The sequence below is a fragment of the Setaria italica genome, chromosome V (assembly GCF_000263155.2).
Source record: "Setaria italica strain Yugu1 chromosome V, Setaria_italica_v2.0, whole genome shotgun sequence".
Classification (NCBI taxonomy): domain Eukaryota; kingdom Viridiplantae; phylum Streptophyta; class Magnoliopsida; order Poales; family Poaceae; genus Setaria; species Setaria italica.
The window spans coordinates 44648659-44887560 of NC_028454.1; the positions used below are offsets into that span (position 1 = coordinate 44648659).

Below are 238902 nucleotides of genomic sequence, written 5' to 3' on the forward strand. Positions count from 1 at the left end.
CAAAATAAGTGCTAAAGTCAGTGCAGACTGCAGAGCATACCTCTAAACTGTTATTTGGCTCAGATACAGAATCGTTGCCTCTACCAAGCGCCAAACCATCTTTTGCTGCCAAGGACCATGCTCTCGCCGCTGTACTGTCGATTCAGTCGGAGTGCTCGCGTCGAACGATCTCCCGTAGTCCGCTTTCGTGGCCAAGACGACGGCCCACAGCCGTGCATTGGAGACCTTGAACACGTCCAGCGTCTCCACTCCACGTATTTCTGCAGCCTCTTCGCCTGCAAAAGCCAGTCAGATTTAGGAGGCACCATTGCAACAAGGCCATGAATCAATGCTCCAAAAGTCCAAATGTAACCACGCCGGAGTATGCCCTCTTCCCATCATTTCCACAAGCAAATCGATGCAGCACATGTGGTTCGCCTCATAATTGTTAGAAAACAATAACCTCCTCGCGCTCATAAAGCTGCTCGCAGCCTACAGAGAAACAAACAACTTGTTCGCCAAATGCAATCGCAAAAGAAGCAGTGCGTTTTTTCACTTATTAATGGGTTTGGTAAATAGTCTACGTTTAATACTTCTAATTAGTATCTAAACATTCGATGTGATGGGTGCTAAAAATAAGTCGGTACCACCAAATACCCCCTACTTAGCCCTTCAAATCTGAAGTAGGGAGCTATTTAGAGGATCTGCTAGAATAGCTCTAACCTCCTATATAACTTTTCTCCACCACTGTAAAAGCGTAAAGCTCCGACGCGGAGCCGACACCAGCATAAAAGTGAAACAACGCACTGATTCATTACCGCCAGTCCTTTCAACACCAGTTATTACTTACTAGTATTACTAAGCTCCGAGTCACAGTAAAAATTTCAGGTTTTTTCTATCGAATCACAGCCCAATTCGAGACGAAGAACTCCGACTCCAAAGTTCAATTCCGCACATTTTCACATAGCAAATCTTTCAGTGAGTTTCCTAATTCCCTTTGCATAGGTACACGCACGCGCAAAGGGGGCGCTATGGCGTTTCCTCTCCGTGGAATGATACGCATAGCTGAAGTAAGATGGAAGAGCACACGTTTGAGCGAGGGACACTTTGAGCGGGGGTGCCGATCGGCAGACAGCGGCTAGGGGACCATTTCGTAATGCATCGCATCGCCGTACGCCCGTCTCGCAGTCGGGTCATCACCCACAGGGCCTGATGGCCCCCTCTGTAGTTGCGCGTTGTTGCAGCCGGTGCGGCGGCAGGCAGGACTACTCAATAGCCCTGCTCCTTTGGTTGCAAGCAAAGAGCCCCCGTAGCAGGGGATGGGGGGCAGTTACCATCCTCCCGGCAATCATTGGGACCCGGAAAGCCCAGCAGCCAAATTAGATGGGAGTGAGTGAGCGAGCTGGGTGAGAGGGGAATGGAATGGGATGCTCAATTGCTCATGCTCGCTTCTCATAACTCGAGTGAGCTGCAAGCAAATCGAGGTCTCAAGGTCTCCACTCTCAACAAGGGGAAGAGAGAGCAACAGATGTTTTGCTTCAAACAAATGCATGCACGCAGTCAAATCTTTTAGGACTTGTATAAACACAGTTCTTACCAAAAAAAAATCTTTAAGCTCATCACGTTAGAGTAATAGTATCATATATTCAGTTTTCAAAAGTTTCAAAAGTAGCTTGGAGTCTAGAAAATTACCTACCACACCTCTTGCATCAGAGACTGTTTCTACACGTCTGAATCTGAAAGGACAAGTGAATCAGAACAGATCTAATATACAAATCGTACCATTAGCTAGGAGGAGTACAATGTCAGTGGCTAATTGAAAACGTCCTTGATATTTTGCAGGCGGTTTTCTTGGGGTTGATGCCAGCTGCTAGAGTAGTAGTTTTTTTTGGCTTGGCTGATTAGTTTAAGGGAGGGGATTGTATATTTGTATATGGGGGGTTTAAACCTTGGAAGTCTGACTTGATGCTTCTCAGCCGGGGGAAACCAGTGTATTTTATACGGACGTGTTTGTGAAATCAAGCTACTGGAGTAGGGTAGTAGTAACTGCTTGTGATCCCATCTCTCCTTGCTGAAAACTTGGCGTTGGTCTCCCTCTTTGGCTGCCCCAAGGCAGGTTTCTCTCTGCTTTGCCGGCAAATCTCTTTGCCCCCAAGCTTGTTGCGACCCGGCCGCCCAGCTTGCGAGGCGTGTCATGCAATTGATTTACAAGTGCTACGTGATGTATGCCCAGCTTCATTTATTGTTTACAAGTCACATGCTCCTAAATTCTTGTTATTGTTACATGCTTGTTATTGTTTAGTTTGCCCATTCCATCTTGTGCTCCTAAATTCCTGTTACATAAGTACACATCAGTTGATTACTTTACACAACGTGTCTTGAACGTGGGCGCTGTGTTTTGTAACACTAGGATTTTACAGGAACTTTGTTTTTTTTTAACAGAGACCTGGATCAGATCGCATGGAATTCACTTCGAAACTCACATCGTAAAAATTATTAAAAATCGTCACTGGTTTCACTGACTACAGTAAAATTGCCAACTTTTTTTCTGTTACTTTCGTACAATTGGAGTTGACGGGAGTCACGGAGCTCTTCCTGGCGCTGATACTACAACAGGCCAAGCAGATCGCGCCCTGCAGTAAAGCGTCTGAACCAAAGGTCAATTCTACTGCATCAGGCTTGGCACTCTCACAATTAGTAGAGTAGCGTAGCTCTTAGAGCCTAATAGGCTAGACAAGTCTACAGCCTGAGCTGGAGCCTGATTGCTTTTGTTCTTTTCTTGAACAGAGCTGGACTCTGATGTATTCGGGGGAGATTCTCTCCTTCCAGTGTCAAGGCACCCAGACCCATTTTCCACTTCTTCCCTCTCTGCATCCATGATGCATTTCTAAGGCACCGTTTGGATCTGATTATGGATTCTTAAAATTTGGATTTTAGATGGATCTCCAGAATCTGGATTCTAGGCAAAATCCGATAAAATCTGGATTTTAGATGGATTTTCAGAATCTAGATTCTGGGCAAAATCCGGATGGACTTTTTTATTCCTAGATTCCTAAATCTGATTTCAAAATGTGGCAAAATTAACCCTTGAGGAGCTTTTAGGATTCACTGGATCCAGAATCTAGATTATGAAATTTGAGCCAGAATCTGATGTGTTTGGAGGAGCTCCAGATTCCAGCTTCTAAATTTTGAAAATCCACTTTAATCCAAACGGGACCTAAATCTACACACACGGCTTTGTAAACCAGAGAGGACTAGACCAATAGACCATACCATGTTGTCGTCGGGCCCACCTGCTAGTGAAAGCAACAGTGCATCTCCCACTCTCCCAGCGCATCAAGCCACAGTAGATTCCCAGCCACAGTGGCCGGGGAGCGGCCGACGACGACGAGAAGTAGAGAGCAGCAGAGCTCGAGCGAGCAAGACCGTGCATGCAGAGCACTGAATGCATGCATGGCATGCAGTGCAGGTACAGTGCCTTTTCCCCGGGTCCAGAGTAATCTGAAAAAGTTGGTCTTGGAGTTGGACCATGGAACCGCAGCAGCTCTTCTCTCGCTCATCAAGCGAAAATTGATTGGCGCCACCAACCGGGTCATGTCATGCCCTGGGCACGTATTTGTCTCGCAAATGCCGAAGCCCTCGACTGCTCGAGGCCGAGCAACGGCTTCCTTTCACCTCACCTCTTGTTACCGCACCTGCCGGCAGAGGATGATGTGCGAGTAGGCCATGGAGTGAAAAGGCCTGGCGAGTTGACGTGCAATTACATTGAGGAATTGAATGGAACGCAGCTGTGTGTGTGTGTGTGTGTTTCTTTGACGTGTGTGTGGATGGCGAGCCGGCCGGAGAGGGAAAATCCGATCCATCGCTGTGATATCCTGGAGAAAACGAGGGATCGTTGGGGATGGGGCTAGCGTCGGGGCGATTTGGCTCCTCATCGGCAGACCAGATTGAGCCCTGGCAATGACAGCGCTCACCGCGACGCGCACAACTTGCAGCGCGTGTCGGGGATCGGCGTCCAGCGATAGTTGTCGCGGGCGAGAAAACTAGGGGGCGCCCTCGCCGTCGCCGGGCACCCGGCGGCGACGGCGCCACCGATCGCGAGGGATGGATGCCAGCTGAAGACACATTTCCTCCCTTGTCTTGTCCACTCTTTTCAATGTCTTTTTTACTTCTTAGTCTTCGATGACAATTGGAGTGAGTATGCTTTCTTTTTCTTCGGTCGTTTGGGCAATAAAAAAACATGTACGTGTGGTTTTGTGGTCTGTGGTTTCCAGTGCTGACAATGACGTCAGGCATGATCCAGGGAGTAGTGTCAGCGGCGGTGATGGCTCGAACAATGCTTCTTCCTGTGCAGCTCAGAGACCAGAGCAAACATGTCAAATTGCCAATTGATAAACCCTGAACCTCGGTTAAGAGTTCCTAATGTCGTTCTAGACGACGAGTTGGAAACTTGCAGTCCCCTTCCTCTGTGTTTCCTGCAGCGTCTCTCAAGTGGGGCCCAGATTAAGAAGATCACTTGTCCTTTCCTGGCTATCTCAATGATCTGCTGCATGCATGCATGATTCAGTGGCGATTTGGCATATTCTGATCAGACGCATTGTTGGAGCTTCCTGTTTATCATATCTTGGCGGACTGTAGAGGGACCGCATTCACCCGAACAGGAGCTATTTCTTTCCCCATGCCCCCCAAAAGATACAAAATATCGTCTTGATTTTTTCTCGATGTTTCTCTTTCAATCCTTGTTTGGATACCTGCAAGTAGCATGTAGCATCAGTTGCTTCAAGTTGATGGCAGGCATGATCAATACTCAAAAGATGCCCCCCCTTAAATACTGGGAAAATCGTAGGGCCCAAATAGTCGTATATAGTATATGTCGGCTAATAAGTTTGTGGAGCACCAAAATTTTCTGCAGTGTCCAGGTCAAGTCCATATGAATAACTGACCACGACGTCCATCTCAAGATATCGGACCGTCGATCGCCGTTAAGATTCGTGCGGATATTTTTTTTTCCCGCTTCTAGGATAACATGATATCATTGGCCTACATTTTTGTTTTGTAACATGATGATGAGGCGACCACCACCGAGGTTGTGCTTGGGAATCCTTTGTAGACAAGCTAGGGTGAGCACGCTTCCATGTTGGATCTAGCATCTTTGCTTCTTTGAGTAACACGGGAATGAAATCATTGGAGGCGCTGAACTGAAAGCTCCCAATCCAGAATGGGTGGGCGCATTATTCACAGTAGTTGCATTGCATGCAGGTCTCTGCGCCCTCCCGATTCCTCAGAATTGTCACGGATCACATCACTTCAGCTCAGTACCAGTCCAGCTACATTATTTGATGTGATTTATTCTTGTACAAGCGGTTGAAAGTTCTTCTAGCAAAAGGGAAAAAAAAAAAAGTTCAGAGCTCAGAGCTCTCGAAACATTTTGGGGCTGTTTGTATACTAGGAGCGCTCTTATCACATCGAATATGCGGATGCTAATTAGAAGGACTAAATATGATCTAATTATAAAACAGAAGTTCTATGCTAATTCGCGAGACGAATCTATTAAGCCTAATTAATTCACCATTAGCAAGTGGTTACTATAGCACCATTGTTAAATCATGGACTAATTAGGCTTAATAGATTTGTCTCGCGAATTAGCCTCCATCTGTGCAATTAGTTTTATAATTAGCCTAAATTTAATACTTTTAATCAGTATTCAAACATCCGATGTGACGGGTTAAAGTTTAGTCATGAAACCAAACAGTCTCTTTGCTGAATTCAGGCATTGTACGAAAACTTCTGTCTGCACTTGGACAAAGTGAAACATATCCCTTTTCAGAGAGTAGCTAATAAATTTTAAAATTTTGAGCTGAGCTAGCTACCACTTGGGTACCAGTACAAAAGTACTAAAGTACTTGATCCCTGATGAAAATGGGGCACCAGCATGCCAGGTACGCAAAGGCCGTTTCTAATTCCTCTGCATCTTCAGAAGCAAAAAGCCGGGCAGTTTTGTATTCAGATGTTGCCCCTGTTCAAGCACCTGTCTCGCGGCATCTTTTTGCACACGCCTTTGACACCAATATACAAATTGGGGGCGGCCAAGCAATGGACGCCAAGTGGTTACGGTACAGCTCTGTTTGAATCCCAGATCTAGAACCCCTTTTGTTTTTGTGAATATACAAGTGATGTAGAGTACACTGATTGTACTTGTATATTGCTTGCTTCAACCATTCCCTCGGCTTTGTTTAACCAAGGCGATCGACCGATCCAGTGGAAGCTTACATGAGTTATGTAGGGTGTGATGCATGCACGCGGCTCATCACCGGAACCAGGTGTTTGTCCTCATGTCCTCAGTGTCAGCAGCATCAGCACTAATCGCGGGCTTACGGAGAGAAAACAAAGACAGTCCGATAAGATAATTTGGAACAAAAGGTGTACTGACTTGATTAGGCTGGATTTGGAACTTTGATGGAGTTTCAAAACCTTTTACCACAATGCAGTATGTAGTTCTACGTTTTGAATCTACTGGTAGAAGCCACGGTAATAAGGTAAATGCTCAAACATAGGTGTCGTACGTACATCTATGGACCTACCAGAAGGTTTGGACAGTCCTAAACATAGGGCTGGACAAGAGACATATCTGATAAGGAGACCATGATGCAGGACGGTGTAGTCTACGTAGCAAGATAGGAACTAGTCGAAGATTAGAAAAGTACTTGTTATAATAAGAATAGAACTCCTCTAGTCATATCTGATTATTATTCTTGTAACCAACCGGCCTGTAACCCTACCCCAGCAATACAAGGTGAGGCGGGGATCCCCTCCAAAGCAATTTAATCTAACTAACACACAAGACGTAGGGTATTACGCAATCTAGCGGTCTGAACCTGTCAAAATCATGTGGCTGTGTTTACCTTCGAGTTCCTAATCTCGACGAGCCCCACTAACCAAAACACTACCTCGGGCACCCCCTCGGTAGGTTGCCGGGTTTAAACACCGACAGCGGGCGCGTCAGGTTCGGGGCCTCGCCAAGAATCCACTAGCGAATTCGAAGGCATAAGTCATCATCAAGTCAATCATCGCGTTCAAAGTAGGCAACACGACGACAACAACCGCAATGATCGCCTCAACAATGACAACTGAAATAACTACTCGGGAGGTCACAACTGCAAGCGCAAGCCAGACAACACTGTTGTGGCAATCTCACAGTCGTCCGAGAAAGGTGGTGGTAAGAACCAAAACAAGCGCTCGTTCAATGAGCTCCTAAAGAAACAGTGCCCATGACACCCATACTACAAGCACTCTGTGTTAGATTGTTTCAGTCTATACAGAGTCATGAAAGACCTGCCAGAGCCATCTGGCACCAAAGACAAGGGCAAGGCCAAGGAAGACAAAGACGATGGTGACAATAGCAAGATGCAGAACCCATCCAACACCGTCAATGTCATCTTCGGTGGAACCTCGGGTACTGCTATTAAGCAGTTCCAGAATCTCACTCTTCGAGAGATAATGTCCATTGAACTTGCGATGCCAACGTTCCTCAAATGGTCCGAGGTGCCAATTACCTTCTCCATGAAGGACCAATGGACAAGTTTCTCAGACCTAGGATGGTATCCCCTCGTCTTGGACCCAGTTGTCGCTAACTCCAGATTTACTAAAGTACTCATCGATGGAGGTAGCGGTCTTAACGTCATGTTCACCAAGATATTGAAAAAGATGGGTCTCGACGTCACCGATATGCTCACCCCAACAAATTCTCCATTTTATGGGATCGTCCCGAGCAACACGACTGTACCCCTCGGACAGGTGGTTTTGCCAAGACCAAAGAATACTACCGAATCAAATACATCCGGTTTGAGGTAGCAGATTTTGGAACATCGTACCACGCCATCCTTGAAAGACCAGAATTTGCTAAATTCATGGCCATCCCGCACTATGTGTACTTAATATAATAGATGCTATTAGTACTATAGATGCTAGGGCCAAGGGAGTACTCTCCCTGCATGGAGACTTGAACAGGTCGTATGACTATGGCACAGAAGCCATGGAGCTAGGAACAACTACCCAACTAGCAAACTCGATGATGCAAGTCTTCGCCGCATCCAAGAATCTATCCCCATCAGAGCTCGATATTCATTTCAAGGCTTGGAGAACGAGGCCTACCATTCTTCAAACTACTCAAGCAGCAAGACAAGTTTTAGTGGATCGAGGAGGTATATTAAGCCCTACAACAATTAAAGGCTTACTATCAAATCCACCGGTCCTCACGGCGCCAAACCCCAACGAAGACTAGCTGCTCTACATCGTCGCAACCACTCACGTTGTTACCCCAACGATTGTGGTTGAAAGACCGGAACCAGGCCATGTATTCAAAGTGTAGAGGCCCATCTACTTCGTAAGCAAAGTGCTTTCAGATTCCAAGACCTGTTATCCACCGGTCTAGAAGCTGCTATATACGATATTTCTCACCTTGCACATTACGACATTACTTCCAGGAGCACAAGATCTTTGTTGTCACCGACTTCCCCTGGGAGAAATTCTCCACAATCGGGATGCAACAGGAAGAATATCTAAGTGGGTGGTAGAACTCGGAGCATTATCTCTAGAATTCAAATCAAGGACTGCAATCAAGTCCCAGGCCCTAGTCGATTTTATGGCAGAGTGGCGGGAGAATCAACTACCGTAGAGCGTCTAAAGCACTAGGTCATGTATTTCGATGGATCACTCAAGCTCGAGGGCGTCAGTGCAGGCATACTCTTGATACCTCCCAAGGGCGAACAACTCAAGTACGTCCTATCAGCAGCACAATGAGATGATGAACCATCGTGAATCTCAATAACTTCAATGTTCATCGGCGACCTATCTTGAGCAGCTAAAGCAGCTGCCTTCTCTGCGTCCGTCGCCGGCTCGATCGCCTACAAATCACCAGTATCATCTAAATTAGACATGGTGGTGACATTGAAGACACCTTTTGGGAATATATGATACTCAGAATCTTATCCGTCCTCAAAGGTAATTACCTTGGGGGGCACTTTATCCACAACGATGGATTTGTTCATGGCCCGTTTCGTAGCAATGGTCCGTTTTTTCTTCGGTGGCAGAGGGTTCGCAGCTTCAAGCTCATCTATAACCAAGCCCTTCTTCAACCCGGAGGACGATCCAGCCTTCGCAGATGGTTAGGACTCAACTTCATATTTTTCCATAGCATTAGAACTAGTGCTGCTGGAGGACTCGACTACTTCCTCCTCCTGGTCATTACCTCTCATAAATTCACGTGTAAACACGTGAGGGGCAGCTTCACAAGCATCTTCAGATCCAGGAGGAGGAGGAGCGGAGAAGTACGAAGCAACATCTTCCTGCAAAGAAAGACAAGTTAGCAAACCCAACAACTTCAAATAAGCACTTGAGGGCTACGGTCATGAGTACTTACAGGCTTTGGTGAGTGTAAGATGCTGAATTCCCGCACAATATTGGGGATCCCGCCCATATTCTTCAACATTCGCTTTAGCCTTGCCATGACTTCATCCATGCTGATTTCATCATAAGCGAATCTAGATGGATCATTGAGGCCGGTATACTCGTAGCCGTAATAGCACCGTTGTTGCAGATTTTGAATGCGGCGCTTCATAAAGCTAAAGGCCACACCTACTCCAGTAAAGCCTTCTTGTTTCAGCTGGCGATTCTACCCATCAACTTAGTGTAACGCCCGTAAAAATCTACCAAAGTAAATTACTCATTAAAAATACATTCCAAAATTTTCCGACCGCGGAGCTCCATCAAATCTCCTCCTTTCCGTCGGATCCGCCGTTCCGGTCCCGACGTCGTCGACCCTCTTTTTTCGTCCCCGTAATTTTCGCCGCGTGCCCGTCTAATCCATCACGCACGCCGGTCAAGTCCCGAATCTTTCGCCACCTTCCCCTCCCTTTCTTCTTCTTTCTCCCTCCCTTTCTCTTTCTCCTTTTCCTTTATTTCTTTTTTTCCTTCTTCCTCTTCTTCTCCCTCCACCTTCCCTCTTTCTCTCTCTCCTCCTTTTCCCTCTCAGGCGCCCGGCCCCTTTTTTTTCCTGGCGCCGCTTGGGCGCTGCCCACCCTGCGCACGCACCGCGCCCGCACGCGCGCGGAGCCCGCGCCGCGCCGCTGCGGCCGCGTCGCGCCACGCCGCCTGCCCCACCCGCGCTCGCCTGCGCCCTCCGCCCGCCAAGCCGCGCGTGCCGCACCGAGCGCCGCCGGCCGCGCCGGGTTGCCCGCCGGCCGCCGCGCACCACCTCCCCCCGGCGCGCCTCCCTGCGCCGTCGCCGCCCCTGTGCGCCCTCGGCAACCGCACCTCCCCACCACGCCAACCACGCGCGCCAACCACGCGCACATCCACTCCGGCACGCCACCAGCAGGACGGGTTCGGCCGCTGTCCCATCGCCGGCCCCGCCGCCTCGGGCGCCGACGCCCTCCCCGCCGCCTATAAAAGGGGGGCCGAGCCCTGCCACCTCCCCCACGCCACCAACACCATCCCCAAGTCGCCGGCCCTCCTCCTTCCACCTCCCCGGCACCAACCGCCGCCTCCGCCCGAGATTCCGCCGCCTCCTTGCTGCCGTCGCCCCTTGGGTACGGCCACCAATCGCCCAAGGTAAGGGGTCAAATGGACCCCCTTACCCCCCCTCTACCTCTCCCCCGCTCGGCCTTGCCGCCGGTAGGCCAAGCCGGCCGGGCCGCCGCCGGCCGTACGCCCCCCTCCTCTGTTCCAGAACAGAGGGAAGAAGAAGGAAGAAAGGGGTGGATTTCCGATCTACCCCTATGTTTCCTTTTAATTGCAATCTGGCCCCTCCACCTCTCTCCAAAGACTTTCACAACTAAGCCCTTCCACCTTTTAAAGTATTTACAAATAGGTCCTCGGTTTTCACAATTCAATCCTAAAACTTGTTTTAAAGCCCCTAACCTTCCTTTAAGCCGTCATTTCATGCGCCAAACTTCCTCCAATCGATCCCAAATTCGACCACGGCCTCCTTTCATATATTTCTGCCAAGGCATATCCAAATTTCATGAAAATACCCTTCCTACCTATTTTCCGTTCATATTTCGTGTTCGGAGCTCAACGGGTAAAATCTTTTTCCTTTTTATTTATTGTGTGCTCGTTTGTGTGTGCCGTAGATCGTGGAGTACCCGAGGAGGAGCGCGAGGAGGAGTTCGATCGCGAGCCCGAGCCCGAGGACCAGTACCGCGAGCAGAAGCTCCTGGAAGGCTTTGAGAACGGCAAGTCCAATCTCACCCTTTGATGCATATTTAATACCCAGTTTTTCAGACACAACCTATTGGCCTGTTTTATAAAATGCATATTGTTTTATCACAAGACATGGTCGGATAGCCACCCCTTGATTGTTATGATTATTCATTGTTGTCCTATATTTATCTCTAAATATGAGTTGCTCTGTTTAGATGATAAATACTGCTAGAATGCTTAGGAACTCGTTACCCAGATTCAATCATGACTACATCTGTTTATTCGGAAAATAAATGTGTGAGTGTGTTCAACTGAAGAGTTGGGTTTTACGGGTGTAAAGGGAGGTGGTGGATGAGATGGATGGGCGTTTCTTGTGTGGAATGCCGGATTGTTGAGCTCGTACCTTAGTGGTTGAGCAGAGTTGGGAGATATCCATCTTGTCATGGCTAAGGACCGAGTTGATGTGTCATCTTGCCTAATTCCATCATCGTGGAACCACTCGACCGTTGTATGGGCAACGGCTTAGCATAAACCCCACTAGCTAAACTGCTAGGCTTCAGGTGTGCTGGTGAGCAACGGGAGCCCTTGGAAAAGGACTAAGCTCTTGGTGACTTATGTCCTGGTCTCGGCCCCGTGGATGGGTTGCTAACCCCTTGGGTGCTTCCGTGTTGACTAGTCAGTGTTGGCTAAGGTGGGTAATGGCTTTGTTAGGATCCGCACCATCACTAAGGTGATCGTGATGCGGTACCCTACTTGTGGGAAAAGTGTACAACCTCTGCAGAGTTAAAACCTATCCGGGTAGCTGTGTCCACGGCATTGGGCGAGTTACAGCTCGGTCACACAACTAGCTTTTGGAGATGGTTGGTTTTCGTGGTGTGTGTTGGTTTTCGGAAGTGTCCGGCAGTTGTGCCGTGCGCTACGGCGGACGGGGAGTCCGGTAGCGATAAAACTTGGATCCTTTGTGTAGGATCAACCCCACTTAATATTTCGGTTACTAAAGAAACTACTTTGTGAAAATTCTTTGAAATCAAAACCCTGCATGTGTCAAAAATCTAGCTTTATTGCAATTACACCTTAACCATATCCTTGTTGAATCCTATGCATATTCTTGTTGTATCCCCCTCCGTGGATGGGGTTGGACTTGTTGAGTACTTTTGTACTCACCCTTGTGTTGTTGCTTCAGAGGAGGATCCGAACTTCGTCGCCGAGGACTTCGATTAGGAGGTTGCGTCTGCACCCAACGCTGCCTGCGGTGTTGGCCCTTTTGCAGGATGCTTCCGCTGACGCATAGTTTCGATTGCAGCCCGGAGTCCGACTGGACTGCAACCTGGATTTGTATTGTTATCGCTTTAGTCTTGCTTTGGGTGTGGCTTGCCCGCCCGCTCCTCCGGGAGTTGTACGGTTTCTGAACTATCTGTTGAATAAATGTGTTATCAGCCTCCTGGGACTGATAATTGGATCACATTTAGTCTCTACTTATGTGGGGACGCTTCACTTAGGCAACCGCCATGCTTTGGCTCATCAAACCACCTGTTGTTCCAAGAAGAATGGTGTCCTACCAGCTTGGGGAGTTTCGGACCATGGTTGCCAATATAGTACCATTTTTCTTTCCACCTGGTATTGGAGTCTATCAACTCGTAAACCAAATACTGGCTACCGGTTGTCTCTCGCATTTGAATTTTGGCACCTCGAACTAAAAGCGTGTGTTCCCTCGTGGGTTGTTGGTTCACACGAATTTTTTTTCAAAATAATTGAAAATGTCGCCTGATCCTAGGAAGGCTTTCGCAGAAATGGATGAAAATAGCAATGTGGAACATCCCATTGGGGTTCAGATGAACCAACTCCAATTTATAGAAATCCAGCAAGCCCCGGAAGAAATCTAAAGTTGCCAATGCGAGACCTCGCTCAATGAAGTGGGCAAATAGTATCGTCTCATTGGGATAGGTCTCCAATGAGCAGGCATTATCATAAGCAGATCTCCATTTAATGAAGTTCTGCTCTTGGAGTAAATTAGCAGTTATGAGCACCTTGATATCCTTCTCCTTCAGATTTGATCGATTCGAGGCATAGACGGATTTGGCAGCGTGGTCTGATCAGTCTTCCCGTACTTGGGCGTCGGCAACTGCGGCTCTTTTTTCTTGTCAGACCTTTTCTTCTTCTCGCTCTAGCCTGCTTTGGACGTAGCAGCCTTCCTTCCTATCTTTAGTGTCACGAGCGTTTTCAGTCACATACACTTGGGGGTTGCTTGGTGGGGGGACGACGGCGCTAGTGTTCGAAGATCGAACAGTGGCGGCGACGCTAGGGCTAAAGTACAGAAGTTGGAAAGGCAAATGGCAAAGGTAAAATGGAAAGGATAACTTCCTCCATTATTTATCACAGTGACGCGGTAAGAACTGCGCAAATGAAGAGATTTTGATTTAAAGGATCCTAAAATTTCAGACTGGCACCTTTGTTTCAGGAGGAGATAAGATCTCTTTTTGGAGATGGTCACGTTGACTAAAGATTGACCCTTATACCCACCAAACTAGTTGACTAATGGCTCGGGGACTGTGTGCCACGTGTCTATTGACAAAAAGCTTTTTCTCCGGATTTTAAGGGGAAAGTGATGCAAATTACAGATTCACTATCAGCCTAATTCTTCGATTGAACCTAAGGCTCGGGGGCTACTCCATACGGAGTGCGACTTTTGTCGCACTTTCATATAAAATTCAAGATTGAAGGATATGAAATTGAGTTAAATGAGGCTTGAGCACATTCCAGCCGCATGGCAGTTTTTGGGTATCTTTGAAGATTTAACCAGATGACATACTCGAAGAGCACCAAAACTAGTCGGTGCAGACTAGTACTCGAAACTGCTGCATTTGACTAAAAAGTACTCGGGTGCTTGTCGTACATACAGCTATGGGCCCACTAGAAGGTTTAGACGGTCTTAAATATAGGACTGGACACCGAGACACATCTGATATGGAGACTATAGCGCATGACAGCGTAGTCTACATGGCAAGACAAGAACTAGTCGATGATTAGAAAAATACTCGTTGTAATAAGAGTAGAACCTCTCTATTTGTATCCGACTAGTATTCTTGTAACCAACCGACTTGTAACCGTGCTCCCGGCAATATAAGGTGAGGCAAGGACTCCCTCCAAAGTAATTCAGTTCAACTAACACACAGGACATAGGGTAATACGCAATCTAGTGGACAGAACCTGTGTAAATCATGTGTCTACATTTACCTTCAAGTTCCTGATCTCAACAAGTCCCACTAACCAAAACGCTATCTCAGTCACCCCTCGGTTCCTGCTCACATACATTCACATGTTAGAGGACCTCGAAGAAGATAGTGAGAAGATAGTGTTGAGATCGTGAGGATTGAAATGGCAATGCTTGATCTTAGAAACTCCAAGCAAGCATACGCATGCCAGTGGCATCCCTAACACACTTGCTTCTGACCTGACGGATCGCTTGCCGCTGCCGCGGCGCCTCGCATACGTATCAGTAGCAGGGCCGTGTTTAGTTGGGGAATTTGGGAGGTGCCAAATTACTGTTACAGCACTGTAGCACACTGTAGCGTTTCGTTTGTATTTGTGAATTATTGTCCAAATATTGACTAATTAGGCTTAAAAGATTCGTCTCGCAAAGTACAACAAAACTGTGCAATTAGTTTTTAATTTCATCTACATTTAGTACTCCATGCATGTACCGCAAGTTTGATGTGATGGGGAATCTTCTTTTTGCATAGTGTCAAAGTTGGAAGTTGGGAGTAACTAAACATGGCCCAGTTCTTTCCTACTGCAAGTACTAGTACTCGCCTGCACACTCCCCCATACGAACCGGACAATAATGCCCTGCCATGTAGCAGACACGCCCATTATTATTCATTAGATTAGCACTGCTAATGACAGGAATTACTACTGGGATTAGCCCCAAAAGCTCCCCGGCCAGCGGCCATCAAGTAAAAACCACAGGCCCTCTCTGCAGTATGTACGGACGCCGCCGCAGGAACCAAGAGAAACAAAGAAAATCACCTAGGGCAGCCGGCTCTGACTGGGCACGGGATGTAGGGCATCTAATCCTGTGTGCCCTGTCAATGATTGCCTCGTCCCCCGCGCCCGTCCGTTGCCCCGATTAATAAACAACACAGGCCCTCCCCGCGGCGTCTCATCTCACCGGCCTAAAAACACCGCAACAAACGGGTAAGTGGCCGGCGGCTAGTTTATCCCGCCGGCCAGCCCTTCCCTCCCTGCTTGCTCACTCCATAAAAAAATAAGCGTTCATTTAGATTTCAAATTTTGTACTTTAAAGGGTGTTCTTTTAGCTTCTGGTTAACCACATCTATTTAAAATAACACTCACATTAATTGAGGAGCCAATCAAATAATTACTTGATACTAATTCTCTAATTCCAATGCACATGCATTTATTTAGGATAAAAAATCAAGCAGAGAATACAGCTTTCAATCACAACTAAAATGAATAATTAGGGATACTATGGTTACTTTTCAAAATTTCCTAAACAACATTTATTTTGAGACGGAATAAGTAATGTATACAAGAGAGAGAGGGGGCACGAGTAGTATAATCCCAACAAAAAGATAATCCGTCTTGGGCTCTTGGCGCCCGGTCAAGATCTAACCACCGCTAATCGCCGTGGCCGCCAACCTCCTTCCCTCCCCGTCAGCGATCGATCGATCCAGTCCCGTCGAGATTGGCAGATTGCATCTCGCGTCCCCATTGGACTGGACGAACGCCCCCCCGGGCCCCACCGGCTAATCTCCCCCGGTGAAGATGTCCGTCGCGTCGAGGCTGGAGCTGAATCTAACGCTGTCTTTTCGGGCGATCGCGGCCGGCTGGATGTTGTTTACAACTCATCATCGCGGGTATCCAGCCCGATCGATGGAGCATGGCTCAACTAATTGTTTATTTATCATAGTTATTATTGGCAAAGCTAGCGGAAGCTTTGTTTAGTAGAGGGAGGTGAGGCGGAGCCGGAGCGGCAGTGCACTCGTGCTGCGACTCCACTGCTGATGATGTGGAGAGGAGAAAGCTGCCGTCTTTTTTACCGGTGCCTGTGACAGACATCTTTTTCCCACCACCGGACCACCCCCTCGCTGCCTGTTCCTGCCTGCTCCTCCGCCTCGGCAACATGGCCTCCAATCATTGAGATGACGAGCAGGAGAGAAAGAGAGAGAGAGACCTGCTACCGATACCACGCCACCCAGTGACGCTGATGCTGCTGTGCTGCCTGTTGCTGTATCTGTAGTCGTAGCAGTGTAATTATCGGGTGACTGCAGGAGAGAGAAGAGAGAAGCTGTGGTGATTGTTGTTGACTGGATCATGATTCATGAATGGGCGACGCAGATGCGGTTTAAATAGGGGGTGGGCATCACCGTAGCTTTGGCTCCTGACACGGCGCAGCGGCGTCCTAATTGGACAGGGATGCCATTGGGACTTGTTTCGCTGCAGGAGGCATCGCTGGTACCGCTGTTGTAGAGACCGGTCGTAGATGGGGGTAGGCCCCATGGTCTGGTCTCCCCTGCAGCGACTGTGACGGTGTGAGTGACCCCAATCAGTGACCGCAGCGGAGGGCAGGTGACATTCTCCCAGTCCCAGTAAAAAACGAGGATCGGAGCACGTAAACTGGGCGAGAGCGCTCCGGCCCTGAGTGTTCCTGAGCAATAGGCGATAGCACGATGCGTAGCATGGATGCTGCTGCGACTGTACTGTGCAAGCAACATGTCAAGTACAGTTCAGTTGAGGCCATGTTTAGTTACTCCCAACTCCCAACTTTGACACTATGCAAAAAGAAGATTCCCCATCACATCAAACTTGCGGTACATGCATGGAGTACTAAATGTAGATGAAATTAAAAACTAATTGCACAGTTTTGTTGTACTTTGCGAGACGAATCTTTTGAGCCTAATTAGTCAATATTTGGACAATAATTCACAAATACAAACGAAACGCTACAGTGTGCTACAGTACTGTAACAGTAATTTGGCACCTCCCAAATTCCCCAACTAAACACGGCCTGAACATTGAACGCGCAGGGTCTCGGACGGACGGCCCTCTCGAGTACCAAAGGACGACACGTCAGCCGGGGGCAGTGATCCTACGCTGCGAGTATCAGTGGGGCTGTTGCTGTCACTATTGTGGAAATCCGAGGGGAAATGGTGGACCAGAGATTTTCACTGAAGATCTTATTTCCTTTCAGCGTTCCATGTCCTACAACTGCAGAAAAGTAGGCCTTTTTCTGTAATTTTTAACGTAACATCTTCTTTTTTTTTTTTCGTTTTGGAGCTCTTGTCCTACAACTATCAATGATGAATGATTCTTCAACAATTCAGATGATGTAGCATAACAGCTCGCAGCAATGGCAAACAATGGTCGAGCTATACGACCATGACTGGTAACGAAAAAGAAAGGAGAACACAGCAGACATCAGCGTCCCATTACGACGTAGGCACACAGTGCTCTGGCTGGCGCCTCCCCCCAGCGCACGCCACTGCCGTCGTCGTCGGCGAGGCGTGCGCCGCTTCCATGCCATGCCATTGTCATGCGCGCAGCTACAGGTCGCCAACAGTCGCCGAGACACGCGATGGGAAACGGCAGGCCTTGTCCGCTTGCCCCCGTGGAAAAGACGCGACGCCGAGACGAGGCGAGGCGAGGCGAGGCGCGCGTCCTCCGCTCGAGGCGGCCGCGCACAGTCTCGTGCCCGTGCATGCGTGCGTGGACGCGGAGGCGGAAAAGCCATGAGCGGAGAAAGGTGTCTGCGCCCATGCGCGCGAGCACGTCAAATCCGTGGAGTCCCCTGGACCCGTCTGATGGCGCTAACCGCTGGTACTAGCTTTGACTGGCGAATCCCGTGCCACCTTGGCTCATCAGCCGTCTCGTCTCGTCTGAAACGAAACGAAACGAAATGGAATGCAAGCAAAGCCTGCAGGTGTGAAGGCTGAGGAGACGAGACGGCGCGGCGCGTCCATGCCAATGCCATGCATGACTCTCGGTGTCCTTCACGTAGAAATTTGGTCAAAGCGGACGCCAGGGTGAAGGGTCTGAGAAACTACTCATCAATCATCATATATCGCCTCAAAATGTGCTTCTAGACTTTTGTGCCCGGTTCAGGCTTTGCAAAAACCTGAAAAGCTTTTCAGACGGTGTCGTTGCGAATCCATGGCTGGCCACGTCAGACGAGCACCAACAGCTTGTTCGTGTGACACTGCTGGTCCAGCCACTTGGCGGCACCAACTTTAATTTCCTGTTGCGTGGAACAGCTGCTGAGGTCAAAGATCTATAGTGTCAAACACAGGCATGCAGGATGCTGCATCAGATTTTCAGACGGCAGCGGCCATTCTGCCTTTTGAGTTTTAACGACTGTTTCATCCTCTGCATCGCATCGAGACTGTAGTTCATGATCAGTACCGAGCGCAGCAGACAGCCAGCAGCTTCACTGCAAAACGCAACATTTATTCCTATGCGCCGATGACAAATAGCATGGGATCCGAACACAAGCTGCTCGTGCTCTGTTGCCTGCCCACTGTGGCTGTTGCCTCTGATTCTGAGCCGGTTCACGGCTGAACAGCTCGTGATTATGTTCTTGGCAGGGCAGTACGCTGAGTGAGGTCGACACATTCTCCCGTTCACAGGGAAAGCTAAACATCACAGATGCAAAAACTGGCATCACTGAATACTTCTCACTTGAAATATCTCGTTTCGTTTCAATTTCCAACACTGATCACATTTGAAATTTAGAAGCAGGTTATGTTGAAGACTGGCAACAAGACAAATCGAGTTCTCACCCAGTTCAGCGAAAAAATGTTTTCAGAGTATATGAGCAGTCGCTCACACAGATCATGTATGGCTTAACCTGACTTGTCTTTGTAACATCTAAATCATAATTTTCATGAAGGAAACAGCAACCCTTTCATCTAATGGAGCCATAGCGAGCCACTATTATTGAATCTGCTGCAATCTGAGAGTTGAAACTCCTCAATGTGTTAAAGCTCGCTGTTGCTTTCTGCCTTTGCACCACCAGGTGTCTTTCCATTGACGGCAATAAGCTCCGTGTCAAAGATCAGAGTTGCTCCACCTATTGATTATAAAACTTACAGTTAGCTTTATCGGAACTCCTATACAACTTTATAGTCAATAAAAGAGGATGTAAAATGCACATCTGAGGTAATGTAAAATGGCCACACTGAAGATGAAAGAATCTACAGGCACAATTTCATCACATGGAACCAACAAGCAAGCAAACAAATGATCAGCCATACCCGGAATCTTCGGTGGGGAGCCTCGCTCACCATAACCCATCTTTGCAGGTATCTTTAGCTTCCGCTTTTCACCAACACACATACCTAGTAATCCTTGGTCCCAACCTATAGATGAAAACAACAATGTCGGTTGGCAGATGTAAGAAGGCGTGTGATATAAGTAGCATATGTCATTTCATCCATCTATCTGATGACATATTCTTCTAGCCCAAGACAGTCTAGTATGGCCATTGGACCACAGATAAACAGAGAGTATATTGTTACAAGTAAGAAAAATAACCTTTTATCACTTGTCCATTTCCAAGAGTAAATTCAAATGGGTCACCTCTGTCATAGCTAGAATCAAATACTGATCCATCGATGAGTGTTCCCTGCAGCATATCAAGACTTTCAGCCAAATGATTAAAAAGAAAGAAAGCAATGCTGCAGGAAAAGTATTAAGGAATGCTCTAACTAAACATGAAAAGAAAACGATGTAAGGGGCAAAATAAGATATCGGATCTACAAAATCATATTGCCAAGCAATTATCACACTTCCGCATAGCTATCTAAATTGGTGAAAGTTGAGGTATACCCATATACCTGTAGTACAGTAAGGCTACATCACTGAAAAAACAATGTGGAGATACCGTAAGGCCAACAAAAATGCAGATCGGATACTTACACGATACAACAACAACAACAACAAACATAGCCTTTAAGTCCCAAGTAAGTTGGTGTAGGCTAGAGTTGAAACCCAACAAGAGCCACAAATCAGGGTTCGAGCACATGAATAGCTATTTTCCAAGCACTCCTATCCAGGGCTAAATCTTTGGGTATATTCCATCCCTTCAAATCTTCTTTTATTGCCTCTTTCCATGTCAATTTTGGTCTTCCTCTGCCTCTCTTCATATTACTATCACGCCTTAGGGTTCTACTACGCATCGGTGCCTCCGGAGACCTTCATTGGACATGTCCAAACCATCTCAGCCGGTGTTGGATAAGCTTTTCTTCAATTGGTGCTACCCCTAACCTATCACGTATATCCTCATTCCGGACTCGATCCCTTCTCGTATGACCACAATTCCAACGCAACATACACATTTCCGCAACACTTATCTGCTGGACATGTCATCTTTTTGTAGGCTAACATTCTGCACCATACAACATTGCAAGTCTAATCGCCGTCCTATAAAACTTGTCTTTTAGCTTCAATGGTACCCTCTTGTCATATAAACGGATACTTACACGATAGTGGACCTTAATTTTGTCGCCTTTGTGTGCTTGCAGGGTGCATGCCTCTGGCCTGTACTGAAAGGGGGATGAGCAAAAGAAGAAAAATATTACTCAGGGTTGAAAGGATAGCTCCTTTTGAAATGTAACAGCAGAAAAAGAACATAGCCTATGTATGGTGGTATTCTCATTTATAATGTGATATGCGACAACACTTTGCAAAAGAATAAATAGATTGCTGAAAGCAGAACCCGATGACATGCAATTCTCCACTACCACACTCCCTAATGTATACATCAGTTTGTACCCCAATATTCCATTTCTTATTATCACGATCCAATGAGTCTTAGTTTTTGCTTTTTGAAGTGGTAACCAAAATCCAGAACAGAGGATACATATCCTTTCCATTGGAGCATATGATAAGGCCCCATACAGAGAACTTCAACAGCATCCCATGGTTATCAAGGTCCCAATGTGGCTTCATTGAAACAGTGAGGGTATGAGTCATCGCTCACCATGGTCCAGAATCTTGATTGAAGGTGCTAGCCGCCCAATAAAAGCTTTTTTTTAGGGGTAGCAAGAGGGATACCCTCTTCAATACTGGTTAGTTGAGTAGTTGTTTAGATGAACTTTTCGACCCCTTCTAGTTTGTCCACCGACTATAAGAATTATGGAGCAACGAACAACAAGCAGTACCACAATAAATTTCAGGGATCATCTTTGAATGCCATATAATAAAAGTCAAGTAAGTGCATTCCATGACTTCACGACTAAGTGTTAAAGGGGGAAAAAGGACTCGAATTTGCAGTTGCAGATCGGTGTAGCTCCCTATCCTAACATCATGTAATAATCTACGCAAACCGAAACGCCCTTTCTGAACTCGGCAGCTGCTTTCACATTTGCTCACGCCCACCACATCCGGGTCCGCAGACTTGCTAAAAGACCACATCACTTTGCTAAATCCCCGAACCGACTAATCGCAGATCCGCCGGAACCCCGCAAGAATATCAAGCAATTAAACAGTTGGAGAGGATTGTCCCGGTTACAGAGTACGCACCTTGACGCCGATCTGAAGCTCGGTGACGTCGCCGGACTTCTTGGCCGAGGCTGGGGATAAATCGCAAGCAGCGAGCAAATCACGACAGAGGCCAGACGAGAATGAACAAATCTCATGCGACGAACGGTTCAGAGAAGGAAGTCGAGATCGGAGATGGACATCCTTCCTTACCTGTCAGGAGGATGGCCGCGGCCGCAACGGCGGTGGCGAGGCAGATCAGCTGCCGCTTCTTCCCCATGGCGCTTACTACCGAGTCGCCAGAACCTTCCTTCTTCCCCGTGCAGTTCTTTCGGGGGTGTTTGGATACGAGGTGCTAAACTTTAACAGTGTCACATCGGATGTTCGGATGCTAATTAGGAGAACTAAACATGAGCTAATTATAAACTAATTGCAGAACCCTGTGCTAATTCGCGAGACGAATCTATTAAGCCTAATTAATCCATCATTAGCAAATGGTTACTGTAGCACCACATTGTCAAATCATGGATTAATTAGGCTTAATAGATTCGTCTCGCAAATTACACTCCATCTATGCAATTAATTTTGTAATTAGTCTATATTTAATACTCCTAATTAGCATCCAAACATCCGATGTGACGGGTGTTAAATTTTAACACCCGATAGCCAAACAGCCCCTTCAGACTTCGCAGTGACGTCCGGACGTCGTATTCGTTGGGATTGTTTCTGTGGGCTCCTGGCCCGGCCGCCTTATAAGGCCCAGTACCCGATGCTAAGGTTTCGGCCTTCTCCACCATCCATCAAGTAGTAGGTTGATTTTATGGGGCCCTGTTATAAGATGCGATTTCGGCCTTCTTGAGATTGAGAGCCAGCCAGCCAGCTCGTCACGTGGGTTGCGAGTTTGCGGCACTGGAAATGGATGGATAGGATTGTTTACGGGATGAAAACCCCTCCTCTATTTCCATTCCCACATTTTATCAACAAAAACAGGACTGGTTTCGGAATAGCCGTGAACGGGAGCGGGATGAACGGGACTACAAAAATAAGTAGGAACCGATACTTAAATGAGAACTCATACTTTTGTACGCACCATATAACATTGTTGATTTTTGTTACTTGCTAGTTGCCAACCACGTTTTGATACCTCTAAGGACTCTTAGGCTAATGATCTTTTAGGAAACATAAGGTTAGCATGACCTTTTATGCTATAAAGATATTGAGCTAGAGCTAGGTACATACTAATACTAATGCATATTAAGTGTATCCCGGATTTATCAAATACGGGATAAATATGGATTCATCCCTGAAAAAATGGGATCCCGCAAAAATGGATGGGTTAAATCCTCTCCCACTTTCTCACTCCGTTTCCGAATTTGTCCGTAAATACGAAAATGGGCAGATCATATATGGTAAACGGGACGGGACGGTACGTCATTTATCCGTCCATTTTCATCCCTAATTGTTTAGCACGAGAAGTAGGTAGGCGCGATCAACAACGGTGGTCAGTGAACAGCTTCTTCTTGGCCAGTGAACAGCTTCTTCATAGGAGCCATCGTTGTCGTGGGACACGTCATTCTGAGGTTAAAGCAAGCTAGCTAGTAGCATAGTAGTCAACGCGTCAGGTCGCGGGCTAGATGATTATTGTGCAACGACGTGGAGTCCAATTAATTAAACCCACCCGTTGGATCACTTGAAGAATAAAAAGGGAGATGTATTAATCAAGGAACGACGGCAAGCCAAACCACCCTTAATGTCAATTTTTTTAGTTTCTTGATCCCCACCCGGTTACTCCATTCACCTTTTTTCGACACATGATGAATGTGCATAATCCAAGTGAGGGACAGAGCTTGACTCGGCTAGCTTGGCGTCTTGCTTTGTAGTGATTCAAAACAAGTGGGTAGTGCCACGCGTGCGTGGTGGTGTAAGCTTTTGAAGATGTAGTCGTATAAGTTGGGATTGTACTCGTAAAATTAGCATAACTTTGGACTAAATTGGTGAAGAGGCAAATTCTCAGTATTAGCAATGGGGTGGGCCTTTCCAACAAAACATCTTATCGGAGGATCTCACGATCAAAATGACACATTTAGTGCGGCTTTTGCAATTTTCTCAAAGGACAGAAAGAAAGAAAAAGTGATGCAAACACGGCCGTGGGAGAGGGAGAAGGAGCCGACGGCGGAGGAGAAGGAGAGGGAGGCGTGCTTCATGAATTGAACTCCACGGCCACCGTTGCTACTGCAGCTCCCCCACGGTCGCGGCTCCGATCCACCTCCACCCCGCCAAGCCGCCTGCCTCCGCTGGCCGTCGCGCACTAGTCGCGGAGTTGCCCGCGCAGGGCCGCCTGTTTGTCGCCGAGCCGCTCGCTCGCGCTGGCCACCGCAGAAGGGCCACCGCACGCTGGCACCCGAGCCGCTGCCCACGCTGAGCTACCTGCTGCTGGCCCCGTTCCTTGTTCCCTTGCTGATCCTTGAGAGATAGAGCGCGGATCAGGATCATAGAGAGAGAGGATCGGGATCACGAAGAGAGATGGGAACGGGAGACACAAGAAACAAGTCAACGGGAGAGAAGAGAGATGAAAAATATCTTTGCCAATTTACAGCATAGCCCTTAACAGAAACATAAAGCACATAGAGGTACTTTAGAGAGGTGAGAATGACATTAAATGAAATGCAAAATTACATTAGGCATGACTTTTAAGTAGTAAATCACTATAGCTTTCCGGTAGTGTAAAGAAGGAAGGTGGATGGAAACGAGAAGAAGAGGAGAACACACTCCTAGTCATAGCTTCTAGAGGCGATGTGGCCTAGTGCTCGAAGCGGGAATGATGCTAGGTATGGGGAGGACGACCGCTTGCCTGGGCGACGGCGAGGACGGCAAAATGCGCAACGTCTGGGCGACGGCAAGGATGGGGCAAGATGCGGGTGGCGCCAATGGACGAAGAGGCAACGACTGGCTGGATGATGATGAGCACGGGGGAAATCGAATGAATGGATAGAGCGGAGGTTAAGCTATGAATTTTTTTTATTTTCATGTGTGGGTCCCACGTAAAATAAAGAGATGGCGTCAAACCACCCACAAATATCTTCTACTACTATACTTGCAAAGAGAGGACTACTAAGGATAACGCACCAATATATTGTGAAGCGAAGCCAACGTATTAGGAACAATCGAATAATAACATGAGAGCAAGTAAGAAGCCGTAGCAACGCACGGTCATTTCTGCTAGTCTAAGAATAAAGTAGTACATCACACTTGGTGACTTGCACTGATCTTTCAATCAACATCACCAAATACACGATAATATACATTAACCATCTGCATTAAGCCATTATGAAGACATTAGACATGCAGTACATCGATTATCATAGCACAAAGGATAGGAAAACACTGGCGCACTCGGAATTACAAACGAAATCATGAAGATGCACCCCTTTGATCCAATAAACAGCTCCCGGTGAGCTCTAGCTAGTAGCTTAACACACTTAGTTTTTTTTTTTTTTGGAAAAGCTGCTTCACACTTACTCCATACTTATCTAGGATAGTAGTACTGCTCAAGAAGATGTGATTTCACGCAGATAGGTCTGTCGCCGACGCGAGCATGCACGCCATAGCGTAGTATGCGGCTATGCGCTTCAGATCAGTCCCTGTCGTTGAGGCCGAACCTGCGGTCGAAGAAGTTGCCGACGGCATGGAACGCCGGGCCGAAGAATCCGCCGCCGCCGCCTCTCCTCCTCTGGTCGTCGTTGTTGGTATTATCGTTGTCGTACCCCGGCGGCGCGCCGTAGACGTGCACCTCCCTGGTGTTGATGTACAAGGGGGACCTGGTGCCGTCCTGGTGAGCCCAGTACCCGGCGGGAGCGTTGTTGTTGTACGGTGCGTAACTGCCGTCACCGCCGGTGCCGTAGGGAGCGCCGCCGTTGCCGTGGCCGCCGCCGCCGCCGTAGGAAGAGTTGTGGCCGTAGCCGCTGCCTCCGTGCGGGGAGTTGTTGCCGTAGCCGCCGCCGCCGTAGACGGGCGCGCCTACCACTACGCCGCTGCCGTTGTAGTGGTTGTTGTTGCCACCGCTGTTGTAATCGTCGCTACCGCCGCCGTTGCTGTTGTAGCTGTTGTTGTAGCGGCTGTCGTCGTCGGTCGCCTCGTCTTTGCTGCCGCTGCTCTTCTTCAGCCTCGAGGACCCGCGCTTTTTGCCGGCGGTTGTTGCTTCATACTGCTGGCTGCTACCGTAACCGTCCTTCTGGTCGTCGCCGTTGTTCTGCCCGCCGGCGAAGTTTGATCTGCTGCGCCACATCGTCCGCGATGTGTCCTAGTCTCGTAGTCTCGTCTCTTCTAACCCTGCATGATCGATAGCCTAATTTCAGGTGGTCACAAACAAAAAGCGAGGGGTTTCTAACCCTGCATGATCGATAGCCTAATTTCAGGTGGTCACAAACAAAAAGCGAGGGGTAGTACGAATAACACTGCTTGCATGCACGTCAAATATTTGATGCATGGAGTACTGAAAGATATTTGGAGACAAAAGATATACTTAGAACAGTAAAAAGTGAAAATAAAGGGAAGAAAAGAAGAGGCTTTAATTTGGCAGCATGCACGCGTTCGTACCCGTAGGTGGAGGCAGATAATAGGATGCCTTCGATGCAATGAGCAACTACTGAGTATGGACTGTGTGCTTATATGTAGGGCTCCAAGTCAACGCACGCAGTAATATATGCAGGTGTCTCGAGCATAGTTGGCCATATGACCCGTGGCTCGTGGGCTGGCCCACGGCACGCTTTTTTGGCCCGGTCTAGGCATGGCCCGGCACGGTGGCCGTCGTGCCCATGCCGGCTCAGCCCATACAACGGGTCGATCCTGGACCGCTGCCTCAGCCCGCGGGCTGGCCTAGCATGGCCTAGCCCATTTGGCCCGTGGACCACCAACGGGTGGCACGACCTGTTTAGACCTGTTTCGGCTCAGTTAAGAGGTCATATAAAATCTGGCGCGGCCGGCCAGCTCCCCCCACCCCCCGAAACCATAACCCCTTCCCAGTCGCCTCCCCCGCTCCCTCAGCCCTCCCGCCGCCTCCTGGCTCTCCCCCACGCCCTCCACCGCCTCCCCCACTGCTTCCCTCCGCCGCGACCTCCGACCCCTCACGCCCTCCGCCGCCTCCCCTGCCCCTGGCTCCTCGCGCCCTCCGCCACCTCCCGCGACCGCCGGCCCCTCGCGCCCTCCGCCACCTCCCGCGACCACCGGCCCCTCACGCCCTCCGCCGCCTCCCCCGCCGCTTTCCTCCGCTGCCTCCCGCGACCGCTGACCCTCCACAAGGGCGACGGTGACCTCCCCGACGAATTCAAGTTTGAGATTCACGTTGAGATCCGCACGTAGGTGTCTGGCGCCGGGCAAGGCAACCTGGTGCGCCGGTGCTGTCGCCTCGTCGCGCTGCGGTTGAGGAGGTGGTGGCCGGCGCCCTCCGCGCCTCCCCTGCCCCCGGCGGCGAGCTTTGCTCCTGGGTGGGGAAAAGGAGGAGACCGCGGCGGTGGGAAAAAGGAAGAGACGGTGGCTGTGTAGAAAAGGAGGGGACGAAACCGTGCACGGCGAGGCCGTTAAGGCCGCCGGGCCAGCGAGCTAGCATGGCCCGCCTAAGAAGGCTGTGGGTAGTGCCTGGGCTCCTCCTTCGGCACGTGAGCCGGCACGATTAATGTGTGGGCCTAAATATGCCAGGCCTTATCGTGCCCGTGCTAGGCCGGGCCGTGCTGTCCGTTTGTCCATCTATAGTTTCGAGGGAACCCCGCAAGAAATTTCGCGCTTTGTTATAGCTAGCCTTGAGCCCTTGACTAGATAGACAGAAACCACCTTGACGAACCTGCCCTTGCTGCACCTTCCTGAAAACAGACGAGCAGACTTAGTTTACTACATGCACTTGTATGTAGTGGTGTGGATGTATACAATTAACAATCGTAGTGTACTCGATCAAGTTATTAACAAAAACATTGTTGGTAGACCACTCTTCTTGAGCTAGAAGATGTGCACAGCGGCAGATCAACTTGCTACACATCATTTCTTGGTCCATACGTAACTCCAAAGGAAATTAACTAGTCATTAGCCCGTTTTCAACATGACCAATCTTTGTATATATACAAAGATGTTATAGGTACCATCTACGTACCATCTAAAGCATCAATCGTTGTATCATCTCGATGTAATGACCTTGAAAATTAATAAAGCTTCCTTTGTCGAAATTTATATCAACCCCAACAGTGTGGAGTGATGTACTCCCTCCGTTTCAAATTGTAGGTCATTTTATTTTTTTTTCATATAGCATACATTATATCTAGATGCATAATAATATCTATAAATCTAGAAAAGTCAAAATGACCTACAATTTGGAATGGATAGAGTAGTATATATGGGTTTAGTTGATTCAATAAAGCGCACTAGCACATACGTACATTAGCGCACTAGCACATACGTACATTAGCGTTCGTCATGGGTAGATCATTGACCGTACCCTCGATTGCTAGGTTGCAATTACTCCCTCCGTTTTTATTTATAAGGTGCACACGCATATCAAGATTTAAAGTTTGCAATTTTTGACCAATAATTTGACTGTTAATTTTTTATTTTTATAACGTAAATTTTATATGGTTGGATTCGTAGTCAAATATACTCTACTTATAAGTTTATAACCATAAATAATATAATATAAGATAAATAAATGGTCAAAGTGTTATTTGGAAGACCGTGCCAAGTCGTATCATGCCTTATAAACATAGATGGAGTGAGTATTATTAGTTACTAATTAAGCAGAGAAGAACACAGCCATGTTCTCGATCACGCCGAGTTCTCCTGAGGGCGATCGATCCAAAGCACTTGCTTAATTTGTTTCAAATGTGTCGTCATTCGTCACAATATATATTGCTGTTAATAATAAAGAATCGGATTTCACTGTCGTGTGCATCAACCTAACTGATCCGAGCAGTCACTTGACGACGTCATTGCTGATGATCGATCAGCTCCGAGATGTACACACTGCACGCTCCTAGATCTAGACAACTACTGCCACTTGACGCTCGGTGTTGACCAGCAGATCGAAACAAGCAGAGACGACCCGGCCGGCTGGCGTTGGATAAGGATGAGTGTAGTAAGTAGGCCGTAGATTGCTACATTATCATTAGTTTTGTAGTGACCAAATGTTGCTGTTAAACCGCCAACCATCGCCTATTACTTTCGCGTGCTACGTACTAGATCACCGTAAGCATCTGGTTCTTTGCAGACGATGGACACAGATGCAATTCAAGCAGGAAACGAACGATGTTTAGATACAGATTTCTTGCAAGTTGCAAGTGCGTGTACATTCTACATTGATGTACTGTGTGGCCGGCCTGAGCCGTATGCGAGTCCCCCCCAACGCGAGAGAAGTCGTCGTCGGCTCAACCACCTCAGCCAAGAGCCTAAGAGCAGCAGGGCCCTGTGCGTTAGGCTCTGCCACACGAGCCAGCAAATAAATAGATCACCTCTTTCATGAATAAGACTGAATATAGCATGCCCCTAGTTCGTTGCAACTAACAGGTTTGAATGAATCTGAAAAGACAACTCCATGGCAATACTTTTTCATTAGCTAAAGACAAAAAAAAAAACTGGCATGGCTTCTCATCAGCTAAAACAACACGGACGTGACCAACAACCTTGCACTTGAACATTTTATTCCACCCAGTTCCAGAGAAAATGACACGAGTATTCTACTCTTCAGTGGCCAGCTACTGTACTGTATATTCATTCGATCATCCAATGTGGGGAACTCTAAAAGCACAGATGCACAGGCCCCCTCCCAGCTGAACAAAAAAGCGCCGGCACACGCTTCTGGACCACGGTCTCATGTACAAATTACACATCATGTACACTAGTCTCGGCAGAAAATTACCATGTGAAAAACGCAAGAGGGAAAGAAAAATACCCGCAACCATCCACAAATCTCAACAGCGCATTCCCCTCCCAATTGAAAGGGGAAAGGTCGTGTCTTGTGACTCAACAAATATACCCCTTGCAAGCTGTAACCATGGATCATGGCCGTTTCAGTGATCGGACCATGTTGGAGATGAACTCCATTTGCCCAAAGAGACCGCACGCAGAGCATCTGGTGTATCCTCTAGCCTAGCAAGTCCTTGAAAAGATTGGGATTGTTCCCTGTTGGTGTCACACCTACTTGCCGTGCAGTCGCATCCTTTTGCAAGGCATCTTGAAGGCTAGGACCCTTCTTTGCAGCCGCTGCAGTTGCTCCTTTGTGGGAGCTCATCAAATTAGCATCACCTACAGCGGGATCAGCAGATCCACTGGTTGCTCCAGTTGGTACATCATCTGAGAAGATTGACATAAGATCTTGTGCGTTGGAAGTGCTGGCAGCTGGAGTTCCAGAAACCACCGGAGTGGCTGATGCTGGTCCAAGAAGCCCCTCTAGCTGTGAGAAAGGGTCGGCTATTGGAGGACTTGATGAGACTGGTTCATCACCCAGATCCAGCAGATCAGGTGGTGGGACAGCGGGAATTACTTGCTCTTTAATGGGCTGGGATGCTGCACTACTCGCAGATGCTTTCTCCGTTGAAGCACTCTCCTTTGCTGTCTTTCGAGAAGCTTGTGCTTTCCTATCAGCTTTAGCAGCTGCTGAACCAAAAAGTGAAGCAGCAAGCCGTTGCTTTTCTGCTGAAATTTCTGTGCCCTGCTGTCTCTTTGAACCATACGTGGACTCCCGCGCCTGTGAACTGGTTGCACCTCCCCCATCAGAATGAGAGGCACCATTGGTTGCTTGTTGGCTAGATGCTGAGCTTGAAGGTGTAGAAGAGGAATAGGTTGGCCTTCCCCATTTCTTTTGAACCCCATCAAGGCGAAGTTTGACACCAAACTCACCAGAAACTGCATCACCAGAAGGCTGGGACCTTGATGTTTGGTGGTCTTCCTTATAGTAACCTGGTTCTGGAACTGGAACCAAGTCAGTAGGTGGTGCGGACATGCTGGCTTGTGATGTTGCTAGTGCCATCGAAGGTTTAGGCATCTCATAGGCCTCAAACCTAAGAGTGTGGGCAGATGTTTCCTGTTGTTCTTGGCTTTTGTAGCTGCCCACACTTATCGCACCTGAGCGCTCACTCTCCGGAATGTAAGGGGCTGCACCATTTTCCAAGGCTTGATGCACATAACTGTTTAGAAACGAGAGGTTTCTGTCGACCTGCAATACAAATAAATATTTTCAAACAGTTAGATTCTTTCTTTAAAAAAATAAGGGCAGATCCATGTGCATAAAAACTGACAAGAACCACACTTGGAATCTCAGCATTCTAACATATGCTATTAAAGGATCTAGGGGTACCAGGATACAATAGGAATTGGGATATGAGGTGGGAAAAGATAGAGGGCTTGAATATGGGATAGGGAAAAGTTGTAGGATTAGAATTAACCCCACCACTCCTATCCAAACAGCCGCTAAGAGTTAAAAAAGAAAGTGCGGCAACAGCTTAAGAGAGGGATCTTAGGAAAAAGATGGGACCATGAAATGGGATAGAACATTGAGCTATAAAAGACAATTTCCTTTTGACAAATTAGATTTAGACATAACCTATACAGACAACGTAAAGATATGGAGTCCAACTCAACTACTTATCTCCCTATTCAAACAACGTAAGTCCAACTCAAACAATTCATCTTTACAACTAAAAGAAATAACACCTAAGCAACCAAACTAATGAAAACTGATATATAGTCACATGCTTAGCAATGTAGGTATGGTTCGCACAGGTGAAACTGTTAACAATGCATGTAAAAGAAATCCTATTCATGGCACATTAAGTGTCCAGGGAACAGGAAAGATATGCCCAAACATTCACGTCTTAAAATAAGAAATAAAAAGGGATAATGCACATTCTTAGAACAAAGCCCAGGGGGAGTCTCCCCTCTCCCCCTGTGGTCGATTTTCTTTTTTAAGAAATTCTATTCATGGCACATTCTCAGGGAACAGGAACGATATGCCCAAACATTCACATCTTAAAATAAGGATAATAGAAGGACCAAGCTAATTTCAAAGGATGGTATAATAGTACCTCAATATCTTCACAGCTTGCATCTGCGGGCATAACACTTTCAACAGCATGTTTGTCCAAGCCTAGTAAAGCCTGTAGTTCATATGCCCGTTGCTGCAAGTCTGTCGAATGTGAAGCTGACAATTCATCTACCAATGTTTGACACTGCAAAAAGATGGAAGATTCATAAGTATTTGAAGTAGAAACTGAATAATGGTACCAAATCCACAATGTCTTTTACTTGATTCATATTAAGCAAATATTATTTGCTTCATATCATCTGGTGTTAAATCATATAACTGATCAAACAATGTTCTTGGTTCTTTGACAACGAATATCATGATAATAAATTAATTTAGCAAAGTATTGTTATGAAATTATATGCAATGCAGGCATCAGGGTATATATAAATATGAGGTTGAATACTCATGAGCTTTATTTGGTTGGTGGTGGTCCACTGGTCCCAGGGGCGGACATGCAACTAGGGCCACACGGGCCGTGGCCCTAGTCGTGGCCCAATAATCCCCACTAACACCCTTCATTTTAGCCCAAACACTTGAGGAGGCCCAGCCCACCGACTCGTTCATTCTTCCTCGCCTTGCCTCTCACTTCATCTCGCTCGCGACTCCCCGACGTCACGAGCGTATGGGAGACGGCGTGGCGTGCCAGGTGCCAGGGCCTTCCACGAAGACATCTAGGATCTAGCAGCAGTAGGCTCGTGTCCACGTGATGAATTATGGAAGAGTAACCCAGTGGAGGCGCTGCGTCCTGTGTGCCTACGGCCTACGGCGGCGATAGCGAGGGAACCAGTCGCGGCTGCCCAGGGAGACGAGATGCCTGGAGACCTGAACTAATCGCATCGCGCTCACGGACGCGCCAAACGGGCCTTCTCCTTTCCCGTGGCCTCTCACAGTGGAATGGATGGATGCCGTTGCTTTTCTTTTTCCCTCTGGTGGGATGGCCCCAACTTCTCTTGAACTTGCCGGGTCGCGCCGCGGCCGTGGACCAAAGCTGGAGGATGGCAAAGCTTCTTTTGCTGAGCAACGGAGTTCAGTTCGCAGTTTTGCACAGCACAGGTCCACCCCTGCTTTTGCTGGTGGTCGCAGGCTCGCGGCAACATCATGCACAGCAGCTGCTCCTTAGCAAATGGCAAGTCCACGATTATGTGCTCAATTTGATCGACAGCTCAAGAGGACATACTGGTGCCACCGTCTGGACCGGCTAGTGCCACCGCTGCAGCCTGGTGGCTGGTGCGCTGTCCGGCAGTTGTCGGAGCCCCTGCGAACTCGCTCCTTGGCAGCTCAGTTCCTCAACTCCTCCGATTCTCCGCACGTGCATGCTTTGCTGCTGCGGTGGACGCCACCGGCTGTTGAATTTGGCCCTAGTCGTGATCAAAAGCTGGGTTCGCAACTGGCCCTAGTTGTGATCAAAAGCTGGGTCCACCACTGACTGGTCCAACTTTGCAATTCATGATAATTTTACCTTTTTTTTCTTAGCTGATTTTACTGCCTAAAATAATTAACCAGACTTAAAGATGTAAGCCCTTGCTAAAGTAATGAATCAAGCAGGAGACTAGAATAGCAAGAGATGCAAGTCTATGTCTATATCTATGTGATCAGAACTCGGTATGATTTTTGACAATCCTAACAGACTAAAGCAGCTAATTGATATTGATTGCGACAAAATCAGACTACTGAAAAAAAGTTGCATATTTTCATTTACCTCGGGCAGCATATCAATCTTCCTTCCAAGAGTAACTTCAAATGCAAATATCTTCAAAATCGCCGAGATTGCATATGCCTTAAATAAGCAAAATCAAATAAACAATAACAACACACATCAATCACAGCATACAAAAACGACACATCAGTAGTAGAATATAGGAGCATATAAATGATAAAATTTCAAGAACCAATCAATAATCCCCAGTGTTGAATTAATGCTATAAAAAGGTTCTGCTTCTCTGGTACAAAGAGATTAGATGATTTTGCAAATGTGGAGGAAGAACCTTCAACCATGTACAGCGTGGTTGGTTTACATCAATACATGTTTGTATGCAGAAAAACATGTATATGTTAAATTAGGAATAAAGTTTCAACTTGGCAACTGACCGAAGTCCACAGTTCCACCAAAGAATTGGTCAATAGATCGAACTGCATACCAAGTTTCAGATTATCTAGCAACAATGTGCCATGTGTAGTACTCTCTAAATTGCAAGAAGAAAGAAATATGGTACATCTCAGGGACAGTTTCAGATTATCAAATCAAGCCCAATTGTTTCAGATTATCCAATGGAGCCCAAGTGTCATATTTCAGCATAAAGCATGCAGGATGTAAAGAGGCTAAGGTAAACTGATCAATTAACTAAGATACAAGAACATACCTTGACAGTGTCATCTGTGAGGTGGGCCTCTGCCACATCACACAACTTCCCGATAATATAAGAAGCTGAATATTTCCCATCAGCTGTTCCATATTCTCCCAAAACCCAGCATATTATCTGAAGCAAAATGAATCAATATAAACTATGCCAAAAACTATAATTTGGAAAATGAAGGGCAATGGAAAATAACTACCTGCAGGAATGAAGAAGGAAGCTTTGGCTCTCCCACAATGCGGAGATAGGAATCTACCTGTTTAAGCACAGTGCAAAAGTGTTACTGGCAGATCGAGTGAGGAGGACATCAGAAAAAAGAGGGAACAATTGTGAAGGTTGTTCAAAACATTGCCAACATAATTGGAAATGAAGCATGAAAGATAATCTGGAAATTTTCCTCAACGGTCAGGTCAGAAACCGAGCTATGTGCTTTACAAATGTGAGGACAAGGATTTTCTCCTGCCCGTCTCTGTATGGTCAACTAAAGTGAATTTGACAAAATAAATCAAGGCACAACTTAGTCCTTAAGCTTTCCTTTTGTTTCTGTGAATTGACCAGATAAAGATTGCAATTGAAGATGTATTTATCCACAGTAATCATGTCCGGCATTAAGAATGTGGCTGCAACAAAATTTTGGAGTTCAGAGTACATACAGCTGATGATCTTAGTTGACTGTCAGCACCTTCATCCTCCTCACCAAAGCCTTCAGCAATAAGCCGCATCAAATTGTGTGCCACCCTTATGTTGACAAGATCTCCAGCATGCTCAAAGACTTTATTCATGGTCTGTAAGAAAATATAGGAAAAGAAAGGTCCTGTTGTTAAGAATCAACTGAAGATGCTTGATAACATTTAGGACAATACCCATGTAGTTACCTGGATAAACCACTGATTGCTAGGTGCAAATTGCTCTGCGAGTTCAACACAACGTGATGCAATTTCTGTCTTGTAATGATGATCAGTTATGTTGATCATGTACTCAATCATCCTATCAACAATGACTTCAACATTTGTTGACTTTGTCATCTTATAAAGAAGCTCAAAAGTCTTGCGCTTCAAAGTGTCATCAGGGTCCTATTCACGAATACAGCGAGTGAGAAACTAGAGTGCTACTGAGAAAACAAACTTAAAACGCTAAACTGCTGACACAAAGAAATTTGTCAAATAAGGCTGGAAGCAATAAAAAAATTAGAAAACATTCCTTGCATTAAGTTCTGAAACTAGAACATGATTACAATGAAAGAGTAGCTTCATTTTCTTGCAGCGAGGAACATGATGTCAGTAACATGTTGGAGAATCAATGTTCACCATATCTCTCACCTCTAAGCAATCAATAACAGCCAATTGGTGCTCTTCCGCAATATCTGGATTTATTTTTATTAGCCGGCCAAGAGCATCAATGCCCATGTACTTAAGATTATGGCTATCACTCTGCAATCCACAGAAGGGAAGATCAAGTTGGTTAGCTTCCAAAGAGGACAGCATGAATGCCATTAATTTGTCCAATAATCAAGATTATGTGCAAACCTTCAGAAACTTTGATGTTGTTTCAGCTGCAGCCTCTAGCATTTTAGGGTTCGGGAAAATGGATGAAATACAGCATATGCATTCATACAGTATAGCATTCCCAATGTTGCTTGCAGTGTCACCCTTCCTAAATATGTCACCCAACACTGTGTACATATGTCCACTTGCTTGTTTATCACCACTACCCAGCACAGCGAGTATCTTCAATAATTTTATCTGCAGATAACAGCAGTAAAATCTAAGGGGAAATAGAATGGTGCCAACTGCAGACTTGAAACTGCTAGAAGAAGCTTGTCAACACCTAACAAATCAAATAATGTTAAACTTAGCTCATGTACCTGAATAAATGGTGCAGGCATTTGGTGATAATCATAGGAAGTCGGAAGCCTCCTCTCCGCAACTTGTTTGAGGATGTTAACAAAACTAACAACCAGATCCTTGTATGAATTTGGTTCCTCCAAAATCAGGTCATAGAGGGGGCATAGGGTTGCACCCATAACTCCAGGATCATTGTCACAGAGCCTCTGCACAATAAGGCAGACCACTACTCAGAACCTCACACAGTCCTCTATGCCGCACTTAAAGATAAGAAAAGTTATACTATATTACATTTTTGTAAGAAGGAAAGTAAACATGTGCACATGGAAAAAAAATCCTCATTTGGTCCAAAATGCAACTCATGACTAGCTAAAAAAAATCTAAAATGGCATACCCTCAACATCCACAGCACGCGGAAGATACTAAACCACATGTTTCAGCCAACAAAATGCAATTGGATACAACAGCTAGTTGCTTCAATTTAGCATACAGAGGCATTTGTAAATGCATATAGAACAGCCACCTTAAACAGAATTGGCAGTAGATTGAGACAAAGTTGTAGCTTATAGAGCTAATGCATGATCATTACAACCTATTCTGCTATGGTACCAATTATAAGAAAAAACATGGATTTTGCCAAAATAATCAATGGAAAAAATTTCAAACCTTGCGGAAGTTGGAGACAAGGTGGGAAACGGAGGAGGGGGATCGCTGGTAAAACCGGTGCAGCGCCATGACGGCCTTCTTCCGTACGGCCTCCTTTGGGTGCGCAAGCAGCTCTACGACTTGTGGCAGCACGGCGGGAATGGCCTCCTCGCCGATGAGGCGGCACGCGGCGGTGAGCGCTGCGCAGACGACGAGATAGTTGTCGGACCTGAGGTCCTTCTGGATGGTGTTGACCACTAGGATGACGAGGTCGTGCCTCTCGTCGAGGAAGAGCGCGACGGCGAGGTACCCGGTCCGCTTGAGCGGGAGCGACTCGTCGTGGGTCATCTTGACGGCGTGGATGTGGCCAAAGGAGGCGTCGTGGCCGAGCATCTCGGCGTAGACGAGGCGGAGGAGGAGCTCCTTCATCTTGCGGCGGGGCACGTCGGGGTCGGCGAGGCGGCGCTTGAGGTGCTCGAGCTCGCGCGCGATGATGCGGTCCTCTTCCGCCTTGGAGCGCGCCTCGCCGATGGACTTGACGAGGTCGAGGAACTCCTTGGACTGCCCCCACCCGCCCTGCGACCCCATCGCCAGCTCCCGCCCGATCGTCCGCAGCTGCTCCATTGCCGACGCCCGCTCCCGGACGGGGCAGAGGCTTCCTCCTCGGGGGGCACGGCCGCCGCCGGCGACGGCGGAGGCGTCCGGTCGGAGTGGGGAAGTGGAGGGGTGAAGGAGATCTGGATCGGCGAGTGGGGGAGAGCCGGGGAGGTGGGTTTGCGGGGAGATCGGGATCGGGATTAGCGAGGGAGGAGAGGAGAGGAGAGGGGTCTAGTTTTCCTACTTTTTTTTTTCGTTTTCTTCTCCCTGGTTTTACTCCACTTGGGTTCTTTTGTTTTGAAAGGGAAGTCTAGCACTGGACCTCTTTTCCCTGGTGTTTCAATCCTTGATGATGGGTTTTTGCACACTAGCATGAACAGTTACTGTATATATAAATGGGAAGCCTGGGCTATTGATAGTAAAAGTGTTGGTTTGAATTTTTTAATATGTATTGACTTAAATAAAATATATTATTTTTAAATGATTATTGCAACATCTGCATATCGCAACCACCTCCACTTATATCGTCGAAGAATAGTGGTTCATTTCATATAGATATAGATTCATATAGATGAGGCATTGATCGCAAGTTTCGTATAGTTCATGTTACACAAAGATTTTAAACTCTCTCAAAGACCACTAATAACATAAGAAACTAGCTAAGCTTACCAGTAAAGGATGTTAGACATTCATTGATTTTTATGATTTCTATCTGCTATCAACTTATTGAAGATTTATATGAGGAAGTCTTGCATGATCATGCTGAGAAATGTGGGATAAGATGGGAAGCCCACCGCCGGCTGCTGGAGGCAAAGAAAAATTGACAATTAGATGAAAGGTGTCAAGACAAGGTAGTCTAGTCACGTAATGACTTAACAAAGTTAGTTTCCGGCACCAAAAGTGATGGTGCACTAGTGTATCGCTAGCGACTAAGATGGTAGGTGGAGGGAGGGGTGGAGGATAGGAAATGCGGCTAACAATTTTGAAATGCAGGGAGAAACACAGTGAATAGTTTATGAGCGTGGATTAAAATCTAATTGATGGATATAGATTGGTTTAGTATAATAAGGTCATATTCATTGCTTAGTATCATCTTTTTTTTTCCTTAGATGGCTGTGTATGGCAGAAGAGGTCGAAACTTTCCTGTCTTAAAAAAATAAGCATTTTAATTTGTTGAACTTGTATTCTGGTTACATTTCGAATTTGTTCATTTGTTTATGTTTTAGCATGGATTTTTGCATGCTCAATATTACACTCAGTTAGAGTGAATTCGCCGAGGATGATCATTAATTACCAATACAAGCGTTTCATTAAGAAAATTAACAATGAGGTCGGAAGACTGGATGCCTCAACTCAATTCACAAGGATGGTTTTACTGGCTTCGGACATCACAAAAACTGCCAATTGCAAATGCAAACGGACCTGGGGACCGGTTGGACACCAGAAGCGCAATTAGCACCCGCCTCAGTAGGAGGTCGCAGGTTCGAACCCCTCTGGAAGCAGATTTTGGGGGGATTTTGCAGCTTCAACACGTGCTGTTTGAGATTATTTCTTCAAAACAGGCATGTGAGTGTGAGTGTAGGATGTAGACCTTAACTTGTGCATAGGGATGCGTGTTTATGTGTAAATTCAGATACTACCACTTGTTTTAACAAGATGCTATCTGAAAAAACTGTCAATTGCAGATTAAACTCAACTCAAGTCAAAAGGATGGCTCGTTACGAGAGGCTATCTAAAAAAACTGTCAATTGCAGATTAAACTCAAGTCAAAAGGATGGCTCGTCTCTCCAGAAAATTTGATTCCTTGTATGAGCATTACGTAAATAACTAGTACGAATCACTGTCTCTTTCCACTTACTACATATTCCAAGCAACGTTTACAAACTTTACACAAAACGGGGTGAGCGCACTACTCTCTCTAGCCTCTTAGGCCCAGTGAGTTTGCTATAATATAGCTGCAGAACCTGGTGAGCTGCACTGAGTTTCCTCTTGTAAATTGGCTGCCCACAATTCTCTTGATTTTCTCCAAACCCGCACCGATGGCTCAGCAGCTCCAGAAACCAAATCACAGAAAATACTCTGATTGCACAACAATTTCAGTTTATCAAAAGACTAATCTGCCTCCCCAAGCCCATCACTGCCATCTCCTCTTTTTGTTATAGGAGCCATACCACCACGTTTCTTGCCATGGGTTGCTACTTCTGCATTTTTCCTCAAAACAGCACCTGGTGAGGGATACGGTCTTTGTTGGAACAAAGGTCCCTGCAAATTAAACATAAAAAATGATGCATCATGATTCTGAGTATAAAACATAATAAGAGTTTGGCCATTGGTGTCTAGCCAAGCTTCCCGTGGTGGACCGGTTAGAGCATTGAACTCTGGGAGTTGAAACTCCCGTCCTGACACAGGTTTGAAGAATGGAACCTTCTTAGAACAAAGCATGGGGGAGTCTCCACATGGTCAAGTTTTTTTTAAGAGCTTGGTGTCTATGGATGAAAAATAAGATATTGCAGGTCTGTATGAGAATCCCATTATTAATGGCCTAACTGACTTTCACATAATCCCGAGTCCCCCTAACATATCCGAGTGAATTGCAGAGAGTAAAAACAAACTCATGACAGAGCAAAGTCCAAACAAACTTGGCCCAGACAAATTTTTTGCAAATCAAAAGAACATACAGCTGCAGTAGTATCCGCTGCTCGTGGTTGTACACCCTTCAAACCAACAACCCTGCAAAAACAAGAGTACAGCGCTATTAGCTAAGAGGCACATAATTTATTACGCATACATTATTCCTTGGTTGCACAAAGCTAAAATAATAATATCTTAACGGCAAACACCACGAAGCTTGAGAAAATCAACTGAATAGTAATTGACAAGGAAGAGAGATGTCATGTACCAGCCACCCCGTGGAGCATCTGAGTAAGAACTTGGGTCCATCGGGTCAAGCTCATCATCTTCTGGGCGATTTCTTTTGCGATGATCTTTTCTGTTCTGTTTCCCAAAGGGTGGTTTTGAGCTTGATCTGCATGCAAATGGAATAAATGGCACGTTTATGCCAAAGTAGGTGATGGGCGGACATAAAGTACCATATAGACTACAGATCATATGGAAGAAGCATGGCCATCCAGCGAACCCATTAATGAGCAAAGTGCATAGATCATTATACCTGTCCTTAGCTCCAACATTCCCCTGAGTTTTGGGAGCATTGTTACCACCAGAGTGCATCGTATTGTTTGGGTAAGATGGATACTGTTGAAAAGGAAGATTTTGAACCCTGCCATAAGTTACCAGCAAACATTTAGCTATGTTTCTCAACATTTATAAATTGGGCTGGTGTTAATAATAGTTCATAACATAAAGACAAAACATGAAAGGTTGGTAGCACATCGGTCAATGACAATATCACGAATATAAGCTTAGGTCATAGAGATCCATTCAAAAGTGTAGTTTCATACAAAATCATGTCATCTATAGGATTGAGATAAATTATAGATCAAGCTTCACAATAAAACATTAGATCTGGGGTGAGATTAAAAAGATTACCTTGTGCAGTGATTGCAGTATCCCCAAGGCTGGACAAGACCAACTCCCCATCCACCACAGCCCAAACATCTCTGCATTTGAGAGTTCCAAATATCTGCAGTTTGAGCGACCGGCTCTACTGCAGTTTTGGTGGGAGCAGGAGGTGTAGCAATGGCGTTCACAGGAGTAGGAGGCTCCCACTGTGTGGCCTGTGTCCTTGTATTATAATAGTATCTGTGGCCTAAAATAATGCACACATCACATTAACCTGAGGATGATAATACCACACATGCACATTCCCAGGAAGCAAGGAAAAAAAGCATAGTTTCACCAAAGGGTCTCATGTTTTTAATGAATGTTTTAAAGGATAGTTTGTCCAAACGCAACTTCCAAATTATAGCTTAAAGTATGGCATGTTTCTGATCTTGCATCTGATTATTTCAAATTCTTTTAGAACCTTTGAAAATTTTAGGGCTAAAGATGCATATAGGCCATAAAGTCTATGATACATTAGATTTTTTTTTTTGGCTCCTGTACCTGTTAATTTGTCAATTGCCTCCTCCCAATTCTCTGGCAAGGATGGAGAAACTTGATGGTGCATGGTATTCACAGCACCACCGGGACGATTCCATTGACTCACTCCAGTGCTTTGGTTGTAGAAATAAGGAGCACCAGTGGTCGGGTCCTTTGCTTCAACCTGAAGCCAAACAAGTTAGCCTTAATGCGGTATAACCAGCTCTTGTGTAGCTATACTACATTCCTTCTCTAGGATGGGACAAAGGTAACTATTATCCTCTAATTCTATAAACCATAGTGAAAACAAATAGAAAGTGTATCTGTTAATGGTACCGCTTGTACTGGCGCACTGTGAACTGACCAATAAAACATATATTGGCTAAACATTCAGTTTGATAACCACATGAACATAGCAGAAAAATAACAAAAAAGAGAGAGAATACTTGGGCACAAACTCACCCAACCAGGAGGCAACTCTTGCCCAGATTTGTTCTGGATTTCTTGGGAATCCACCTGTAATTCAGTGGCACGAAACAAATGATGCATTAATTAACACAAAAAATGTGCTAGATAAAATATAAATTGCACATCAAGGCTGTCAAATGTGCAAGCTAAAGCTAAATTTTCAAACCTTTTCGGTATCAACAAATATCCTCAGACAGTATCATTAAATTTTCAATTGTCCTTCTGGAATTATGTAGCACAAGTGGGATTTCAATTAACCACATAGCTTTCATAAGTTCATATGCTGCATAATAATATCATCTCCATGTCCAAATAACGTGTATAAGCATGATCCTAGATTATAACAAATGATCCATGCCTACCATGCTGGCACTAGATCAAGGTTCTCTCAACTACCAGTATTTATTTCCCACCTTCCCACTTTAATTACCAAGGAATTTTTAACTTACATTCTGTGTATTCATGCTATTCTTATTTGTTGTCTCATCTTTGAGAATTCCCCTTGCTCTTAACCTCTGCTTCAAAAAATCAGGGAGATCGTTTGCACATTTTGCTTTATCAGATTCATCTCTAGGTTTATCTGAAGAAAAGGATAATAGTTAGCTCTCATTTATAATACTGGAACCAGCAAGTGACTTAAGGATGTGGCATACTCATTTGAGTACTTGGCAAGTTCGCAGCATAATAAGCACCCCCTCCTGGTACACCATAGCCATTGCCAATTTCAACATTGCCTGTAAGCATGCTCAACCATCAGATTTGGGAAAGAGATACATCATTGTATACTAATAAAAGAATTAGCAAGTAACCAGCTGCTTCATAACTACATGAGGAAACAATAGCCAAAACACAGTTAGCAGAAAGATGCATAAGTCGTGAGACAGAATTGCTAATCTTCATGAATCAGTAAGTATTCAACATCACAATCATCATAGTTGCATATCCACTCTAGAAGTGGACAGCTAAAAATGGAGGAACAAATTGAAAATAAGCAAATACAGCATTATCATGGAAAGACAATGACCATTGTTTGGATGAACTGGCTTCCCCCTTTTGTTTGCCATCTCTGCACGATGATCAGCTGTCATCTTTAATAAGTGTTCCTAAAAAGTCAGAGAATAAAAACAATGACTTAACTAATGAAAATTGTACAGAAAAACACATGATGTGGAAAACCTAAAACCCATAAAGAATAAAAAAACCAGCGATAAGATCAATCATCAATCACCTTCAATGCATTTGGGTCACGGCGGTTCGAAAGTAAGTCTTCCCCATATGCTGTAGGTTCACTTGTTGTGTTTGCATATCTGATGGGAAAAGGGGTAACGGAAACATCAAGCAGCTGTCAATAACTAGTGCAGAATGAAATGGGACAAAACACACCTTTGATTTTGTATGACTTGCTGGGTCTCAACGTCCTAGTTATCAGAAACAATTACCAACAATCAAAAAACAGAAACATATCTGCAACTCTCAGGATATAATCTGGGTATATGTATACCTGTGCGTGAAGAACAGCCTCTTGGACAGCTGATTCAATGCCTGCTGCACTATCACTATTGTTGCCACTAGCAGTGTCATGTCTAGTGTCAAATGGAGAATGATAAGACTGTGGGTCAGAATTGAACTGTGGTGGGTGATTGGGAGGTGCCTGTGACCATGTTCCAACACCAGGTGGTAATGGTTGATTCTGAGAGCTGTCCATGATTAAGCAACAAGTAAGTAGCTGAAGTTCTGGGCTTCTGGCATTTGATCTCACAATCTGCAATACAAGGCAATCAGCGTAGCAACATCAGCACATAACGAGGTTAACAATACATACTGTTTGGCTCTAAAATCAAACACAGCCCGTGGTTCCACTAATCCGACACATTCAAAGGAATATATGCTTAGCTAAAGCTGCCTCACTTATGAAATTTGCCAGGTGCTGCAGCCTATCAAGTATCAATATCCAAATCCATTCACAGTTCAGTCTCTGAGCACAAAATCACACTCGCATAGGATATCAGCACTACAAGTTCCAAATTCGCGCCGCAAATTACCACAACTTAAACCCTAATCTTAACACCTACTTCAATAATTACATTGAGTGCAGGAGAACAGCGGCTGACTTAGCGTGGGATTCTAGTTCATAACTCAACCTTAGAAAGAGTCGAATTAGGGTTTACCAGGAAAAGGGGTCGATTCCAAGTCCCGATGGATCTTCAGTCCGGCGCCAACCCGGCACCACCAGGGAGTGGCGACGCCGGAGGCCTCGAGGGCCTTCGAGGTAGCTGGTGTGCTCCGACCGGCGGAAGGAGGCCGGAGGCGGGTTCGTCAGCCGGACTGGCGGAGGAGAGAGAGAGAGAGATGTGGGTCCGTTCGAGGAGGGGGATGAGCCGAGGAGGCCTAGTGCCGGACCGGGCCTAGCTTTGGCCCAAGCCCGACCAAAATATGGTTAGGAGAGGCCTGCAGATTAGATTTTGATTTCAGCCCAAAATTTGTTTCTCTCTAAGGCCCGTTTGAATTTCCTCTTTTCTTCATCTCTCCAGGCATCATTGTTTGTTTGGATTTGAAATGATCCAGACATGTTTGAACTTGAAGCAGTCTTCAAGTCCCCTCCCCGACGGCTGGACTTGCATATGTCGTGCATGCTTTTGTGGTGAACTCGTGCTAATTTGACTTGCGCAAACCCTAATGTTGTTCCTTGGTACCATGGGATCTCAGAAGAACGCATGCAGCACGCTGAAGCACGCAGTTGCATGACCGCGAAACATCGTCATCGTATTTGGTATTGTGGAATCTTCCAATTTGGCACTTGCTCAGAGTCACATGGAACTTCTTCCAATCCATCCTGTGGCTGTGTGGCAAGCAAGCAAGGGCCCCTGACTTTTGTGTCCTCTTCCGCGCCTGCTGTTCTCGCTCTCAGTCTCAGATATGAGGGCAGCGCAAGATTCTGACCCCTGCTCTTGTAATATTCATGCAATTATTTGTTGCTGTTTTGCCTGAGGCTACTCTGAAATGCGTTGGCCGTGCCCGGCTCCAGTTCTAGCTGTGAGGCCGCCAAGAAATTGATTATTCGTGGATGAGATATGAATAAGATATATCGGTCAGCTTCACTCGTGATCCGAATCGAAGAAGCACCATTGGAGATCTTTTGATAACCAAAGTTAACACTGCACCTAGAGAAACAAAACTTTGCAAAGACTACGTGTATCAGTGTATGTGTATTGTTTTCGGACTGATCGATCCAATAGACCCCCTCTATTTATGCAAAGAGCACAGCTGAACTGAAATACTGAATCTTTCTCGCCAGTTTCACAGCACGAGAAGGGCAAAGAGCAGTTCCACTGCACGAGAAGCGTTGAATCTTTCTTGACAGTTTCACTGCACCAGAAGCATGTACGTCTTCAGGCAGGCCTATACTAGAAACTGGAAGGAACGGAAAAGGGAAAAAAAACGTTGTCACCCGTTTCTTCATGCCTTTTTAATTAGTAGTAACAGCTTAACACGAGCTATGATCAGGTAACTAGGCTGGATTTTAATTGCAATGCAGTGATTCGCTCGTACAATACCATGCGCTCAGCCCAATGCCATAAGGCCAGTCTCAGTGGCAGTTTCATAGAGTTTCATGAGTATTAATTTTTATGCCACATCACCAATTTTGCTGACTTGGCTAGGTATTTATGAGGAGAGAGAAGAAGTTTCATCATATGTGAGAGGAGTTTCATCCCCATAACACTAAACAAGCATAGTTACCTAGTTCTCAGTTTTGGTAACTGTCCAAAAAAATTGTCCACTGAGACTGGCCTAATCGAATCGCAAACACAGAGATCACATAAATAAACTAGTGTTCCTCCTTCCTCCACCGATCCCAATTCCCATGCACTGCTTAATTGTAACACCCCTGCTGTTAATAACACTCATTAAGCCTTTAACGTGGTAGTAACACTAATCATGCATGCATAACTGTATTTATTAATTTTTGATAGTTCTTTCAAAGTGCAATTTATGGAGGGTTTAAGCTTTTGGCAATTAAATACAAATAAAAAGTATACATTTGAAAATATGAAATTTTATGCTTCAATATAGTTTGAAATGTTACATGAATCAATTTTGAACCTTGAAAATGTTTGATCGTTGAAACAAGCTCAAAATCCCAATTTAAGTGCACGTTTGAATCAAAATTCCAAGTGTTGGAAATTCTAAGAGTAACCATTTTTGGTGGTTTTGAAAATTAATTTTACCTAAACACATAGCCAAGGTCTTGATCAAAATGAGTCGCTCTATGATTGAAGTTTACATGCACATGCTTGTTGTTAATTTTGGATCGCATTTAAACTTCAAAGTCAACCCGAATCTGGCCAAATAATATAAAATGTCAGAACTTAACATTCTGACCTTGGTTCAGACACGTGGTTTTCCCCATCTTTAAGGTAACCGATCTCCAAATCCTTCAACCAAACCATCATCGAACCTTTACAAAAGTTAGCCCTTTGTACCATCTTTAACTTTTACTTTAGCCGTTTGATAAGTTGTGATACAAAACCGTAAGAAAATCTAGCTCCAGCTCGTTTCGATTCAGTCGGTCGTTGCCCAACCAACGCTCTGGGGCACGACGACTCGCGCCGACGACGTCCACGCCCGCAGGTCCTCACCCCTCCACGCGCCAGTGCCTCCACCTTGCTATGCTATCGCCATACGCCACCCATACCGCGACCGCGCGTCGGTCAAGGTGTTCCTAGATGCCGGCCGCGCGAGCACACGATCCCAGCGCCCAGCCGCCTACTCCAGTCCTCCTCACCCGATCTTATCTTCCCTGACTTCCACGGCCTTGACTCCCCTAGTCGTCAACCTCCTCTCCCTCTCCCATTTGCTTCCTTTCTTCTTCCTCCGGCTAGGACAAGGAAAAACAGAGCCGAGCCGGCCCCAGCCATCCGCTAGCCAAATCCTCCCCATCCCCTCCACCATAACCAAATCGCCGCCACCACGACCTCTGCAACCTCCTAGGCTCCACCCTCCACCACTCCTTGTTGAGTTTCGGCCACGGTTCCACTGGAAATCGTCGGATTTCCAACCGCTTGTGCGCCACCGCCCACCATGGCCACCCTCCCGTGGACAGCTCGCCTCGAGTCAGCTACACGCCAATGACACCCATGAATGGGATCCCAATGAGCTCTTTGGTCGCCATATCACCGTTTTAGCTAAGTTGTTGCGCTCGATTTCAAGCTTGTCGCCGAGCGTGCGTCGCCGGTCGTCGCGGGTAGAGCTAGGGTTCGGGTTTTGAGGAAAAAAACTAGGGGAGCGGGTGCGCCACAACGTGGGGAGGCTCTTTGGGTATTCACCAGGGTGCGAGGCGCCGCCCCAGCACCGCCGTGGCTGCGCCGCCATCGTGCGCCGTGACTGCACGGGCGGTTTGGAGGAGGAAGAAAAGGGGAGGGACTCGGCTGCGAGAAGAATAAAAGTGTAGGGGGTTTTGTGAAAATTACTAGGGTTTAAGTGTTAGGTAAGTTTTCTTCCAGGGGCCTAAGCGCTAGATCTGGGGGCTGCAGTGTAAAAGAAGAAGTAGATCCGCTAGGAAAACTTGTTTCTGAGGACGTATCCACAAAGTACTATTCCTTTTTTGTCTTTTAGTTTTGTTGAAAAGGTTGAAAATTGTGAAATCCATAGTAAATCATATAAAAACGGTAAAAATACAAAATAAATTTTGTTGGGTTTTTGATGCTCAAATCTACCTAGGAAAATACTTGTCCTTGTGAAATATGTGTTTCTGTTGCTGATTAAAATACATGTTGTTTAATCTCCTTAATTTGGAATAAATATTTTGAGTACTCATAAAATCCTGATAAATTCACAATAATATATTACTATGTTGAAAAGTATTCTGGAAAGTTTGTAGAACCAAATTGCTTTTATAACTTCTGAAATAAATTATTCTTCATATCTGCAGTTTTGCAACGTTTGATTTTTAATAAATTTTGTGGTAGTCCCATCATATTGAAATTTTTACAGTAATGTGTTTGTGTGATTCGTAAGCTCATGTAAATGATTTATGTTCATATAACATAGAATGCTACCTGAATAATTATTCTTTCTATAAACTAGTTTAAATTATTAAAAATACTTGATGCTGAAATTATAGGCTAATAAATTATTTTTATGCTCTTTATTAGTAGCATGTTCATCCCTGAAAAGTTCGCTAACAGGATCTCTATAGTTGCTTGTATATGTCTTTTGTTTGACCTCTAGCATGTTATTGCTATAGTTTCACTTATAAGCATGTTTTACCTAGATCTTGCTGCTATCATGATATGCTAATCACTTGTTTTGGATCTTGTATTCATGCCATGCTGCAACTAAAATATTGAAATATTATTGGCTTAATTTGATAATTGTATGTCTCACATGAAAACTCTAGTTAGTTCTTTTAACACCAACCATATTTCTTTGTGTAGATAAAGTTATACTTTTATGCTCTTCTTTTTGTCTTTACATGCTATATGATTGAGTTTCTGCGAAGTTAACTTGTTGTACGATTGAGATGCTGCATAAAACTTGAAGTTGCGTTGTTATGTTTATGATTTATTCACTCGCTTGCATTTCATCATAGCATACATGTAGATTCCGTAGCTAAGGATGTGGTGTTCCGGATCGTGGGTGAACAAGGAGAAAGGATCAACAGCAACAGCCCGAAGACCCGACCCAAGGTCGGAAGGGCCCAAGGCATAGAAAGTACTAACACCACAGCAGAAAGGCAAGCCCCGGAGCATGACCTTTATTTTCAAAACTATGCAATGTTTTATTTAAGTATTGTGCATTTACGTTTTCAGGAGTTTAACGAAACCATAGATGCATGATCCATAGGTTTCCATGATTATACTAGCATGTGTAGGTCGTTAGCTCTCTCATGCTTAATTAAGTTTGATAGAATTCGGATGATTGCTTGTCACTCGCGAGATATAGGACCTATGGATACTAATATTTTGTTTTATGGATAAATGGTTTGAATGGTAAATTGGGAGATCGGGCGGAGAGGATATTGGTTAAGGATATGACATATGTATTGAAAGATGTACCTCCGCCTGTATCAATTAAGGCCCGTTCGTTGTTGGCCCTGCTGACCGAGTTTGAACATTACTAATCACATGTTGGGAGTAGGAGGTAGTCGAAATCGGTAAACCTACGTACCTTAGTGCGCGCTAGTAGTTGAGTTGATACCATCTCTCTAGCGGGTGCTAGTCAGTAACTCATGTCTGACCCGTCAGGGTATCGGTGGGGACTAGTACTTAAGGGTCGTGGAGCAGTTCAATGTATTTGGCGCTCTCTAAGAGAACAGTTGCCACGTGCCGCTTGACGGGGGGGGGGGGGCGCATGTGTCGTGTGATTAGGTTTTCCTTGCAAGCATCAAATCAGATCGATTCGCTGCCACTCTCGGATAAAAGGACCTTGGTCACCGCGTCGGATCGAAGTGGAATAGGATGATGATAATTACTGTGGTTTGTATAATTAATTATTGTTTTCCCCGCTGATGTGTTGTAGGCCTTCAAACTTAGAAAATAGCTGCTCTCACATTTAAATTTAGCCAAAATGTTGAAAGTAAGGATTCATTCTTAGTCGCTTTCTAGCAAAACAAACCCCAAAGCCAAAAGCCTGGTATGCTAGGAGTCGGCTATGTATATACCATAGTCGGGTAAGTCTTGCTGAGTATTAGTGTACTCAGAATTGTTGTTGTGACCCTTTTTCAGGAGGCACCGCTTCTCTTTGATGTCATACTGATGGGCTCGGTGTGATGTCCTCCGCTTGCCAGCGTTACCGCTTAAATCTATGTATTATTCTTGTATTTAAACTCTTTTTGTAAACTTTAGTATTATCTTGTGTTGTTTGTAATATCTGTGCTCATCTTCGTATGAGACTACCGATGTTTGTTTCGATTAGCGTGCTAGGGAACAACGTCTTCATATGAGACTACCGATGTTTGTTTCGATTAGCGTACTAGGGAACCATTAAGATAATGAGCCGAATTTGTTCAAATGATGAGCATACATTTAATTGGAGTTTTAATTTGGCGGTTCTGTCACGTTAATTTCGCTCGGTCATCCTGAGTTCATGACCACCTCGTCGCAGCCGTCGACCTCGATCTCCTCATAGGCGCACCCATTCAGACGGTACTCCTCGAGGATGGCCATGTCCTTGTCATACTCGTCCTCGGAGTTCTTCAGAGTAGCTTCAAGTTCTAAAAGACCCTCACGAAATTCCAGCTCCACTTGGGACTCGGCAGGGTGATCGAAGACGATGGGGCGGCGAGACCTCCAGCGCGGGGGGCGCGCCAGAAGTACGTCGATGTACTGCTGATTCACCTGCATCTTCACCTTCTTCGTCGTCTTCTTCACGGCTCCCGCAGGCTTGCCCTCGACCTCCTCCGCCGCCGTCTTGCTCCCCGCTGCCACCGCTTCCGCCATAGCCGCTCTCTCTCCTTCGATCGGTCCTTCCCTGCCTCTCTCGAACCAAAACTAACTATCTCTGGATTGCGGGGTCGAGGCGGCTGCGGTTTGTGTCGATCTAGCGGACGCCCAGGACGTCGATCATAATCCCGCAATGGCGCAACCCTATGCGATATCGGATCCCTTCACCGCCTCGGACTCTACCACTGATCCCGACGTCCACAGACCACAGTGGCTTGATCACTAAGCATCCTCCTCCTGATGGAACCTGATGGAGCACGACAGGCTCCACAACATCCTCGTAATATTGTGCAGGACAATCTCATGACTCCAGTACTCCAAAGAATTTGCCAATTGGGATTATTAATTATTATAAGGCGAAGACCAGTCACAAAACAAAATTTCAGAGGAGAGGTCAAACATTTCTGGAAAGTACAGAAAATTTTCATGCGATTATTTGTTTTTAGTTGCCTGAGGCTACTCTGAGATACGTTGACTGTGCCTGCCCTGCTCCAGTTCTATGAGCTCAGCTGCCGTGAAAATTGATTACTCGTGGATGAGATATGATATATCGGTCAGCTTCACTCGTGATCCAGCAGCGCCTTCTTTAATCTTGAACTGATTAAAGTCAACTTGCTGATTCTATCTGCCATTAGCAATTTGTTGCACCAGGTTGTCAGGTGATCGTCCCAGAAATCCTGAGTAACATGCCCTTCCGTGCATCATTCGATCTGACCATTTGATATGTCCTCAGCACGAGATACTATGCAATCTGAATAGCAATTTCGAAGTACAGCTTCAGCTCTTCATCTAATAATCTGATAATGTGGTGCTACACTTGGAAGATAATGTATGTACGTGTTCCTCTCCGCGCTACATGCTTGCTAACAAAATAATGCTAATAAAATATAGTAATTCGTTGAGTTCTGATCTACCGCACAGTGGCTCGCCGTTTCTGTCTCCTACAGTTGGGCTAAGCGCAAAAGCTGGAACATAACGTGGGTGAGATCGTAATATAATGCCAACTGCAATCTAAAGGGGAGTGCCTGGCTAATCATGCCAAACTTTTTCCTAATTAAGGTCCCATGTCGTAATGATAGAGTTCAGCAAAAAGACAATATGAGTAAGTGAAGGGGTCCCTCATACATTTATGGACAATATGGTACTAAACTATCTACCTCACATGGGTTTCTTCTTGTATTGCACCTGTCATTTTCACATTTATTTGGAAAAGATAACATGTCTTCCCAAGGTACAACTCGTAGAATCATGGAGATGGAGATACACAAATAGATAGTTTTGTTTCCAAACTAAATAGATATTTAAACCACTTTAATTTTTAGCACACAAAATCTAAATATGATGTTGAGCTGCAGCTTTGCCACAAGGCCATAGCTGACATGCGCAACATGTTTTTATTTTTTTCTCTCCCATCAATCCCCTCATTTCATTGCCTCAGTATCGGTATTCCTATTGTCCTATTATCTCAAGGAGCCATATTTTTCTTATTATTTCCTTTTTGTTTTAGCTCAAGGCATGCTTGAATAATTGAAATCGCAGTGTTCATGTCCCCAAAGGCTATAGTCACGGGTCTTTCAAGAAAAAAAATAAAGGGCTATAGTCACGTGCTTGACTGTATGGTGACTGTCCTTCACAATGCCACTATTACTCAGGGGTGTTTGGATACACCCTGTTAAACTTTAGCACCTGTCACATTGGATATTTGGATACTAATTAGGAGTATTAAATATAGTCTAATTACAAAACTAATTGCACAGATAGAGTCTAATTCACGAGACGAATCTATTAAGCCTAATTAGTCCATAATTTGACAAATGTGGTGCTACAGTAACCATTTGCTAATGATGGATTAATTAGCCTTAATAGATTCATCTCGCGAATCAGACTCCATCTGTGCAATTAGTTTTGTAATTAGCTCATATTTAATCCTCCTAATTAGCATCCGAACATCTGATGTGACCTTACTAAAGTTTAGCACCTCGTATCCAAACACCCCCTTACCATTTTACCATTGGTGAATTACATAAGAGCACAATCATAGAGCACTTGCGTGAAGGTGATCCTGCTGTTTTTCCTCAGCTGGTTCCAAGATGTGAGGGTAAAGCTTAGATTGTGACCACCCCCTGCTGCACTTGTAACATTCATTTGGCTGTTTCTTGCTTTTCGCCAAGGATACTCTGAGATATGTTAGTTGACAGTGGCTCCTCTGCATGCCCATGCTGCATGATTGCCTCCATGAATAAAGTATGTGACAGATGAGATGAGATATGATATAGTACCAGCCAATCTCCCATCGTGATCCTGCAGCATGTTCTTTACTCCCAAGTTAATCAGAGTCAACTTGCTGATTCCATCTGCCATCCATCAGTGAACTTGTTGCTCCTCCAAGTTGCCAGATGATTGTCCTCAGTCAAGCCCTTCTCTCGATTTGTCCCCAACGCGCATAAAAGTTTCCTCTGCGATCTGAACACCAATTCCGCAGTACAGCAAAGATACATAATGTACCCACGTCCTAAACTTTCCTTCGCACTGCGTGGATGCTAATAAAATAGTGCAAGAATATTTGGAGTCCGTTGAGTCCTGAACTCTTGATCCGCCGGCAATTGAGCTAGGCAAGATAACGATAATGTGGGCACGACCCATATGCATCAGTAATCTAATCATACTATATTCGTTTGGCAGCAATGCAAGGTAACAGAAAGTCCATTGAGATATGAGCAAGCGCATGTGATCGGATCCACTCGGAGTGGCGTCTTGCGTGCAGCCACCTTCCTCTTGCAGCCTTGCGCCCGTTGTCATGTTGTCCAAGATTTGGGTTAGAGAACTGAAGGTCTCTGGGATCACTGTTTGCGGGTGCCATTTGTTGTCTGACGTGTTCCGGGCGTCCTTAATCTTATCTGCCAGTCCTATCTATCCACTGATGACAGGATATGTTTTGAATGGTCAGACGCTTTTGAGCGTTCCCCCTTGCTTTCACAAAAAGGATGTTCAGTTCAGATAGGCAGCACGGCACAGTAGCAAAGAGAAGAAAGTGTGTGCGACTTTGTGAAGCCAACTGACTCTGCAGTGCCCTGCTGCTCTTTCGGAGCCTGAAAACGTTGATGCCAATGTACTTTCTGAATCCATATACTCGCGGCGCAGTCAGTGCAATGTCCATGCACGGAGATGCATGTCCATGAACTCACTGTTCCAGATCGTGAAACGCTCTCGAATCTCCATGGCGACAGCGACAGCGATAGCGTTCCACGACGGCACGTTCATTGTTCAGAAAGCGTCCAAGCGCAGATGACATCAGTTGTGACGCTGAACCCGTGCCTCGACAGCGGAAAGCAACTCCTGCTAACCTTAGCTCGGAGACGACGCAGCTGGCCCAGTCCAGCAATCGGGGAGAAGGGACCAACACGCCCCTGACGTGGATCCAAGCAAAAGCGACGGTCTTGGCTAGGAAAAGTCGCTGGGAAACGGCCGTGCGCACGACGGCACGAGGGGGGCCGGCCACCGCACCCCGGCGTGCATCGCCGTCTCGTTTCGCCGGGGATAGCTAGCCGGCGTCGCCTTCCGTGTTCCCGTGCGTCGCCACCGGGGCCCGCGGATGGATCCCACCCGCCCCGCATTATCGTCCAGATACGACGGCCACCTCCCTCCCTTCATGCCGTGGGGCCCAGGTTCACGCAGCCTTGAGTCTTCCCCATGTCCTCACCCGCACGGATCGCGGCGCGGGATCAACGGGCCACGGCGTGTCCGCGTTGCAGCCGGGACACTATAATTAGACGGCCTCCCCTGCTTGCAGCCACCCCCTCACCAAACCGTGGAACGCGAGCACACAAGTCATCTCCTTCTCCTTGTCCGGCTCTCTGACGAGTGAGTGAGCAGGTTTGCTTCTCCCATCTCCCCATCTCCGGAGCTCCGGTGGCCGTGGTCCTGGGCTGATCAGGAAGGCTGCGTTCGTTTTGGTTCCTGCAGGTAGCTGGTGCGCGACCTGAGAGCACAGGGAGACTGAAGATGGCCGGAGCAGCGGCGGTCGACGTGCCGGCGCCGGCGGCGACCAACGGCGGGGCGTGCTGCCACGCCGGCGCGAAGGGGCCCGGGTACGCGACGCCGCTGGAGGCCATGGAAAAGGGCCCCAGGGAGAAGCTCATCTACGTCACCTGCGTCTACAACGGTGAGCTTGCTTCCTGCATAACCCCATACGGGCCATACCGGCGTCCTGCAACTAGCTATGAACGGAAGGATCATGCGCATACTGCACATGGACACATCTAGGTAGATCTTGGACGTCTAATTGGGTGTTTAGGAGCTCTAATTGGGCGTTAGTGGAGTACGAGGAGTGAGGTCAGGGGTGCTTAATTATTATTCCATAAAGTTTCTTTATTACGGGTTGTTAGGATGGAAAGGGACCCTTCAAAATCAACCTGAAATTAAGTCAAGACAAAGAAATATTCTCTGTGGGCTTAGATCCCCAATGACCAGGGAGCTAAATTAAATAGGATTTTTCTCCATGGCCTGTACTAGTGATATATGTTTTCATAGTTTAAGACTATGCCTATTAGTTTTTGATATTAATCATGTGCCTTGCTCCATGGCGGAAACAGACAATACCAATTCTGAAACAGTTTCGGTTAGTGGCAGAAGTTCACATGGTTTCTGCCTTGGGAATTTCCGAAGACCACAGAAATCATGTGAGAATGAAGAGAGCTGTGGATCTTGCAATTGTTGGAGGGGTTTTGTTCTTATGACTTATGTATGATTGTGCAGGTACTGGAATTAACAAGCCGGATTACCTTGCGACGGTGGATTTGGACCCCGCCTCTCCTACATACTCCCAAGTGATCCACAGGCTCCCAGTGACCCACATTGGTGACGAGCTGCATCACTCTGGCTGGAACTCTTGCAGCTCCTGCCATGGTGATCCATCAGCAAAACGCCGTTTCTTGATCCTGCCTTCATTGCTGTGAGTATCAAACAGAGATGATCACAGATTCACATAAAATGAATAGATTGACTTGTTAGAGTGCTGATCGCAGAACTGGATTTGTGATGTTGCTGCAATGGCTATATGCAGGTCAGGTCGTGTATATGTCGTTGACACTGCGACAGACCCCAGGGTGCCGTCCTTGCATAAGGTGGTCCAGGCCGAGGACATTGCTGAGAAGACGGGGCTTGGATTTCCTCACACATCTCATTGCCTTGCATCTGGAGACATAATGATTTCTTGCCTGGGAGACAAGGAGGGGAATGCTGCTGGGAATGGCTTCCTCCTGTTGGATTCAGAATTTAATGTCAAAGGGCGGTAGGTTCTTTTCACAATATAGGCAAATTAATGTGGAAAAATAACATGTAACTAGAGCTAAACTACAGATAATAACCTTATTATATTGAACCAGATCATGCTGATATACAATTTACCATGTCAGCAGTAATATATGATCACACACGGTCCATATGTATGTCATATTGTTACTTGACATGTGAAAAGCAGACAGATTCATTATGCTAATCTCATGTAAGTCAAATTGCTACTTGTAGCTGGGAAAAGCCAGGTCACAGCCCCTTGTTTGGCTATGACTTCTGGTACCAGCCTCGCCACAAGACGATGATCAGTTCAACATGGGGAGCCCCTGCAGCCTTCAGGACAGGTTTCGATCTTCAACATGTCCAGGATGGTCTCTATGGAAGGCATCTGCATGTGTATGACTGGCCTGGTGGTGAGCTCAAACAGACGCTTGATCTAGGTGACACGGGACTTCTCCCCCTTGAGGTAATATAATGTTTAAACTGCAGTAACTACCACCAGAGTGGTTTTGTATCAGTCTATGTTTATTACTTTCGAACTGCCTTTGTTTTTCATTAAATGCTACCAGAATAGTCGGTGCTTGTAGTATTCTTTCAGGGGCTGTTGTAACGAACTCAGTTGCTACCTGCAGCTGGAGGTTGACAGGCCTCAGTTTTGTGATGGATGATTAAAACTCTCCTTGTCAGTTTCAGAAAATATGGGACTGGGACAACTAAGCCACAGTTCTCTGTTTGTTTTTTTCTGCAGGTGAGGTTTTTACATGACCCATCAAAGGACACTGGCTATGTTGGCTGTGCTTTGACAAGCAACATGGTCAGATTCTTCAAAACTGCGGATGGATCATGGAGCCACGAGGTCTGCCATGCGACATGCTAAAGTTCTCACACCTAATAAACTTGATTTTCCAACTTTGCTTACGCTTCCTAAGATTGTGTTTGTAGGTTGCTATCGATGTAAAACCACTGAAAGTCCGCAACTGGATTCTGCCAGAAATGCCAGGATTGATAACTGATTTTGTTATCTCTCTTGATGACCGCTATCTCTATTTGGTCAATTGGCTTCATGGGGATATCAGGCAGTACAACATTGAGGACCCTGCAAAGCCTGTCTTGGCTGGACAAGTATGGGTTGGTGGTCTTCTTCAAAAGGGCAGCGATGTTGTCTATCTTACTGATGATGGCCAAGAAGAACAGTACAATGTGCCCCAGGTCAAGGTAATTTCTCCTCTCAGAACCTTCTTAATTGAGAAAGTAATTTATATTAATGATTTAGAGTTTGTTGGTAGTTGCACATGGTGCGCTGAGCTATCAGAGTGTCAAGTACCAAAAAATGTGCGTCATCTATCTTGCCACACTGATCTGCATTGCCATGTTCAACAAACATTACATCTCCATTGAAATCTAGCACACTCGAAATAGTCACTACGTTTTGTCTACATATTCAGAGGCGAGAACACTATAGGACAAGATTGTTGAGAATATGTTGGAATTAGATAATCTAATTCAGTGTGTTTCTTTATAATCAGGAGCATCGACTTAGAGGCGGACCACAGATGATTCAGCTGAGCTTGGATGGCAAGAGGATTTACGTAACCAATTCACTTTTCAGCCGATGGGATGAACAGTTCTATGGTGATGATCTTGTCAAGAAGGGCTCCCACATGCTGCAGATCGATGTCGACACTGAGAAAGGAGGGCTGGCTATCAACCCCAACTTCTTTGTAGATTTTAGCAAAGAGCCTGATGGTCCTGCCTTGGCCCATGAGATGAGATATCCTGGTGGGGACTGCACCTCTGATATATGGATCTAAGGTCAAGGATTGGCATAATAGTCTGCTGGAGGTCGTTGTTGTATGCACTGTATTTGATATGGTATCCATGCAGTGTTTCATCTTGTATTGTGACTACTCCAATGGACTAACTAATAAGCCATGGTTTCATGAGAACTTGAGCTTAATAAAAGATCTTTCAATTCTGAATTCCTGATTCTGTCGCCCGCGATAAAGCCTGATATTGTTACCTTTGTGATTTCTGTAAATCGCTCTCCTTCTCTTCGGGGTGGATGGCAGCCCCCGCTACCCCTTGTTATTACTCTGTAGGGTTTGGCAGTGTTCCCCGGTCTCATACTCTCATAAAGATTTCCTAATCATTTGGTTAGAATTTGGCTTACAAAGAATATCCGTTGATCTACTGCGCTGAAAATGGAATGACATCCTTCTGTCAGGGTACGAAGGAACTCTTCAACAGGGTGATGGCCTGGGCCTAAATCCAACAGGTCAAGTAGGACGAATGCAACAGAGAGTTAAATCAAGTTGGCATTGTGCAAGTGAACAACTCCATTGGCAAATGGCAATCTAATGCAATGCATCTATCTTATAATCTGCAGCAATTTGTAAGGCTTTTGAGTGGGTGCGTCCGGGAACTTACAGCGACGCTAATGGCAGGGCGACGGAGGCAGCGGCCCATGTCACGGTGTCGGTGCTGCATTGCACGCCGGAGTGCTCGTTGTTGCGGGCGCGATACGTGTGATCGGAGAACCGCCCGATCAGGCACTCGTCGCCGCCGCACGGCGGAGACGACGCGGCGGTGCTCCCCGCGGTAGAAACTACACCGGCGGAGGGGAGTGGGGAATCATATGGGGAGGGCATGGAGTGGTCGAGCCTTGCGCTTGCAGTGGACAGAGGGCGGTGGGCCGGCGGCGGATCGCCGAGAGGGGAGATTCTCCCCGGGAGAAGAAGCGGCCTCCCACCAGAAACATATCGGTCCAAATCAGGGGCCTTTACATAAATGGACACCCGGCAGTTTACATAAACACTACTTTTGATCGCGATTAATAATCGCGATCCAAATTAGGGGATTTAATGCAAAATTGTGGTCCGTTCTTTTACGTAAAACCCCCTAGTTTGGATTGCTGTTAATAATCGCGATCCAAATAAGGGTGTATTTTGCAAAATCTCCAGGCCGGCGACATGGTGAGCGACGAGGCGGCGCCGCCGCCTGCGGCCGTCGCGACGCATTCAGGCGCCTCGAGCCGTGTGTGCCGGGCGTGACGCCGCCTGCGGAGCTTGGGGCTGCAGTGATCTTAGCCGCCGCCGCCGGCTGGCACGGGGCAGAGGGCAAGTCGTGCACGAACGCGTTCCCGGGGCTGAGGTCGCACACGGAGCGCGCGGCGGCGCAGCTGCGGTCCCCGCCGGTGTCGGAGCCCGGCCACCATGGCCACGGCCATGAGCGTGGCCACGAGCAGCACCTCACTCCCACCCACGAGTCCACCTGGATGTCTCGACCGCCTCGTCTGGAGCTTCCGCAAGCTAGCCGGCCTGACGGCGCCGGGAACGCCCTTTGGCGGGTGGGAGGCCCCTAACGTCCAGCTCCGGGGACACTTTCACATCTCAGTTTGATTTCGATTTTGTAGCATTTACCCGCAACAATTTCGCAGCTAGGCTGAATTTCAGGGTCCTGATGCTGTTCTTTTCAGGGCACTTATTTCAGTGGTCGGGTGAAGAATGTCATACAGAAATACAGCATTTGAGAGGCAGTGGGAGTCTCTCAATGAGGAGACTGGTGGGATGAATGATGTGCTCTATCAGCTCTACCACGATAATGGTGATTTACCGTTTGTTAAAAGTGTAGCATCGATTAATACAGTTACATCTAGCTGATATCTTTCCTTTCTCCTAATTGGGCAGAATGATCTGAAGCATTTGACACTGCTCATCTCTTCGATAAGCCATGCTTTCTTGGGCTGCTTGCAGTTCAGGCGTGCTGAACACTGATCTGGTTTGCTAGTTGTGGATCTTCAGCTATTTGGTGACAGCATGGTTAAACATTACAATAAATGACTAAATGGAATTTAACCGGTTTCAATTTTAACTATGTTAAGAATTGTGATTACTAGCTTCAGTTTAATTTTCTTATCATTCGGCAGCCACTACATGTCTATATATCGAACAGATTTAAGTTATGCCATTACTGAACTGGTATTACCAATAAGAGTATCAAAACGGATATGGAGAAGGGTAGGACCGTAAGAGTATGACCAAATATGCAGAATTAATTCAGAAATCAGAGAAATTCCATTCATCTTTGGAGACATTACATTACAGAGGCGAGAGCTGGCAAGGCTCTCAAGTACAGATTGGTAGTAAATCAATAGCTGATCATTTCTGCTGGGGAAAACCTGCAAGTTTTCCTGTGCTTTCTCTTGCTCTCCTTGTTTCCAGAGGCATATACACAATTACAAGTACTAGAAAAACTATAAGCGAGCATCGCGGATCAGCAATCCTATGTTCAGTCCTTCATTCAGTGCCTCGTGTCCACGGAGCCTGATGATCTGCGCCCCCATCTCCTCTTGAAGTTGCACTCATCATCGCTTGCATCCTCCTCACGAGTCGTACTCCTGGAAGTGTGTATCGACCTCCGGTTGCTCTGTTTGTCGCCATACAATGGAGAAGAATCACGCATTCTCTTCCTACTAGAGTGATCCTCGTAGTAGTCATGGGAGGCCCTGGCAGAACGCCCATGGTCCCTTCTCTCAGAGCTTGACCCGGTTCTGCTCCTCGATTCTGAACCATGAGAAGAGCCTGGTTGGCGGTTGTGCTCCGATGATAGGGGCTGAAGGTGAGTGTCCTTGGGCCTCTCAGCCTGCCTTGGACGTGCCGCGACAGCTTCAGTGCCCTGGTGATGTGTGGGCCGAGTTTTAGACCTGAAGAAATAGGCAACATGGACTATTAGCGTCACAATAGGAAGTGAACTGGCAGCCGAGAACAGCCGACTGTTGTACAGCGAAAAGGATCATTCTCAACTGAAGATGCTAGGACAATACATACCTTTGATAGCTTGCTGGATAGCCCTGCGCCGCAAGAGCCTGCGGTGGCATGCCATTGAAGGAATTTACACCATATGGGCCCATTGGATAACCACCGTAAGGCATCGCCATTGAGCCGTACATGTATGGTTCAGTTACCCAAGGATATCCACTGAAGAAAGTGTTGTAATATGCAGCGTCAAGTGGAACGTTGTAACCATAGTCAACATTGTTGGGTTGAACATTCTTTGTTGAGTCTACCTTCTTCCGCTTCTTCTTCGGTTGATCTGTCCTTGTGGCATTATGATCTAGGGCTCCTGAAACTGTAGTGACCTTCGATTCCGATGCACTTCCATCTTTTACTTTGATGACTTCAGCACTTGCTACAGCCTTCTCTGCTGACACTTCTGTAGAATCACCTTCATCTTTGCTCATGATATCAACATCGGCTGCCAATTTCTGAGTCTGGTTCATGAGATCACCTTCCGTAGCAACCTGGAGTCCATCATCAGGTGCAGATGCTGCTGATAGCTGAAGGTTTGTCGATTGCTTCATCTCCCTTTCTGAGGCAGCAGAAGGGGTGTGGCTCTGTAATTTGGGATCGGGGTTGCTGCCTGATGAACTTCTGTGCATTGTTGTAACACTTCCGCTGCTGCTAGCTCGTGTTCCCAACATATTGCTGATTGTGCTCCGAAGTGTTTGATTGGGAATGAGGTCATCTGCTAGCGCCTTGGCTCCACAAATGCACTTTGACTCGGTAATAATGTAATCCCGAATGCCTGACAGGAGGTAAACAGACAGTTGTTCATTATCTCGTTTGAAACGTAACTACTTGACACAGAAACAGCTAGATACTGCTATTACTAAAACAAAATTAAAGTGAACATTGATTAACACCCAACATAAAGATTTTAAGATACAAACATATGGAATATAGGAAAACCACTTACATTTATCACAAAAACTGTCAAAACAACACTTGCTTGTCAGTACTGCATCTACCATCACTTTTTTACACAGTCGACAGTGGAGCTCTGCTGGCAAGTCATCAACAGCACTCGCTGGTGCATCTGGGACAAGTGATTCCAGAATGCCATTGTCAGGACTTACAGTAACTACCGGTGCAAGAGACCGACTCATTTTATTATTGTCGAACTTGGGATCCCCATTGGTGGGGCAATGGTGAATGAAGTGCCCTGGGATTCGGCATCTGTAGCAGATGTATCCAGGTGGAGGCGTCTTGCTTTCCTGTGGGCAGTGTTGAATGAAATGGCCTGGAACACCGCAAGAGCGGCAGATGTACCCTAGTGGAGGAGCTTCCACTTCCCGTCCATAGTTTCGTCCTGATGTAAACCTTCCACTGCCCTGTCCTCTTTTAGATGGGTACTGTTCCCTACACGAACCATGGAACAAAATTATCAGAGTGAAGGTAATACAAAAACTACTAGAGTTTTATGGGAAAAGCTGAAAAGGGAATATGATATGCCTACAATTTGAGTTCGGCCGCATCAATCACCGCCGTGATTGCAGCATCTTCATCTTGCACTCCTATGGAGGAACGCGATTCTGAGCTTAAGTCAGTAACCACTGATTTGCTTGAAGGTACAGAACATCCTTCCGTGACTTTCCTTCTGCAATTAGTTATATAAAGTTAGTATAGAAGGTCATCATTTTCTGCCCTGCACGTTCTGCTTGAGCACTATCTGATATTGCAAAAAAAAATCTGTTTGCACAGAGAGGGATCGAAGAAAACAACCAAAATTGCCTGGGAGCAGAGAAGACACTTAAGATTAGGGAAATAGATAATTATTTTGCTAGTTTCATTGTGAAGTCCAATTATTCAGACTGAAGGCACATGTTGTCTAAGCGGAAGGTAACCTTTCCTTTCTCGGTTATGAGACAAGGTAGAAAATTCGCTACAACTGTTTTTTTCACAGCTATAACATCTGTGAATTTGACAGTAATACTAATGTTAAAAAATAATTTCAAAGCCAGCAAATTCCAGCAGAGTCCAGGTTTTACATGGATGCATGATTCAGTGATTTAAAATGTTCATCTCCTAACCTCTCTGTGCAAACAAGGAAACGATGACTTTGAATGTGAAGTAAAATTTTTATGAGGAGACATTACCGTGGGGACAAGACGATATTCTCCGACAGTTGTCCAGGAATGGAAACTCTGCGAACCAGCACATGTGTGTTCTGTAGTACCAATGTCCTTTCATCTTCATATTCTGAATTCAAGAACAAAGCACAGAAAACAGAAATGTCAGCCAACATATTCTTGTAAGTTATAAGAGATGATTCATTTAATTTAACATCAAAATTGAGATGTTTAAATTGAATTAGACTATGATTTTTGAATGACAAATTGACTTTTGTTCACAATTGGGATTTCTCAGAGCGCTATTGAGATGTACTGGACTCATGCACAGTATCGAGAAAGAAAGAGAAGAAAAATAGGATGTTACAACTGATTGCAATTTACAAATATAAGTTTTCCATCAGGATTGCAAGGCACAATCTCCAGGAGGGAGGATGTCCAGTTATATGGATCATCTTTCATCCAAGATACAGCTTTGCTAACACCTTCAGGAGCACATCCCATGGGCATACAAAAAAGATAGTTCACTGCACACAATTTTACAGCGCTCATCTTTTTCCCAGTCATACAAAATTGTTGGAGAACCATCAATTTGCATGCATCAACACAGAAATAGCCATATAGTGAGTAAGATCCAGATTGAAGTGGCACGTGCAGAATCACTGGGGCCAAAAGCAATTTCCTTTGCTCAGAGCTAAGATTGAGCACACAACATCCACAAGTGAACTCAAAAACCAAAACAAAGTAGACCACCAGGAATCCTGAATAGACCTGGTGTCCTGGTCACAAGCAAATTTATGTAATCGAAGCCATGTCCTACAGGCTGCATGAATCCAAACATCTCATTGGCAAAGCTACTAATTATCCCAAAATCGTGATAATATGAAGTGCACATAGGGCCTACGATGACACAGTAATCGATTGCAATCGAGCTATTTAACGTTAAAACGAACCTACCTTCGCCAGTCTGGGCGTTGGAGATGACAAGATCGTCCCTGAGACGGCCGCGGGATCGGGCACTGCCGTACTTACCACTAGTCATGATAAGCTGCTTTAGTTCAGAGACAGAGATAAAAGCAGAGGGCACAGGCATGGAACAGATATCCTTTTCACTCTTATATTGGTAATACACAACACCCATGATGGATGGATGGATGGATGGAGAGTCCTGATTTCACGCAAGGCCTCTCTTTCACAATTTACACGAGATAGCCTGATTTTCTTCTCAGATGAAATACACAAAAATTCCAACGAGAGAAGAGGTACAGATCAAAATCAATCTACGGGGAGGCGATCGGCGACGACGGTAGGCTCTCGGATCCTCGACGCCGGGCGTGCGTAGACGAAGCGATTCCTCGGGACGCCGCCTGGGGAAGGTCGCAGCCGGAGAAGTCGGGTGGAGAACGCCGGGGTGAACGGAGGTGTCGGAGCGCGTCGACCGGGGATAGGAGCCGCCGATTTTGCCGGATGAGGGCGCCGGATCTGGAGGCGCCGCCGGAGCTAGGGCTCCGAGGCGCGTGCGGATGCGGGCGGCGAGACTGCGAGAGGCGACGGGATTGGGGAATTTTGCAGAGGCGAAGAGGCGGCCGCGGGGATGCTGGACTTTTATGGCAGAAAAAGTAAGCGAACGCGTGAACGAGTCGACGCGGTTTCTTCCTCGTTTCCGTGGCCACGAAGGTTCCTGTGTTACCGACCTTTCCGCGACGGGCCGACCCTTCTAGACGACCCACGGTCATATTGGGCCAGGCCTCCAAAATGTAGACCTGAAAGTTGAGCAGGCCTAAAGCCTAAAAGTGGATGTGCACGCACGAAGCCCATAATCTGGCTCTCATTTTCCTTCATTTTCCCATTCAGTCAGCAACCCAGCACCCGGAAAGGTTCTCGGTATCGTTCTCTCCACACAACTGAGTACTTGAGGCAAAAACCCTAGCCGTCTTCCTCCATCTTCCATCCCAAGCCTCGCGACACCATGGCCGCATCCAACAGCGGCGGCGGCCCGATCTCAACCCAGGCGGCGGCGGCGCTTGCCGAGGGCATCAATCTGGTGTTCGGGCGCTGGACGGCGCTGCAGATGGCGGTGGAGAACCAGTGGGGCGGCCGCGACTCCCGCGCCAAGGCGGACCAGTTCGGCGAGTCCCTCCACTCCTGGTTCTGTCGCTCCAGGGGTACGTATAGCTCCTTCAGCATCCTCGGATTATTTACTCCCCTCGAGGCGAGTTCCGGTAGTTTAGGCGCTCAATCCTCAAATCTCAGTCAGCTGAAATTCTCATATCTCGGTAGGAGTATTTGGAATTGGGATCGGCTGTAGGATGTTGCTATGTTACATCTAGCTGTAGCTGTAGCTGTAGCTGTGGCTCAACTAGCTAGGATTTAGGTTTCTGATTGTGTGCAAAAGTTTCATTCACTACGGGTAATTACGTTGTGCTTTGTATGAATTGATCATTATAATTGGATGTTCTGGGTATTAACTGTGAGATATGGAGAAACTTAAGGTTATCTAATTCATCATTGGGGTTGCTGTTTTGAATTATTTCGATTCAAATAGTTAGAACATATAGTCATATATCCTTTAAGGAAAATAACAGCTTCTGCCCAATAGAAATCTTGGACGACATTGGGTCACATTTTCGCTGAAAATATGGGAACCAGGCAGCTGCCATGCGTTAAGCAATTAATTTTTACTGCAAGAGCCACCTCATTATATATTTTAAAGAATCAGTTTCATCAGCTCCTATAGTGATGTACTCATAAATAGACAATTGTTAAATAACCTGCCAAATTTACTGGATCAGATGGCTGATGCCTTCTTTAATCTTTAGTCAGCAAAGAAATGGCTAGGTGCATCATGTCACATATGAGTTACATTGTGAGAGATTTGGTGAAAATTAGCCAATTTTGGTGAATCAATATGAATAGTGTGGCAGGTCCCTTAGAATCGGGGACTACCAGCCAGTTGCCATTGGTAAACCTAATATATCTATTTGCTTATATGTATGATTTGAGTAGGTCGGCACAAATTAAAGCTTGTTTCACCTGCTGGAAAAATGTCTACTGTGCAGCATTTTGTAATGTTTACATTTCTGCTTTCAGCCCTGAGCCATCTTTGTACTGTTATTCTTTTACTTTAGCGATTTGTTTTAAATTTTAAGTGCACAAGTGCATTGGCTTTATGTGGGATTCTTTAGTCAGGAAAGAGTGAATTTCGTTCCAATTTTTTCACAGCTTCATTTTTTTGGAATTCAAGTGTTTTTTTAAACATCTATTTAATTGTCTTTGGACTGAATTTCATAAGCTTAGACATTTTTGGGGTCCATTTGTATTGATAAGGTTTCTATTTCAGGTCCGCATTATTTTGAAGACTTGGTGGATATGATGTACGAGAAAATATCTGATTCTTTCAATGCTGACTTCGAGGATAATAGTGTTGAGGAGGTAATTATTTCCCCTGTGTACTCATTTTCAGTATTGGCTTAAACCTTAACTTGATGAAATGCTTCCCTGAACCTAGTTCCAGTGAAAACTCTGTCAGAACAGTGTATTACTGTTTTGTAGTGTGGATCTACATGTCCCTTGCAAAAATGATGGTTCAATTTATCATTAGTACTGTTTTTAATTAGTACATTGGGGTTTGTGGTACCTGACTTATATTTACAAGTTGAACGATCTTGCTCGATGCCAGTTCAGCAGCATAAGACCTTAAGACTTTCCTTTGATGTGAACCTTTTTGTAACAGACTGGTAGCCTAAGAATTAAAGTTTGATAAGTGCATGGATGGAAATTTTGATATGGATTGTACCATTTCAATTTTACACAATGATTGTTAGTATTGGGGAGATCTTGTGCTGTTTATGACATATCACTCCACTGTAGCGAATATTTCTTCAGAAGAATTAGGCCTCGTTTTATATTACACATTACCTCATGTCCTCATCTATTTTGTCTTCAGGGAAAGTTCTGTAGCATATCACACAAACAGAAACTTCTTACAATAACCAATGCCGTGTTTCTGTTAGTGTCAAGTTTTTTGCATTTTAGTCGTACAAAACCTGGTATACGTTCATTAATTTCAATATTTTTTTGTAAACAGGTCGCTGAACAATTATTGATTATGCATGAAGAATGCCTGCAAAGCAACTATTCATCTATAGAGGTGTTAAGGAACTCACATGTTCAGGGGAGTGCTGTTTCTCAAAGTAGACAGGTATGTACTGTTTTTGCACTTCATTGAATCATATGTTTCTCGGAGTGGACATGTACCTACTGTTATTGCACTATACCATATCATTAACGTGCACCTACTGTTAATGGTAGCTTCAGTGTGTGGCTTGCATGTTTTGTTCCTCTGTGTGAGATGGTGGAGATTGGTCCACCTTGATATAAATGATACATAATTCATCTCAGCTGAGATTAAAACCTCCACTTGTTGCTATTGTAATATTGGTTTCATTCCTGATATTTTCTTCTCTTGGCAAATTGTTATTGCACCACCGGCAATTCTTGGCACACCATAATTGGTTTTCTTCTCATGAGCAGATATCAGCTGATGGTGATGACAGTGATAGCTCAGATGATGACGATGGCGACGCGTCAATGATGGAAGATGAAGCAGCAGCTGCACCAGAGGAGATGGCGGTGGACAGACCGAGGCCCTCGAAGCCTGCACCTGATGCTGATGGGTGGACCGTCGTGCCTCCTAGGCATGGTGGTCGCTCCCGCGGCGGCAAGAATTAGGCAGGGGGCCGGAAACCTTGACGTATACATACATGTTGCTATCTGCCGATTTTGTTACTGGATGTTGAGTGTTGCAGGTCTTGCTTGGGATTTTATCAGTGATATTGGGTGTTTTGCCTGCCACCATATTGGTATTTCGACATGGTAATTATAGATAACTTGCGATTGGGTCTTAAGAATTCCGTGCTCAGTTAATCGCAGTCACACTCGGATATGTGTGTTCTTTGTCCATTGCTATTCTGATTATAGAAGAGTGACTCGTGGTTTTGATTAGTAGTCTAGATAGCGTTAGCTCTTGTCAGAAGGTACTCCCTCCATTCTAAATTATAGGTTATTTTAACTTTTCTAGATTTATAGATATTATTATGCATATAGAGAGACGGAGGGAGTAAGTTGCATCTACAATCGCCATATTGAACAATTCAGTGCCTGTGATGCGTCCTAGCACGGAATTTAAACACCAAGAAACAATTTGCAAATCACCATACTTGCTAGCTAACGGCCTTGTTTGTATACGCTTTTCTGGAACTCGCTTATCTGGTGAGCAGGCTTATCTGATAAGCTTGCTGTCTGGAAAATCTACTGTCCGAATAAGCTGGGTGTTTGGCAATCCTGATTATTATGTGTCGATTGTCTGTCCTAACCGATGAAATGATCTAAATGCTCCTGAGGTTGATAATAACTCATTTTTGTTGTAAATACGAGGAGAAGATAATTCTAATGTTATCCACTTATTTTAAGCTGATAATAAGTGAATTCTAATGTCATCTACTTATTTTTTTTCTTTTCCTTTATTTTTTTGGTTTATCTTCTTCCTGCCTGTTCGCAAACAGGCGGCATGCGATGGTCGCAGAGGGCCTGCCGGGGTTGTGGGACCTGCCAGCCGCGGAGAGGCCCGATGGGAGCGGCGGCGGCATGGCCGGTCTTCTTGGGAAAGATGGCCGGCGAGTGGCCGGTGGAGTACAGAGCTGCCCGTCGGAGGGAAGGGAGCCGGTGAAGAGCGGCGGGCGGCGGATGGGGCTGGCGGGCGGCAGGCAAAGCCGGCGACGAATGGGGCCGGCGGGCGGCGGACGAGGCCGGTAGCGGATGCGGTATCGAGATGGTGCGGGGGTGAGGGGTATGCGGGAAAATCGGCTCGCTTGCACAAGAAGCGCCTCCGAGGCCGTGTAGGAGAAAAGCGAAGGGCTAGTTATATTCTAGATTACGGGAGAAGCGGCTTGTGTGGTAAGCGAAAAATAAGCAAAGGTTTGGGTGGATTTATCGCTTATTTTCACCAATAAACGAGAAATAAGCGGATACAAACATGCCAAGATAAGGTCGGTCACGGCTTGGTCTGACTGATAGTCTCGGGAAGTTGTTTACAGGTTCAGATGTCAGAGGAACTGTCGTTTCGCCGATCAACAGAAGATCTTATGATCAGCCTTATCCAAAAAAAAAAATCTTATGATCAGAGAGAGGAGAATACAGTATCTTGTAACTTTTCATCAACGCTAGACTTTGAAAGTACCTGACACCAAGTTACAGCCAGGCACTGTACTCTGCCACAGCCCACAGGTGTTACTCGTCGGAGCTGACCCGAAGGGTGGCTGCGGGCGGGACGACGCCGCCGGGTCGCCGGCACAGCAGCTCCCTCACCATGGTATGTTGGTTGTTGGTGTATCATCTTGTTTCAACTTTCAAGTAGTAGAATCACTATGTGCTGGGAAATGTTGCTGTCCTGTTTTCTCAATGATTGTCTACGTTCTGAAAATCTTTAACTGGAATGTGAGGGGCCTGAACTGCCCTGCTCGTATGGAGACTGTGCTGCAACTTCTAAAGGATTCAGAGGCTACCTTAGTGTGTTTGCAAGAAACTAAGTTACAGAGTATTGATGCTACGATTGCACGGGAATTCTTGGGCCACAGGCTACATCAGCACTATTATCTGCCGGCTGATGGCACCAAAGGAGGGGTTGTGCTTGCCTGGGATGAAAACCTAATAGAGGCTACAAATCTGACATTATGCCAGTTTTCTCTTTCAGCCACTATCACCATGCGCATAACTAACATATCCTTCAATATTACGGTGGTTTATGGGCCATATGAAGATCCTGATAAGAGTGCTTTTCTGCAATAGATACAAGCTGGGAAGCCAACAGCAGGAACACCGTGGCTATGTGTGGGGGATTTTAACCTAATTTATGAGGCAAAGGATAAGAATAATCTTAACCTGAATCGACGACTGATGGGGCAGTTCAGAAATGCTTTAGATCATTGTGAATTGATGGAAATTGCACTACACAACAGAAAGTACACATGGAGCAATGGGCAGCTAAGTCCAACGTTAGTTCACTTGGATCGTTTGTTCTGCAACAATGAATGGGATATACTGTTCTCTTCATTTTGTTTACAAGCCCTCTCCAGTTCAATGTCAGATCACAGTCCTTTATTTCTATGCCATCAAGGAGGTACACCGAGGAAAGCAAAATTCAAATTTGAGCAATTCTGGACGAGAGTGCCAGGTTTCATTGATGTGGTCAAGGAGGCTTGGGAAAAACCAGTTTTGGGCCGCAATGCCATGATGATCCTCCACAACAAGCTGCAAAACACCGCTACAACTCTTAAACAGTGGAGCAAAACTCTATTCAGTGATGCGAGGATGCAGCTGCATATGGTACAGGAAGTGATCCTCCGGCTGGATCAGGCGCAGGAGCATCGAGATCTCTCGGTGGCTGAAGTAGAACTATTGCGAGATCTTAAAGTCAGAGTGCTTGGATTAGCTGCAGTGGAACGCTCAAGAAGAAGGCAGAGCTCTAGAATGATATGGCTGAAGGAGGGTGATGCCTGTACCCATTTCTTTCATCTGCGGATGACAGCGCGCAGGAGGAAAAATATGATCCCAGCCTTAAAGAAAAGAAATGGTCAAGTTCTATGGAGTCACAAAGAGAAGGAACAAGAGATCTTGCAACATTCTCAGGAACTACTGGGTTCAAAAGTGCAGAGATCATGTACATTTAACTGGGAAGCATTAAATCTGTCCACCGTTAATGGGGCAGAATTGGATGGAATTTTCACGGAGAAGGAAATTTGGGACGCCATTTCCCAAATGCCGACGGAGAAGGCCACAGGCCCGGATGGCTTTACTGGGGCTTTTTACAAGGTTTGCTAGCCAGTGATCAGTAGGTCTGTGCTAAAGGCCTTCCACTGCTTGTACAATTTACACACTGGACCAATGGAACGCTTGAACTCAGCTAACATCACACTAATCCCCAAGAAGGAGGTGGCTGAGTGCATTTCGGATTGTAGGCCAATCAGCCTCATACACTCCTTTGCAAAACTTGTCTCAAAGGTTCTGGCGACGACCTAGTCTCATCCTCCCAGAGTGCATTCATCCAAAAGAGATGCATCCAAGACAACTATCTCTATGTCAGGAACTTGGCAAGGGCGTATCATAGGACTCGGACGCCATCTTTGCTATTCAAGCTTGATATCTCAAAGGCCTTTGATACTGTATCATGGGAGTACCTCATTGTGCTGTTGCAGAAACGTGGCTTCTCGGCAAGGTCGAGAAATTGGATATCCTTGATCTTAGCCTCTTCCTCTTCGGCTATGCTGTTAAATGGCATACCAGGGCCCAAGTTCATGCATGAGCGCGGCCTACGACAGGAAGATCCACTTTCGCCATATCTGTTCATCCTAGCAATTGACACCTTGCAAAGTCTTTTCGAGCTCGCAACAGACCAGGGACAGCTTACACCACTCAGGGGGCGTAATGCCAAGCTACGATTGTCTCTTTATGCCGATGATGCTGCCCTTTTTGCAAATCCATGCAAGGAGGACGTTGATTTGGTTATGAGGATCATGTCCCAATTTGGAGAGGCCACTGGCTTAAAGATTAATGTGGCAAAAAGCGCAGTTGCATATATAGGATGTGCTGGAATAAACCTCGATGATATCCTATATAGTTTCAACGGCCAGCCCGATTTCATAGTTGGGGCTGCCATTGACACTAGGCCATCTGCGACTTGTCCACTTGCAGCCAATCCTGGATAGAGCTAAAGCAAAATTGTCAGGCTGGCAAGGAAAGCTAATGAGTTCAGGAGGATTTGGTTCGGTCAGTACTCTCCTCAATGCCAGTATACATACTGAGGCCTGGTTTGGTTCCCTCTGCTTATTTTTAAGCAAGTGTCACATCAATGTTTAGATACTAATTAGGAGTATTAAACGTAGACTATTTACAAAATCCATTACATAAGTGGAGGCTAAACGGCGAGACGAATCTATAAGGCTGATGAATTCGGTGAAGTGATAATGTGTTGCTACAGTAAACATTTGCTAATGATGGATTAATTAGGCTTAATAGGTTCGTCTCGCTGTTTAGCCTCCACTTATGTAATGGGTTTTGTAAATAGCCTACGTTTAATACTCCTAATTAGTATCTAAACATTGATGTGACACTTGCTTAAAAATAAGCAAAGGAACCAAACACCCCCTGACTGCCCTCAAAACCCCGAAGTAATTCATCAAGGAGTTTGATAAAACTAGAAGACGCTTTCTATGGGCAGGCTGTCAGGAACTACATGGGGGGAAGTGCTGCCGGCCAGTAAAACAAGGTGGATTGGGCGTCTTGGACCTGGAACGATTTGGCAGAGCCCTTCAGCTACGGTGGCTGTGGTTCATGGACAAACCCGGAGAAACCGTGGGTTGGATCGGAACTGCCGATTGACGATACAGACAGGGCCCTATTTGCAGCTGCTACAAAAGTCACAATCAATAATGGGAAAAAGGCCATGTTCTGGAAATCAACATAGCAAGAGTAAGAACAGAACGGTGGCAGAAGCTCTAGGAGGTTTTCGCTGGGTTAAGGATGTGTGTCACAACATGAGCTTTGATTTACTGGTGGAGTTCTTCAGGTTCTGGGAATTGATTGAGGAGGAGGCAGTTGATTTGCACTCGGAGGAGGTAGATCAGATCACCTTGACAAGATCAGCATCAGGACCATACACGGCGAAATCGGCATACGACATGCAGTTTGAAGGGACAACGTTGTCTGCTTGTGCTCCAGCTATTTGGAAACCATGGGCTCCTTCTGGATGCAAGTTCTTTACTTGGCTGCTCCTTCGAAATAGAGTATGGACTGCTGATGGGTTACCACAGAGAGGATGGGAAAATGAATATTTCTGCCCTCTGTGTGAAAGGAATTTGGAAACGGCAAATCATCTCATGCCCGTTCTCCCGTGAGGTGTGGACAGCGGTGGGAGCATGGGCGAGCTGCCTTCCATCTCGCCTGCTCAATGGAAAGAACACGATATGCACACTTGGTTCTTGTCGATGTCTGATACGTCAAATAAACGGGGTGCTCGCACATTAGTCATTCTGACTACGTGGCGATTATGGCAGGAGAGAAATGGACGGATTTTTCGACAACAACAGAAATCCAGACAGCAACTAGTGGAGGAGCTGCGTGATGAGGCAAGACAGTGGGTTGGAATTACATTTAGCGAGTAATTGTCAGGCCCCAGTACCTGCGAGAAGGAATTAAGGATGGTAATCCCGCTAGGACTTATACCATATAATTCTACTAGAACTTCTCCTTATAACCGACTATTAGTCCTGCGCCTGAAGTATATAAAGGAGGGCAGGGATCCCAATATTAGTAGACCAAGACCTCATAAAATCACAATAGAGAACTAAATCCTCAACACCAAACAACACCCAAGCACAGGGCGCTATATACAACATCCCAAATAGGATGTAGGGTATTACGCTACTCTGGCGGCCTGAATCTATATAAATTTGTGTCTTGTGTCCTCATTTTTACCTTCGAGTTACAGTTCAATGATCCCACAAATCTACTACCTCGGGTATCTCCAGGTTCGACGATTCCCACCAATTTATTATCTTGGGATACCCTTAGTAAGTTGCTGAGTATGAAACACCGACTGCAACCACTTTAGTTTTTTTTGCCGCTTCCACTAGTCTACTGTGAAGGGTGACCCTCTCGTTGTGACTCTACGCATCTTGCGCATGTAAACATTCTACTTCTTATTAATAATGCCGGTGACGGTGCCGGGTCTTTAAAAAATAATGATGTGAACAGTGTGAACACACTGGGTATGCAACCAATCATTCATTCGGAAAACAGCACGAATGCTGAAGCCCAAGAACATGGGCTGAGTGAATTGGGCTTAAATGGCTTGCGCTGCTTGTGATTTAGAAGGCCACAGACAAAATGAGCCCAGGACTCAGTTTAACTGGGCTGGGCGCTCCTAAACTTATCAGCCCACCAGAGTCTTCCCAAGAAAAGCTCGGTGGGTCCTACTGCTGCGTGCGGAGACCCGCCGCAAAAGCGAAATGCTATGGGAACACTGGCTAACAACAAAATGGGTCTAAAAAAAATGAGCAACAACAAAATGAAATCTTATGTCGGTAATTACTCAAAGAGAAAAAAAACCCAAGCAACAAAAATATGGGACAGTTTTCCATTCTTTCTCTTGGCAGATAATAGGAACTTGTAATTCAAGTCAATTTAACCTAATAAGAACGTCAAGGTCTCATGGTGTCACAACGTTGTAAATTGCCCCTTTTCTAGTAGTATTATAGAATGTAAAAAAATAATAACTGTAATTTGCGTGTTTTATTCAAGGTATAAAACTTATGAATTTAATAAGAACTATTTGCATTGCTACACTGGAATTGAGTTTTTTTCTAAATTATACCCGGTTTTTAATAAGTTTGGGGGGAAAACGAGCGGGCTATCCGGGTGCCCGTGGCAATTTTCAGTTAGGTTATGCGTATCCGGCCAGCGGATATTTTCCTGGCGCCTCCAACCGGCGAGATATTTTGCGAGGCAACGCCAAGCAAAACCCTAGCCGCCGCCTTCTTCCTTTCTTAAACCCCAAGCCGCGCCTCCGCCCCTTTCATTCTTCCCCATTCCGCCGCCTCTCCTCGTCCGGCCTCGTCCCATCCCATCTTCAGGTACGTCTCCGTTCCGCCGCCTTGTTCCGCTCGATCCTCGGTGATGCGCTACGCGTTGGTTAGATTGATTTTAGTCGGGGGCAGAGGGGGATTGTTGGATCCTTGGGTGGAGGAAAGGGTATCACCGATTATCGCTGTTTACATGTGGATCTCGCCTCCCGCCGGTAGGGGGAAGGGGATTTCTTCGCGTGCGTGCTGTTTAGTGCATATTTGTTGGGGATATGTTTTGGCTTGTGCGAATCTTAGGATTCTCGCGTGGAAGAACCCGATCCTCTCTATGCTATGTGATTTCACCTAGGCCCGTTTGGTTTAGGCTCGTTCGTGCGCCATCTGACTCCCAGTTTGCTGGTGCCAATTTTAGGATTCGATGAATTCTGTAGGTTTTACATTAACCTGGTTGATCCTCGCCAGGAAGAAATCAGATCCTCTAAATTCCTGTGCTATGTGATTTCTATCTAGGCCGGTTTGGTTTAGGCTCATTGGTGTGTTATCTGACTTCTAGCTTAAATGCGCTTAAGTATGTTAACATCTTGGAAATGTTCGTGGCAGAGATTTTTTATTCTTTGTGGTAGCAGTTCTACGTCATGCTAGTCTGTGTCTACCTGACTTATCTGTTCAATGTCCAGGTTTAGTGTTCAATGGCGGCCTTCAACAAGCTCGGCAGCCTTCTAAGGCACAGCGCTCTGACAAGCGGTGCCCCTGCCAGTTCGGCTCCTGCATTGTTTAATGCTGCTCGGCTGATGTCCACCAAGCTTTTCGTTGGTGGTGAGTTTTTGTTGTTCTGTTTTCTTTGATTTATGTTTACAAGCAAGCCATCGCTTTTGCTTTATGTTTATTCGGTGTCATTTGGTTAGGTCTTTCCTGGGGTACCGATGATCAGACTTTGAGGCAAGCGTTTAGCACCTTTGGAGAGGTTACTGAAGGTTAGTATACATTTACATGTTGAGTTAGCAGTTGGTTGGCTGATCTGTTTTGCTTAGCTGTTGTATCATGGTCCATTTTCTGTTTTAATATGTTACATTTTCTTGTTGCAGCAAGGATCATCACAGACAGGGAGACTGGAAGGTCAAGAGGCTTTGGCTTTGTGAATTTCAGCAACAGTGATGAGGCCAAGGAGGCTGTGAGTAGCATGGATGGTCAGGTGAGCGAGATCTCTTTTCCTGTGTTTCAAATGAAGTTAGTAGTGTTTAGTAGCATTAGCTGGTCAAGATTACACACTCCTGCTCCTTTGTCTCTAGTATGGTTATACCACTGCATTTGTCTAAATGGAGACCGGAAACAATTGCAGGAACTTGATGGGCGGAGTGTCCGTGTGAACTTCGCTAATGAGAGGCCGCCTGCAGGGAACCGTGGTGGTGGTGGCTATGGTGGAGGTGGCTACAGTGGCGGCAGCGGTGGCTATGGTGGCGGTGGCGGCTATGGTGGCAGCGGCGGCTATGGTGGTGGCAACCAAAGCTATGGTTCTGGAGGAGGGGGTCAGGATGCATTTTAAAAAGTGCGCTGACTATCAAAAAGAAATAATGGACTTTAGGACCTGATGTGTGGCTTATGTGAACCCTTGTTCCTGTTTACTATTTCGTGCTCTGAAGTTGGTTAAATGATTACACTAGGTGCAATTCAGGGGCTACCGAATTTTGCCTGGTGGTGGTTTTGAAGAGTGCAAAGTTGCGTGCATCTTCTCTCGTGAGAAGAACAGAACAAAATTTGAGCGCATTACTTTAGATCCCTATCTATTGCAATGTGTACAGAAGTACCAGTTGATTATCGAAAAATTGGTTGCCAATGCTATCTAGATTGGTTTATGTGTTCGGTTATCAATTGTTGCAAATTTGCTTTCCTTTTGAAAGACGGGTTCGAAGCTAAAAGATACCACTGCTGTTGTTTGTACTCCGGATGTCCGTATCATTTGAACAACTCGATTCTTTTGTGCCCAGCTATTTTTGCTTGATTTGAAACTCAATTGTGTACAGCGAGGCAAATTTAACGGCAGTCGTGTTAAACAGTTAAATGCACCTAGGGTTTTTTTTTGCAATATGTAAAGCGATTGAAACTCACTTTCTTTTTGGTCGAGCCCGCCACGATCATATGCCCGTCGCCTTTCATACTTGTTCAGATTTAAAACCCTAGCCGGTAGCCGAGCGAATACCTACTTGCTCTGATAAGAAAATAAACTCCATCTAGGTTTATTGTAAGTTAAACTTTCTTTATCTTAATTATGTCTATCTAAAAGTTTTGATTAACAACACGCAGTTGGCACTACTGACTCCTTGTGAAAATGTATTCATAATATTTAACTATTTCATTTCAAGTAACATATCTGTATGGTATTATACCATATTGTAATCCTAGTGAACTTATGTTTCCCATAGGATGCAGTATCACATTAACCGTTGTAAACATTAATTACCAAAATTAAGTCAGGTTTTGCTGATTTATATTCAAACCGAACACCCCCTTTCGTTCTCGCAAAAGCTGGATTTCCTTTCAAGACAGCCCGTACCATCGCCGCCGACTCGCCGACCATCCCCACCTCCGCCGAAAAGACAGGCACCATGAATCCGCCGCAACCAGGGCCCGGCCTTCCGCGCCACCAGCACGTGCTCCACCTCCACCTCGACCCCCGCCATCACCACCATGTCCACATCCACCTCTGCCACCACCTCCACGGCGCCCACTCGCTCGCTCCCGCGCCGCCGGCCTGCGTCCACCACCAGAGGCAGCAGCAGCAGCATCCGGCCCCCGTGTTCTTCCCCAACTCCAACCTGGGCGCGGCGCCCTGGCAGCCGGAGCCGCCCCCCGCCGCCGTAGGAGAGGACGTCGAGGAGTTAGATCCCGAGCCGGGGCTGCTGGGCGCGGAGGCGGCGGAGGACGAGGAGGAGGAGCCGGTGTTCGTGCTCACGGACGAGTGGGCGGAATTCTTTGCCAAATCCGAGGCCAAGAGGAGGCTGGGTAATTGATCATCACGCCTTGCTTCTTTCTTTCCTCGTGATTTTTTTTTCATAACACCGATTAATTTCCTATTTCTTGCCGATCAACAGCTAAACAGCAGAAGAAGAACAAGGGCCGGAAGTGAAGTGATTGTGTCCTTTGGCACTTGCCAGGAGAGCAGAGAAGGCGCAGGAAGAAAACCTGAGCACACGACGATTCAGTGGGCAACTGCCATCAACACACGCATGAGCATGACGCCTTGCTTTGCCACAAAGTCATGATACAGCTATCTGTCTTCACGGAATTTTTGGATTTACATGGTTTTGAATCCTGTGCTGTATTTGTTGGAACTTTGAAAAATTAGAAATACTAAATGTCGACACGTAAAAGTTGCTGGCCCGCCGCGTCGACCATCGCCAGTCCTAGTTCAAACTTGAAAATACTGCGCAGTCCCTGATGGCATCACCCAGCTATCTATCTCATAGATAGATTCGACACATCTTCATAGCATCATATGTAAAAATTCAGAAGAAATTTGCTAATCGCCCAATTTACAAGCTAAGCTAGGTAAATTAAAAGAAATCTAGTTCTGCACTATTACCTGTTAACGAACATGATGAATCTTCCCCCGTTCCTACACAAGATCCTACTGTTTAAAAAAAAACAATCTTCTCCGTAAGTTCGAGACAGAATAATCAAATCTCAATCTTCTCCGTGCGTTCGGAGACAGAATAATCAAAACACAAGGACAAACGACAAGAAGCCATCCGTGCTCGATTCATCCCAACATGCTCAGAACCATGAAAAGAAACCAGCACATTACGCTTTACGCTAAGAGTAGCAAAACATCTAAACATTGATAAAACAGAAAAAAAAACATCTAAGCAAAATTTCCGACCACAATATGTACATTTCAATCATGCTGCCTCCCTAACATTTAATCCTAGACCGTGCAAAAAATGGTGATCCATATGCTTCCTACACCAAACATGTTAGCAGTTAGTAATAAAATACAAAATAGCCGGACGGTGAGCCAATCATCTATGTTCACAGTACAAAAAAACTGTAAGCTGCCCACATGTATTTTCTTCACCTTCCACATTGTTTACACCATAAAATGTATGAAGCTAAACATGGCCCATCTCCATAAGTTAAATTCTGCATTGGCGTGCTTCTATTTGCAGTACTGGACATGAAAGACTTTATGGTCATCTTAAGCTGATTAGCTCCACATCTCCCTAACTGGCGCCAGCAGGATATTCTTAATCTATCTGCTTAGTTATGATGAAACATGTTTTCTCAATACTAGAAAACATGAAATTTATCTGCTACTGTGCTTCGAGGAAGTTTATGATGTTCGACTGAATCCGTATCAGCATTGCTCAGCTATTTCCGATGCTTCCTTTTTGTTTCAGTTCTTGGCCGCTTTTCCTCTTCCCATTCCCTATCATGCATTCTGCATTTAAACCAAATTCGGTTCATTAGAGAAAAGAGAATGCCAAGCATAACAAATGGATTTGATATTCACAAAAGTTTCAAATGATCATTAAATAGTAAATACTGCACACATATTTGCAAGTGGACAGCACTGGCAATCATAAAACGCTTCAAAACAAATTCTTTGATGCTAGAGCCATACGGAGAAATAAATCTGAACCACTGACTCGCCTGTTATTTCCCTTTAATTTACATAGATGTTACAAATTTATTAAAAATGATTCCAGCGTATGAGCCAGAGCCAGGATGAAGATTAAAATTTTCATTCTGTTAGAAATTATCTCCACAATTTCAGGTAGAACTAATTAATACAAAAAGCATGCAGGGGGATTTGCTTCCATACCAAGTACGGACAAAGACAGGGTTGCCAAAAACACCACCAAGCTCGCGCGATATGCAGGGCTACTGTACTAGGCCCCACTTACATTGTCATCGTAGATGGAATATTGGCAATTTTTTATAGTTCAACCATTTAGATAAGATGATCCCTTGTACAAAACTACTTTACCAAACAACATTTGGTTAAATATGTATCATTTTAGTCCAAGATATTATTTCCATCTGCTATGGGACTATACGAGCTTATTAGCAGGGCGAAGTCATGATAGATAACTGGACACTATATCATGTATTGACATGTAATTCCAGAGAATGTAGATTACATCTAGTTTGATTAATGGAAGATGGGGGCAGTGGGGCACACATGTGCTGTATATGGAAGATTTTGGATGAGGCATTGTTTAGCATCAAGTACAACGCACGTTTGGGACTTTGACACGGGTGATAAGTTTATGGCTTTAGACAAATCTCGTGGAGGATTTTAGCTCCGCAATTTTACTATAACATGGTTTTCAACCACGAGAAAATGAAGTTCGCTTATGTCCGTATTAGTAAGACAAGCATGACAAGCTCTAACTACAAATGATAAACAAAATCAGCTATGCATGATCACACTTTTATAAAGCATGTCTCATCCAAACATTTCCTAAAGTTTAGTTCAAGTCGATTTGGAGAACAAGGTCCCAAAATGTAACTTTGACCACTGATGTCAATTGTAATATATTTGTAAATATAGAAAATTATAATATGACGTAACTACTTTTTTGGGGACATATCAGTTTCAAATGTTCAAAACATACTAGATAATATGACTCTATGCAACGCAAAAAAGCCACTTGTCTCTGACTGGAGCGAGTATTGTCATTGATTTCCGTAAAGTTCAAGCCCCAAGTTATTTTTAGTTACCCTTATTTCGAAGGAAAAATAACATCCTAGATTTACATAAAGCGCTTTAGTTTCTGTGCAGAATATCAGAACTTCTGTGAAAATGTAATTAGAACAACTGAAAACAAGTGAGCAAACTGTTGGAAACTGTGCAATGCATATTTCAACAAGAAATTATTCTTCATTGAACTCACTGTTCAGCCTCTCGACGACTTGGCTTGCTTGTCGTATCCTTGCCATGCGTCCTAGGAAGGTCATCAGTGTGCGAACTACGATGCTGTGAAATTACACCTTTTCTTTCTCGTTCTCGTACATCAGACAATTGTGAGCTGCCAGTTCCATGGGAAGGAAGCTGTGGAGCAGAAGGTGCGTATTCCCCAGCTTCTAAAGAAGGCTGTTCTCGCTTAACCTTTCTTCGTTTGGAAGCGCTACTAGGGTCGCTGTCTTCCTTCGTAGTAGTCCCTTTTTCCCTATCTCTGTCATCTACCTACACAATCAACAAAGGACTCAATAAGTCAAACATGTGGTTCTTCAAGTAACAACAATCCACAAGTCAGCATATGTGAAATTACAACACTAGGTTCTTCAGCTCTCAAACTGCAGATAACAAGCATTGAGCACAAAACAAAATACATACTGATGCAACCAAAACAAAGAGCACACAGTAGTCACACACCAGATGGAAGAGGAAGTAAACTGGCAAAGGACATTTTTTACCTTGTTTGACGGAACATCCCTATCTTCACGCTTTCTATCACGAAGATCCTCTTCCCTTCTGTGCTTTCCATCATCCTGAAATGACGAAGCATTCTCCTCTGACTGCCTCCTTTCTTTCTCATCGCGCCTGGGAGATGACCTTTGTATATGCCTGGCGCTCCCACCCCTTCGGTCAGCATCTTCTTCTCTTCGGTTGGCACCAACTGATTGGGGTACAAAACTTGTGGGAAGTGGTGGAGGTGGTGGCAAACTTTGCCCTCGGAACCTTTCATCAGTAGAATGTGTCCGGTCAACTGAAGGTTCAGCATATTTACCTTTATTCCTCTCATCCTTATTTCTATCCTCTCTTCCTTTTTCAGGAGCTTTATCTGTAACTCTATCTTGCATCCTTTCAATAGAACGTTCTCTCCTATCTGATAATCTATCTGTTGATCTGTCAATGGCATCTTCCCCACGGCGCCTTTCAGCTCGATCTAATTTTTCTCTTGGATCTCTGTCATATTTATCATCAAATTTCTCTCTTATTTTTTCTGCCCTACTTAAGTTTTGTTCCTCATTAGTACTCTTCTCATGATCTACTGAACGAAACTTATCAACGGCACGTGAGTCCAAACTCTTTTCCTTGTCTACATGGTGTTCACTCAAATCACTGTCTCGGGGTTCAGTTTCTCCTTTCCTTCGCTTACTTGACCTATCCTGTTCCTCAGCTGGAGCAAGTCTTTTTTGCTGTCTCAAAGTAGAGTCAGTCAGCTCATTAGCCTCACCAGAGGGATTAGCTGCTCCATTTAACGCTGCATTTCTTTGGGAGGAGGATGAAACCTTTCGCGGCGCTGGATGCAAGTTACCATTGCTACTAGTGGAATTGGTATCTTGGACAAAATCGGCTGCCTGAGACAAAGGTTCTCTGTCAACAGGAGCGGTTGAAGCTTGTTGATTTACATTCCGGCTGGAAGATTTTCCAGTTTTTGCATCTTCCTTTGCCACATCATGCTTCAATATCTTCCCAGTGCTGTGTGCAGCACGCTTTTGTGGCACCCTTGTCTGTTTAGAAAAGAATAACTGAAATAAATTCCAACAACTCATGTCCAACTCAACATTGCTAACTGATGCCTTCAGGCATAATGATTAGTCCTTTTTTTTCATTTGAAAGAATGATGCTTATAAAATGCTTACTTTTCTGGACAGTTATGTCCATGTGGAATTCAATAATTCTATAATGAGTTGCGAAGCAACCTCACCTCCCCCTTAACTTAGTTTAGCCAGCTGTTACCTAAAACTATAAGAGAACCCAAACTGTTTCCATTTTAGACATATTTAGTTAGCTTTGCTGCAATTGTTATAACATTGAGTACCAAATGTCAAAATCTAAATAGCCCTCAAGATTTGGGCAGTGTTCCATGAAAATATAAAGGATAAAGAATAGGCAAGCTAGCTTTTGAATAAATATTAAAAAATCATCACATCAAATTATGGAGCGAGAAAGAATTTACTACTCACTCTAAATATAGGTTGCCATTGATTCATTTAGTCACTTTAAAAATTTCTGAGTACTAGTGAAAGTTCCATATGGATTAACCAGAGCTACATAATGATGAAGTCATAAAGATGCATAATCCAAATGAAAACCAGCCTATATTTAGTGGAGTGTCTGCAAAATATTCTTATGTTTTTGTTTCCTTTTCGATCGAATTCAAGTGTGATGACCATACAAATTAACAAAATATAAACTCTGGGAGATACCTCAGATTCTGAAGTAGGCCTCGCAGAAACCTTAACCCCCTCATCAGATACAGGTTTTGGAGGTTCATCAGCCACACGTACAGTCCCTGAAGATTTTCCTTGTATGGAGGAAGATGGTATTTGATTATCAGATCCATTTGCAGACACAGAGCTCTTCTTTTGTTGAACATCAGGCTTCATAGCAGCTTCTGACTTTTCATGCCTACTCTCTATAGACTTTGCACGGGCATTTTGATCTTTTGCCATCGAGGGATCTGTGGACTGGTTTCCTGAGGAGATTCAAAGATTAATAATGCTCAATCTAATCACAAAACTTAAAGATAACAACTTCATAAGTTTAAATATACCATGTGCAGATCTTGCTGTTGCTGGCTTCAGATCAATGTGGCCCATGCCAAACTCTTCTTCAGATAGCCAAGAACTCTGCACATTAGAGCATTTAGCTTGTCTGTGTTGTATATAAATAGATGTCTCCTACTGGATGGGGAAAACACTAATTAGGAGCATTGTCGAACTTACCTTGCGAGCAGCCAAAGCAGCAGCTACACCAGTAGCAAGAACTTTAAGATCTTCTCTTTCATCCCCTTTAAGTTTAGCCACCTGATTAAAAAGGTTGGTGAGAAATATACCAGCAGCATAACATAAGCAATAACTGGTAAGGGGCTTACCCGTTTCTCAAGATTGACCCCACTTTTACGAATTACAGGAAAGACACTGGAAATCTTTGTAAGCACAATTAGGGCATTCCGGATTTCCATGTATTCTTTTGATTCCATGCATTGGTTAAGCACCTTGGTGATTCTTGAACTCCACTTCCAATGAACCTTTCAAAAATACAAAAGTACAAAATAATAAAAATGAAGAAAACCACACAGTGTCGATACAGTGAATAACAGAATCAGGTATAACATTTTTCCTAAATTTTCGAGTCAAAACCAAAATATAAAAGGGTGCATGATACCAAAAATATAATAATACCAATGGGTATTTCAAATACATTGAATTAATATCATGAATTAGGACAACAGAAGCTCCACTAGTAAAAATGTGGCCGTGAGCATGACCAAATATACATACAGAGAATGGCAGATACTAAAACATACTAATTCGATGTATAAGTTCCGCCTCTTCAATACCCCACACATTCAAACTCTAATTGAGCAATCCAGCTTGTCTTGAACACGAGACAGCCGCATACAGGTTCTGATTGTTTTTCATTTGATGACAATAGTACAAGTAACAAACAACTATTAACCGAAAGCACTTCGTATAATTAACAGAATAACTTTGCTTTCCTAAATTCTGGAATTTTGATAAGCAAATTATTATTTTTTGTATATATGACATTAGGTGAGTCTCGAGTGTTAACACAATAGCACCCCCCACGAGACATCAGACAAAGGGCTTGATGCACCAAAGGCAGGTGGATTTGTGGAGGCCGTATTTCTAAGACATAGGAACTTCCCAAATTTTCAAGGAACCTTTGCATAATCATGAGCATACACGCTCTGGTCTGTCAAAAAACGATGCATCAAAACCACATCCAAGGGCATGTACCAGGTCTCCTGTTAACCTCCACATAATCCTAAAGACGAGATGACTTAATAGCCAATCCCTACAATGGGTTAATTTTTCAATTGTCTCCTAGTAAACTCCGCAAGCCATCTGTGGATTGATGAGAGAAGAAAAACATGTCCATCTCAACAATACAACAGTGTCCCTCAATGTGGACCCTATTTAGACCACACTGAGAACTTTTGGGAACTGTCACAATTACAGAATTGGAGTATCCATAACAATATACTCTTATAGAGGCATTTCTTCTAAACAACTGTGATTGAAGCATAAAACAAAGGTCTACATGACTACTTTTTTTTTCATTTATTACACGATAAATGATAGAATGTACACGAAAAGAATTTCAAGCAGCAGTAAATATAACTTTAAGGATGGATAAAACCTACCCGAACAAACTGACTATAAGATACACGCTGGCTGTTAGGGTATCTGAAGTATACAGCAAAACCTGGTTTGTTTACACATTCACGCTCATACACAGATTCATCGCTCTGCGAGGTGTTGAAGGAAAACAATTAAGAAGTGTTAAAAAACAATAACCAAGACTCCATAATACAATGAATACAACAATAATAAATGTGTGGTAAACCTCAAGGGTTAGAATACCTTCCAATAGTAGGCCATCTTTAATGTATCGTGAAAAAACCTTCCAAGCCTGCCAGCTTCAAATTCTGTGCAACAGCATATCATTGGCTGAAGGGTCTTACAGACGAGGACATCAATATGATTGACTGTGTTAAAGAATGGAGTCCCAAGTGAGTGTAGTGTTTGGACAAACGTAGCACAATATACGGCATCCTGCGTACTAAAAACACAGCGTGGGAATATGCAGCGCTGTAGGAACTCCATGTTGATCTTCAGTGCATCTGGACTGGAACTCAACCACTTATCCTTTTCACGGGCTAGCCTTTGGACCACAGATGCAATGTGCTGTTGGTGCTTCTGAGATTCACTATTCAGTTTGTCAAGTAAATCTTGGATTCTCTCCTTGTCCTTCTTACGTCTTGAAATTGCAATGCTAGAGTTATCTGAGCTGTCCTCCAATTGTTTGAGATTGTCATGCAGCTTCTTGATTTCTGTATCGTAACGGTCTTTTGGGAAGTGAAGATCATAGAGCGTTAAGCCCCAGAAAGTAGCATATAAATCTGGTGAAAGACTGTTCCAAGCTTTTGCTGGCAGAATTGACCTGACTGTGTTAATAAGATCTGACCACCTGTAGCAAAACAGAATACAGAAAAAACATGAGTGGAGAACTTTAAATACTTGTCAGGTACCTGGGCAGATCTTCAACAAACATGTATTGAATTTCTAAACTCTACACATTGAGCTAATCAATATTCCCAAGTTAATTATCTCTAAATCTGAAATTACAGATCTTTCAAGTGGATTATTAAGCCAAGAAAAAAACCACATGAGAAATGCACAGAAAGATCCTCCAGGTTAGAAATACCGCAACCAGCAAAGAAACGCCACTAACATTTAAATACAGGTGAACCAATGGTGGAGGAGTTCATTCAAGCCTTCATTTGAGAAGTTCAACAGTTGTGAATTTAGATAACGAATGGTGGAGGAAAATAGGAACAATTAGCTTGCTTTGTAAGTCTTCTTCAAAAAAAACGATAGCACCGCAATTCCCATAATATTGGAGTCAAAAATGGAAATTGACGATTAAAGGAGAAAAGAAATAATTTAGATGAATAGATAGACAAGATGAAGAAATAAAATAAGGGCACAGATTAATCCAGGTTACAGGGTGTTCAGGGATTATATTATACTACAACTATATCATCTCCATCAAACCAACTAACATGTAATGAGAAACATGCATACTGCCATACTGATAAAAAAAAGTCAAATTAATCATGGAAGACTTACATGATCGGTTCCTGAGACAAGTCAGGATGCAAGATAAGATCATCAGATGATACAGATTCTCCTTCCTCGTTATCATCAAGAGGCCAACAGGTGTCACCTCCACTAGTGCTCTTAAAAAGCCGCATCACCGGGCGGTATATAAGGAAAGCAACCTGGATTTAAAGATAAATACCACTATGTTTACCAACATGGAAGAACAGCACAGAAACAAGTAGCACCACCCAAACCCACAACCAATAATAAAAGTAAGCAAGGTAGCAGAGATGGTAGGAGCTACCTCTGGCTCAATGTGGTATTTGTGAACCAGATCTTGCAAAGGTGGTATTAGTTGAGCATAGGCGATTGGAGTTACAGCACTTGAAAGAAACTCAACATACTGAAGAAGTATTCCATGGCATCTATCAAACTGCTCACTGACCATTTTAATATATGTAGCATCTGCATTTATTATGATCCTGAGAATAAAAACGATGTTATCAAGATTTAAAATTGGTGCAAAAAGCTAGAATTAGATATGACAGGATCTATTGCAAACACATAAATTTTCGTCAGGAAACCAGAAGGAAACTAAAACAACTTGAGCACAAGCCAACAAAGCATTACTGTGAAGAGGACTACAGCAGAAAATTGTAGACATAAAGTTTATTAATAAAAATCTTACTTGGATCGGTGCTGAGCAATAAGCAGTAACAAAGGAACTGCAAGTTTGGGCTCTTCTTTTGGAAGCAATGAATCCCTCAACCTGTTTGTAGACTTACTCAATACCTACAAAACAATTCAATTTTCAGTAAAAAAAAAGTTGACCTTAATATGCTACTGAGAAAGAAGCATGTTCCTCACAACCTTATAGTTCCTTGTCGCTCCAAATAGTGAAGCTTGCTGCCGCAAAGTCTCACTTCCTGCCATAGCATCAACTTGTTCCTCCGTCATGTTCTCAGTGTATTGCACATTCGCCATTTGCTGAATGAGCTCCTGCGTGAATAATTATGTTAGGCTTCAGAACCGTACAAGTCAAAGGCAAGAAGAGGCTTAAAAGGGGCAGACAACAGACCTCCAGGACAACAAGTTCTATGCCCACACCCTTCTTTAGTTGATTAACAAGGTACTGCAAAAGGCTTCTCAGTTCCACAGCATTATGCTTCTTGCACCTGTAAAAATGAATTAAACCAAAACAGTTACAGCAATTATAAACCCCAAAACTGAATAGGCTAACCCGTGAATGTAAAGTAGCCAAGAGTAATCAAATGCGACAAAGCAAAATCATATGTAGGATGCCAGAAAGTAATAACAGCTTGAAGTGAAAAGGTACATACAGGTGGCCCCAAAAAGATGCAAGACATTGAAGCCAATCTGACAGATTAAGGCCATTGTCTTTGAGTTTCGCACGACCACCTTGAGCCAAGCGTTCAATTACAATATATTGCAAGATGTCATACTCCAGCTGTAAATTTCGATAGAACAATGCTCTGAGTAAAACAGATGACAATCCAAAGGCATGTCGAATTAATTGCAGCTGATACAGTAAAAGGGCACAGGTACATTCATAAATCATGCAATAATACAATTAAACAATAGAATACCAAACAAGTGTTTGGTTACTATAAACATAGCATGATACATAAATCAAAATAACGGGTACTACCTGAGTCAAGTACTTAAAAGCATCCACAACTGGCGTGATCATATCCCTGTATGCTTCGACCTGCAAATTTTGGCATGCAACTGTAAACACATCGGTAAAGTGCACAGAGAATTGAAGACACAAGACAGTCAAAACAACTCAAGGGATGACTATAAATTATGTTCCAGAACATATGGATTGCAAGTTAACCATTATTTCAGCACTTAAGAAAAAATAAAATAATAAATATTACAATCTAGAAACCCTAACTGTGTCCTTGCTCTGCAATTCTCCACGAACAACAATGCTTGATTTGCAGTGCCCACAAGTGCAAGGTTAATTTAAAATTAGAGAGAAGAGTAGGTAATTTTCTTGTTGGTAGTGTCTATATTGCGCATATTACAGAGAAGTTTCCAGAAGTCAGATGTTATCTCGTCACCCGTATAAAAGGTATAGCTATCCTCCCAAATGCTATCCACAATGAATCAAGAAGAAGAGTGAATAGTCTTAATCTCCAATAAACTTTGCATTCCATCTGCAGTCTTACTCACGAATGTCACTGTAGGCAGGATAGATTGCGTACAAATCGTGTGTTGTTTTGCATTGACGCTCGAGGGCGAATATATAGGAGTACAAGACTTCGGGGGGCAAGAAGCCTCCCCGAGATATTTCCTATACTACCAAATATACTCTAACATCCAGAACCTTCCCTGCCTTGTATTCCTCACGATGGTAATTATCCCATTGTCAATTGGAACAAGGGACAATTACCTGGAGGTGACTTGGCATTGCTGAGGTAAATATGTTCGTTTATGACGTAACAGTTACTAGGAAAAAGTATGATGGTTCAGGTTTCCCAAGGAAATAGAACGTTTGGATATACCTGCAGCACATGACCCCCCCCCCCCCCACACACACACACACACAGAGACCCCCACACACTCACCCCACCCTACCAAAAAAATAAATAAAAACAGCGATTACATGCACACAGCTTCGGTTGCATGTACCTGTTGGACAATTGTCCGGAGCACAGTCATAGGATTTGCATGAGCAAGTTTAGCAACCATTCGGCCTAGCGGCTTCAGGTTTTCCTTAGCCAGCCGTTTTAGGAGCCTTCTGGTGTCCAGCTGATATATTAAAAAGAAGGATGTATGTGAATTTAAAATGGATTAAGTGATAGATTAGAAAAAAAACATTAGACAGTTAAAAAGATGACCTTTGCAGTTTGCCTTGCAGCAAGGACAATTGGGTTTTGTTCAGTCTCCTTCTCCCATTCACCATACAGACGATAGCGGGTCTGGAAACTAAGGAAAGTCAAGATACTAAACTGCTAATACATTAATAGAGTGGTAAAAAACCTATATGATATGACAAACCTCATAAGGAAGAAGGGAAAGAACCCCCCATATCTCCATATCAACAGCAGGATTAGCAGGGATGAGCTGCAACGAAGGAAGCAAGCATGACCCAAGTGCCTCTTCAATCCGAAATTCTGGTGAAACTACACTTGTGGCACGGGTTGACTCTTTTGATGAGTGGTAGTATGCTTTTAATACTCTGCAAACCTGGAAAGGTAAACATGAACGATGGATCACTAAGTAGATAATGTCCAACAGCTTTTGCTACTAGAAAATCCATATGGAACTGGACATTTGCAACTTCCAAGCAAAGATATTTCATAGCGCAACCTACTCAGAGCTTTGAACACTAACAAAATTAACATTATGTGCTGTTAGGCTGCAAAACTCGACTGCTGATTTGTTACAAGTTGGCAATGACAGTGATATTCTAGTTACGACTTATGATAAATAGATGCAATGCAAATGCTCCTACTCTGGTGCTTCTGTAAGAATTAGAATGCCACAAGTCAATAATATATGACATCAGTACACTGAACAAAACTATCAGTTATATAAAGATGGCAGCAGCAATGCAGCGATGGCAATGCTAGAAAGATTTAAGTTACCTTTTGAAGTAATTGAGTATCGCGATGAAGATATGGTCCACAAGCGGTGAGCATTTGGAAAAACTCTTTTGGTAGATCAAATGAACTTAAGGACAGGGCAGATGTGTCGGTCTGGTCAGCACCATTCTTAGGAGGTAAGTAGTAATACAGTTGACAAACTACATCATAGGCTGAAGACATTGCCTTTTCAATCATTCTGCGTAAAGAAAAAATAGAGATAAATATAAATTAAACTGCGTAAAATCAAGAAATATAATCATTGGAACAAAAGAAATACAACAAACCTGAATAATCCATCACAAATTTCAATATGCTCAACAGGATTTAGGTGTGCAAGACGCTCAAAGAGTACTTGTGCATGGTACCTGAGAAAGAACAGAGGGGGGAAATCAGTTATACTTACAACAACAACCACCTTGTGTCCCAAGGCTATGCTAAAAATTGCTTTTCAATATCCTCACACTACAGATAAACCAATACTAGTGCATTTACTGCAGAAATGTGAGTAAAGAGTAGTTGTGCTTTTTCAATATACTACTAGTGCATTTACTGCAGAAATGTGGTTGCAATCTATGAATAAACTAATAGTAATACATTTCAACATGCTCAATTATACAGCAAGTAAAAATGATGGAACAAATGTATATTACCAGTCATGCACAGAGAGAAAACCAAGAAGAAGCCCAAGTTTCTGGTTCTTTTCCATCTCAGGTGCTCGCTCCCCAACTGTATCATTTTCCATCTCCAACGCTGTGTACAAATCGATAGTGATTTCTTGCTTCTCATCATCCATAAGGTCCTTTCCAGTAGCAGCAAGATTGATTTTGCCAATTCTATTAGCCTGCAGTCAAGAAAAAGAGGAGTAAGCTCGTCAGTCAAAGCTTCAATCAGTCCAATTAAACTTAAAAAGGAAACAATACAACCATAGTGGTAATGCAAGAACAAATTCATGCGTGGAATTAGAAACAGTTCCAGTTAAGAAACAAAGGAATAATGCTCCTTCTGTTTTTTATTAGTGCGAAAGGATAACATAGTACATGTAGTTACCCAAAAATGTATAACAAAACCATGGAGTTACCAAAAGGGATGGCTATATAGTACATAAAGCAATAAGTTCCAGAAACTTCGTAACATTTCCCTCCCTGAACCTTTTCTTTGTCACTCCCTTTCATGCTAAATCGTATGCAACAAACATAACATAGACACTCTCCTTAGTTGCATAGACTTTCTACAAGTTAAAGGGATACCAACCTCATCAATTCTTCTTGAACTGAAAGAATCAAAATGCTCAAATGCCTCATCATCATTTGGAAGCAAGTGAGAATAGCTGAAACAAAAAAAAATCGTGAAGCATAACCATTTGAGAAGGGTAATCAACAATAATAGATCTGGCAGCAATCAGGCTATATTATACAACATAAAGCAAAAGCATAAAGACTACAATCAGCGGAATCATATTCATGTGAGTTTCCTTTGGTTCAGCACAGCTATGTTTGCCACAACTTGCGGAAAATGAACTGATACACATCTAATAATACTGAAAAAAATAGCAAATTGAGAAACTAAGAAACGGCCACCACAGCAGGATAAAAAATTTAAGATAAACATCATTTTCAGTTGGTTACACCTTAGACAGATCAAAGCTAGCAGACCTCACAGGACAAAATAAAAACATAATCAGATAATCATTTAAATTACAGAAGCATGTGAATAATTATGTCTAAAATGACTGTTAGCAATCATGAATTCTCGAGGGATGTGAGGACTGTTAAGAAACATACACATTATCAAGGTCAATGAAACCAGATTTGACCAATAAAGCTGCTGTTCTGAAAAGCCCAGATGGAACAGGGCTGTTGACATCCAATCGTTGATAGTACTGAAATTTGAACCCCAAAATTTGAGCTGCATGGGACTGTAATAGAGGAAATTGTAAGATACTGAAGGGGGGGGACTGACGTGGTGGAAACAGACATTAAATGTGAGCAATGTGTTAGAAGACTAAAAATAGTACATGAATTATGACTATAATATCATGGGCTACTGGTTATGACAGAACAAATACCTTAGGAAAAAGAGGAATGAGCTGATGAAAGATGTTACTATCTGGATAGACTTCAAAGCACTCCAACACCTAGCAAGTAGCAACAAGAATAACAAGATTACACAAACTTCAATAACATACTATCCAACACTTGATAACAGTGCCAAAGCAATTGAAGACTCACAATGTCGAATACACGATTTGGGTCCAGATCAAAATGACCGATCAATGACTGACAAAATAACAACATGTTATTACACGGTAGCACAAAAAGCTTTAAAAATATATATAGCACAACGGGAATTAAGGCTTACTGACAACCTTTATAATGCTGATTGTAACTGAAGAAGAATTCTGGCAAGCCAGATCTGAGCCAACTTGACAAAGGAGTGTCACCTGAATGATCCAGACACACAGATGAATAGGGTAGAAACAGCTAAACTTTAATAAGCATCACGAAAGAACCTTCAGGAACTACAGGAAGAGTAGGACTAGAAGAAATCCCAGACAGTGGCAAAGTACAATCGTTTAGGTAATTCTCAAACTACAAAAGGTATACATATATACACAGTATGCGGCATTTCTAATTATAGTCACACTTAGCATTTCTTTCCAAAGTGATAAAATATATGCCATCTAGAATTTATCAAACGCATTTATAACAGTTGCTTTGAGAATTATACACTCATAGCTCCCAGCCATTTTGATATTAAATTCCAATCCTTAGCATCAATTAAGCATCAAGATGAGCTTTATTGCTTTAACAGACACCTACTGAGCACTTGCTTGCACACTGTTCAGGTTGTTGCTTGGTTCATTCAACCTCTGTCATCTCTAAGAAACTCAAGGGAAAAAAACCATAAAACTGATATATTATCAAACTTTGACCTCATCCTAACAAACTACTTCTTAGTTCTTACTCTCACATATGGATTTTTCTTGGCTTCTCAAAGTCCCCTCCTCACCTTAAAAGAGTCACTAGGCACAACAGCAGGCTACGAGAAAGATTAGACCAGTTGCAGCACTCGAAGTGCAACATGTGCTGCAGTGGAGTTCGATCAGGCTAGCACAAGAGCTGAGCATGGACTTTCTGCCAAGGACAAGCCAGATGCACGAGGCCATATGGCAGCAAAACCCATTGACTATGATACAAGGTACGGGATTTTGATTATCTTTATTCATAGCAAACCATGGCATTCAAGTATTAAACTAGTCCAAAACCCATTGACTATGATTCGAGCTACGGGATTATGGCTATCTTTATTCATAGCAAACCATGGCATTCGATCATTAAACTAGTCCACATCCCAGTTTATAAAATAGATGTGCATCCAGCAATGTTTTATAGGGATGACCCAATTGAGCTCTACAATCACAACAAGAACAAAAAAGGGGAACAGAAAAAGTCAGGAGGAGTAGATATACATACCAACTTGGCATAGCCCTCGCTTTCCTCCCGTAAGAGGTTGAATTTAGTTTGCTGGTAAAGAAGCCGTGTGTTGACCCTAACCTATTATTTAAAACCAACATCAATCAACCACACAGTGAATGTTAAAATAAAACAAAAATTAGCAAATAATGTGAGGTAGAAGTACAGCGCTGCATTAAGTCATTAACAGTGTGTTCCCCACAAAAAGATGTCAGCATAAAAGGACGTGATTGTGAAATCCTAAAAATATTCAAAGTGTATGACACATAGACAAATTAGTACATTATGCATACCTCCTTGGATTTTAAATCCTGGCCTTTCAGCTTACTTTGTTCAACCTCCCAAAGGAAATCTTCCTTCAAATTCATGAGCGGAGGAAATAGAAAGCATGTATCAGCTTTTATCTTAACTTGATGTCAACAGAGATACGGTGCACTAGTACAAAGAATAACAATACTCACTTCGCATCGCTCTTGCAGAAGCCTAGGTGCGGTAATCGAGGACTCGACAAATGACTTAGTCTGAAGGAAGAGGATTGAAATAGAAATAAATGACCGGTCCACATTATTGAATCAAAAGAAAAGTAGACAGCGAGAAGTATGAATTGTTCATTTGCATTAAAAGTCATTCCTAGGTTATTACCATTTTAACAAGACGGTTGCGATATTCACCAGAGATTGTAATCTGCAGGTTGAAGCAAGTCAGCTTGACTAAACACTATAAGAGGAATCCCACTAAATAGAGACACGACAAGAGAAAATGTTACCCAAAAAAAAATACAGGTGGAAAAGATCATATTGAGAAAAACAGCGATAGGTCAAAAGTCAATACCCCAATTGCAGCAAATAAATAACAAAATAGAGGCAAGGAAGTATTTAGATGATATGGTGGGAAATGGCAAGAGCCTCAATGCATAATAGCATTTGCATTTTATACAGTGCCATCTCTGCTTTCTACCTTTTAGTTCAAAGAAATGCCAGAAACAGAACTTCTTACTGACAAATCAAGGCTAATCTGTAATTGTTATGTATTCAGACAGTACAATCTTGGATAAATCATGCTGAAAAGGATAGCACCATGTGTATTTAGTTTGTAATCACCTAACCAGAAACAAAAAAATATACATGAGCTTTTGACCCTTGATATGCTTCATTATCTGAAAAAGCTTTCTCATGTTAGCATTGAAGTTCATTAAATGACTCATGATCGCTTGAACAAAAAAAGCTATCTACTGCTAGTAGAATGCACATTCATGTGTACAAGGCTGCTGACTAGATCATGCCATAATAGATTTGCCTGACAATTATCTGGTTCATTTCTGATCTACCAAAAAGCATGCTTAAATATTAACCTAGAACAGCATTATTCAATTTGTTTATGTTACGACTTCAGCTGAAACTTTTTATCACAACACTAGTGTACATGAAAGAAAAGTACTCCCAGAGCTAATGCTCGTATCCAATACAAATGAGATGTTGTTCAAAATACCAAACAAGTCAGCTAGATTGTCAACCTAGCTACCACAGCAAGCAATACACACACAGCAGAGTGGCCAATTCAGTTCATACTCACGCATCTAGTCACCGAAACACAATCCCAGACTGAGAAACTCGACTAATTAAACATGCACCACGGAACCAACCAACCCAGTGAACCCACTAAACACAAGACGGCAGCAACACGAGTTACGCATACTCACATCCTGCCCAAGGTGAGCGATGATATCAGCAAGCACCGAGCCGAGCTCCTCCTCCCGCCGTGCCTCCTCGACGAACACCACCGAATCCAGCGCGACCCGGCTCTTCTGCGGCGGCAGGTCGCCCCGCACCTGCGCAGCCGAACCCACCCAATCAGCACGGAAGGACCAGCGGGGCTGAGCAAAACCTAACCACGAAGCAGCCCGAAGTGCCGGGAGCTTACGATCGCCCAGCAGAGCTCGTAGAGGAAGCGCGCCATGGGGATCGGATCGGGGAGCCGGAAGGCGCCAGCGGACTGGCCCTTCCATTCGCGGAGGCACTCCTCCGTGATGTGCTTGTAGTCGGGCGCCTGCAGAGGGGGCGACATGGCGGCGGAGGTGGTGCTGGTCGGGGTCAGGGTTTTGGGGGGATTAGGGTTTCATGGGAGGTGCCGAGGTCAGAGGGGGAGGAGCAGGACCGTGGTGGGGTGGTGGCGAGCTGGCGATGAGAGATGGCCAGATGGGGAAGGGGAGAAAGACGGCGACGGAGGCGGGGTGTGTGCGAGAACGCGATGCCGTGCTTCTTTTTTTTTTTTGTTTGGGTTGGGCTTCTGCGGTTATGAACACGGAAAACTCTAGGGGTCCGAAGAGGCGTAAACGGAGCAAGAATGCGGAAAATGGGTCGAAACGGAGGCGTGCAAATATAAAGTTGGCTGCCTTGTGCGATCAAAGCCGTCAACAGGACAGAATCAGAATGGACGTATATAGAATTTACACGAAAGAATGCATTGTAGCTAATGATATGCTTTCAGAATTGTTAAAAAACTACCCCTCCGTCCCAAATTACTATTCGTTTTGACTTTTCTACATATCTATATATTTAGATGCATATTAAAAGGTTTATATCTAGAAAAGCAAAAAACGAATAGTAATTTGGGACAGAGGGAGTAAATAAGTTTATACTACTCCCTGAATGTATTGAAGTTGGTTGGCTTAAGAACGTTACAGAAGAATAAAGGCTCTAATCAAACACAAGCACGAACATCCCAAGAGAAAGACAAAAGAAGATACATATGCAAACGCTTGGATCATTCTCTTCCAAGACTTCGAAAAAAAAACAGAGACTTGAGATTATTGGCACAAATAAATCATTGCAAGTTTGCAATTGCAACGTAACTCGTGTCATGCGCACACATTCTTGCTTTTTCTCGTGAGGGGGAAGGCACTCATGTTCATGTTCATGTATTATTATCTATCGTACTAGTGCAGATCATCCCTCAAAGATGGGGAAAGAAAAGAGAGATCGAGTGCAGATCGTATACGGCCGGTGTCTGATTCGTGATCACAAACGGTACAAACTTTGTATCCAAACCGTTGTACATACGCGTACTACGTATTTGTGTTGTCATTGTTGGCTTGTCGGTAGTGTTCATTGTTCATTGCAGCGCTCCTTATTAGCTGAAATGCATGCAAGTCTCTTGCGTTGGTTAAAAATTAAGGGCAACCGAGCGGTCTAGGAGAGGGATTATTCAAGCACCCCATATACTTTGCGTACGTATAGTACATCGCTTTACTGCCGCCTGCGAGCTATCAATGTATTGTTTTTTGTCTCCAACGGCTACACCGTACATACACGTACACTAGACAGTTCAACAGGTTGCTTTGCATGAGCCCACATGGTAGACTTGCTAAGTTACCACTTACCACTAGACCTGCAACTAGTTCATAATCCTGAAGAAAAAGCGACGCAACCACTTTGAATGCGATTAGGGATGGCCAGATAAGATGGCCTTGGACTATGTTTTACCCCTTAAACTATGCTATTTGGTTCAACTTACACATAATGCAATTTATTTTTTTATTTCTCCATGCACAAGTTCAAATTTTAATTTGAGACTCTGTAAGGGTGGCAGTGGACATCGTAATCTATATTAAAAATATTTTATGAATTTTTCATCATTAGGTTATATATATTTTTTATCTTAAAAATAAATTTTATTATTTAATATCCTACCTATCAAAATAATGATAAAAATTTATGATCTTGCAAAATTTGAACTTAAGACTCCACCTGTGCATGGAGAAATAAAAAAGACAAATTATGTTAAGGTGTAAATGGAACCAAATAGTATAATTTAGGAGGTAAACTAAACCAAAATATAGTTTAGGAGGTTATTGGCCCTTTCGTTATATTTGAGGGGAGTAATTGGGCCTTTCCCCCTTCAAATATGAGGAAAGAGAGCAAGTGCAGATCGTATACAGTCAGCGTCTAATTACTCGTGATCACTTACAAACTCCATGTCCAATCCATTGTATGTACGTGTACTACATATTTGTACCGTGTTGTTATTGTTGGCCTGCCGGTAGTGTTCGGTGTATCGTGACAGTGCTCCTTAAACGAATGCAAGTCTCCTGCGTTGGTTAAAAATTACGGGCAGCCGGCTTGTCTAGGAGAGGGATTATTCAAGCACCCTGTGTACTTGCGGACGTGCAGCACGACGCTTTACTGCCGCCTGCGAGTTATCAATATACTGCCTCTTGTCTCCAACAGGTACCCGTACGTACACGTACCATACCACTAGACGGCTCAACGCCTTGCTCTGAGCCCGCATGTAGACTTGCTAAGTTACCATTTACCACTGGACCTGCAGCTACTTCACGAGATTAACAGCTAGCAATCCTGAAGAAAAAGCGACGCAACCACTTTGAATGCGATCAGGGACGGCCAGGTAAAGATCTGGGGTGCGCGAGCGGCTTCCTCTTTACAGGGCAGAGGCGCACGGCCGCTGCCTGCATGGGACGAATCCACCTCGGCACCTCGCTTTGCCGGCGTTCGTGCAGCTTCCGTCGCTCTGGTTGGTCTCGGTCCCCTCGTGTGTTTGTGCGCTCGATCTGCCACCGGTAAACAACTGTGCATCGTTGGGAGGGCACGGGGGACAACCCCTTTTTTCCTGCAAATTCCATGTGCCATGCTGCCATCTTTGTTTGCAAGTACTGAAGTACAAACATGCGTTGCCTCAGTATTACGAGTGGATGGCATTATGGCAAATGGCATGAACACATGCAGACTCCAAGGCCCAAGCTAAGCTAGATACGGTCATGTTCTAATGCTGAAAACTTGTTTTTGTGCAGCTAATATAGATCCAGTTATCATTGCTGTTATTTTTTGTATAGCCTTTTTTATTTTATCTGTATGGAAGCCTTGTGTCAAAAAGAGAGCATCTAGCTAGGCAGCGTGATTTATTTATTTAATTTAATCTGCCGAAGAACTCTAACTGACTGACCTCGCGCTAATAACCAGCCAAGTATCATGGTCTGATCATTACGGGCATGTTACGCCGAGAGGCGCAGACGCGACCAGTCGCGTGACCGGATGAAGCCACGCACTCGCCGACGACCCCACCGCTCAGCGCCGCGGGGAGCCGCTCGTGGTCCCACCTGTCACACTCACGCGCCGTTACAACCTGTCGGTGCGCGTAGCGGAGGTGGAGGCTCCCTCCCTCCTGCAGTCCTGCTGCTACTTCCCACCCGAAAACGAAACCGCAGCTCGCTGCGCCACTCCCTAATTAAGGCCCCACTAATTAAACCCTGCCTTCCCCGCTCACGCTCTCCTACTACCGACATGTGGGGATCCTGATACATTGGACCCACACGTCATGGGGTGTGGCTGGGTCTGCAAGGTGTGGCTGATCCCCGCCGCAGAAGGTGTCAGTGTGGTCAGCAGCTTTAAAATGAACCCAGCCTCAGTCCCGATGGAGAAGAAAACAAAACGGAACAGCCAGTGGAAGCCGCCGTGCCGAGGCGGACGGGAGGCTACCAACTCCGCCGCAGCCGCCGCGGCGCAGAGGAATGCGGCGAGGAGCGGTGGGGCCGCCGCTGCAACGGTAGCTAGCTGCTGGGCTCGGCTCGGAGCGCGGGAGGGGAGCAATGAGGGTGTGGAGGGAGGGTGCGGGGTGGTGCTTCTGCTCCGGCGGCGGCGACGACGGGGGGCGGTCGGAGCGGGTCAAGGCGGCGATCTTCTCCGCGAGGGCCTCCGCGCTGGCGGCCATCAATGGGCAGGGGCACGGCAGCGGGAGCGGGCTCCTGATCCACCGGAACCTGCTGCTCACCACGCACGGCAACCTGCCCTCGGCGGCCGCCGCCGAGGACGCCGAGGCGCGGCTCGTCCACGGCCGTCTCGTCGCCCGACTCGAGCCTCACAGGTGCGGAACTCTTCTTCCACCTCCTGACCTGACACCTTCCAAGATCGCTCTGCACTTGTCTACGATTGCTTGTGCTTGTGTGGGATCGGAGGCTTTGGTTATCTGGCTCTTGCAGTGATTGCAGTGTGATTAGCCTGAGATCCGCCCGCTCCGCCTGCGGCCGAGCTAGCATGACGAGTCGCTGCGAGCGGAGACCCACGCGGCGGCATTCGGCGGATTCGTCGGTTGTGGTGGGCGAGCTGTTGCTAGTGCTCATGATTAGCCGTAATGCGGCTGATCAGGAAAGGGAATTGCTTCTGAATTGTGGGGTTTCTGTTGGGTAGTTAGTAGTAGCAATCTTCGATGTAATGATAGCGCCATGAGCAACACCTCCAGCAGGTGCCCACAAAGATGGGCGGTGTAAATGGTGCCTTTTAGTTGTAGCAATGGGCCCTGGTATTTTGGAGAAGGTTTGCATAGACCTTTCGTGGTTTTTGCTGAGTATAGTACTGTTTAAAGTTTGTTTCTTTTCTTCCTGAGAAAGTCTTTTGAGGGCATCCAAGAAATTTTTTGAGTTATGACACCCACAAGCGATAAGTGGTTCATGATGGAAAAAAGTCAGCAACCAGCAATCTTGGATCATGAAAAGTTCAAAGCGCCCTGTTTGTGCATTTTATGTCACCTCAGATGAACTTTGCTCCTCAGTCAGAAACTGGGTCTGAAAAGCTGAGCACATTACATTTGTATTCTTTTTTTTTTGCCTCAATAAATTCTACATTATAGCCTTCCCATTACTTGTTGTTTATGAAACAAGCCTGATGTTCGTCTGAAATGATTTTCTTTTTGCACAGATTCTTCATTACAAGCTCAATTCTTGACCTTACAATAGTGGGTCTTGATTATACAGAAGGCGACTCAAATCTGCAGAGTCAGCAACCTCACTATTTGAAAACATGCTGCAAACCAAGCCTAGATCATGGAAGTGCTGTGTACCTACTGGGACATACGGGGAAAAAGGAACTGGTGATTGGTGAGGGAAAGGTAGTTATTGGCACAGACAATCTCATAAAGCTCGCAACAGATGGGATGACATGGTGCCCTGGGTCTGCCGGTTTTGATGCCCAAGGGAACCTAGCTTTCATGATTTGTGACCCAATGAAGCTGGCCTCTTCTCCGGCTGCAAGATCATCCTCAGCATCCTCGTCCTCATCACATTCGTGGAAGAAGGACCACCCAATGCAATTTGGGATCCCCATATCTGTGGTTTGCGATTGGTTGTATCAACATTGGCAGGGCAACTTGGACGAGGTTAGCAAGCCAAAGTTACCTCTTGTTCGGTTGATGTCCAGCAGGAGTGATCACTCAAGCACCTCATTCACTCGTCGTCATGTATTCAAGCCTGACGACGAGAATGATGATGCCTCTGTTTGTTCAAAGCCTAAACATCAGCAGGCATCAGGAAGCTCAGCCACCGCAAGGATCTCGCATGAAGCGAATCCTCTAGTTGATCTGCGCACTAGCAGCGAGCAAGGGATTGCGACGCCAGAAATATATGAATCGCCAAGGCGAAGTTCTTGCCAGGCTCACAAGGATGCTGCACCAGTTCAACTTTTGGACATCAACTTCCCGCCCAGGGCTCCAAAGACTATCTTTCTACCACTGCCTCTGAAGCAAATGCTTTCCGATGAGAACAATGTCGAAACATCCAGGCCAAAAAATCGATCGAAAGGCAATGGTTTCCCATCAGGACTGATATGGCACCGTAACAGTGAGGCTGAGTGTAGGGACCCTCCAGTAGCTCTTCGGCATGAGGATTGCAGCAGTGAGGGGCAGTCGAGCTCATCACCTGTTGAGATACTGGAGTATGGAGGTCAAGATAATTATAGCAGCGAGGAGGAAACAATGTACTCAGCTGAAACCATGGAAAGCAGGAACATTCCAAGCCCCAGGGAAAAGCATGTGGGGAGGAGCCAGAGCTGTGTCACCTACAGCAGGTGGAGCTCTCCAAGAACCTCGTCGATGCAAAACGGAACCTTGCGAAAGCAGCATACACTGATCCCTGTGCGGAAGACACACTCGCAGAACACCGCTCTGCCGCAGAGGAGTCATGACTATTTAAGCCCAACGGTCTCCTCAGCTATGAAGAAGAGGAATTCCATGGAACAGCAACAACCCACAAAGCCTCGTCGGAGCGCTGTTCAGTCTTCCCCAAAATGGATGTTTTGATGGTTCTGCACATCTGGATTTGTGGGTGGTGACGATGAACAAAGATTTGCCGTTTTGGTGGGAATCTACTGCTCCTATGTTTCCTTCTCAAAGCTTATCTGTAAGTCGATGCTGTCTTCCTTGCTTTCTCTCTATATGAGACTCTATGCGCAGAATGGCTTGGATAAATAAAGAGAAACAGAAAGGAAAAGAAAAGGCAGAAAACAAGAAGAAAGATTACAGATCAAATGTGTTGAGGGCATCATGTGTGAGCTCGCTGTGAAGTGTTGTTATCCTCGTGTGTAGACTGGATGTCTGGATAAGAACTGTTACAGACTGTAGTCTTCAGCTTACGGATTTTAACTAAACAGTTTAATGATGATATTTGTTTCTTTTTTTTTGTTTTATCCATGGACATGAGGACTATAATCGTTTTGTTTGCTGTGGCATTGCGGTGCTGTGTATGTCCTGAATTGAAATCAGGAGTCTTAATAGGTTTGAGGGTTTGGCTACCAAGTGAGTTTTTATTTCCCTTTTCACTTTACTACTTGAAGCAGATACTGCTACAGATCTGAATGCTTTTTTTTTTACCAGGCTACAGATCTGAATGCAGTTGAGGCTTTAGAGTAGATAATATTGTCCGTAATGCGTTGGTAGTGTGCCAGACTACATCAATGTAAATAGCATTTATGGTGAATAATGTGGCAGAGTTCATTGTGGTCCTCTACTCCTCTCCTGTTTGCAGTTCAACATAATAGCTTGGGGCTGTCACCATTAGTCTGATAGGATCACTGACAGCCGGACACCACCTGACTGAACCTGACGGAATTTATGTACGCATTTCAGTCATTTAGGCTGAAATTCATCAGCTTCCTCCCTCAGAATTCAGAAATCCCTGGCTGAAAAAATTCAGCTCCTACTGTGATCAGGCACCCACACCATTGGTTTTGCGATGCCTCTGCTTTGTGTACGTGACGAGTGCTCCATTGCATGACCTACAGGATTTTGCACAACCGACAGGCTTGATTCATGAACCGTGATGCTGCGATGAGCATCTGGGACTCTGGGTTGCCTGTGCGACGGCAACGTCAACAATGCCAGGCAGGCAGCTGGACCAGTCACGACACACACCAAGCACGAGAGGTCAGGAGTCAAACCTGGGCAATGAATCCAACTAGCATGCATCGGCACTGCCTCCTGTCGAGTAATCTGTCTCCAGGCTCCGTTGATGCCCTGCGCACATGGAAACGCTGCTGCCACTCTGTCCCACAGGGACATAGCACGCTCAATCATTTCTCCATACGATGCATCTTCTATTCTTTTCACATTACATTTATACTTATATTCATATATGTCAGCGTATCACGCTCATTCATCTCAACATTTAGGAGTCACCTTCACATAAACACCTGCATATGTTTCCCGAAACAAAGACACATCTCCGTAGCATCAGAGTATAATTTACCCCAAAGGCTCACACAGCTAAGCATATGAATAGCTTACAGGTTATTCCATGCAGAACGGAAGATAATGAATTTGGGAATGAGATGAGATCCATCATGCTAGCTTTTGCAGCTGAAAGTCATTGTGTAATCATGAGCCTTAAACTGAACCTTTTGTATCATGAACGAGATTAGATGCAGGAGTTGCAATGAGAAGAAAGGCAGAGGTGGTGTAGTAAGATGCAAGTTTGAGTACTTCTGCAGCCAACGATCAGAGATGAGAAGAAAAGTTGCATCTTGATTACTTTGGAAAGATTTGCACATGAGCTAATCATTTCTTATGTGACTCAAAACATCACTTATGGGCAACTTAGGCGCTACTTTTTTTTCTTTTCCTTTTGGCATGTTTCTGCCTTTATCTTGAACATCCTGAAGGAACTCTCTTTTACGAAAAAGAACATCACAATTTGGAAATAAACATATATTCGTCTGGAAAATGGATTTCTAAGTTCTAGCAACATATTAGCACCATCAGCCAGCTGAAATGTCAGAAGTCTTTTCTTTGATAAAAAGTTAAGCCATTCCATACAGAATTTTTGACAACATAATTAAGCAAACAACAGAATTTTCTCAGTCAACTTCGAAGCATGGACATATGATGAATGTTTATGCATATTCACTTTGGCAGGCAATTATACATCCTCTGTGCAGGAATGGAGGTGCACTGCCACTGCAACACCGGAGTCATGCTGCAAGTTCCAGAAATAACTAAGCTTCACCAGCAAAATAAAATTCATAGCTAAACTTAAGGTCAATTTGAAATGCACAGGGCATTATGCAACTTTTCTTCTAACAAATTGACAAGCAGAATGTCTTTAAAACTGGGTAATAGTAGAATAAATGTGAATTGGTCAGACATAAAGCGCACTAACAATATTTAATTAGCGTGTGTTGTTGATGGGCAAATTGAAGAACATGACTTGTAAATATCCCACATATTTCAAAATTGCCAAATCAGTGAAAAGAACATGGTTCCTGAAGCATGACTTATATCAGCATAGCGTGTAGCCATAATGTAGGATCTGTCAAATATCTTGTGAAGACAGAAAAGAGCAAAGGTGGGGAACAAATACAATAGATTAGCTGATAAGGTCCGGTCCATCCAGTCACTCTGAAAAAGAGCTGCCACGATTTGACGAGCCATCACATTCCACAACACGATCGGGGGGTGTTTGGTTCCGCGGACTAAAGTTTAGTCCCTGTCACATCGAATGTTTAGATACTAATTAGGAGTGTTAAATATAGACTAATTACAAAATCAATTGCACAGATGGAGGCTAATTCACGAGACAAATCTATTAAGTCTAACTAATTCATGATTAGCACATATTTACTATAGCATCACATTGTCAAATCATGGACTAATTAGGCTTAATAAGGCTTAATAGATTTGTCTCGCGAATTAACCTCCATCTGTGTAATTGATTTTATAATTAGCTCATGTTTAGTCTTTCTAACTAGTATGTAAACATTCGATGCGATAGGGACTAAACTTTAATCCGTGGAACCAAACACCCAGTGAGACGCTAGGGATGGCATCCACTAAAAGGCACTAAATCCCGAAACCTAAAGAAACCATTATTCCAGCTATTAACTAGCCACTATCAACAAGTAGTATCCTAGTCAGACATCCATGTGTCGTGTCCAAATGGATAAACAAAATCCCACAGGCAGAGGATAGAGATTGCTGAACACCCTAGCAGTGATCTCCAAATCAAACCAACCCCCTCCCTTTTTTTTTCCTCTCTCAAACAAATCTAGTGTAGCAACTACACCACGTAATAATGATCACATCAAAATACTAGCTAGAAGTAACAGCAATTGCCACTTAACTAAGCAGGTGGGGAATTTATACATATTCCTTACTACCCCACTCTCTCAACTCTTACTCTGACCAATTTAATGAATCCCGCGGGCGACAGCAGCAGCTGAGCAGCCGCGTCAGAGGTTGCATCCGAGGCAGTCGCAGGACTTGGGCATGAAGGAGCAGTACCCGAAGGGGCGGTTGGGGATGTTGCAGTTGATGGCGTAGCAGCAGGGCGCGAGGACGCAGGTGTGCCTGTCCCCGCCGCAGCAGGTGCAGGGCGCGCAGAGCTGGAAGCTCCCCCCAAGCCGCCGCCGCGTGTCGTTGAGCCCGAGCGCCATCGCGCCCAGCTCCCCCTCCGCCGGGGCCACCGGCACCAGCCCCCGCCGAGAAGGCGCCGCTCCCTGTGCCTGCGCGCGGGGCAACACGACACAATGTGAGCGGAATTGCAGGAAGTCCGAGCCAGATTCGGGGGAGATTCGGCGATTGGAGAACGCTGGCGTACCTGGGAGCTGCTGGAGGCCGCGGCCGAGGAGAAGAGCAGAAACACGAAGAGCGGGAGGAGCTTGGGCATGGCTGCTCGGCTAGGGTTTTTGTCCTGGGTTGTCGCGGTGCGCTGTTGCAGCGGGGATTTGGAGTGAGCGAGGAGCGGGTGGGATGGATGGATGGAGGGAGGAAGGGAGGTTGAAGGAGGTGGCGGAGTGGGGTTGGAGGGAGGGATCGGGAGAGGGAAGCTAGCTGGAGGAGGAAGTGAAGTGAAGATGTGAAAAGGCGAGGGGCGCCTTGCCTGCCTCGGCTTCTTTTCGGAGAAAGCGAGGGCCGCCGGCTCGGGATGGGAGATTTGGATTTGGAAATGCGCCTCGTCGTCTCCCCGTGCGCACACGCACCAGCTGGCGTCATGATCTCCTGGCGTTGCGAGGGTTGATGGCATTTTGAGGAGTTACCGCAGTGCTGACCTGACCCAGCGCCAACAGCGGTGGCACGGGATGGAGAAGGGCGCTCGAGCCTCGAGGACTCGATCGACGTGCTTCAACGCTCGACGGGGGATCGAGCATAATAGGTTACAGCAACATGGTTGGGTGACATTTTACGGGGATGCAAGATTGCAATGCAATGCGGGAGATTCCTGCAGGGTTTGACGGCAAATTGCTAGTGGTAGTGCTATCAGATGTAGACAAGAAGATGGGGTCCGACCGTCCGAGTCGCAGTGCTGGTACACACGTGTGAGCTTGGGGCGTGATTGGTTGCTCCGGTCCGAACCGTCCAGAACGGACCGGTTGTTCTGGATCGTGGGAGACGGAATAGAGTGATACAGGGAGGTTTGTTTGGTTGCATTTTGCTGTCGGCCTGAATCATGCGAGGTTGTGTTTGGTTGTTCTGGTTGTATCGCTCTCGTGTACGACAGGAGTCACTAGATTGTGTTTGGTACATAGAACAGGATGAGATCGGAGCACCCTAGCACCATATTGGTGAGGTTACCAACAAAGATGATGAACATGAGATGTTTTAATATTACAAAGGCTGATCTCGTGCTTGACTACTTCCAAAGATAATAGACTAGTAGTAGGAGTACAATAATAATTATAAATTGTAGCCCGGCTACGATATGGAGCCAACTAACTCCAGTTGTCGTGTTTTTTGAACCGTCAGTCGCTTCTTTGATATCGACATCTCCGTCACCAGTGCACTCTAGAAAAGATGCAATTGCCTCCTATTTCGAACTAAAACTCTTGTAGCAACAGTTTGGATAACCGGTGACCTGCTGATGACAGGTTACCCAAGTTGCATACACTCCAAGTTTCCTACCACGGTACACAACGTACCAAGCCATTGTGCCTTAGGAAGAAAATGAAACTTGATTCAATTGCAAAGGTAGATGAATGATAAAAGAAAATCAGACTATTAAACTATTGGCCTCAGATTTTATTTGCATCTTCTCTTAACCTTGAGCTTGGAGCATCAGTGACACTAGATGAATAGCAGACCACAAATAGTAAGACAATGGCAACAGAAACAGCATGTCATTGGCAACAGAATGACAAGTATGACAACAGCACAACCAGAAAAAACCAAGAACAAGCAGTACCAAAGAGGTCGACAAAACAATATGACAGAAGCATGACAGGTTACCCAATTTGCAACAGAGGCAACAGAAACCATCCTAGGACTGCCAACAGAAATAGCAACCTTGAGCAACCATCCCAGGACAACATCTGAGAAACAACAGAAGTTTGGAGAACCAGTACCAAGGGATAGGTGGCAACAACATCAAATTGCTTGGGTAACCAAGATAGGTAACTCCATATGCATAATATCCAATTTGCATAGGTATATGTTTGGTAATAGCAAGTCTGATATGGTAAGTTATAAAAAAAATAGCCTCAGATGTTATTTTCAACTTCCCTTGATCTTGAGCTTGGAGCAGCAGTGACACAACAGGAAAATAAGACCAATAGCAGTAGCACAATGGCAACAGAAACAATAGCAATATCACCAGAAATAACAGCATAGGGACAACATGGACAATAGCTGAGCAACAGCACAAGCATAAGTAAGGAACATGCACTACTAGTTGGCAACAAGAACAACAACATCAATGTCATGGTCCCTCACAAGCTCAAGGTCATATGATGCTACCCATATAGTTTTAATTGGGCAAATAAGTTTGTCATCATAGGCATTTTGCCATACCTTAAATAACATAAGTAACCATCAAGACAGTAGATAAATAGCAGAGCAGAAACAGTAGGACAATGGCAATGGAAACAGCAAGACATTGCCAACAAAAAGAGCAGTAACAGCACATCTACAACAACACAACCAGAAATGGTGAACAACCAATTTTATTTCCATCTTCTCTTGTCCTTAAAAAGGGGAGCATCAGTGGCACAATGGCAAAAGAAGACCAGAAACAGTAGCATATTGGCAACAGAAACAACAGGAGTGCCAACAGAAAGAGCAGTACCAAGGGATAGGTGCAACAACATCAAATTGGTCAGGTAACCAAGACAGGTAACCCCATATGCATATTATCCAATGTGCATATGTATGGGCGTGATTGGTTGCAAAGGTCCCACCGTCCGCTGCATGACCCCGAAGCATCCCGTGCACTCTCGCAGGAGTGACACAAGATGAAAATAAGACCAAAAACAGTACCACAATGGCAACAGGAACAGCAGCAATGTCACCAGAAATAACAGTGCCACCAGAACATGGACAATAACTTAGCAACAGCACAATGGTAAGTAAGGAGCATGCAATACTAGTTGCCAACAACAACAGCAAGATCAATGTCATGGTCCCTCACAAGCTCAAGGTCATCTGATGCTACCCATTTAGTTTTAATTGGGCAAATAAGTTTGTCATCATAGGCATTTTGTCTTACCTTAAATAACATAAGTAACCATCAAGGCAGAAGGAAGCAACCAACACATAGGAAATGCTGAAAAGATGGACTTACCAGGTATCCAGAAGCAGTAGTAGGTCTTAATAACAAGAACAATGGCATAGTCAGTCAGAAGCTCAAGGTCATGTGATGGTACCCATGGGGAAAATAATTTATCATGAACAACACAACTAGAAAAAAAGAACAAGTAGCAAGTCTGATATGCTAAGTTACAAAAGAATTGGCCTCAGATGTTATTTTCATATTCCCTTGACCCTGAGCTTGGAGCATCAGTGACACAAGACCAAAAAAAGACCAAAAACAGTAGCACAATGGCACCAGGAACTATAGCACAGTCAACACAAAAAACAGCAGTAGCACAACATGGACAAAGCTCAGGAACAACACAACCATAAGCAACAAGAATCACAAGATCAATGTCATAGTCCCTCACAAGCTCAAGGTCATCTGATGATACCCATATACTTCTAATTGGGCAAATAAGTTTGTCATCATAGGCATTTTTTCTTACCTCAAATAACAAAAGTAACCATCAAGGCAGAAGGAAGCAACCATCATATAGGAAAGGATGAAAATAAGATGGACTTACCATGTAGCAGTTCTTAAGAAGAAGAACAAGAACAACATATGCATCCATGAATTCAGAACATGTATCCAAGATGAAAGACTTGGCATCCATCACATTGACCAGGTGTAGGTGTTCATGTTTACACACCCAACAGATCCCTGCAAACCACCTTTAGCAGATGGAACCATGTAGCCTATGCTATACAAAAATATTTCCAGCATTGGAAATATCCCAAATGGTGTCTCTACCCTCACCATCAGTGGTTAGTGCTAACCCAAAATGTCAGACTACAGCATAGGCAAGCAAAATATCACATAACAGTCCTTAACCACCTAGAGGAAGTTAGATTGGCTCAGGTAGGTCCTAAGCCAAAGGATCCTATGGGCTTCACTCATCTGAACAAAGCATAGGCCTTCTGCTTTGTTCTTCAGCAAGTACACAAGTGCAAACATCAAGACCTTCTGTGAGTACCCAGGACAGGACATGACACAACCATAGAGATCTGCATGGACCTCATTGTGCTGAGGAGCTTTCAGGGCTTCTGCAACAGAGGCAACAACAACAGTCATACCATGCATCAGCTGGTATTCTTCCTCACCCAACTTCCTCCTTTTACCACCTCTCCCTTCCTTATCATCAGAACTCTTAGAGGTGTCCAGCCCATTGGAGCCTACATTTTTCTTACCAGAATCACCCTCATTCCCATCTAAATTAATTGTCTCTGTTGCAAGATCCCCCCCTCAAGGTGTCCAAGGTCAGTAGGTACACCTAAAGGTTCATTGGAACCCATGGCAAACCTACCAGTAGCCTGACTAGACCCAAAAATGGCCTCCATTTGGACATAGTTCTCAATTGGGGTGTTCAAGAACTTGGCATCAGCAGGATGATCCTAGTTGGGCAAAAGGTTGTGCAACAGTTAGAGATAAGGGTAGCTATTAATCATAACAGTGAGGTATATGTAAGCTGTGGCCTAACCTTAGTGTGCCCTATCAGATGCTCCTCCTCAAGGACTATCATATGATGGTCCTCATTCCAGAGAGCACCACTGAGGTCCTTGAGCCTAGCAATCTTAACCCACCTCTGTCTCCACTTGCGTAGGTGGTTATAAATTTGGTTGGTGGTAACATTCACCTCAGCAAAATCAGAAACCATCCTAGCAACTTGCCTAACATGCACTTCCTTGAAGCCTTTATCAGTTTTGACCCCTTGCCCAACTAGATCATGAAACCTCCTAAGCATGAAGGCTGACTGAACACTGGTCCATTGCATTGGCCCCCCAGGCTGGGCTCCATTAGGTGGAGGGGCTGCTGGGATTGACAACACCAACCACATCCTCACCCATCACAGCCATGTCCTAACCATCATACCATAACAAAAACAAACACCAAAGCACTTAGAAATCAAACATGAAAGTAAGTACTGCATGCAAATATCATACCAAGTAGTATTGTTCATGATTGCAGTTACACATCATAGCAAAGTACCAAGGTCTCAGACCATATTACAAATTCATCAATGCTAGTTAACAGTACATGACCCCAAATACTTAAGTGCAATTAAACTCTAGAAGATCCCCTATTCTGCCATATTTGTGCAGCCCATGCATCCCTTTGCTGTGCCCAGGTTCCATTATTAGCACTATGTTCTGGCTCAGGGGGGGTATCAGTGGAGTTAGGAGTCCAAGCAGCTTCAGTGGGAACATATTCATCTTGTCCATGCCTAAGTATCCAATTGTGCAGAATACAACAGGCAAGAACCAACTTAACTTGGGTTTTGTAAGGATGGAAAGGCTTGTTATCAAGGATTCTGAATCTATTCTTTAAAGCACCAAAGGCCCTCTCTACTGTCACCCTAAGGGAAGAATACCTCAGGTTAAACAACTCTCTTTCATTTTGTGGCCTATTTGAACCAAACTCCCTCAAGTGGTACCTTGTACCACGATATGGCGGCAGGAACCCAGGCCTGGCTGCATATCCAGCATCCACAAGATAGAATTTCCCTAGACAATGTAACAAATGGAGATGATTTATCAGTTTAGTGTGTGCAAGTATTGTTGCCATGTGTGTATGTGAGTTATGGTACCTTGTGGGACTGTAAGACCATCTGCCCTTTCAAGAGCATCTGATAAAATCAGAGCATCATGTGCAGATCCCTCCCAACCAGCAAGCACATATGTGAACCTTAGATCAAAGTCCACTGCTGCAAGTACATTCTGAGTGATGGTGTGCTTCCTGCCTCTAAAGGCAGCTTGCATCTTCAAAGGCACTCTAGCTAAGACATGTGTCCCATCAATTGCTCCTATGCAATCCTAAAAATAAAAAGCCATATTAACAGGTTGGTACCATATTGGTCAGGTCAATTGGGTTGCAATTAGGAAAGGGCCACCAACCTTGAAATATGGGTTCCATCTCCTGCTGCCAAGGATCCTAGGATGGACACTAGTGGATGCTGGAACAATCAACTCATTTCTCAACTCACCAACTGCATACAAGACTTGATGAAAGAACCTACTAATAGTTTCAGGTGACCTCCTAAATGTCATGTTAATGACCCTGAAACTTTGGTTGTGTCCCACTACATGCAAGAACATTGTTACCTGTTCTTCAACAGTGGCATGGATGCTATCCACAACCAACTCTCTAGACCTAAACAGGTCACACAGTTGGAAAAAAGGTGCCCTTCTCATTCTTAGCAGGTTGACACAATGCACATCATCAGATTCATAAATGAATCTGAGGTTGCTATTCCTCTCTCTGTCCCTCTCTGCCATGGGACCATAGGTAATAGATCGAGCATCCTCACTTCTCCTTCTAAACCACAAGAAAAACCAAGCAGCAACAGCAGCAACAAGAGCAGCCGCAGCCCGGCGCCTACCTTGGAAGTCCATGTCTAACAATACAATGCAGTGTTCATTAGAGCTCAGTATACAAAAACTTGGGGTCATGTTGTTAACCAAGCAAACATTCTGAACTACATTTTATCCTAGACGCGGCTGCCACACCCGAAGGTGCTCCTCCGGCGGCAAGGAATCATCATCGACCTAGGCACTTTGCTCAGCTAACTAGGGGCTCATTGGTTGCAAAGCAGTAAGCCATGATTTCAGGATTCAAGAAATCAGATCCACAAATATACACGACAACCTTAGATGCGCATAAGAACGAACATAGGGTTCATCAAAACCATATATGCAGATGCACAAACATCATAGGGTGGATGAAAACCAACCAAGATGTACCGTCGCAGGACCGGCGGAGGCACAGGGTGCCGCCGGAGGACCCAGACCCACACAAGAACCGAACAAAAATTCAGATCGACCTCTACACATGTGAGAACCATAGATCTGCATCACAAAAAGTACCTACGGTTCATCACAACCTTAAATCCACAAAAGGAGCGCACGGATCTGACAGAAGAATAGCCTAGGGTTCATCGACACCAACCAAAAAAATACGAATCGACAGATCAGCGGGGGAGAGGGGATCAAGCAGCGTAAAGAGGAGGGGGAGATGTACCGTCGCAGCACTGCCGGGGGCACAGGGCGCCGCTGGAGTACCTCGAGCCACCGGCGAACCGAGGTCGAACAGGAGGAGGAAGAGGAGAAGGCGCACCGGAAAGGAGGGGAGCGAAGAAAATGGCGCGAGGATGGGAGGTCACCGTAACCTCCCGCGCCTTTAGCCCCGATACGGCGCCATCTCCCGCCCTCCACCGAAATCTTCCCGCCAGCACCGCGCCATCCCGACTCGCGAGAGAAGGTGCCCTCTGGGCGGATGGGGCGATGCGGGATGGAGTGAGGGAAAGGAACGGGGGGATGCGCCGTTTCGGTTCCGGGAGGCAAACCGAACACGCGACAGTGCACGAGATGCTTCGGGGTCATGCAGCGGACGGTGGGACGCGGGCAACCAATCACGCCCTTGATGGACGAATCTGTCGGGACCTTGGTACCGAGCAGGATCCGGTGGCCGGTCCTGACAGTCCGCTGGATTTACCAGGTTACGGGGAGGGAGATCCTCCTCTGCAATGATTCCGCAGGGTGATCTGCCTGTCCAGTCTACTGCCACGCCTAACTGTACAACCAACCCGAACGCGGGACCAAGATCACAACAGAAACATCCCTTTTATCTTGTCCGTGTGGTTTGATTTCTCGATGCTGCCATGCTGGAGATGTGGATCATCTTTTGAGTCTCAGTGCTTCTTTTTTTTTTTTGATAAAGAGTCTCAGTGCTTCTTTGGTTTGAGTTGCTTATTATAAGCAACTTAAAGTTGCTTATTTGAAGTTGCTTATTTTTAATCTAGCTGTTTGGATACCCTTGCTTATGAGCATTGAATGAGGTGGATATTGTCATATTTGCCTCTTGTGTTGCTACCCCTCTCTGCCTCCACACGCTTCTTCTTTCCTGCACACGCTTGATCCCCGGGGTCGGCGGTGGGCAGAGAGTAGCAGCAGGTGACCGGTGGCGGCGGCGGGGCGGGAGTGGGAGCGGTGGGTGGAGGCCGGCGGTGGCGGCGGCGGGGCGGGAGCGACGGGCCAGGGCAGGAGCGACGGGATCCGACGACGGGGAAGGGGAGAGAGAGAGAGAGGAGTAGAGTGCATTGAATGAGGGCAGGAGGTGTAAAGTGCACCTTTTAGTCCCCATAAGCAACTCTTGTGTTGCTTATTTGCTAAAAATAAGCAGCCCCATAAGCAACCCAATAAGTAAGGGTGATTGGTTTCATAAGCAAATAAGTTACTTATTTTAAGTTGCTTATGCATAAGCAACTCAAACCAAACAGGCTCTCGGTATTGCACTCTTGCTGTAGGCTGTAGGTATAAACTGTTCAAAGCAGCAAATCAACATTCACAGCGAAGAATGAATCCAGGTACCTGCCTAGTGTTGCCACGGCCCGCAAATGCAGGTTTCAAATAAATCCATGCGATGGTATAATTTGTAATATTGCAGAAGAATGATCACCGGCAGGCTTCGGCTCCTTTTTTTCGGAGCATTTCCTACCTCGCCAACTGTTAAATAGTGCAGCAAAGTCAAATAGTGCAGGCACACGAAAACTGGAACTCTTCCTTTATTCAGATTGCAATAGGTACTCCCAAAGATCTGGATTAACAAAAAAAAAGGGCTGTACATCTCCGGTAGCAACTCAATTTACAGAACTTGATTCCGGCGGGGAGTTAGGAGAAACATTCACAGCGCCTGAGACGACGCGGTGGATTTTATACATCACAAGGTAGGTCAACAGAAAAAAAAAGGCGTCTAGGATGCGTATCCAGAACCAGATGGGGATCCCAGAAGGCGCCGAGCCATAGGTACATTAGTTGAAGCGGATGCAGGAGAAGCTGATGCTGAGAAACCATAAGCGTAGACTCCCATTGGAGCGGTCATTGGATGGTCGAACTTACAGTTGGCTCCAAACTTGCAGATGCCATAACGTGAATAGAATTTGCAGAGTTCTTCACCCTGGAAAATAAACATAGGATGGTGTATCAGCCTCTCAGGACAATCAAAGGCAGTAGACCATTCAAGGAAGTGCAGCAAAAGGTCTAGCTAAAGCCTAATCATGAGACACTATATGTAAGCAATACCCACTGTTCATTCAACAACTTGTATGTTACCAAATCAATAAACAGAGATACTTAGAGTGTGTTTGGTTGCATGCACCACTTGATGTATGCATGGATGATCCTAGATGATGGGGTTCAATCAATTTGCTCGTACCATATGGTTCACTCTTATTAGTAGAATAATGTATTAAGTGAGATGGCTTCATCCTAGATGGGTTGATACAATTCATCCAACCAAAAAAAAAGGATCATTATTATTTTGAACAATTCCATACATGAACCAAATGGTATAAGCAACCAAACACACCCTTAATACCTGCCCTAGAAAATTAATAACTTCTGACAATGCTCTATTCAGTCCAGTCATCAACAATGATGCTTGTCTACAATAGTGGGCTTAGTGGCTGAGCCCTCAAAAGTTTTTTATGATAAAACAGAGCTCAACCAACACATAACAAGAATGGTCTAATAATGGTATCTCGAATCTGCATCTTAAGCTTCTTCAGTAGTGTGCATTTTTTGCTACGAGAACAAATCAGACATCATTTGCAGAAAAATCATGCCACTGCAAATCAATCATCTAGCTGAGAAACAGCATGTACAAAACATCCTTCATTTTCTTATCTGCCACAAATCAGCTCTTTATACACACGCAATACATCTTTGATTTTAAAATTCTCGGACTGCAGAACTGCCAAGCAGTTACATAGATGAATATTCTCAACAAGGATGTGATCTGTGAGAACAGCATCCGCTGCTTCTCTCCCAAAAAGAGAGGTACAGCCATCAATGAATGCATATGCAATACAATTGACAAAACGTCTAAACGAATGATAAATATAACAGAAACAGTGAAGGGTTGTGGTTAATGACTTACTGGACGAATTGGAAGACCCATTGGACTTAAGACACAATCTGGAGGCGGCAGTGATCTCACCCTGGGATGATGGAACTTGCACACTGCACCAAATTTACAATCTCCTGTCTTCATGTAATATTGGCATTCTGGTTGATCAGGTCTCTCAGGAAATACATTCTCTCTCTGCAGCGCATATTGAGGCACAGGAAACGAACTAGATCTGTAGGGTGATAACATTCCCTGGTTTCCTGCGCTAGGTTCCCCTTGTTGAGAGGTTCCATAGGTTTGTTGAGCCCCTGGTGACTGCAGTTGACCCTGAGAAGATGATACAGATAGCATTTGGCCCTTTAGAGACAAGTAAAATCAGAAACTATCTACTACCCTAAAATTGGCTCCAATAATTTATGTAAGAACAGGTTTCAGTGTCACAAATTATGAAACAGATTAGAGAAAATCATTGCCTGATATGCAATTTGCAGAAGATCAAATAAGTGGGAGAAACAAGTTCAAATAGCTACAGACAATACTTTTGCACTCCCTATTCTTCTAGGGAATCTCTCAAGACTCCGTGTTTAACAAAGTTTTGAAGGAAATTAGTAGAACCAATTAGTGCAAATTGCAACTGCTTCATGATTTAAAATTGCACTGCATTACTAGAGCAAATGAACTTACAGGATATGAATTCCAGCTTGGCACTTGAACAAGACCCTGAGGTACAATCATTGGTGCATAATTTGAAGGACTTTGCCATCTGGGGCTTGGGATATAAGAAGCTCGTGGAAAAGCCCAACTTGCCATAGTTCCAGTATAGGATTGTGGACCAGCACTTGCAGAGGAATGTACAGAAGGATAAATAGGAGAACCACGTGAAGAAGGCACCGCATTGAAAAGTTCCGGATGGTGGAATTTACAAGTATTTGCATATTTACACTGTCCTGTTTTTAAATAATATGCACACTCCTTTTCGTTCTACAAAAGTAAAGTGGACTTCTTTTCAGTACAGCAAGAAGAGACAAGCATAGAAAAGGAAGGATGTATAACTGCCAGCAAACGAACGAACCGGGCGGAGTGGATATCCTAATGTGTTTAGCTGCACCCTTCCTGCAATTCCAGCCTTTTCCCTGGGATGGTGAAATTTGCATGTTGGGCCAAACTTGCATGTTCCGGTCTTCAGATAATACTACATGAAAAATGTTCAGAAATTTTCAGCTTCGATCTTGCACAAAGTATAACCTAAAGATTGTACGATCAAACACAAATACCCAGGGAAATGTCAAGACTAACAGAAATACCCAAATGACTAAAGTATGAGTACAATCACAATCCAGATTATCGTTCAGAAATCTGAAGACTATGCCTCAGTTCCATTCTAGCTGCATGAATAACTAAGGGACCAGAACATTGATCTCTTCTGATCTTGTCTATAACTATATGAATCTTTTAGCTACATTGATATTCTTGTCTCTGCTTCTTTTTTAATTGAAAGTGTATGAACCAGCTAAGCAATTTCTTAAAATCATCCTACAAGAAAAACAGAACAGATTTGGTCAGTGACCACATAGGTAGTGATTGGTAGGCTGCACTAGTTGCTAGCCATGCTAACTTTAACCCAGGCCAATTTTGACCAGGCTAAATCAATGCAAAGTGCTCGTGTTTGGTTTGGTGGCTAAAGATAGCCTGGTTTGCTATGCTCATGTTTGGTTGGCTGCACAATGTGATAAGATGACCCTGTATTTCCTGGAGTTGAAGTTACCACCCATATCTCTCCCTCTTCTCTCATCTGCCCCGTCCTCGCTTCCACCTAGACGTGCCCCGCCACCGCTGACAGGCTCCTCGGTGCCCCATCCCCTACCTCCATCATCACCTCCTTCCCACTTCTCCTCCTCCAGAGCTCGCTCTCACACATGCGGTGGTGGAGGTTGCGGCGAGGCCTTCAGGTGGAGGACTTGAGGAGCTTCGGCGAGGCTCAATCGAGTTCGAGCACGGCCCAATCGAGCTCCGGCGAGGCTCAATCGAGCTCGAGCACGGCCAATCGAGCTGGGCACAGACAAATCGAGCTCCAACAAGGCTCCTCCTTCATTAACGGGTGCTCGTCTCGCCAACCGAAGCGCTGCTCCCGCGCCGGCCGGAGCGCCGTGCTCCCACAGCTCCACTCCCGTGGCAGCTGCATCGCCGCTCCCGCGCCTGTTTTTGCTCCTGCGCCGACCCAAGCGCCGCTCCCGCGCCTGGCTGCGCTGCCGCGTCGGCTGCAGCGCCGCCGCCACACGGGGCTCCGCTGCCGCGCCGGCCTGCTCAATGGTCGGAGATGGAAAAAGGGGAGGTGAGGTGAGGAGATGGGAAAGCTACGGGAGGTGATGAGAAAGCAGAGCGCCAGAGCCATAGCTAAGCCAGCCTGCATTGCTGTAAGCGGATCTCATTCTTGTTTCCAGTAAGCCTGGCTAGTACCCCTCCCCTACATTAGCTAAGCCTGGTTAAAGGTCTTGTGCATGCTACCAAACACAGTGAAGCTGCATTATGGGAGCCTGGATAGGGGCTATGCACCCTACCAATCACAACCATATAGAACTGTCAACCACAAAACCATTGCCACAAGTAATACTTTCATGACTAAATCATGTTTCTGAAAACAATTACCACAAGTAACACTTTTATGACTACATCATGTTTCTGAATGATAGAAGTGTTAGTTATCAGAATTACCTGACATTCTGGCTGTCCCACTCTCTCAGGATATTCTCCCTTCATTCTGGCAGAGGCAATAGCCTAAAATTAAACAGATTCAACCTAATTTGAGAACAAAAAATGGGATATAAAGTAAAGAAACAACGATTAGTTCAATAAAGATGTAGATTTTACAAGGAATAACTAGCACCAACCAATGCAAAGCATCAGTAAAGAACACAATATCATAGCTTGCGGAGTAACTAAAAGCAAACTATAAGACAAATAGCTGCCTCTGTCCCATTAACTTTGCTAATATGGAATTGAGTTATTCTGGCAGATTGGGAGAAAAGTGACAGCCACAGACAATAGATCATAAACTATGCTTCAAGATCATATCACCATACAAATAGAAAAAAAAAAAACGAGTCACATGGGACAAATAGCACCAAGCTCACCATAACATGAACAGATAGAAAGAAGGATGGAGCACAAGGGAAAATTAATCATATTGACACCCTGCAAGCTAAAAACACATATTATTCTGCATTATATTTACAAATTGTTTTATCTGCAACACACCACAGGACTAGCAGATAAACAGAAACATCAAACTGCACATAAGACAGGTAAGCACCTCAGGCAAAACCTTATCACCAGCCTACTGAAACCTATATCTTTGTGTGTTTCCCAATGGAAAAGCTTTTAAATATCAAGACATGCCATCACAGCTTTGCTTTTCAAACATTGCTCCTTGCATTTTGTTCAGTGGTGCAACATTAAATATATCAGAGAAGGACAAAACTTATAAAGGCTTTGGTCCAAGGGCAAATTCTTCAAGACTACACATGGTTCTACAAATAATGCTGAAAATGTACATAATAACAGGACGCCGGATAATAGCAAAATATCTGGTGATCCAAGAAATATGGCACATAAAGAGTTTGTAAAAGAAGATACTCACCAGATTCCTATCCGGAGGGTGATTGAACCTGCAGCTCATGCCAAATCTACACAATCCAGTCCTGAGGTAGTAAGTGCAGTCCGGTTCACCCGGCCGCTCAGGATATGGCCCAGGTTGCATAGTGGCACCGCTGTTCATGGCCATCTGTTGCCACATCCCCTCTGCAATCAACATTGCACATACACTCACAACTTGACTATAAACCAGTATAGTTTGAAAAACTGAGATCAACATGTGTGTAATGTGAAATTTTCACTTTAGGTCTCTTTGAGTGATGAAGCCATCCACATTTTTTCCACCGACGCTATTCATGCAAAAATAACCTCCAGACAAGAACTAAATCATCAATACCTTATAGTTGTTCAGCAAATTTCTAAGAAAGCATCCGTTAAATCCAGATGCTAGACAAGCTATAGCAAAAGGTAGAATCCTTATAAACTAGTCACAGCATCACACGGCAAAAACCCCAATTGGCCCAATTCCACGCCGACGCGAAGATCAGGCACCATACTAAACTGCAGCTCTCGGCACCGCTAAAGTAACTGGGATTAGCAACCCATGGTTGACAACAGAGTATTCCAGGAGCAACCAATGATTCCACCGAAAAACATACGGAAAAACAGAGCACCTGAGCTTAACCTACACGGGAAATTAAGCATCGAAACCCCAATTCACCGAACCGCACCACAGTTGGAGCGCGAGTGGAGAGAGGAGATGAAGCCCTAACCTCCATAGAGCGCGGAGGGGTCGGGGGAGGACGTGTCGGCGGCGGCGGTGGTGGCGGAGGGCGGAGGAAGCGCGGGTGCGGAGGTGGCGGAGACCGTCACCGCCGCGGGAGCGGATGCCCTTCCGGCGTCGTCCATCGGCGGAGAGTGGCGGTGTCGACTGCCATCACGCGATCAAGGCGGCGGGAGGAGCTGCAGCTGCCATCCCTGGGCTCCGGCGAGGGAGGGGAGCAGCGAGTGATCGGTGAAGAGAAGAGAAGAACAGAGAGGAGGGCCCTGCCCCTCGTATTTATTTCTCTCTCTATTCTCTCTCCACCTTTCGGAGCCGCGGTTTGCTACGTGCACTCGCGCGTGGCGTTGTAGCGCAACACGCGCCTCCTTTCTTTTGGTTGGCACGGGAGAGTGTCCATGGCGTGTTTGGTTTATGTCATTAGCGTGCCGAATACCACATGTTATTGCAGCAAACCGTGGGCGGGTTTGATTCATGTCATTAGCGCGTCACATACCACACGCAATTGTAGCATAACGCAGATGGGTTTGGTTGGTGCCGTGGATTTAGCGCGTCATATTGCTAATGCAGCCACATGGCTCATTTCGAGCGTCATTCGCCGCAGCTTAGCCGCATCCGCCGCATAGTACGACGTATTAACATCAGCATCCAAAACATGCTTCTAATCTTTGTTATTTGATTTAAAAATAAGTGCGGTTGAAAATATTGATGAAAAATAAAATTACGCAACTGTAGTGCTTGTCATTAACTTTTAAGTGTTAATTTAACCTAGAGAATAAAAAGAAAGAGTGATCAATAGAGTTGGAACAGTTCCAACATATATCAATAGAGTTGGAACAGTTCCAACATATATTTCAATAGTAAATTGTAGAGTGTAAAGTGATTCCATCTCATGAAGTTTATTTATGGAATATGGAGTTTTTATACGTGCTTTTTCAAGTTAAGTGGCAATTATCACCATATTATGATGAACAAAGTGAGATAGATTAGCATTGGACCTTGATTTAGGCATCATCGCTCGATTATCTTCAAGATATACGCTTGGTAGAGGCGTCATAGGGTACAAGTGGATTGTTCCAGTTCATAGATATAATTTATTTTCATTCCATCCTTCTACTTTAAAATTTTAGATTAATCTACTTTGATGCATTTCCGTGTTTTTCGTTCACTAATAACCCAAAGAAAAGGAAGACATGCATCCCATGCTCAGACCATATCACCAATTACTTTCTCGTATAAAAAAGTGTCTAAACCCTATTTACTTCATATACGCGGAAATAACTTAGGCAAGACAAGACTACAATATTAACGAACAACAAATGAAAATGGAACGGTAAAATAGGCATTTCGATCCATGAACTTTGCACCAAGGGTCAGGTTCGTCCCTCAACTTTTATATTTGACCAATCTAATCCCTCAACTTTTATTTTTGATCAAACTCATCCTTTTTGCTGATATGGAGCTCCATATTAGCATGAAACTGATGCAAAAAGTCCTTTATACCCTTAGATCCTTATTTCCCTCTTCAATTTTCACTGAAATAAATATGAGCATATAAGTATGATCCAAATGTGGAGCATGTGTACCGTACCGTAAGTATGTGAGCACATGTCAATTTTAATTTTAAAGCATGCTTACATATACTGAATTGTATATATACCAAAATAATATAAGTACATACTTGTTTGATTACATACATTTTGCATATCAAATTCTTATAATATGCAAAAATGTACGTAATCAAATAAGTATGTGTGTGTGTATACTGCGTATATGCATGATTTAAAGAGTATGAGTAGATATTTAGAAATCATATTTTGTGTTAGTTAAAAAAATATATTATTGTGTGTATGTATTAAGGGAGTATGAGCACATACATGTTTGACCTACAAGAGCCAAAGGGTAAAAGTGACTTTTTGCATTAGGCTCATGCTAATATAGAGCCCCATATAAGCATAAGGACGAGTTTGATAAAAAACAGAAGTTGATGGACTAAATTGGTCAATCTGAAAGTTGAGGGACGAATTTATACCATAGTGCAAAGTTTAAGGACCACCGTGTCTATTTTTGCCAAATGGAATGTAAGTCCATTTCCCACAAACCACGTAACGAATCCCGGTGGTGCACGAGCCGACGTGCAGCTAGCAATTTTGCAGTGCTCTTTTGTATGCATCTCGCAGTGCGGGGCTGCTGCTCATTTCCGCCTTTTCTTTTCTTCCTTTTCCCTTTCTCCTCAAGCTCGGCCCCGGCTTTTATGCGTTCGTTTCCTGGCCATCTTTTTGTTCGGGTGTGAATTGTGAGGAGAGGAGCAAGGGCATGCGACCGGAGTGACCTCAGCCAGTCGTTCCAGCTTCCCTTCCCCTTTTCCCCCGCCGCGGCCCCTCTCCCTTCTCCCGGCTTCTGGCTTTTTCCCCTTTTTATTTCCGCTCGATCGATGCCCGCGTATCTCCCCTCCGCTTTCCAATTTTCTCCCCCCTCTCCCTTTCGCTCGTGGTCACCGACCACTTGTGTCGTGTGCGATTCCGGCGGCTTTGGGCCTACGAGCCCGGTCCTCTTCCTACGGCTCGGAGTTGGAGGTGAAGTGAAGCGAAGCCGAGCTTGCATGCACGCGACGCGAGTGCCGCGCGTCGTGCTGTGCGGCGGTGGTCTCCACGGGCCTGGGTGGGAGTCGATGGATGCGCCATGTCGCCGTGCCGCTCGCTGCGGCGGCGGTCACTCGCGCCGCCCGACCGTGGTGCTGGAACGCTGGATCACACGGGAGCCGGACGCGTGCGGCACATCAGATGCGTGCGCGCGCCACTTCCGAAGGGAAAAGTGCGGCGGCACCGCGGCAGGCACGAAATCTCGCGGAGTGGATTTCGTCTTCCTGTGCCTTTCGCATCCCCTTCGTTTCCTTCACGATCACAACCGGCGAAAAAAAAGAGAGAAAGAACAATTGGGTGGGTGCTAAATGTCGCATTGGTGACTAGGTGAGGCCCATGGGCCTAACAATTCTATTGTCCGTCCACGGAACATTCTTTTGGGTGCGAATAGACCATTTTACAACCGCAAACAACTATTTGTTCTCGCTAATAAAAAATGTTCCGTACGAAAAAAATAAGTGTTGAAGAAGAAAGAAAAGCTTGCGATGTGTGGAAAAAAAACATATGACAGTCACATATGCGACAGCTAACAAGCCCTTCTTGTGTAGCGGTTTGCGATATGCTCCACGACCAGGCATTCTAAAACAATAAGAGTGAACATGCAAATAGTTTTGGAGACCCTAAAGATAAAGATGGACAGACAATTCACTCGAATTGCATTTGCAGCCTTTTCGGAGCACGTCGTCTCCTGCAAGTCCCAACTTTAGGATCGTGTTATTGGAATGTTCTCAATTAGAGTGGATCATATAGGTTAGTTACACCTCAATCTCATCGATTTTTACATGACGTCTCTCGCATTAGTTTTTCTATTTACAACACATGAAACCTCATTATATCAATATCGTGAATATATAAGGAAAGGACAACATCTATAAAAATAGGGCACATGCCCTCCTCCCACAAACCCCAAGTCCCTAACCGCCGTATATGGATCGAAATGACCTTATGGGTTTCAACCTTCGACGCCCGTATCCGAGTCTCATCATGTTCACGGCACTGTGGTGCCAAGTGCCAACCCCAACATACCCAACAAAGCTACCCTCGTGGAGTGGATTTCTTCTTCCTGTGCCTTTTACATCCCTTCAATTTCTTCTTAAACACAATTTTGGAAAAAAATAATTTTAAGTGGCTACAAGCCCTTCTTATACGGCGGCTTGCGAAATGCTCTAGAACCAGCAAGAGTGTGGACACGCAATGTTCTTTTTTGAGACTCTATTGCCAAGGTTACAATGGAGATGTCAATCTCTGGTTGAAATGGTAAAGACGAATATGTGGACCAACCCCTATTCAGTGCACGTGGTGTCGGTGTTTAGACCCGGCAACCTACCGATGGGGTATCTGAGGTAGTGTTTAATGCGTGGGGCTCGCCGAAGACCTGGAACTCGAAGGTGAACTCGAACACACGATTTAGACAAGTTCGGGCCGCTTATGTCGCGTAATACCCTACGTCCTCTGTGTTGGTTGGATTGTATTGATTGATGATGTTTGAAGGGGGTCCCTGCCTCGTCTTATATTGCCGGGAGCAGCATTACAAGTCAGTTATTTTACAAGAGTACTAGTCGGATTCGACTAGAGAGTCCTACTCTAATTGCTACGAGTATTTTCCTAATCCTCGACTAGTTCTTGTCCTTCACGTAGATCACGCCGTCCTGCTTCGTAGTCTTCATGTCCGACATGTCTCGGTGTGCAGCTCCGTATGCAAGACTGTCCAAGCCTCCCGGTGGACCTATATATGTATGGCTGACATGTGGGCTCATGCAAAAGCCCAACAATTCTAACCGGGCCGAAACCGACACTATTCACCCCCGGCGTTGGGCTTCACCGCCAAGCGAATCGATGACGAAAAATGATGGGCCCCTCTCATCAATCAACTCTTCTTGTCAGGCCGCAGGCCGAGAGAGAGAAATGGAGAGGGTAAAATGGTAAAATATGTGAGAACAGCATTAGTCTACGCTTGTTATTAGGGCATTCACAAACATCGGTTCTGCTGCCATCACACCAGGACCTTCGTATTAGTGGCAGTATAGCGCCATTTTTACTGGTTTAACTGCAGCAGATACCGTGGAACTCGCAGTCCGGCACACTTGTCTCGGCCTCAGCTCAGGTCTGCGCATTGCACTACTAGACACGAGAGGACGTAGTAGAGCAACAGCAAGCACGACAGGGGCCAGATTCGATTCGATGGCACGGCATGGGCGCATGGCGCTCGCCCTGCGTCCCTTTCCCGTGATCGCGGTTGCAGACGGGCCCCCCACCTCACAGGCACAGCGACTCGCGCGCGCCCTGTGCGCAACGCAACATGGGCTACATGGCAACATGCCACAAGCTGGCACGTGCCAGCAGCCAGAGCCCGGGGACGAGAGGAGAGAATCTCTCCCCCTCTGGCTCTCTCTCCTCTGGTCTCTCTCTGCACGAGGAGTCGAGCAGTTTCCCAGTTCCCTTCCGTCCCGCTTCTGCAACTGCAAGCCTGCACTAGCCACCAGCTGCACTGCTCGCCGCAGAACCCTGAACCCCCTGTGGCCCCCGGCCTGGAGTCCGCTGTGGTGGGGACACCGGGCAGGCGGGCTCCAGCTTTTCGCCATAAAGAAAGAAGACTCTGCCGTCCCATCGGCATCCCTGACCATGCATGAGCTCGTTCAGTACGGGAAAACATGCGTTAATCAGGATTAATTAGCGAATTAACCTTATTTATGTAATTATTTTTATTATTAATCTATGTTTAATCCTCCTAATTGTCATCAAACATCCTATGTGATCCGAGTTAAATTTTAAACATTCCCTCAAGCCTCGTGGTTCCACGGCACGCCAACCACTCCCACCCAGGCACCCACGGCAGAATTCTCAGCAGGTTATCCATGCCGTCTCCGTCAGGTCCGGGCTCCGGTACATGCAGCCGATCACGAGCCATGAACACAAGGCCCCAAGTGGCCAAGCCGTGCGCACCGCCGCGCGTCGCGTGGAACGGTTAACTCTTGTTCTGGTCCGGCCGTGAAAAACCTGATGGTCCGCCTGCTGCGTGGCGTGGCGTAGAGTGTTGAATGCGTGATGGAGGGGGCCAAGGCCAAGCGACAGGCGTTGAAGCGGAGTGGAGCACGTAAAGCTGCGGGGGACAAGCCGAGGCAGAGACGGCAAGCGTCCATCCGTCTCCCTCCCTCGTAGCCCTCGTCCTCTGCGTTTCATTTTCATCGCCACGCGCCCACGCCGCCCTAGTTCCAGAAGCAGCGGCAAAGCCGGCAAGCCATTGCCACCCAAGAGAGAAGGAACGACCGGGGAGCTCGTGATGAAATGAAATGTGGATGCATAGGGGTGTTATTCAGCTGAACTGGTTAACTTCGAAGCTGGAATGTGTGAAATTTTGAACCAAGTCGAATTGTTCCCGGTGAGTTCTGGTGGCATCTTCTCCGTAGAATTCTTGCCGCGCAAAGGGCATCCATGATCCATCCAAGGGACATCAACACGAAGGAACAATCATGCGCTCAGTGCCAACCTTTTTTATCGTCATGCACGATAAAGAGATAAACTGGCAGTAGGCCAGGCCAGCAGCAACTGAAGATTAGATCAAAGCAAGTCCAGTCACAGTCAAAAGGGAGAATAGATCAAAGCTGCTCCGAGCCGTATGATTGTGCGACCCACCCGATCCGTGCCAAGTGCCATCATGAGATCGATCGCTGCCGTGCTACCCAGTGGACCCTATCGGCTATCGTGGCCGCTGCTGCTCTGAACCGACCCCGGCTCGAGCTGACCCGACCTGGCCCCGTACCCGTGCTGCACCGCACCGCACGGCACAGTGCCCGTACGCGATCCCATCCATCCATCTGCCCGTCGGACGGGTCACGAACCGTTCGGTCCCTTCGCGTGCTCGCCTCTCCGTTCTCTCCCACTGTGCGGCTGCGCCCCGCTTGGCGCTTGCCTTCACGGTTACAGCTTCAGTTCAGTTCGGAGCAGGAGCTCTCTGGCCCTGCCGCGATCACGGGCTCGGCCGCCCGGCGGTGCCCGTGAGCCTGTCTGTCAGCTGGGTGAGAATCTGCGCGGTGCGGTGAGGTGGTGTGGTCCTCGGCTCTGGGCGTGTCGATATCACCCCGGCAAAATGAGGCAAGGGGTTTAACGAGCTAGGTGCCGGTGGCAGCACCTCCAATTAGTAACCAGTGAACGTGGGCGACGCAGCTGGAGCTTTTGACCTTTGAGATTTGGAGCCCTTGGAACTTTGAATTGGGGGGCTTCTGTTTTTTGGATGGACCAGTGATCTGCATGCGTCAAGCCGATTTGATTCTGTATCTATTCAGAACGAAGCCATTTTTTGAAGGGAGGTGGCTAGCTACTCAAGTCCAATCAGATACGTAGTTTCTTTTGCGGCTCCATTTGTGCTCAAATTCTAGTTTTCCGAGTTCAATTCAAATGCATTTTGGTGAGCAAGAACGTACGGTTCTGTGATGTGAGGTGACGTTGTTACGATTGGGGTCACAGTATTTTGTCCCATGCGTGGCGTGCGCACGTTCATGACAGTTACTTTGGCTCTAAGAAGAGACGAGCAAAAGATGCTGACAAGAAGACACTACAATCAACTACTTTTGTTCTTACCATTCAATGTTTTTGTTCAGGTTGTGCTTAGTTTATTTGACTGGAATTCCAGAAGAGACCTGCCAACGCTGTTATTAAATGTACCATATACTAGAAATAACGTCATAATACAAGATAACTCCTCGTTGTTGTTGGGCACAATAGGTGATTGCAAGACAAGGGGAAAAACAATGATGCAACTAGAGATCCAAGCGTAGCAAGATCGTAGTGTCGCATGGAGTCATCTACTCATCTACCCGTCTGTTGCTTTTTTTTTACAAATATGAAACTTTTGAACAAAAGAAATAGAGAAAGTATTAACGATGGACCATGCATAATAATGAAATAAACACGTGCACAATTAAAATGGCAACCCTGTATAATCACCTAATCAATCATGTCATGCCGTGCTAAGCAGTTGCGTGTAGTGACTCCGGGCAGGAGAATGAACACGTATCACCGAACTGTGGGAACGGAAGACCACCAGCTAGAAACAAAACAAATGCTAAAAAAAAAGAGCTAGAAACAAAACAAAACATAAAACGGACGCGACCGCGCCTGCGGCTTTTTACCGAAAAGGAAGGCGATAAGCACAAAAAAACGAACGCGAAAGCCAACACCAAAAGGCAACCAGGAAAACCCACCGGCTTTTCCTGCCCAGCACCGCCTCCCTTCCCTCTCCCCCCCTCGTCGCCTCGCGCACGCACCCTCCCAGTCCCCAGTTCGTGAACTCCCCCACCGCCCCGTCTCGCCGCTCGCGCCTCACGCCTCCCTCGTGCCCGCGCCACGCCCACGCCCCGCAGGAGCACACGGCACCGCCGGCGGCCGGCATTGCGGAGTCCCCGCGACCCCCGGCCGAGGTAACGCATGATCCTCTCCTCTCCTCCCCGCTTCTCCCTCCCTGCTCGCTACTGCTGCGGCGCTACGAGGCCTGCGATAGACGCTGCGGTGTGGCCTTGCGTCGTGTGTGCTCGTGGTGGTGGCGTTGTTCTGCTACCGAGTTCTCTCGCCTGGTTCGTTCTCGTTGCATCCTCCCACTTGTTGGTGTGCTCTGCGCGCTTGTTCATGTCCCGGGCAGCGACGGAGTGCGGGGAGGACGATGCGGTGGCATGGCACTGCCGCGGCGTGGAATTCTGCCGTTGCAGTCGTCCGGTGGCGCCACCGTCGGGCTTGATCCGGATGAAATCGTTGGGAGAGGAGTAAAGGGTTCAGACGATTTGGGCGCTGTTTGTACTTGGTAGCCTTTTGTTTCTGATGATTCTGTTCTTCGTGGTCTAACGTTTTTTTGGTTTAATTCTTTTGCGATTTTTTGGCTTGGGAAAAAGGCGTTCCTTTTGCTCCTCCAAATTCCGCCCCCATTTCGCTCCCCGTGCCGTGGCTTCAATTCCTTCGTGCTGTCTCGGGCTACGTGCTAGCAGTGGTAGTACTGGCTGTTGTTTAATGGAAATGCTGCTATTGAATGCGACTATTTAATTGTACTTGGTTGGTCAGCACACCCACACTCCCACACGGACCCATAAACAAATCACAACCCAAATGATGGCCTAAATCAGGCCATGTTTAGTTACTCCCAACTCCCAACTTTGACACTATGCAAAAAGAAGATTCCCCATCACATCAAACTTGCGGTACATGCATGGAGTACTAAATGTAGATGAAATTAAAAACTAATTGCACAGTTTTGTTGTACTTTGCGAGACGAATCTTTTGAGCCTAATTAGTCAATATTTGGACAATAATTCACAAATACAAACGAAACGCTACAGTGTGCTACAGTGCTGTAACAGTAATTTGGCACCTCCCAAATTCCCTAACTAAACAAGGCCTCAGAGGGGAAGAAACATACCCCAGCCGTCATGCCAGCAGTAGTTTGAGTATCTAAGAACAGGTCATAAATTAGTGGGTTTATGGGATTAACAGTTCATTAACCGGGTCAAGACAAAAAAAAGTCCGTGTCTCACTTGCAAGTTTCAGATAGCCCCCTGAAAATTTGTAGCCACTGTGGCTATTTACATTGTCTGTTGATCTGGTCCAATTCTGTTGCTGGCTTCTTCCTGTCAGTGGGGACTGGGGTGGAGGGTTAAGAGATTCTTGTGGGGTTGAGTTTGCGGAGATTCTTGTGGGGTTTGCTATGCTTGCCTTCATTTAATCTGCAGCGGCGCGGGAGTAAATGACATGCCAGTGTCTAGTGTTTTGTCCACTTGAATTTTGCGGGTGCCTAGTCACTTGTGTTGGAGCTTGCGGGTGAGGTGAGATTTCAGGCAAGATGTTGTGTGTGGGAGTAGGCTTTCCTGTGCCCTGGAGTTTGGAGAGTGTGGTTGCTTCTTCCGAGCTTCTGCGGGGGGAGGCGGCATGCCTGTCCGCCTTTATGATGATCGGTTGGTTTTGTTTCATCTGATTAGATGTAAAGCTGTAGCTCGCTGGATTTTGGTGTGAGAGATGGTGTAGTGACCCTTTCTTTTCTTGTACTACTAAAATAGTCGAGGGCTTATGATGGCTGCATTCATGGGCTTCTTGTGCCGGTCTGCCCTGGTTCTTTGGCTTTAGGGAGGGGTTTCCGTAACTTCTGCTCTTATTCGTGCTGATCTGAGATAGGGATAGACATGATGATGTTGTGCCTTTTGGGGGCCTAGCATGGTACTACTGCTCTGTATCTTTGTGGGAGAGAGGGTGTTAAACACAGCGCCATGGGCATTTTCCAAAGCGTCTTGACTAGATTTTCATACTCTGAATTTCTAAGGGAGATTGATATTTATTTTGGAATTTTCCGCTTATACTGTGTGATGCTCTGATTGAAGTAGGATGGGTGTATTTGCTACCTTGTACCTTGAGCTGATGATTATATGAAGCTGAGTGTTCCATCCTTTTGTTTTCTTCAGGACATGTTTCTGGGAGATCATAACGCCCTAGATTGATTATGGTTCGTCTGTTGCACTTCTTTGGTAACTTGTGAGAACAGGAGAAAAGAGCCATAGTTCCAAAGGTAATTTGGTTAGTTCCTTCTTTTGAGCTGTATGCTGGTAGTTGTGGAGTTGTCATTGTGTTATGCACCTGCAGTGATTGATAGGACTCTGTTTGATCTCTATCATTACCTCTATTATTTTAAGAGGATGCTATCAAATGTAATGACTTTCAACCAAGGCTAACCATCATAGTGTCTTCTATATTGACATGGCTTTGACCTTTTTCGTCCAGGATGTGTATTAAGTATACATTGTCACTTGGTTGTTGCTCCTTCTCTTCTGCGCCACTTGAAGGAAGAAGACTGTGAAATTAAAAGGTACTGACATGCAATTACTGTTTCATTTTGTCCAAAAGTGCATTCAGCTGTCTTTCAGTCTTGCAAATTTGCAAACATAGCTAGGGAATTGCATACATACAGTTCTGGCATTACAAAAATTAGGCATTATATGTTCAAATTCTAAACTCTCAGAAGGAGATAAACAAACATATTATTAATGGTCTCCTAGTCGTTTTAATTTGTCTGCGCTCTTCTTTTATGACCAACATAAGAAGACATCTTAATGTTTTGTTGGAGGCTTTTGTTCTTGGACATAAACTAGCTATTCGTTTTAGGATCTGGCTGGTCCAAAACAATTGAAAACCAGATTGCCGCTTTATTTGACTTCTTTTGTATGTTGAGGAAAAGGTGTAGAACATATTATGTCCTGCAGCTCATGTTACATCGACATGATCAAATTATGCTAGACTTCTGTTTGGACCTTTTGCAGTAATAACTTGACTATTTTCTTCTTGCAGATTACAATCAAAACTGTTGGCAATGGGATCCCATGGTTTCTTCACCTTGATCCTACTTGTATGTTTTATCTCAAGCTCTGCCCTTGCTGGACATAGTGATATAAGTACCTTGGTCAACCTGAGGGACGCGATCACTGAAGGGAAAGGATTTCTCAGTAACTGGTTTGATTCAGAAACACCCCCATGCAGCTGGTCAGGTATAACTTGTGTGGGGCATGCTGTTGTGAAAATAGACTTATCCTCTGTGGCAATTTACGCCCCATTCCCGTCATGCGTCGGGTCGTTCCAATCACTTGTTCATCTCAACTTCAGTGGTTGTGGGTTTTCTGGTGAGCTTCCAGATGCTTGGGGGAACTTGCACCATCTCCGGTACCTTGATTTAAGCCATAACCAGCTTACAGGGGCCCTTCCTGTCTCATTATATGGACTGAGTAGGTTGGAAGAACTGAAGCTTGACAATAATTTCTTTTCCGGGCAATTGAGTCCTGCTATTGCACAGCTTCAGTACCTTAAGAAGCTATCTGTATCCATGAATTCCATCTCTGGTACCCTTCCTCCAGAGCTGGGCAGTCTGCAGAATCTGGAGTTCCTGGACCTTCACATGAATGCATTCAATGGGTCAATACCAGCATCTTTGGGTAATTTGTCTCGGCTGTTGCACCTTGATGCAAGCCAGAATAATCTTGGTGGGTCAATATTCCCAGGAATAACTGCAATGGCAAACCTTGTGACAGTCGATCTCTCTTCAAATGCCTTGGTGGGGCCACTACCTAGGGAGATTGGTCAGCTACAGAATCTTCAATTGTTAATATTGGGACATAATGGTTTCAGTGGAAGCATTCCAGAAGAGATTGGTGAACTAAAGCTGCTGGAAGAGCTTATACTCCCCGGATGCAAACTCACAGGTATCCCTTGGACAGTTGGTGGTCTCAGAAGTTTAAAGCTACTCGATATATCAGGGAATAATTTTGATACTGAACTCCCGGCATCTATTGGCAATCTGGGAAATCTGTCTCGTCTACTTGCAAAGGGTGCTGGGCTCAGTGGGAATATTCCGAGAGCACTTGGTAGCTGCAAGAAGCTTGTGCATGTTGATCTGTCTACCAACTCCTTTTCTGGCTCTATACCTGAAGAACTTGCAGGTTTAGAAGCCATTGCCAATTTTAATGTGGGACAGAACAATCTGTCTGGTCAGATTCCAGAATGGATCCGGAACTGGGTGAATCTTCGCTCCATATCGCTGGGGCAGAACATGTTTTATGGACCCCTGCCAGTGCTGCCATTGCAGCATCTGGTTGCTTTCTCTGCGGAAACCAACATGCTCTCTGGTTCTATTCCTGTTGAGATATGCAAGGGCAAATCGCTGCAGTCGCTGATATTGCACAATAATAATCTGACTGGGAATATCATGGAGGCATTTAAAGAGTGCAAGAAACTTACAGAACTTAACCTGCAAGGAAACCATCTTCATGGTGAGATACCCCAGTACTTGTCTGAGCTACCACTAGTAAGTGTGGAATTGTCCCAAAATAACTTAACAGGGAAGCTGCCTGAAAGTTTGTGGGAATCATCGACTATTCTGGAGATCGCACTCAGCTACAATCAGCTTACTGGCCCTATACCTGAAAGCATAGGTAGGCTCTCCAGTTTGCAGAGGCTACAGATCGACAGTAACTACTTGGAAGGATCTATCCCGCGGTCAATCGGCGCTCTAAGGAATCTGACAACTCTCTCTTTACATGGCAATAGGCTGTCTGGGAACATTCCACTAGAGCTCTTCAACTGCACAAACCTTGTTACCCTGGACCTGAGCTCTAACAATCTGTCTGGCCACATCCCAAGGGCCATATCTCAGTTGACATTTCTTAACACCCTGAATTTGTCTAGTAACCAGCTGTCTGGTGCTATACCTGCTGAGATCTGTGTCGGATTTGGGAATGCAGCTCACCCCGACTCGGAGTTTACTCAGCATCACGGCTTGCTTGATCTTTCATACAACCGATTGACCAGTCACATCCCATCAGCGATCAAGAACTGTGCTATGGTTACAGTGCTAAACCTGCAGGGAAATATGCTGAGCGGCACCATTCCACCAGAGCTTGGTGAACTGGCAAATGTTACAGCCATCTATCTTTCTGATAACACATTAGTTGGCTCGATGCTTCCCTGGTCTGCACCATTACTACAACTGCAAGGCCTTTTTGTCTCTAATAACCACTTAGGTGGCTACATTCCTACTAATATTGACCAAATACTTCCCAACATTGCTAAGCTAGATTTATCAAGTAATGCATTTACTGGGACTCTACCCGAGTCTTTACTGTGCGTTGATGACCTGACCTATCTGGATGTTAGTAATAACAGCCTCTCTGGACAAATCCCATTCTCATGTCCTAAAGAAAAGGAATCCTCAAGCTCACTGATATTCTTCAATGGAAGCAGTAACCATTTCTCAGGGAACTTAGATGAGTCTATTTCAAACTTCACAAAACTGTCTTCTCTCGATATCCACAACAATAGCCTCACTGGAAGTTTGCCTTTTTCACTTTCTGGTCTCAGTTATTTGAACTATCTTGACCTCTCAAGCAACAACTTCCATGGCGCCATCCCTTGTGGCATCTGCAATATATTTGGCCTCACATTTGCCAACTTCTCTGGTAATCACATTGGCATGCACACCTTAGCAGATTGTGCTGCGGAAGGCATTTGTACTGGAAATGGTTTTGATCATAAGATGCTTCATCCATCTGATCGAAGAGTTCCAAGAGGAGCAATTGTTTGTGTTAGTATAATCATTGCCATCGTTGTCTTAGTGGTTCTGGTGGTTCTTGTGAGATGGAAGCTATTGAGAAACAGACCATTGGCTCTTGTACCTGCCAGCAAGGCCAAGGCTACTGTTGAGCCAACCTCAAGTGATGAACTCCTAGGGAAGAAGTTTCGAGAACCCCTGAGTATCAATCTTGCAACATTTGAACATGCACTTTTGAGGGTCACTGCAGATGACATTCTGAGAGCCACAGAGAATTTCAGTAAGGTGCACATCATAGGGGATGGTGGGTTTGGCACTGTCTACAGGGCAGCACTTCCTGAAGGCCGGAGAGTCGCAATCAAGAGGCTTCATGGTGGTCATCAGTTCCAAGGTGATCGTGAGTTCCTGGCTGAAATGGAGACAATTGGAAAGGTGAAACATCCTAACCTTGTTCCTCTACTTGGCTACTGCGTTTGTGGTGATGAAAGGTTCTTGATATATGAGTACATGGAGAATGGGAGTCTTGAGATGTGGCTCAGGAACCGGGCTGATGCCATCGAAGCACTTGGATGGCCAGACCGCCTGAAGATCTGTCTCGGTTCTGCCCGTGGGCTTTCGTTCCTCCACCATGGCTTCGTGCCCCATATCATCCACCGCGACATGAAGTCAAGCAACATTCTATTGGATGAGAACTTTGAGCCGAGGGTCTCTGACTTTGGCCTTGCAAGGATAATCAGCGCATGCGAGACTCATGTCAGCACTGACATCGCTGGTACGTTTGGCTACATACCTCCAGAGTACGGCATGACAATGAAATCCTCTACCAAAGGTGATGTCTACAGCTTCGGTGTTGTCATGCTGGAGCTTCTCACTGGACGCCCACCTACAGGGCAAGAGGAGGGGGAAGGGGGTGGAAACCTAGTTGGCTGGGTGCGGTGGATGATTGCACATGGTAAGGAGCATGAACTGTTTGATCCTTGCTTGCCAATATCAAGCTTGTGGCGGGAACAGATGGCCTGTGTGCTTGCCATTGCCCGGGACTGCACTGCTGACGAGCCATGGAAGAGGCCAACCATGCTGGAGGTGGTGAAGGGCCTCAAGATGGCCCAGACAATGGAATGTGGACCTCTGGTGGTGACAGTTACTAGGGACGTGTAATGCAGGAGGTGAATGTTTTCTTGCTATTGATGTAATAATGTAAGTTCCTTGTAGCTGTAGAGTGAGCTGTCCGGTGGCTGTAATGAGAGAAACTAATGCTGCTCATGTTCAGGCTGTAGTTACTTATGTAACCTTTTAATCTGGCCCCAGTCAGTTTCTTATCTGGTATTCAATTGGCAGGGTGTGTTTCACAAGCTCAGAAGCTGCAGTGGCTAAGTTTTTCGTTTTCCCTGTGTTGAATTACTTAATAGAATTGACAGTACTAGATTCATCCTTATTTCTGTCAGATCCAACTCCTGTTTTTTTTTCCATTCTACTTTGTTGCCGTTTGTGCCGCTGCTTTGACTGAAAGTACTTCTTGCTGTTTTACCTGTATATACTTGAGTGCAGCTCCCTCTGTTCCAAATTATATGTCATTTTGACTTTATTAGATTCATAGATTTTGTTATGTACTTGATATACCCTATATCTTAGAAAAGTCAAAATGAACTATAATTTGGAACGAAAGGAGTACACAGAACTGCTAGCACTATGCTCATAGTCCTTTGCTCAGATTCAGCTCATGCTGTTTCGTCCTGATTTCCCAGGTATTGTTACTGGTGCTACTGCTGTGTAGGAATTATTATGCAACTTTGCCGGGCTGAAGCAAAAAAAATGATTTAAGGACCCAGGGAGATGAGAATGAAGCACCGAAGCGGATGGACAAGTAGAGCACTAGCAGCGAAGTGACGAAGTGCTCTTGTCTGTATTCAATCTGGCTCGGCGTCTGGGACCTCTACATTCCCTGAATCATGCAGACCACTCCACTGACTGCTGTGGTATTGGCAGGCGAAGCGAAGTGAATGTCCTCAAGGCTTCAGGAGTGGCTGGGACAGCTGGGTGATGCAGCAATGGATATTTGAGCATTCAGATAGCTCGGATCATGACTCCAGAGTCATGACTGACTGGAGGGTCGAGCTTGATATTCAGGTGGCTCCGGTAGCTTACGGGTTGGAGCAGACCTGGAGATGCAATCTTACATTGCGGCAGCTTATATGCTTATTCACCTGGCGAAAATTGCAGCATCTGATGATGTATCCTGAAAGCCAAAAAGGAAAGGGGACAAATAAAGGCAAAACAAGGGCAAATTCGGGACAGGTCAAATTCTGCGGAGGCAAAGCAAGGCGGCCGAAACACAGCCGATTGCATCAGTGGGCTGGAATCATTTAGGCCCAATTAAAACCCACTGCAAATCCACTAGAGTCAGGCAAGCGCTCGCTGTGCTGCAGCTGCTGTAAGAAGATCCGCTCCCGCTCAAAATAAAAAAAAAATTTTGGTGCTCGGTGCATGTTGAACTCAACTAATAAAACAAGAAACGGGTCAACAGGCAGGTGATAGATTAATAATCTGTAAACAAATGCCGTAGACAAAGCAAGCAATTAGTTCCGCAGGCGCGCTGGTAAAACACACACGGCGACCAACTAAACAAAGAGACGAGCGGCAGCTTTGTTGCGTATCCATGTGCGCATTGCGGAAGCAGACGGCATCGACCTGAGGTGGCAGCAAGACCAAGCGGTAGCCAACAAACGCCCGTGCCGGGGACTCAGTTTTTTTCAGAACAGGAACCGATGCCGCCGGCTCGAACAACAGACAAGAGCGTGGAGCTGCAAGTAGCCAACTCGGTAGCAGCTGGGACTGATTGAGCTTGACTGCTTGAGTGCCACAGGAGGAGGTAGGCAGGTCACCAAACCCTGAAAGGCCTGAAACCCATTGCCTACTGCTGCTGCTGATTGCGGCCACGCACGACCACTGTTCCGTGGGACCCAGCGGTATCGTTATCGTTCGTTTCGCCTCGGCAAACAAAACCGCTGATCAGTGGGAGCAAGTGGTAATGGTAACTGGTATCGATATCGTACGATCGCATGAGACCCCAACGGCTGAGATGCACGCATCTGCAGCGACGGACGACGCTACAGCCCCGTTCCGTACGAACAGGGCACAGCCACAGCCCACAGGTACGCGTGTGATCCTACACGTGACCGGTCGTAAATGAAACGCGTCTGAAACCGGGTCACATGACGTTGGACGCGCGCGCGCGAGCGCTGGCCACCACCACTCCCCGTCGCGGCCTCGCCCATGGCCCGTTGCCTACGCGAAAACCCCCGTCACCCTGCCCCCGGATCGCGTAGCATCTGCCCTGACCCCCCGGCCCCGAGCGTAGCAGTGGAGTGTACTCCACACAAGTCCGTGTCTGATCGTATCGGCCGGCCGGCCGGCCGCCGGCCTAATTAATCGGCCACCAAACAAACCCTTCCTTCCTGGGGCTGAGCGTGAGCGCGGGGCCTGATCGGGAGGAGGGGGACGGCGAGTTAAGAGCGGCCGTCGAGGGTCACGCAGCGCCAGCGCGGACGGACGACGGCGCGTCCGGCGATGGGGTTTTATTGCTGTCACGGACACGTACGCCTCCGCAGCTCCGCTGCCCCTACGGGCGCGCGGTTTCCGTTGCGGACCAAATCCAGCAAGTACGGGACAGCAGCGCATTGGGGGGACGGGAGAGTACGGGACCATGGAAATTGAACAGTGCCTGTCGCCCGGGCCTGCTTGGCAGTGGTGTCGAAAAAATACCGAAATTTACAGATTCTCCGTGCAAGCATTGGTCGGTAACTTTGTGCAAGGAAAACTGTGAGATTCTAAATTGGGATCTGCTCTGCTCGCCGGAATGAGGACGGAGGAAGACGGCTTTGATTAGTTGAGGCGTCCCAATCGGGTCACGTGAACCGGAAGCGTCCAAGCCAACCAGAGCGAAGGCGGTGGTATGGCAGCACGCCATGCATTTGGAAGGTTTTGGGCCTGTGAGCGCGACGGGCACGACGCTGCCGCAGATGTCCGGGAGGAGCCAGCACTACTGGCGGGGGCAGACTGTTCTATCCTATCCAGTTTTCGCGTCAGATGCCAAGCCCAAGCCACGGATAGTTCGGCTGTATTTATAATGTATTTATAAGCTGGTTGAAAAGTTGAAACGCCTGATTTGTTATGAGAGAAAAACACTGTTCGGTGACTGATAAGCTGGCTGAATAAGCTGAAGCGAACAGACCCAAGCCACCCACCCTAGTTGTCGATCACTGGCAGTTTGTGACCACGATGTGACCTCTGGGGTTTGCGCTTGTAGCGGCGAGCACTGGAACGTGTGCTTCGGCATGATCCTACATGCATGGTCAGGTCACGGGAGTGGACTTCAGATGCTGCAATGCTGCGTGATGGGTACAACTACAAGGCATAAAATTGGAGTGGTAAAACTCACTGGAAAGCTCGTGAATAGACATCCTGTGCAGTACACGAACTTGTACGAGCGGACAAATCGCCATGGGAGTTCTTCTAGCACTAGCACACACAGAGGAGGAATATTTCAAATTTGGATTGAGCCATGAGCCTGGAGAAGTCACCCCTCGAGATCAGAAAACCAGATTCCACACCCCAACCGCAAGCCAGAAGCCGGAACACGCACTCGCTCCCATAAACGGCATGCATGCATGGGCGCCGGCGCCCAGAGGATAAACAACGCCGCTGCTCCTTGGAGCTCACGCCACATGATCCGAACCGAGCACACCACCACGACGACCACACCTGGTACGTACATCCCCTGACGCACTGACTGACCCCTGGCCTCGTGACCGCGGAACAGTGGCCGTGCACGCGCGCATTCACGACCCCTCACATGGACGAAGCCATCGACGCGGCCGGGTGAAAGGGACCCGAGCCGAGCCGAGCGAGGCCAGGCCGGCAGCGGCAGCGCACGGCCGGCCGGCGCCGTGGACGCAAACCGCCGAGACGCGCGCGGCGCGCCCGAACCCGCGCCGCAACAGTCGGCTCGGCAGCCTAGCCCAACCAAACCCAACCACCGAGGCAGACCACAGAGTGAGGGCAATCGGACAAACAATAAACCCATGGAGTACCGTGTAAAGCGAACAATTAAGATTTTTTCGTAATGGCGGTAGTAAGGAACAGGAGGAGAAGTGAAGGCAACAAGTAGCAAGCCAACAAGAAAAATCCCCGGGGAAAAAGTGGGCTACGTACAGCGCACCAGCAGCAATGGCCAAAGCACAAGCAAACGAAGCATGCACCAACTCCGACGACACGGCGACGACCAGGACGGACGGAGAACGGGCGGGAGGAGGAGCCGAGGAAGGCAGCCACGGAGCCACGCACCCCAGGCGCTCCCTCGCTCGCTCGAGTCCGTCCCCACCCTGCTCCACATGGGGACGGTCGGAGGTGGACGGCAGAAACGGACGACGGCCTGTGACGACTGACGAGCCGAGAGCGTACCATGTACCTACTCCCCCTGGCTTGACGCGGCGCTAGCTGTGGCGCCGGTGGGGGCCGCTGGTGCCGGCGGCGGCCTGGGCGGCCATGGCGAGCTCGAACTGCCGCATGTCGAGCGCCGGCAGGGGCAGCGGGTACTGCTCCGGCGGCTGGTGCTGGTGCTGGGTCGCCGGCGCGGCGGCGGCCGAGGTGGACGCGGACGCGGACGAGGAGGAGGAGGATGCCGGTGGTGGGGGCGGCGCGGCGCGGTTCCAGGAGCGGAGGCTGGTGGTGGTGCTGGTGCTGCCGTCCCAGCCGATGTGCGCCACGTGCTTGACGTCCGTGGGGAGCCCGATCACCATCTCCCGTTCCTCCTCCTCATCGTCCTCGTCGTACACCGCGAAGATCTGGGACAGGTTCTTGAACCCGCGGAGGAGCCGCGCCACCAGCGACTCCCCCTTGCCCGCCGCCGCCGCCGCCGCCGGCCTCGCCGACGCGCCGCCCGGCACGACCCCGAACTCAATCCCTGCTACATGTCAATCAAATCGAGAAGCTTCAGTAACTTGCACGCGACACGCATGGCGGCCAGGCGGCACGGGAAAGAATCAAAGCTGCTTGTTCCTGTCAATTGGCACAGCACGCACGTACCTTGCGGGTGGGGCTTCTTGCCGGCGTGGCGCGCGGTGTCGACGACGTCGACGCTGGAGTGGGAGCGGCAGCCGGAGGAGAAGGGGATGGCGATGAACCGTCGCGGCAGCTGGTCCTTGCTCATGGCAGGCACTGCTGCTGGATTATCCACGTTTGGACAGCCGCGCGGCGCCGAACCCAACCGGAACTGCCCCTTGACCTGCTGACTGCTGTTGGAGCAAGCACCAAGCCGAGCAGATAGCAGCAGCGGCAGCCGGGCAGGTAGTGAGCCTTTACTCCAGCGAAAAGGGCGCGTTAGGTCCGCACGCGCGCGCCGCAGCACTGGCCCCGCCGGCCACTGGTCGCCCGCCAAGTTCGTTGCAGCGCAGCGCAGCAGGGGAAGAGGCGAGCGGAGCGGAGGAGGGCAGCCGAATACTATAGGCGTAGTAGGCGTAGAAGTGGTGGCGCCACTACCATGGCATACAGCCTACTGCTCCTACTTCTATATTGACGTGGCCGCGGCGCGGCGCGGTGTGTGCCACTGCCAGTGCTCTCCTCTGTGGGGGTAGGAAAGAGACGGGGCGCGGCGGGGCCGGAGTGGTTTGCGGATGGGGTTTGGGTTGGGTGGGTTGGTGTTGCTGTTGGGTTCGGTACCCACGCCACCCGAACCCCAACGCCTTTGCGCCGGGTGCAATTGCGATTTGCAAATGCCGCAGCGGGCAGGTCGCGGCAGACATGCGCACTGATGGGCGGATGGGCTTGGTTGGGTGTGCGCGCTGCAGCCGGAGCGAGCGAGCGGCCGCCCCGCCGGCGGCTCCGTTCGTGCGCCTGGGACGACCTGGACCAGCGCGAGCGCCCAACTGCTCCTCCACAGCCCTCGCATCTCCTCTCTCTCAGTGGCCGCCGCTCCGTGCCGTGGAGAAGGGCATCAGCAGAGTCTCCCGAAGTCTGAACCTTCGGTGGACCAATGCGGCGTGGACGCTCCCGTGGTCCTGGCGGTGTGACGGTGTTCATGTCACGTCCCGCGATGTTTCCAGATTCCAGCTTTGCCAGTGGGCCATTGGCACTGGCTACGGGGATGGATTTCCGGTGTCGTTTTACCTTGCTAATCGGCCTGCTCTTGTTTGTACTCGCGTACATCATTACTGAATACACAATGAAAGAAAGTCCCCGTAACATGAGTGCGATCGTATTATCCGTTTTGGGAGAAGTTCAGGTATGATAAAGACCTGCTACGCAAGCAAGCAGACGAAGTTTAGACGAGTTCCTTCGATAGACAAGGGGATACTGTTCAACGAAAGGAAGAAAGAATAGTGGCTCAGTATCTTTGCTTCTCTATGGAAAAAAAAATGAAAAAGGAATACAAGACAACCAGGATCCAGTAACAGTAAACTGTTGACTACCTCATGGGCTTACCCACAGCGAGATGGGCCGGAAAATTATGGACAAAAAATTTGTGGAGCAGCATGAAGCAACCGGGCGGGCTGTGACTTAACTTCTCTTGGGCCTAATATAACACTCAGATCAAGGGAAGGGCCCATTTGTTTCGAATAGTGTGTGTGATTGTGTGAATACGCGCATCTCTCAATCTCTTCTCCTCCATGTCACGTGGACTCTTTTACTCTGCCATCCTGCCCCCATTTCGGTGCCGTATTTTTCTTCGGAAGAGTATGCATAAGTATTGGGATGAACTGGTGGTGTTAAGAAAATGCACAACAGGGGTCGTGACTCGCGAGAAGACAAAAGCTGAGAAGATTAGGCTTAGAATTGGACCGTGAACAAAGTTTTGTTATCATCAGATGGTGACAGGAACAATTTGGCAGTTCAGTTCCAACATCCAACCAAGAAAAATAAGGACAGGGTAGATGCTCATGTGATCAAACAAGCGGATGCTTTGGAATAGAACAGGTATAATCATTGGCTCTTGGTGCTGGTTAGTCAAACCTAACAATCACTCTGAAATGTAGCTATACTGCTATACACGCATTGCGTAATGTCATTTTTATTGCATCGTAACATACTTGAACAATCAATCACATCCCAAAAAAAATTGTATGAAGCAGCAAACACCAGTTTTGGTGTTCGCCAGCTCAAACAGCTTGATCGATCATTTGAATTCACCTAAGGGTTTCAACTTCACGGATTCCATAGTGGCGGCAATTCACCGCTCACTTCCTCCTCTAAGAAGAAGCACAGGAAGATCACGGTGAAGGTGAGGATGCGATGGACGTGAAGAGAGCCTAGATAATATATAAGGCAACGGCGGCGAGCTCGATCCATCAGAAGATGTCGAGGATCTCCTGGATGAATCCGTTGCAGAGCGGGCAGTTGCCGCGGCTGACCCAGAGCTCGCGGGAGCAGAGCCGGCAGAAGGTGTGGCCGCAGGGAATGAAGGCCGCGCCCTTGTGCCGCACCATGCACACGCAGCACACGTGCACCATCTCCTCCTCCCGCCCCTCGCCGTCGTCGTCGTCGTCGTCGCCCTCGCCGTTCTTCCGCGCGCCGCCGCCGCCGCCCTCGTCGTCCTCGTCGTCGTCCCACTGGCTGTCCGACTGCTCCAGCAGCGCCATCAGCGACATCTGCGCCGCGGGCGCCTCCTCCTTGCCTTCCTCCTCCTCCTCCTCGTGTCCCTCATCATCCTCGTCATCGTCATCTTCCTCCTGGTCGTCGCCGCCACCGTCGTCGTGGCGTTCCTCGTCGAGATCGCGGAAGTTGTACGTCGCGGGGCGCCTGGAGCTGGACCGGGAGGAGGCGGGGCCGACCCGGGTGGACGCGACGCGCGAGAACGTGGGCGTCGCGCGGAGCGAGGGCGCGCGGGAGAAGGTGCGGGAGAACGCCGCCGCCGCCTCGCCGGGGGAGTAGTTGTACCTGTTGCTGCGGCTGTTGGCGCTGCTGCTGTTGCTGAGGTCGCCGCTGTTCGTCGGGGCATGGGCCGCGGGCGCGGGCGCGGGCGCGCGGGGCTTGGGCGGCGGCCATGCGGCCGCCGCGCGGCGGAGCCGGAGCCGGTCACGGAGCGGCTTCCAGCCACCCGTCCCGCCGCCGCCCGCGGCGTCTCCGGCCGCGGGGCTCCCGCCGACGTCGGCGTCGTGGGGGATCTTGAGGAAGTCGCGGATGGCCGGGTCGGACGTGGACAACTGCTCGGAAAGCGTCATGGTCCGCCGCATCTCCGGCCGCCGGCCGTCCATCTCTTCGCTAGGTCGCCGCAGCCGGTTGGTGCCTGGTTCGCGTCGATCGGGGGTGTTGGAGGCGAGTCGATAAGGTGGCGGTAGATGCGGGGAGGTGGCGTCTTATGGCCGGGTTGGATCGCGCGCGAGGAGGGGGGGAAGGAGAGAAAGAGCCAGAGAGGCGTTGTATTTGTACAGGGCAGGTTGGAGCGGGTCTCGCGGGCTTTTTAAACGGGGGCTAAACAATTACCGCAACGTGCGGGGGATGGGGCCACAATTACCGTGCTGCCATACTGCCATGCATGCGTAATCGCCGGCCTTCCTTTTTTAGGGTAGGGGAGTTCTCAAGATGTGTAGCACCATGCACCAATTTTGGGAGCGTCTGGGCTATTTGCAGCACCAATTTTAGGTGCCATATAGATCTGGAATTTCAATTTTCGAGATGATTGAAACATATGTTGGGACTTGGGACTGACAATAAACCAGAAACGCACCCAACTTTTGGTTTGTAGACACTCTCCTTGGTGAGAATTTTGCAAAAAACAAAAAGAACTTGACAATTTTTCTTTTGATTAGACAGCATGAGCTGGAAATTAAAATAGGCCTTTTCCTGAATCTTACTTGGTTACATATTTCTGTTTGCCACCTGCCAAGCTATGAATTTGAATCTACCCACAGTAAATTTCTAGTGTTCAGAGTACAGATGATAATCCGAAGAAGAGTAAGCATTTCCTGAAAGTAAATTTCTTGTGTTCACAGTAAATTTCCTGAGGTGGCTACTTGAACGGATTATGCGCGGTGCGTCTAAGCAACGGCATGTCGACAACGGGTACTGGTTTTTCGTTCTTTACTGTTAACCACGCATAAGAGTACGCTGAACCTCGAAATACGTCACAATTTTTTAACCGCTTTGACAGTGACAGAAAATAGTAGAAAAGAACAGATTGTACCACCCTAGTTCTTTTACGATTTCCTCAATCCAAAACTTCGTCAAAATTAAATCTTCGTGCGTGCGTGATTCTACCATTGAGCGTAGCTGCTCAAGTTTATGAACGTTTAGTGTCGCCGACTCAACGATGAAGTCCAAACAGGGGAGATGTACACTCGAAGCTCCCCATTCGTCCTCCATCAGAGCATCATGATAGCTGTCCGGTTTGGTGTTTGGTTGGAGAAGGACGACGACGACGTCGCTGCTACCAGATAACCTACCCGCATTATGTATTGTAGGTGGCCGCGTACGTGCGCGTGTTTGGCGGTATGTGCGGAAGCCTTCGATTTTGATAGGTCTGGCTGGCCATTAGAAAAAAAGAAAGCTCATAGACCCGCTCTGCACGCTGCCCTGCTGCTGCACTGACGCTAATCAATCCCTCTTGCAGATTGCTATTGCAACCACTCCAGTTGACCTCTCCACAGCTACTGATCGGGTAAGGCTTATTGGCACGGCCGGATCTTCACTGTTGAGGTGTAATTGGGGAGCGTGAAGGAGTTAGGTGAGGCGGCGTAGTCTGCAAGAGAATTTTACTTGCCATCTCCTGCTGCCCCGCAGTCTGAACTGAACGTCTGTCAGGTCCTTGCACATGATTTGCCATCAAGGTATTTTCATTGCAACATAGGGAAATAGGGAATCATTAGCACCAATGCACTATACTGGTTCACGAGAGCGATGATCCGAGCGACAGTGTTCCATGTGAGATGATGATTGCAATTTGGAGTGCCAATAATGCTCCGCGCTACGAAACAGAACAAGACCGTGCACTGGAGAAATGCCAAAACCAGCATTCGGATTGGATCCGGCGGAGCAGCAAAGTCTCGGCTGGGGCAGCCCTTGTTCTCCGCAGGAACGACACGAGGCGCCATGATGAGGAAGGAGGAGGGGACGGGTGGTTGGGCTGCCCCGGCACCTGTCGCTCCGCGCGCCCGGGAAACGCTGCGCCACCAACAAGCTGTGAGAGTCTCCACCGCCAGCCTGTGGCCGTTGTTGGCCGGGTTCGTTGCCTCCGCCTCCTCCTCCTCCCCGACGGCAACGGCGACGGCACGTGCGAGCTTGCTGTTATGGGCCGGCAGGGAAGCCAGATCCCGCCTCGTGTTCCCCCGTAGCGTAGAGCTTTGGCTGTCGTCTGTCTCAGTCTCGCAACCAAGTTGTTGTCATATCTTTAGAGGCGCCAACGACTTTGCTGCTGCCACTTAGTATGGATTGGGAAGAGATCCGTCAGCGTCTGACGGATGGGTGTTTAGTTGTTTGCAGAAATATAGTGAGTGGTATTTCCGTGTCCAAACGGCAACAGGTGGCGGCTACTTCAACTGACATGGCAGCACTGTCTTGCAGCTAACGGAAATGTTGTGTGATTTCATCGCTAATGTCCTGTTGCTAAGCCTTTGACAATGGCTGACTAGAAGCCAATAAGCCATACGCTCTTTGAGCAAGAAAGGAAGAAAGAAAAAATAGGAAAGGAAAAGGAAAAAAAAGGAGTGGTCACGTTTCAAAGAAAAGAAAGAGTGGTCGTATCCAAATGAAATTGAAACAGGACAGTTCCATTCAACCGGAACGCAGTGGCAGTAGACATACGGGCGCGTCAATCCGTGCCGCTGTCGCTCCCAGGTCCGGGCGTCCGGCCTTGCGCACGGCATCGACGGCGATTGGCGACCGTGCCGGGGCCCGGCTCGCCCGCGCGGCGCGGAGCTCAGGCGCGGGCTCCCGTTCGCCCGGGGCCTCCTGACGAGCCCTGCCCTTGGGCTCCGGCTCGTTCGTCAGGTGCAGTGTGCACCCAGCACCAGCAGCGTCGCTGTCACAAGGCCAGCAAAGGACACCAGCGCCGTTGCCGTGCCGTCGCCCGGACGACGAGCAACAGATGGACCAGCTATCGTTTCGCCAGGGATCCGGCATAAGATCTTGGGCGCACTTGCGAATCCTGACAGCCGCTCGCAAGCCAAGGACACAGGACGGGAGACGGGACCATGGATGCGTTTGCAAGGCTGCAGATGTCTCATGGACCGAGTGCCTCACACTGATCCAATCCGGACTCTTACCGATGAGCAGTGACACAACAGCGGCGAGCAGCCTGTGGGCAGCCTTGTTACTCTCCTGCTATGCTGGGAGTCCTTGCATTGGACAGACATGAACATCTGAAGCCATTTGAAGCCGTTGGACATCACATCTGATCAAGTTTCAGACATGAACAGAACAGCCCAATCAACAGGAAACAGAAAGGAAGTTCAGTCTGTCAGGCTCACATCTGGCAGATTTTATATAATATCACCAAACCAATATGTCCATACTTATCAGGTTACAACCAACTATTTAGCCTTTGAACAACAGAAAAACAAGCACACTTGCGACACCCCTAGTACATGCGTACACACACGCTCTATCTAATACCTATCCCATAAAAAGAAACAGCAAGCACGGGCAAATGCTCCCCAAGGGGGGAAATGTTACAATCACTCTACTAAGGCTAAGGGTATGCATTTCTTCGGCCACAGACCAATTGGGGGCAAACCCAGAGCGCCAGAAATGCAAAATCAAATCTCCTACTGGGCACCGTGCATCGCAATGGTCAGCTTAGCCTATGGTTCTGGTGATCGTGATGCTTCCCTTCCCCCCCTCAGTGTGGATCTTCGTCTTGTGGACCACGGGTTTCCCAGAGATAGCCGAAGCTTGGTGCGAGTTTGGTTCCTCGTCGTTCTTGTGCTTGATCTTGTATGGCGGCGGGGCGTGGATCTTCTCGTTTATGTCATTCAGCGTGATGTGGCCATTGATACTGCATGGCTTGATAAGCTCGAAAGGGAAGGCCACTGACGTTCTCACCTTCTTTGCTCTGATGATATTTCTTCCAGCTATGGAACAGATAAAAGTGAACGAGTTCAATAGGCAGGAAGTACGACCGATATGCAATGTTCTTGAAAAGGAAGAATAAAAGCCACGGTGCTTTAAGGAAACTGTACAAGAGTTAGGCACACCTTTCAGAGGTGTAGGTCCAGCTTGAGCAGGGTTGTTGCGAACTATGATAGCTTGTTCACAAGGCAAAGAATTCTGATGCACTGAAAATAAGCATAGCATTGATTTTATCAGCAACTTTGAATCTGCTATAAACGGCAATACTGAAAACTCATGAGAGGTTTGTACCAACCAGAGATATCGTTGACTTTTTCCACAGCAGTAGCAGGGCTAGTCCTGTTAAGGAGGTTCAGAAACCATAAGAAGCAATATTGAATCTTCAATGGCAATTAATTAAACAACTAATAAAGCCAAGCACTTATGGATCGGATTACGTACATTTCTTCAGCTGGGAGATGAGGCTCGCTATCTTGTGAGCAATTAACTAACCATTCTTCTGGCAGTTCATCTGTCCCGTCAGAGTTCAATAAACAGTTGGCACCTGGAGTTACCACTATAATTAGGAGGAACGGGAAAGAACGCACCCAGACTAAACACCAAAAGCCTAACAGAGATGATTGAACATACCTTGAAAATCCATCACTTGCAGACTTTCTGAAAGCCCACCATCAGTAATAGGACAGGTCATCTGGAATAAGAAAGGCATTATACCAAAGAAGTCAATACAACATACCACTGCATCTAATAATCAAATTGACACAGTTGCTGACAATAAAAACACTATGAAGTTCACTTCATTTTAAGAAGGGGGGCATTGATAGATCCATCATAGAGCATATACCTCAATATTTTCAGGACAGAACTGCAGCATGCGTCTGCGTTTAGCCTGTAAAGTTTCCTTCCCTTCTTCAAAGTCCTTGACGATGATATCTACATTCAATCTTAACTGTTTCAGAAAATGCAACTAATATTGAAGCACATTTTCAGTGTTTGACAAAAAGGCCAGACGAAATATAATTAGGAAATACCAAGTGGAATCCATTGCTATAATTAGGTCACATCCTACATAATTGCATATAGGACAATTTTAACACGGGTTCGAAGTAAACATGTGCAAGAGGGAAATGACAACCAGCTGACTTTTTATTTTATTAGTCATTCTGCTTTGTATATGTACACTTGTGGAGTTACAAGTTACTATGGTTATTACGAGGTAGCGTCATTAACACAATTTCAGAGAGCTGAGAGAATTTGATATTATTTTTTTCTTGAACACAATTAGATAACATATTAACGTGCAACTGGTTGTGTGCAGACTGGTTCAGTACAGGTCATTGGCAATTGAAAACCATTTATGCAGATAACTTGGTGAAATTGTTCAGAATATACATTTAAGGTGATAACTGTTGATTTCATAACCATGAGAACAAGACATTACCTCCTATATCACAGAACTGAAATTCAAAGTCTGTACAATGTTTAATTGGAGTTTGCTCATCAAACATGCTCCAATCATCACCCACACTGTTGCTTGCTTCAGCCCACAAACTGCTGCAGGGATCTGCCAAATCAGAAATACAAGATGCTCAGCTACTTTGGGTAGATACATATTTAGGGCAGAATGAGTGATGCAAAGTGTGGGGCAAACCAGCTAACAGATCTTTCTGCAGACAATACTCCTGACTTTGCCATCCCCAAATCTCTCTGTAAGAAGTTCCACAATGACAAGCGCAGTTAGAAGTGAGCAGTCATGCACAGACTTGAAGAAATTTTCAGATCAAGGAGTGAAAGCACAGAGTATAAAAGTCTGCCCAATCTAATGTTGTATGAAGGGTAAAAATTTTTACAGTGAATGATACTTAACACCTGAACTCAATGTTAAACTTGGGGAATATAGCTTGTAAAAATTTTCACAGTGAAATTATACTGAAAACCTGAACTCGATGTAAACTTGGGGAATATAGCTCATAAATTTTTTTACAGAGTTATATTGAACACCTGAACTCAATGCTAAACCTGGGGAATATATATAATGAACTCTGCAGCTGTGCTAACTACTGACATGAAAGGCAGAGACACGGTACAATTTCCATCTTGCGGACAAGTCAACATTGCTAGTGTTTCTTGTGGAATGCAAGAATTTTCAGAAATCTCAGACAGCAGACTTGTGCCGGGCAAAAGCTTGTGATAATAATCTAATAATGCAACGGAATATAACAAGAAAACCATAAATCCTTGGATAAGTAAGCAAATGCATAGAAAGTGCTAGCCAAAACAAGACCACACAGCACGAAATTTCTGATGAACACGACGAGCAGCAACCCGTAGCTAGGGTTTAACAGCAAAAGCCCAAAACACAAACAACTACTACTAACTGAGGCGCCGCAGACCACAAAAGGAGCCAACGCCACACCAAAAGCTTCGTACAAAAGAAAGGAAACCACGATCCTTGGCCCCCATAATTAGAAGTCTTTACCCCTTCTCCCTTACATCATCATCATACGCTACATAAAAATCACCGAAAAAAGGCGCAGTTGGTAGCAACTTGCACTAGTACTGCACCCAACATCCGTACCAAAGAGGGCGAAATTGGGGATCAACAAGGGCAGGAATCGAAGCGGAAAACAGAAATGAACCGCGGTTTCGTCCCCCAGCCCAGCCACCAAAACGCCGCCTTTTCCGCGCCATCCCGCCGTACGACCCCGAATCACGCGCGACATGATTAAGTATAAGCCCGGAGAGAGGGAGAGCAGCTCACCCCTGATCACCAATGGCGCCGTCGAAATCCATCCCCGCTCTCCGAGGGCCACGGATTGGATCCAGGATTCGGAGCAGCTAGCACTCCATCCACAGACAACGATAGCGACGAAAGGTTCTCCCTCCCTCCGCGCCAACGAGGGGGGGCAGGTGAGGAGGAGGAGGAGGTGGAAGAAGAAGTGGGGGGTGGGCAGTGGGCAGTAGGCAAGGCAGTTTCAGCGCTCGCCGCTCTCCCTCCCTCTGCCTCCTGTCCCTTTCTCTCTCTAGACAAGTCCAAAAAACCGATGCTTTTATCTCCTCTCTCACTCTATATATAAATTTGTGTGTGTCTCTCTCTCTCCTCTCCCTCTCCAATGCGACAGCACAGTCTGCAGCGCAGCGGCACGGAGCCCGACGGAAACACAACGAAAGCAGCAAGGCACTGATTATCTTATGACTAATCCCAGCAACCGGTCCCTCCCCCGCGACGCGATGATCCTGCCGCGGACTTGATTAATTTAACCACACCTAATCGCGATTTTTAAAAGGCGGTTACCGGAGCATTTGCAGGAACGCCCCTCGCCACTCGCCAGGCCGTGAAAATTGCCGAGGAAGCTGTTGACTGGGCTTTGGAAGCTTGCACGGGAAGGAAGCCAAAGCCCAAAGCAAATCCACGGGGTTTTATTTGGTAATTCTGGGCAATTACTGCTGGTAACAAGTTTCATGTACATCCAAAGCGGAAAGGGAGAAAATGAATCGAACGCTACTCCGTTTTAGTAAATGTTTTAGTGAATGCTACAACGTGTTAAATAATGATGAAATTTATTTGTCACGGCAGAAATGGCATGAGCAACAGTAAATGTGCAAGCGTCAGAGGTAGATCGGGGCATTAACTGCGGACCCTGAGAGCTCATGTGATCCGGAGCATTGAAGACGACGCTGTTAGGTGGGCCCGCTGGATCCATCTATTCCGTGGCCCACATGTCGGGAGGAGCTCCCTCCCTATCCCGTTGTGTTGTTACAGGCACATGGAGGAGCGTTGTGGCGTGAACAAAGTTCGAAGAATGTCAGCCCTCTCATTCGTCAGGCTCTGATTAATCAAAGGTTATCCGAAATCGCTTTAAGATTGGGGGCGAGATAAAAAAAAAGGGAAGCAGTAAGCAGTCTTGGCCGTGCGTGATGAGCTGGCGCGGATAGAAAGCGTACTTGCAGTAGTAAAACCGCTAGTACTTGTGCAGGTCGGTCAAAAAACTGTTAAAAAGGTGGTGCGGGCGATTGGGTTTGGATCTTGATCTCGGTTGTTATTACTGATGGGGTGACGGATCACAGATCTGTTTACCGGCGAGGTTCTTGACGGGACCATACGGCCTCGTGGATCGTGTGGCTACCTTTAATTTTCTCACGATTACACATGTCGGATCGCCGGAAGTATTCGCGAGGCGTTCGCCGGAAGTACAGAGGATCACCGTTGCCGTTTGCAAAGGAGATCGGACGCCGTGCGTAGAGATTAGAGGAGTATACGATAAATTCTAAATTCGGTGCATAAAAATTGGGAGTGTCTATAGCTCACTTAGGTGAACAGAGACTCCTTACATGAATTTCTGAGCTATTGGATTTAAAACCAGCAGCTTAGATCCCTCCTATCTCTCCATTATCTCCCCTTCCCACCCTCTTCTTCAGCCTCCTCCCCCCTCTTCTTCTTCCTCCCCCACCCCTCCGCCGCCCGCCGCCCAGGCCCTCCCCTACCCCTCTGGCGGCGTGGAGCTCCGGCGAACCTTAGCCCACCCGCGCCGGTTGCCTCCTGCCCCTCCCGCCGCTGCCTCCTACCGTCACCGTCACCATCGCCGCCCCCGCCGCCGTGCCTCGCCGCCCCCGCACCCACCACCTCCACTGAACCAGCCTATTAAGGCCGGCGGTGAGCAACCCCACCCGGCAATCCCCGAACCTCTAACCCTGAACCCCTAATCTCGCTGGAATCTCATCGGAGTTGGAGAAGAAAGTATTTACTACGAAATCAAGGGAAATTGGGATTTCAAGTTCTTACTATGAAATCAGGGGTTGGGACGGATATCATGATTCCTGTACGATGAGTTTTACATACGGTGCATAGAGATTGGAACTTCAGTTCTTACGAAGTTCGATGAAATCAGGGGTTGGGACGGTTCCTTATCCTCGTTCTGCACTCGCAAATTCCGTGAAATTTGTATTCATCCTACCCTTGCTATTACGTTTTCCTTTCCTAATACTAATATCCCGTAATGGATCGCATCAGGTGTACCATCAGGAGTACGTATTATATCCCCAACTCTCCGCACTTACAGGAGTAGCCCAATACAGACAAAAGTCAGGTGGCAGATCTGCAGGCAAAATAACAAACAAGCCATGGTATCCTCATTGCCTGCTCACGGTAATCACAGGCTTATCAACATCGAAATCATAACGGTGACACGTGCAGCTCACGATCTCCAACACCTCAGCAACAGAAAACTAACCATGACCCTCGCCTCCGTGCACAGGGCGTACAAAGAGGCTCCGCAGAACGGATGGACGGCAAAGCAAAGCTCGCTTCGAGGAGGCAAAACAAATCACCGGCGATCATTGGGAGTACACACAGGGCAAGATATATTAGGGGATAGATAAACGAGTCACAACACGCCAGAGTATCGAATTTCTTACTAAACAAGACTACTGATGTCCTTCAGCAATGGCACACGGAGAGCCAGAGCCTCACAAGTTGCCTCTCGAGACTTCTTTAGTTTCACTACGGAGGAAGGTAGAGCGCACGGCAGCGCTGCAAAAGGAGGCCGCAACAGGGGGCTTCTAAGCGCTAGGCACGTAGCCTCCGGTCTGGTGAAGCATGGCGTCGATCTCGTCGCCGTCCTCCATCTCCAGCTGAACAGTAGAGAAACAAAACATCAGTTACGCATTCATCTCTGTGTTAAGGGAGTTACTGCGAGCGAGTTTGCAGGCACACGCACCTCATCAGGGGTCTGCTCACCGCGAAGCCTGCGGCCATCAAAAAGGAATGCAATGGCATTGTGCAGGGTGGATCGTAAGAAGAAGAGGAAGCTTCTTCAGCTGGGTGGACCTCTTGATGCGGAAGAACACCTCGTTGCCATCCTATAATACAAGAGTAAGAGACATAAAAAACTTGGCAATGAGAAATCAGAACATTGAAACCTAAAACAATCCAATCTGTAATGTAAAAATGCTGCAACATCCAACCTAATCTTGATCAGTAAAGGGAGAATGCAATCTTAATCTCCCAAATCAATTGATCGTACTAAAAAACTTAGTTAAATGCAAGTTTCAACTTTTTCATAAGACACATGCTTGGATTTCTGGATAATGCTTGAAGGATGTCTCAAGTTAAAAAAGAATAGCCAAGCAGAATACTTATATTATAAAAAAAAGAGCTCCACGACACTAAGTATAAACAAAGTTTTAATTGCACATGCTGAATGCCATCCAGCAAAACAACACAAACCCCAGACCGACTGAAACAGGTCAGTGTTGGATAAATGTTTCAATTGCATAGTAAATTAATATAGTCCAGGTAAACTAACCAATTAGCAAGCATGCAAGCTGATGTTCATCAGGTAAACCACTTATGAACAGGCAACTTCAACAATTCTTGAATGGATTGCAACAAGGGTTTCAGTAACCCAAGACTGACAAAGCTACTAACACTTCAAGCAACCTGAGCCAAGCGTGGCATAAAAAAACTAATATACAGGTGCAGATAATAATAACTAGTAGCCCACATCCCATACAACAGTATAAACAAGTATGATCCTAAAAACACAAAAAAAATATCCAGTGCTAAATTTTCCCAATCATGTTTCAACTGTTACAAATATCTACATAAACATAACAGAAGAGGATTCTGATAGAGTTCGGATTACATATTGACTAATCAGTTGAGTTATGCATATCAAATCGAATTAAACCACCTACACAAATGAGTACTTCAAGAATTAACAACTGCACAGAGGATCCGATCAACAGAGTTAATAACGCTGTGAAGTGAAGACCGGGGTAAGGTAAATTACACGTGAGACCAAGGCACCTAACTTTATAGAGTTCTAATTGCTGCTGTTAACAAACATCTATCAAAATTTAAAGATGAGCAGTGTGGCATTGTCCCTAGTACAGATAGACTAATCAACAATTGATGCCCTGTTCATACAGTTATTAATGCCAATAGTAGCAATCCAGTTAAAAATGGGGTCAACACAAGTCAATCTAAAACACAGAAGTGATTGATCGCGACTTGGGAAACTACATGCAAGGCGCAATCGCCGAGAATCTAATAGCACGGAGACTTGACACCCCTATCAGTCCCCAAATTCACGGAAACCCTAGTGATCTAAGCAACCACTACATCGCGATGATCGCCGCAAGGGCGAGACAGAGCCACCAAAATCGACTTAACCCTAAACAATCCTAAGCAACCGCTGCATCGCGACGATCGCCACAAGGGCGAAACAGAGGCTATTCTTTCGAAGCCGAAGGAGATTAGGGGGAACCGTCGCCGCGCATACCTGTCCCTTAACCTTGAGGTTGATGTGGGCGCCGCCCTCCGCCGGCTTCTTGTCCTCCTCTCCGTTTCCCGACATCGTCGTCGAAGGGCTCCGAGCGCAGCGGCCGTCAGATTTCGCGGCGGATTCCGGCGATCGATTGGTGGCGGCCGGAGCGGGTTGCGGGTGGGGCTCTGTGATGCGCCGGCGGACGCGGCTTCTTATAAGACGGCTGCCCACAACCGGATTTGATACGAGGTTCACGTCCGGATCCACCCTGCGCGGCCTCGTGTGGCCCGCGTGTACCTGGCCGCGTCCGCGCGCGAGGCTGTTCGGGATCCGGATCGGGTGCGGCCGCCGCGCGCCCGCCGGTTCGTGGGCCGGTGCGGTGCGTGGGTTGCACGCGGACGCGAACCGGGTCAATGGTCCGTGTGGGGCCCGCCTCGCGCCTGTACAGGTGTGCGGCGTGGGCGGGGAGTTATCCGGTTGGGTCTCGTCGCTTCGTCCTGCGGGGCGCGCGCGCGCGCAGGGGGGCGAAGCGTTCGGTGCGGCGAGACGTTTGCATCTCTTGGTCGTGCGATCGAACGGATGCGTGGGGCGGAGTGGATACGAATACGATACGACGCGGTTGCTCGTTAGAGGAGGAGGTTTAGAACGTCAAAGCGTATGTGCGTACATGATTGTACCTGTGGCCACATGTTTAGAAGAACACAAATTAAAATTGTTCACTTCAAAGGCACCACGGCATACAATTATTATCGCCTCCACAGCGGCCGCGCCTTCTTAATAGCCGAATTGGCTAGCTAATTGTTTTTTTAAACTAGCTAATTGCTTTTATTGACAAGAGTCACCGGACAAGAATCTCTTCTTTTTTACTCTAGCAAAGAAAGAAAAAAGAACGATATACCTAACACCTCTCTATTTGTGTATCATGTAATATGGTCACCGCGCTGTAAAAACGATAAAATGTTGAATATAAAAACCATAAAAATATAATAAGATTTATTAAAAAATAAAATAGAGATGGTGAATTACATGGAGAGTGACAATTCTGCATTGACATATAACGGTAAGAAGTTCTTTATTTTTCTTCATCTCGTCCCACTATCTTTTCTCCATAGAGGCATCCAGCAGGCAACAGCTAAAGGGCGTTTACACTCTACCAAGTTAGTTCATATGGTGATAAGCTGTAGAAAAATAAGATAGCTGGTGGCAGATGCCTACTTGCAAATGCTAGGTAAAAGGGAGGAGAAATTGCAAGTGTTGTGGATAGGGAATGGGGAGGGGGGCTCAAGCCCCCATGGCCTACTGAAACTTGTGAGATTAACTCTTTTTTTTTTAAAGTTGGTGAGTGACTAGGATGAAATAGTAATGTCATGAGTAAAAATATGTTGCTTGTTTCATCCTCGTCGACGTTGCAACTTTAAGAAAACATCAGTTTACAGTAAATCAAATACATCAATACATCAGGTAAAATTTAGCTTGCTATGTTTAAAGTTAACAAAGTAGTAAATTGTACACCTAGTGGACATAGTAGAATATCAGGGGCCATTCTCATGTTAAAAAAAAACGAAGCTTCTTCCCGTTCTTCTTCATCCCGCTCTCTTTTTTCACGGAGCTCCAAGCATGAAGACTCTCGCAATACTCTTCTTTATCCGTAGAAATAGGTATGGTCATGATCTATATAAAAAAAGATAAATGGTGAATGTCCAGTTGCACGTGGCAATTCATGTTGGCAAACCATGGTAAATGTGTGAAACTGCTATAAAGCTTAGCTTAGGACCATACATCTGAACTCGTTGCCAGCATTAATGCGGACGATTCTTATGCTAAGTCGCTAAGATATTACCATATCAGATATAACTTTGTCATCACCCAACACAATGTGCATAACTTTTAAACTCCAATTTCTTAAATGCTACTGGGATCAGCCATGTAACCACGGCAACGACACCGTGCGATGCGCTTGCTGTACTCTTTGTTTCTTTTTAAAAAAACAAATTACTCCCTTGAAAATCCAGATAACCCTCTAACTATATTTTGGTTCAATTTACACCTAAACCATGCTACTTGGTTCAACTTACCCTGTAATACAATTTATCATTTTTGTCTTTCCAAGTTGAATTTGTCATTTTTGTCTTTCATAAAAAAATTCATGATATATTTTTTAACACGCCTTCCGTGTTTACTATTATCTTGCAAAATTTGAACGGAAGACTCCACTTCCGTGTTTACTATTATCTTGCAAAATTTGAACGGAAGACTCCACTTCTGCATGGAGAAAAAAAGAAAAAATATATTTAGGGGCAAATTGAACCAAATAATATAGTTTAGGGTAAACTGAATAAAAAATACTGTAGGGCTATTCAAACTTTGATAATACTTAGTAATTTGAATTTTTCTCTCTCGCGTGAGTTGGAACTTGGTTAGCGTTCTCGACGAACATGTTGGTTAGCGTTCTCCAAGGCCCACAGATTGTGTGTTAAGAGAAAAAGCCCATATGCAGGTAGGATTTGCGGCGGGCCGGGCTTACTGGCTGCCGCCGCCAACAAACGCAACTACGCAAGGCCGGACCCAGCAGGATTTAGCGACGGACACGGAGTCCGAGTCCGACCGCGCGGCGACTCTTCTAGATTTCCACCGTCCCACCAAAGGAAAGAGCACGCATCAGCAAGCAGAGCAGAGGCAGCGACCAGAGTCCAGACCGTTCTCCGCGCCTCTCCCCGCCACGCCCACGCGCGCCGCACCCTTCCGAAGCATCGTGCTCCTCCGCGATGGGCTCGCCGCCTCTCACCGTGCACCTCCGCCGCTCGTCGTTTTCGTCGCCGCCGGGTGATACCGTGGCGATCGCGGTGGATGGCAGCTCCGGGGTGGACCTGGCCCGTGTCGGCCTCGCGCTGGGGCTGGACCCCGCCTCCGTCCGCCCCAACGGCTACTTCCTCAGCCGCGGCCCTGGCCACGTCTGCTCCGCCGTCACGTGGCGCGCGCTCCTCGACTTCTTCGCCGCGCGTGGGCTGCCCACCGGCGCCGACGCCGCCGCGCCCGTCGCCGTGGACGGCAAGCCTGCCGCCCCTCCTGCCTCGACCTCAGGTGCGTTCAGCCGTTCAGGCCGCCCCCTCCTTGACGAACAGTCAATCCTTGATTGATTATTGATACGATTGCTTGGTCGAGAAATATGGAGCTATGGATGTTACAATGTGCGGTCGGGGTTCTAGAATCAAAAGGGATGATCGATGCCCGTGAACTTTTGTCTTGTATAGTATTCAGGATCGTTCAGATTCTATGCCTGGTTGATTCTTATGTGATCTTGTCAGCTTCATCCATCAATAACACCAACCGGGTTAAAGAAATTTCTGCTACTTAGATTTCAAACGGATTGGGGATTGAATACCACCCAAGTTCCTGAAGTTACTGGACTGCTCTGATGCTGCTAGCCTGCAATGGTTGAGATTGAGATTCTAGGTTTTATTCATAAGCCTATCAGTCCTGTCGATTTTCTTTGTTAAAGTCGATTCTGAATTGACAAGTAACATACACCTTGTTTTGGACAATCTTAGGCCAGACTAGAAAATACAAAATAGCTGACACTCGTCTTGTTTCAGTTTTCAGTATTGTTGATTACACGTAGTTTCAGTTTCTTTTTGGCCTCATGTAATGGGGATGCAGCAATTCTTCGTTAGTTTTTATCAAGTGTCACTTGTTGATCTGCAAATTGTTTTGTCATACATATTGCATATTTGCACGAGCATTTGAATATTATGGCGTATAATGCACTAGGGTGGAGATCATGTCAGACATTCACACAGTCGTTTAGTCTGAATCCGTGACACTGTATTATCCAGATCCTACAACACTCGTGTGCTCAAAGCGAAAATCTGGACTGGAAGTAGAAAGGCGTCCCAAGAAGAGCAAGCCTCAAGAGAACAGACCGGCTCTTTCAAAACGAAGGGATGATGTCCTTAGCGAAGAAATCGTCCTTAGTTTGAAGAGAAGACTCAGATTGGACGACACAATTCCAGCGAAGAAGATTAAGCAAGTAGAGTACGGCTCAGGTGAGTGACAATTGCCAAATTCTCAAGTGTTGACTAACTAGTGATTCATATTTATATTCCTATACAAGCCAGAACATATTCTAAACCCTTTTCTGTTTGCTCCTGCATTATTCGGTGATGAATCGACGGAGCAGACACACAGCAGCCGGTTAAATTCTCTTGCAGCTTTGTAAATGCAAATGGAAAGCGGCCACGGGATGAGATGATCACCTCACTTTCATGTAAAAGAGTTCGGTGATGATGGTGACAAAGGAGGCGCACAAGTCTTTGAAAACAGAAGTCACGCATCGGTTCACTCGAGACATCCTCTGGAGCTGAGGTAAATTGACATGCCCTGTTGTATGTTCCGGAGGCCATGTAGTCTTCAACGAAGAGCCATGGATTTTTGTTCGGAGGCAGCTGTTGTATGCTGTAACTGGAAAAATGTTACCTGTGAATATCACAATGCTTGTTATTAACTGGAATTACCTTCAGAATCCTAGCAGTAAGACGTGCAAGTCCATTTGCTGCTTGACAGCAGCTACAGTGATGTTTTAAGGCCACGTACTGCGGTACTGGCATGCTTTAAGGCCATATATGACGTGTCGTCAGAACTTGAATTATGCTATTCAGTTACAGCAACTCCTCCATCAGTTCTATGACATTTAATAACAGGATCGGTGTACGTGGTTTGAACAAAGCGAAATACATACATCAAATCTTCAGCAAACTCAATTCTCGAAAAAAAAACTTAAGCAAACTCACAATAATGCATATTTGGAGCCAGAATGCAAGTGCATGTAAAAATTAGTAAGTAGATGAACACATTCAATGGATGCACCAGCTTGTCAGTAAAACTTCAGGGTGAGTTCACTCAGGCCCAGAGATCTCCTTCAGCACACAACTTGGTAAACCAAGAGCCAGATTAGCCACATTGAGTACGCGTCCACCACTATAAAAACCTGACCTCTTGATATTTACAATGAACAAACAAATTATCAAGCTACAACAAAGACAACAAAAGGATTTTGCAAGACCGACAGAGTTTCCAACTGGTGGACAAAATCTACAGCCTACACTCCTCTGATTCGAGACCTTGCATTGTGAAACCAAAATGCCTATTGCAAAATGAGCCACTTGAAATCCAGTAGATGCAAGTTTTGACCTCAGTGGAAGGATGAAACCCATCCCGTTATATTAGGAAAAGTGGGAGTGCGTTGAGTTGGACAATATGCTTGTTGCTCCTGCTGAACTACGAATAACTTATCTTCCCTTATTCAATTGTGCCTTGAACTCCCATCCAATAAGTTTTTTTTCTATGAAACTATCCAATAAGTTTTCCTTGCTTAATTCTGAATCTTTCCATGCATAGCTGACACAAAAGGGGTGATCATGCCATTGCGACCAAGATCTTTCAGGCCTCAATTTCGTCACCAACAAAGATCGATTTTAGTTCTTTTGTGAAATGATTGAACCAGTCTGAAAGAGAAGCAAACGGCAGGAAACCAGTCAAGGCTGGGATAATAAACCCCAGCACAGCATAAAATACCCACCGACGAATCCAATATGGGAACCAAACAACTTCCTTGCTGTGAGATACTGATATAGGACCATGAAGAACACGGTACAAGACAGATGGATAACAATTTCCAAGTAGATGGATGGAACAAAGAACCTCCCAGCATATGAGCCAGATGTTCCCATCACCACCAAGAGTGTTGGCACAGAACCTTCCAGCAATGCCGCACATAACTCCCAAAAGAATGAAGTTGAAAGTTACTGGCATATTTGATCCAGACACCGCAGAACGCTGGAATGCTAGCCAAGCAATTGCCATAATCATTACTATGCCAAAGCCCATACGTGTTGCTGCTATGAAATGACATCTTAGGAAGAGCAACCCGGAATTGAAATTTGACACTGAATTTGGCATCCACCATGATTTAGGTCCCTGCATGAGGGGCAAGAGAGAAAACCTTTCTGATTACCACACAGGTTTGTTATGATTGTATTGTTCATTGACCACCGATGCAAAAAAAAAAAAACAAAACAAGACAGATGATAAGCTTACCCTTGAAGTGGCTGAGCATGCTGCTGTAATATCAGTTATTCTTTGGTATGAATAGATATAAGTTCCATAACCAAAGCATACTGACATGATAATCACTGCACTAACAAGAAAATCTATTAGTGTCCTCAGTATTTGTGCATGCCTTGTGTCCTGCATCTGAGTCTTGAATTTCTCCCCTCGGAAGGAAGCTTTCTGAAATCCCAAGGATATTTTCATCTTTTCTAACATGTGTGAGTAGGAGTTAAGTTCTAGTTGAGACTGTTTTAATTGCAATTTTCTCATGCTAAGGCCTATCTCAAATTCCTTGAGCTCGTTTGACCGTGTTTGCTCTTTTAAAGATCTCTCAAATGCATTAAGGATGCGCTGATCAGCTTCAGGAGAAGATATGCCACGAGTGCGGCGAGTCAGCTGCTGATTGCTTCCAGCATAAAGAACAAGCCGACTTTCCACTGAGTTCAAAACATCCTGCCTGATTTCCTGTGGGGGATTTTGTGGACCACCAGTGCTCAAAATGCTTGCTGCTGCAGAGTCTTCATGCTTAGAAGAACATTGGGGAATAGGACTTTGTTCAAAGACAGGCATCTCATTAACAAGATGAAGCGTCGTCAGTGTGCTGCTGAATGATTTCTCAAAATTTTTCATAAAACTCTCTAACTTATCACCATATATCTAGACAAAAGGTAAGTGAAAGACATCAGGAATTTTAGTAAAAACTGAGCTGTGCGATGATAAAGGGAACTATGCTTACATTTCTCAATGATTCCTTCACAGCCGATGTACATATCTGCATCAATAGTCCACACTCAGTTTCAGACTAAATTTTTTTGTGGTTTTGTATATACTTTTGGTCGAATTGTAGTACAATAACCTTGGAAAGGAGTGCAGGTTGTAATCTTTCCCCTGAATGATTCTTCACATTGACAACCTGCAGTAAGTGAAGGCATCTCCTTATTGCCATGAACCAAAAAAGACTTAACTAGTGCATAAAATATGATGTGATCATGCTAACATCAAGCCGTATGATGGTGAATTGGTGAAATATAGGATGTGCTTTGTTTCACTCTGTGTGTATTGATGGTGTAGCTATGCATGTGAACTCAAGAGTGGATGAACACATGACACATTCTGAGCAGATAATCACAACGATAGTTCATAGGATGGGTAGGAGAAAAGGCATCACAAAAATTTTAGTGGTCACTATGAATTTGCAATGTAAACATGTTTGACTTTAAATTGGTCAGCAAATGTTGCGATACTGATTTTGTAATACTACTTATTGTGGGAAAGCACTAGGTCTGCATAGCCCATACAGGCATAACAACAATTATGCTCCATTTCTCTCCTCTTTGAACCCATAACCAGTGAATATGAAAATTGTCTCAGTTTTGGCACTTCCCTGCATTCATGTGACTGTTTTGAAGCAGAAAAGGGTAATTCTCATGATCACTAACATCGAAGAAGGCACAAGTCATACAGAAGGGGATAACAATTAATTCTGTCGACCTGGGTTGATATTCAACTCATCCACTGGCCTAAATAGGAATCTAACTAATATCCAACATCCTGAAACAATGACAAGCAGGGGTCAGGGGAGCTATCTGGCAACTAGCAAACGAACCCGAATAGCTTCGAATCCCAAGCTCACAGAAACGCGAAAAAAATGACCATTTCTCAGCCACCGGCCCCAAGCTGCCACATCTCATTTGACGCGGCATTGCTCAGTACAAACTACTACAATCACAACGAAAACGAAATTGATTTCGGTAGTTCACCATGCGCCTCTTTCCGATTTGTAGCTATGCCTCGTCGGTAACAGCATCGCAATTAAGTACTACTAGAACGCTTGTGAAAGTAAAAATAAGGACACAAACATCGCTCGAGCCCTGACGATCCCTGGAAATGGAACGCACCTGCGCTAGGACGGCCGCGAACGACATCCCCAGGGGCAGCGCGAGGTCGTCCTGCACGCCGGCGCCGCCCGCGCCCCTAGCGGGCAGGGTTGGTGGCTCCTGCCGCCTTCGTCGCAGCCGGAGCCGGACCCCCCTGCGCAGGCGGGTGGCCCGGGAGGCAGAGCCGCCCGCGGAGGAGGCCGATGCCGCCGAGGAAGACGCAGCGTCGGCGTCGGCGTCGGCGCCGGAGGGGTCGCCGGATCGGTGGAGCCAGCCCGTGTCCATCTCGGCGGGGGGCCTGCGGACGGAGCAGACCGCAGACGGTGACCTTGTGGGGGGGGGTTGGCCGGTGGCCTTCTGGGGTGTTCCTTTCTTCAAGGCAGGCTCCTGTCCCGTGATTCAGTTCCGTTTTGACTTCCTCCGTTGGGACGAGGACGGACGGGCGTGGGAACGGGAAAAGGGTGCGCCGAAGCGGCGTGGGAAATTACCGCGGGCGGCCGAATTAGCCGTTGTAGTAAAATTCTTGGAAACTTATTACAGCTCGGCAATTTGATTTTTTGAATTTTTTTTAAGATTTTGTCATTTTGGGAAAGGCAAACGGCGGAGAAGGGGAACAGGCACCGCGCCGAGAGACGGAGAGGGTGGCGCAGGTCTTGTGTTGATATGGGCCTGCGCGTGCCTGATCCGGCGGCCCAACGCTACTCCGGGCCCAGATTGCGGGCAGCCGGCCGCGTCCAGACATTAAAATTTTCTACTGGTTAGATCCAAAAGCGAAGAGCTACAAAAAAAATTATAGCAGTGGAGATGCGGGGTATCGATCCCCGTACCTCTCGCATGCTAAGCGAGCGCTCTACCATCTGAGCTACATCCCCAATGATGTCGGCACAATTCATAAAGTTATTCTAGTACGTTTATTATATAGATTTTTCCTTTGGCCACCGACATAACTACAACCTCGTAATCTGTGTATAAAAGTTGTCATGCAATGAAAGTATGTAGAATTATGATGTGGATTGCGAGCTAATCCATGGGCCACAATATATGGAATTATTGAGGGACATACGGCATTTGTGTGGCACCATCTATTTTAGCTTATGAAGTAATAAGAGATGCCCTAATCTCTTCGATGAGTAGACCAATGCTAGGATCAAAGCATATCATTACTGGTCACAACCACTTCCACTAGGGCCACCACAGGCGATGTTAAAGCCAGGCCCGTCAACGTTCCCACCAAGAACGGCAGCGTTGCAGCACTTTGGGCACCGTGACTCCCAACCTAATGGGCATGTCTTTTTTGTCAATCCTGTTGGCACCGATCGCTAAATATGCCTTTAATACAGCCGATGCATTATTGCCTTGCGTACAGCCATTGCCCATAAACCATATTGTGCATGCAAAACCATATTGGTGTGTGCAAGTCATGAGGTCTCGAGTTGTGCACCGCACCACCTACCTCATTGATATAGCTCTCTGGAAAGAAGGTCGGGACCAGAGTGTATCGGAAGTAGCCGATAGGTGTTTCATTCAAATATACTCACCATCGTTGCTAACCTGGAGCCTTGTGTATACTCATGGTGATGTAGGCAATGGCGAGGGGGGGGGGCAACGGTCCCCTCTGACTTGTAATTTTCCATTGAAAATTTTGAATTTTATCGAATTTTAGCATTGTTGGTCCTGTAACCATAGAAAAAAAATAAGTTCTTGGCTTCGCCCTAGACGCAGGATACACCATCATACGTTATGGAGGAGCGATGATCTTATTAATCGTAGAACGAACCAAGGGTAATGGCAAGAGAGGTTGAAGCACTTCCTCCGCTTGCCACCATCAATGTGCATGCAGTCAGGTCTTTTATTATTTGTGGAAGATCAATTTTTACATGGACAAATTAGACCCTATTCTTAGTAACTAATTGTGCTAGTGTGTTACGCACTAGAGGTTAGGATTGTCATTTCCAAAGAAAAAGTTGCTGGCCTGCATGTGCACGAGTACACGGCGTACCTTAGGAATTCTATCGGGTGCTTGTGGGGTTGTTTCACGTGCGTGGTATATACTAGTATATACTCCCTCTATCCCAAATTATGATTTATTTTTGTTTTGACTGTTTTAGATACATAATTTTTATTATGTATCATTTTTATTATGTATCTAGACATAATATATATTTAGGTGTAGATCAAAAGCTATGTACTTACAAAAGCCAAAACGAATACTAATTTGGGATGGAAGGAGCAGCTCGCAAGACATATCAACTGTTCTATGGATACGTAAGGAGAGCACGTACCATAATTAAGCTCGGCATCAATCTGGTTGGTGGTATTTGGCAGGAATTCTCCAGGCGACCAACCCAATTCCTATCCACGGTTCCAGCGATAAGGCGATGACAGTGCTGGTAGTGGATGACTCGACTCAATTTTGGTCGGCCGCTACGATGGCAGCAACGGCGATGCGCCGTGGTAAGGCCAGTCCAAATCAAGCACCACGGCGAACTACAAGCACACGTATGGATCCACGCGATAAAATGAAAATGAAGTGAGATTTTAAGTTTTAATACCGAAGGCAAACCTAGTACTACCTCCCCTCTCCTTTATTTGACGCCGGCTAGCTCAAATTTGAGCTAATGAACGTAAAATAAACAAGAACGGAGGGAGTAGCATTAATTAAAGATCAACAGTCAACTTTCATGTAATCAATCTTGTTAACTAATAATATGTAATTCTTTTGACAGCCTAAGTGGTAGGAAGCTCAAATATAAAAGATGGGCTTTTCTAAACAAAAATAAATATAGAAGGTGGTAGTAGCTCCCACAGTTCCACTCCTATGCCATTCGTGCTCCAAAGGGTGGTGCAGTACCGCGGTCAGGACCAGATTGGCGGCGAGGCGGCAATCGGTAGCTGCAATCTCTCTTTAATTAGGGTTCGTTTGGTAGGGTTGTGGCTGTGGCTGAAACGGCTCCAGCTGTGGCTTTTTTGGCGTAGTAGCTTTTTTTAGCTCCAGCTTGTTTGGTTGGAAAAATGTTTGGCAAAACGGCTTCTCTTGGTAGTTTAAAATGGATAAGAATATAAAATGTTCATGATGCTCCTCTCTTTTTTCTTTCATTTTTTCTCATCTCTTCTTATTCTTTTTTTCCTTCCTTTTATTCTCATCTTATCCATTCATCTCTGCCAGACGGCCATCCATCTCTATCCTTTCTGCTCCCCGCCGACTGTCCTGCCTCCTGTTGGCTACCTCACCCCTGCCGCCGTCGAGCTCTCCCCCGCCCGCGACTCATCCATGCCGCTGTCGAGCTCCCCCCGCCCCCAATGCGCCCACGCCGCTGTTGAGCCCCGCAGCCCATTCACCTACGACTCGACGACCTAGTTGGAAAGTCCTGCTAAAGGGGACCTTAATCTATTCAAAGTTGTGTTGCAGCCTCGCAGCTAGCTGGCGCGTAAATCGATAATTAGCTTGGACGAATTGGTAGAGTGTATGGGTTTGTAAAAGAGCGTAATCTGAATTTTGTGGTTATTGGATAGGGGGTACTTTAGGGTCGGTTGCCGTTTTTCACTCTACATGTACGCACACATATCTTATGCTAATTAGTCTATCTACACTACTAGAACTAGTTGCCTGTATCTACTCAAAGACACCACGGTAACAGTTGTATCGAGATGGGATTGTGTGCATGCCTCCGCGTGGACATACAACCCATCACCATGTACCCGCCACAACGGCACGACGAGGAGATGACGAGCGGCCTAGCGGCGGCCGTGGAGGGGCTGGTTGAAGAAGCTAAAGCTCTTCTCAAGGTTAATGGAATCTGGTTATTAGCTCAGCGATCCGTTATTGTCGCAGCTTTATAGGCGGGCCGCGGGTGGAGTTCTGGGTGACGAAGCGACGCCAGCTCGCAGCCGCTCTATCGTGTGCCATTACATTGCTCGTGTAGTCGTGTGGGGTTGGGGTCGGTAGGAGTTGGGCCTGCGGTTAACACATTTGGATGCCTTGCTGTGTAGTTGTCAAGCATCCTTGAGAGTTCCCGCTGGCATTTTTGTAACTGCTCAAACTAACGTATAGCAAGCCCTTACTTTCGATCTGCTAAGCTGTATGAGGTGAGATTTTACAAAAATAAAAGAAAATAGAATGGAGATGCGGGGTATCGATCCCCGTACCTCTCGCATGCTAAGCGAGCGCTCTACCATCTGAGCTACATCCCCTTGTCCACTTGGTGATCCGCATTAATTAAATTTATTGATTATTTCCAATTGGCTAGTCTTACGCGGCGCCATCGGTCGTCTTCGATCCCGGGCTCCTTTTGTGCTTTATCTTGGTCTCGAAGCACTTGCATGACGACGACCTAAATCATTTGCTGCTTTGTGCTTTGCATGTGGCGGCCGTCAATCTAAGTGCAACTCGGCGGCAGTCCAACACGCTTGGCGTCGATCGATATTAAGCGGAGAAACAAGCTAGCAGGAACGAAGCTTCCTCCTCTCGATCGACCTGCTTTTGGCTCGTTGTTTACAGGAGAGAATTTTGGATGCATTGTCACAGCGGCATAGGGCGGAGCTTCAACTTCTCCAACGCCACCAGAGACACAGAGGGGATCTGAGTCTATCTCCGTCAGCTACTCCGCTTATGGCTCTTGGGCGGTCGAAAAAGCAGAGGAGAAACGTTGGCCGAGGGCTGTGATCTGAGCCAGGCGCTATCTCAGCGCGGCTCGCCCTTCGCCCGCCCGGCAGATCCATCGCTTACCGGGACTGCTGCTGCTACGGGCGACCAGGGGAAATGAAGGAAGACAAAACGTAAAGAAACGGATGATTATTCCTCCTCCCGCCGAGATCCGACGTGGTGACGCGGCGTCCGTACGTGCTGCCGCGGCGGTCAAACCGATCGCGCCACGCGTCCCTGCCCACCCGGCTGCCCGTACGTATCGGGTAGCGCCTCCCTCTCTCTATACGCATGACCGGGCAGCTGGATTGCAGCTCGCGAGGCCGGCAGCCTAGTAGGTTTGGTTATTCTAGTCTTAACTGAGTAGCCAGGTCGAGCAGGGCTGATCCGGGGAAGGCAAAGCAAGCCAGAAGCGACGCTCATCGGCCCGCCTGCAGCCGTACCGCGCCTGCAGGGGGAGGGGTTGCCGTGGTGCCCCCACCCTGTCCCCTGTGTCATTCTGTTTTGACCAGAAAATTAGAAGGAAGACCACTGCTGATATCATTTTTAGTCAACCGCTTTGGACTCTATGTGCTACTTCATCACCTGCATTCGTTTGGTTGTGGCTTTGCTCAAGCGTGCTTGCATGATCATATTGCACTAGATCGACGGTGGCCTCTCTAAATAAACAGTAAAAATAGCTAGGGACGTTATCATCTCACTAAACTTATAAGATGATTTTACGGTAGACCAGACCAATAATCTACCGTGGAAAAAGCTGTGGGCTCACGAATCGTAGTCACACCATGCATCTCCCTGCCACATGTCGGCACACCGGTAGGTAGCAGCTAGCAGTGCACTAGGGCTCCTCCATTTCAAAACGACCGGGCGTCATCTAGTGCAGGGCATGAGGGCACACCAACGCACACTCTCTCTCCATCTGTCAGAAGATCTCCACCAGCTCGCCGTGATGACGCCGTCTATGTAAGGATCATGGGTGCTCAAGGCTTGTCCATCACCGCTTGTTCGCTTCACCTACATCGAGCTTCCTCCCCATTTCTGCATTTCTGCCTTCATAAGCATCTCCATCCTTTCTCTGACTGATCACTAGCATTATCTTGGAACAGGACACTGTCAACGTCCACGCATTTCGTCAATTGTTGGTACTACTCATTCATCTTCTTTGAAAATTACTACTCATGCATCTGAGTCATAAACTATACATCAACCATAATTTGTTTCTCTGAACAAGTGGGCTGGGCGGGTGAGACAGTCGTTGTTAATTTCAGAATCCGGGGATCTGATGATGAGCCGGAGCCCCGATTTCGATTAGCTAAACTTGCATCAATGTATAGATCACAAGTCCTTGTTAATTTGATACGTAGATGTTCAGTAGAAGAGCAAGTGGGTGGTGAGATCAATGGTTGTTTTTTCTTGAAAATGCTGTGATCACCAGTCGTTTTTAATTTGACGCTCACATGCCTGCATGGAATCGAGAAGCAGGGGCTTTCAAGCTTGAGAGATCGAGCAGGGGGTTCCATTCGTGGACCAACCGAACGCATGGAGGAACACCAGTCAGCGGCTCACGCCACGCCCGAGGCCGAGCAGCAGCCGCAGGTGGAGCTGGCGACAGCCGTCGCTCCAGCGGCGGAAGAGGACGGTGATGGGCCGGCCGAGGGTGGGGACGGCTCGCCGGCGGCGGCGGAGACCGCATTGCTTGGCCGGCCGCGGCGGACGGGGCTTCACCTTCTCGTCATGAACATCCGGAGCGTGTTCAAGCTCGACGAGCTCGGTGCCGAGGTGCTGGGCATCGCCGTGCCGGCGTCGCTGGCGCTCACGGCCGACCCGCTCGCCTCCCTGATCGACACGGCCTTCATCGGCCGGCTGGGGTCCGTGGAGATCGCGGCCGTGGGCGTCGCCATCGCCGTGTTCAACCAGGTGATGAAGGTGTGCACCTACCCGCTCGTCAGCGTCACCACGTCCTTCGTCGCCGAGCAGGACGCCATCCTCAGCAAAGGCGCCGCCGCCAAAGTCGTCGACGGAGAAGAAGAAGGGGAAAATCCAGGTCAGCACGCTGCTGTTGCCGCCACGGACCCGGAGAAGCAACAGTCACCTGAAGAAGCCGCCAAGAACGGCGACTCCAACGCTGAGCCCAGCGAGGCGCCGCCGGCCGAGCTCGCCGGCGCCGAAGAATGCGCCCCGGCCGTCATTGGCCGGAAGGGCTGCAAGAACAGGAAGTTCGTGTCGTCCGTGACGTCAGCGCTGATCGTGGGCGCGTTCCTGGGCCTGTTCCAGACCGTCCTCGTCGCTGCCGGGAAGCCGCCGCTGCGCCTGATAGGCGTCAAGCCTGTCAGTCACTGCGGCCGCAAACGGCGGCGACGTCCCCAGATTTGTCGCTGCAACCCATGCGAAATTCTTACGCATCAAGTGCTGACCAATTTTCAGGGTTCGTCGATGATGATCCCCGCGCTGCGCTACCTGACGCTGCGCGCACTTGGCGCCCCGGCGGTGCTCCTGTCCCTCGCCATGCAAGGCGTCTTCCGAGGCTTCAAGGACACCAAGACGCCTTTATACGCCACCGGTAAGACTAAAACCACCATTTCTTGAGCTTGCATTGAGCACCAAACCAATGTGGTTCGTTCCATTTCTTACCGTCCAAGACGATTGTTAACTAATACGGTTCCCTGCTAATCTCCATGCTTTGAATCTCCAGTGGCTGGTGACCTGGCAAACATCATGCTGGATCCGATCTTGATATTTGGCTGCCGCATTATGGGCGTGATCGGCGCAGCCATTGCCCATGTTTGTTAGATTAATCTCCTCCCCAATGGGCCCAAAGGCCCATCGGGACCCTGATCCGCGCCCTGATCGGGGGCGCTCACCCTAGCATTGGGTGGTGGGCCCCTGTCGCGCTGCGCTATATAAACAGGGTGGGGGCCTCGGCTCGGCTCACGAGGTTCGCCGTAGCCAGCCGCCCCACCGACACACCTACCGATCTAGGTTTTGCGCAGTAGCGGCGGGAAGTACCACCGCCACCTCACCGGGGATCGGACTCGGCACTGCGCGTCGCTGCCTTGCACAGACTTCCCCAAGCGAACCCGTGATGGCCAGCAGCTCTGCTACTTCCACCCCTAGGGGTGAAGGTATTCCTATCTCTCTCTCTCTCTCTCTCTCTCTCCCTCGGCACACACCAGAAACACCAAGTCCCTCGTGTCGTTTATGATCCCGACTAGATATGCATCTAGAGATCCTAGGCACGAGTCTAACAATGGTATCAGACACCTCACTAGAAGCTCTTCTAGATCGGGAAAAAGAAGTAGATCCAAAAAGAAACAGAAAAAGTAAAACCCTAACCCTAGATCTAAATAAAAGAGGGACGAGGAGCGGCTTACCTGCCGCCGACCTCACCGCCGCACGTCCACCGACGGCGAGCGGCAAAGGCCGGCCGAGCCTCGGGCTCGCCGGGGAAAAGCTCCACCGGAGCATCCGCTCGGGGCTCGGGGGGGGGGGGGGGGGGGGGGCACAACCGCACCACCAAAGGACCGCTCGACGGCGGCGCGCCCAACCTCACGGTGGACGCGCACGCCGGCGAGGGGACCCGCGGTGGCGCCGGCCCTCCTCCATGGTCGCCATGGCCCTCTGGATCTCGTTTTTTTAGGAGGCTCGGAGGGAGAAAGGGGGGAGGCAAGAAAGAGAAAGGGGAGGGGGCTGCCGCGGCCGTGCGCCGGCGGGGCCATCCCTCCACCACCGCCGCCGCCGGCCATCGCCGGGCGCGGGAGAGACAGCCCCGCCGCCGCCGCCACGGCGGGAGCTCGCAGGGGGAAAAGAAAGGAAAGTAGCTAGGGTTGTGGGGGAGCCGGCCGTTCCGCCGGTTTTTGATCCGCCGAAAATGACGCTCGACCGTCGGATTTGGACGGGCGGTCGAGATCGTCCGGGCCAGATTTGGCCCAGGCGGGAGGAGGCGCTGGGCCGTTTCCGTGGCCCAGGCCCAGGTTGCGGCCTGCGAACCGCAGTCAGGCGTCACGAGCGAGCAGAACAAGCTTCGGGCCTGCAATTTGGCAGGCCGCCTTAGCGGGCCGGCGACGTCGCGCGAGCAGGCCGAGGGCGGAAACAGACTGTGGGCTGTTTTCGCGATTGGGCCGAAAATAGAGTTTTGCACAGTAACGTTTGAAAATTAGTTTTTTCTATTTTCAGAAGCATTTAATTGATGTTTTTTTGCATTGTTTTGATCTCTAATCTAATTTGAACCAACGGGGTAATTTGTATTAGAGATTAATAAAGTTTACACAGTGGTTTTGCTTCTGAAAATAGAGTTATTTCACAGTTTCCGCTGCAAAAGTTAAATTTATTGCTCTATTTAAATTTAATTTGAACCAACGAGACAATTAAATTTGTGAGAGCATGATAAAGTTAATTAGATTATGGTACTGTTATTTTCTGACCAATGTTGTTAATAACTGTATCATGATTTAAAAAGTTTTTTGATGCTTTTATTTCTATTTCTGCCCAACGGTGATATAATTTTAAATTGCATAAACAGTTGTATGTTTTATTTTTTGACCAACGTTGGAAATAAATCATGCAATTATCGTTATGATCTCACCTTGGATTGCAAATTTCAGGATCATTCAACTTAATGGCTTGCCTCAAAGAGATACCCATTCTGAAAGGCAGCAACCATACAGAGTGGAGGAAGAAGATTGAATTCTCCTTCGTTTGTGGAGAAGTTGACTGGGTGCTGACTACACCGCGGCCACAAGCTCCAGAGAAGCCAGTGAGGGCTGAAGGTGATGATGATGCTGCATGGCAGCAAAAGGAAAGGGACTATGCTCCACTAGAGTTGGTATATACCCTTGAAAATAAACAGTGGACCACTGCCAACAAGAAATGTATGGCTTTGGTAAAGAATACGATTGAGCCTGCAATTTTGGGCTCGATCACAGAGTGCGACTCCGTCGCAGAGTACCTCGAGAAGATAAGGAATCAGTTCACTGGTTCCTCAAAGATATATGCTACCCAGCTATTCAAGCAGCTGGCCACAGAGAGGTACAATGGAGGAGGGACTGGCATAAGAGATCACATCTTGAGGATGTATAACTTGGCAGCACAGTTGAAGCCAATGGATCTTGAGCTCAAGTCTGGGCACATTATTCACTTGGTTTTCGCTTCCCTGCCAAAAGAGTTTGACACTTTTGTTGTCAATTATAACATGCAGCCAGAACAGTGGGACATGGAAAAAATGATAGCCATGTGCGTGCAGGAAGAGGATAGAATTAGATCCTCATATGGGGGTTCATTGCACTATGTGAAGGATAACAGGAAAAAGAATGCTAACTCCTCTTTCAAGACACGAGGAAAGGCTCCCATGCAGCAGACTGACTAAAAGCCTCTCACAGTAGACAAAGATCAATGTGTACACTGCAAGAAAGAATGTCCCGACTGGTTAAAGTTGATAATGGCAAAAAGAGGTGAGAACACTATCTCCTTTGTAAATGAATCCTTATATACACAGTATTCCAAATCTACTTGGTGGATTGACTCAGGTGCAACTGTTCATGTTGCAAATTCTTTACAGGGATTCCGTTCGACGAGGACTACGCAAAGAAGCGAAAGATGCGTTGAAGTCGCAAATGGAGTCCAAGCAGATGTTGAAGCTGTTGGCGATGTCTCTCTAGAGCTAGTTGATGGTTTCATGCTTGTACTTAGAGATGTACTTTATGTATGGTTTCAGAAACTTGATTAGCATTTCACGTATGGACCATGATGGATATGAATGTCATTTTGGAAATGGAAAGTGTGCCATTTGGTTTGATAATGCATGTGTTGGTGTTGCCATCCTTCACAATGAGTTATATTTATTATCACTGCGTGAAAAAGTAAATTCTGTGTGTGATGTGAATATGAATGTATCCTCGTCAGAGAAAGAAACAAAGAAAAGAAAGAGAACTCATGAAATATCGTCGAAATTATGGCACTGTCGTTTAGGCCATATTTCGAGGGGGAGAATAGAAAGACTAGTTAAGAATGAAATTCTTCCTCAATTAGAGTTCTCAGACTTAGAACAATGCGTTGATTGCATTGAAGGAAAGTTTGTAAAGCAAATTAAAAAAGGCGCTAAACGTAGCACAGGAGTTTTAGAGATAATCCACACTGATATTTGTGGACCATTTCCTGTGAAAAGCGTGGATGGCTATGACTCGTTCATAACATTCACAGACGATTACTCCCGTTATGGCTATATTTATCCAATTAAAGAAAGAGCAGAAGCGCTGGATAAATTTAAGATTTTTAAAGCTGAAGTTGAAAATCAGCATAACAAAAGAATGAAAATAGTAAGATCCGACCGTGGGGGGGTACTATGGTCGACATACCCCATTTGGCCAAGTTCCTGGACCTTTTGCAAGATTTTTGCAGGAAAATGGCATAGTAGCCCAGTATTCTATGCCGGGCGAGCCTCAGCAAAATGGAGTAGCTGAAAGGTGTAACCGTACACTGATGGATATGGTGCGCAGCATGATGAGTTATTCCACCTTACCATTGGGACTGTGGATGGAGGCGTTGAAAACCGCCATTCACATTCTAAATAGAGTGCCAAGTAAATCGGTGCCCAAAACACCGTATGAACTATGGACGAGAAGAATACCCTCACTAAACCATCTGCGTGTGTGGGGGAGCCCAGCTGAGGCCAAAGTATTTAACCCAAACATTGGAAAGCTAGATCCCAAAACAGTAAGCTGCCACTTCATTGGCTATCCGGAAAGATCAAAAGGTTTTCGTTTCTACTGTCCAGACAGATATACAAAGTTTGTAGAAACGAGACACGCGATTTTCTTAGAGGATGAGATGGTGAGGGGGAGCATGGTGGCTCGAGAGATTGATCTTGAGGAGAAGCGGGTGTGTGCACCTAATCCGATGATTCAGGAACCATTCTTCTCACTACCTGTAATTCTCGCACCAATAGTTCCTGAGGTCGAGGTGCAAGCACCTGCTACAGTACCTGATATTGTGGTGCAGGCACCTGCTGTGATTCCACCCGTGGAAATGATGAGTGAAGTTTTGGAACCTGTCCTTCAGGAGCCAATTAAACTCATCATTACACACGAGGAAGAGTTGCAGCAGCCACCTCTGGATGATGTGCCACAAGCAGAGGCACAGAATGTGCCCGAAAGTGAGGGGCCTAGAAGGTCTCAAAGAGTCAGAAGATCAGCCATTCCTGATTACTATAAAGTTTATAATACAGAAGAAGTTCATATAGAAGGTGATCCCACTTCATATGAGGAAGCCATGAAAAGTGTTCACTCATCAAAGTGGCTAGAGGCCATGGAAGATGAGATGAAATCAATGAGTTCCAACAATGTTTGGGAACTTGAAGAGATTCCTAAAGGAGCCAAAACAGTAGGCTGTAAATGGGTCTACAAGACTAAACGTGACTCCAAAGGGAATATAGAAAGGTATAAGGCGAGACTTGTGGCAAAAGGCTTTACACAAAGAGAAGGAATAGATTACAATGAGACTTTTTCTCCTGTCTCATGTAAAGACTCCTTCAGAATCATAATGACACTGGTTGCACATTTTGACTTAGAGTTACATCAGATGGATGTAAAGACGGCATTTCTAAATGGGGATTTAGAAGAAAATGTCTACATGAAACAACCCAAGGGTTTTATCATGGAAAGCAAAGAGAATATGGGATGTCGTCTAAAGAAATCCATTTACGGATTAAAGCAAGCCTCTAGACAGTGGTATCTAAAGTTTAATGATATAATCAAGAAATTTGGGTTTTAAGAGAATATAGAGGACAATTGTGTCTATGCAAAGTTCAAAAATGGGAAATACATTTTCCTAATTCTGTATGTGGATGATATCTTACTTGCAAGCAGTGATATCAGTCTACTGCAAGAGACAAAGAAGTTTTTGTCCTCAAACTTCGATATGAAGGATCTTGGTGAAGCATCATATGTTTTGGGCATAGAAATTCACCGAGATAGACTGAATGGGGTTCTTGGATTATCGCAAAGGGCATATTTAGAAAAGGTTCTAAAGAAGTATAATATGCATGCGAGTAAGGCCACACCTGCTCCCATAGTCAAGGGCGACAGTTTTGGGAATTTTCAATGTCCCAGGAACCAGTACGAGATCGATCAAATGAAAGCGGTTCCATATGCTTCAGCTGTCAGAAGCTTACAGTATGCTCAAGTGTGCACTCGCCCTGACTTAGCTTTTGTCACCGGGGTTCTTGGTAGATATCAAAGTAATCCAGGTGTAGAACACTGGAAGATGGTAAAGAAAGCATTGCGCTACGCGCAAGGCACAAAAGAACTCATGCTTACATATAAGAGATCTGATTCCCTAGAGATAAAAGGGTATTCAGATGCAGATTTTGCGGGAGACAAAGATGATAGAAAATCCACGTCTGGATACGTATTCACTCTCGCAGGAGGAGCTATCTCGTGGAGAAGCTCAAAACAGAAAGTAACTGCATCATCAACGATGCATGCGGAATTCATAGCATGTCATGATGCCACGGGGCAGGCGATGTGGCTAAAGAAATTTATACCCGGATTGAGATTGGTTGACTGTATTCACAGACCACTAAAGATGTACTGCGACAATGAGCCAGCAGTATTCTATGCTCACAACAACAAATCAAGCAATGCTTCCAAAACCATTGAGATAAAGTTTTATGTTATGAAAGACAGAATCCAGGATCGCACTATAAGTCTCGAGCATATAAGAACAAAAGATATGCTTGTGGATCCGCTCACGAAAGGCTTACCACCCAATGTTTTCAGAGAACACTTAGCCGGCATGGGTTTAAGGGAAAGCCTATGATTCCTGGATTGTAAAAGGCCCAAAAGAAACAGAATTGTTTCAAAATAGAGAGGTGTGTTGTAGCTGTTGATTCTATCGGCAATTAAGTTGTGACGATGAGGCATGCTCTACATATTAATCTACGATGAAACGAATAAAAGCGAAAAGTGTAAAGTTAAAAGTAAATGATGAGATCAAGGGGGAGAATGTTAGATTGATCTCCTCCCCAATGGGCCCAAAGGCCCATCGGGACCCTGATCCGCGCCCTGATCGGGGGCGCTCACCCTAGCATTAGGTGGTGGGCCCTGTCGCGCTGCGCTATATAAACAGGGTGGGGGCCCCGGCTCGGCTCACGAGGTTCGCCGTAGCCAGCCGCCCCACCGACACACCTACCGATCTAGGTTTTGCGCAGTAGCGGCGGGAAGTACCACCGCCACCTCACCGGGGACCGGACTCGGCACTGCGCGTCGCTGCCTTGCGCAGACTTCCCCAAGCGAACCCGCGATGGCCAGCAGCTCTGCTGCTTCCACCCCTAGGGGTGAAGGTATTCCTATCTCTCTCTCTCCCTCAGCACACACCAGAAACACCAAGTCCCTCATGTCGTTTATGATCCCGACTAGATATGCATCTAGAGATCCTAGGCACGAGTCTAACAATGTTCTCTCTCAGGAAGTCCATCGATCTCAGCATGCGTCGTGTCGTGCCGACATGAGTTGTGGCGGCACATCCGACCGGCAGAGGCTGACAAGGGAGGAACTGTATGCAGGTACCTGATAACGCTGATAATGCTGAGCAAGCTCGTGAGGAAGGTCGATGTCGTGCCGCCCAGCCTGAGATGCCTCAAATTCCGCCGTTTCCTTGGATGCGGTGAGCATTTGCATTTGAATTCATCATCTACGAGACGAGATCGATTGACATCAAAGCATATGGAGTATGTTGTGAGGTGGTCTGGTGGTTTTTGACTGTGGAGATTAACCTCTAGCTCTAATCATCGGCTATTGCAGGATTCCTTTTGCTGGCCAGGGTGGTGGCCGTGACGTTCTGCGTGACGCTGGCGGCGTCTCTGGCCGCTCGCCACGGGCCGACCGCCATGGCCGCGTTCCAGATCTGCTCCCAGGTCTGGCTGGCCACGTCCCTCCTCGCCGACGGGCTCGCCGTCGCTGGCCAGGTTAGCAAGCTCTTCTGTTCTGCACTTGTGCTGATGACCACAACCAAAGCAAACACTAACTGGCCGAGTATGTTCCATCGCCATGGCTGACTTGTTGACCTCTGCTTGTGTGGCAATGCAGGCCATGATCGCGAGCGCCTTCGCCAAGAAGGACCACTACAAGGTGTCCGCCACCACCGCCCGTGTCCTGCAGCTCGGCGTCGTCCTGGGCGCCGTGCTCACGGCCGTCCTCGGGCTCGGGATGCAGTTCGGCGCCGGCGTCTTCACCAAGGACGCCGCCGTCACCAAGACCATCCGGAAAGCCGTTCCGGTAAGAATCACCCAACATTACACGGTAACCTCGGATCGATTAGGCCAAACTAATCAGCACTACGCTTAATTATCTCGGATGGATCCATGCATGGCAGTTCGTGGCCGGGACGCAGACGCTGAACACGCTGGCCTTCGTGTTGGACGGCATCAACTTCGGGGAGTCGGACTACGCCTTCTCCGCCTACTCCATGGTCGGCGTGGCGGCCGTGAGCGTCCCGTCCCTGATCCTCCTCGTCGCACGCCGGCTTCGTCGGGATCTGGATCGCTCTCACCATCTACACGAGCGTCAGGGCCCTTGCCAGCACCTGCAGGTAAGCCCGGTAGCCCACTCCACCATGCACCGAGCCACCGATGCACGATCCGATTCACATGCGCTCCAGGAATCGAATTGGGGGATTCATGGTCATCTTGTTTCAACAAAATAAGTAGATTAATGGTACGCGTCTAATTCCTCGCGCATGCAGGATGGGAGCAGCCTGGGGGCCATGGAAGTTTCTTCAGCAGTGAGCAGTCTTCGGCCCACTACTATTGCACGTAGCCATACTAGAATACAGTATACGCGCCTATGCATACCTGTGGGTATACGTGATGTACATGTACACCTAGACTTGTACACTTGCACTTACATATAGTATGCTCGAGGATATAATTTTCCATGGATGTATATACCCCGGCCGTACGTGTTGACACGGGTGCTGTGTTTATGACATGTGAATATCCATCCGTACTTGCACGTTCAAGCAAAAGGAAAACCAAGACATGTAGAAGGTTATATATAGGTGCATTCGGCAAATAGAAAAAGGTTGTCGATCATTTAGATGCAAAAATCAGATTATATACTACCCTCTAGTCAAATGAATCATATTTTATAAACTAATCGGCAAAATTCCGAGGGGAGGGGCACATGCCCTGCAAGCAAACAATTAAACTAGGTTAATCATCAACTAAAATTTGAGAAAATCTGGCTAGATTTAGTGTTTAGAGGTTCAAACTAATGTTACAGACTTACAGTCTTAAGTATGTGATGATATTTCATTTTCTTTTTCTAGTATTTGCAATGTAACTCGAACTAGATCTGAAGATATGAGTGCTTTGCATAAGGATGAATTCAAATATGGGAGTGTTTGTACTTTTAGAAGTGCTAAATGTGGATTAGCTTAGATAGTGGGCATGATTGTTTCTTTTACCGTCACTAATATTAATTCTATGTTTTTGGATGATATCACTTCTATTGTTCTTTCATTGCCCTATTCTTTCAAAGGTTTGCAATCCATGTGGAGTAGATGTGTACAAAACACCGAACGACCATTTGTCACTACACAGTTCGTTAATTAATCCAAGAGTCACACACAAGAATTACAATCGGTGCCGGTGCGTGCTTACATGCAGCCGAAACCAAGATTAATCGAACCAAAAAAATGAATGAAACACAAGACCAATTCAAAAAAAATAAATAATAAATTAATAAGCACGAGACTCTGACAACCCAGCAGCTACGCCGATGGAGCTCTCCGGTTGACGCGATCCCACGGTCGCACGCGTAGTGAGGCCATGAGTGTGGATCATCGTGACCGCGCCGATTAGACGCCCTTGCCACCCTTCCTCTCGGTGTCGTGTGAGTTCATGCTGAAGCTGTTGAGCGTGCGGCCGCCGGCGGCGTTGAAGCTGAAGCTGTTGGTCTTCTTGCCGGTGGCGGCTGCCCCGGTGGCGTTGACGGGCGCCGCGTGCTGGCTCAGCAGCAGGAGCCCCATCAGGGCCACGCACAGCAGAGTCATGCGCAGCTCACCGGACTTGGACGCCATCGCGGGACTGGCACGGATATGACGGGATTATTGGCAGGGATGGAAGTCTGATGTTTATTCGGATGGATCGCGGCTTGGTTATGGTGGAGATGGTGGTGTTCTTGGAGGCTCTTTTTATAGCGTGGGAGAGGGGAGCTGAGCGGTGGCGGGGAGAGGTTTCAGGGGCAGCGTCCGTGATGCTGCGGCGTCGCTCAAGAGTAGGCCCGATGCTGTGCGTTGGCCTACTAAATTTGGGGGACCTCACATTCAGAATTAGGCAATTGGCATACGCATCGCATGCGTGGGTGGGCTTTTAGTTTTAGACTTCTACTAGTTTTTTTTTCTTTTTGAATTTAGATGCATGGCGATCGTATTGTCTCAACTTCATTACTAGATTCTGCATTTCTGTACAACTGTGCTGTCAATCGCAAAACTCAGGAAGTACCAAGGCATTGCCTTTTCTTATTCTTTGTGGAGCAATCTAACACAATGCAGGGGCATGGCACTGCCTCAGAAGATCAATGTCCAATACGCTCTTGAAAATGGGAACAAAGTTGTGTACTACAAAAATCTATTTCAGCACTTTGAGTTACCAAAAATAAACAGAACTATGCAAAATTCAGCAATGGGCCAGGTTAGCTATTGCTTACCAAATTGTTTTTTACTATTTGTTTAGGATATGAATATCTGCAGTACCTCTAGCTAATAGTACCACTGGTGAAGAATCTAATAGTGTGTTCTCTTGTGTATTCAAGAGAGAAAAACAGTACTGATGTAATGTTTGAGGTGCCTTCTCCAATCACCAATTACAGAGTGTGGGCCCGTGAAAGGGAACGACCAGAAAGGACCCTTAGAGCAACTCCAAAAGGCTGCTAATCTTACCCCCAATATCCTTTTTAGGGAGAAAAAGAGAAAAAACGAACTCCAACAGTCCACCCAAACCTTCCCCAATTTTTTAGCGTTGCTAAAAAACAGTCTTCCACCGCGTATATTTTAGCGTTGGCGTTCCTCCCCCAATCCTAATTCTACTGTATGAAGCGTTATTTGTGGTCTGGGGTCGGTTGAGGCATTGTTTCTTTTCCACCTCTTGCCATCCATTCGGAAAAAAAACAGAAAGGAGGAAAAGGCTATCGACGGGAACAGTTACAAAAACAGTAGTATAGCATAGTGACTATTATCATTCCGTTTACTTTGCAAATACCAATTATCATTCCTTTTCCTTTAACTGAATTTGCAGATAATCGCATTTCTGACTAAGTACTGAAATTATGATAGTTAGAACTTGGAACTTTTTGAGAAACAGTAAACAATCTTTGTATGCTCTGAATACAGCTATTCAAGAAGAATAACATTATTTAATCACTGTTCACAATCAGGTGAGCCACCGCCCACCGCCCACCAGTAGTAAAATTAGCAGTGTCCTAGTTATTTTTCACTGCAAGACATACAGTCACGGTACTTTGCACAAGTTATGTAGTGAAGAAAAAGGTCAAAACGAGTATGCCTTTTCAGTTATGAACAGCAAGAATATATCAGAGACCAGCCTTCCTAGCAGCAAATTTACGTGCTGCTGGTAGTCTTAGAGACCTGCTTTAGAGCCAGAATGATCTCGTCAGCTTTCAGATCTGTGTAACAAACCAAGGGGCTCTCGGATGGAACCACGTCTGTCCTCTGGTAGCTTCCAGAGCTTCTCAGCAGTGCTTCCGAGCCCTTCTCAGTGACACCCCGGAGGATCACCGTCTTGTGTAACCCAGATAGCATCTCTTCAGCATCGGTGTCGCCATGTTCCCCAGTGATCAGATACATGTTCCCCATGAACAGACCCCAACGAACGAAAAGATACCTGAAATTGAATTTTCGGTAACAGGTTGACAGGCAGGCTATCTACTTTTGTTGTCCGAAATTCTACAGCAGCTTCGAGTTACACACTGCATGCTCTTACCTGAGTGCCTGTGATCTTGATGCTAGCAGAGGGACGACCTGAAGTCTTGTCGAGTTCCTGCAGTACATGATGTGGCACCGGAGACCACGCATCCTCAGCCTCTCCCTCATCTCATCGATTGTTTTCACCTAACCAGTCAAATGGAATTCGAATTCATATATACAGCAATAAGTTATAAGTAGGCATTACAGATATACATGCAAATTAAAGAATTGGCCAACCTTTTTGGGATCTTTGATGAGGAACGAGACGCAGTGCGGATTGCTGGACGCCACGTCCCGCTCGATCACGTCACTTGAACCATCCTGTGCAACCATGAGCTTAGCTATGGTCTGCTTTGCGCCGTCATGGGACCACCGGTGGCTGATGTGCATCAGGTAGTCCTGATCTGGGCGCAGCTTTCCTTCAGCATCGATGCAGTGGGCTGTGCCAGGATAGTACACCTCGCTGCCGCTGCCACAGATGAGCGCGTCGAAGTCGGTCGCTGGGATCTTGCCGAGTTGCAGAAGCTGGAGCGCCTCGGACAACGGCATTGCAGTCGACAAAGCAAACCCTGAGATCTTGGACATCTGGGAGTCCGACCGGACCGCTCTGAAGACCTCCTGGATCACCTGCAGCATCTTCTTGCTAGCGCGGCCATCGTCTTGGTAGCAGTCCACGGCGATGACGAACAGGCGCCGGCGACGGCGCAGAAGCGGGTACTTGTTCACGATGCTGCCGGTGGCCTCAGCTGCATTCTTGGCACTGTCGACTGAGGACATGGATGGTGGAAGCGCTGACGACTTGTTGATCTTGCTCATGATCCTCTGCACCTGATCCTGCGGGTCCGATGAAGGTGGCTCGTTAATGCACAGGGAGCTCTTCTCTCCGTCGATGGACAGACGGAGCGACAGGTCCTGGGCGTCCATGGAGTCCTCCAGGAGCTCCTCCTCATCCGCACCGGCGTCTGCTGGTGTGTCCTTCAGCCACCTCGGGTTCCTTAACCGGCACCCGGCAATCCTTGTGAGGTACGTGCGGCAGTGCTCCGGCCACGAGTAGAGGTGTATGTTGCGCAGCCCGTTCCTCCGGCATTCCTGCCACAGGTTCTTGTCTGCTACAAGCTTCAATAGCGCGTCAGCAATGTCATTCTGGTCGTGCGGGTCAACTAGCAGCCCATTGTTCAGTGCCTGTCAGTTCCATGTACGCACTCATTTAGCATTGTTTGCAAAAGTGAGTTGCAGTGGGCTTCCCCCAATTACTGTGCGAAACATGAATTCTCACAGTTGTAATGTCGACCGGACCGCCGTTCTTGGTGGCAACTATGGGGAGTCCGTGTGCTGCAGCCTGAAAGCCACACAATGTTTCAAAGTCAAATTTAATTTATCCCCTAAAGGCTATAGAAATGGGAAATATTTGATGGTTAGAATACAGAATCTTACCTCGATCAAGGTAAGACCAAATGGCTCGACGAGAGCAGGGTTGATGAAGACGCCCTGCAGGGAACAAGCAAGCGGCAATATACCATTGAGTAATGAGTAGTGTGAGTTGCCAAAGCTGAATGAAGATTCATGGTATGCAGCAAACCTTCATTTTGGCCGCAAGGCGGTAGATCTCTGGAACATCAGCCTGGTTGTGATGCTTGGGAAACGCCACACTTCCGTACAGATCATACTTGTCGATCAGCTTCAGAACTGTGGTGAGGACACTTGCGTTGCCAGCAGACATATTGTCGATGTCATCTCTGTTCCCCATGATCAGAGTCTGAAAACAGAGGAAATTCCTTTACATGGCAAACAGCAGGTTTCATGTACTTCCTACATTGTGATCATGATGGATGGCACTTGATATTTAAAAAATTTGAAGTACAAACTTTATTTGTTTGGATTGTACTGATAAATTTTTCCTTTTATGAACACGGATGCAGATGAATGCACTACTGAATTTTAGTTATGAGAAAATTCTACTTCAGATTAACTGTTTCTTACAAGGTTTGCAAGTTCCCTGAGTGGGCGGCACTCTCCAAAGGCTTTGACGAGAGTGGTGATGTTCTTCTTTGGGTCAGGCCTTGACAGTGCCAGGATCATTGGCTTGTGAGGATTTGTTAGGAACCGCATCACCTGCCACAAGCAGTTGCAATGCAGCGATTTTAAGATTTATACTACATGTGAAAGGCAATTGCTGTAGGTCTGCAGATTGATTTGGAATCAAGCACCAACCTCAGCCCAAATTGGGGGCATTGACTTCGGTGAAGCGCCCTCCAAACTAACGATATCATCTTTGCTGTCACCATCTCCATCAATGTCTTCTGGAACCACGACGTTGCTGAAATCCATTCCAGGAGGGATCACCTGCCAATAATAATATTCTCCAATCACCACAATACAGATGAAATAGGTAATTCTTTTGTTAATCACATGAGTCGCCACAAGTACCCAATTTGCCGGATGATGAACAGTGCTTACTAATTGCTACGACTGAGTTTTGAATACCTACCACCATCCTAGGCATGAAACGGCCATGGCAGCTAACTCCGCGCCTCGCCCGAGCCCTCAACACTTTCTCAAGCTTGACATCGAATCCATCGTATAATCCCCATTGCTCATCAATCTCCTGCCTTGTACTCGTGATGACAAGCTCTGACGCATCCAAGGCCAGCTCCTCACCCTCAATACGCCTCATGATCTTGTAGGTTGAATCAATCTCCTCTTTGGACATGCGCCCTTGCTTCAGCAGTTGCTCCAGCTTGTTCCTCCCAAGGGAGTGACCAGTGAGCACCATTGGTACATTCAGTGCCCCGGAAAGAAGTGCAGCAACATCTCCAGCGTCAGCATAGTGGCCATGGATCACATATGGCAGGACTGGCCTCCCACCATTGCCAACCTGGTCTCCCAGAGCCTTGGACATGTTCAGGATATGTTGAAGAGCTCCGTCGACAAACTCTTGGAGGTAAGGCCACAGTGCTTCCTTCTTGAGATACTTGTCCTTTGGCCCGCACGGTATACGCACAATGTACGCTCCGCCACTCTCACCCAACCCCTCTCCATCAACGGAACCAGTGGTTAACATCTCAGTTGGCTCTGCATAACTCCAGTCCACGTCAGGAGAGGACACTTGACGAGTGAAGAGGTCTACCCTATAAACGCCAGGCATCATTGACAGCGCTCTAGCGAGTTCCACAACATATTTCACCTGTGATGTTGTAAGATCAGTGACTCTCAGCCATCAATCTTGGTTCAACAGGAGGACAATCTCTTCTGAGCAAAAGAAATATGATGTTTACCTGGCCACCTGTATCTGAATCCCGACCTAGTTCCATGTTTTCACCACGGACAAGACCATGCACACTGCAAAAGAAGAATGCTGTTATTTGTGGAACTCCATGGATTAGCCAAGAGGATTAGTTTATCCTTAAAAAAATTATCAATATTTTAAGTAGTCTAAACTCTGTACTAGGACGAGAGCAATCAAATAAAGCTAGATTATTTTTCTTTATGGGGCTTTAGCAATTTAGGATAATATACACGGCAGAAATATGCAAGTTCAAATGGTGTTAAGACCTGATGAGAACAATATAAAGCTTCTTCTCCCTATTGTCATCAGACCAGACAGTGAGGTCAGAGAAGTTCCTCTGGAACTTCTTCTTGGCCGTTTCCACTGGCGCCAGCTCGCCGAGGGTGTCCCCCTTCTCGCCTTCTGACAGATCCTCGGCCAGGTCCTCCGTTGCCTCACGGCGCCCCTGCTCCTGCTCCTTCCTCCTTGCTATCATTCTCTGGAAGCCCTCAAGTTCCAGCTGCTCATCGCAAAACTCAGAAGCATCAGCAAACTAATAATTTCAGTACAAACAAGCAGAACAGTATCAGCCCACTTGTCGGCCACTTCTTCAAAGAAATTTAATACGCAAAGCTTTTCGAAATTGAAAAAAAAAATAGAACTCTCTGCTCTCGCAGCCAGCAACGTGAGTTCGACTTCGGCAAAAGGAAAAGGGAAAGCAAACTCAAACCGTGAGCATACCATGTCGGCCTTGATGCATGCTACATGATACAGAGAGATACTTTTCTATGTACAACAGTGAGACAGGGGAGATCCAAATTAAAGTTTCTTTTTAGATGTGACATCAGTTAAGTACACAGTTCTGAATTTCTGAAAGCACAACACGCCATGCAAGCCTGATCTATCATCACCCTTAAACATCAATAAAAGAAACTATCAGAATTTTCCTCAAATACTATTTAATTCGCGCATGCAGGGTGCGCTTCAATAAGCATCTCCGCAACGAAGAGGAACACTGCAAATTTAACGGAACGGTGACCAACCCACGGGAAGGAAATCGCAGAGACACGAGGGAAAAAAAAAGAAAGGAACATACAGATTAGAGAGAAAAATAACACAAATCCAGAGATGAAAGTGATAAAACAAGCAGAGGGAAGAAATAGGAATCCGGACCTGCTTCTTCTTTCGCGCGAGGTGCCAGATCCGCCAGCACATGTTCTCGAGCCTGGTGCTGCGCTCGCGCGCGTTGCGGGTGGCGACGACCTTGATCCATGTCCGGTGGAGGTCGCTCTCGTCGACGCCCTTGACCACCTCCTCCACGAAGTAGTGCGTGGGGTTGAAGTTCATGTGCGGGCCGCGGGGGCTGGTGGCCCCCGTCGGCGACGCCCCCGCCGCCAGCGACTTCGGGTCCCCGCCGCCGCCTCCCACTCCCACTCCCCCTCCCCCTCCTCCTCCTCCGCCGCTGCCTCCCGCCGCGGTGCGGCTGTCCAGGATCGCCTCCAGGTACCCATTGATCCACTCATTCCCCGCCATCCCCTACTTCTCGCTCTCTCCTCCGCCTCTACGCCGCTCTCTCAGATCACTACAGGAGCATTAACCCAACCGCCCACGCCTCTCTCCCTCCCACTTTTGCGTCTCGCGTGAACCCTTCCTGGCCGTTGCTTGGTTTCCTCCTTTGGTGCGGCAGGGAGAAAGCGCCCCGCCTGGTGTGGCGACACGAGGGAGAGGAGAGATGGCAAGTGTTAACCGGAAGCGATCAAGAGAGAGAATGGGGGAGGAGGGGAAAAGGCGCGCACGTCCCGCGCATCGGAGGACAGAGGGAGAGAGAGACAGAGGAAAGGCTCGTGCCGTCCATGCGGTTGCAGTGGCCGCGGTTGTAGGGGCCTTCCGATGCGGCGGACGGAGGAGGAAGGAGCGCGGGGGATGAGAGGAGAGGAGGGCGCAGCGGCCGACACGTGGCGGGACGTGGCCCCCCTGGCTGCGCGGGCCCGCTCGATCAGTGAGGCGACGCGCCGAAGCCTGGGCCCCGCCGCCTTTGCCTTGGCTTTGATCTGCGCGCCCGGTGGTTACGGTTTTACCGTGCCACAGTTGCCGTTAGGATTTACGCGGTTGCCGCACGCTCGTGCGGGTGATGCTGACGTTGGTGGACGCGCTGCGTCACCCGGCCAAATCCTTTCCGCAACCACCCATGCAGCAGGCGCCCGCTGGAGGCCGAGCCGGCCGCCGAACGCATGTCCTGGCGGCAGTGACGCGTGCATCCCCGACCACGGGCGTCTGCCTCCCTCCCGTACAATATCCACAGGCGCTGCGTTGTATTCCACGTGACCACGTAGGCGAGGATATATCATAATATATATACGTATATATATATATATAAATAATATGAGACGGGACGCGACCGAAGGATGATGATGAGAAGGACATGGCGGTGGGCAAACGTCAGGGGAGCGCCGCCGCCGTCGCCACAACTTTCGCGCGTTTGGCCCGTAGCGGTGAGGCGGGCGGGCGGGCGGGGACAAACCGCTCGCCGTCGCGGCGGCGTCGCCTCATGCCCTGTCGCGCCGGCGCATCGCTATCCCTCCTCATCTCCGTCGAGCGAGTACCGCCTCGGGACACTCAATGCACGGCGCTGTCGCCGGAATATTCACCGGATATCCCATTTTCTTCGACAGGAAATACCGGGCTGAGACTTATCGGTAACACGGTACATGTACCTGTATACTATAGGTGTGTATTGTGACGTCTTCTTATACGAAAGGCTACAACAACAGCATGTTGGCGCTTCTACTGTACGTGGCCCAGCTTGATGCACACATGGGCCAGGCCGTGCCAAATAAGCCTCGCGGTTTCTTCGACCCAAGAAGAAGAGTCTACTAGTGGGCCAACACCAGGAACGGGTTGGGGGACGAGCGATCGACGTATCTGTGGGCACGTTTGGACGTGCTAGTTTAGTCTATATAAAATTTAGCACTATCCATTAATATTTCCGTTTGGAGATAGGACTGATAGAACTAAAGTTTATGAAATGTCACTTTTGTCCTTTTATCTCCTCACCTTTTTTCCTTTCTCTATCCAGAAAAGTGGGGCATTGAGAAGATGATTGCGATGTGTGTGCAAGAAGAGGAAAGACTTAAGGGCTCACATGGTGATTCTATCAACTACCTAAGCTAAAATAAAATTAGGAATTATCAGAACAATAATTTTAAGCCACAAGGGAAACCTCAGTAGAACAATACCTCTTCTTCTAAGGCACATGGAAATGCTCCACTGAATCATCACCATCAAAGATCAAACCATGAACAGGTGGTGGACAAGGATACTTGCAAGTGGTGCAAGAAGAAGGTACACTACCAGAAGGATTGTGTAGAATTCCTAAAATTTTTGTGTAAGAGAGGTGAGGATCTTATTACATTCGTAGATGAAACCTTGTATTTAAGTTATGCAAAATCTAATTGGTGGATTGATTCAAGTGCAACTGTTCACATTACAAATTCATTACAGGGCTTCCATACAAGGAGAATCCTGCAAAGAAGAGAAAGAAGCGTCAAAGTAGCAAATGACGTCGAAGCTGGAGTCGAAGCCATTGGAGAACTCCCATTAGAATTAGCAAATGGTTTTGTACTTCGTTTGAGAGATGTTTTTTATGTACCCTCTTTGCGTAGAAATTTAATAAGTGTATCGTGCTTGGATAATGATGGTTTTGGTTGTCATTTCGGTGATGTACAATGTAAAATTAAGTTTAATAATAAGTTTGTTGGTCTTGCCTTCAGACAAGACAAGCTTTATTTGTTATCACTTTGTGAGAATGTGAATGTTGTAAGCACTGACAATGGGAATGCCTCCTCGTCTATGAATGTAACAAATAAGCGGAAAAGAATTGATGATGTATCTTCGAAATTATGGCACTGTCATTTAGACCATATTTGGAGGGGGAGAATTGAACGGTTAATTAAGGAATCAATTCTTCCACCTTTAGAATTTTCAGATTTAGAGCAATGCATCGATTGCGTTGAGGGAAAGTTTGTTAAAAAAATTAAGAAAGACACCAAACAAAGTACAAGAATTTTAGAAATAATTCACATAGATATCTGTGGTCCATTTCCTATGACATCTGTGGATGGTTATGATTCTTTCATAACATTCACAAATGATTATTCACGTTATGGTTATATTTATCCAATTAAGGAACGTTCAGAAGCATTGGATAAATTAAGATATTTAAGACTGAAGTAGAAAATCAGTATAGTTTAAAGATTAAGATAGTAAGATCTGACCATGGGGGAGTACTACGGTCGACATACCCCATATGGCCAAGTTCCTGGACCTTTTGCAAGGTTTCTACAGGAAAATGGCATAGTTGCCCAGTACTCCACACCGGGCGAGCCAAAACAGAATGGAGTAGCTGAAAGACGCAACTATACCTTAATGGATATGGTGAGGAGTATGATAAGTTACTCCACTTTACCGATTAATTTGTAGATGGAGGTGTTAAAAACCTCCATTCACATTCTTAATCGAGTTCCCAGTAAGTCATTGTCTAAAATACCGTATGAGTTGTGGACTAGACGAGAGCCCTCACTTAATTATTTGCGTGTGTGGGGTTGTCCAGCTGAGGCTAAAGTCTTTAACCTAAATATTGGAAAATTAAATCTTAAGACAGTCAATTGTCATTTCATTGGCTACCCAGGCAAGTCAAAAGGTTATCGTTTCTACTGTCCTGACAGACATATCAAGTTTGTAGAAACAAGATACGCTGTCTTTTTGGAGGATGAGATGATAAGGGGGAGCACGGTACCTCGAGAAATTAGCCTTGAGGAGAAGCGGGTATACGTACCTACTCCAATGATTCGAGAACCCTTTTTCTCAATACCTGTTGCTGTTGCACTGACAGTGCAAGACACTATGGTGATCAGCACCTGTTGTTGGTTCTCCCGTAGCAATAACAAATGAGTATGAGGAACCTGTCCTTCAGGATTCTATAGAACCTGTTGTTACACATGAGGAAGAGCTGCAACAACCCCAAATGGAGGATGTGCCAAATGTTGAGGCCCCCAGAAGGTCTCAAAGAGTTAGAAAGCTAGCTATTCCTAATGACTATGAAGTCTATGTCAACGAAGAAGTTCAAATGGAGAGAGATCCCACCTCGTTTGAAGAAGCCACGAGAAACGCTCACTCATCAAAATGGCTTGAAGCCATCATCAAAATGGCTTGAAGCCAGGGAAGATGAAATGAGATCTATGAGTAGCAACAAAGTCTGGGATTTAGGAGAAATTCCTAAAAGAGCCAAAACAGTAGGCTGTAAATGGGTCTACAAAACAAAATGTGACTCCAAAGGGAATGTCGAAAGATATAAAGCAGACTTGTAGCAAAAGGCTTCACGCAAAGAGAAAGAATAGATTATAATGAGACTTTTTCTCCAATCTCAAGTAAGGATTCTTTTAGAATCATAATGGCTTTAGTGGCGCACCATGTTTTAGAATTACATCAGATGGATGTAAAGATGGTTTTTCTCAACGGAGATTTGGAAGAAAATGTTTACATGGCACAACCCAAAGGTTTTGTCGTTGAAGGAAAAGAACGTATGGGATGCCGCCTGAAGAAATCCATTTATGGATTAAAACAAGCCTTCAGACAATGATACTTGAAGTTTGATGAGACAATAAAAAAGTTTGGGTTAAATGAGAATGGGACAATTGCGTTTATGCAAAGTTTAAGAGTGGTAAATTCATTTTCCTCATCCTATATGTGGATAACATCCTACTTGCTAGTAGTGATGTTAGGCTGCTACTGGAGACGAAGAAGTTATTGTCCTCAAACTTTGATATGAAAGATCTCGGTGAAGCTTCATTCGTTTTAGGAGTTGAAATTCACCGAGATAGAAGAAAGGGGGTTCTAGGATTATCGCAAAAGGCATACTTAGAAAAGATTCTGAAGAAGTATAGTTTGCATGCGAGTAGACCTACACCTACTCCCATAGTTAAGGGCGATAGATTTGGAAAATTTAGAGTCCCAGGAACCAATATGAGATCGATCAAATGAAAGCAGTTCCATATCCATATGCTTCAGCTGTTGGAAACTTAATGTATGCTCAAGTGTGTACGCGTCCTGACTTTGCTTTTGTAGCCGAGATACTTGGCAGATATCAAGATAATCCAGGAATAGATCGTTGGAGAATAGTAAAGAAAGTATTGCGTTATACGCAAGGCACGAAAGGCCTCATGTTAACGTACAGAAGAACCAATTCCCTTAAAATAGAAGGGTACTCAGATTCAGATTTTGCGGGAGATGTAGACGATAGAAAGTCCACATCAGGTTATGTATTCACTCTCGCAGGTGGAGCTATATCATGGAAAAGCTCCAAGCAAACCGTCATAGCATTGGCCACGATGTATGCCGAGTTTGTAGCTTGTTGTGAGGCCACGGGGTAGGCAAAATGGCTGAAGAAATTTGTACCCAGGTTGAGAGTGGTAGACAGCATTCAAAGACCAATTAAGATGTACTGCGACAATGAGCCAGCAGTATTTTATGCTCACAACAATAAGTCAAGTGATGCTGCCAAACACATTGACATCAAGTTTTATGTTGTGAAAGAGAAAATTCATGATCATACCATAAGTCTAGAGCATATAAAAACAAAAAAAATGCTCGCGGATCTGCTCACGAAAATCTTACCGGCCAATGTGTTCAGAGAACACTTAGCCGGCATGGGTTTATGAGAAAGCCTAGAATAAGAATCTATTTCAAAATAGAAAGTTGTGTTGTAGCTGTTGAATCTGATAGTACGTAACTGACTATTATGACAAGACATGCTCTCTACACTGATTTGTGATGAAATGGGTGCTAAGTTAAGTATGAGGTGAGTGTTAGAGTGATCTCCTCTCTAATGGGCCCAACGACCCATTAAGCCCTTGACTCGCGCTGATCGGGGGCGCCCACCCTAGCATTGGGTGGTGGGCCCCTGACACCTGCGTCATATAAATAGAAGTGGAGGTTGGGGCACACGGTACGAGGTTCACCGCGTCGCCAGTCACCCACCGACAAACCCTAGACCGATCACGGGTGGCGCACCAGTGACGGGAAGCTCCGCCACCGCCACATCAGCGACACGACATGGCACTGCGCGCCGCTGCCTAGCGCAAAGCTCCGCCACCGCCACGCCATGGCACTGCACGTCGCTGCCCTAGACCTTCACCAACAGAACCTGAGATGGCCAGTGGCTCTGCCGCTTCCACCCCTAGGGGTGAAGGTACCCCATCTCTCTCTCTCTCTCTCTCTCTCTCTCTCAGTTAACATGAACGTTATGAACACAAGGTTAACTAGATATCCCAGCTAGATGTGCGTCCAGAGATCCTAGGCTACTCCCTAACAATAGTACCAGAGCCTATCTAGAAGTAGATCTTAGATCGGGAAGAAGAAAAGAAAGCAAATCGATGAAAAATCGAAAAAGAAAAGAAAAAGGAGAACCCTAACCCTAACCCTAGATCTAAACGTGGGAGAGTCTTACCTCTCACGCCGCACCCCTCACCGTCGCACGTCCAACGACGGCGAATGGCGAAGTCCAGCCGAGCCACCACTCAGCAAAGAAACTCGACCCAAGCCGCCGGAGCACTCGCTCGGGGCTCAGAGCTCAAGGGCACCACCGCCGGACCGCTCGACGGCGGCGCGCTCATCCTCGGGTGGACGCGCGCGCCGTGAGGGGACCCGTGACAGCGTCGGATCTCCTCCACAGCCGCCATGGCCAAACCCTCAGGATCTCGTGGCTCGGAGGGATATGGGGAGGGAGAAAGTAGAGAAAAAAGAGTGGGGGGAGGCGCCGCGGCCATGCGCCGGCAGAGCCATCCCTCAACCGCCGCCGACAGACCTTGCCGAGCGCGGGAGAGACGACCCGCCGCCGCGGCGCAAGCTCGCGCGGGGGAGAAAGGAATAGGGCTAGGGTTTGCAGACGGATCGACCGTCGCCGGTTTTGGTCTGGAGAAATGAACAAAGAGCCGTCCATCAAGATGAGTGGCTCAGATTGACTGGACCGAAATCGGCCCAGGCAGGAGGAGGCGCTGGGCTACTAGGCTCGCGACCCAGCTGGGTGAGCGGCTAGTAGGCCGGGCCACGCGAGCGGGCCGAGCGCGGGAATGGGCTGTGGGCTGTTTTCACTACTGGGCCGGAAAGACAATATGCACAGTAACGTTTCGCAATTTTTTTTCTATTTTCAAAGGCATTTATTTGATGAATTTTGTACAGTTTTGATCTCTATTCAAATTTGAACCAACGGGATAATTTGTCTAAGAGAATAATAGAGTATTAGAATGGCTTTGCTTTTGAAAATAGAATTATTTTAAAGTTTTCGCTGCAAAAGGCTTAAAGTGTTGCTCTTTTAAATTTAATTTGAACCAACAAGATAATTAAATTTGAGAGCATGATAAAGATAATTTTTTCTTAAAGAATTGATTATGATGCTGTTATTTTGTGACAATGTTGTTAATAATTGTATCATGATTTAAAAAGTTCTATGCATTTATTTCTATTTCTGCCCAATGGTGATGTAGATTTAAATTGCATAAACAATTATATGTTTTATTTTTCGACCAATGTTGAAAATAAATCATGCAATTGTTGTTATGATCTCACCTTGAATTGTAACTTTCAGGAGGATTCAACTTAATGGCTTGTCTCAAAGAGATACCTATTCTGAGAGGAGACAAACATACAGAATGGAGGAAAAAGATTGATCTTGCCTTCGTTTGTGGAGAGGTTGACTGGGTGGTCACCACACCATGGCCAATACCTCCAGAGTCGCCAGTGAAGGCTGAAAGTGATACTGATGCTGCATGGCAGGAAAAGCAAAGAGATTATGCTCCTTTAGAGTTGGCATATACTCTCGAAAACAAATAGTGGACCACTGCCAACAAAAAGTGTATGGCCTTGGTAAAGAACACGATTGAGCCTTCCATTTTGGATTGTAGAGTACCTTGACAAGATAAGGAATCAGTTCACTAGTTCCTCAAAGATATATGCTACCCAGTTATTTAAGCAGCTGGCTACAGAAAGGTACACTGGAGGAGGAAATGGCATAAGAGAGCACATCCTGAGGATGTACAACATGGCAGCTAAGTTGAAGCTAATGGATCTTGAGCTTAAGCCTGGCCACATTATTCATCTGGTTTTTGCTTCCCTGCTAAAAGAATTTGATACTTTTGTTGTTAACTGCAACATGCAGCCAGAACAGTGGAACATGGAAAAAATGATAGCCATGTGCGTGCATGAAGAGGATAGAATCAGATCTTCACATGGTGCTTCTTTGCACTATGTGAAGGATAACAAGAAAAAGAACACCAATGCTAACTCTTTCTTCAAGGCACGTGGAAAGGCTCCCATGCAGCAACAGCATCACCAAAAGCCTCTCATAGTAGACAAAGAGAGGTGAGAACATTATCTCCTTTGTAAATGAATCCTTGTATACACAGTATTCAAAATCTACTAGGTGGATTGACTCAGGTGCAACTGTTCATGTTGCAAATTCTTTACAGGGATTCCGTTCAACAAGGACTACGCAAAGAAGTGAAAGATGCGTTGAAGTCGCAAATGGAGTCCAAGCAGATGTTGAAGTTGTTGGCGATATCTCGCTAGAGCTAGTTGATGGTTTCACGCTTCTGCTTAGAGATGTTCTTTATGTTTCTTCATTACACAAAAACTTAATTAGTATTTAACGTTTAGAGAAAGATGGTTATGAATGTAATTTTGGACATGGCAAGTGTGTCATTTGGTTTGATAATGCATGTGGTGGCGTCGCTACCCTGCACAATGAGCTTTATTTATTATCGCTGCGTGAAAAAGTAAATTCTGTGTGTGATGTGAATGTATCCTCATCAGAGAAAGAGACAAAGAAAAGAAAGAGAACTCATGATATATCATCAAAATTATGGCATTGTCGTTTAGGCCATATTTCGAGGGGGAGAATAGAAAGACTAGTTAAGAATGAAATTCTTCCTCAACTAGATTTCTCGGACTTAGAACAATGCGTAGATTGCATTAAAGGAAAGTACGTAAAGTAAATTAAAGAAAGGCGCTAAACGTAGCACAGGAGTTTTAGAGAATCCACACTGATATTTGTGGACCATTTCCTGTGAAAAGCGTGGATGGCTATGACTCATTCATAACATTCACAGACGATTACTCCCGTTATGGCTATATTTATCCAATTAAAGAAAATTGGAAGGGCTGGATAAATTTAAGATATTTAAAGCTGAAGTTGAAAATCAGCATGACAAAAGAATTAAAATAGTAAGATCCGACCGGGGGGGAGTACTATGATCGGCATACCCCATTTGGCCAAGTTCCTGGACCTTTTGCAAGGTTCTTACAGGAGAATGGCATAGTAGCCCAGTATTCGATGCCGAGCGAGCCTTAGCAAAATGGAGTAGCTGAAAGGTGTAACCATACAATGATGGATATGGTGCGGAGCATGATGAGTTATTCCACTTTGCCATTGAGATTGTGGATGGAGGCATTAAAAACCGCCATTCACATTCTTAATAGAGTATGAAGTAAGTCGGTGCCCAAAACACCGTATGAACTATGGATAGGAAGAGTAGCCTCACTAAACCACCTGCGTGTGTGTGGGAGCCCAGCTGAGGCCAAAGTATTTAACCCAAACATGGGGAAGCTAGATCCCAAAATAGTAAGCTGCCACTTCATTGGCTATCCTGAAAGATAAAAATGTTTTCGTTTCTACTGCCCAGATAGATATACAAAAATTATAGAAATGAGACATGCTATTTTATTAGAGGATGAATTGATGAGGGGGAGCATGGTGGCTCAAGAGATTGATCTTGAGGAGAAGCGGGTGTGTGCACCCACTCCGATGATTCAGCAACCATTCTTCTCACTACCTGTTGTTCCTGCACCGACGGTTCCTGAGGTTGCGGTGCAAGCATCGGCTGTGATTCCACCCATGAAAATGATGAGCCTTCAGGAGCCAATTGAACCCATTGTTGCACATGAGGAAGAGTTGCAGCAGCCACCTTAAGATGATGTGTCACAAGCTGAGGCACAGGATAAGCCTGTAAATGAGGGGCCTAGAAGGTCTCAAAGAGTTAGAAGATCAGCTATTCCTGATCATTATAAAGTTTATAATACAGAAGAAGTTCATATGGAAGATGATCCCATTTCATATGAAGAAGCCATGAGAAGCACTCACTCATCAAAGTGGCTATAGGCCATGAAAGATGAGATGAAATCGATGAGTTCCAACAAAGTTTGGGAACTTGAAGAAATTCCTAAAAGTGCCAAAACAGTAGGCTGTAAATGGGTCTACAAGACTAAATGTGACTCCAGAGGGAATATAGAAAGGTTCAAGGCGCGACCTGTGGCAAAGGCTTTACACAAAGAGAAGGAACATGTTACAATGAGACGCTTTCTCCTGTCTCATGTAAAGATTCCTTCAAAATCATAATGGCATTAGTGGCACATTTTGATTTAGAATTACATCAGATGGATGTAAAGACAACATTTCTAAATGGGGATTTAGAAGAAAATGTCTACATGAAACCACCAAGGGTTTTATCATGGAAGGCAAAGAGAATATGGGATGTCGTCTAAAAAAATTCATTTATGGATTAAAGCATGCCTCTAGATAGTGGTGTCTAAAGTTTAATGATACGATTAAGAAATTTGGGTTTAAAGAGAATATAGAGGACAATTGCGTCTATGCAAAGGTCAAAAATGGGAAATACATTTTTCTAATCCTGTATGTGGATGATATCTTGCTTGCGAGCAGTGATGTCGGTATGCTATTGGAGATAAAGAAGTTTTTATCCTCAAACTTTGATATGAAGGACCTCAGTGAAGCATCATATGTTTTGGGCATAGAAATTCACCAAGATAGAAAGAATGGGGTTTTAGGATTATCGCAAAGGGCATATTTAGAAAAGGTTCTAAAGAAGTATAATATGCATGCGAGTAAAGCCACACCTGCTCTCATAGTCAAGGGCGATAGTTTTGGAAATTTTCATTGTCCCAAGAACCAATACGAGCTCGATCAAATGAAAGTGGTTCCATATGCTTCAGTTGTCGGAAGCCTACAGTATGCTCAAGTATGTACTCGCCCTGACTTAGCTTTTGTCACCGAGGTACTTGGAAGATATCAAGATAATCCAGGTATAGAGCATTGGAAGATGGTGAAGAAAGCATTGCGTTACGCGCAAGGCACAAAAGACCTCATGCTTACGTATAGAAGATCTGATTTCCTAGAGATAAAAGGGTATTCAGATACAGACTTTGCGGGAGATAGAGATGATAGAAAATCCAAGTCTGGTTACATGTTCACTCTCGCAGGAGGAGCTATTTCGTGGAGAAACTCCAAATAGAAAGTAACTGCGTCATCTACAATGCATGCAAAGTTTCTAGCATGTCATGAGGCCACGGGGCAAGCGATATGGTTAAATAAATTTGTACTCAGATTGAGAGTGGTTGATTGTATTCATAGACCACTAAAGATGTACTGCGACAATGAGCCAGCAATATTCTATGTTCACAACAATAAATCAAGTAATATACCAAAACGATTGAGATAAAGTTTCATGTTGTGAAAGACAAAATTCAGGATCGCACTATAAGTCTTGAGCATATAAGAACAAAGAATATGCTTGCGGATCTACTTACGAAAGGCTTACCACCCAATGTGTTCAGAGAACACTTAGCCGGCATGGGTTTAAGGGAAAGCCTATGATTACTGGATTATAAAGGGCCCAAAAGAAACAAAATTATTTCAAAATAGAGAGGTGTGTCGTAGCTGTTGATTTTATCGACGATTGAGCTGTGACGATGAGGCATGCTCTATGATGGATGGAACAAATAAAACGAAAAGTATAAAGTTAAAAGTATATGATGAGATCAAAGGGGAGAATGTTAGATTGATCTCCTCTCTAATAGGCCCAACGGCCCATTGAGCCCTTGACTCGCGCCCTGATCGGGGGCGCCCACCCTAGCATTGGGTGGTGGGCCCTGTCACTTGCACCATATAAACAGAGGGGGGGTCGGGGTGCATGGTACGAGGTTCACCGCGTTGCCAATCACCCACCGACAAACCCTAGACCGATCACGGGAGGCGCAGCAATGACAGGAAGCTCCGCCACCGCTATGCCGACGACACGACACGACACTGAACGTCGCTACCTAGCGCAGAGCTCCACCACCGCCATGCCACGGTACTGCGCGTCGCTGCCCTAGCGTAGACCTTCACCAACAGAACCTGAGATGGCCAGCGGCTCTGCCGCTTCCACCCTACGGGTGAAGGTACCCCATCTCTCTCTCGGTTAACACGAACGTTATAAACACACGGTTAACTAGATATCCCGGCTAGATGTGCATTTAGAGATCCTAGGCTAATCCCTAACAGTGAGATCAAGGGGGAGAATGTTAGTTTGATCTCCACCCCGACTCATCCCAACGACCGAGTCGGACCCTATCTCGCGCCAGATCGGGAGAATGTTAGTTTGATCTCCACCCCGACTCGTCCTAACGACCGAGTCGGACCCTATCTCACGCCCTGATCTGGGGCGCACAACCAATCCATGGTTGTGGCCCCCGTCGCGCAGCGCATATAAAAGGAGAGGTGGGGGCCAAGGGCACGCACGCCCAAGTTCGCTGCCGTGCCCTACTCGCCCATCTACAGAAACCCGATCTAGGCACTGTTAGCGGCGGAAAGCTCCGCCGCCTCCTGCTACACCACCCTCGCCACGCCGTCACTACCGCCATTAACGTCGTCATCGTCAAGCCACCGTCACCTTCACCGCCATGGCGAGCTCCAGCACCAAGACCGATGGTTGACCCTCTGATTCTCTCCCTCCCTCTCTCTGTTTTCTCTAATGTAGATCTATGACAATGTTTTAATCTATGAACCCATCACTTGCCATCTTCATCGTAACAGCTCTTACAAAATCACGGGGAGATTCCTTTCTTTTCACTCCTAGGCTGTATAAAACATAACTTTATTAAATAATCATCCATTTTATAGAAACATGCAATCAGTGGCGGAGGACAGAAAATAGGTACCTCTCAGGGAAGTATAGGTGCACATAATCACAAATCACAGTCTTCATAGCATATTCTTCAATTGGTGCCTTGCTGCATTAGATAAGGCATCAGAAATGCATTTGGGAAAATGTTCCGAAACAAGAGAATATAAATATTGCCAAACAAGAAAATGCAGAATTAAATACAACGTACCAAATTTTCACACAGGCCTCCAAGTACTGAACATCTTGTGCCAGGTCAAGTGGTAGATAGAGATCATCATCTTGATCAAGGTTTGAACTTTTTCATTGAAAAGTGTTCTTGATTCATCAAACTTTTTATTCAGGATAAGATTCCCAATTCTGGCTTTGTAAAGTGTGTACACGAGACCCGAATGAGAGTGGAACTCAACTTGGACATCTTTCAAAAACTTCTCAATATAAGTTTCAAGCCCTTCCCAGTTCCTGTTAGCAAGATATGTTTCCACAGTAGTGACCTCAAACTTTAAACTGGAAAATAGAGTGTATCAGCCAAGTCGATTGAGTATATGACCAATATTATAGCCACAAGTTCTTGTGATAATATCAAAAAGGCAAAAAAAATCAGTTCCAATTAAAATTATCGTTCATTAGGGCAGCAGGAACATGCTCAAGTCTGTAAACTAAACTAAATACACAGATTGCATTAAAAACGTTTAGCAAAATCTTATTGGAATCATAAGAATTCATCTATAGAAGTTCACACGGCGGTTTCTCCGCATAACTAACAAGAGACAACTGAACTTTTAATGAACTATTAAAGAATCGCCTGACATGACAAGCAAGTTCACACAATCACACCACGGTTTCATCGCATGACTAACAAGACTACTGAACTTTTACCGAACTATTAAAGATAGGCGTGAATATTGCATCTAAACGACTGACAAAAATGATGGCACTCTCATAAGGCCACGCCTCCAATCCAAACGACCGACAAAAGTTGCCACTGAACATTAAAGGCAACAGATTAAGTTCCTGGCTACTCTAGATATCAACGAATGAAGTCAATTGAACACTGAAATTGAACAAATTAAGCCACTCGTATATACAAACTAGAGTCAACTTACATATCCGGTGAGGCGCCAGCCATGATTGTAACCCCAGGGTCCCTATCATACAAGTCGATCAGGAACCCGGAGACTGAGGACCCGTCGGCCATGTCCCCGGTGACTGGGGTCGAGGAGGATGGCGCCGCGAAATCCTCCTTCGCCAACGCCGCCTCTTTCGACGTCGCGATCTCCTTCGCCAGCGCAGTCGCCGACTTGACAGCTGCCGCCCGCTCCGTATCCTTCCGCTTCGCAATCGCCCTCGCCAACTTCGCCCTCTCGCTCGCTGCAGCAATCGCCTCCCCCGCCAACTCCTTGGCTAGGTTTCATAATATATAGGACTGTGAGGGGATAACAGACGGCCGTGATTCGTAACCCTGATGATCGACGGTTAAGCCGAGACCGTCTAAGCTGTCTCGTGGGCTGGGCTGGGCTGGAGCTGAGAGCTGACTACATTATCAAGCCTTTTCAGCCCAATTTAGGCCACAAAGACCGTCCGAAGATTGCGATGCAGCCCAATCATGTCTCACCGGTCAACGCACGTCGTCATAGTCAGCAGTGTGAAAATGGCAAAAGGCTACAGGGTGGTGTGAAAACACGCTTCGTTTGTTTCTCTCAAAGTCAAAGCGACCATCGTGGCAAGGTGGCGCGTCCATGGTGCGAACCTGAATAAGCAGCACGGCCACGGTGCATTTAGCTTGGTGTCACCGGTGGGTGACTCTACTGCTACTGGTCCAACAGCCCAATAGGGCGTACGTGGCTAAAGGCTAAAGCTATTATGTTCGACTTCTAGTCTTCTACTAACAACGGATCTAAAAAAAGACTTCTACTAGCAATGCGTTTGCATTGTCGTTCGATGTGGAATTGGGCTAAAGGTTGTCCCGTCAATTCGCTCATTGAGCCAACCAAACTCCTCCAAGCGAAGTGGTGAATATCTAATACGGAGTAATCTCAAAATTGTGAATAAGGCTCACTTGTTTGTGATGGCAAACAAGAGCAGATGCAAAGTGCATCACCTATATCGACAAAAACAAGCTGAGAAGATGAGAATGGCCACTTTTTTTGTCGTTGTAGTGATGGCTTATGAGATTAGCCTAGGAGCAATACTTTAGCAACAAATAGCTCATATAGAACGTGTCACACTGCCGTCGGAAATGATATACCCACGAATAAAACATATTAACAATATTCTGGGAATGGCGGGCGCCTTCTCCAGCTACTAAAGTCTGTAATATAACATCGTGGACAAGCCTCAAAATAACACATTGGTTAGTTGGGGGGGCAAATTATTTTTGTGAGTATAAAAAAGTTGGGATGGATCTAGAAAACTAAGGTACATGATCATCACCTAAAAAAAGACTATATGCGTATTTGGCTTTTTATCGATAAAGACCAAGCTAAGCACTGATAGTGCGATTGAATTTGGCTACTTTTTATTTGTAATTAAATGGAGAAACTGTGAAACGTCCTAAGAATCCGGTAACGCCCCCAAAACTTTCCGCATCACATTTTTAGCGATTGTGATTTACAGCATAAGCAAAATTTCTCATCACCCAAGTTTAGCTTAGTTTATTTAGAAAAAAAAGTTTAGCTTAGCTCCCTCAGTCCCCAAAAGAATGCAACTCTCGCTTCTGGAGTCAAACAGTTTCAAGTTTGACCAAATTTATAAAAAAATACTAACATTCACGTTTCCAAATAGATTTATATAAAAATATATTACATGATTTATCTTTCAATATTTATTTTGTATAAATTTGATCAAATTTAAAATTAGTTGACTTCCGTGAGTTTCATTCTTTTTAGGATGGAAGGAATACCTTTTTAACCCACACCAGATGAGCTCAAGGTAAACCCTAAACCGTAAACTGGATTCTGAGCCGAACCTACCCAATCCAACGTGACAACGTCGAACTGCATGGCTGTTCACTGACAGTCCTGGGTCCACATTCAGTCACCAAACAGCCCCGTTCATTTCGCACGTAGGCGCTGGCATCACCCTGTCTTCCAGATTTCCACCGCGTCGCTCACCATCCCCACGTTATGGTCACCTCCCTCCATGCACCGGGCGCACGGACCGGACCGTATACGCATGGATCTCCGGCTTCTCCGCGCAGTCGAACGGCCAGGATGAGGCTCTTGCAGACCCGGTGCACGGACCCGCGTCAGCCGCGTCTGGTTTCTTATTTAAATCGCCAAAAGGTCGGCGGGCAGAGGAAAAAGCCCACTAGTCTTCTTGCCAGCTCGCAGCCGCGAACCCTAGTCGCTCCGCGCGGCCCAGACGACGAGCCCGATTCGTTCCTGGTAATTCTTCCCTCCCCCTAGCTGTACCTGTATCCTTCTGTACGGATTGGGATTTCCCCCAATTTTTTCTGATTTTTCTGGGGTCGGATGGTGCCGGGGGCCGAGGAAGTGTTTGGATTATGTCGGATTTGGGGGATTTTGGACGATTTCTGGACGAAAGACGGGGTTTTGGGGGGGTGGGGGGGGGGGATTTAGGGTTCTCTCTCGGCCCAAGTGTTTTGGGGTTGGGGAATTGGGGAAAGCGGCGGAAAGGTGCGATTTTTTTAGCCCCTTTTGCTGGAAGCGGTACCTGGAAGGCATTTGGGCGTAAAGAGGCCTATCCGAAAGGTTCGATCGAGTTTATGGATTCCTTTTTGTTGGTTGGAGTTGGTCTTGTAGGGGGAAGAGTTAGAAGATGATTCATTTAGACGGTTTGCAACTCCGTCAGGTGTAGTTTATTTCAGTTGTGGTCCATGTATGTTGTGTATGCCAATTCCTGTAGAGAAGATGGGTAAAGGATGCTTCCATTGATACTGAATTCTGTTCTATACGTTCTTAAATCATGTTAGGTAGGTCGTATCATGCCATTGATTCTGAAGTTTGTTTGATGATCTTTAGAATACAAATTTTTTTGTTAAATCATGTTATACATACTGCCTCCAAACCATAATACTTGATGTTGTAGTTCATTTTTGAACTAACAAATGTCAAATAAAACGATATGGAGGTAGTAGAATTTTGTTCTATGTTCTTTACCTTTTGTGTTTCAGAACTGTTGGAATTGTGCTTGTAATTGATTCTGAAGTTTACAAACATACAGTGTTCTATTGGCTTCGGTCAAGCCTGTATCTTTTACTGCAACACTATGAACTCCCCTGGTGCTGGAAGGCGGATTCAGAAGAGGCGACGAACTACAACAAAGTCTCTCTCACAGCTTTTGGACCTGAACTGTCCCCCTGCTGAAGGGGCTGAGGGGGGTTCACCTTTCAGCAGTTTGCCTGTCTCACACAATGAGGCTTCCAGCAGTATGACTGTACAACTCAACCAGGCTTCCAGTAGTATCCCACCGGCTACTAATGAGCCACACATTGGCATGCATAGTTGCCCCATCGATGTTGAAGCCATCGATGATGATGTTGTTATCTATTCTTCAACATCGCTCCCTCAAGTATGTTCTTCAGCCTTGTTTTAGTGTCTATTTGTAGATTTGCATATTTATTTGAGTCCTTTTTTATTCTTATATAATTGTTTAAGGAGGAACAATGACAACTGATAATCAAGTTTTTTGCCTTTATGTTTCAGGCAAGACAACAGTCGACCAGGCGTATTACTGTGATATTAGATGATGATTCTGATACAAACCCAGAACCAGCAGGTTTGATGATTCTCCAGCATGATTTTTTTTAACCATTCCAGTCATTCGAATGCAACCGTCTAGTTGTTTTGTATGAAAACTCATAATTTCATTTTTACACATAATAATTTATACTTTTGCTCTTCTGGACTTCCCTCCTCTACATTCTCCAGTAGTTGTGATATTTTGTCTGCTATCAGTAGGTAGCATCATGATATAGCTTCTGTTACTTACAGTTCAGCTTGCTAAGCATAAAAAAAATCTGGCCTGTGTTAGTATCTCATAATGTAACTCTTTTTTCTTTTAATGTGGATACTTGTTAGCTGCCCATGTAACAACGGGGTATTGTTGGTATGGCTGATATCGTCCACACGGTTCACTTAGCATGTTAGCACTTCATGGTATTGCAATCGCAGATGTTTTTCAGTGGGCTGAATTTGAAACTAAAATTTGATACCTCCAAAAAGTCTTGGTTGGGATTGTTCGGTTGTTCCACTGGAAGTTGAATAGCACGAGCATATTCACATAACCATTTTGTGTCGCATTAGTGGTGTTGGATATCAATGTATACAAGAACCATTGTAGTAGAAGCTGTGTGTCTATGGAGCACAGTTTTCCCATTTCAGTTGGTTTAGACTGCCTTGTAATTGTGGTTTGCCTGATCAGTTGTGCTTGCACTAAGTATTTAGGTAATATGACATGATCATAGTGTTAGTAATGCATTTCCTTGTCTAATAAAATAAGTGCTAAATATCACCTTATAGATTTTCTGTTCTTAATTTTGCTCAAGTATGCTAAGCATGAACAAATGGAATCTAAGAGACTTACTCTGTCTTTCTGTTTCATATCTAATAACTTGGTGCATGTTGCATTCTTTTTAGGGGATGCTCTTGATGAGCATGTGAACACACTGCTATCTCTGGGCACCAACCGCAGGCATGAGCCTCCAAGTGCAACTAACACTTTTCCTGTAATAAGTTTAGTGGACACTCCAGAAGTCAACTTCTTCAAGGTAAGAATTCCAGTGTGAACTTGATCTATGTAACATCAGTAAATATCAGCTCTGTATCGATCGCTTAAACAATTCTACCAACATCCACCCAGGCACCCCCTGAACCTGTGAAGGAGGTCCCGAAGGAACCAAAGTTCACCTGCCCGATATGCATGAATGAGCTGACGGAAGCGGCATCCACCGTCTGCGGTCACATTTTCTGCCAGAAGTGCATCAAGGCTGCCATTCAGGCTCAGAAGAAGTGCCCTACCTGCCGAAGGACCCTTAATAAGAACCAGCACCACCGGGTGTACCTCCCAACGACGGAGTAATCCGGTGCAGTCATTCTGGTACAAGTTCTGCAGCACGCCTTCACCACATTGTGGCGATTGCATGTCAGAGCTAGTTAGAGACTTATTGAAAGCATAGAGTATTACAGCGATTTAACAAGTGGTTTTGCCCTCGGCATTTGGGACATCATACCAAGCTGTATCGTCAGTAAAGTAAATCCTTACATCATCTGGATATGGGTGTTACTATTATGGTCGACGCAGTATCTTATCCTTTCTGTTTGGGATGTGAATTGTGATGCGATGTGAAGTTATACCGGTGCATCCCCTGGAATATGGCCGTATGCTCTGCTTGTGTGGGCTTGGCCTGATCTGAAGTTTTGGGCTTGGATATTGTCAAAGCCGGACCGACCTCCTCCAATGGGCCGGGAGAGGGGTATGTTGCAGATGTATCCACAAGCTATTCAGCCCATTACCTTTCTGCTAGCATCATGATCGAAAATTGCCATCCGTTTATCTCAGAGAGTTGTACTAAAAAAAAAAGTTTATCTCAGAGAGAAAAATTGGTCTTGTTTGGAACATCGAAGTTTTTGGTTCTCCTCGATTCATGTGAGATTATATCATTATTTTCGAACGATCTATGAAATTCCTACAAAATCGCTGCTGCGTTTTGGGTTTTTGGCATCTTTTGCTAGCATCACAGCTCGATCCAAATCAAAGCAGAAGCAATCCATCGATCAATCATCAGTCAGCTGCAGAAGAACCTCAGACCCGTGACGCTGCCCACTGATTTGATCAAAGGCGATCTCTTGCGTGCCTGAACAATACGATGCATTACCGAGACGTCTTCATCGGCGGGTGCTTGTCAGTTGCCGTCAAGTTTAGCCCGAAGCAAGGGGCACTCACTCGGTGGGCGCGGGGATAAGGAGGGAAAGCGGTGGCGGAAATGATGCCGACGTTGACGCCCGCCACCACGCGGCCACCATCCCACCAAGCACGTACCCATCGCCCGTCTTCCTCCTCCGCCCATTTGCGTCAGCGCCCCCAGGGTAACGCCTCCCTCCCTCGTACAGCCGCCTTGGCCTCCCTCTGAATTAGAAAAATACCTGCCGTATCCTTGCAAATCAAATAACCAATCAAGTAGAGCGGGCGCCAATAGCATCGAGTGCACCATTTCTTTAGTAATCGGGAGCGCTTTATTTTTTTCCAGAGTGGTTTGGGCAGTTCTGTACTGCTACTCTGTTTTTCTAGTCTAGAATAAAAAAAGTTTGCTTTTGGGATTTAGACAGCTGCTGGAAAAACTTTGGGGATTCGAAAAGTATTAGCGCCTTTTCGAGATGCAAGATAAATATTCTGAAGAATATCGATTGATCGTTTTGTCAGTGTCAGGTTATTAACTCCAGAAGCAGCGAAGCACACAGCTAGAACTGGACTTGTTCTTCCATGGCTGGCTGTGAGCTCTGAACATTTCAGTTGAAACACTGGTCAGGATAGAGGCATGTTAGCATGTAGAAATTGCGGCATGCCACGGACATCTCGTCGACTCCCATCGTGCATGCAAGTCTCCTTTGGCTGCTTACCAAGTCAACGCACGGCGTGTGCCGGCGCAAGCACGTTGTGTTGGAAAGTTGGAATATCGGGTTGGGCCTCAACAGTCGTTAGGGGGCGTTGAATGGACGGAATGATTATGTTTTGAACTTATTTTTCAGGAAAAAGTAAAGTGCCTATGCAAAATTCCATGAACCTCCTGTGAATAAATGATGCCTTTTTTATTTAAAATAGTAATGCTCCTTCTGTGCTGTGGAATTCAAAACTAAGAATCGCCAAAATTTTGGTAGTCTCCTCCATCACTTGTTGGTTGAACTATCGTGGGCCTGTTCGCTTCAGCTTATAAGCCGGCTGAAAAGCTGAAACGGCTGATTTGTTGTGAGAGGAAAAATACTGTTTGGTGGCTGATAAGCCGATTGAATAAGCTGAAGCGAACATGCCGTATGATTTTTTTTCGTCTGTTCCGATGCCTTGGGAGACAATGATACTGTTTGAGTTATGGCAGCTCCAGCCCCAGTTTATGTACTTCAATTGAACGACCTCCCAACCAAAGTTGCAAAATTGTCTCGTTCCGGTGCTGACGCGTGGCTGCTCTACCCTTTTGCATGCTCCTACCTACTTGTCCACAGCTCACAGCTACTTATTCAAAAGTCACAGCTCAACCAAACACACCCTTTACCACCGATGGAACTGCTTCATGGTTGTCCAGGTCCCTGCCAAAATTAAAAGTAATTTCTCAGCTAGAGTGCTCATTGCCAGCAAATGATTGTTCTGTAAGTTTTTTTTTAGGTTTAGAGACACGAATTTCATGATTCCATATGTTCTAAGGGAAATCTGCAAAATTATCCTGATTTAACTTTTATGCTGTCAATCTGAGAACCCAGCAGGACTGCAGGAGTGTTCATATCGCTGATTTTTTCCCTCTTTTTTTTTTCTTGTCTCATAGCTTGATTAGGGTCGATTATTCATTTTCTTGATGTCGACATGTCTCCACCGCAAGCGACGACTGACGGGGACATAACAGAATACACGTTGCATGCCGGTCAAATGAAACAAAATACAACATATAGAAAATAAAGGTGATGGCTGAGAGATGTGTCCTTTTGAAGACGATGGGAATAATTTCCTTTGGTATATTTTCATTCTGCATATCCTCATGTCACAATGACTTCATCTCAGTGGTGGAGATAGCTTTCTCATCCAACTGGGTGTGTTTAGTCTACTTGTTCTAGCTTTCTTTAGATAAAATGTATAAAAAGTTACTTGTTCAAGGTACAACTTGAAAAGGTCACAACTTTATGCTTCCTTGAGGGGCCTCTAGCTCTAGCTAATAGTATTCAATCTTATCATTTACTGTGGCAGAAAGAACCGCTGCTTGCAGATATATATATTTTTTGCATGAATACGATACTTTCACATCTTTATTACAAAATTACTGAACCCATGTTGACTCATCGTATAGTTTGTGATTTGTGTTAATTTGTGAAATTGAGCCCTCAGATTTAGTTTATTTTATATCACAATTTGGAAATTAGCGGAGGAGCCAAATCTTGAATGCCTCTTGTGGGGTTCACCTTATAATAACTCCTTCCTCGACCACCAAAACTAATCACACACGTGCTTCTCAAGATTTCTAGCTGACAAATTTCACAATATATAGAAAAGTTTATTGTTGTGATCACAACAATTTTGGAACTAGCCCTAATTACTTGCTTTATTATCCATTTATTAGTCCCCAAAATTTTGACTGGTTTAACCTCTTAAACTATTTACTCGGGCCAAATTGCCCTGTTATGATTTTTTAAAAATTGTTTTTTTTTTGCCAGAATAGCATCATAGGCTTCCGTGACACAATAGTATGTTAGGAACTTTCATGACTATTTTCATAGAATGAGAGCATCAGATACCGGTTTAGATATGAAAAAATGAATGAATAAATAGATAATGTAATGCTTTTGTAGCGTAGGGCATCATAGAACACTAGAACTTAACCACAATATATGAGGATAAACTAAACAAAGGCAAATTTCACTTGGGATGAACGAGTCTAGTTTGAATAGTTTGGGACTTGGGAGGTTAATTGACTCATCATTTTGTATGAGGGGTTAAGTGCACAAATAAGATAGTTAAGTAAAATAGGCTTTTTTATTTGAAAAAAATGGAAAGGTGGTCATATATCAAAGATAACGAAGGAGATCTGTACCTTTTCCTATTCTATTTGTTCGAACATTATTGTTACTGTTAGAAAGGGACTAATAGGCGTCTTGGGAGAAAGCTGATGAGGCACGGGTCCTCGTTGTAGAATGTGGCCTGGTGCCATCCATTTGACTTCCACGAGTGGAATTCCGGCATATTTCGCAATCATTCCCTTGGCTTTCGCAAAATTTGTAGGGTACGCTCACTCCGCTTCTGCAATTTATATGACTCATCTCTTTTTTTTTTTTGATAAATTTATATGACTCATCTCAATTTGTTAAGGGAAGCTACGGGTACGGCTCTAGCCTATATACTAAATAAACAGTACAACTAGTTCCGAAGTGGAATAGTGGGTAATTGATGGGAAATGAAATATGCAGGTGCAAATTCATCTCTCAACTTTGACTCCGCTTTTCTAAAAAAATAACTTCATATGAGTAAATAACTTAGATATATTTTTTATGTATTTTACTTGTGTTTCAGAGTCATAGATGCAAAGAGTACGTGTACTTCCCAAAGCCTTAATATATTCCTCCATTAAAGGAGAAGGAGACACATCTCTAGTAGATATAATTTACTATTTGTTAGTATGGTTTTGTTCCAGGTGGTACAAGAAAGTAAGGACATATGATTAATAAAATGTTAAGACACAAGATCTGCCGGTGTAGTTTCTCGGTGTGCGTGAGTGTATACATGAAATCTCATGCCAATTTGTTTAGAGAATTGTAAATACATAGAAAAATATGCATATGATCTCTTTAATTTACATGCCAATCAACATATATATTTTAAAAACAGTTGATAGGTATCCGATTAGCTGCGCCAACAAAGACTACCAAAATCAGGAGTGTACTGTACTACTGTGTAGTCTGTCCTAGTCTACTAAAACAAGACTTCAACCCAAAAGTACTTATTAAACAAACAAAAGTGGAATCTCATAAAATCGAAGAAGTATCAGGGGTGTAGTAGAAAAACGCACCAGTAGCATGAAATGAAACTGAAAGCCACGAGGGGCTAGAGTACTAAAATATCCCTCCATTACTCTCACGGTGCCTCGCATCCCAAACTCCTCTTCCTCTTCCTCTTCTTCGTTTCCGATTCCAGCTTCTGTTTCGCCGTCACGGAAATTCCGATTGCGGCGCCGTTCCGGATTGCTCACTCCAGCCCGCAAATGGTCATCATCATCGGCAGCAGCTTCTCGAAGAATTCATGATCCTTCAGCGATGGTATGGCGATTCCCCCGTTCTCCTCTGTTTCTCTCTACCTCGCCAAAGCCTCCATGCGATTTCTTCATCGGTCTAGCTTCTCCTACGGGTGTTTCGATACGAGTTTGATTGAGAGATGTTTTCTTTTGGGAAGATCATGAGAGTTTAACCGCCTCCGCTACTGTCGCTTCTTTTGGGGTTTCTTCGGATTGGAAGTCGCTCTGCTTCCGCTACTGTCGCTGTTTTTCGGTTTCTTCGGATTGGAACTCGCTCTGCTTCCGCTGCTGTCGCTTCTTTCCGTTTCTTCGAATTGGAACTCACCAGGCTTTCTGAGCAAGTGCTGATTCTGGAATGAATTTATTGCCAGAATCCACTGTTTGATTGCTTTTCTAATGGTGAAGAGTTTGCCGGAATCTATTCGATTCGCTTCTGCAGTATGTTTGTCCTGCTACTATTTTATCATTGATTTGATAAACCGAATCCACTGAATTCCGTTCAGAGAATGAATTTTTACGACAATCAGGAGAAATATTTTCTTCCGATGACTGTTATTGAGCAGAAATTCACTATTCTATCCTCTGCTCCTTCCATTTTCATTTTGTTTTCCCCCGTTGATATAGTTGTTAGGTTCTTGAACTGGCAAGTTCATTATGGGGTGTTAGTTTAATGAATCAGAAACTGGTCTCCACAAAAATGTTCTGGCTTGCTGCTTGTGGGGGCGGAAGTTGAATGAATCAGAAACTACTTTCCTGCTTTAATTCGACAATTTCAGTTAACTCTGCTTTTTCTGCATGAATATGGGGTTCGTTTTGTTTTCTTCTTGAACAGGTGCGTTTTGTTAAAGTTTGAATTATGTGGTTGCTTCCTCCTCTTTGTAAGCGCTGTTTTTCACCGTGCATCAATGACCCCCTTTACCCCTTCAGTTTCATAACTTTAACTTTTTGGCCACGAAAACCCGTGTTAACAGTTAGGCATGCTTTATCAGTTAGCTCGACTGCAATTATAGAACTAATTTCCTTCTATTATAAGTAACTTCCATTATGTTGCAAAGTTCAAAAAAAAAAGTTTTCTTGTCGCAACTTAACCCGGTTTGTTTCTCCACACTGTTAAATTCTTGATTCCAGTATCTGAAACCTGTGCTGAACTGATTATAACATCATACTCCCTCCGTCCCAAATTACTATTTGTTTTGATTTTTCTAGATTCATAGCTTTTGCTATGTACGTAGATATATGATATATCTAGATACGTAGTAAAAGTCATGTATCTAGAAAAGTCAAAACGAATAGTCATTTGGGATGGAGGGAGTATTTCTGTTTGAAAATTGAAGTAGCCGCGCACCTGTGCATGTCTTTTGGATGCTTTCCCTCCCTGAAGTCTGAATACAGCTCGTGCAGCAGGCTGGGGTTGCTGAGTTTTTAACCCTTGTTAGTTTCTTTGCGTAGAGGTCACACTTGCAGTAGATTTCAGAGTGAGTTTTAGCATAGCTTACCTTCCTGGAATGGGTTTCCCGGGAATATGAGTTTGCCTCATTCTTCCTGAACCGATTTCCTCCTTGAGAAGTCCTTGCTTCCTGGTCAAGTCTAGTTTTCAGCAGTTCAGACATGTTGAATCTTGATGCAATGCAATTGCAACTGCATGTACGATGTCCTCACTCATTGTTCCTTCTGACGACCTGCCGCAGGGTCCGATCTCCAATGATACGTCGCATAAGAGGTTCTTCAGCATCGCGCCACGGGCGGCACTGATCTTTTTCGTGCTAATATTCGTCGCAGGCGCAATATTCACGCTTGATCACAAGGAGGTGCGTTCTGGCAGCTAAGCATGTTTCTTTATTTCTTGGATGTTTTCAGCAGGTGTACACTCTGAATTCTGGAAGCTCATTCCTGCTCAAAATGTTTCTTCAGAACTTGTCGATATTGCAGTTGCAACGGAAAGAAGTGTTTGCAACTGAGGAGATCAGACCTCCAGCGACGAGCGAGTTGCATGCTGAACCAACAGAGGAACCCAACATCTGTGAGGTTAAAAACATATCCATTTGCTGATATTATTCATGGCGATTTAACACCTGAGAGTAGTACAAGAGCAGTTACTGAAGAACTCTTATTCTGAAAACTCTGCAGAACCAATGCAGACCTTCAGGCAGCGAGGCCTTGCCAAGGGGCATCGTGCAGGACATGTCAAACTTCGAGATGGAATCCCTGGGTGGCAACCCTGACCGGAGGAAAGACCGCAGGCTGTCGAAAAGCCTCCTCGCCATCCCCGTCGGCATCAAGCAGAAGTCCGTCGTCGACAAGCTTGTCTCCAAGGTAACCTCCGTCTGAATTGCGATACATTTCGTTGCCCTCAATTGTTCAGCCCTGCTGCTTCATGTAGTAGCACCATGCTCTTGCCTGACTCAAGTGATCACCGTGTAGTTCCCAGCTGCCAACTTCATTGTGATGCTGTTCCACTACGACGGCATGGTCGACGGTTGGCGAGACCTCAAGTGGTCCGACCGCGCCATCCACGTCGCCGTGCGCGACCAGACCAAGTGGTGGTTCGCCAAGAGGTTCCTGCACCCGGACCTGGTGGCAGAGTACGAGTACATCTTCCTCTGGGACGAGGACATCGAGGTGGACAGCTTCGACCCGCTCAAGTACCTGAGCATCGTGAGGAGGGAAGGGCTCGAGATCTCGCAGCCGGCGCTCGACCGCCGGTCGCTGATCCACCACCGGCTCACGGCGCGCGCCCGCAAGGGCGACGTCCACCGGCGGTTCTACAAGACGAACGGGCACGGCCGGTGCTACGGCAACAGCACGGGGCCGCCGTGCACGGGGTGGGTGGAGATGATGGTGCCCGTGTTCTCGCGCGCGGCGTGGCGGTGCGCGTGGCAGATGATCCAGAACGACCTCATCTACGCGTGGGGGATGGACTACAAGCTCGGGTACTGCGCGCAGGGCGACCGGTGGCGCAACGTCGGCGTCGTCGACAGCCAGTACGTGCTCCACCGGGGCATCCCCACGCTCGGCGACGGCGGCAAGGCGACGGTGACCGCGTCCACGTCGACGTCGTCAGCGACAGACCGGCTGGCGGTGAGGCAGAGGTCCTACACCGAGCTGCAGGTGTTCAACAGGAGGTGGAAGGAGGCCGTGGCGGAGGACGGGTGCTGGACCGACCCTTACCCGAATCCCGCAACCAAAGGCTGAGTGGCTGACCGTCCGACGGGAACGAGATAGCTTAAGCAGGGAGGTACAGTAGTCAGTAGCTGTTACATTGACGTTGCCTAGATGATAGATTATACACACCATATTTACAGGTTCAGAGAGCTCAGAGCAGGGCTCGTATATGATGTACAGATTGTTTTTTTTCCCTCTCTGATCTCCAAGGGAATAAGCAAGCGTGAATAAAAAAAAGATTATGTGATTTTTTCCCCTTACTTTTTCAGTAGTGAGATGATGAATGCAGTTTCGACATTTAAAAAAAGTTGACCAACCTAAGAGATGCTAGCTTCACATGGAGAAGAATATTTTGGTACAAACGAATTGCATATTCTTTTTTCGAATTTGGTTAAAAGAATTTCGCTCGTACAATATTTATCTCTTTGATATTTTGTTTCTGTGTGAAACAATCAAGCAACCTGTGCCTTTGCTATTCGTCGGAAAAAACTTGTTCCTTTGCTGACCTTTTGTATAGGAAGATCTGCAGGCTGCATTTCCACAATCCCTTACAGCTCACATCATTGATCTGAGATTAGTAGCTCTAGCTGAAGTCAGATGTTCTCGTTAGACATCATCAACGAGACAAACGACGATGCAGCGGAGCTCACGGGGGGAAGCAACACCGGTGACTAGAGAGAGCTTTACCAAGTGAAGACAGCCGGACGCAATATATCGCTGACAAAAAAAGCAGTTTCTCACTTTCACTTATGCATCTTGTTTCTCTCGAAAACATTGATCATCCAAAGATTGTGATCCAGTAAAGATTTGTACATCAGCATTTTGTTTTGTTTGACTGGGTTAGTTATTGGGCTGATTCTTTCCCAGTTACTTAGTGGGCTAAAATTGTAATGGACTTGTCTCGCCTCTGTCCTGTAACTGCCACGCAGATAATCCGCAGTGGCCCATACGGCCGGGCCGAACCGGACCAGGCCACACAGGCAGGACACAGCCAGGCGGCGGCGGGTGTTTGTTGGGCCACTTCCTTTTCGATTCTGATGCTACATATTGGGCTGAACTGTTTCATGGGCCTAACCGTGAGGCTGGCTATCCGTCACAGGATGGCCCACAAAGAAAAATGGGCTGCAGGAGGTGACAGTTGGGGCCCAAGCCCAACGGAGGTTGGAGCTTGTGGCGGAAGGCGCGCCAACCAAGCAAACCCTATCCCCTGTACGCCTCCTCCCTCCAAAACACCAACGGAATCGGATTCCCCATGGCAGCATCCACCACCTCCCATGGCGCCGCCGCTCGCCGTAGTTGGCCCCGCCTTAGCCGCGCCGAGCTTCCGCACCGCCCTCCCCTTCCGCCTACGTCCGCGGAAGATCCCCTCTTGGCGCCGCGCGGCCCTACCCAACGATGAGGTCTCTCACGGCCCCAAACCCACGCGCTGATACGAGCGGATCATGTTTCCATGCCGCATTTGTGATCGGTGGTTTGATTTTATCGTGTGTTGACGTTCTGTATAGGATTACTACTTGATCGATGCGGAGGAGTCCATTGGGGACGGCTTCTCCTTCAGTGGAGGTTAGTGCTTGGGAATTCTGAGATTTTATCAAGCGGGTTCCATCCATTCGGGTTGCTTAATATTGTTTTTGTTTCGTTCTCGTTAATGCGTTATTGGTTCAGGGAAGTACGGCGAAGGACCAAGCAAGTCGGACGAGTGGTTTGCTCAGGGGAAAATGGTATGATGCTACTCTGTAATTGGTGAATGGTTCCATCTGACATTAAATTTCACAATCGGAAGCTGAGAAATGGACACATGTTGGTGCCTTTACCTTTGTAATTTAGTCCAATGCCATGAATTTCTGGTTTTATCAAGTGCCTGCAGGGCGCATTTAGATGTTCATTTGCGCGCGCGCACATGCCGGTGTGGTGTGATTTGTTGTGGTTGCATTAGGTGACTTTTGATCTGATCACGTTGAATTGTAATGCAGATAGATGCTTACCCAGTATATGGAGACAAAGGAAAGGCAAAGGACCCCTTCTTTGGCCTGACGATGGGATCAGGATCTCAACCTTCAGATGATGTATTCAGGTGAATTGAGCTATATTGGTTAGCAGGGTGTCAGGTACAAAAATGTGTATCGCATTCAATCTTGTACTTTTATGCCGTGTGTCTACTTTCTTGAAGCATGTTGACACATTACAGAAGACAGCTCTTGTTTCCATTTTCACTGTGATGCAGATGGTTCTGCGTGGAGGCTGGGAACTCTTCTAATCCTAAAGTGCTTTTAATTCATGGCTTGCCATCACAGGTGAGGTTTTATCTGCTTATTGCTTATTTCTTGCATGATTAACAAACTGGTAGATATGACATATGTCTTTACCTCAGTTTCATGTATCCTACTGAAGTTTGGCTAATGTCAGAACAACAAAATGATGAGTCTATAATTGAATTAGCACTTTTAAGTTCTTCAAAACCTGCGTTTGCTTTATATGATCCCTTACCGAAAGTGGCTGAACTGATTTATATGATTCATAACCACACTTGGTTACAGGCGTACTCTTATCGCAACGTGCTGCCTGTACTATCGGACAAATATCATGCCGTTGCTTTTGATTGGCTTGGTGAGTTACACACATCTCTGCTGTTTGATCAATGCAAAAGGGTCTGATCTGGCATGTGGAAAAGAACTCACGCATATATTGGTGTTGCTGTTGGCACAAAATGTTCCGGAAAGTATTGACAGTTTTGGTTGATGAGTATATACCAACACAGAGTCGTCACCTGTACCAAATATCATCTTTTGGCATGAAAACTCAAAAATAAGCCAGCATTTGGTTATAATCTGACACCCGCAAATTCTACCAAAATCATGCAGAAGCATTATAACCTTCTAAAAACGCATAAATCTTGCTGCTCTGTTCTCAGCTATTGGGATTGGGGGCAGAATGGTTTTATTTATCTAATTTGAATGCGAAGAAGTTTATATCTGCAGGGTTTGGATTTTCTGATAAGCCTCAACCAAAATATGGTTTTGACTATACACTTGATGGTAAAATGATCGAAACATACTGATAATTCTGTTTCAACCAAATATGCATACTCAGCAACATAATGACATCAACTCCTATGTTTCAGAGTATACTGCGTCCTTGGAATCTCTAGTCAATGCTGTTGCTCCTGATAAGCTCTCTATTGTTGTCCAGGTTCTTCTCATTGTGACAGTGTTTATGTATGTATCTCTATGATCTTTGTTGCATGAGAATGTAAATTTTTCAGGGCTACTTTGCTCCAGTTGCAGTCAAATACGCTAGTGAATATCAAGACAAATTGAACCATCTTGTTCTAGTTAACCCACCGGTTAGTTCTTTTTTGAACTAGTGTATAGATTATGCAGAGACTTACATTCATAAATACAATTCTTCCTTCACAAGCTTCATAGTCGTACACTGATCTTAAAATATTTTTATATTATAGATAACTGATAAACATGTGAGCCTGCCATCTCCCCTGGCTTCATTCAGCAACTTCTTGTTGGGAGAGATATTTTCTCAGGTTAGCAGACATCATGTCAACTGAGTTTAGCCCTATGTGACCGATTTGGGTTTGCGACTTTGCGTTCGGATGTAATTCCTTTGCTTGAATTCTTTCAGGATCCTCTCAGAGCTAGTGATAAGGTATTGACTAGTTGTGGCCCATACATGATGAAGGAGGAAGATGCTATGGTGTATAGAAGACCATACCTTGTCTCTGGTTCCTCTGGGTTTGCACTGAATGCAATAAGCAAGGCTATGAAAAAGGACCTTAAGGTGGTTCCCCATCTATCTCATTGTGTTTGCTTCATTGAGTTTATATGTTCTTAATTGGATGCTTCTAACACAGGCTTACATTGAATCCATGAGAAGCATATTAGGAAGTGATTCGTGGAAAACAAAGACAACAATATGCTGGGGCATGAGAGATCGTTGGCTCAGCTATGATGGGGTGGAAGAGTTTTTTGGTGGCCTAAACCAGAAGATTGTAGAGCTGCCAATGGTTTGTCATGAAATCTACTATTTTCAAGTTTAATAATTTTCATGCTTGTTTGTGGCTAGGAGTGGTGTGGTTTGCGCTGCATCGTAGGGACACACGTGTTGTGCATGAATGTCTAATTCAATTTCTGGATTTGTTTCTTCATTTCATATTGTATTAATTCATATTCTCTTGTGCAATGACTTATGCAGGCAGGACACCATGTGCAGGAGGATCGTGGTGAAGAGTTGGGCAATATAATAAAAAGTATATTGAGGTAATCCTGTTTTTGTTTTTCTCCTCTGGTATGTCTTCAAATGAGCAAACTTAGGTTGGCAATCCAGTTAGGCAATAATGAAATATATTCATGCCATTTTTTTTGTAACTATCAACTTTTCCTGCCTAGACTGGCTCGGTGATAACAAACTCAAAACCAAATCTGCTTGCTGCACATTCATTTTAATAACAGAATGAATAGGCATTCTTCTTACATAATACATGTTAAAACATATTTGATATTACTCAGTAACTCTTGCCGTTTTATGCAATGAGGAAAGAAAGCAGGAGGCGTTTCTTAGCACTTGTTGTCAGCTTCAAGAGAAGAACGTATTTCGTCATTAGGCTTAAGGCTATGCACCCTCGTCTATCTAATTAACTCTAAAACAATATAAAAACCAACTAGCAATGGCAAGGAGACAAGCATCCCAAAAATAACCCTGCAAAATTGAGCAACAATATGGTTAAGACTGAGAAATTGCAGGAGCAAGCCTTCGACAACCACCAAGGTGTAGCAAGATCAAAATACTTACGCCGTACTGAGAACATCAGCATGCAACCCATATTCTTTTGCAAATATAAATGATGTGATGGATTGAGGTACTGCAGCCTGCAGAATGTTTGTACAAATGTTAGGCTATGCACAAGTTCCATACTTTAGGCAGAAAAAAAATCTCAGGAGATTAATATCATACACATGTGCTCTCATTATTCACTGGAAACAAGAACACACTGGGGCACCAAACCGACTCTCAAAAAATAAACTGGGTTTGATGCTTAATATCGGGCCTACACAACCGTAGCATCAGCTACCAGCTGATAACCTTACCAAACCTTGGTGCATGTTTGAAGGCCACTTTCGAAGTAATGCTTGCCTAGGTAACTCCAGCATGACAAGCAGAAATAATGTTTATCTTTGAACATCTGGAAGCTCCTATCTCCCCAAAGCAAAACTGATACCATTTTACATTCTTTTATCATATTATATATAGGGCTAGAAGTGTCTAAAGTCTAAATCGGGTATTATGATGGAATGACAGTGACATCAGTCAAAGCGGCAAACAGAACAAATTATTCTCTTCTGTTATTTGACCGTGCTCCACAATAAAAGAAAAACTGCTCCCCCCAAGAAAGCAAACCAAATATTTTGATCAAGTTGAGGTTAGTTCATCTCCAGCTAAATGCGCATTAGCTGGCATGATGAATAGATATGCCCTGGTGCATCTTACAAGTGGAAGCTCCACAGCAGCAACTACTGGGTTTTAAAACCTTAAGCAGAATTATGTCATTGGACTTTATATATATTTCTCTTAATATATTGGAGCTGGTGTTTAATTAATATAGTTTCATCCTCATTATGCATCTGATGAGTGGTTGGTGATGGCTTCCTGAGTTGATGCTTCTGACATGGCATTTTGCTTAGCAGATGACCACGAATTGTGTGGGGACAGTCTCTAGAACATGCCAAGAACAGTTGCGCTACGCTGGTGTAATGATCATGCTGCACTTTCTTGAACAAAGTTCTGTTTGCTGAGTACGTTTTTTAAAATGAGATGGATTTCAATGATGTTTTCTCTTATCTCCGGCAGGAGTCAAAATGTGGCAAAGCAGTTTCAAAAAAAAAAAGTGGCAAAGAAAAGTGAGGCTGCACCGACCCATTGAAGGCCAACCCTCCGGCTGGATAGGTTTATTATGAAAACACTACCTAAAGTGACGTTCTACATCTTTGGACAACAACAGCAATACCGGTTTTGTGTTCCATGTTCTCGGAATAGGATTCATGCATATGGTTTAGTGTTGGAAAATTTAACGTTTGACTTATTTTTCTGCATGATATGAAATTATGAATGCTCTTAAACAAGATCAGGGTAACCAATATATTTATACTGAAACGATGATGATAACAACCGTTATCTGGAATGCGCACTTGCATAAACATCTGGAGTTTGGGACTAATTAATTACTCTGTTATTGCGCCTTTGGGCACGCTTAGTTTATTAAGCTACATATAAGGTTCATGTTTATGGCTGTGGAAGCAACATTGGTCTTAAAGCACAAGTGGGTAAGGTTAGTGGTGATGTGCTGTCCTAGTGCTGACAAGCTAAGCTCAAATCTCTCGTAGTGAAGTCTGGTTTTCACATCAGATCCTCCATTTGTTGAGGTATCCTTCTTTTATCTCGTGGCATTGCCTCTGATTTGCTGATGACCTTTATTCTTGGCACGTCTACACAAAACGGTCGGGCGGCTTGTGTGATAGTAGTATTTTTCTGGGGATGCAATCTAATGTCGGTGAAATGCAATCATGATGTATGACCTTGGGAAATCGTCTTTTTTTTCAAGATAAACTACTATATCCAAAAATGAACTAAATATCTAGAAAGGTCAGTGATTTGTTCGTGCATGTGCCTATCAGTCGTGCGACGCGACGCTCAATTGGGACAAGGGACGTTTGTCAAAAGTAAAGTTGCGAGACTTGGGTCTAAAGTGTTGCTAAAAGTTAGGATTACACGCCTACAGAAGATCGACATCATCATACCATCAACTCTACGTAGCAAAGAACCGGCAGAAACTGCATCAATGTAACGTAACTACATGTGCAGCTAGCATAGCAGAATCCTGAGGTTTTTTTAAAAACAAATTCATAAGCCTGAGGTCCCCATATTCATAAGCAACTTCTTACTCTGTTTACTAGATCCATATTCATAAGTGAAACCTTTGTGCAGATTTCTTTCTTAATTATGAAGGGTAACATATAACTATTTCAAATTTCAATGGTAATCCAAAGAGACGAGTACTAAACTTGATAAGGCATAGCTAGTGAAGTGGCGAGCCAGCCTACCTGTATGATGGCGACGCGGAGGACGTCGCCGCGGAGGCCGACGGCGATGGAGCCGATGGCCATGGCGGCCGGGCCGAGCGCGAACTTGAGCACGAGGCCCAGCGCCGCAAAGCACGGCCCGCACGCCAGCACCTTCTCCTGCTGCGCCATGAACAACCCTGCATGCGATGCAGCCGAAAACGACGTGCACGCCGTCAGAAAGTTACCAGTCACCAATCACTGTGTTACGAGCAAACACTTTGCTTGCCCATGTGGTAAATCTGTTCACTTTTCACTTTCTTTTCAGTCAGGTTATTGCAGCACGAAGCAGATAGAATTTATGCCCTTTGCTCGGTTCCTAATCTGCTCTCTTTTTAGGGGGATTACATTATTCCTTGTATATTTCGGCGATTATCGAATAGAATATGTATTTCTGGCTGAAGTATAGGATACGAGAATTAAACGGGAGTGGGAATAATGAGTCATTCAAGAAAACGAAGATGTAGTGTACATGTATGGTCGACATTAAGCATTATATTTGCTACTAGCTTTGCTCTCTGAATATTTTTGACAGGTCTTATCAATATTATTCTGTCCTATCCGACAAACTGCTAATTAGTTTGCTAGTGCTTAATTGTAGCATGAAATATACGCACATATATGTTTTGCGTGTAGTCAGCCAGTATACTCACCCATGCTAAACATGGCCATTCCTGTGCCCGACTTGGACATGATGAGCACCGAGCCTTCGAAGGCGCTGGGCAGCTCGAGGTGCAGCCTGTTTGATTCAGGGATCGACAACAATATTTCATTGTCAGACATATGCATTTTCAGAAAAAAAAAACTGATATATAAACTTGGTGTAATAAGCTCGCATCTATATCATGCATGCATTAACAGGAGCCAAGAATTAAAGAAACTCAATAGTAGTATTAGTTACAGCACGATGGATGTGGAGCCGGCATTAGCTCGAGCATCAGAGCAGCATCACCATATGCATCTAGTGTCACGTCAGGTGTGCTACACGTCAGATCACAATTTCTGGCAGCTAGCTACCTGGCTACCACGCATTTCGCACTAGCCAAAGCCGGCCGGCAAACCGAACAATCCCTGAGCAACAAGCCATCGATCGAATCACGCATGTAGCATGCATGCATATGCATGTACTGCGATAACCTAGCCTTTTCCAGTTTGCATATATGATGGTTCGTTGTATTAATTTATATATATGTTATATATATAAGTATATATGTACACGTGCGTTACCTGTTGGCAACGCAAGCCCAGGTGATGCCGACGAAGCTGGCGTAGGTGTTGGGGTTGCGCGACAGCTTGTGTGCCACCACCTTGACGAGCGCCCAGAGCGACGGCTTGCCGCTGGCGACGGGGACGACGACGACAGCGGCGGCGGCGGGCGCGGCGTCGGCGCTGGCCGCCTCGACGTCCTTGACCGGCGGCTCGGCGGCGACGTACATGCCGATGGCGGCCTTCCTGACCTCAAGCACGAAGAGCAGGAGCGTGAGCCAGACGATGGCCTGGAAGACGGAGAGCTGGACGACGAGCTGTTGCGCCCACTCGCCGTACATGGCCCGGGCCAGGGGCACGCCGACGACGAGCGAGTTGGTAAGCGTGGAGAGGGAGAAGCTGGTGATGGACCAGCCGGCGGCGGAGCCGGCGCCCTTGGCGGCGGCGAACCGGGCCCAGACGGCGATGACGGCGACGATGACCGCCTTGGAGATGACGTCGGCGGCGACGGCGCGGTAGTTGACCTGGAACGGGTCCGTGTGCAGCGTGAACTCGAAGGTGAAGAAGGGCAGCGCGAAGAAGGCCACCAGCCGGTTCACGGCGTCGCACTGCTCCCGCGTGAAGATGCGCCACCACCGCACCGACCCGTACCCCAGGAACAGCGCGAAGTAGAGCGGCACCGTCGCCGCCACCACCTTGTACACGTCGCCCCACCCGATCATCTCGTCCCGCGTACGTGTGCTTCGATCGATTATATTCTCTCTAGCTCTGCCTCTCTCTCCTCCGATCCTCTCTCTAGCTTGCAGTGTAGCTGATGAACTCGATCGTAGCTAGCAGAAAATTGAGCTATGTGTATGTACTTAGTCGATCGCAAAGGAACAGTGCGAGTGGATCTGCAGTGTGAGGGGCAGCGTGTGTGGGGTGGCGAGTTTTATAGAGCGCGAGCTAGAAGAAGGGAAGCCGAGGACGTCAGGTGCATGCAGCTAGCGTCAGAAACAAGGGACACTTAAGCTAGGGGTGCATGGGTCGGTGGATCGTGGCCGTTGAAATGAGAGCAGGGAATCATTATCAGCGATAAGCACGAAAGCGATGTGGAGGTTAGCAGAACCGCGATGGGAGCTGAAGCTAGCTCTAGAGAGTCTCGGCTCTGAGATAAAGTTGACTAGTGTCTTGATCTATTTATAATGAGTGATTGACGGATGATTTGAGGTTTTTCCAGTTCAGTCCATATTTCATATGTGCATGTTTATGCTAACGACTAACTGGAGGTGTTGTGTTGAGTATGTTATGTTGTGGTGTGTGTAAAACATATCTTGTGTGTTGTGTCTCTTGGCTTGTGATGTGCAGGTGTAGGATGCGACATGGCGGTCGACGATATGAGGTGAAGGTCAAGCAAAAGGTTTATTTCGATGAACTTAGGGCTATGAAGGGTGGACACGAGTAGACTTGGACCGAGGGACCCCAAGAGTCCGGGTGGAGTCATGGTCGATCCACATGGTGCACAGAAGAGCAAGAGTACACAAACGGGATGGAGACGGTGTCGGTTGAGTCAAGCGGGATGGAGGTGAGTCGAGTAGGCAGCCCGGGAGCGGAAGCGAAAGACTTAGAGGCATCGAAGGCTTGACGGAGGCTGGACACGCGTCGACATCGATGAGTCACGCCTTGCGGGGAGTGCGAAAGGGTTTGACCGGTTTGACCTCAAAACCGGGGGTGAGTCACGCCTGCGGGGTGTGCAAGAGGGTTTAACCGGTTTGGCCTCAAAACCAGAGGGCGAGTCTGGTGCGGTCGGACAGCGTTGAGTCGGAGGATGCGTGGCACCATCGTGAAGCTTGCGTCGAGTCGAAGCGAAGTCATGAAGACGTTGGGTCCGTCCAATGTACCGATAAAAAGTTGAATGGTTTTATCCCTGTGGGGTATTTGAGTTGTACGCTTCATGTAAGGGTATTTTGGTCATTTTTTGGATGCCTGTATATGTGGAGAGGGCTGCTGGGGGCAGCCATACATCTCTAGGGCTCTTTGGTGGTGGGCTTCTCATTTTGTTTTGTGAGAGCTTTTGATATTTGGTAGGTGAGAGAGGGAGAGAGATGAGTGGATCTTTGATTTGATCTTTTTGCCATCCAATACTTTGATTTGGCTAGGAGTGGCTTAACATGGTGGAGTAATCCAAAGATCAATTTCATGCCATCTTATTCCATCCTCTTTGAATCTGAAATTTATCTTTTTGTATTTTCGGAGGTATTTTGAGGGATTTTTTGTTCTTCGTGTTTGGCTACGAAATCCGTAAGATTTGTTGGGGGCTTTTGTTGCTAGGACCTTGTGAGCAACTTTGAAGTGTTTCGCTCCTCCAATCCCTCTCGGATTTAGCTCGATTTAGTTTTCCCAAAAACTCTCTCTTTCTTGTGTTCTTGGCCAAGCATATGAAATTCATGGTGAAGTCTTGATCTTCTTGGAGAGATCTTTTGGACAAAGATTCACCATATATATGTGAAGCTATAGCTGAAATTTCGTTCGTCTTGAACCCTGTTTGACTCAATTTTTGAGTTCTTGGAGTTTTTTTTAGCTCTTTGTGCCCCTCTCCAAATTCTTTGAATTTGGTGAGCAATTCTTGAACTTTTTTAAGTGAGCCTTTGGGAATAACCTTGGTACGTTGATGTGAACCTACAGTTCAAATTTTGTGATTTTTGAAGGTCGTTTGATCAAGTTTCGAATTTTTTCCAACTTCTTCACTCTGGCTGTTTTTGGAGTTGCGGAAATTTCGGAGATTTTTACGGATTCTCCAGAGAATTATCCGAAAACTCCATAGGTGCGGATTCTCCGGAGATTTGTGCGGAGTTTCCGTACTTCTATGTTGATTTTCGAACCTCTTCTTCCGACATTTGCTTGGATTCATTTCTACTTCCGTTAGTCTTTAAATTAGTTCCTAGCATCATTCCTAGGTCTATTAGCTCTTGCATAGCTAAGGGAACTTGATATCGCTAGAAGAGAGATTTATGGATTGGTTTGGGATTTAAGCCGAGGTGCGAAATTTGAATCGGCTCCCTCCAGATGTCCGTCATGGTCCTTCAGTTTCTGGTGGCCATGCCGTGCCGGTCGATGGAGCACGTTAATGGGAGGTTGATGGAGAAAAGAGAGGGAGGGAGACTGAAATGGGCAAATGGCCATACGTGCACGCGCAAATTCAGGAGTGCGCGCGTGACAGTGGCCGAAAGCCGAGTCTGATCCGTGCATACACGTGTGGTCTCGCTAGCTTTCGGTCTCATGCTAGCTCTCTAAGTCTCTAAGAGTGGCGACCGCCCGGTGAACCAACGCGCGTGCGTGTGTGCTTTTCACATTGTCGTGATCTCGCGCTAGCTTCCCACTGAAAATATCAAGTGTGTTCTCGTTCTGAAGTATACTACCGCTTCATTATCCTACTGGAAAATAAAGCACTAAAGCACACCCAGCTCGCTTCCTACTGAATTCATTCTCTGAATCTCTGACGCTTCAACATCGGGGTGGTCAGTATTGCTGCAAAAGCGCCCTACGACGAGTAGTAGTATCTCTCCTGCAGGTAGCCAAAGCAAACCCTAGCTAAAATTCTCGAGCGCGCACATATTCGCACGTACTGGAGCAGAGACAAGGAGACGTAATCGTGTGGAGGTTCACCAATGCATCGGGGGAATATATTGGCTAAGCAAGGAACTAACAGGGTACGTACAGTGGTTAATTATTCACTTATTCTTCTTGCTAGCCCTTGCATGTTGTCCAAACTATTGTTTTTCACTTTGGTACTTCGATCATGCCTGCATTTTTTTTTCCATGCGACAAAAGGTAAATGGCATTGATGTGTCACTTGTATTGGCTTTCAAGAGTGATCTGGAATATATACTCGTATTGCAATTTTATTTTATTTTCTTGTTGTTACCACACATTACAATCTGTCGACAAGTTAAGCTACATATATGCGCATGCATATGCCAAACTATATCAGGTATAGCATATATGCTTACAGGGGTGAATCAGAGAATTAATTAGGTAGGCACAAAGGTTCTAATTATAATGTATAACGTAATTACTATTGGTAACAGGGATAGAAAATAGTAATGCTAAGGAAATTCTTCAGAAAATAAAGGGCCGTTCAGATAAGCTCAATGGAAACTACTATCATAATTACGGAGACTACGGTAGAGTATAAAGTTTTACTGGTATAATTGCTCTGTGTGGTTGGAGCTCTAACTTTTTATTACCTCATATGAATTTTACTCAAAAATTTAAAATTGACTACGAATCCAATACAAACAAAAAGATTTGAGACATGTGAATTTTCTTACGTCATATACCCACTATCCTAAAGGCACAAATATGGAGACCTTTTTTTTTATCCATCGACGTGCATTCTTTTTTGAGAGAACGATTGAGGGGATGAGTATCCCCATCTGAAAATTTACCACTGATCCACATAAGAGATTAGCTTCTGCAGCCACGTAAAGATCCACCTTAATTATCGACCATCGATGATTCACCCGGCCTAATTCAGGAACCAACGTAATAATATTCTCCTTTTTCTTTACGAAATAGGAATACTTTATCAAACGAAGTAAAGGAAGAGCAAGCTAGCTAGCGATGTCCACAATATATATTCCCAGTCCCGGCCCGTTATCCCGAGAGGATTAGGGAATTAATCCCCCCCCCCCCCCAAAAAAAAAAATTAATAAAAAAAAAATACATGCATGGAACCATTTGCTGACGCCTGTAGGCCACATGATGGGCAAGTTGAAACATCTGGTTACGCAGGAGAAGAAGCTTCAATCCGTCTCAACGCATGTCCCGTTCCCGTCGATAGATTAGCTGCGATCGTGCAGCAATTGCAAATGCCCCCGGCAACTTGCGATGGGCGAATGGCTTCCTCCTCTTCGATGGCGGAGGGAATTTTGCCTCGAGCGCCGGATCATGCCCCCTGAATGCTTCGTGACAGCATCCGGCACGATCGCGCAAAGGAATTGTTCGGCTTGTTCCTTTTCTTCAGGTGGGGCCAAAAGGAGCCTTTTTCGGAGCCCCTCTGTCAGTGCCTTCTAGTAAAGAGCTTGTCAAGCGCGTTCAGTCATTCAGATTGGCTGGCTGGATTGCATTTCAGTTCACCGACTTCTTAATTTACCAGCATTTTGAAGCTTTACCCAAAAGAATACGAATTTCGCATTTTTTTAGCAAATACTTGCACTCGCAGAATTTGGAACAAATGCATGGTCTCAAAACAGAATGTGAAGGAGTGGCAAGCTAGCACAGCTCAGTTGCTGCAACCTGCAAATGGAAAAGGTCAGAAGCCGTTTTGGCCTAGCTCTGCTCCACCTCCACTTGTACTGTATACGGCTGTCATACGAAGGGAAGCGAATATCAACTGCTGAGACAGCATATTATCTTGGTACAGCATTTCGTATATTTCAATCTGTATTCTGCATAACCACATGAGTGAGAGAGAGAGAGATGTGCAAATTAATTTCTTTTTTTAAAAGAATTGGGAAACATATTGCATGGAACCGTTTTGATCGGATAATATTCTCTTCTCCATAGACCAGAGTCTTGTCGATCTGATATTCTAAAGAGCCTTGTCAGATCTCTCAAGTGCACTAACAATGGTGTCCGTGTAGCCACATCTCTCGATGCAGCGAGACAGCAACGACAGACTTATGCAGATACTAAACTACCACTGAATGAACTGACTGGTGAATCATATGCCGCTTATCTGCAGACAGAACGATAGTTACATTACATAGTTGGAGCTCATTGTTTGCAAGATTTCAGGCTGGAACACGAGAAGCAACAGAACTTCATAGCCCACAAAATTTCAACAGATCTGAACAACAGAAATAACATACTGAAACACACCACGGGCGACAACAGCATGCTCGCTCCATGTCCATTTCCAGTTCATGCGGCCATAGGGGGTTGTACATTAAAGCAAAAAACAAAGCTAGAACACAGACCAACGTTCTCCTATCCCTCTACGAGATGTCACCAACCAACAGATGCTCCCAGACCATTTGGTCAACCTCAAGAACGATGTTGTGCGCCACACCAGAGGTCATCTTCGAGTTGCGTGGAACTCATGCAGTCGCAATGACACTCCCCGCTTACAGTTGGACTTCCCTACCATACACCCAGCTGAAAGGCATCGTTCCAGCTTTCTTGGCTCTGCTCTGGGCCCTCTCGTCCAGCCTCCTGATCCTTGGAGCAAGGGTGCAAAGGTAGTCCTGCGCCTTGTTACCCTCACCGGACAGGCCACTAAGGTCTGCCACCTTCCACCTGTTGACAAGGAACTCAAGGATGTCGGCATAGTCCCTGGCGGTGTACACGCCAAGCCTCTGTGCGACCATGGAGAAGTGCTCAAACAGCTTGTCGTCCTCCCCGTCGAACATCAGGTGGGCAGGCATTGAGATCTTCTTCTTCATCATGTCAGCCAGAGCAACCACGGTACCATCAGGGTCCATCTCAAACAGCTTCTCAACAATCTTGGTGTATGCTGTTTCATGTCGCTTCTCATCCGAGGCGATGATGCCACAGATTTGTGCGAGCTTCAGGTCACCATAGTCCTTGGCATGGCGAGCAGTGTTCCCATGTGAGATGAAGGTCGCACGCTCTTGGAAGGAGGTGTAGATGAAGCCAAGATAAGGGTTGTTCTCAGTCCTAGGATCCTGAAAAGGGCAAAGTAAAGAGAGTATACATTAGTTATTTATAATCTGTAGCCAAGACAGACAAAAACTGAGCGAGAGAGAATTAACTAATGACATAGCTGAAAGCTGAACCACAACTTGACAATTTCACAACAGAAGTCGCTCAAAAAGCATGGCGCATGGTGAATAACTATCAAAAGAATTTCATGAAAGAATCAAACTCTCAACTAGCCAAAATAAACGCTTCAGAAGCATCAACAGCTGAATGAACATGCCAAGGTTCTATAAGACATGTTAAATAGGCAAGAAAAATTGGAAAAGAAGAAGAATATGTTACCATTCCAGAGCCAATAAGATACTGAATTGTCTTCTCAATTTGCCTCATATCCACCCTCCCAGTGAGGTACAGATATTTGTTTAGGAGATCACCATGCCGGTTCTCCTCAGCAGTCCATGCCCTTGTCCAAACTGCCCAGGCAGTGGGGCTTGCACCTGTCTCATCCCTGACACCATCAAGGGTGTTAAGCATAGTCTGGTATGTTGGAAGCGCCTCCTCAGTAATCATGTCCCCAACCAAACAAACAAGGTAATCATCAGGGATTTCCTTGGCCCGTTCTCTGAGTTCCTTAACTTCATCATGAAATCCTTCAGATGCTGGGTCAGGGAGGAAATCCTGTGGCTGCCAACACTTCTCGACTGGCTTAAGATGTGTCAAGAGGTTATCTCTAGCCCAGTCATCAAGAGACTTGAACATTTCAATCTTCTGAGGTGGCATTGAATGTGTAACCTGGACATGTACTTCCCTGGGAGGAGCAAATGGCTTCTTATTCTCAACCCTGGAACAGTTTTGTGGAAAAGGGTTTGATTAGTTACCAGTTACATGATGAATCCATCCTATTCCCGTACTATGAAACAAGTTTAGACTTCAGGATGTGGACACGGTCAAAACTGGTAGCAAATCTGGAACAAGTGAGCTTGTGGTTATAAAATCCAGCCAGATTACATGCACACTACAAATCACTAATGAAACGACCAAAAGAAACATCTAAGCCCCAGCAGACCCGTGGAGATGATCATCACTACTCTCCAATTTGTTTCCACTGAGCATATTTATATGCACTCAGAGATGCAGACCGCTTTGCTGGCTCATGTTAGCATGTATACGGTATGCTCATGCTAGTGTATGGTGAACCACATGGTTCATATATGGCATAAACAGCCATACTTGTTCTCCTTTGTATTGAATATAAAAGCACTGTGCAAGCAAGACTGGCCTTAAACTAATGAATGGAATGCACATGAAGAGTAAAAGTCATGACATAAAAACTGAAATCCAGTAGGAATTAAGCTGGCACTCTTTGCATTGGAACTGGTTGACTATAGTTCTCTAACCTTCCAGCCAAATCTATCACAAAAATCTACATGTGGCTCGAAGTAGTCTTGATTAAGTTAGAATTAGCAGTAAAACCCACTTCTATTTACAAACTTCACATAGCAATGGTCACCGATCATGGATTGTGAACCACCTCTTGATAAGAAAATAAATAAATTTGTCCTGGATAGAATCCTGGATGTGCTTCCATTTTCAAATTAATATGCCTATGATATGACAGAAGCAGTTTGTTATATTCCACCGTAAGAGTGTATTTATTGACTTCATAAACCCCGTCATCCCAAGCAGATGAACAAAAAAGAGCTGTCATGAATCAGCTACCTAAGAGCCCAATGGTCCTGTGGGGCAAATCAAATTAAATTCCACCAAACTACGCCACCGAGAACTGTACGGGCTACCAAATCGACCAACCTCGACAACAAACACACATCTTCACCTCTGATGCAAAACTAAGAAAACCAAGGTGAGACACCCTCATGGCTCTTGGCACTCGAACGGCAAACTTCTATAGCCAGTACAACCACTCCACAGTGCAGTGCAATTAAACGGTGATATGGTACCCTGCCTCCAACAATTCTAGAATGCAATCATTAAGAGGTACACGGAGTGACGAACTGCCAGGGTCCCCGGTCAAGTAGAAGGTCCCAGGAAAATTTAATGCCGAGGAGTAAACACGGCATCAAAAGAAATCTGAAAGGGACCGGCACAGCAGAAAGGGGCTCGCCTTCGCTTGCGGTCGACGGCAAGGCAACCGAACGCTCAGGAGCCGGGACGGCGCCGGTCCCCCGCCGCGCAAAGAAAACGACCTACCCATGCAGAATTTAATGGCGCGGCTGCGACCTTGGCGCCTGATCTACGAAGGCGTCCCCCATGTGAGGGCGTTGCCGCCACCGAGACCGGTGGAGCTCGGCGAGGGCAGGAGCGAATCTGACAAAGCCTGACACGGGCGCCAACCCGGAACGTCGGGAAGTAAAAGGTGAACAGAGAAATCGAATCTAATCCGACATTGCACGCGGAGGCGGCGGAAGACCTCGCGAGAACGACGGGGTAACCCCCGCGGATTACCAATCCAAGCACGAACGCGCCTAAATCGTTCGGCGCAGACACGTCGCCGCTGGACGGAGCAGCCGGTCCGTCTAATCCGAGGAACCAACCAATCCATCTATCAATGGGGGGAACACGAGCTCAGAGAGAGACGAAGGGGGGCCGGGCTTACTGGGTGGAGACGGTGGAGGCGACGGCGAGGACCTTGACGCTGCCGGCGCGGCGGCGGCGGCGGGTGGCGAGGGGCGGGGAGGTGCAGAGCGTGACGTCGTTGAGGCGGAGCGCCATCCTGGAGGCCATCGGGGGGAGCCGCTCGCTCAGTCCGCCGCCGCCAAGGAGCCGGGCGCTGCTGCTGGTGGTGCTCCTCGTAACCGAGATTGGGATGTGGGTGGTGGTGGTGGCAAGAGCGAGAGCGAAACAAACGGCGGTGCGAGAGATGGGCTGCCCCCCGTGCGATCTCCGCCTCAGGTTTGGGTTCTGCAGAGGGGAGGGGGGAGCCACCACCGCTGCGAGACTACTGGATGCCACTCGGCACGGGCCCATATTTATGTCTCTTTCTACCACTGGAATTACCGATTCGCCCCTCTGGTTTCACTTTCCAGTGGGAGGCCGCTCTAGTACTCGGTAGTCACCAAGTTGTTCTTTTCTTCACCGAGGGAGAGCCTAAACACTTGTTCGTAATTGCTTTGAGTGAGGATTAAGAAATGAATGGAAGCACGCGTCCTTGCTTCTTAAGAGACAAGCCAACGAGGCCTTAGGAGTATCGAAATCCTCTAGATCCTAGCAGATGTTCGCTCCTGCTTTCACGTTAAATAACATCTAGTCATCAACGATGGACACATATGCACATAACTACGTAGTTATTTTCTTTGGTGGCACACGGCGGTCTCTTGATAATATAGGCCCCCTCCAACATGATATGACTGGGGGAGGACGGGACTTACGGTACCTACGTAATTTTGTTTGGACCTATGTTGATTTTCATACCTAGATCCAGGCTGCAGGCTGTAGTCCGGGTCCTAGATCCGCCACTGTAAATAAGTGATGTTTTAAGTTAGCTCAAGTTATCATAGGAATGACATCTCTTAGATATCTAGGAATAACTTGAGTAACTCTTGAAATGTACTTTGACTGATATCGTTAATGAAGTTGAATTTTCATGTCACGTGAGTGTGGAGGATTACACTGAATTTTCATGTCATGTTGGTTAGCTAACAAAAACATGACGATCTTTGAAATGATTGCACATGATTTTAGTCTTGCACTGGATATCTCCGCTAAGCGCATTTATGGTAGCTGAAAAACGTGCGGTCGTTGTGCAGTCCTTGCTGGAAAAATCGCCGTCCCTAGGCTCTAGCACCGTGGAAAAAAAAACGTTTGGAGAACGGAGAAAAACGTGACGAGGTGGGTGGGATTAATGGATTATCTCCAAGACTCCAACGAGTGCTAGATAAGATCGCCTTTGACGATATCTGAAAAGCAAGTGTGCTGCCTTTAGTTTAACAACAAGCTCACTCCTACTTTTTTTCGTTCTAAATTGTACAAATTATAATTTGGAATAATTTATAATTTGAAACGAGACCCTTCTCGTGGGGTAAAGTCGCGGGGCAATCCTGCGTGTGCGTTGGATTTGCCAGCCGCGCGGGTGCTCGGCGCGGACGCCGCAGCAGCAAGAGGCCAAAAGGGGCGCGGGGCCAGAAGCAGTAGATGCCAGCCAGCCCCTGGCCGTGAAAACAAACGTTTGTTGCCCGCGGAGGGCGGTCGGAGCCGAGCGGGTGCCGTCCGTCGATGAAACCGAGGCTGGAGGCGACGGATCGGAGAGGGAGAAACCCAGAGGGAAAGGGAATGATGCGGATCCCGTCCACGCCACGCCGGCGCAGGCAGGCGCACCCAGATCGCGACGCGCGTGCGTGTGTGTGCATGTAGGACACGCTGCTCCGGCTCCGACTGATGAGCACCAACTTCCTGCATTGACTAGTTCTGTTGCACTGCTGCCATGTCCTGAATGGCTGAACCGTACGCTGCCGGTGGCCGGCGAATTGGGTGAAGTTAGTACTTGTAATGGGGAATGAAGGCTCTCTGAATTCCAACCTACCTTTTGCAACTCAAGAGGAAATCATTTGTGATGGAATGGTGGACCGACGTAGCAGGAGTGATTTCGATCGAACAGGTACAAACTGCGGAGGCAGGTGTCGTGTCACAAATAGAAAGAAAGTTACTTTAAAAAAACAAACAGAAAGAAATTCAGAATTGCGCTGCCATCTGAGGAACCGACGGCCCAAAGCTTTCGGACCGAGCCACAGACAACCCGAAGACGGCCCAAATGACTCCTCGCCTTTTTTTTTAAGAAAAAACTGCAAGTGAATCTTAAGCTGTGCTCACGAATGCACCATCGTTTTGTATTTTTATCAGATGCAACCAGGGGCGGATCCAGAACGGGACTGCGCCCCGGGCTGAGCTGTTGAATCACACCTAAAATAGTCTAATTTTGTCTCCTAAACCTCATTTTATTAGGCTAAACAGCACATAGGTTAAAGAGACTCCATGATCTCGCCCCGGGCTGCAGCCCGGGTCCTGGATCCGCCCCTGGATGCAACCATGGAGAAGAACTTCTCAGGTACTCAACTATACATGTGAAAGCCGTTCAAAAAAAAATTATACATGTGAAAGAGTAAGGTATCATCCATACGTACATTTGGCAGCTGCAGGGGAGCATGCAAAATGGTGTAGGCTCCCAGGCAAGTCCTAAACTTTATTCGAATGCAAACAATATATACCACAAGTCTTGCGCTACGCAGACCAAGAATATCTAAAAACTCTCCAGACAAACCAACAGATCAGACGACTACAGTGTACAGTTCGGTGCGAGGCCGTGCACCGGGGCTGACCACCAGGATCAAGTCTACTGTACAATACAGTGCGGTGCATCAAGAAGACGGTGTCGGGCTCGGGGAGGCGCTTCTGGTGGCGGCATAGAAGATCTCGGTGTAGCCCACCACGCCGACAAGGACGCCGTCCTCCTCCGACTCCGCGTCCGTCACCCAGACGTGCGTGGCCCGGTGGGACAGCATCTGCGCCATGACCGCGGCGAGGGTGCTCGTGCTCTTGCACGTCAGCGGCGTGCTCCTGCCCCGGTGGAACGAGCTCCGCGTCCGCCATGCCGACATCTGGTTCGCTTGGAAACCGATGCTCCTGCTGCTGAACTTCTTCGCCCTGGGCGAGCGCCCGGGGCTGATCTCTTCCACCGGTGATGATGGGCTGATGGGAGGCTCCGGGAGGACAGAGATAGGCGTTGACCCGTTCTCGTCGGCGCCAATGACGAACTGCCCGGCTGACAGGTTTGCCAGAGCCCATGCTGCTGAAACATAGTCACATTTCCACAGTTTGTAAGTAGAGATGTCTCCTAGTATCTTACGGGTTCCATCTGGAGTCGTCTCCACTACGGCAACGGCGCATGGGTCTTGAGGGATCTTCTGAATTGCTTCCATGGCGGGCGCAGATGCTTCTACGTAACTGTAGTGTGGGTTGATGGCTCCAAGGGAAGATATCTGAGTCAATGGGATGGGCGCGAGAGCACCGAGGCATCCAATTAGAAACCGGAGAACATCTTCCCTTGAGAGGCAGCAAAACTTGTCTGCAGAAGCAGAACCAGTAGACGAGGACAACTGCCTGCTGCTGCTCGCTGCGCTTGGAGATGTTGATTCCATATTCTTCAGCCATTTGCCATTATAAAGTACTGAAAACCTCTTGGTAATGCCTTTCCAGCTCCCACTCTTGCGAACAAGGAAGCGCTTCACTCCGTGCCTCATGAGCTCCAGCGCGTCAATCAACCTTCGAAAGCAAAAGAAACTTATTTGAGTAACAGGCAGTAGAACACAGTACATTTCGAAAGGATCTACTTTCTTGAAAGTTAAAAAAATACTATGCAGGGAAATATGATATAGATAGACTCTTTTTCTGAAACGGATAAAACATCACCGGAAATGCAGGTTCAGGTTGCGGAAAGATTCAGAAGTTCTTTCCTTTTTTTGCAATCGAACTATTTGGTGTTTTGGTTACCTGTCAGCATACGAGCTGTTGTCATTTCTGGATATTTCCGAATCACTCTGACACATGATTGGACTGCATTGCATTTGCCATGCACTCATGCGTTCATGTATTTAACGTTATTGTATTTACTCATGTATCTACCTTCCTGTTTCTGGCATTACATTGTGCAATGGAATCATGTCCCCACTTTGTTCCTCTTCAGGCAAATAAAATCAGAAAGACAAGTGCTGTGCCACGTGAAACCCCATCCGGATTGTGTGAGTTTGGAAGAACATGCCAAACAACTGGAGTTGTCCACATCATATTACAATACGAAACTGCTGTTTTCTGTTTCATGAAGAAAACTTGCACAGTTCAGCACCGGATCGTTGGGGTCCGTCATTATACTGAAATTGTAGCTACTGACACTAAATATCTTGGTGTTTACCTAACAACTGAACTACAATCAACAGATAAGAGAAGTATTTGTGAGGCTGACAATTAAGGGTTTTTTTTCCTGATATTGTGCCATTCAGTTGCCAGTTTGTTCTTAAGATATAAGTTCAGAAGTCAATAAAAATTCAAGCCATGCCATCTCAATTTACCAGCGCATGCAGTAGGATACACGTAGCACAAACCTGACCTATTTATAGTGTTTGACAGTTTGAGTAATCTATTTTCATGATGGACTAAATAATCTTTTTAGTGAACAAACACTTCTACATTACACACATAGCTGTAATTAAGGTAGCTGATTGCCTTTCATGGATGACTTTGCTTTGCCTATCAAAGGAAAAGCCTAAGGCTTCTGTGACGACTGATCCAATCTACATGGCCACCAAGGCACCTATACAAACCAAAATTGAAAACCTAAAAGAGACCTCTACATTCATATTAAATCTTAAGATCAACCCTAAAATCAAGGATCAAATTTAAAGCAAAATGAAAGTCATATTCAACTGTCTGTCTAAGAGATGATGAATGGTTCTTTAGTGCTGCCTCAAAAGCAACCTGATCTGTTATGTGATGTGGACTACATTGATATACTAGCAAACATGACGTAACAGACTTCATCCGACCCTCAGAAACCATGACAAAAAGAGGAAGGTAGGCAGCTGCGGTAGTCAATTAGCATCTGCATTCAGCTAGAGCAACCTGGCAACCCGATCTCAGGAGTAATTTAACCACAAACCCATGTGATCTGTAAAAAATCAGATGGGCCTTTTGCCCGCATCTTCCTCCAAAGCTGAAGCTACTATACTAGTAAGATTAAGATAAGACAAAGATGAACCACAGATCACACTAAAAAAAGGCTAAAGCAGGAGCAGTGAAAAGCAGAGATTGATCCACAGAGCAGGAGCCGCAGTAAATAAACTAGAACACTTACGGGCACCACCTACTACGTGAGATTGCATCCTATGCCTATAGATAGAGCAGCATAAAACCAAAACATGGGAAGAGTCCATTCCGCTCACGGATCAGTGAGAACACATGGAATCGCGCACACGTATTGATCAGTTCAACACTCCACCGCGTATGATTAGAGATCGGGCATCATAAGCATACCATTGCTAACGAATCAGTCGACGCACGCGTTCGAAGCCGAATTTTGTGGATAGATAAGCGCTCGAGGACAGAAGCTAGAAGAGATCGCGCATCGACAAACCACGGATCAAGCAGAGACCTCACCTGGTACCCGGATCGATCTCCCTGAGCAACCCGGGGTTGGGCTGCACGACCTCGCCGACGACCGCTCGCATGGCCCTGTCCCCGACCCCCGCGGTGGCGACGAACGCGGCGATGTCGAGAGCGGAGATCATCCCGATGAACCTGACCCCGGAGGGCGGGTCCTCAGGCGCGGCCCGCGGGCGCCAGACGGGCACGGCGCCCTCGGGGCTGGAGGCGATGGCGCGCGCGGCGTCCTCGAGCGTGTCGGTGTCGTGGAGCTCGGAGACCTCCGGCTTGCCGCAGGTGAGGTCGCCGACGACGTGGTGGAAGAAGACGGCGGCCATGGGGGCGCGCGCAGGTGCCGGCGTGGGGCGCTATAAGAGCGAGTGGAGGAGGAGCAGGTGGAGCAGGAGGCTGGAGGGGCCGAGGCTGGGGCTGGGGCCGCCTCCTGCAGCGGCGAGGAGGGAGGCAGATGAGGGGGAGGAGGGGCGGTCACCGGCGGCGCGGGTGCGGAGATCGCCGGCCATGTCGGAGGGAGGGAAAGCCCATTAAAAGCCGGGGTCAGGAGGAATTGCAGGCGGCGGAGTCCGACGAGCGCTGCGCTCTGGTGGACGACGAACGATGGGAGGGAGCGAGACGAGCCGAGAGAAACACGGCCGAGCGCTTCGCGGAGGTGGGGGTGGCCGCGCAGGGGAAGAGAAGAGATTAGAAGAGGCTGACAAAGTGTGCGGGTGGGCAGCTAATGCGGGGTGCTTAAGCTTAAGCCTGGCTCATCGAGCAGTTTCTCGAGCGATTTTTTAAGAAGCCGTGCCAAAGGATCAACCTCAAAATGGGTCACAAGCGGAAGCCGGGCAGAAGCCTTGAAAATCCTGCTCTCTGCGTTTCTCTACCGGGGAGGAGGAAAAATAGTGGCTCATGCCGGCTCCTTCTCGTCCCAACAGGTCGTTTTCCATCTTTGTCCCCGAAGGAGGAGCAATGGACGGTGCCGGTGCAAGACGGACGACGATGGTGCGAAGTCCGGCTTGGGGGCAAGCGTGGCCGGTGCAGCACGCTCGCCGTAGCTGCTGCACACGGCGACGACGCGGCGGCAACCATGGGGCCAGGCGCGGTCGGGGCAGCCAGCGGCATGGCTGAGCGGCGCACCCACATGGGGCTACGGTCGGGGCAGCTGGCGGCTCACAGGCACAGTTGAGCGGCGCGTTCGCGTGGGGGCGCGACGTGGGGGCATGGCTGCTGCCTAGGTCTGGGCGCCTGCTGAGAAGAGAGGGGAGGCACCTGAATAGGGAGAGGGAGAGGCCGACCGGATAAGGAAGAGAGGAGGGGAAAAGAAAAAAAGGGGATGTCGATGTTTTATACCCGGTTACCTATCGAGGGGTATCCCGAGGTAGTAGATTGGTTAGTGAAGGATCGTCAGACCTGAAACTTTAAGGTAAAAGCGAGGACACAAGATACAGATTTATACAAGTTCGAGCTGCCAGAGTAGCGTAATACTCTACATTCTGTTTAGGGTGTTGTATATTGCGCCCTGTGCTTGGATGTTGTTTGGTGTTGAGGATTTGGTCCTCTGTTGTGGTTCTATAAGGTCTTCGTCTCTGTTTGTCTACCGATCTAGTTACCCCTGCCTTCCTTTATATACTTCAGGAGTGGAATTACTAGTCGATTACAAGGAGAAGTCCTAGTAGGATTAGTAGGATTACAGGATATAAGTCCTAGTAGAATTACAGGGAATTCTAGTAGGAGTCCATCTTCTTCCTTCCTTACGAGTACCGGGGATCTATTCCCGACAAGCCTCCGAGCGCTTCATAGTCGAATGCAGCAGCCTTCGAGTACTTTTCAGATCCTCGCCGAGTAGTTTAGGTGCTCTTCGAGTACTTTGTCTGGTTGAATCTTCAAAATTCCTCAAAGCTGCATGAGGCTATGGTGTGCTCAAACTCTTGATCGTCTTGATTTTGTAATTTTCATCTTTGGAATGTAATACGAAGGGTGGCGGAAGTCGCACTCCATATGAAGTAGCCCCCCAGCCTTAGATTGAATCAAAGAATCAGACCGAGGGTCTATAAAATCTTGAATCTTGTTCTTTCATCTTGAAAAAATCAACTGCTGTATGTAAGCCCCTGAGCCTTGGAATGATTAAATAATCAATCCGAGAGTCTTTAGTCTTCACGCCAGTCATCTTTTGAGCGGCGTCTAAACCCGAGCTTATACGCCAGGTGAGCCGTGGAAGCCACGTTTAGTAGTTATTTGGCACTTAGCCTCCGAACTTGGAAGCTAGTTTAGCCATTTGAGATATTCCGAGTAGTAATTGCCGCTTAGCCCTCGAGCTTGGGAGCTAGCGGAGCTATTGTTGGTATGCTGAGCGTCCTGAAGAGTCGTCGCCGAAGCTTGACCTGCAAGAAGAGATGCATACGTTATATAGTATATTTGTAGAATTTGGAACTACTGAAATTTATTCAGTGATGAATATAATGTTGTATGTCATGCTCTTATTTTGACCATATTTCTCTCGAGTAGTTAGCCTATTACGTTTAGACTCTCAGTCCCTATTTAGCCATTGCCACTGTGTGTGAGATCTTTGTCTCATGTACGCGTACTGACATTGCTGCTATGGAAATCTTTGTCTCGCGTCCTAACATTTAGGCATGACAGAAGATCCGAGGTTTTCACGAATTAAGGCATGTTCTGCTCGAGGATATTAGTGACCACTAAGAGAAGACAGTGAAAATAAGTAGTCGGCATTGCGATAAAAAGACTGCGCAATTGCGCGTAAAGTAGTCATTGAGACTCTTCTGCTTTTTTGGCGAGGAGAGCGCTTGTTGCTGTGCATATGATTTGTGTCTCCTTAGGGTGTAGCCGCTGCAAGCCTCCAGCACTCAGTACACCAAACCCGTGACCGTAGCCTCCGAAATTTGATATACCAAGCCTGTTGGCAAAGCTTCCGGAAATCAGTGCACAAAACCTGTGGCTATAGCCTCTATAATTCGGTGTACCAAGTCCATGGCTGTTGGTTCACATGCCTAGGAATAATTGGCAAAGTGTAGCTCTGGAGGGTATTTTTCCATCGAGAGGCGTACACAAAAAAGTACTCGGCGTGCTGCCCTGCATGTGGAAAACAAGCTGGAAAAATTATATTAAATAATTAAAAAAGTGACTTAGCTTGATTCATGGATGATTGTCAACGAAGTCGTGTCGATTATTGATAAAGCCAACTAGTTGGAGTCGATTCCGACTAATTGTTGATCACGTGGAACCCGCCCTCGACTAGTTTTCTAATCGAGACGAGTAGTCGAAGTAGACTGTCCTCGACTAGTTTTCTAGTCAAGATGAGTAGTTGAAGTTGTCGTTGGTGACTTGATGCGGCCGGACGTCAGGGTAGCAAAAGTAGTTGATTGCATCGTCGAAGAGTTTTTGGTGTTGCCACGCAAGCTAAAGTCCTTCTGGTAGCTTTTTTGGCGTGTGCATAGCTAAATACACCATTGATTTCCAGCGCCAGAGGGAACAACGACATCTGTTTCTTTATTTTGATGCTTGGCGTGCTTTTTCGACTCCGATCAACAAAGTTGGTCTCCGCTTCGGACTCGACTAAGGAAATCGATTCCCTGTAGGATTCTGTCTTGACACCGTCCAATTCTATTCCATCTCGATCTTGATGCTTGGAGACAATCAGCGGTAGGTGAATTACTCCACTCCACGCTCCTTTTCAAATTGGAACTCGGCGACTTGCTTCTCATCGAATAGATTGATTTTGAAGATGAGATCCTTCAAGCTCGCCCGATGATATCGATGATCACCCCTACCTAGCGCGCCAGATGTCGGTGTTTTATACCCGACAGCCTATCGAGGGGTATCACGAGGTAGTGGATTGGTTGGTGAGGAACTGCCAGATCTGGAACTTGAAGGTAAAAGTGAGGATACAAGACATGGATTTATATAGGTTCGGGCCGCCAGAGTAGTGTAATACCCTACGTCATGTTTGGGGTGTTGTATATTGCGCCCTACGCTTAGGTGTTGTTTGGTGTTGAGGATTTGATCCTCTATTGTGGTTCTATGAGGTCTTCATCTCTGTTGGTTTACCGATCTAGATACCCCTGCCCTCCTTTATATACTCCAGGGGGTGGGATTATTACATAGTATGAGTCCTGATAGGATTACAGGGGAATACTAGTAGGAGTCCGTTTTCTTTTTTCCTTGCGGGTATGGGGATCTATACTCGACAGGGGAGAAGGAAAGAGAAATAAGAAAGGAAAGAAAAGAAAAGTGTAATGAAGAGAAAAAGAAAAAGAAAAGAGGAAGAAGAAACAAGAAAGATAAGGGTACAATGGATATTTCACATCTTCTTTCCAATCTAAAAGTTAGGAGAAGCTATTTTAGCAAATATTTTTCTAACAACACAAACCAGAATCAGAAAAGGCTGCTTTATCAAAGCAGTCAGAGTCAAAGCTATTTTCGCACGAGCTGAGAACCGTTCCAAACAGAACTTTTGGCTATTTTCGCACGGGCTGAGAACCGTGCCAAACGGGGCCTAAATTGGCTCCGCGCTTTAAGATTCGAGCCACTGGCGTTTCCTTCTTTCCTTTTCTTTTTTGCGATCCAGGGAGGGATGGAGTGGGTGTTGATTTGTTTTAACGGCTTGACGATGATTTGTTAGAAATTCATCACATCAAGGCTCTAGAGCTTTCGCTTTTCTTCCTTCGCGAGGTTAGTGTACGTTTGTACAACTAACTCCAATCATTTCCTTTCCATCTTGTCGTCTTGTTATTTCTGTATGCCCGCCCCGCGCCCCCCCCCCCCCCCCCCTTTGTGGGGGGGGACGTAAAACAGATTAGCCCCTTGACTTTAAAGGAAACTCGAGAAATGGACTTCTACTTGAGAGGCCAGGAAGGAGAGGGACCACCTTCAAAAAAACCGGAGCCTAAAAGAATAATTACTGCGCCACCCCGTGTCTAGGCCCTAGTGTCTATACATAACGTGCCCAGGTGCTGCTTCCGTTGTTATTCGAGATAAAATAAAGCTGTCTGCAATCGAATAATCGTC

The 238902-nt window shown here is 46.1% G+C and overlaps 27 protein-coding genes, 1 long non-coding RNA gene, 2 other non-coding genes and 1 pseudogene across 38 annotated transcripts; 11 read left to right on the forward strand and 20 right to left on the reverse strand.

Annotated features, from left to right (window-relative positions):
• Positions 1–18866: 18866 nt before the first annotated feature.
• Positions 18867–22044, reverse strand: LOC101784882 (peptidyl-prolyl cis-trans isomerase FKBP15-1). Of its 2 annotated transcripts, XM_004970985.3 has the most exons (6): positions 21889–22044; positions 21718–21767; positions 20676–20738; positions 19729–19819; positions 19449–19553; positions 18867–19264 (listed from the first exon to the last, which is right to left on the reverse strand). In XM_004970985.3, exons 1-6 carry the CDS (start codon positions 21953–21955, stop codon positions 19173–19175), a joined length of 468 nt encoding a protein of 155 aa, XP_004971042.1. In that variant the 5' UTR covers positions 21956–22044; the 3' UTR covers positions 18867–19172. The 2 variants fall into 2 exon arrangements, with proteins under 2 accessions (XP_004971042.1, XP_022682076.1); XM_022826341.1 differs by lacking the exon at positions 20676–20738.
• Positions 22045–24906: 2862 nt separating this feature from the next.
• Positions 24907–26329, reverse strand: LOC101785814 (glycine-rich cell wall structural protein 2-like). Its single transcript, XM_004970986.2, has 2 exons — positions 26272–26329; positions 24907–26004 (listed from the first exon to the last, which is right to left on the reverse strand). Exon 2 carries the CDS (start codon positions 25958–25960, stop codon positions 25310–25312), a length of 651 nt encoding a protein of 216 aa, XP_004971043.1. The 5' UTR covers positions 25961–26004; positions 26272–26329; the 3' UTR covers positions 24907–25309.
• Positions 26330–29322: 2993 nt separating this feature from the next.
• Positions 29323–37430, reverse strand: LOC101786221 (AP-4 complex subunit epsilon). Its single transcript, XM_004970987.4, has 11 exons — positions 36600–37430; positions 35954–36139; positions 35616–35831; positions 35409–35519; positions 34965–35162; positions 34743–34874; positions 34289–34345; positions 34096–34212; positions 33435–33512; positions 31734–31877; positions 29323–30865 (listed from the first exon to the last, which is right to left on the reverse strand). The coding sequence occupies exons 1-11, from the start codon at positions 37200–37202 to the stop codon at positions 29795–29797; spliced, it is 2913 nt and encodes a 970-aa protein (XP_004971044.1). The 5' UTR covers positions 37203–37430; the 3' UTR covers positions 29323–29794.
• A 1478-nt stretch (positions 37431–38908) lies between these two features.
• LOC101786616 (E3 ubiquitin-protein ligase Smurf1) lies at positions 38909–44043 on the reverse strand. 2 transcript variants are annotated; one of them, XM_004970989.4, is made up of 14 exons: positions 43850–44043; positions 43183–43443; positions 43065–43099; positions 42910–42988; positions 42706–42784; positions 42347–42415; positions 42131–42261; positions 41676–41729; positions 41238–41397; positions 40722–40941; positions 40345–40452; positions 40075–40200; positions 39854–39905; positions 38909–39437 (listed from the first exon to the last, which is right to left on the reverse strand). In XM_004970989.4, the coding sequence occupies exons 2-14, from the start codon at positions 43384–43386 to the stop codon at positions 39288–39290; spliced, it is 1467 nt and encodes a 488-aa protein (XP_004971046.1). In that variant the 5' UTR covers positions 43387–43443; positions 43850–44043; the 3' UTR covers positions 38909–39287. The 2 variants fall into 2 exon arrangements, with proteins under 2 accessions (XP_004971046.1, XP_004971045.1); XM_004970988.3 differs by having other exon boundaries at positions 42335–42415; positions 43850–44041.
• Positions 44044–53891: 9848 nt separating this feature from the next.
• LOC101752725 (selenium-binding protein 1) lies at positions 53892–57395 on the forward strand. 2 transcript variants are annotated; one of them, XM_004970990.3, is made up of 8 exons: positions 53892–53995; positions 54086–54284; positions 54878–55073; positions 55185–55412; positions 55649–55880; positions 56163–56270; positions 56357–56629; positions 56941–57395. In XM_004970990.3, exons 2-8 carry the CDS (start codon positions 54125–54127, stop codon positions 57223–57225), a joined length of 1482 nt encoding a protein of 493 aa, XP_004971047.1. In that variant the 5' UTR covers positions 53892–53995; positions 54086–54124; the 3' UTR covers positions 57226–57395. The 2 variants fall into 2 exon arrangements, with proteins under 2 accessions (XP_004971047.1, XP_004971048.1); XM_004970991.3 differs by having other exon boundaries at positions 53922–53983.
• Positions 57396–59464: 2069 nt separating this feature from the next.
• LOC101753419 (E3 ubiquitin ligase PQT3-like) lies at positions 59465–63948 on the reverse strand. The gene is made up of 6 exons (XM_004970992.3): positions 63279–63948; positions 62349–62451; positions 61709–61849; positions 61169–61611; positions 60241–60997; positions 59465–60116 (listed from the first exon to the last, which is right to left on the reverse strand). The coding sequence occupies exons 1-6, from the start codon at positions 63460–63462 to the stop codon at positions 59714–59716; spliced, it is 2031 nt and encodes a 676-aa protein (XP_004971049.1). The 5' UTR covers positions 63463–63948; the 3' UTR covers positions 59465–59713.
• Positions 63949–64183: 235 nt separating this feature from the next.
• Positions 64184–67283, forward strand: LOC101753834 (pre-rRNA-processing protein TSR2). Its single transcript, XM_004970993.3, has 4 exons — positions 64184–64486; positions 65662–65753; positions 66409–66522; positions 66855–67283. Exons 1-4 carry the CDS (start codon positions 64291–64293, stop codon positions 67050–67052), a joined length of 600 nt encoding a protein of 199 aa, XP_004971050.1. The 5' UTR covers positions 64184–64290; the 3' UTR covers positions 67053–67283.
• Positions 67284–73852: 6569 nt separating this feature from the next.
• On the forward strand, positions 73853–75822 carry LOC101754230 (glycine-rich RNA-binding protein 2, mitochondrial). Its single transcript, XM_004970994.3, has 5 exons — positions 73853–74008; positions 74635–74773; positions 74863–74931; positions 75043–75149; positions 75297–75822. Exons 2-5 carry the CDS (start codon positions 74647–74649, stop codon positions 75498–75500), a joined length of 507 nt encoding a protein of 168 aa, XP_004971051.1. The 5' UTR covers positions 73853–74008; positions 74635–74646; the 3' UTR covers positions 75501–75822.
• Positions 75823–76376: 554 nt separating this feature from the next.
• Positions 76377–77355, forward strand: LOC101754624 (forkhead box protein B2). Its single transcript, XM_004970995.3, has 2 exons — positions 76377–76957; positions 77047–77355. Exons 1-2 carry the CDS (start codon positions 76561–76563, stop codon positions 77079–77081), a joined length of 432 nt encoding a protein of 143 aa, XP_004971052.1. The 5' UTR covers positions 76377–76560; the 3' UTR covers positions 77082–77355.
• A 382-nt stretch (positions 77356–77737) lies between these two features.
• On the reverse strand, positions 77738–94865 carry LOC101755033 (THO complex subunit 2). The gene is made up of 33 exons (XM_004970996.4): positions 94551–94865; positions 94330–94458; positions 93273–93314; positions 93092–93151; positions 92924–92986; positions 92631–92711; positions 91523–91597; positions 91386–91433; positions 91223–91291; positions 90939–91072; positions 90409–90484; positions 89808–89998; positions 89442–89522; positions 89158–89353; positions 88568–88756; positions 88408–88488; positions 88199–88318; positions 87210–87269; positions 86881–87008; positions 86619–86715; positions 86411–86539; positions 86229–86332; positions 85845–86022; positions 85568–85719; positions 84299–84905; positions 84079–84183; positions 82783–82938; positions 82634–82714; positions 82462–82537; positions 82115–82383; positions 80375–81415; positions 79852–80144; positions 77738–78392 (listed from the first exon to the last, which is right to left on the reverse strand). Exons 1-33 carry the CDS (start codon positions 94692–94694, stop codon positions 78323–78325), a joined length of 5325 nt encoding a protein of 1774 aa, XP_004971053.1. The 5' UTR covers positions 94695–94865; the 3' UTR covers positions 77738–78322.
• Positions 94866–98077: 3212 nt separating this feature from the next.
• Positions 98078–101414, forward strand: LOC101755440. The gene is made up of 2 exons (XM_004970997.2): positions 98078–98507; positions 99338–101414. The coding sequence occupies exons 1-2, from the start codon at positions 98233–98235 to the stop codon at positions 100710–100712; spliced, it is 1650 nt and encodes a 549-aa protein (XP_004971054.1). The 5' UTR covers positions 98078–98232; the 3' UTR covers positions 100713–101414.
• Positions 101415–102673: 1259 nt separating this feature from the next.
• Positions 102674–104898, reverse strand: LOC101755854. 3 transcript variants are annotated; one of them, XM_022826444.1, is made up of 3 exons: positions 104503–104898; positions 104187–104407; positions 102674–102882 (listed from the first exon to the last, which is right to left on the reverse strand). In XM_022826444.1, exons 1-3 carry the CDS (start codon positions 104569–104571, stop codon positions 102810–102812), a joined length of 363 nt encoding a protein of 120 aa, XP_022682179.1. In that variant the 5' UTR covers positions 104572–104898; the 3' UTR covers positions 102674–102809. The 3 variants fall into 3 exon arrangements, with proteins under 3 accessions (XP_022682179.1, XP_022682181.1, XP_022682180.1); XM_022826446.1 differs by lacking the exon at positions 102674–102882 and adding an exon at positions 103114–103392 and having other exon boundaries at positions 104503–104886; XM_022826445.1 differs by lacking the exon at positions 102674–102882 and having other exon boundaries at positions 103755–104407; positions 104503–104885.
• An 8102-nt stretch (positions 104899–113000) lies between these two features.
• On the reverse strand, positions 113001–118996 carry LOC101756518 (zinc finger CCCH domain-containing protein 12). Its single transcript, XM_004971000.4, has 7 exons — positions 118734–118996; positions 118007–118167; positions 117082–117144; positions 115442–115561; positions 115054–115350; positions 114400–114696; positions 113001–113418 (listed from the first exon to the last, which is right to left on the reverse strand). The coding sequence occupies exons 1-7, from the start codon at positions 118867–118869 to the stop codon at positions 113215–113217; spliced, it is 1278 nt and encodes a 425-aa protein (XP_004971057.1). The 5' UTR covers positions 118870–118996; the 3' UTR covers positions 113001–113214.
• A 7604-nt stretch (positions 118997–126600) lies between these two features.
• LOC101756930 (leucine-rich repeat receptor protein kinase MSP1) lies at positions 126601–133805 on the forward strand. 2 transcript variants are annotated; one of them, XM_014805160.2, is made up of 4 exons: positions 126601–126800; positions 128820–128923; positions 129136–129220; positions 129700–133805. In XM_014805160.2, exon 4 carries the CDS (start codon positions 129722–129724, stop codon positions 133604–133606), a length of 3885 nt encoding a protein of 1294 aa, XP_014660646.1. In that variant the 5' UTR covers positions 126601–126800; positions 128820–128923; positions 129136–129220; positions 129700–129721; the 3' UTR covers positions 133607–133805. The 2 variants fall into 2 exon arrangements, with proteins under 2 accessions (XP_014660646.1, XP_022682011.1); XM_022826276.1 differs by lacking the exon at positions 126601–126800 and adding an exon at positions 128181–128318.
• Positions 133806–137517: 3712 nt separating this feature from the next.
• LOC101757328 (CRIB domain-containing protein RIC4-like) lies at positions 137518–139192 on the reverse strand. 2 transcript variants are annotated; one of them, XM_004971002.4, is made up of 2 exons: positions 138533–139192; positions 137518–138413 (listed from the first exon to the last, which is right to left on the reverse strand). In XM_004971002.4, the coding sequence occupies exons 1-2, from the start codon at positions 138654–138656 to the stop codon at positions 137941–137943; spliced, it is 597 nt and encodes a 198-aa protein (XP_004971059.1). In that variant the 5' UTR covers positions 138657–139192; the 3' UTR covers positions 137518–137940. The 2 variants fall into 2 exon arrangements, with proteins under 2 accessions (XP_004971059.1, XP_004971060.1); XM_004971003.4 differs by having other exon boundaries at positions 137518–138410; positions 138533–139172.
• Positions 139193–140401: 1209 nt separating this feature from the next.
• LOC101757991 (nucleolin) lies at positions 140402–141862 on the reverse strand. Its single transcript, XM_004971004.3, has one exon. It carries the CDS (start codon positions 141694–141696, stop codon positions 140791–140793), a length of 906 nt encoding a protein of 301 aa, XP_004971061.1. The 5' UTR covers positions 141697–141862; the 3' UTR covers positions 140402–140790.
• Positions 141863–144878: 3016 nt separating this feature from the next.
• Positions 144879–148548, reverse strand: LOC101758403 (protein XRI1). Its single transcript, XM_004971005.3, has 9 exons — positions 148269–148548; positions 147159–147214; positions 146949–147071; positions 146352–146440; positions 146138–146198; positions 145949–146051; positions 145803–145846; positions 145633–145713; positions 144879–145509 (listed from the first exon to the last, which is right to left on the reverse strand). Exons 1-9 carry the CDS (start codon positions 148298–148300, stop codon positions 145235–145237), a joined length of 864 nt encoding a protein of 287 aa, XP_004971062.1. The 5' UTR covers positions 148301–148548; the 3' UTR covers positions 144879–145234.
• A 2296-nt stretch (positions 148549–150844) lies between these two features.
• On the reverse strand, positions 150845–152975 carry LOC101758815 (small ubiquitin-related modifier 1-like). The gene is given in 4 exon segments (XM_012846621.3): positions 150845–151138; positions 151225–151300; positions 151302–151366; positions 152791–152975. Coding segments are annotated over 4 exon segments (288 nt in total). The 5' UTR covers positions 152866–152975; the 3' UTR covers positions 150845–151066.
• A 2458-nt stretch (positions 152976–155433) lies between these two features.
• On the forward strand, positions 155434–157276 carry LOC101759224. The gene is made up of 3 exons (XM_004971006.3): positions 155434–155856; positions 156609–156818; positions 156953–157276. The coding sequence occupies exons 1-3, from the start codon at positions 155541–155543 to the stop codon at positions 157054–157056; spliced, it is 630 nt and encodes a 209-aa protein (XP_004971063.1). The 5' UTR covers positions 155434–155540; the 3' UTR covers positions 157057–157276.
• Positions 157277–157618: 342 nt separating this feature from the next.
• LOC101759632 (protein CPR-5) lies at positions 157619–161042 on the reverse strand. Its single transcript, XM_004971007.4, has 5 exons — positions 160779–161042; positions 159737–159793; positions 159617–159652; positions 158869–159537; positions 157619–158748 (listed from the first exon to the last, which is right to left on the reverse strand). Exons 1-5 carry the CDS (start codon positions 161040–161042, stop codon positions 158212–158214), a joined length of 1563 nt encoding a protein of 520 aa, XP_004971064.1. The 3' UTR covers positions 157619–158211.
• Positions 161043–161556: 514 nt separating this feature from the next.
• TRNAA-AGC lies at positions 161557–161629 on the reverse strand. The gene has a single exon. It is a non-coding gene; the product is annotated as a tRNA-Ala (tRNA).
• A 3246-nt stretch (positions 161630–164875) lies between these two features.
• On the reverse strand, positions 164876–164948 carry TRNAA-AGC. Its single transcript has one exon. It is a non-coding gene; the product is annotated as a tRNA-Ala (tRNA).
• Positions 164949–166938: 1990 nt separating this feature from the next.
• Positions 166939–176176, forward strand: LOC101781641 (annotated as a pseudogene).
• A 2586-nt stretch (positions 176177–178762) lies between these two features.
• LOC101760433 (sucrose-phosphate synthase) lies at positions 178763–184511 on the reverse strand. The gene is made up of 12 exons (XM_004971009.4): positions 183815–184511; positions 182929–183161; positions 182652–182715; positions 181865–182560; positions 181588–181719; positions 181357–181488; positions 180956–181132; positions 180811–180864; positions 180653–180715; positions 179614–180558; positions 179393–179520; positions 178763–179293 (listed from the first exon to the last, which is right to left on the reverse strand). The coding sequence occupies exons 1-12, from the start codon at positions 184172–184174 to the stop codon at positions 179011–179013; spliced, it is 3267 nt and encodes a 1088-aa protein (XP_004971066.2). The 5' UTR covers positions 184175–184511; the 3' UTR covers positions 178763–179010.
• An 11877-nt stretch (positions 184512–196388) lies between these two features.
• Positions 196389–198018, reverse strand: LOC111257185. Its single transcript, XR_002677567.1, has 4 exons — positions 197757–198018; positions 196862–197157; positions 196688–196759; positions 196389–196606 (listed from the first exon to the last, which is right to left on the reverse strand). It is a non-coding gene; the product is annotated as an uncharacterized LOC111257185 (long non-coding RNA).
• Positions 198019–199847: 1829 nt separating this feature from the next.
• On the forward strand, positions 199848–202964 carry LOC101760851 (E3 ubiquitin-protein ligase RNF4). The gene is made up of 5 exons (XM_004971010.2): positions 199848–200036; positions 200836–201183; positions 201318–201390; positions 202251–202381; positions 202474–202964. The coding sequence occupies exons 1-5, from the start codon at positions 199863–199865 to the stop codon at positions 202690–202692; spliced, it is 945 nt and encodes a 314-aa protein (XP_004971067.2). The 5' UTR covers positions 199848–199862; the 3' UTR covers positions 202693–202964.
• Positions 202965–207413: 4449 nt separating this feature from the next.
• On the forward strand, positions 207414–211017 carry LOC101761255. Of its 2 annotated transcripts, none has more exons than XM_012846540.3 (5): positions 207414–207620; positions 209284–209403; positions 209525–209620; positions 209723–209908; positions 210017–211017. In XM_012846540.3, exons 1-5 carry the CDS (start codon positions 207618–207620, stop codon positions 210785–210787), a joined length of 1176 nt encoding a protein of 391 aa, XP_012701994.1. In that variant the 5' UTR covers positions 207414–207617; the 3' UTR covers positions 210788–211017. The 2 variants fall into 2 exon arrangements, with proteins under 2 accessions (XP_012701994.1, XP_004971069.1); XM_004971012.4 differs by having other exon boundaries at positions 207415–207620; positions 209507–209620.
• A 962-nt stretch (positions 211018–211979) lies between these two features.
• On the forward strand, positions 211980–216947 carry LOC101762331 (haloalkane dehalogenase 2). The gene is made up of 15 exons (XM_004971014.4): positions 211980–212157; positions 212263–212320; positions 212423–212478; positions 212731–212831; positions 212982–213051; positions 213295–213364; positions 213736–213792; positions 213879–213946; positions 214020–214100; positions 214218–214295; positions 214394–214549; positions 214623–214775; positions 214964–215028; positions 216454–216516; positions 216617–216947. Exons 1-14 carry the CDS (start codon positions 212032–212034, stop codon positions 216455–216457), a joined length of 1143 nt encoding a protein of 380 aa, XP_004971071.1. The 5' UTR covers positions 211980–212031; the 3' UTR covers positions 216458–216516; positions 216617–216947.
• Positions 215175–220009, reverse strand: LOC101761911 (probable auxin efflux carrier component 5a). The gene is made up of 5 exons (XM_004971013.4): positions 219112–220009; positions 218538–218623; positions 217867–218024; positions 215561–215637; positions 215175–215467 (listed from the first exon to the last, which is right to left on the reverse strand). Exons 1-5 carry the CDS (start codon positions 219810–219812, stop codon positions 215395–215397), a joined length of 1095 nt encoding a protein of 364 aa, XP_004971070.1. The 5' UTR covers positions 219813–220009; the 3' UTR covers positions 215175–215394.
• Positions 220010–224790: 4781 nt separating this feature from the next.
• Positions 224791–228693, reverse strand: LOC101763005 (stearoyl-[acyl-carrier-protein] 9-desaturase 2, chloroplastic). The gene is made up of 3 exons (XM_004971016.3): positions 228347–228693; positions 226075–226573; positions 224791–225758 (listed from the first exon to the last, which is right to left on the reverse strand). The coding sequence occupies exons 1-3, from the start codon at positions 228472–228474 to the stop codon at positions 225198–225200; spliced, it is 1188 nt and encodes a 395-aa protein (XP_004971073.1). The 5' UTR covers positions 228475–228693; the 3' UTR covers positions 224791–225197.
• Positions 228694–230806: 2113 nt separating this feature from the next.
• LOC101763410 (CBS domain-containing protein CBSX6) lies at positions 230807–234631 on the reverse strand. Its single transcript, XM_004971017.3, has 2 exons — positions 233893–234631; positions 230807–232005 (listed from the first exon to the last, which is right to left on the reverse strand). The coding sequence occupies exons 1-2, from the start codon at positions 234213–234215 to the stop codon at positions 231102–231104; spliced, it is 1227 nt and encodes a 408-aa protein (XP_004971074.1). The 5' UTR covers positions 234216–234631; the 3' UTR covers positions 230807–231101.
• Between the last annotated feature and the right edge of the window lie 4271 nt (positions 234632–238902).

Bases quoted from the DNA above. Each gene is read 5' to 3' on its own strand.
- LOC101784882 (XM_004970985.3), bottom strand. From the start codon at position 21,955: ATGGGGAAGAAGCGGCAGCTGATCTGCCTCGCCACCGCCGTTGCGGCC. The intron at 19,820-20,675 runs GTAAGTATCCGT...GATATGCTGCAG, and splicing joins AAATTAAGGTCCACTATCGT to GGAACACTCATCGATGGATC. The intron at 19,554-19,728 runs GTTATTTTTCTT...TTTCATCTATAG, and splicing joins AAATGGACAAGTGATAAAAG to GTTGGGACCAAGGATTACTA.
- LOC101785814 (XM_004970986.2), bottom strand. From the start codon at position 25,960: ATGTGGCGCAGCAGATCAAACTTCGCCGGCGGGCAGAACAACGGCGAC.
- LOC101786221 (XM_004970987.4), bottom strand. From the start codon at position 37,202: ATGGAGCAGCTGCGGACGATCGGGCGGGAGCTGGCGATGGGGTCGCAG. The intron at 34,875-34,964 runs GTAACTACATGG...ATTTTCTTACAG, and splicing joins GCAATCAGTGGTTTATCCAG to ACCATGAATAAAGTCTTTGA. The intron at 34,213-34,288 runs GTAGTTATTTTC...ATTTTGCTTCAG, and splicing joins TTCCTTCTTCATTCCTGCAG to ATAATATGCTGGGTTTTGGG.
- LOC101786616 (XM_004970988.3), bottom strand. From the start codon at position 43,386: ATGGACAGCTCTCAGAATCAACCATTACCACCTGGTGTTGGAACATGG. The intron at 42,785-42,909 runs GTGATTGATGAT...CTGACTTTTTAG, and splicing joins GTGACCCAAATGCATTGAAG to GAACACTTATTAAAGATGAC. The intron at 39,906-40,074 runs GTACATGACATC...TTGTTTTTGCAG, and splicing joins GATGCTCCACGGGGTGGCTG to GGTTGTTGGTTTGAAGGGTG.
- LOC101752725 (XM_004970990.3), top strand. From the start codon at position 54,125: ATGGCCGGAGCAGCGGCGGTCGACGTGCCGGCGCCGGCGGCGACCAAC. The intron at 55,881-56,162 runs GTAATATAATGT...TTTTTTCTGCAG, and splicing joins CGGGACTTCTCCCCCTTGAG to GTGAGGTTTTTACATGACCC. The intron at 56,630-56,940 runs GTAATTTCTCCT...CTTTATAATCAG, and splicing joins ACAATGTGCCCCAGGTCAAG to GAGCATCGACTTAGAGGCGG.
- LOC101753419 (XM_004970992.3), bottom strand. From the start codon at position 63,462: ATGGGTGTTGTGTATTACCAATATAAGAGTGAAAAGGATATCTGTTCC. The intron at 61,850-62,348 runs GTAATGTCTCCT...AACTAATTGCAG, and splicing joins AATATCGTCTTGTCCCCACG to AAGGAAAGTCACGGAAGGAT. The intron at 61,612-61,708 runs GTAGGCATATCA...TGGTTCGTGTAG, and splicing joins GATGCGGCCGAACTCAAATT to GGAACAGTACCCATCTAAAA.
- LOC101753834 (XM_004970993.3), top strand. From the start codon at position 64,291: ATGGCCGCATCCAACAGCGGCGGCGGCCCGATCTCAACCCAGGCGGCG. The intron at 64,487-65,661 runs GTACGTATAGCT...TTTCTATTTCAG, and splicing joins CTGGTTCTGTCGCTCCAGGG to GTCCGCATTATTTTGAAGAC. The intron at 66,523-66,854 runs GTATGTACTGTT...TCTCATGAGCAG, and splicing joins CTGTTTCTCAAAGTAGACAG to ATATCAGCTGATGGTGATGA.
- LOC101754230 (XM_004970994.3), top strand. From the start codon at position 74,647: ATGGCGGCCTTCAACAAGCTCGGCAGCCTTCTAAGGCACAGCGCTCTG. The intron at 74,932-75,042 runs GTTAGTATACAT...TTCTTGTTGCAG, and splicing joins CTTTGGAGAGGTTACTGAAG to CAAGGATCATCACAGACAGG. The intron at 75,150-75,296 runs GTGAGCGAGATC...AAACAATTGCAG, and splicing joins TGAGTAGCATGGATGGTCAG to GAACTTGATGGGCGGAGTGT.
- LOC101754624 (XM_004970995.3), top strand. From the start codon at position 76,561: ATGAATCCGCCGCAACCAGGGCCCGGCCTTCCGCGCCACCAGCACGTG. The intron at 76,958-77,046 runs GTAATTGATCAT...GCCGATCAACAG, and splicing joins CGAGGCCAAGAGGAGGCTGG to CTAAACAGCAGAAGAAGAAC.
- LOC101755033 (XM_004970996.4), bottom strand. From the start codon at position 94,694: ATGTCGCCCCCTCTGCAGGCGCCCGACTACAAGCACATCACGGAGGAG. The intron at 90,485-90,938 runs GTATGTTTCTTA...TTTTTGTTTCAG, and splicing joins TTCATTGACCTTGATAATGT to CTATTCTCACTTGCTTCCAA. The intron at 86,540-86,618 runs GTCTGTTGTCTG...TTATTCACGCAG, and splicing joins TAGAACTTGTTGTCCTGGAG to GAGCTCATTCAGCAAATGGC.
- LOC101755440 (XM_004970997.2), top strand. From the start codon at position 98,233: ATGAGGGTGTGGAGGGAGGGTGCGGGGTGGTGCTTCTGCTCCGGCGGC. The intron at 98,508-99,337 runs GTGCGGAACTCT...CTTTTTGCACAG, and splicing joins GCCCGACTCGAGCCTCACAG to ATTCTTCATTACAAGCTCAA.
- LOC101755854 (XM_022826444.1), bottom strand. From the start codon at position 104,571: ATGCCCAAGCTCCTCCCGCTCTTCGTGTTTCTGCTCTTCTCCTCGGCC. The intron at 104,408-104,502 runs GTACGCCAGCGT...CCCCGCGCGCAG, and splicing joins CGGCCTCCAGCAGCTCCCAG to GCACAGGGAGCGGCGCCTTC. The intron at 102,883-104,186 runs GTACTGCTCCTT...TGGAACTTGCAG, and splicing joins ATCCCCAACCGCCCCTTCGG to CATGACTCCGGTGTTGCAGT.
- LOC101756518 (XM_004971000.4), bottom strand. From the start codon at position 118,869: ATGGACGACGCCGGAAGGGCATCCGCTCCCGCGGCGGTGACGGTCTCC. The intron at 117,145-118,006 runs GTGAGTATCTTC...GTTTAATTTTAG, and splicing joins ACCCTCCGGATAGGAATCTG to GCTATTGCCTCTGCCAGAAT. The intron at 115,351-115,441 runs GTTCGTTCGTTT...TTACTTTTGTAG, and splicing joins TAGGATATCCACTCCGCCCG to AACGAAAAGGAGTGTGCATA.
- LOC101756930 (XM_014805160.2), top strand. From the start codon at position 129,722: ATGGGATCCCATGGTTTCTTCACCTTGATCCTACTTGTATGTTTTATC.
- LOC101757328 (XM_004971002.4), bottom strand. From the start codon at position 138,656: ATGAGCAAGGACCAGCTGCCGCGACGGTTCATCGCCATCCCCTTCTCC. The intron at 138,414-138,532 runs GTACGTGCGTGC...ATTGACATGTAG, and splicing joins CAAGAAGCCCCACCCGCAAG to CAGGGATTGAGTTCGGGGTC.
- LOC101757991 (XM_004971004.3), bottom strand. From the start codon at position 141,696: ATGGACGGCCGGCGGCCGGAGATGCGGCGGACCATGACGCTTTCCGAG.
- LOC101758403 (XM_004971005.3), bottom strand. From the start codon at position 148,300: ATGGATTTCGACGGCGCCATTGGTGATCAGGG. The intron at 146,441-146,948 runs GTAATGTCTTGT...GATTGAATGTAG, and splicing joins TCAGTTCTGTGATATAGGAG to ATATCATCGTCAAGGACTTT. The intron at 146,052-146,137 runs GTATGTTCAATC...TGGTAACTCCAG, and splicing joins GCAAGTGATGGATTTTCAAG to GTGCCAACTGTTTATTGAAC.
- LOC101759224 (XM_004971006.3), top strand. From the start codon at position 155,541: ATGGGCTCGCCGCCTCTCACCGTGCACCTCCGCCGCTCGTCGTTTTCG. The intron at 155,857-156,608 runs GTGCGTTCAGCC...TGTATTATCCAG, and splicing joins CCCTCCTGCCTCGACCTCAG to ATCCTACAACACTCGTGTGC. The intron at 156,819-156,952 runs GTGAGTGACAAT...TCGACGGAGCAG, and splicing joins GCAAGTAGAGTACGGCTCAG to ACACACAGCAGCCGGTTAAA.
- LOC101759632 (XM_004971007.4), bottom strand. From the start codon at position 161,042: ATGGACACGGGCTGGCTCCACCGATCCGGCGACCCCTCCGGCGCCGAC. The intron at 159,538-159,616 runs GTAAGCATAGTT...CCTTTTGTCTAG, and splicing joins TGAAGGAATCATTGAGAAAT to ATATATGGTGATAAGTTAGA. The intron at 158,749-158,868 runs GTAAGCTTATCA...CCCCTCATGCAG, and splicing joins CATGCTCAGCCACTTCAAGG to GGACCTAAATCATGGTGGAT.
- LOC101760433 (XM_004971009.4), bottom strand. From the start codon at position 184,174: ATGGCGGGGAATGAGTGGATCAATGGGTACCTGGAGGCGATCCTGGAC. The intron at 182,716-182,928 runs GTCTTAACACCA...CTTCTTTTGCAG, and splicing joins CTTTATATTGTTCTCATCAG to TGTGCATGGTCTTGTCCGTG. The intron at 180,865-180,955 runs GTTTGCTGCATA...TGTTCCCTGCAG, and splicing joins GCCTTGCGGCCAAAATGAAG to GGCGTCTTCATCAACCCTGC.
- LOC101760851 (XM_004971010.2), top strand. From the start codon at position 199,863: ATGAGGCTCTTGCAGACCCGGTGCACGGACCCGCGTCAGCCGCGTCTG. The intron at 200,037-200,835 runs GTAATTCTTCCC...ACAAACATACAG, and splicing joins ACGAGCCCGATTCGTTCCTG to TGTTCTATTGGCTTCGGTCA. The intron at 201,391-202,250 runs GTTTGATGATTC...CATTCTTTTTAG, and splicing joins TACAAACCCAGAACCAGCAG to GGGATGCTCTTGATGAGCAT.
- LOC101761255 (XM_004971012.4), top strand. The intron at 209,404-209,506 runs GTGCGTTCTGGC...ATGTTTCTTCAG, and splicing joins TCACGCTTGATCACAAGGAG to AACTTGTCGATATTGCAGTT. The intron at 209,621-209,722 runs GTTAAAAACATA...AAAACTCTGCAG, and splicing joins AGGAACCCAACATCTGTGAG to AACCAATGCAGACCTTCAGG.
- LOC101762331 (XM_004971014.4), top strand. From the start codon at position 212,032: ATGGCGCCGCCGCTCGCCGTAGTTGGCCCCGCCTTAGCCGCGCCGAGC. The intron at 212,158-212,262 runs GTCTCTCACGGC...CGTTCTGTATAG, and splicing joins CGGCCCTACCCAACGATGAG to GATTACTACTTGATCGATGC. The intron at 214,101-214,217 runs GTTAGTTCTTTT...TTTATATTATAG, and splicing joins TTGTTCTAGTTAACCCACCG to ATAACTGATAAACATGTGAG.
- LOC101761911 (XM_004971013.4), bottom strand. From the start codon at position 219,812: ATGATCGGGTGGGGCGACGTGTACAAGGTGGTGGCGGCGACGGTGCCG. The intron at 218,025-218,537 runs GTGAGTATACTG...CATCGCATGCAG, and splicing joins AATGGCCATGTTTAGCATGG to GGTTGTTCATGGCGCAGCAG. The intron at 215,638-217,866 runs GTAGGCTGGCTC...AACATTCTGCAG, and splicing joins TCCGCGTCGCCATCATACAG to GCTGCAGTACCTCAATCCAT.
- LOC101763005 (XM_004971016.3), bottom strand. From the start codon at position 228,474: ATGGCCTCCAGGATGGCGCTCCGCCTCAACGACGTCACGCTCTGCACC. The intron at 226,574-228,346 runs GTAAGCCCGGCC...AAACTGTTCCAG, and splicing joins GCCTCCACCGTCTCCACCCA to GGTTGAGAATAAGAAGCCAT. The intron at 225,759-226,074 runs GTAACATATTCT...TGCCCTTTTCAG, and splicing joins ATCTTATTGGCTCTGGAATG to GATCCTAGGACTGAGAACAA.
- LOC101763410 (XM_004971017.3), bottom strand. From the start codon at position 234,215: ATGGCCGCCGTCTTCTTCCACCACGTCGTCGGCGACCTCACCTGCGGC. The intron at 232,006-233,892 runs GTGAGGTCTCTG...TTGCTTTCGAAG, and splicing joins GAGATCGATCCGGGTACCAG to GTTGATTGACGCGCTGGAGC.